Raw genomic sequence first — 243,956 nt, 5'->3', positions numbered from 1 at the left:
GGAGGATCTTCTATAGCAATGTGGATTCCGCCCTGGTCCCTATGCAGCTTGCCTGTGTGCAGCAATGGTACCCCCACCCCTCACGGCACAGTGGCTCGGACGAGTTAGCCTGACCGGGACAAAGACCATGGTGGCTCTCCCTATAAACTTGCGCAAGCACATTGCCCACGCTCTGGCTGCAAGTTTTCAAGAGATTACCGAGGCCGATTACAGAGACGTGATAGAGCAAATCAATGGGCTATTCCACATTTAGGCATGCATGCAGGCAGCCATAACCCAAACCGTCCTCTCCCAAAACATAAAATCTGCTTACCCGGAACATGCTCCTCTGCTTCTTCTTCACCAACAACTTTCAGCTGCTGTGACTGGCTAGCCTCCTCCTGGCTTGAGAAGAGCTCCTGGCTGCATGCCTCCTTGGACTCTGGGGTGTCTTCCTCCACCCCAGTAGCCTCACTCTTCGCTTCCTCTACACCCTCCCCCACTTCTCCCTGCTCTGCACTCTCCATCGTGCTCCTCGGATTGGCAGTGGGGTCACACCCAAGTATGGCATCCAGCTCCTTTTAAAAACGGCAGGTTGTGGGGGCAGCTCCTGAGCGGCGATTTCCCTCACGGGCTTTGCAATAGGCACTGCGCAGCTCCTTTATTTTTACCCTGCACTGCAACGCGTCCCGTTCATGGCCCCTTATCAGCAAGGACTGTGATATCTGCCCATAGGTATCATAATTTCTCCGTCTGGAGCACAGCTGTGATTGCACAGCTTCCTCACCCCAAACACTGATGAGGTCCTGCAGCTTGGAACTGTTCCATGCTGGGGCTCGTTTGGGGCGTGGAGGCATGGTCGCTGATTGATTGATTGATTGATTGCACTCCACACCTGGCTGAGCAAACAGGAAGGGGATTTTTAAAATTCCCGGGGCATTTAAAGGGGGGGTCAGCTGAGCCCAGGGCAGTGGAGTGTGAAACGATTACCAGAGTGGTATGCTGGGATACCTCCTTATACACCGGAGGCCAATAAAAGCGCTGGTGGTGTCCACACTTGCTGACCAGCGCTGCATCACCAGCGCTGGAATCGCTACACCCGAGGCAGACCAGGTGTACAGCCAGCGCTGCAACCAGGGAGTTGCAGCGCTGGCTGTGCTTTGTAAGTGTGGCCACATCCTGAGTTGCAGTGCTGTAACCCCCTCACCAGCACTGCAACTCTCCAGTGTAGCCAAGCCCTCAGTCACTAACAACAATTTGGGTCAAGATTCAAATCACTGATCATGAGGTAAAAGGGTTTAAATCCCACTACCAGTTCTCTAAATCACACTTCACCATTTTGACAAATGGTATCACTTATTCAATACACTTGTCATTTGTATTTATTGGAATCATGTCTCTGTGAATTAAAACTCTAAATTATAGGGGCTATTTAGAAATGCATTTTTTGGCCTGATGTCCATTACAAACTATTGATTAAATCATTCTTAGTTCATGAACCATTGACCAGATAGATTGCAATGACTCTGAATGGTATGAAGGCGAATTGGTCACATACTGACAGTATTTAACGTTTTGTGAAAATTAAAGAGGTGAAGCACATATAATAGCCAATTTTTAAATCTCAGTCTCTCAACATTCTAACATAGCTTTATTACATACCAGGAAAACCATATGACATATTCTGAATTAATCACTAATGAAAAGAAAAACTATAATTATTTAATATTTATATTATTGTAGTTGCCATAAAATCCAGTCTGAATCAGGACTCCCTTATACTAGGTGCTCTACAAACATAAATGAAGACAAAGCTGATATTTATATTTCTATATAATACCTTCTATCTGCAATTTTAAAGAGCCTTAAAAGCATGGATGAATTGAGCCTTACAACAATCTTGTAAACTAGATGGGTATTATCTCCATTTTACAGATAAGCAATATGTAGGTGTCAAAGTCTTTGACAGCACCAAGAATAAATTCAGGTCTCTTGGTATCAGTTCTTTGCTATTTTCAGGGACTGGATGGCTCAGAGAGTGGTTGTAGATCAATATTTTCAAATGTGGGTGCCCAAAGTTACGTGCCTAAATACATATTTAGGTGCCTAAATAAGAGACTGATTTTCAGAAGTGTTGAGCACTTGAAATTCCCTTAGACTTAGACCCTGATTCAGTAGTCCATCTTTATGCTTACCTTTAGGCATGTGCTTGTCTCATTTACTTCCATGGAACTTAAGCACATGCTTATACGTTCTTTGCTGAAATGTGCTGAGATGCAGGTGTTCAGCACCTCTGAAAATCATGTCACTTTTATTTAGGTTTTCACTACTGTTGCCTTGTTATATGGATACATTATGGATTTGGATCTCCAGAGTTGTCAAACCAGTAATTTCAAGAGCAGTAAATTCACTAAAAAACATGAGCTTTTTTGTTTTAATGAATGCCAATTTTGGATTATATAAACTTAAAAAATTACAATAGTAAATTTCTAATTGTGCTAGAATATCCTAAGAATATCCTAACTGATGTTAAAAAAACCCCACCTCAAAACTACTTAGGAAAAGTATTTGCTTCTGTCCTAAGTCTCTGTGTCAAATTAATATCCACCCTGAAGCAAATTTCTACACAATTTCTATAAAAGCATGAAAAATGGGGTTTATAATAGAAGTGGTGACACAATCATAACTGGAAGCTAGAATTCACCACTATAATCAGTCTCAAATGCTAAAACTTTTTTGATTTTACAAACTTTTATTCAAGGATTAAAAAAAGGCAGACATTTTCAGTTATTCCCCAAACCTGTAGAAATAGACGTAACATTAAGCAAACTAGAATGTTCAGTGTTCCATAATTTATGTGTATGGATGATCATTGAAAACTTTTTCTGGTCCACAAAACTAGGTGCTGCTTAGTCACTGTAAGCTATAGAGTCCTATAACGTGTTAGCTCATGCTTGATGGCAACAGGTTTGTTTTCCATAATTGTGTAATCCAAATTCCTTTTCAAAGAGAAGATTTTTGAAAAGGACTATTAAATGCAATCATTAACGAGCACATAGGGCACTAGACGAGTAAACTTGTCTTAATTATGGTAAGCTTAAAAAAATTGAAAGTACCAATTTACAAAGTACAAGTATGGTTTTGGGACTAAGAAGCTTCTCCCAGAATATTGCCTAAGGTTTTGTCTCCATTACAATTACAACCACGTCAGGATACTCAGCACATGTCCCAGGTTTTAGAATAGTTAGGGAACACAGTTAAGGTCATATTTACACTACACATTGGAACTGTGTTGCAACTGTATCCTTTGATTTGATTGTAATGTAGATGGCTGTAAAGCTAATTAAACCTCATCTACTGTTCTCAGAGCAAACTGCCAGATGTTGCTTAAGCACAGTTTAAAGGGAGTTTTGTTGAAAACAGGTTATGACATGGTTTTGCCAACAAACAAGGTCTGAACATTTTCCGTGTTATAACAAGATTTTAAAAATTGCTTTAGCCCAGGATAAACATGTTGGAAGTGTTTAAACACAGGTGTTACTGGGTGCTAGAACTATTTCAAATCTCATTGTAAACCATATCCAAGTCCCACAGACACTGTATGTTCTACTGTGCAGGGAACCAGATAAAAAACAATAATCCTCTGATATGGTTGACACACCATGCTTTCAGTATGGATGGTACTGGATTATGTTTTCACTATCTTTTTGAGCCATGTTACAGCTCTGCTTAATGCCAGACTTTAGCATGGTTTAAGAACAGAGTTAAAACATGATTCAGTCCTGTCTGCTCTGCAAATCCAAACTGTATATTAATTTTGTTAGGACTACTCTGCTGCAAAAGGATCCCCAAACAAAAAACACTTTCCCCAGGGCAGATGGGGTATTAGAGATATAAATTCCATAAACCACCATATAAAACCACTAAGTTCCATCTTTAATAATATTTTAAATCATGGTAACACCTTTCTAGCAAGAATTATGTTTAAGCATGGTCTCTAGGAAGCTGGTACCGTGTTTTCTTAATCCTCAGGACTGTAGGCTCCTTTCCACTCTGTGCTGGGGAGCAAAGGAATGGCAACAAGAATACAATGGGTCCTACACATGCTGAAGGTGACAGGGGTACCAAAATGACATACCTCCGGCTCAGAAGCTTATCTGTATTAACCAATTGTGTATTTCTTAAAGCACCTCTCTCCATAGTATCTAGGAGCCAAATACAGGTATTAATAGTTGTATTAAGCCACACACTAGGCAATGCGTTTCACCACTCCTTGGTTCAGGAGCCTTTACTTATTTGGGCGGGTTTTCTCTTTATGCTACAGCTTGCCATTGCAGGCAGGGCTTTGCAAAAGGCTCAGCTCTGTAAGCTGCTGTATTTTGGAGCATATTTTTATCTCCTCTTGGACTCTTCAATATTTCAGAGACTGTGCTGGGACAGGAGAGGCAGGAGCTGGAATTCAGCTCCCATTCAAATCTAGCAGATATTTGAGCCAGTATCTGCCACTGTGTTAGTGCTGCTTGCAACATTACCATATGCTTGCACTTAAAACTCCTTGAACGGAAGAGTTCTGTACAGGTGCACTGAGGTCTATAGCAGAAAAAAGGGGCCAGGAGCAGTACCTGGGGCCCAACAAAACTGCAGAGGTGGCTAACACCCTGTGGTGAGGCATTAAGATAGGCCTATGAATGCCAGCCTCCACAGTGTTTAGAAGCGAAGTCTTATGCCTGCTAGGTAGGACCTCAAAGCTGTGGAGAGAATCCAGCTGAAACTTCAGGAGTTTCATGCCCACTTTCCCACCCCATCCTCTGTGTTTTTCTACTTGTGAAGGGGAAAATATAAAAAAGAATCTTACAGATCTGGAGTAAGAAAGCTCTAAAACTTCACTGTGTTCTCCTGCTTTGCTACCAGCTGCAGCTATTTTGCTTATGGTACGCTACCTACTGCTATACTGTGACCGAATGTGTCTTTGTAGATCTGCAGTTGGGTGCTATTCACAGCTCCATATCTAACTCAGTATGTGACCTGGAGCAAGAAAAAACTCTGAATGCAACAATTTACCATAAAAAGCAATGAGGATTTCTTTTGGCACCTTAGAGACTATTTAGGCATAAGTTTTCTTGGGCTAGAACCCACTTCATCAGATGCATGGAGTGGAAAATACAGGAGCAGGTATAAATACATGAAAAGATGGGAATTTAGTGTCAGTGTCACTTCTCAGCATAACCATCTGTAAGATGTGGATCCTATTTACTTACTTCACTAAGCCTCACAGCACCTTTGTTAGAGCATTTCAGATAAATAGGACTTTCTCTGCAAAGTGTAATTACATTTTACAATGCCAGGGGTAAGGCACAGACTTGTGACTCCACATATGGTACTTAAGCACAATTATGTATCTAAATTGAGGAACTGTGCTATTTCTCTCTCTTTTAAGGACTTGATCCTATTTACCTTTACTGATGTGAGTAATGCCGACTGACTACTCATGTACTGAATGAGTATTGCAGGACCAGGCCCTTCCATGAGGAGAAAAGTATGTACGAATATGAGAATGTGTTACATAAGTGTAAAACAAAAAAACAAACAAACACCTCCAATTTTCACCCATTTTTTAGAAATGACTGTGCTCGTGAGCCTTTCTAATTCCAGTGTAGGGATTTTTACAGTTTTAGGAGCATATTCTGTGTACATCTCTGACACCAAGAGGGATTCTGTGCCCTATTCTAGAGTTGCTCCTACCCTCCATATGGTTCTCCCCTGCTCTGCTAACTCAGAAATGGATAAATAAATTTTACTCAAACTACCCTCCTAAACAATCTCACATGGCCTGAAATCAAGCATAGAAAGGTGATTTAAGAGCTAAAAGTGTTTTAATATAAGGGTTCAAAATCTGAGTTTAGGTAATTTCCTCCTGATTTTCAGTGTTGATTTTTAGGCAAACAAGGGCTCTTTTTTAAGAGTAAAATACTGTGAATTTATTTTAATGATATATTATTTAATGCCCAACAGGTGTAAAACTCTATAAATATCTGGGGAATTGTTTGTAGGGTCTCCATATTCTTAACATCAGTTCATTCATAACTGATTCATCATCCTGGCAGAAGCTGCAGCCCGGCTTTACAAGGTGACCCAACGATGCTCCTTAGCCAACCTTAGTGCAGCCACCAGACAGCACCAATCGTTATGCTTCTGGCATGACATTCCCATCTGTGATACCTCATCGCACATCTGGGGGGCTGCAGGGTTTCTTCTGCTGTTTCTCCTCCAGTTACAGAGGTGCCAGCATTGCAGATAGCCGGGGTGTGTTTCATCTGCTCCCCCTGGAGGATCCGAGCAAATGGGTGGCAAGGAGTTGGGAGAACTGGCAGCAGCTGGATTCCCCAGTGCGCTGCCATTGGACAAGTGTGGGTCCTAACATGAGTGTGACAGAGACAGGACAGGGGGACAGAACGGGGAGCAGGGGCTGACGAAGTGAAGCACGCAAGGGCTCAAAGGGGACCCATTGTGTAATACAAGGAAAGGGGCTGAAGAGGATGAGGGGTGGCACTGGAGGATGGCTAGACCGCACAGCCTTAAGGGCAGGGGGAGATGGAATGGCAGGCTGGGGGGCAGAGCAGAGGAAGTGGGGCTGAAACGGGGAGGTAGTAGGGTGACCAGACAGCAAATGTGAAAAATCGGGACAGGAGGTGGGGGGTAATAGGACCCTATATAAGAAAAAGTCCCTAAAATTGGGACATCTGGTCACCCTAGGAGGTAGGAGCAGAGAAACGGGCCTCCAAAAGACTCCCCTGGGCTGCCTCAGACCCCGCAGAGCGAACACACACCCTAGGACTGACTCAGCCCTTTCCTCCTCCTCAAACATTCCCGCTCCCCACCCCCCAAAACCAAACCCTTCCCTTCCCTGTAGACTCAGACTCTCCCTGTTCTCCCAGCCGCCGGGTGCCCCTGGCTCCCTGCCCCCTCTCTTTGGACCTGGCTACACGGGCTGGAGGAACTGGGTTGCAAAGGTAGCGCAGGCGAAGGGGCGCGGCGGGGCTAGCGCAGCCGGGGGGGCTCCGAGGGGAAATCGGCGAAAAACCCGTCCCGCGGCTCTGTCTCGACCTTGGCAGCGTTGCAGCAGGCGGGATTGGAAGGAGCCCGCCCCTCCTCTTCCTCCCGCGGACAGGGATCGTTCCTCCGCCTTTGCAAAGAAAACAAAACAACAACAAAGCCCATGTCAAGTCCCCGACGTCTCCGGGCCCCGCAGTAGCAGCGGCCGCTCCGCATTCCTGGGATTCCAGGGCTGTGACTCCGCGCTCCAGCCCCACGCTCCGCAGCGACTCCGACACGCACTCGCTCTGCAGCCGCCGCCTCCGGCCCCATTCGCTCTCTCGGGACAACAATCCCCTCCCTCTCTCCTACCCCCACCCCCGTGGGCTGCAGCGGGAGCCCACGGTTCCCTTGCTCGCCTGCAAACTCCCCTGCCGGCCGCAACGTCCGGCCTCCGCCTCCTCAAACTCCTTCAAACTTTCCCCGCTGCAGCGGGGACAAGATTATTGGGTGGGGGCGGTGGTTTACTTTCCCTCCCTCTCCTCCGGGAGCCCCCAAATCAGGCACCACCCTGATTTCTCCTCGTCCCAGCAATCAGCTCTTCCTGGCAGCACCGGTTCCTACTTTGTCCCCACCTCACCAGTTGGGATCCCTCTCCTGGTCAAGACGGAAACCTTCTCCACTGGGAAACCCTCCTGGGGGATTTTGAACGAAGCCTGAGCTACCCTTGTTGCCTTTTCGGGAGGAAGGGAGAGCCCATTCCCAGTGCCCCTGTCCCAGACGAGAAGTGGCCACGACATGTAAACGCAGGTAAGCAACAGCAGCAGAGTTTGCTGAAGTTTGTCCGGCTTGTTTTAATTTAGAACTTGTAGTTGCTTGTACCGCTGATCGCAGCGCTGGAGCGGTAGTGACTTTTTCAAAACAGTCTTGACATAATTTATGGCGTATGTGTGCGTATAAAAATCTATTCCCATCCATTATAATTTGTCATCCGTCGTCGTAACGCAATCATGGACACATTACTGTATGTGTATATAATGCAAATTTATCCCAACTAAACGTGATTATGCTGCTGCAAATGAATGCTGATCTGTGAATTATAATAAAACACAGTCACTTTATGTGACTATAATTATAAAAGCCCTGATCCAGAAATATACTCAACAAAGGTCTAAACAATATATGATTTATAGAATCAATATAAATATATATTTGTAAACAGCTGGGGACAAGCTAAGTTTTCTGCTGAGCTGCTTTCTTAGTTACACTGCAGCATGACTCTGTTTAGCTTCCAGGATCCTCCTCTCCCCTACCTCACCCCCACTGGATGGATTTACCTTGTTCTTTGTTAGTTACAAGTCAAGTCTACACTGGCCATTCCTCTACAGCAAAGGCTGTAACAAGTTGGGCAGAAATTACAATATTACAAGACTGTGTGAGCATTGTGACATCTCTTCTCATTCCTAATGTGCCAAAGTCCATGAATCTTAAAAGATTCAAAAGTAACCTCCCCTTCCAATCCATGTGGGGGCATACAGTAGGTATTTTGTGTCTGCATGTGCGGGCATTACGGTGAACACTGTAGTTTTGGTTGCAAAGGCAATTCTTTTATAAGCACCTATCTATAGAAACAAATAGTTACCGGTAAACTGGGCAATAACAGTGAATGATAACTCAGAGATTGTTCCTGAGATTGTGGTATATGGCCCAAAATCAAGGGCAGTATTCACAGTTGAATGAATTGTTTTTACTCTGTTTCTGCATAGACATTTGATATTAAAATGTGTGGAAACTAATACACTTACTGTATGCAGAATTCCTTAGTGCTTGTGACTTCAGTCTATAAAATGGCTCCCTTAAGCAGGAGCTCTTGAAGCCATCAGCCCACCTTATGATGGTGGGAGAGGTTTGAAGAAGACAACTACATTTTTAGGAGACACTTGTTGGAGGTTGTCACCGTTGTCTGGTCTCTCTGAATTGTCTGTATCAAACATTATAATGACATACAGACTCCAGGATTTGCTATTGCCCTTTTAGGAAGACTGTTGCTCATATCTAACATTGGTCATTGGTTTAACATATAAGAACATAAGAACGGCCCTACTGGATCACACCAATGGTCCGTCTAGCCCAGTATCCTGTCTACCGAGAGTGGCCAATGCCAGGTTCCCCAGAGGGAGTGAACCTAACAGGTAATGATCAAGTGATCTTTCTCCTGCCATCCATCCCCACCCTCTGACAAACAGAGGCTAGGGACACGATTCCTTACCCATCCTGGCTAATAGCCATTAATGGACGTAAGCACCATTAATTTATCCAATACTCTTTTAAATGCTGTTATAGTCCTAGCCTTCACAACCTCCCCAGGCAAGGAGTTCCACAAATTGACTGTGTGTTGTGTGAAGAACTTCTTTTTATTTGTTTTAAACCTGCTGCCCATTAATTTCATTTGGTGTCCCCTAGTTCTTGTATTATGGAAATAAGTAAATAACTTTTCCTTATCTACTTTCTCCACATCACTCATGATTTTATACACCTCTATCATATCCCCCCGTAGTCTCCTCTTTTACAAGCTGAAAAGTCCTAGCCTCTTTAATCTCTCCTCATATAGGACCCATTCCAACCCTCCCCCCCATCATTTTAGTTGCCCTTCTTTGAACCTTTTCTAGTGCCAGTATATCTCTTTTGAGATGAGGAGACCACATCTGTACGTAGTATTCAAGATGTGGGTGTACCATCGATTTATATAAGGACAATCATATATTCTCCGTCTTATTCTCTATCCCTTATTTTAATGATTCTTAACATCCTGTTTGCTTTTTTGACTGCCTCTGCGCACTGCATGGACGTCTTCAGAGAACTATCCACGATGACTCCAAGATCTTTTTCCTGATCCATTGTAGCTAAATTAGCCCCCATCATATTGTGTGTATAGTTGGGATTATTTTTTCCACTGTGCATTACTTTACATTTGTCCACATTAAATTTCATTTGCCATTTTATTGTCCAATCACTTAGTTTTGTGAGATCTTTTTGAAGTTCTTCACAGTCTGCTTTGGTCCTAACTATCTTGAGCAATTTAGTATCGTCTGCAAACTTTGCCACCTCACTGTTTACCCCTTTCTCCATCATAAGTTGAATAGGATTGGTCCTAGGACAGACCCTTGGAGAACACCACTAGTTACCCCTCTCCATTCTGAGAATTTACCATTAATTCCTACCCTTTGTTCCCTGTCTTTTAACCAGTTCTCAGTCCATGAAAGGAGCTTCCCTTTTATCCCATGACAACTTAATTTACATAAAAGCCTTTGGTGAGGGACCTTGTCAAAGGCTTTCTGGAAATCTGAGTATCCTATGTCCACTGGCTTCCCCTTGTCCACATGTTTGTTGACCCCTTCAAAGATCTCTAATAGATTAGTAGGACAGAATTTCCCTTTACAGAAACCATTGTTAACTTTTGCCCAACAATTTATATTCTTCTAGGTGTCTGACAATTTTATTCTTTACTATTGTTTCAACTATTTGGCCCAGTACTGATGTTTAAAGTATCAGAGGTTAATGTAGTTTTTATACATGCATAAAGTGGGATTTGGGCAATGATCTGTAAATGACTATGAAGATGGACCTCCCTTGATCTCAGTGGGTCTCTGCACAGACACAGAGCGTTTGCTGGAGCAGTTTCTTGCAGGATTGGGGCCTAAATCCAGACCCAGTGGGCATAATATAGAAGTTTCTGAGCCATTCAAACTGCTGATTTGGGGCCCAGTCGCAAAGCCCTTATTCAAACGATAGTCCTTTAAATCCATAGGACAACTCCTGGATCCCCAAGCCTGCAATCACATCTGTATGGGAAAACCCTTGTGCCCATGTAAAGGTCCGATGGCTCTGTACAATTACAATGGGTCTGTCTGTCTGCAGTTCTGTCTGCAGGATTAGGGCCCACGTGGATGAAGACTGCAGGATGGAGCCCTTAGTGCTGCTTTGTACATACAAATTTGTCTAAAAAAGAGAACATTTAAAATCTGTGACTTTCAAATGTTTGCATACCAGTTGTTACAGTTATTATAATACAGTGGTGTTCCTCGAGGATTAATTAGCCACTGTTGTTAGTGTCTCTTCATATACTTCTCAGCTGGTCATTAAATGCCAGCAGATGCCTTGTTCCTTAGTTGTTGTTGCTTAAATATGGAACAGTCTTCCATGAATTAGGGTTTTTTTTGTTTGTTTGATTGTATTCAAGTTTGTAAAAAAAGGCTAAACCAACCATGGAGAAAGTTTTCAGCCCGAAGAAGGGTCAGAGGTGCTTTTGAAAACTGTTATGTACCAATGTAGTCAAAGGACCACAGATATTTTTCATCTTATTTGTCCTTACTTTGGATCTGGAATTGATTACATAGTGCTAAAGCACAAGTGTATTATTTGACTCTGTAGCATGAAGGGCACACTTAAAAAAATTAATAAATCAGGTTCCTTCATTGGCAAGTCAGTTCTGTTTTACCCAAGTTGTAGTTAGGTTGTTGATATAAATAACTATTGTAAGAATGCAGTTATTTAATATGTCTTAGAAAGTTTTTCATTAGGCTTTCATACTCAGTACTTTTAATTATAGGTCCCAGTTCTTCAAAGACTTACCCATGTGCTTAATTTTATGCAATGAAGTCACTGGGGCTGCTTGTATGTGTAAATATTAAGTGTGTCCATACGTTTTTCCCATAATAATTCATATGTAAATAGTATGATTGTATGTATTAATCAAGCACAGTTACAAAAATAGAGATTGCTATAGTATCCCTACACTATAACAACAATCTTGATTTAATCCTCTTGTGCCTAAAAACATTGATGTTAACAGAAAGTTTCATAAGGGCAGTTTTTTGTTGTTTTTGAAACAAGCTGTAAAGACCATTTCTCCTGTGAGACAACTATTGACCATCTATAGACTTTGAGGGAATTTTCTAGAAAAGCATGTAGTTCTGTAGTAAAATCTGTGGGATATTTAAGATAATTCTTTATTACACAGGTGGTTCAGAGTAATTTCCATAGAACCCTATTGATTTAATCTCCATTAAGTTCTAAAAGACTCTTTTTTGTAAGGCAATATTTTAATAAATAATTTTTATCTTTATAATACTTAGGGACCTCAAAGCATTTTACAAATACTGTTGAGTTAAGCTTCACAGAGCCTCTTGAGGTAGGCAAATATTATTGTCCTTAGTTTATAGATTGGGAAACTGAGGTACAGATATTAAGTGACTTGCCCAAGGTTACAACCTAGTGTGTGGCAGAGCCAGGAAGAGAAGCCCAAAGTTAATTCTAGAGCACAGGATTGTGTCCTGACCTCTTAGTCCTACGCGCATGTCTAATTTCCCCCACCCCATGGAACAGGGTGGGGTAGCAGAAAAGAAGCCAGTTCCAAGTGCCATCCTTCCATCCTAAATAAAAAGTGGTTTTGCCCCCTTATTCCCACCAAGTAACTGAGCACAAAAAAGAAAAAGGTTGAAGGATGTCTCCCATATGCTGATTTGGCACCCGTAGAAGTTAGAACCCAGGGTGATCACCCTGATTACCAGCCATACCAGATCCCTCTCCTCCCAGATGGATTCCCTCCTGCAGCTATTTTTTTCCCCTCCCAACTAGTCTATTCTCCTGCTCTGCTCCTACTGAACCAACTAATTTCAGCCTGTTAAGGAGATCAATGTGCCAGCACTCCTCCTCTCTATACTCCATAGCTATAGGATGCAGCAGAACTGCAGGAAAGTTTGAGATGAATCCCCCTCATACACCCCTTCACCCTCTCTCCGCCCCCCCAAACAGCATTGAGTTATGCCATAAGTGATTTTTTACCAATGGTTTCCTAACCTCTTGAAACCTCTTGTGGCCTGCCCAGAGACCCCTGGAAAATGAGGAAAGTTCTGGAACTTCAGGAATGTGGACTCCCAAGTGGATGTTCTGAGGAGGAAGACTCCTAGCCCAAAATGAAGGAAAATAGTGAGAAGAGGGCACTCCAGAAGATGGGTGGGAATGGGTTGGCCAGATAGCAACTGTGGAAAAATTGGGTCATTTTTTTTTTTTTTTAAACCGAGGGGATGAGTGGTATAGTTGCCTATTTAAGACAAAGTCCTGATATTGGGACATCTGATCACCTTCGGTGGGAAGGACTAAAGAGATTGTGGTTGCAGACTTTGTGGAATAGGAGGGAGGGAAAGAATTTGGGAGGGATGGTGATCCAGGGAAGGTGAAGAATAATAGCAAATGCGCATCGATCTGGTTGACTTAACAAAAGTGGATGGAAGAGCTGGGAGAGGGTGAGTGTGGGCTGATCCAGGTGAGGGAAGGCCCATGGAGAGAGTAAAGAGTGAATGTAGAGACTACCCAGGAGCAGCGCTTCACACGCTTTGAACCAGTGTGTGTGTGTGTATTTCACAGACTGAACCTGCAGCTGTTTTAAGAGGTGGGCAGACTGAAAGGAGGGCACTTTGGGCTGGTGGTTGGCATGTACACAGAGGGGAGGAAGGGTGGGTTTGGTTCTGGGAAACTAAATACTGGGAGATAGGGTTATGGGGGCGAGTGTAGGAAGTTTGTATTTCTGAGGTGTTGCATACCTATTGTTTGGTTATTTTCTGTCTGGCTATTGATAATTTTTTTTTTTTAAACAATTGCCTAGTGCAATGGGGACCACTTCAGATTTAATAATAATTACTAACAATAATGGTGGGAAAAACACAGAAAACAAGAACAAAAATAATAAAACCACAAGAAGAAATAATTAGAGCATATGGAAGTTTTTCAAATCAAAAGACCTGTAATAAAAAAATGGCCTCTCACAGACAATATTATTCACAGATTTTTGTTTTGTTTTACAATTTTTTTTATCAAAGTTGTTAGGGAAATTTATCTAGATTTTTCCTTTATTGAAAATCATATTTAGCTACACTGGAAAGTCTTCAAATTCATTCACCTCTTTGTGTGGTTTCTGTTCTATTTTCACCTCTTTTAAAAAAAATAAATCCCTCGATTATGTTTGTTATAATTTATTATAAATTGAGTGTTTGAGAAGTAAAAAAAATTGTAAAGTTTTGTGGTGAAAACATTCTGTGAAATTTAAAAAGATCAAAAATTGCTCCATTTTAAACACTTTGAAATGGAAAAAAACCCCCAAACCCTGAAATGTCAACTTTTTTTTTGAAAAGTGTTTTTAATCGGTTTTCCACTTCTTAAAAAAACCAAGAAAAATAATTTAGAGATTAAAAAAATTAATAAGAAACTAAAAGAAAATAATTACTATAAATAACATATCAAAATGTTTGTTTAAACCAGTGGTCCTCAAACTTTTGTACTGGTGACCCGTTTCACATAGCAAGCCTCTGAGTGCGACCCCCTTATAAATTAGAAACACTTTTTATATATTTAACACCATTATAAATGCTGGAGGCAAAGCAGGGCTTGGGGTGAAGGCTGACAGCTCACGACCCCCCATTTAAGAATCTTGTGACCCCTGAGGGGTCCTGACCCCTAGTTTGAGAACCCCTGGTTTAAACTGAAGAGATGGAAATAGAAAAAGACTGGAAGAAAAATGGGAACATACACTGAAATTAATTTAGACTAGATAAACAAATGCCTGTTTACCTCATTTAGTCACTCCATTGGTGAGCTACTACTATTACCCTAGAGCCACTGCACTCGAATAGTTCTGTCCCATTTTATTTAGTCATGAGTCACTGGTATTTTTGGCAATGGTTCAGTACTCTTCTAATTTTACAAATTTATGAAATGAACATGGGAATTAGGATCTCCTGATTACCTAGCCTATGTTTTAGCCACAAGAGCAGATAGGCAGTTTGTATTCAGTTTGTGTGTATATTTTCTCTCTTCTCTGTACGTTTCACCCATATGGCCGGGGCCGGCTCCAGGCACCAGCTGAGCAAGCTCGTGCTTGGGACAGCAGATTGTATGGGGCGGCATTCTGACCAAACCTAGGGTGGCACAGCCTTTTTTTTTGTTCGCTGCTCCTGCTACCCTGTAGAGGGTGGAGCCGCAGAGGAGGGGAGTGCCCTGCAGCAAACTCGGCAGGCCAGCCCGCGTCCATCCCTCTCCACCGACTGGAGTGGCGCGGAGCCCTCCTGGCAGGCAACGCGGCAGTCGCGGCTGCGTGGCGAGCGCCCCACTGAAGCCCTGGCTGCCCCCCTTCTCTCTTTCTCTCTCCCCCCAGTAGACTGGACATGCACTCTGCAGCACAGGGAGTCCCCCTGCACCCTGGCTCCAGCTGCCCTGTAGGGTTTTTTGTTTTGTTTTTTCCTCTGCTTTGCCGGCCGTGCCATTGTCTCCCCCCACCTTTGCTTTGCCGCTCCAGCTGCACCGTTTTTGTTTTGTTTCCCCCCCGCTTTGCCGCTCCGGCCGCACCGTGTTTTTTTAGTTTTTTTTCCCCTGCTTTGCTGCTCCGGTACACTTCCCCCCCCCCTTTTTTTTTGGCTTGGGGTGGCAAAAAAGCCAGAGCCAGCCCTGCATATGGCAAAAATAAATATTTGCTTCTCAGTGAAACTATATTATCACAGGGTGCTGGACCTCCTGATAAGTGATTCCAGTGAGTGGTAAAGGACAACATGGAACTATGGCTCGGAATTTCCTTGGGGTTTACAATGTTATATCTTTAATATAGTTTTATTGATACATTTCTTTAAGATAGTGCAAATGGCACATTTTTATTTGAAATCATAATACAGTCTCCATTGACTTTATCTGATATGTTGGATTTGTACTTGATAATATACTATAGCATTAGTCATTTTAATAATCATTCTCATTGAGTTCAAGGGGAGTTTTGTGAGAGGAAGGACTGCAGGATCCTGGTTATTATGGTTGTCTTTACTTGCAATGACATTGACGTGATGATATTGTAATGAATTAGCAACATTAGATCATGATAAGGTAAGTGTGACATAACTGTGCGTGCACAGTGGTTTGCCTTCCAACCCCTTCATGGGGATTGACCCTCTTGGACTTTGTAGATTGCATCTACATTTATAAATTTCTTTTCTGTGCTTAGGCTTTGTGTTGTGGCATCTCCTCCTGTTCAAGACCACATGCATCTCTAATCACTGCTTAAAGTAACTGAGAGATTGCTTAAGGACAAGAATTTTAAAGCTCCTCTGGCTCTAAGTATTCATCCGCCACAGTTTTTCCTACTGCTGCTAGCCTGGTAAAGAATTGTGGTTATTTTCAAGCAGCTACTGAAAAATACTTTGTTTGATAGTTAGTAATGTAATGAAATAGTAATCTTAAAACAGATCCATATGAAAGACATTCCTCTTAAGGGAGTCAGCATGGTATTTGAAATGTCAAACCTTTGGTATTCTAGAATTAACAGAAACCTTGCGTAATCTAATCCCAATTTGACATTCTTTAAGGGGCTTCCCTGTTGCTCTGCTAATGTGAGGAGTAAAACCCAAACTTTGAAAAGTTAACACACTGCCCAAACTGCTTTCTTCCCTTACAATTTTGTGAAAAATAAACCAAGATGTATATTTCTATTATTATTTATTATGTTTATTACTCTAGTGCCTAGGGAGTACCAAGATTGGGGCCCACCATTAGTTAGGTTTTTGTTTTATGTAGTAGTAATAGAATTATGATAATAGTCTAATTGAATTAGACTCTGAGCAAAAACAAACTCTGAAGAACTGTTGTTTAATGTTTTAGTGATCTAATAAAGAGGCTGAACAGTAAGGTGCCAAAATTTGCTGCTGATGCAAAATTATTTGGGTGAGTCAAGACCAGAGAAGACCGAGAGGACCTAACAAAGCCAGATGAAAGGGCAGCACGATTATCAACATTGAATTTCATCTGTTAAAGGCAAGGTTATGCATGTTGGAAGAAATAGTTGAACTGCTCATACATGTTACTGGGTTTTAAATTTATTATCTACTAAGAATAAAAGACTTGGGTTTTGATGAGTTCAGTAAACTTTCTACATCTACTTTGTGTTGCAGTGAACAGAAAAGGAAATGAAATACTAGGATGTATAAAGACTAGGATAGAATTTAACATATTTAAATCAGTGGCCACATTCTACTCAGAATACTGTGTTCGTTTCTGGTCACTCTATCTCAAAAAAAGTATAGCAGAATTAGAAAGGGAAGTAATTAAGAGACTTCCATATGAAGATCAGTTGAAAACATTGGGACTGTTTTAGGGGGAAAATGAATAAGAGGGGACATGATATGGATATAAAATAATAAGTAGAATAGAGAAGGTAAACCAGGTTTCCTATTTACCCTTTCTTATAATGCATGACTGGGGTACATCCAATGAATGTAAAAAGCAAGAAATTTAAAACTGATGAAAAGTAGTTTTTTTTTTTAACACAATGCACAATTAATCATTGGAATTCAATGCCACACGATATCATTGAGGCCAAGTAGGATTTTTTTTTAATAAAAGGATTTTATATATACTGTAAGTCAACCAGTCTCTGACATGGTGTAGGAAGAAACGTCCCTTGGGGTTATTCCATAATAGTCCACTGTGGGATTTCCTGTACCATCCTCTGAAGCACATAGTATATAAACCACTGTCATAAACAGGATAACAGGCTAAGTGGATGGCTGGTTTGACACAGTATGACAATTGCTGTGTTCTGTGTGTTGATGGTTTTTAGTTAAAAATAATGAACCTGTAATGAGAGGACTTAATATAGCTACACCAATGCTGGAAAGGAAAGCCTATTTTGGGACTTCCATTTGTGGTCCTGAAATAAACATAACGATGATATAAGATAATATTGTATTATGTTTTATGTATTATGGAGGGCACACTGGGCTGTGATGAGGATTAGCCGAGAGGGGAGAAGAGCTGGCAGTTAGGTTCTATTTAAAGTACCATGGGGCAATTACCACTGGCACCTGACGCTGAAATAATGTAATCTATTTGGTATAATTTGCTTATTTGAAAACAACATTCTATAAAACTTATTGTAAACTACCCATGTATTTAACATATGCATAATATTCCTGAATTCTCTCTTGAAAAAGAGGATTGGGATAATTGTTTACATCTACATGACAGTGGTAAATGTGAGAAACCTTCTAAATGTCAGAACCGTATCAGCCATTCTCTGAATGTAAGGAGCAGAACGTGTGTAATTTAGTGAGTGTGGGTTTTTCAGAAAAATAATTCAATAGTTTATAGCAATAGAGAATACTTCTTACTCTGCTTAATTACCTCTGAAATTTTAATACAACTACAGACTTTTTAAAATTCTGCATCTGTGTCAGATGTGTAAGTGAACAGAAACAGATTAATTACTACATCTCCATTTCTAATTTATTACATTATTAAGAATTTTTTCTATGCATATTGTAACTTTTTTTAAAAGTACAAGTATAAGAAATATTTGAAAACTGTATTGGTGTACTCAAAGGGAAAACAGTGAGTGCCAGATCAATCCCTTTAACTGAGAGTGGAAATACCCTTTTTTAAATCAATAGGAGTTGCAGCTGTTTCTGCAGACAAATTGGGTCAATAGTACATAACTGCTTATAAATCAGGAGTGTAATGTATTAGATACTTATATGAAGACTTACCTAGAGATCTGTTCAGTGCTTCAGAATAAAGGACTTGGCTAATATTTGCAAATATTAGCTAAGTTCCTGTATCTGTCCGAACTGTGGAGTGCACTGATTCTGCAAAAGAGAAGGGATAGGGGTTCTTACAGATTAGCAGGGGTAGGCAACCTTTGGCACGTGTGCCAAAGGTGGCACGCGAGCTGATTTTCAGTGGCACTCACACGGGTCCTGGCCACCAATCCAGGGGGCTCTTCATTTTAATTTAATTTTAAATGAAGCTTCTTAAACATTTTAAAAGCCTTACTTACTTACATACAACAATAGTTTAGTTATATATTATAGACTTATGGAAAGAGACCTTCTAAAAAAGTTAAAATGTATTACCGGCACGCAAAACCTTAAATTAGAGTGAATAAATGAAGACTCGGCACGCCACTTCTGAAGGTTGGATTAAGGTAACATGAACAACACTGCCTGTTCATGCTTCCAGAGAAAGAGTTCTGTTTGAGAACTTACATATCATAAAGTGTATCCTATCTAGCCACATTCACAAACTCTGCGAAGTTCCCCACAGCCAAATGGAACTAAGAGGATCTGCTGCTAAACTGTGCCCTGCTGTGGCCACTGAATAAATGCTTTTTCAGTATCATGGAAGTGAGAACTGTCCCGGGCTTTCCTTCCAATTCCATTATTTTAACATTATTCACAAAATAAAACTGAAGTTTTTTTGCTGACTTCATGTTGGCGGTGAGGATGAAGCCCCGAGTATTTATTAAGATGAATATCTACAATATTTGCCTTAGTTTCTAGTTTCCTGAGTTTGGGAGACACCAGCATTCCTGTACAAATATGAAGGGTGCTTGTCCTCCTTTTAGGATGACATCCTTTTAAAAACTATGGACCTGATCCAAGGCGTGTTGACTTCAGTGGGCACTGGAGCAGGCCATAACCCGGGATAAGGGTATGGCTACATTTGCAGCCATACAGCGCTGCCGCAGGAGCGCTCCCGCAGCAGCGCTTTGAAGTGCAAGTGTGGTTGCAGTGCCAGCCCTGGGAGAGCTGTCTCCCAGCGCCACAGGTACTCCACCTCCTCGTGGGGATTAGCTTACAGCGCTGGGGCAGTGTTTACACTGGTGCTTTGCAGCGCTGTAACTTGCTGCGCTCAGGGGTGTGTTTTTTCACACCCCTGAGCGAGAAAGTTGTAGCGCTGTAAAGCACCAGTGTAGCCAAGACCTGAATCAGGCAGAGAGGGTGAGGTCAACAGTAATCCTTCTAGCTTTGTGCTTGTGCATGTGTTTTCTTACCAGGAAAAAATAGTTTACATTCTTCAAGTTTCTTAGATTAGCTCTTATCACAGGACTCTGTCTTTTGAGAAAAGACACACATTGACTTGTAGATAAAGTTGGCTGCAGCCTTTTATTGATGAGGATGATAAAGCTATCTGTTTGGACAGGCCTGATCATGGGGGTTTGGCAGTCTGAGATTCAGCTACTAGTAGCCAGTCCTCTGCTCGAGTTTCTTAGTGCCTACTGTATGTTCTGTCCCCTTAGAACTTCCTCTCAGAAGATTGGGCAACCCTGCTGGAGAAGCCTGCATTAAACCCTCAACCTATGGGTAAGGCTCACTTCTGGGGCTGGTGAGACAGCGCTTACTTCACCTACATTGCCACAAGCTTTGACCTCATTGTTTACTGTGACACAGAATAAACAAAACATCCAAGCTGCTAAACATTAGAGCTGGGACTTTCAAAAGCACTCACAGGCTTGGCTTAATTCTGTTCCCACTGCAGTCAATGGTAACACTTTGCCATTGAGAGTAGAGGTAGGCCAGTGCTGAGTGCTTTTGAAATCACACCCTAATGTAGATGAGGAAAGCAAACTCCACTCTTCGTAGGAAAACTATCTGAAGGATAAGTATAAATAGAAATCCCTGATGAACTCCGAGGCTGGTTGGAAGTTAGCTAAGGGGGTTCTGAACATGCTTCATTTATAACCCTCCTGGATCTTTCCCTTGGCAGGCATCTTTCATTAGTTGAGTTTCCCAGCTACTGGGTTGGAGCTACAGAGTTCGGTCAGCATTTTGGTGACTTCCTACCCCCTGAACAGTATGTTGAAGGTTTAAGCTATCTAAGAAAACCTCCTCCTCCTGACCTAGGATGACCAGATATCCCGATGCACCCGGCCTTTTTTTTGTTTGTTTTTTGCTCTACCGGCAGCACTAGGCCTTTTTTTTTTTTTCTCCGCCAGCGGACCCCCTCCCTGCCTCCATGTGTCCCGATATTTTCTTCATCTCATCTGGTCACCCTATCCTGGCCAGTTGGTCCACTCCAAACCATAAGAACTCTTGTAATTAACTTACTGGGGCTCCTGTTACTTGCCACATTGGACCCTTTGTTTGCAACAACTGATTTGCGACAGCTGTGTGAACGTGCAATGTCAAGGTAAACCAGACCACAGCACTGTAGCCTTTCTACATAAACTGGTGGCTGCTGTTGCTTTGCAGTAGTTATGCTTGTGTCCGGCATTCCGAGAACAAAGAAAAGAAGTGGTGGAATGATTATCTCAAAACTTATTTCTTGCGGATGCATGCAATTTAATCCCTTTCCTCTCTACAGTTCAATGACATTTACAAAATTCATTTGTGCTTAAAGTAGTGTCTCAGCCATAAAAGTGAAAACTAAAATATTACAAGAGAGTATTATCCAGGTAATGTAGTATATAACACCAGCATACCAAGTGTGTTCGTTCATTGCTGATGGTTACATTTCAAAAACTAGTTTTATTCAGTTTCTTTGTGAAATTTAGGAAATATAAACTCCTCTTAAAGTATAAAATGTATCCTAGACACTACATTTTATATTTTGTAGCTATATTTTACATATAATATTATTATATCTCAGCATTTTCTTGAGAGGCATGTTTAAAGAAGAGTTATTGTAAGGAAAAGAGCCTTATTTTGCCATGTACTGTATGTTCAGATTTCCTTCTATTTTTCTTATTTTGAATTATTTTGATATTGCAGTAGCAGTCAGCAGGTACCAGGCTCTGTACAAATATAAAGAAATGCACAGTTCTTATCCCAAAGGGGGCTTGGAGAGAGAGAAAAAAGGAAGGGTATAGGAACGAATACAACAAGCAGGCAGGGTAAAAGCTGGCACATGTATTTTAGTTTTGTAGGTTTGTTTGTACAAATTGTCCTTATCTACTCTTCTCATTAGTAATGATTAGCTGGCTAGTTTCTTGAAGGTATATTGGTTGGAGAAGTAATTTAATGATAAAACTATTAAACGTACATTTAGTGTTGTGTATTTCCTGCAATATGTTTTGATTTCAAATTAAATGATTTTGGGGGAACATGGCTTATGAGAGAAATTATTTACTGTCATAATGCCTGGTCTTGTGAAGAGATGAGCACCTCTTATGTAGTCCTGACCACCCTCAAATTCCTCTGAAGTCATTTGGAGCTGTGGCTGCTTTCTAGCCCTCAGGAGGCACTCAACGTCTCAGAGGATCTGGCCTGTAACTTCTTACTATTCTTTTTTCTTCCTACCAACCATGTTCTGCTTTGCTGTAGTTCCTTCTATTATCTCTTGTGTCACTGACATAATAACTAAACAAATATTTAAGTTACTATTACAGTACAACTCCATATTTTTGTAACATAAAGTTGTGAGTTTGCAATGCTGCACTGCTGATGAAATAAACAAGTAACGTAGATGAGCTATATTTCTGCAACTTTCTAAACTTTTTGTCTAGTGATGGGTATGATATTACCTCCAACATACAAATAATTTTATCCACAGAGGTTATAAATGTGGTTTGTATAGGTTTCGGGAAAGTCTTACTTGGCTTTCTAGATTGTCACCCAGGCAGTAATTAATCTGTGAAAATATCTGACAAGGGGTGGGCATAAGTTTGAGGCAATTTGCACTTCTTTGTTGTTTGAGCCAGTAATGTTAACCTCTGTTAATGTGAATATAGGATTTCCCGGCATGATTTACAAATGCTAAATTTTGGATTTTAAGCTTGTGATACAGTAGAAGTTTGTTAACAAATAGCTTAGTCCTCTGGTCATGCCTGAATGTTTAGTATACTCAACAACTGTCATTAAGTCTCTGGGAATTGCCGTGAAATTTCTCTTTCAATTCTTTTCATATAAAATATATTTGAAGTAAATATTCATGTCTGGTGAGACTGTGTATTCAGGCCAATAGAGCAAATGTCATGCAATTAAATCTGTAATATAAAAGGGACTTCCAAGAGCTAACTTCAAGGAATAGTGCATATTATTACATGCCACTTAGCTTTGGTTGTTCTTTGCTCCTAAGTAGCCTCATTTATATTTAGCTTGGCAGAATTCAATATTTATTTTTTGTAATAATTTCAACAGATGTCAATGTTTATTTTTATGCATTCTTAAACTTTTATCAATTTTGTGGAACTGTGAACATTTAAATAATGTGTTTTAAGAATTTTGTTATCAATTTAAATGTGAATTTAAATGTTCACAGTTGCAGGAAATTATAAGGGGGTCAGACAATTATTTAATGGCAGTAGCCATTGAGAATCAAAAAGTTAGTCTTATAATAATTAAAACACATATTTTGACATATGATAATGACAATTAACTAAGTAAATATCCTTAAATCAAATTCTAATAAGTTCCCAAGCAGCATCTTTTTCACTTTGCCTAGCTGTAAATTTTGCTTATTGTCAAATAAGCAAATATTTTTCCTTGATTTGTGTGTTTCTACGTTAATGTTTACCAACATTTACTGTTAAAAATCTAATCCTTCCAACCAAAAAATGTAGCTATAAAGAGGATGGAAGTGAATGTACTTCTCAACATCTCCATGTGGTGTTTTGCAGTCAGTCAGAATAATATGCTACCTTCCAGATACCAGTATGAAGGATATAACAATATCCGTAAAGGAAGTCATTAATTATCCTGGAACATTCCAAGGATGAAACAAATAGTGTGAGTGAGAGAAGATTTTATGAAATCAGGGATAATAACTTCATTCGTGGATGAGTTTGGAGATTCTTCTGGTGTCAAGTTCAATTGCAGGAAGAAGATAGATATGAGAGAGCAAGCAATAGATTTTTTCAATATTGTAGAGCATGATTTTGAATTCACTGAGCATGGGGAAGCCTTTTTAGAAGCAGAGTGACCGTTTAGAGTATAGTCTTTACTTTAGCAGATGTAATACCAAACTTCTGGGTTTACAATATGCAGGGCTTGTTAGGTGTGCTATAAAGGAAATAACAATTGAGTAGGAAATTAAAAAAAACATGATTCAGTTTAGAAAAGAGGTACGCTAATATGTCTAGGAAAAATAGTCTGAATCACATTTGGCAGAAAGGAGAAACCTGTGAAACTGTAATGTTGGCAGAGACCTAGTGATGAAAAAGAATAGCAAATAAAAGGTGTTTCATGATACATACTAAGAGAGAGAAATTTACGTTGCCTTTCAGGCAAAATCTTCTGATATCAGTTATTAGGCTGTGGAATAATTTCTCAAGATTGTCAGAGGGAATTGCATTACCTACAACACTAACAAGAAGACTGGACAAAGCACCAGTAATTCCATACTGGAAGAAAGATGGAGTAGGGAACCTAACAGTGTTCTAATTTTTGTAACCAAATAGGTTTCCCACTTGGTGGTGGTTTGAGAATATAAACCAGATTTTATATGACATCTGTGTTCACAAGCTTTGATAATTCTTACCATATGCAAATCTGTAGGAGTGGGGGAGATTCATATTTAATAAGAGACTGGAATAACCACTTATAATAGCAGTATAAAACTTAGCAGGAGACACTTAAAGTACATATTTATAGGTAGTCCAGTTTCTTGGTGAATCAGGCAATCTCTTTAGTAACATAATTTTGTACTCTTGGTTACACTTAGAAGTTTGATATGCTAACTACCATTTGGACCACTTAGCATGCCTTGAACAGTTCCATAGACATGCTCCCAGTGGTGCAAAGGTGAGCACATCTCTGTTTTGGATTAAACTTGCTTTGAGTAAAGTTCTTAAGTCTGCTGGTGTAGTGCTGTCGTGGACAGGAATCGATCACACAATATCACGTACTGTACAAAGAGTCTTTTCACCACTGTCCTGCAGTGCACTTCACTGCTTAAGTGACCTATGTGGTCTGCTTTGTTCACAAGAGTCAGGTCTGCCCAAAGCCACTTACTTGTGGGAATAGCACTGCTCACACCCTGGCAGTTTGCTTGCTTATTTTGCCAAGCTCAGGTTCTCAGTAGAAATCCATTCCATATGTAGCAAGCATGCCTTGGAGGAGGTTTTCTTATTAACTTGCTGTCCACTGGACGGTAGCATAAATGCATAAGCAGGATTGCCTGGAATTACTGTGGTGATCAAGACAAAGTTAATATTCTTCAATATATTTTCTTTCAACAGATATAAATAACTGCTCAAGATGCAAAGAAGTGGAGAATTGGGACCATTATAGTGTTGCTAACTCTTGTAATATTATTGCAAGTCATGTGTTTATTTGTTTGCTTAGGCCTTGTCTACACTACAGTTTTGTCGATGCAAATTATGCCAGCATACAGCCACTGCTGTAATTAAGTATCAGAGGGTAGCCATGTTAGTCTGGATCTGTAAAAAGCGACAAGGAGTCCTGTGGCACCTTATAAACTAACAAAAGTATTGGAGCATAAGCTTTTGTGGGTGAGTACTCGCTTCGTCAGACGCATGACGAAGTGGGTATTCACCCACGAAAGCTTATGCTCCAATTATTTCGTTAGTCTGTAAGGTGCCACAGGACTCCTTGTTGTTTTTGCTGTAATTAAACCACTGTTGCATGCCCACACTATGCTCATTGTGTCGGTAGAGTGCAACCACACTAGCAGCTCTTGCATTGACATAGAGAGCAGTGCACTGTGGGTAGCTATCCCACTGTGCAACTGGCTGCAGTGCACTTTGGGAAGGGTTTGCAATGCCTCATGGGAGCAGGTACAGTGTCACATGATGGTTTCTCAATCCCATCGTTCCATGGACATTCTGCTAGATTGCCAGCCACTTTTCAACTTCCCTGGTAGCATGGATCCTGCACTGCTGTTCAGCATTGTGCTGTGCATTATGAACACAAGGCTATAAAAGGAGCCCAACGGGGGACTATTCAGCTGGAGGATGTCTTGAAGGAGCATATTAATACTGAGGGCTTGTCTACACTGGCAAGTTTTGTCACCAAAAACTAGCTTTTGGTGACAAAACAGCGATAGCATACACACTGCAATGTATCAGGAGGTAACTGTGTTAGTCTGTATCCACAAAAACAAGGAGTCCAGTGATGAATCTGAAGAAGTGACGTTTTTTACCCAAGAAAGCTTATGTCCAAATAAATCTGTTAGTCTTTAAGGTGCCACTGGACTCCTTGTTGTTTTTACACTGCAATGTGACTTTGTTTGGGGAAAAAAAAACCCAACCAAACAAAAAAACACGCGTAGTTTTGGTGACAAGAAACTTCCATCCCTGCAAGAGACTTTTGTCTTTCCCCTTCCCTTTATTGTTGACAAACATGCAGTGTAGACACCATAGTTTTTATTTTATTTTTTTTTTATTGTATTGTATTGGCCTCCAGAAAGTATCCCACAACTCCCATGCTGCAGCTCTGGTCAGCGGTTTGAACTCCGCTGCCCTGCAGCCAACCCGCCCGTCCCCCTTGCAAGGCCTGGGAATTTTAAATCTCATTTCCTGCTTGCTGGTTTCCCAGAGGGACTTCCCAGGAGAGCCTGGCTAGCTATCACACCAAACGGCTCCCGCTTGGACCACCTCTGAGTTGTTGCATCTGACTAGTATGTGGGGAGAGGATTCTGTTCAGATGCTGCTGCGAGTGACCCAGAGGAATTGGGGCACACATGGGCAAATTTTTTGAGGCTTGCGTGAAAAGGGCTTTGATTGAGACACGCAGCAGTGCAGAGCAAATATAAAGGAGCTGAGACAGGCGTACCCTAAGGCACGGGAAGTGAACCATCGCTTCGGTGGTGCACCGAAAACGTGCCGCTTCTGTCAAGAGCTGAATGCTATCCTCAGCAGTGATTCCACCTCCGTTGCCGATAGCCCCGTGGATACTTCACATGCAGCTGAAAGAGGGGGTAGCTCTCAGGCTGAAATTCTGGATGAAGAAGTTAAGCTAGAAGAGGATGTGAAGCTCCCAGTGGGGTCGCCCAGTGGTGCAGGCAGCCAGGAACTTTTAGCAACTCCAGAAGTGCTCAACGGGGAGCAGGAAGCAGATGAGGTGCCAGGTAAGTGGCTGTGGCTTATGTAGGGAATCGAAAAGTGGGAGGCAGGTAGTGTTTTCTGTGAACTGGACAGTGCTCTGTGTAGCTAATCCACATGGTGAAGCAGGGTGTTGCTGGACATCGAGACCTGCAGAGAATCCTCCAGAGAGAGGTTCTGGAAAGTTTCAAAGAGGTACTTGTTAATCCCCTGCCACAGAGTCCAAGGGATTGCAGCCTTGTTAGTTCCCCCATTGTAGGAAACTGTACCATGCCATTTAGCAATCACTGGAACTGGGACCAAAGTGCCACATAACTGAGCTGCATATAGACTGGGGTGAAAGCTGCAAGCATTCAGCAGTTGTGTCCTATTTTCTCTGGTCACCTGCAGCAGCGAGATGTCAGCCAGCAGGCTGGCCACCTGTGAAAAAGTAGGGGATAATTTTAGAATGAGTTCCCTGCAAAGCTGCCCTGCAAGCCGTGACCTTTTTGTCCATATGCACAGCCGCCTTCCCCCCACTGCCGACACTCATCGTGATTGGGGTGCTCGTGGAGCAGTGTGCCTGCCTAGATCTCAGAAAGTGATTTCTGCTAGCAAAAGGCCCTTTTTACTAAAATGTTTCAATCATTTGCTGGAATGTAACAATCCCTCTTCTGTTCAGCACAGACCTTGAGGAACACACCACGCAGCCCATGGACTGGCTTCAGCAGATAAGAAAAAACCCTGGACACAGCAAAGAAGACGTGTTCTGGGAGGTGCTGCAGCACGATAAGAGACACACCAGGGAACGGAAAGTGCTGGGAAGCCGAAAGGCAGGACAGAAAAGAGAATGCTGCTTTTGCTAGGCAAGTGACAGAGTGGATGATAAAAGTTATGGAGAATCACACAGAGATGTTCAAGTGTTTGATTCAGCTGCAGACTGAGCAGCTTCATGGTCGACGTCCACTGCAGCACATGCAGATGCACAATTCTTTGCCAACCCCACCCCCCTCTATGCCCACACATTTCTTTTCACTTCACAGCACTTCTGAGTTTCCCCATCACTCCACCCACTCTCACAGCTTGCACAATGATAGCTGAAGCTACACACAGTTGTGAGGTTTTACCCTTTTTAAGCAATAATTAAAGGCTAAGGTATTTAATGGTACAGCCTTTTTATTCTGTGTTCTACAAAAGTGTATAGCAATCAATTGACTCTTGGAAACAGGCTTCTGAAGCATTGTGTTGCATGGATCTTGGGCCCCAAAATTGTGCATGGATGCACCAGGGAAGCAACTCCAAAGCAGACGTGTTACTGCCCCTCATTGTCAAAGTTGTTCCTCAAAGCCTCTCTGATGTTAATAGCAGCCCTCTGGGCTCCTCTGACAATCCAAGCATCTGGCTGTTCAAAGTGTGCAGCCAAGTGCTCTGCTTCAGTGCTCCACACCCAAGCAAACATTTCACCTTTAGATTCACACAGATTATGCAAAGTGCAGTATGTGGCTATGACCAAGGGAATATTATCCTCGGTAAGGTCTAGCCTGCCATTGAGACACCTTCAGCGAGCTTTCAAACGACCAAAGGCACATTCAGCTATCAGGTGGCACTTGCTCAGCCTGTTGTTAAAGTGCTTCTTGCTGCTGTCCAGGTGCCCTGTGTAAGGTTTCATGAGCCAGGGCTGTAAGGGGTAAGCTGGGTCTCCCAGGATTACTGTGGGCATTTCCACATCCCCCACTGTGAACTTGTGGTCTGGAAAGAAAGTCCCCACCTGCAGCTTTCTATACAGGCTACTGTTCCTGAAGATGTGTGCTTCATGCCCGTTTCCAGACCAGCCTACATTGGTGTCTGTGAAATGCCTCTGGTGATCCGCAAGCGCCTTCAACATCATGGAGAAGTATCCCTTCTTATTGATGTATTCAGAGGCAAGGTGATCTGGTGCTAAAATTGGGATGTTTGTGCCATCAATTGCCCCACCATAGTTAGGGAAACCCATCTCTGCAAAGCCATCTACTATTTCATGCACATTTTCCAGAGTCATGGCCCTATGCAGCAGGATGCGATTTATTGCCTTACACGCTTGGAGTATTACAGCCCTATCAGTGGACTTTCCTACTCCGAAATGATTTGCAATTGACCGATAGCAGTCTGTATTTGCCAGCTTCCACACAGCGATTGCAACATGCTTCTTTACTGAAAGAGCAGCTCTCAATCTGGTGTCCTTGCGCTGCAGGTCGGGGAACAGCTCATCACATAACTTCATGAAGGTTTCTTTACACATCCTAAAGTTCTGTACCCACTGCTCGTCATCCTACACCTGCATGACAATGCAATCGCACCAATCAGTGCTTGTTTCCCTAGCCCAAAAGCAATGGTGTACCACATGCAGCTTCTTTGGGAATGGACAAAGCATTGATAAGTTGCTGCCGTCCATATCACACTCAGGTACCTGCAGTTCATCCTCTGCAAAATTTGCAAGTAATTCTGCAAGTAACTGTGCTGCCATATGCAATGTCCTCACGACTGCTAACAGCGCATAGGAGAGACATGCGGGATCCACCCTCTCTGCAGATCCTGGTGCGCAATACAAAAGAATGACAGTTGGAAAAACGGTGCAAAAGGAAGCCAGAAACCTTTGGAGGGATGGGACACAAAGCCGTGCATGACAGTCCATTTTTCACATCCCTGGATGCGCCGCGTTTCTGCATTTTCACAGCACCTAGTGGCGCAGTCCATTGCTCTCGCTGTCAACAAAGGTGCCCCGAATGTGGACAGGATCTATCGACAGAGGGAGCAAATGTACACACTTTGGCGACTTTGCTTTTGTTGATTTCCCCCCTCCGCCCCGGTGACATTAGTTTCATTGAAAAAACTTGCCAGTGTAGACAAGCCCTGAGCCACAGTAATGTGTGTTGGTGTACATTTAAAATCACATTTTAAAGTAGCACTCAGTAATGTGACCAGGCTGACACAGCTGAACACACATCCTTTTGGTGTGTGTGTGTGTGTGTGTGTGTGTGTGTGTGTGTGTGAGAGAGAGAGAGAGAGAGAGAGAGAGACACACACACACACACACAGAGAAGTGTGTGCCTTGGCGGAGAGTGAGTGTGTCAGCATGCTGTCTCTCTAAGTTCAGGCAACAGCCGGAAGCAACCAATCCTGAGTCTGAAGCTGGTGCACAGATAGCTGGTGTCCCCCTGTTCCCCTTCTCCCCACCTCCAGCTCAGCAGAGATTGGTACACCAGCAGGGGGAGAGGGACACCCCAAATCAGCCCCCACCTCCCTTCCTTGCTCTGCTCCTCCCCCCCTCCCCTGCCCAGAGCAGCAGCCTGCCCTGCCTGCTTGTCACTGTGGTCCTAGTGCTGGGGAGAGCTGGATTCCACGTTAATGTTTGATTCCGTGACTCCCTCCGAGTTCTCCCACATTCTCCTCTCCCCACAAACCAAGGAGATCCACCCCCTCCGCTGTAGTCCAGGCAGGAATGCGTTTGCTGCTGGGAGCTGGCATGCTCAACTGAGCAGTCGCTATGTGAGCTCTCCATACTGAGCAATTTCAAAACTTCCTGGGGCTTTGAAAGGGGATGGGAGCACGTCTGTGAAGTTGGATGCAGGGCAACAGGGTTCAGAGCTGTGAGCCCAGCAGTCATGGTGGGTATTGTGGGTAGAATGACCAGATATCCTGATTTTTATAGAGACAGTCCAGATATTTGGGGCTTTTTCTTACATAGGTGCCTGTTACCCCCCACCGTCTGTCCCGATTTTTCATATTTGCTGTCTGGTCACCCTAATTGTGGGTTACCTCCTGGAGGCCAGTTATGGTGATGTAATGAATGGAGTGTCTACACTGACACTTTGTCGATCTAACTTTGCCACCGAAAGCTCTACGCCTCTAGTCAAAATGATTTGATTTTGTTGGCAAAGCGGGAGAGTTTTGTTGGTAGGAGGAGCATTGTGGTACGTGCATCTCCACTGTTTTGTCGACAAAAGCTGCCTTTTGCCCACAGAACTGTGTTGTGTAGACAAAGCCGTACTTAAAGCCTCACTTCCTGGAGATGAATAATTATGTGAGAATCCTTTTTTTGTTTAATACTAAAACCAAGTCTCCAGACCTCATGGCTGAAGAGAAGAGTTGGAAATGTGACCTGCATGCCTCCTAGTGGCTCAAAAAGCAAATAAACTTTATTTATTATTCATCTCTTGATTGTTGAACATGTTGGATCGACAATTTTACGAGTATATTTTATATATCCGCTGAAATGCATAACCCTAACTGCCTCAACAGTGCTGGGTTGTTTGACGCGTCAGTCCTGCAATGAACTCCATGCAGGAGGAGACCTGTCCCTGCATGGAGCCAGCAAAGTCAGTGGAGCTTTGTTTGATCACGGGGTTGTCTGTGTGCAGAGCTCATTGCAGGATCAGGGCCTTATTTTATAAATTAGATACCTTCTCTTCTGCTTTGCATATCTAAGAGAACAGCTTGTCAATGCTGGCAGCTACTTACCTTTTTTTTTTTAATTAAAAAAAAATTAGGAACTATTTTGTGGAGTAGGAGGAAGCTTCTCATCTAGCAGCTGTTTTGTTTTATTTTTGTGTCTTCAGTTTATGTAGCCAACTATATTTACTTGCAACACAAGCCTTGTTCTTTTCTATGGTTTTTCATAAGCCTGCAAACTAAAACATTTAGTTACAGACTGTAGGCAGTAATATTCTTTGTGAAAGCAGTGTCATGTTACCTATTGACATGCTCATTGTAGGGTTCTGCTTGAAAAAGTAATGTCTAGACCTGCCCAGAAAATATATCTCCACAGTTATATTTCCTCTGGTTGGGATCGTAAACACATCAGATAATGAAATAATCACTTTTAATCTGTGTGTGTAACCTTGAAATGTTCGTTAAAATTATCACATTGAATTTTATAACATATATGCCCCACTAACATGCACACCACGTTTAAAGGCAGAATGTCAAAATGCACTTGATACCAATACCTCAGAGTTTCCTTGCACTTTGATCTTTTGTTAAAAAAAACAAAACTGTAGGAATAAATTACAACACTGTGTGAAATTGGTGGAAGTATGGGCAAAGGACATTGTCAAACATCGGTTGTAGTAGTTGGTGTACAGAGCTTATTTAAACACAGATGTGTTGGTTGACACATAGTGAGAAATTACAAGGACACATTCTAAGGGCCAAAGGTGGTGGTGGTGGAGAATATAATAATAATAAATCAGACAAAATATCTGGCTTTCATGCCTGGTAAGCCTGAAAAACTGATTATTCTGTCCTTTTCCTGCCACTGTGGGGCTGCAGCCCGTTGTATTTTGTCCAGTCCTAAATGAGTGAAGAGTAAGAGTGTGAGCCGAGAGTGAACACAGTTTGAAAGATGTACATTTGAGAGTTGTATTATTTAGACAATGACCTTTTGAATGAGACAGTTGTAGAGCAACATAATTAAATAGAGTGGGTACAGCACCTGGTACAAGAGATACAGATACAATTCAAAATGTGGACTCTTTCTAATGCTATGTAAAGGCTAAGTACTATTGTGTTAACAGATACTGTAATACATGTAATATATTACATTCTAATACAGTGAATATGTACTAAAATATCTAACAATTGAACTGTCAATCTATTTTTCCTGTTTGACGCATTCAGTATCTCCGTGACCATGAATGATTTAGATGCGTGTCATGATTAGTTGCCTTGGTACTGCAGCATCTCAGCAAGAAGCATAGTCTGCTGACATAGGTAACAATTCCAAAAAGCCTTAAACATGCTGATAGTTCTTACTCCTGCAGCTAGTCTCATTGAAGCCAATTAGGCAGCTCATGTGGCAAAGGTTTGAAGGATCAGCACTGTACTTTGACAAAGGAAGTACTGCTCTAAAGTTTAATACATCAAAGAGGTGGAGACTTTTAACAGCTCATTCTAAGTTAATTCTTTTGTACTGAAAATATAAAATTATCCATATTAAACAAATGTTAAATTAATTACAGAAAATCTAGTAAACAATAGAATTGTCCTTAAAATAATCTCCAGGTTTTCTCGTGTTTCGAGGGCTAAACAATACTTCCTTTGTCACATATTACATCAGCAGACAACTATTACAAGTTCCTGTTTCACTAATTATTTTTTATCATGTTTAAGATAAAAGAAAAAAGTGATTTACTCCTCTTTGTAATTAGATGAAGTGATTCTACAGGTTTTACTTAACCTTTTGATTTTTTTTCTTTTGATACTTTAGGATATAAATTCCTTCTCTCCCTCCTCTCCCCCTCCACCTTCCCTCTCTTTTACAAACAGACCTTCACCTTTCTACCTCTGTGAAATTTCCTCAGGCTTGTTTAGCCACTGTGGTGATAACCCTCAGGCTAGGAAAACATGAAACTATTCCTCTCTGGGAGACTATTCCTCTCTGTTCAATAGCTTGTACAACTGGCAGAGCTAAATGAGTTGTTCAGCTGTAATGCCCATTTAGGTCCTCTGACCCAAATTCACATGCAAAGACCTGATCCGGCCATTTGCTGAGTGCCTCCTATAGAATGCCTTTCTGCTGACTCTACAAGGTGCTGACACCTCCTAATTCCATTGACTAAAGTGGAGATTGAGAGCTCTGAGCAACTTGCAGGTATGGTGCCTAAGTATAGCAGGCCAGCCTTCGGCTGCAAAACATGCCTGAACTGGTTTTCTGGTATTTGAGATGCATAGTTTGTTTGTGGTTCACATCCAGGTAAGAAGTTTGGAATATGCAGGTACCTTATATAGTGGGCATAAGGTTTTGTTTGTTTGGTTTGGTTCAGCTGATTGTTTTTTGAAGGCAGCCACCATGCTTTAAAAGGATGGGGGGGCGTTAGATATACTTTTTTCTGTTATAACACTTCAACATTTTCAGATGAGATGCTGTTAGTGTGAAATTGCCTAGGCTGAACATAGTTGAAGAGAAGGGACAAGTTTCATATGTGGTCATGAACAGTAGATAAGAATGCAAGGTCTCTGACCTCTAGGAGCCCAGAGTCATTTATGAAATCTTCTGATGCTATCAGACATTGCCTAGGGCATGAACAAGGTGCCACTATCTCTGTCTATCATGGGCTGCTCTTTGCATGTCTTCTATATTGTTAAGTCCCATAAGTTTTCCCTCTCTAAATACTATTTGATGTAGGGATTCTTTTGGTTGGTTCCTTTTACAAGTTCTTCCAGCTGTCTAATAGTTTGCTAGCCATGCTGCACAATCTTTTGGTCTTGGCTTGTTTGTTGGTTGAGCTGTTATTTGGGGTTTGTCTACACTGCAGGAAAAAAAAATGTTCTTAACTCAAATTAGCTAATCCAGTTTAAAGTAGCAGTGAAGCCACAACAACTTGGATTAGGATCTTGAGTTGAACTATAGGCTTTAACTCAAGCTGCTAACCTGCTAAAAGTCGAAGCACTGTGTCTTCGGTACTTTTTATTAAGCCATGTGATGATGCCTATGCTGTATCCTTCCATACTTTCTTATAATAAAGTCTATGGCAATGTCAAACAGGAGAGCTGGGAGAAGGTTTCACACCACTATTCACTCAAGTCTGTGTTGTCTTTAACTGGGCAAGTTGCTACTTGATATGAAGCCTTTATGATACTAATTATTTTTATTTTCACAGTAGTAATTTTCTTTACATTGTGATTCTTCTCTTTTCCTAGTTGCTGTAAGAGAAGAACTCAGTTCTCACTTTTTGGTTGGGTGCAGCAGAGTCAGATACTTTATTCTGTTTAGCAGCTACAGCAGGGAGAGAGTGCACTAGGACATAGTCTTCCCTTCCTAGACAGGTCTCTCAACAAGTAAACAATGACAGCAAGCATTTATACTTTTATTACAGACAACAATAAGCAACAGCTGCATTTTGTTTATACATAGGTCATCCTGATATCTTGTTTTTCTCACTTAAGAGACTCCAGTCTACATTTTGTATTATCTACACAAGGTTGAAACAACTTCTCACACAGTTCTTTTCCACTCGCCTCACACAATCCTCGCTTCTACAGATCTCGCATTAGTAGGGTTACAGCTCGCCTAAGTCTTGCTAACAGAGACTGTCATGAATTAAGATCCCCTGCAAATCCCTGTCAGTTCTTTCTCTACTACCACATTACTAAGGACTTGTCTTCACTGTGGGGGTAAATCGACCAAGTTATGCTACTCCAGCTACGTGAATAATTTAACTGGAGTCGATGTAGCTTAGGGTGTCTTCACTGTGCTACGTCGATGGGAGATGCTCTCCGGTTGACTTCCCTTATTCTGAGAGCTGGAGTACTGGGGTTGACCGGAGAACGCTCTGCCATCGATTTAGCGGGTCTCTACTAGAGAAGACCAGCCCTAAGTACACCAGACCTTGCTAGAATGCATGTCTATATAACGCAAATTCGGCTATAATGCGGTCGCGGCCATGGATCCCAAATTTAAGAATGGTACAGTACAATTTTTTTGAGTATAGATGCGATAAATCGACCAATGAGCGCTCTCCTGTCGACTCTAGTACTCCACCAGAATGAGGAGCACAAGCGCAGTCGACAGGAGAGCATCAGCTATTCACATACTGTAGCTGAAGTTGCGTATCTTAGATCGACCCCATGCGGTAGTATAGACAAGCCCTAAGACGATTTCTGTAGTCCTAGAACATCATACAAATGTAATGTGATAAAAATTTACAGGTATTTATTTTTTTAAAAAATGTTGGGCAAAAAGAAGGCTTACTCAGTGCAGGAGAAATTGGATACCATCGAATGACTTAGAAACGGCAAAACCCAGGCAAAGATTAGTCGCGATATTGGCATTAACGAGCCCACCTTTTGTGGATAGTTAAAGAATGTTGAGAAGCTCGGAATTTACATTCATAACCTGGATGAAGAGCATAGCTTTCAAAAAAACGAGCCCATTTAGCGAATGATGCCAATCTTGATTCTGCAGTATACACGTGGTTTGTGCAAGAACAGAAAAAAGGCGCTCAGATCTCTGGTCCACTTATAGCCATGCAAGTGGAAAAATTTGACCAGGAACTTAACTGTGAATTCAGCAATTTTAAGGCGAGTTTGGGTTGGCTGTTGCAATTTCAGAAAAGACATGGAATCTCTCAGATTGCAGTTTCAGGAGAAAAATGCTCTGGTGACGCCAATGCCGCGCAATCGTACCCTGCGAAGCTGAGGGAAATGTTACAGGCAGAGGGTTACTCGGAGGAACAGGTTTACAATGCAGATGAAACAGGAATTTATTATAAAATGTTGGCCGATAAAACCCTGGCTGTCAGAACAGATTAAGGTGAGAAAGGAGGATATAAACAGGCAAAGATCACCTTACTTTTATTGTTTTGTGTGAATGCAACAGGCAAGCATAAATTAAAGCCATTATGCATTAGAAAGTCTCACATGCCTCGGTGCTTTCATCATGTAAATGTGAATTGCCTGTCATTTTCATACAAAAACTCCAAAAATTCCTGGATGACGAGAGATTTTTGAACAATGGTTCTTCACCAAATCTGTCCCTTCAGTGCGAAAACATTTGCAGGTAAAACACTTAGTTGTGCCAGCAACTGTCTGGGCTTGGGGTAACTGTTCTACCACAAAATATTGAGTCCTGGATAAGAGGTGACGATGAAGCAGAAGAATTTTGTCCTGTTGCTGAAAGTCTAATGGATGACCAAATTCTTCAGGCAGTACGACCAAACAACATTCCAGAAGCTGAAGAACTGGCCCTCGCTGTGGAAGAAGAGCAGGAAGATGAAGTGGGATGGAACATCAGCTGCAACTGTAGCTGGCTTAGAGACTACTTTGAGATGGTTTGAGATGCAAGAGGTTGAGCCTATAAAAATTATGCAGCTATGTATTCTTTTGCAGTTTGCTAAGTGGAAGCAGCACAGCAGCAAGAAGCAAAAGCAACTCACCGACTTTAAGAAAAACTGGACCTGTTTATTGTAATGTCTACTTTAAATCTCCAATAAAGCAACATTTTTTTCTTGTTTATTGTTTCCTTCAAGTAGGAGTTTATTTTCTAAGGTTTTCTATACTTTATGGATGTGACATTTACTGAATACACTAATTTCATTTTAACACAGTCCGCACTATAACACGGTACTTAGCATGGATCCCAAATCTCGCATTCTAGTGAGGGTCCGGTATATCATCATTTAATCCGTGTAGACCTAAAAAGGAAATGTTTAGTAAATGACTGGTTGAAATCTTTTAGGTTTTTTTTTTAAATCAAGTCTATAACCATTGTAACCATTTAAAAACAAACAAAACTTTTGAATCATCCTAACTGGTTGGTTGAATTGAGTTGCCCAAGTTATATTTTGCACCTGCGCATTCCTGCCTCGGTGGTAATTTACACAGCAGAAAGCTTTGCATTATACCTACAAGATTGTCAAACTCTGACAGATTATCAGAGAGAGCAGGTTTCATAGACGAGATCTTTCAATGATAAATGCCTGGTTGAGGTTTACAAAGCAGTGCAGGGGATTTAGCCACACATCATTCATTAATTTTAATTTAATGGAAGAAATGTGGCTAAGTTCCCTGCTCAGGACTGAAAAATCCTTACAGCCCACTGGACCTGGAAAGGTAGTTTCCAAGTATTGACAACATGAGTACCACTACCAGTGTGCCTCTCTGCTTACATTTAAATCTCTCAAATATTAGAATCTAGTGCTTTATAATAAGAATTAAAGGTGAATTGGGAATTTATTTTTTATTTACACAAAACAAACCTCTCTTAAATCCTCAGATTATAGTGATATTACTCTTAATAGTTCTGTTTTAAAAAGCTGTAAATCCTTCACCACTGGCTCTCTTAGAAGAAGAAGAGGATCTTTAAAATAAATGCTTTGGAAGAAAAAATGAAGGGAATGTGGGATGCATTAAAGTTGTGGATTCTCAAGTTGTGGTTTACTTAGCTTTTGGTGGTTGTGATCTGCAGAATGAAACGTTTTGGGAAACAAGAAGAAAAGCATTAGGGTTGATGGTGAGGAAATGGTCCATGAGAAGATCCTGCCCCTACAGAGGTCTGCAGATAACAGTTGGAGAACCACTGCATTAAAGTATGAAAATATATACATTGTTCGAATATAGGAAAAGGAATTACAATTCAATCCCAATTTTACTCCCCCACCATGACTTTTTTTTAAAGTAGACAGTTCTATGCTGCAGTAAATCAAAACCAAGACAGTAATTGTCAACAGTTCAAAATATCCACACATTTTTATATCTGGTGTTTTTTGTTTCCACTGAGCTGTACACACTGTCACTTGCTTATGACTAACCAATAGCTTTTTACTTCTTGTGGACAGGAAAGCTGTGTTTATTGCTTTGTAAAATGGCCATCGGCTCCTCATTTTTATCTCTATTCAGCATAAATTATTCCAGCAAAGCCACAGAACACTTTTGGCCAAGATCTGCAGGTGACCCTCATGGATCACTGTTTGGGGATAAAGGCTTAATCTTAATGCTTGTCTTCCCGCTTCTTGAGGAACACTAATCCTGAATGACAGGAACCCACAGTTTTCTCTCTGTGGCTGACAAACTGATTTGTTTTCTTTTTAATTTTTAAAATTAACCCATTCCTGAGCTGAAGTCATATAATCATATTCTCTTACATTTCAGCCTGGAAATTCAGCATAGACTGCCATTTGAATATTTCTGGAGGGGAATTCAGATCATAATTACCAAATTAGATGCACATTCTGGTTCTTTGGCATGATTTCACTCCTGACCATCTGTTAGGTTGGCATTGTTCCCACTCACAAAGTAGCCTACTAGTTTTAGCACAGCAGAGGATCCAACCCAAGATGGGTTAAGAGGGACAGCCTGCAGAACGCTTCATGTTCAATCTCTCCTGCCAGAAGAATCTCTCCTCCTGTTTGCGAACAATGCCACTTTAAGACCATATGTTTCATTACACGGGATCACATCCATCTCCACAGATGTGGACATACAAATACAAATGACCCTTGATAGGGAAATGTAGTATAGTTGCCTAAACCAGGCACCATTGCAAGTTTCTAAGGCCCTGTCCTTACTGTTGATTTTTTATTTTATTTTATTTTATTTTATTTTATTTTTGTTGGAGTACTGCTATAACTATTCCAAGACATTTCACTGATACAACCGCCCAGTGTAGATAAACTTCACTGGTTGGTGCAAGACTATGCTTGCATCAGTGCAATGGATCTATACTTAGGCCTGGTCTACACTTGTGGGGCGGCAGGGGGAAGAGATCAATCTAAGATATGCAACTTCAGCTATGTGAATAACATAGCTGAAGTCGATGTACTTAGATCTACTTACTGGGGTGTCTTCGCTACAGTGAGTCGACTACTGCCGCTCCCCCATCAACTCTGCCTGCGCCTTTCACTGAGCTGGAGTACTGGAGTCGACAGGAGAGCACTCGGGGATAGATTTATCGCATCTACTGCCCGCTGATCTGGCTGGTAGGAAAGACAAACCCGTAGGATTTGCATAAGTAACTACATCAATGTGGTTATTTCAGTGCAAATTTTTGTTAGTCCAGGCAGGTCCTTAGTTCAATATCCCCTTGGTGGGCTCCTTTTTTGAAGACTGAGTTGCCAAAAGTGAGATGCAGCACACACTTTTGTTGGTATCAGGCATGGGGAGGGTCCAATGCATTTTCTTTCATATCCCCTTGAGGAGTTGAACCACCAAGTAAGTGATCTACCAGAATGCCTTTTGAAGAACTCAGTACTAATAGTATCTTTCCCAATATTAGTATGACATAAATACCCTTTTCATGCTTCAGGAGGATGTAATGTCTCCTCTGGTGCACTACAGCCTGTAGGAAAAAACTGTTGCCTACCTTGCCAGTTTATGCTGGCTTTTCAGATGAGGCCAAGTTTTGGTCCATAGCAAAGTCATCATTTTTCCTATCAGCCTGTACTATTTGGAGGGTCACAATAACTCGAATTGTAGTTTTCACATTGCAGTTTACTGAAGCAAATCAGGACTTTAAAGCAACCCTACCAACTTAAAATCTAGTCAGTTTTTAAAATGAGCCAAAAGTAGTTTCAGGGACTAAGCTTGCCCTTGAATCCTCCTGCCAATTGCTGTATTTTGGTTTACCATCACACTCCCCTATTTTAAAAACTTTTCTCCCTTGTTGCTGTGTTAAAGGCACACATGACCAGCAAGAGAAACTGCATGACTGTATAGACAGAGCCAGTCCTAAATAGGTGTCAGACTTGTGGCTGCACATGAAGCCTTTTAGGCCTGTCACGTGGAATAGCAATGGCATGTACAACCTCGTCAGAAGAAGTAAGAAGGGACCAGAGCCTCCTAAGAGGAGTCCATGGTAAAGAGCAAAAGGAAGAGGGATGCCATAGGATCCCCAGTCACCAGCAGCTGCCCAAAGGCGGGGAAGGAAGGCAAGAGCTCTCCAGCAAAAGGAGCTTGAGCTGGCCACTGCTGCTATTTACAGGAATCTTTAGAGCTGGTAGCCTCAGGTGCCTGGGGTGTTTCTACATTAGCTGCTTAGAAGCTGGAGGTTCAAGAAGCTATAGAGAGAAGCCTCTCCAGATGCCACAATATGGAATAGGCGATGGGCAGTAAGCTGTATTGAGCCCTCCTCTGTGGGTGGAATGGGGTTTGGGAATGATGTTTGTTTGAGAGCCAGCTTCTCTGTGTGGTGGTACACATTCAACAATTTGTGGAGTGAACATGGGAGAGTCCATTATAGGATCTGCTCTTGGGAAGGAAGTGGTACCTCTCAAGCAGTTCTCTGATTTCCTCTGAAAATTGGTAGGACGGGGGAAACAATGAAATTGACTATAGACTAGGGTGACCAGATGCCCTGATTTTATAGGGACAGTCCTGATTTTGGGATCTTTTTCTTATATTGGCTCCTATTATCCTCCACCTCCATCTCGATTTTTCACATTTGCTGTCTGGTCACCCTACTATAGACAAGGCTGTCAAATGACAAAGTAAACGGGAGGAAAAAAATCTTTTCTCTTTCCTGTATAGTCACCTTTTGTTGTTAATTGTAACAAGAATATGTAAAATATTTTCAGACAGAAGTGTGATTTGTCAGGCTGAGAGTGTCCCTTTAATTCTCGTGTTTCACAATAGACTGAATTTCTCTTTCAGTTCAAAACATATTTTATTGGATATTCTCATGTAATTGTAAAATTTTACTCTGAATAAATAAATGCCATTATAGATTTGGAAAACAAATGATATAATTTTTTGCATAGCATTTTAAGATATTTGAAATATGTAGCTGTGCTTGGAGACTAATATATGTTAACACTTGACAAGTGGAAAATATACCTTTCCCGAAAAGATAGTCATTAATTTATCTATTGAAAAAAGATAAGTTCCCCTTACAAGCATATATTACATTTTCTCTCATCTCTTTTTAAGGGGATTAGTATCCGGTGTCCCCTGTACTGTGAACTGTTTTCAGCTTTTTATCCAATTTGTCTTTTTGGAAAATATTTAATATATTTAATTACATATTCAAGTATAAAGTGGGATTTTCACTGATGCGGGAGTCAGCCTCATTCCTCCAGGAAACTGTCCTTTCAGACATTCCCTTGTACAGGCAAAATGTAAAACACTTTTAGCTTCTATAAGGAGGTAATTATGGATTGAAAGAAACAAAGTTCATTTATCAGATTTAACATTGAGGCTTGACAATTTTTGAAGAGTAAGTGATTTTACAAACTTGATTAATTGGGTTTTAATTTTTGAGAGTTTCCTCATGGAGGAGAGATCCTCATTGTTCAGTGATTTGAGCCCAGTGTTATACCAGGCCATTGAGGAACTGGCATACTTATACAACGGAGGCTGATTTAGCTGAGCATAGTGAGACCTTCACTTGTTCAACAGAATGCTTTTCTGTACAATTTATTCTACTTTTATAGAATTGACTGACTATAGCTTTCAGTGTGGACAAAATAATCTTCCTATCTGTAACAGAGCACTTTATTTTTATGTTTGGATTGTGATCAGAAACCACCTCCTAAGAGCATGGTTAAAGATGTAAAAGTTGCTTAGGCTGCATGTATGGTGGTTATAGGATGTTGAGATTTGAGACTAATCGTGGCCTGGGTTCTGTTTCTGAAAGTCACTAACTTGCTGTGTGTTATTGGGCAACTCATTTGAACTTTCTGTGTGGGTCTCAGTTTTGCCATTTATATTGTGGGATTAATACTACTTACCCACTTTTTGTAAAGCACTTTAAGATCTTGATGTGAAAGGTATTAAGTGGTTGTTTCTTCTGAAATTACATTCTGTGCCTGTTTTTCTTTAACAACGTTCCAACTTCTCCAAATAGAGACACTTTCCTACTTTATTTTGAAACTGCCTTAGTTGCTGCAAACTGAGGAAGTATTTACAGTTTCTGATAGCTATATGGACTGTCTATTCTAAGTGTATGGCTACACTTGACAGCGCTTTGAAGTGTAAGTGTAGTCGGAGCGCCAGCACTGGGAGAGAGCTCTCCCAGCGCTGCATGTAAACCACATCCCTTATGGGTGTAGGTTGCAGAGCTGGGAGCTGTGCTCCCAGCGCTGCGGCACTGATTACACTGAAGCTTTACAGCGCTGTATCTTGCAGCGCTCAGGGGGGTGTTTTTTCACCCCCCTGAGCAGGAAAGTTGCAGCGCTGTAAAGTGCCACTGTAGCCGTGGCCTAAACTACCTGTACTGACATTTCATCTAAACTATGCATACCACATCATGTACCAGTATTCATCTTGTTACAGTGCTAATCTGCTAAGAATTGGAAAATCAACATGGCCATATTAAACCATCAATTTTACACATATATCAGTTGTATGCATTTTACAGAGATTATAATTTTTATTGTTGAAATGGGACATTGGGGACAGTCTTGTAATTCATTATCAAGTTGTATTTGACCTATAAAGTAGTGGTTCAGTTTACCTTGCTGTAAAATTATTTCTGGAGTTACAAGGATATATAAAACGCATTGTTGCCACTAAGTGATTTTTTTTTCTCTAGTTCCAGGATAGCTGCTTCAAATTATTGTATGGATAAAGTAGAGAGTAGGAAAGGTGAGGATTCTGGGAAGTGTGTGTGCTGTGTTAATGATGACATTTCTATACATTATAGACTAATGTCAGTGGGAGTTAGCTTGTTACATGAAAAACTATTACTGTAACTTCCCTGTTTTTCTGAGCAGCTAGTCTACCTTACTGATTTCTTCAGAAGACAGCAAATTACTTATCCCACTCAGTAACGTCATTAGTTGCTCTTACTTAGTTTTGTGCATTACTAGTCTTTGTTGTTGTTGTTTGTTTTTGAATATTTTTGCAGCAAAGGGCAGGGCCGGCTCTAGGTTTTTTGCTGCCACAAGCAAAAACATTTTTGGCTCCCCCTCTGTGCTTTTTTTGGCTTTTACACGTTTGCACTTTGCAGTTTTGTTTTGACTGTTTAAAATTTTTTAAAAATGAAAAATCGTAGTTAGTAATGAGAATGTGTAGTTAGTGAAATAAAACAATTTCCGACTAGTGTAATTTTAACATTTAATTTTAACAAAAACACAATTACAAACAATTTGAGTTCAACTATACACTGTAATGAAAAATGTTAATGTATTCTAGTTTCTCATAAATTAAAAGATTTTACATGAACTGAATTTTTCTGGTTTTTTTATACTTGCGTAGTCTTTTAATAAATCAGTGAAATCTAAATTTTTTTGCAATGGTACTTTTAATTGAAATTAATGCAAGCCCTGACATATGATTTTGAGACATGGTGAACCTCAAATAATTTTTTAGTCATTTCAGTTTTGAGAAACTGCACTCACCAGAAGCCACTGATACTGGTAATGTTAAAAGAATGTGTACTGCTTTAGCAGTGTTTGGAGTGAAAAAATAATTTCTTGCTATAAATTCTAATACTTTTCGAGGAGCAGTTTTAGGACTTATTAGCTCAGATAAAGCTATTAATTCATCATACAATTCCACTATATCAATATCAGCAGCATTATCAGTACTGAGTGCTAAATGTAGGTCTTGGCACTGCTTCATGAGGTCTTCTTTGGAAAACTGATTTTTAATATTTCCAATATCATATTAAAAATTCAAAAGTTTCACAATGATCGTGCAACTGACAAAATCTTTCTTCAGTGGAAGTTATAGGTACATCCAAAATACAATAGAAACATTCAACTTTAAACCTTCTGTTTGGATCGAGAATGGGATCATCATGAGCCTCATAACAAAACTGTCTTGTTTTTTCTGAGGACGAATGAATTGTTGAGGTGCAAACCTCAGTTCAAAATCAAGATCCTCTGATATTGTTGCTTCTTTGACAGTTTCTTCAAATCATTCATCTGAATGATATTTTTTTAAATATTCCAGCGTTTTATTCAAAATCATCTTTGTCTCAGATACGTCTATGGTTATATTCTGCATATCTTTGCTGGTCAAATTTGATTTAGAATATTGTGCCAAATAACCATGCAACATGAAAATTGAAACTTCATCATCTTCTGAGCCAATGTTTCACCTTCATGTCGAAATGAAGGATCATATGACAAGTCCTGGCTTATTTCAAATAGTGCATCATAAATCTCTCCCGATGAATATCGAAATGGTCTAATAGCATCTATCCTGCTTTCCCACCTAGTTTGACTTAGAGGTTTAAGTGTGAGTTCTTGTCCAAGATGCTTCTTCAGGACTGCCCAATGGTGTGTGGAAGCACTAAAAAGAGTTGTAAATTGCTTGCACTGTGGTAAAATATGAAACGGCATCTTTAGATGATTTGGTGGCATCACTGACAACCAGATTGAGTGAATGTGCATGGCAAGGAATGAAAAAAATTTGACTGTTTAAATTCAATATGTTTTGCTGTACACCTGCATGTTGTCCTCACATGTTTGAGCTATTATCGTACCCTTGGCCTTGCATATTTTCCAAAGGTATTCCATAGTGTTCCAGTCTCTGTAGAATTACATCTGTGAGCACTGTCCCAGTAGTTTCGTTCACTGGTATAAATTCACAAATTTTCACTTCTGCATTTTCATCAATTTTCAGAAACCGTAAAACTATTGAAATTTGCTCGATTTTGCTCAGATCTTGAGTACAATAAACTATAATTGAGTAATATTTGGCATGTTTCAAATTTGATAAAATTTCATTACGTAGTCCATTAGAAATTAATTCTATTCTCATTTTGTGTATTTTTACTCAAATAATCGGTGTGAATCTCTCCATTTTTCACTCTTCGTACATGTTCAGCCATAACATTATCAATTTTTGCCAATAACTCAACCAATTTAAAGAAATTTCCATTGTTATTCTCATATAAAGTATCCGAGGATCCACGGAATGCGAGGCACTGTTCGGCTAGGAAATTAATGATTGCCTGTAAACGTTCCAACACCGCTTGCCAACGTAGAATTTCTGAATTTAGCTGACATTGCTGTGCCACATCGATTGTTGTACCGGAACGTAATCTGTTTGACAGCTCAATCCAATTTGTCAATGAGCGTAAATGATTTTTTTATGTTTTATGTTCTTTCAAATGCTGATGCAAATTTCGCCAGTCATTAAAACCTGCAGTTGCCAGAAAAATGTCCAAGTTACAGAACAGTTTGAAGCAAAAACAAAAAACTACGTCTTTGGTCTGTGAATACACTAACGACGATTTATTAATCTGTTCCCCATTTTTCATTTTTTTCTTCATACCGGATGGCATAAATCGACTCTTCAACTCATTAAATGAGTATTCAAATGTAGGATCTAATTTTGAAGGACCTTTTTTCACAATAATCATTTGTATTGCATCAGTAATTGTCGGCCATGTACTTGGATCTATCCTATGTCCTTCTCGCCACCTTCCAATAATTGTTCTTCAGTTTTAGATTTGGATAACAGTTCTTCAGCTGAAGAGTCCAGAAATGTAGTAAATCTTTGAATGGATTGTGATTGTTCGTCTTTATCAGTTAGCAAAGATAATCTTTGGTCAGATTGTTGTTCATCTTTATCAGTTGATAAAGGTAATTTTTGGTTCGATCGGTCTTCATCAGTTGATGAATAATCACCTTCAATGCATTGCTTAGCGCTTTTTCCTTGATTGTTGACTTCTTTAAAATACCTTTTGCCTTTTCTCTCTTTGTTGCCGGTAAGCAGCACTGGAAAGTCATTTTTGTTTTTGTCCTGGCATTTTAGCCCTATAACCACTGGCACCGACGCAAAATGGAAATTAGCGCAAGTGGTGCCTACAGGGCAGCACAGTACACACACGTAATTGTGATTTTAGTGACTATCACAATGTGACATATTTTTCATGTCACGCTCCTGTTGCACTACTGTACTTGCCATAGATAAGGCACTAGTCATTGGGGCGAGAGAGCTCCCCATGAGCTCAGATACACACTGGACCCATTTCCCAGTGCTGAGGCCACCCAGCTGGAAGCCCAAGGGGCATGAAATGGAGAGAGTTCTGGGGCTGGAGAAGCCAAGGAAGAGGTGCTGGGCTTGCTGGACAAATGCTGCCCCTCTCTGCCAGGTCATTTACCCCCTGTAGGAGGGGAGGCAGAAGGAGACTCCAGGCACTGGAGTGCTGTGAGGGGCTGGGGAGGGAGGCAGCAGCCTCTGGGGCTCCAGCAGGCAGAAGCTCCCCAGGGGTCCCAGGGACCTTCCCACCCGGCCCAACTCTTACCTTGCTGCGGATCTGGCCCAAGGTGGATTCATCTCACTCCCAGGGTCAGGGGTTGGGACTGCTGCTGGATCCCAGCACCATTCATCCTTGGTCTTCGCCTTGGCCCCGGCACAAGCTGGGCTCAGCTCGGGCTGCCGCTCCTCTCCCCTCCCCAGCAGGAGGCGACGCAGAGGGGAGGAGGAGGAGTCAGAGGCGGAGACAAGCCAAGGAGGAGTGGCCTGCCCGGGCACCATGTTCCCCCCATCCTCTGCAGCCGGAGCAGGGCTGCACTACCAGCTCCTACCTTGGGGGTGGGAGGTGGCCGCTGACCACAGGAGAGCGGCGTGGACAAGCCATAGAGGCGCATCCATCCTCTGCAGCCAGGGAAGGGCTGCGCTACCGTTTCCCGCCGCTTTTCCGCAGTCAGCAGCCACACCCACTCCCCAGGCTGCAGAGGACAGGCTGCTCCTCGGCTTGTTCGCACTGCGCTCCCGCGGTCAGCGGCCACTCCCACACCCCCCTCCCCCACGCCGAGCCGATAGTGCGGCCCTGCCCCGGCTGCAGAGGACGGGCCACTCCTCAGCTTGTTCGCACCGCTCTCGAGTGGTTAGCTGCCACTCCCACCCCCCACCCAGGCAGGAGCTGATAGCGCGGCCCTGCCCCGGCTACAGAGGATGGGCCGCTCCTTGGCTTGCAGCGGCGGGGACAAGCCGAGGAGGAGCGGCCTGTCCTCTGCAGCCAGGGCAGAGCCGCGCTACCGGCTCCTGCCTGAGGGGTCAGGGGTGGCTGCTGCCCGCGAGAGAGCGGCAGGGACATGCGGCTCCCTGCCTCGCCGCACCCAGTGGCAAAACAACAGGCTGGTTACTGCCCTCCAGAGCGGTCAGGATCCAGCCCAGGACGCCACTTCAGGTAGGAGCTGGGGCCCCAGCATTATGCTGCCTCATATATTTTGCCGCCCTAGGCACCTGCTTGTTAGCTCGTGCCTAGAGCCGCACCTGGCAAAGGGGTCAGTGACATGGAGTTTTCTGGGCATTTTAGCTTGAATTGACCTCCCCTTTCCAGTAATAGAAACCAGTTAAGGTGGAGTAAAGGATTATTGTCAGTTTGTATTCTGCTTTAACCTTGAGGCCTCTTTCCCTCGCTCTTCACTTCAGAGAGGTATCCTTAGCACACCCTTCTGTTGCTATTAAAGTTATATTCACTGTAGTGAAAGCTGAGCTAGCCTATGCCATTCTATCAGTGCTGGGGGCTAAGAATCCCAAATTAACTCTAGAACACAGGAATCCAGGTGAGCTAAGTTAGTAGGCTAACTCTTGTGGTTAAGCATCAGCAATTTAAATAATTCTGAATGAACGCAATGATTGGTGACTACCAGGCTGGCCACTTTGTGAAAGTACAATGCTCCATCAGGCACCTACAGGGTATATCCCGTCAGTCGCTCTTGGTGCATTTAGATATTGGGAGCATTCTTGTATATTCCATTTCCAATACCGATGATTTGATTGAGTCAATAATTTGACTGCTGATCTACAGTGCTTAATCACTTATTCTGAAAGGATCATTTGCCCAGCCCTCTTTACTAGAAAATAAGTGCAACAGTGACAGCCTGTCTAGAAGAAAAGAATGAGGCAACTTTGCAATACCATTTGGACCTGCTTGCAGATCAAAACAATCTCCTCTGATACCAGGGAGTACTGAAGGAGATTCTGACAGGTGGGGGATGCTGGGACTCACTAAGCAGGTGGTATATGATTGCTGAATGTATTGAATACCTGTGGAAAGCAATTAGTTGTAAGAGCAAGTTACTTTTTCTTTCTTTTGGAACTTGTTACAGTTTAAAAGAAAGGAGTGTAACAAATAACTGGCATCACTGAATTCACCAAAAAAATGAAGATGGCACCTACTTTGCCATAACTGATGGGTGGAGAATTGCCAAGAGGAAGATCTGTGTGAAAAGAGGATTGTCAAATGATATACACATTTAATTTCTTCCCCCCGAATAATTTTCTTTTATGAGACAAGACCTGTAGTGACTCAGTTAATTATGAAAAGATATGTTCTGCTCATGACTGTTGAAAGACTCAAAGTGATTAGAAAGAGACAAGGTAGGTGACACAGTATCTTTTATTGGACTAACATCTGTTGGTGGAAGGCACAAGCTTTCAAGCTACACACAAAGAAGATGAGCTCTGTATAGCTTGATATCTTGTACCTTCCACCAACAGAATTTGGTTTAAGTAAATATATATTTATATATTACCTGGGACCAACACATCTACAACAACACTGCAATCAAAATGACTATGGCACTGAGTCTGAGGATTAACCCTACCAGGCTACTATAGACACCTATAGACTCTACCTTACTGTGATCATTTGTTTACAGTGTTGGAAGAGGAGGAGGAAAGAAATGTCAGTAGCCAGAGGGTTAACCTGAGCAACATGCCAGATTGAACACTTTATCTCTGGTGAGTCATCTGCTAAGAATGAGATGGTGGTGGCTAACTGATAACTACAGTTACTGATTCACTAAAACCAATTGGGGAATCTCAAATAGGAGCAGAGAGATTATTTTACCTCTATCTGGCACGGTGTGACCAGTGCTGGGATACTGTATCCAGTTCTGGTGTTCACACTTAAAGAAGGATGTTGAAAAATTGGAGAGAATTCAGAGAAGAGCCACGAGAATGATTTAAAGGATTAGAAAACTTCCCTTAAATGGATAGACTCAAGGATCAAAATCTGCTTCACTTAACAAACAGAAGATTAAAGAGTGACTTATCACAGTCTATAGCAGTGATTCTCAAACGCTGTATTGGTGACCCCTTTCACACAGCAAGCCTCTGAGTGCTAGCCCCCCCCCATAAATTAAAAACACATTTTAAAAATATTTAATGCTATTATAAATGCTGGAGGCGAAGTGGGGTTTGGGAGTGGAGCCTGACAGCTCGTGACCCTCCCCATAATAACCTCATGACCCCCTGAGGGGTCACGACCACCTACCCTGGTCTGTAGGTAACTATGTGGGGAACATATATTTAATAATGGATGCTTCAGTCTAGCAAGGAAAGGTATAACATGATCCAGTGGCTTGAAGTTGAAGCTAGATACTTTCAGACTGGAAATAAGGTGTAAATTTATACTAGTGAGAGTCAAGAATTGGAACAACTTACCAAATATCAAGGTGGACGCTCCATCACTGGTAATTTTTAAATCAAGATTGGATGCTTTTATAAAAGTTATGCTCTAGGAATTTTGGGGAAGTTCTATGGCCTATACTATACAGGAGGACAGACTAGATGGTTACAGTGATTCTTTCTGGACATGGAATACATAGATCGAGAATTTACAATACCTAACTCTTGCAGGCTGAAAATAATTGTAAATCTTAAATGCCTATCAGTTACAAACATTAGCACTAAACAGGCTGTGTTATAGTTCTAAAGTATAATTAATCATTAATATTTGCTCACCTATTGAGCAACAGTGATTGTTTCTAGCAAATCTTCCCTGCTTTTTCATATCTTCGGGTTTTTTTGTTTTTCCTGTACACTTTCAAACTAGCGTAGCTGTAAGTGAGTCAAAATTGCCAAACCTGGATGCCTAAAGTTAGGTTCCTAAATCCATATTTAGTATCTAAATAAGAGTCCTGGTACTCAGAAGTTCTCAGCACCTTTGAAAGTAAGGAGACTTTTATTTATTTAATACGCATCATCTAGTTTAAAACTTCAGACCAACCTGCAAACATCAAAATTTGGTTTTGTGGCCTGTGACAAAATGTAAGGTGGTTAGACACATTCAATGAGTTAAGGTAATTCCTAGTAATTTTGTGGACACTTTTTCATCATAGTTGACACTCTTGTTGGCAGTTTCATCAGACAGGCCAGGCTCTGAATGTATATAATGACTGATGAAAGATGCATCTATCCTTCCCTTGCTGTCCTAAGTGCAAAAACTCTTTTATGTGCTTTGGTGGCTGTGATGTTATCCTTTCTGTCCTTCCTTCGTCTCTTCTGTTCCCTCCAATATCTCAAGTGCTAATAATGCTTTAACTGTTTCTTGTACTGCACCAAGCAGTTTGGTTTAATACATTTAGAAGTGAAAATTGCATTCTTATTTTAAAAATATTGTGTTTGGGAGAGTATACTGATTTTTTTTCTCTCTCATGATTTACAGAGCAGTATCGGTGTACCTTCTGGTGTATTGGAATTGACATTGGCTTAAAGGGAACATAAGGGGTGCACATCAATTTTGAATATCTTCAGCTACTGTTTGCATTGTTGATATCAGGGTCTCAGCTGTTAACTTCTCAAACAAAATTACTTCTAAACTATTTATTAATTTCTGGACATTAGTCTCAGTGTCTTGAGCTACAATCCCAAATTCTTCCCTAAAGCAACTTTTAATTTGATTAAAAAAAGAACAATTAAAAAAGCTCTGTCCCCAACGCAACAAACAGAGACTGAGTCCAGGTACTATGGGGACTATGATGGTGAGTTACCAATATCAGTCAAACGGGGTTATGTTCTGCACTGAGCAGTCCTGTTGCACTTGTCTCGGTGGGAATGCATAAGGTAGAAGTCGAAGCAGCTTTGGCCTAGTGTCTCTGGAACCAGCTAAATGGAGAAATGCTATATGAATAGAAAACAGAAGAGAGGATAAATTATGGGGGGAATAGTAGCTACGTTATCCAAAGACTAAAATTGTTTTGCATTCCAAAGCTTAATTTTCTCATATTTGCTTTTGAGAGAGAGCAGAATGACACATCCCAGTCAATTAAAATTTTTAATAATCCACAGAAAATTCTTGTAGGTAACGAACTATTTCAAAACAGTTTATGGGCCTAATCCTGCTACCGTTTGCTCATGTGAGCAAAGGGCTGGAGGACTGGGGCACTAAGCAGTTTCTAAAGTTAGGCTCCTAAATCCATATTTAGTTACCTGAATAAGTGCTCTGATTTTCAAAAGTGCTGAGCACTCAACACCTCCCACAGACTGTTGTGTGTATAGTGCTTTTGAAAATCAGGCTACTTCTTTAGGCATTTCAGTATGGATTTAGGAGCCTAAATATGGATTTAAGAGCACAACACAACCTGAAGGTACCTCTGAATTATAGTGTGTGTTCATAACTGAAACTGGCCCAGTGCCTGAACTGCTCACAAGGCACACTTTAATACTATTCAAAGCACCTCTGAGAAATCATATATACCAATGATGGAGTTGTGCCAGTGATGAGTGCTGGGAGCTCCTGAAGGAGCCCTACAACTTTCTAGGCTAATTAAAGTTCATTTCCTCACCCCTTTAGTTCTGGCATCAGTTTTCCAACATGGATATTACATTTATAAAACTGTTTTCTAGTCTGACTTTCTATTCCAGAGCCTCTTTGCATACTGTGGTCCTGCATTTCCTGTTTTTTGTTTTTAAAAAAATTTGGCTTAAGTGTTTTACTAAAAGCTCAGAGACATGCCATTTTGGACATTATCAGAAGCAATGTTCATCGCAATGGTAGTTTGGATACAAAAGTTCTGTGACAATACACATAGCAAAGTTTTGTGCTGGATTCACCAATAATTAGTCACTCTCAGATTGTGGTATAAATCTAAAATTTTACTCATCACTTAGACTACTTATATATGGTCTCTGTGTGTGTATGTATAATATAATATATTATCAAAACTATAAAATTGGTTAGGATATGGATTCTGTAGTGACTAATTATGAATCCTGCATACTACTACTACTGTTTATGTATTTTGTAAACATTTTTGTAATTTTTGGATGAAGTTACACAAGTATCAGTTGAGCATTCTGAACACATACTGCACAGGGCTTTTAGTAAATGAACAATGTAGGCTTGCATTTTTAAAACAAGCATAGATTGAAACAGATTCCAGGCTGTAAAAGCAACCACAAGCAAGCCAACTTGTGCGTGTGTGTTATATATCATTTCCCTTCAGGAATTAACATCATACCTTGCAGTACTACTTAATTTGATTGCAAGAGCAAGAATCTTGCATGCAGAAGAATAAAAACACTTAGACTCTAATCTCTTAATCTCCATAAAATGTTTGAATGTTTAGTTTTGATAAAGTATGAAACAAATCTGGTGGTCCGTAACATTTCTGAAGTGTATTCCCTTTTTGAAAACAGAAGAAAAACAAAGCAGACATAAAACAACGTATGATAGATGGGTTGATGTTGCTAAGACTTAGCTCTCAAGCATGAAGGAATTCCGTGGCTGTAACTGTGTCTTTTAATAATTGAGTTGAAAGGCATTGTGGTGGTTTGAGATGATGATGATGATTTGCTTTGTATATTGCAACTTTCCACCACACGTATCCCCAGTCACTTTGCTAAGTTTTATAGGGTACTATCTGTACTACAGAAAAGACAATGCAAGGAAACGCTTTATAAAAACAAAGGTTTTTTTTAAACTGGCATGGCTTTGTCTGTAAGTATGGACAAGACATCATACGCTTTTCAGAAAATATTCTCGAGAATAGATATTAGTCTCAGCTCAAAATGAGGCACTTGGAGTGAAAGGTTCACACAACAGTTGTGGATGCAGCAGTTTCCTTAAAACACTGGTGTCATTTAGGTAGAAAGAATGCACTTACCCAAAGTAGAGAAAGAAGAACTTGAGCTTTGGTGTAGCTGTTTTCTACTTCATTAATTGTTTACAGTAACTTACAGGAGCTCAGATTCCACAGTGGTTTGGGCTATCTAAGAACATAATTTGAAACAAAGAGCCTCCTTGTCTCCTCAGTCAGAATAACCTGCATAAAGGAGCAAAGAATCTCTGTTAGTCTATAAGGTGCCACAGGATTCTTTGCTGCTTTTACAGATCCAGACTAAGCCCACGTTCAGACTAACCCGCGGCATCGGCGGGTTAAAACTGATTGCTCGGGGATCGATATATCGCGTCTAGTCTGGACGCGATGTATCGATCCCCGAGCATGCTTACATCGATTCCGGAACTCCATCAACCCCAACGGAGTTCTGGAATTGACACGGAGAGCAGCGGACATCGATGCCGAGCCGTCCAGACGGGTGAGTACCTCGATTTTAGAAATTCGACTTCAGCTACATTATTCACGTAGCTGAAGTTGCGTATCTAAAATCGATTTTAATACCCTAGTCTGGACGTGGCCTAACACGGCTACTCCTCTGATACTTGTCTACATAAAGGAGTGGAAACTGTAGGGAACTCCATGAGTTGAAACACTCTTCCAAGGGGGATGTGGAGTTGATTTGAGGCTCTTATGCAGAGGGGTGAAGAGTACAGGATGCTAATGAGACAGAGCTCCCTTTCCTCTTGCCTTCCATTGGCAGCCACTGAGGAGAGTATTGAGCCCGAAATTTGTGCCAAATAGATGTTTTAGATATTCAATACTGGTGTAAGTGTTTGCAACTCCATTGAAATTACCTACTTGCACCAGGGCTGAATATAAACTATTGGGGTTGGAAGTACTTACTTTCTCCTGGATGCTGCCATCAGACCTTTGTATTTTTGTTTTTGTAAATATTTCATACAAAAGCTGAATACCCAACTGAGAAATATCAAGTATCTCTCTCAACATAGGCATGGAATAAATGATTTGGAGACTTCCCTCACTCTTCTGGTGGACATTTGTCCATTGTACTAAAACAATTGTAGTCAGTTTCTTTCTTGCCTACGTTGACCCATACTGAGCGTTTTTAAAAATGGATCCAACATAAAATTGTATTCTGTGCATGAAGAGTGCCTGCCCCAGGGAACAAAGGAGCTCCTATGACATAATCAGAATAACAAACAAATGCAAAGACATTGCTGACTAATGGTTAGATTGGGCAGGAAATAAGACTGGAGAGTCACTTACACCTCTGTGCTAAAAACAAATCCTCAAACAGTTTAAAGAAATGTCATAATTTTTGACCACATCTTCAGTTGTTTTACTAGACGGGAGAGATGTCATCAGAGGACTTATAGGTATCATTTGGATGCAGAGATCACACAAAAGGAATACACAAGTACTATCAGAGTCCCTGATTAGATTCCTTGGGACTCGTCAACCTCAGTGCACTGACTTAACTTTCTCAATGACACAATTTGCCTGCAGGCAGCAGTAAACCATCAGAAATATAACAGGATACCCTGCCATGACAAAAAATCGTAGAGCTCCACATGTCCAAAGGCTGTGGCTGGCTGATACAGGGTCAGTTATATCACCAAGTAGCAGGGCCGACTCTAGCCATTTTGCTGCTCCAAACACGGCGGCACGCCACGGGAGGCACTCTGCCACTCGCGGCTCCGGTGGATCTCCTGCAGACATGGCTGCGGAGGGTCCTCTGGCCCCGCGGCTCCGGTGGACCTCCCGCGGGCGTGCCTATGGATGCTCCACCAGAGCCGCGGGACCAGCGGATCCTCCGCAGACACGCCTGTGGGAGGTCCACTGGAGCAGTCTTCCACCCTCCCGGCGACCGGCAGAGCGCCCCCCGCGGCATGCTGCCCGCCCCAAGCATGCGCTTGGCGTGCTGGGGCCTGGAGCCGCCCCTGCCAAGTAGAAGTCACAGTTCTAGAGTGAATTAATTCTTTTTGTTTTAAAAAGAAAAAAAAAAGTTCTGATCTCTCACACACTAACAACTGCTCGTCCAAGATAAGAAATAGCAGCAGCCAGAGCTTTAGATTTATTGACATAGTCAGTTTCCTGTTTTTTAATAGGATATGATTTCTCCACTTCTAAACTACTGAGTTGTATCAAAGAGACCAGATCACATTTCAAATGACCATGCCTGTCAGTTCTTGAACATAAGCTTATGACCTGGGTCCTAGCTCTCTAGGTTTGGCATTAGAGCTTTTATTCACTGACCTTTTACCCTTTGGCCACAAGGATCTGGGGTCTTTGTGTAACATGTGTTCAGTCAGCACTGTTCCTCTTTAATTGGCCTAGAGTCTCTCCTGTACTGAGATCTGCTTGCTGTGGACCGAGGATACAGCAATCGCTACCTGATTATCAGGGTGCCCTGGCCTGTTGGCATAATTTCTGTGCTGGGGGATTCTCTGCTGGCCATTCAGAGTGAGGTTCTGTCACTTTGCCAGCACAAAGAGGATGGAGCAAGGAGAGTGAATCTGGCTGATAAATTTCTAGCAAGTTGAAATGCAGAAAACAAAGCTAGGCTTTGAGGGGGGAGAAGGAAAACGCTTTACATCTTTTGTCTTACTTCACTTATATCTTTTTCACTGTTGTTTTCTTGATCTATTGTTGCTCATTTATGTTTAATCGCTAGGGATGTGCTAATGTGAGAAGAGATGTAATGAGGGCAGCCTCGTATGGAAGTAGGGGATTAGGCTGTGAATTAACTCCCCATATTGGCCCACTGGTGGGGAGGAGGAGGAATCAGTGGGCTCCTGATTTACAAGGTCCATATAGGATTAAAGCATCCCAAGGAAAAGCTTTGTGCCTAAGGACAGCTCTGCTTATGATGATTAAACACCTCATTGAAAGCTTTTTGCATTTTTAATGTAAATGCCACTCTGTAAGCGAAATTCATTATTGCTGAGCAGCTAGTTCTACAGCCCAGTAAGATCACAATTAATAATTTTTTTTAAGACTACTCTTTTTAAGACTTTAAAGACTACAATTTTTTAAATTATTTTTTGTTAATACAAATACAAAATTCCTGGGTTTCCAGAGGTCTTTTGGGTTTTGTTTTGTTTAGCATCAGGCCAATTTTAATTGCACCATCATTAATGGGTAATCCAAGTTTAAAATTTATTGTTTATGCATTTTCTTAATATTGTTAAGATGGTCAGATTGCTCAGTTGGCTGAACATTCATAACGTAATTAAGAAAACATACATCTCATACAATGGGACAGTTCCAATAGGACATTTCTATTGCATTTGCTTTGTAAGGGCAGGGAATAAAAGTAGCACTGTTCTGAGATCTGGGATTTGCTGCATTCAGTCCTGGACCGGTGCCAAAAGGAGGACTGTTAAACCAGAGGATCAGATACCTCAGCTTTTCAGTGATAGGAATTATTTGTTTGTGCACATGGAAAGTCTTGATAAGTGGGATCTTTTAAGATCATGGTGATCTGATTACTGTTTTGCTTTTTCCCATTTCGCTTTGTGTTGAATGTCACAAAAATTAAAAACTAGTTTTGAAGATCTGGAATCACTGATATATGAACTAATCTGCAATGGTTGAAATTTATGAGCTGTTAAGAATCATGTGATAATTGAAGTGTAGGATGGGGAAGCAACATCAAAGTGATAATGCTTTTAAAAGTCCATATGACTTTGCAGGATAAGAGACGGTTTGGCCCACTAGTGCAAAAACTTTCAGGATGAGTAAACGTTTCCTGCTGATCCTGGACATGTGATCAAAGACATGAGAAACAAAATTTCACTTCCGAAGGTGAGATGGCAATTCTTGCTTCAAATATTAAGTTAATTATTTTTTTTAATAATGTAACAATGCTTTATAAATTGCACAACACAACCTGAAAGTACCTCTGAATTATGGTGTGTGTTCATAATTGAAACTGGCCCAGTGCCTGAACTGCTCACAAGGCACACTATAATGCTATCCAAAGTACCTCTGAGAAACCATGTATACCAGTGATGAAGTTGTGCCAGCAATGGATCCTGGGAGCTCCTGGAGGAGCCCTACAACTGTCTAGGCTAATTAAAGTACATTTCCTCACCCCTTAGTTCTAGCATTGGTTTTCCAACATGGATATTACATTTATAAAACTGTTTCCTAGTCTGACTTTCTACTGCAGAACTTCTTTGCATATTGTGGTTCTGCATTTCCTCTTGGGTACCTTTTTTATTTGTTCGCTGGGCCTTAGTTATGCAGAAGCAATACATACTCAAGTGAGCATAAATATTTTGTTTGAGGGCTGTTATTATGTTCATAAGCTTGCATAAAACTGAAGTGGAAAATGAACTTAAATTTGTAGTGATGTATGATTTGTTTTACATTTAGAAGAATGAGGTAGTTCATATATGTTTATCTTTTAAAATATTTGAAAATACTAGTGTCTCAAGAAGCTTTCTGTACTTGTAATTATATCACAGAATGCGTGCTCCCCATGGAAGACTCTTTCAATGCCATTCATTATCAAGAAACTTTTTGATGGCTGAAAGTTCTTGGCTACCTGCCATTCAGCCTGCCATCCTTTTGCTTACAGCTAGTTTCTTTACAAGTGGAGCTGAAATCCTTAAGAATCGGAGCTTTCACTGCCCAAGTCTCATCTGTTTCATCACATCACCACCTCGTTTTGGGAAGGGGAAGAGCATGTAGCACTCGCACCAGTCAGCTTACCTACCAGCCTGTCTCTTAGAATGATGGATTCTGAATTTCTCTGCCCAGTACAGAGCCAGCTGGGTTCTTATGTGAGTTTTCTGCCTTGAGCATTACAACTGAATTTTTTACCTAAGAAGAAAGGCAACAAATTTGAAATAAGGACTTGTGAGGGTTTTGGTCTATATTTCTCCTCCTCCTAGTAACTTCTAGGTATAATTTTAGATACTGGATTTCATTTCCTTTTTGTTGGTAGCACTAGTAAGGAAGGGTATTATTACACCCAGCACAATATATATTGTTCTCTCCTTCAGGTCCTGAGTATGAACAGACCCTCAAACAAGTTTACTAAGAAATCTGGCCCAATTTTGTCCATGTAAGCATGGCTACTGGACAAAACAGTGTATAACTACTTGCATGCTTTAGAGTCACTGTCATGCAGTTAGAAGCATGCCAGTCTCAGTGCTTATACTTGTGGGATGAAACCTGAAAATGTGTGGAAAACCTTTAAGGCAGGGATGGGCAAACTATGGCTCTGTCCCTCGAGCTCCTGCTGGGGAGTGAGGTCTGGGGCTTGCCCTGCTCCTGCGCTCCAGCTGGGGAGTAGGGTTGGAGACTGCTCTGTGTGTGCATGCCGAGGCTCCTGGAAGCAGCAGCATGCCCCCTCTCTGGCTCCTACATTTAGGGGTAGCCAGGGGGCTCCATGCACTGCCCCCACCCCAAACACCACCCCTGCAGCTCCCGTTGGCCGTGAGCTGCAGTGGCGGCGCCTGCAGACAGGGCAGTGCGCACAGCCTCCTGGCCATACCTCCACATGGAAGCCGGGGGGGGGGGGACGGGACGGACATGCCGCTGCTTCTAAGAGCTGCTTGAAGTAAGCACCGCCTGGAGCCTGCACTCCTGACTGCATCCTGTGCCCCAACTACCTGCCCCAGCCTAGAGTCCCCTTTCACACCCTGAACTCTTTATTTCTGGCCCAACCCCAGAGTTCTCACCCCCTCCTGCACCCCAACCCCAGTTTCATGAGCATTCATGGCCCACCGTACAATTTACATACCCAGATGTGGCCCTTGGGCCAAAAGTTTCCTCATCCCTGCTGTAAGGGCATCTTGGCTTTCCTCAAAGAGAGGATAGGTAGCTGGCTTCTCCAAGGTCTGCCTGGCTCAGCAGGGCATCAGAGCAGTGCTTCTATACAGTGAAGGATGCTTTCTGCACTGAAGACCTTCTGAGCTGGCCAGCACACTGTATAAACACCAATATAAACACCTTGATACTGGTGTGACTGAGGCCACGTTAGGGGGTTGTCCTTATTTAATTAAATTAGTGCCAGGAGCTGTGTGTAGAAGCCCACTTTTTTCCTTTTGTATGGGCCTAAGTGCAGACCTTTCAATCTATTTACTCATTTATTTGGCATCTTTCTGTTGCTGCCCAGCATGCTGACGTTCACTATTTCCAGTTCATTTTAACTGCAAAGTGTAAATGACCCTTTTCTCCCCAGCATGTGTACTTGCCCTAGTGCTGCTAGTTCTTAGTCTTTTAATACCTCCAGTGCCCTATTCACAACATATACCATGACAGCTCCTTCTGTATGATTCTTAGCAAGTACTCATTTCCTATCATCTCTTTTTCAGCTGCAGCAGAAGGAGAACTGTTTGTATTTCTAAATTTAGATATCCATGGATACATATAATATTTTTCTCTGTTTAATCTTGGCAGTTTAAATTGCATATGGAAAAGAAAAGTGCATTCAACTACAGAAAGTCTGCATGCTGTACACTTGATTTGCAGAAGAATAAAATGTTACATGAAATATTTCACTCATTGTTTTGTAGAAAAACATGCCTAAAATTAGAGGCTTGCACTATTGTTTGTAGATTAACTTTCCCTCCTTATTCTGTTGCACTGTATTTTGACTATCACTCTTGATATGGGAGCTGGCTGTATTTCAGTGGTTCTATTTGTATACAGCTGTAAAGCAGTTTGGTTCTCATGTAATTTAAAATAATTTCATTATTGCTATCAAATTCCTCCCTCCATCCTTGTTCATCAGGTGGACCAATCTTAATACAGAGGTTGTCTTATGGACACCTCCCTTCTCCTTCCTTCTGTTCACAATAGCATGAACTATTTCCCATTCCAATAGCACATACCATCTTCTTTTCCATTCACAATTGTGTTACACCTCGGTGGCAACTACAGCAACTGGAAAAGTAACAGTAGGAAAGTATTTCTATATTTTTGTTGAGGTTTGTGAATTGTTCCTTTTATTTTCTAGCACACTGCTAGATAGACAAGGCACAACCGAAAAAATGAGATGTATTTGGCCTTTTGCATATTGTTGCCAACTCTTGCAATGTTATTGTTAGTCTCATGGTATTAGGTGTGTTACTTTAAGTCCTGGAGACTCCTGGAAACAAGTGGTCATATGCAAATCTTACTTTTCTTTCTCTTTTTAAGTAAGTTTCTGGTCCTCAAGCTTATGGAGAAAAGCTTGAAAATGTGACCTGAGTGCACTTTAGAGTAAATAAAAAGAATCATTATTATTATTTACTGTTTATTTTATTTAAAAATTGCGGGATTTTTAAATCAGTCATGTGACTTTGTCGGGGGCTGACCCATGATTTGAATGGTTTAAGTTTGCAATACTGCATATGTTAGTCTAGATGATCATTTACTTTCACCAAGCTTGATGAAATTTTGAGGAGCAAAGGAACAATGGTGGAGGAGATTTATAGAGACCATAGGTGACCGCAGCTCAAGTGGATTAGAGTTTTTCATGATGTGTGCACTTTATTGTTGGTGTTAAAGAGGGGACCACTTTGGTGGGAGACTAGTTATTCAGTCCTGCTGTTGGTACTCCTATCTCTGTCACATATGAAATAGATTATATGAATTAGACAACATTTGGTGGTCCTTTCTCTCATGTTTAAGCCTGGAGTTCTGACAGTGTGTTCAGAATGGGAAGCAAGGGAGGAAGGAAGGAAATAAGGTTCCCTAGCTTAGGAGCTTACAGAAATCTTGGGAATTAATGGTCACCAATTATAAGTTTGACCATCAGCTTCCCCAAGCAGGATATTAATTGGAGTGTTTTCTAATGATTAGAGAATGGAATTAGAGTCAAGACTCTTGGATTCTATTTCTAGATTTTCCATTAATGCAGTGTCAGATCTTAGGCGTGGTCAGCTGCCTTTTCTGTCCCTCAGTTTGTTTATTTGTGTATAGCAAGCTCCTTTATTACACAGGGGCGTAAGATTTAATTAATGCTAGTGGAACACTTCGAGAACTTTTGGACAAAGTTTCTGTATATTTGCAAAGTATTCTTCATCTTATTATTTATTATTTTCCCCAGAAAATGCCTTGCCTGTTGATTACAATTACCTGAAATAGTTGTACCACTTATATGTTAGAACCATAAGAGTCCTCTGATTACCCATGGCCACCTGCCGGATAGATTTTTTTTTTTAAACTATTTCTCTAGATACAGTTTTTTTGTGAAACAGTCTCCTAAGCTTGAATTCTGTTTTTTGTTTTTGAGATGATATTTTCATGTTTAAAAGCCTGCAGACAATAAAGTTCCAGAGTTCCAATAGATTTAGATTCCCCCTCTCTCCTCGCAACGGTTTCCATTCATGATGATCAGCTTCATTACTTCTCTGTCAATTTCATATTTCTGAGTAATACACTGATAACAGGTGTAAGATTGTAGTTGAGGAGCAGTATTGATAGGTGCCAATAATAATAAAGCCATGAAATCATGTAAGAATGCAAAAATATTTCACAAGCTTTTTTGTGTTTGAGAGTGATGAAGACAAAAAGCCCTGGAAATAGTCTGTTAAGCAAATGTCATATTCTTCACCAGCTTCTACATACTGGTTTGTAAACATTCCAGGGCATGCTAACAGAGTAGTGATAGTTCCAGGGACTTCCTAAGTTTGACATGCTAATATGTTGCCACTTTCAACATGACTCTAAAAAACTGAGCATGTTTTTGGAGATGGTTCTTCAGAAGGATTCTTCTGTTTTCCCCACCATTGTATACTGATGCTTTGTTTAGTCTTAGACACTGGCTGTACTCTCGGGAACTAGTCTAAGGGCTGGTCCACACTATGGGGGGGAAATCGATCTTAGATACGCAACTTCAGCTACATGAATAATGTAGCTGAAGTCGAATATCTAAGATCGGATTACTCACCCGTCCACACCGCGCGGGATCGATATTCGCGGCTCTCCCTGTCGATTCCGGAACTCCGTTGGGGTTGATGGAGTTCCGGAATCGATATAAGCGCGCTCGGGGATCGATATATCGCGTCTAGATTAGACGCGATATATCGATCCCCGAGCAATCGATTTTAACCCGCCGATACGGCGGGTAGTCTGGACGTGGCCTAACATATTCCATTGCGCCCACCAAGGGAAGAAATTATTGGAGAAAAATAGTGTGTTCCTTCTTTTACAAACGTGAGACTAAGTATGCTGCCACCACAGAGATTCCACTGGACCTGAATTCTGTCATCTGCCAATCCCCTCCTGTGGCAGCATATTATGCTTCCACTGGACCATAAGGCTCCTCAATGATTAAATAAAATATCCACCAGGAAACCAAACAGTTGTTTGTGGTATAGCTCTTCAGTTTGTTGGCTTCTTAAAGAGTAGACTGGTACTGCAGTACATACTTTAGGTATCGTTTTCTGAAACAACCTTCATATTGATTATATTAGTAGGGCTGTACTGAAATTTAGCCGCCGAGGGGTAGTCACCTGAATTATGGCTAAAGTTTATAACATTCCCTTTCAGCTAAATAGCTTTTCAGATGCCAGGAGGAAGAGGCACTGAGCTTTCCTTGTGGTATCTGCAACATTGTTGGCGTAGTCACCACTTCTTCTCTCCTTTGTGGCCAGATTGGATGTAGGCCCAATGTGAGCTGGGAGGGGAGGGTAAGATAGGCAATCAGGCTCCACGTCATTGGCTATTACATCTCCCCTCTTTTTGCGGCCTATTATCCGATTCCCTCTTCCATTCAAGAATGAACTCAGGAATTCCGGGAGAGTGCAGGTTTGAGATGTGCCTGCAGTCTCTGGGGAAGTTGTTTATTCCTTACTCTAAAATGACTATTTCCCCATGGTTTAGCCTTTTAGATCAGTGTCACAAGTAAGCACATTATAGGGTCTTCACTTTTTTGAAGTGCATTAGTTCACCTTAAACCTTTTTAAAAACAAAAAGGATATTTTTTAATAAAAAGCAAATAATTCTGTTAAGATTTAGCTGTCAAAACCTTATAACAGAAAATGGGAATAGCAACCATTAGTGACAGTTAGGGGTTCAGAACTGAAATTCTGGTGAACCTATTTTAATCAAAAATAAATTGTATGCCATGGGGCAGGGACTGCATCTTCCCATGAGTGATGGAAATTGCCTAACACAGTGTAGATGTCACTAGAAGACAAATATAGAACAATACATTTTTATTTGCTATGCTTTTCTGTTGCATGATAATTATGCCAATATAATAGGAAAAGTAATATCAAAATATGTGTTCTGTTTTGTGATGATATGACTGTTATTTTCTTATTCCCAACATCCTGCCTTGGTAAATGACCCGGTGTAATACAAGTCACTATCATTTATTGCTCTGTCCACTATTTGGTTTCGAATTCAGCCAAAAGCCATTTACCAGTAGTTGTCCAAATACTGTAATTAGATATATGGTTATAGACACTGATCAACACATTTCAAAGCTGTTGGGGAGGTCACATGACACCACAATGACTTCAGTGAAGTTGTGTATCTCGAGTTGAACTTGGTGATTGAGGTCTCTTGGTTATGCACCATTGACTACTTTTTATAGGAGAAATAGTTGTCACGGAAGCTGGTTTCCTTTTGATTTCTTTTTTTTCTTCTTCAGTAGATACAGATATAAGGCTTCTTACCCTCTAATTTGTAGATTGGGGGCTTGCTATGCTAAATCATTTAGCTTCTTTAAGACACTAATGTATTCTGTTGCCCTCGTCCTTGTTGATTTACAAAGGAATCTACATGTCAGGCTTCAGGTCAAAGAATGCTCTGCTTCCAGCTAACTAGCTCAGAATAGAATTACAGGAAGAGCACTGTCTCATGGTCTTTCCGCACTTCACTTTTGTTTCTTCTAGCGGTATTCCTTGGATTCAACTTACTCATTTGTTTCTTAGACTACTAAGAGTGCACTTATGCCAGCGGTGGGAAAACCTTTTGGCCCGAGGGCCACATCTGGGTATGAAAATTGTATGGCGGGCCATGAATGCTCATGAAATTGGGATTGGGGTGCAGGAGAGGGTGAGGGCTCTGGCCTGGGGGGTGGGCTCTGGGATGGGGCCAGAAATGAGGAATTCATAGTGCGAAAGGGGGCTCTGGGCTGGGGGTTGGGATGTGAGGGTGAGGGCTCTGACTGGAAGTGCAGGCTCTGGGGTGGGGCTGGGAATGAGGGGTTTAGGGTGTCGAAGGGTGCTCCAGGCTGGGCCCAACCTTCAGCTTTGCAGCATCTTTAGTGCTACTGTCAAAACCAGAAATCGAGACTGACTTCTTTATTTGAATTATTTAAGTTAACTAATGTGCAAGAAATGCAAATGAACCATAAAATGGGGAAAATTAAATTACCTGTTCTTTTTCTACAATTTTAATATTCAAATATGTTGTCTGCAGATAAGAAAATAGGTAGCGCTAATTCATTATTGCATTGCTCCAGTTTCATGCCAGTTATAGACGCCTCCTCCTCCTTATATGCAGTTATATACTGGTATAAAATTGAAGTAACTGGTGATACAAGCTCTGTATTTTAAAATAGGATTTCTAGCTTGCCCATGATTTTATTTATGTAAAAAATGTATGTAAAATGTTTTTCCATGGACTGTTTTGAAGGCAGTTGTTTGAATAGCAAGGTCAGTTAATAGAAAAATGTAAGCAACGACAGCAGGTCTACTAGCCACTTTCTGTGAGACGATAAACTTTAATCTCATTAAAAGCTGAACTTTTTTTTGAGGTGGTGCTTCGGGATGGCACTATATTCAAATGCCAAACATCATGCCAATTTCTCCTTTTGACAGTGGTTGTAGAGGGCTTACATATCCTTATAACATGTTACACTCAGCAGTAAATAATATGTCACACTTTTTTCAATTGATTTTCAATAGTTTTGTGTACAGTGCTTTTTCAATTTACAATTTGTATTCCAGATTATTTTTTCTGGCCTTTACTGCAAAACTGTTCTCTTGATAATAATTAAAGTTGAATAATATATGTTAGAGGAGGTAAAGTATAAACAAACTTTGGAACTGGAATGGGCAATTTATTCTGATCAGCTATAAGAAGTCATAATTGAGAAGGACACTATTGCATTAAGAAACAGTACGTAATTACAACTTATACAGTTGCCTCATCTGTAGATGAGGATAACAACACCTATCTCGTGGGCATTTGGAGTCTAAATTCATTAATGTTTGTAAAGCGTTTTAAGATCTTTTGATGAAAAATGCTCTAGCACTGAAGAATTACTATTGTTTATTTATGCAGTTGTTGTAAAGGAAATCCTAGCACTTTCTCTGTTTAACATTATTACAGTAATGGACATCTGTTTTCAATAACATCTACATTCTTATGTTCCATTCACCCCTACTGATGTCCATTTAATTATTTTCAAACATTGTTTAGCAATATAATTATATGCAGTGGAGATGAAGGAAAAATGTAAAAGGCTGTTCAGAGAAAGGGGTCCTTTTGAAGCTTTGTAATTCTGAGACACCAGTCAAAAAAGTCAGTCACTTCAAAGGAAGATCCCCCTCATTTCAGCTATAAATCTTCCTGCTAAATAATTTGGCCATTTCAGGCTGGAGTTTTTAAGCCTACACAGAGCAACTGGAAAATAATCCTATCATACAAAAAGAACTGTACCATTAGCTCATTTCCGACTGCTAGTCAGTATTGCAAAGGAGGTGTTGTTCTGTTATGTGATTTGAAACAAATGCAGTTATTCATAAACTGTTAACGGTATGATTTACATCAAGGCTTTTATTCAATTAAAGATAACAGATTCACTTTCTTCATGCATGCATACACAATATACACTTTCTCTGATGGGACTTTAAAGATTTTTTTCAGCGATTGGTACAATTCACATTTTGTTGAGACCAGGTTGAGACTTTGCCACTGCTACCCAAGTTCGAAAGTTCATGTTGTGAGTTTGCACTAAATAGCGACTTATCTAACTTAAATTAGGTTTAATATTTGCAGTTTAAGCTCCTGATGGTGGAGCCAGGCTCTGTGATCAGCCTCAGATCTGGGCCCAGGGAACCCCCGCCCACCCCCAGTACATCAGCCTCTTAGTGCCCTTTTGACCTCTGCTTCTCAGTCAATAAGATTCTTGACAGAGAAGACTGCAAAAGGTATTGACAGGCTTCTAAGAAAAGTACTACAAGCTCTGTGAAACACTGTTACCGGTTGTACTTTGGTACTGGCTCCAGCTCGAGTACCATTGAGGCATGATAGACCTAGCAAAGTCACCAAACATTCTACTTCACGCAAGCCTGTACCGTTTTCACACTCCTCCCTGAAGAAGTATCCCAGACATTGGCACCAGTACAACAGAGACTATCTACATCCTTGGTATGTAGGTCATTTAATAGGCCTTTGTCTCTACAATCACTGCCTTCAATACTTGTCCCATCTTCCAAAATGGGACCACCAAAGCAGACAGTCCCTTTAATATCGACACAGATTTCTGTGAAGCCTTAACTGACTTTGGCTCATTTATACCTGGTACCACAAGGATTTAAATAGTCTAGAGACTTGGTCATGTCAGACAAGCCATAATCCCGCTTATTAGTGGATACGCCATGATTGTCAGTACCAGGATCTACTGGGTCACCAAGATGGTATCTTTCACCGGTACCTTCTAGCTTTCTGATACTCATCACAATGGACAGGCAGTTGCATTTTACTTTGGACAGTGCTTAATTCGTAATTAAAGAGGTGCCAGGGCTCAAGCAATTAGATGCTTGGGCTCATACAATTTTTTTGCATTCATAATTGATGCAGCAAGTCCAGAGGTGCCGCGGCTATGAACTGTCAAGCCTAGAGGTGCCAGGGTTCATCCCTGGCCAGCGCTGGCACAAATTTAAGCACTGTCTTTGGACTATGTTGAGGATGATCAGACTCTCAGATTTTCATATAGGGTTCCACTGACTATTCTATAAGAGACATTCCCCCATATTTCTATCCTCAGAGGGAAATCTCAAGATACAAACAATCTCATGTTCTTCCTTATTGGCAAGACCAGCATTGAATACTCTTTCCTTTGCCTTATGATCCGCCTCAGTGGCCCTGCTGGGACCCGTAGGCTGTATACTGCCTGCAATGCTCAAAGTCTCCCAGTTCCTCTCGTGGGGATCATTGAGGGAGACCCTCCCTGTCTCATCATTCACTCCTCAACAGCCTCAGGAGGAGTCTTTTGCAGACCAGTAAGCTACAGCGGACAAGGAGGTGACATCGCAAACTAATATTTCATCATCTTCACCAGACAAGACTTGTAATACCTTCTGTTGCTGATGACTTTAAGCAGTTTCAGGAGCTGATGATGAAACGTATTGCTAAATCATTACAGATTGTGCTAGTAGAGGTCCAGGACTCTCAACATAAGCTTTTGAACATTTTACATGTATCAACTTATGGCAGAGTAGCTCTACCAGTGAATGAAGTGATATTTAATCTTGCCAAAATCATCTGGCAAATTCCAGCCACTGCACCGTCTACTTGCAAACAGGCAGACAAAAAGTATTTCATATACCAGTGAAAAATATTCTTTCATCCTTAGTCAAATTCTTTGGTTGTAGAGGCAGTCAGTGAGTGTGGCAGACAACACTAGGTGAAATCCACATTCTCTGTCATGGACTAAAAGCATCTCAACTGATTTGGATGCAAGCAACTCTGAATCACTAATTATCAAGTCTTGATGGCAAAATATACCTACAGCATTTATGACACATTCTACAATTTTATTCATCACCTTCAAATGGAACACCAAGAACAGTTCAAACCATCATTGACGAAGTCAGCTCTTAGCAGGAATCTCTCTACAAGCTTCCCACGTAGCCCACTCCATCTCAACTGCTGTTGTGTAGAGCATCTTGGCTGTGACTGTCCGGCTTTCCTAGGGAGATACAAATACTGTAGAAGACCCTTCTTTTGATGGGCTTAAGCTCTTCTCTGAGTCCATGGATGAATCCTTTCACACTTTAAAAGATTCTAGGGCCACACTCAGGTCCCTTGGCATTAATATTCCTGAAAATAAGAGATAATTTAGCAGGTTGTACACAGCACAGAGATCTCATCCAGCTCAATACTCATCCTACCATAGATCTGCTGAACCAAGCAAGAAAAGTATTGTTAAACAGCTGGAAGGCTTCTGCACAAAATACTTACTCTCAGAAATGCAAGAGATTTCACCATTAGGGTCTGTGATGACAGACTTTTCCTGTTTTTACTCTTCCCTTTCCACTGTTCTCAACTACCTGTTGGAATTAAAAAAGTCGGTTCTTGCTATGAGATCTGTCAGGGTTCACTTGGTGGCTACCACAACCACTCATTCATCTGTGGAGGGTTTTTCAATTTTTGCTTACCTCATGACAGCAAGATTCCTCCAAGGACATATGAATCTTTTCCCACAGATTAAGGAACCTACTCCAGTGTGAGATTTGAACTTGGTTCTTAATTGTGATATGAAGCCCTCTTTTGAGACACTGGCTACCTGTTCATTACTCCACCTTTCTATGAAGACAGCCTTCCTGGTGGCCATCACTTCTGCCCAAAGGGTTGGAGAAATGGGGATTCTGATGGCAAACCCTCCCTTCACAATGTTCTTCAGAAACAAAGTTTCATTATGTCCCCATCCTAGATTTCTACCGAAAACTCCTTCTGAATTCCATATGAATCAGGTTATTCACTTCCTAGTTTTCTTTCCAAAGCCACACCAGACCATAGAGGAAGCTGCCTTACATTTATTGGATGTCTGAGCAACGCTGACCTTCTATTTAGACTTAAGCAAAGATTTTTTCAGAAAGTCTTATAGACTCTTTTTGTCAATTGCTGACAGATCCAGAGGTTCTGCAATTTCATCCCAAAGTCTCTCAAAGTGGATCGCTGGATGTATTATCTCTTGTTATGACATTGCCAGTGTTCAGCCTCCTTCTCTGATCATAGCCCATTCTACAAAGTCCTAGTCTATTTCTGTGGCCATATTGAAGGATTTCCCAGTTATTGAAATTTGCAGAACTGCAACCTGGACCTCAATACGTACTGTTCCCAAAAATTATACTCTGCTAACATCATCAGCTCTAGAAGCATAAACCAACATAGTCTTCAGTGCTAGATCCGACTCTGAAGCTGTCACCACCATCAGGGGTAATTGCTCGGGAATCACCTGAAATGGAGCATCTATAGGACACTACTCAAAGAACGAGGTGAAGTTACTCGCCTTATGCAGTAATTGGAGTTGTTTGTGATGTATGCCCCCCCATGGGTGCTCCATTACCCACCCTCCTTCCCCTCTGCTCCCAAATCTTGTCTCTTGGCTAGAGAAGGAACTGAAGGCAGCTGTATCTATCCTCAGTACAGGGCACGGGGAGGACTAGAGCGCACGTGTGATGAATTTCTGATGAAAGGTGCATTGGTGCATGTGCACCTGAAGTGGAGCATCCATAGGGACCTGCATCTCAAAGAACTCCAGTTACTGCGCAAGGTGACTAACCTCTCCTTCCTACATTCCTGTTTAAGTGAGAGGATAATTCCTGTAACTTTATATCCTTCAGAAATGTTGTATTTAAAAACAAAACGTACAAGCACTTTTTTTTTCTTTTACACAACTCTGAATGGTAAAGGCTCTGCTGTATTTTCTGTGTAGAAATCTGGGCACAAATGAGAGTGAGACTTCAGAGCACGTTTGGAATCTGTCAATTAAATTCATAGCTGGTACCAGGTTCTTCCCTTAGACCCAGTTACTTTTCTGGGGGGTTGCTCAAGTGATCGGGAGTGAATTTAGCCTATTTTTTCCAGATGTTAAATTACTGTTTGGGCTGATAAAATGGCAGAGATTTTTCAGAAAGTCTCTTAGACACTTTGTGTTTGGGCTGATAAAATGGCATGTGCTAAAAGTAAGTTGTAAGCACACTTGTGGGTGGTGGTGGTGTTGTTATTGTTCCCATTTCCATTTGGATTAATACATTTTAGAGATTAGAGATAATTTTTGTACAGGTTCATTTTTAGGTTTATATCCCAGACTTCTATAGTTGTACTGCAGTACTCACTATCCTGTGTTGGCTGTAACTGGGATTATGGAAGAAGTTGGGTTTTCAGGAGGGATTTAAAAGACAAGGAATAGAATCTAGGATCAGGAATGACACTCCAGGCATGGACAGCATCCATGAGACAAAGGGACAGGAGGAGGAATAGGAACAGAGGCGTCATGGAGGATTATGGAATTGGCAGTGCGTTGGTTCAGAATAGGAGAGAGGCATGATGAGACCACAGTAGTGATACCAGTACAGAAATTTTGATAACTCTGTTGGTTACATGAAATTATGTGACACACATTTGTAGTCTTTTCCCGAGAATTTTAGTTGCTGTACTCTTAGGCAGGAAAGCTCTGGTGGTTTATAATGTCTGAGAGCCACTTGACAAAATTTCAGCCTTTTAATGGACAATTGAATATGCAGTGAACTTTTCAAAAAAAATTGATGATGATTTTTTGGTCTAGCTTTGAATTCAGCAGCATAGATACTGTTTGGAAATTTTGGCTATATGATTTCTAATTAACTTTTGATTGCATCAGCTGAGACTATGCAACATCTCAGCAGCTAACTCCATTTGTACTGTTTTTTTGCTCATTCTCATACCTGATCCAACTGCTTGATTCTTCAAAAAATTTATTGCCTGGACTGTTCATAGCACTTCATTAACCACATAGTATTATTGACTTGCATACAACATGGGAAAAATTTTCTAACTTGGGTGTCTAAAATTGGCATCCAAATCTATAAATCACCGAAATACATCTAAATCAGTTGCCGCTCCAAAGATCTAGTCTTTCAAACTTGGATGCTAAAGTTAGGCACCTGAATAAGTGGCCCAATTTCTTCCCCCACCCCTCCAAGGGGCTGAGCACCCACAGTTCCTGTGGAATGTAATAATAGTTGTGCATGCCCAGGCCTCTGAGTCAGGTTTCTAAGTTTGGCACCCAGGCTTGCAGATTTTACTTGTGTAAGAGCTGGCTTGGATTTGTGCAACTTCTCCTTTGAGTATTTTTTTTTTAATTTATTTTCCGAACCTGTAGTCCTTTGTTCTGTTACTGATAATGATTGGTTTGTTTGTTTTAGATTGTAGATTCTTTGGGGCCGGGATCTTGACTGTTTGTCAAGTTACATGCACACCGGTGGCAATATATTAAAAATGTGTTTATTATTATTAATTGAATTGCTTCCTTCTTATGCTCTTTCTTGTAACACGCTCTGATGAAGGGCTGCTGCACTTTAACTCTATATATGGTTGGTAGGTGATTGGTGTTTTAAAGGCATATTCATTCACAGAGAAGATTTTGCTTGTGTCCTTGCAATATGAAAGAAATGTGAAAACAAACACCTGAAACTATTCTTTATTCAAACACCATTTTGTTGCTGTTCTATGTTTTTTGCACATTCATTAATTATCTTAATCAGGAAATAGAATCTCTTATTTATATAGCACCATTCACCCTGAAGGATCTGAAAGCAATTGACAAATATAACTAACCGAAATACGAAGTCTATGGCAGGAACACTTCATTATGGTTGAATGTAGCCACCCTGAAGTGGAATGTGGAAAGGTTTTAGCACTGAAGCATATGTTATCCAATTGAAACCACAAGGGAAATTTTAAACAGGCAGAACGTAATTACTCAAAATTATCATTTGGCCAGGCCCCTGGGGATTACAGCCCTCTCTTCTTTGCAATAGGACAGGGGGATATACAACAGACAGATGGTCCAGGATCTTCATATTGTGTCTTATCGGTAGATGGTTAATGGTACCTCCAGCAACACAATGAGCCATCATGCTACACTTTAGTTTGAGAGAATATAGTACGCCAGACTTCAGAATTGCCACCCTCACTTCTGCAGCACCAAAAGTCTTGTCTATATGAGGAAATTGACCAGAATAGCTATTTCAGAACAAGCTATTCCACAATCATTATTCCAGAACAGATCTCCTTGTGGCCATTCCATTCTGGAGCAGATCACTTAATTCTGGAATAATTAGTGCACTTTGTGAGCACACTGATTAATTGGGAATAAAATATGCCCACCAGAACACACGGTGAGCTGCTGTGGAATAGCTTATTCTGCAATAGCTGTTCTAGTCAATTTCCCCATGTAGACAAGCCCCAAGTGTTCCGTAGAGGCCCTCCATCCAAGTACTGCCATAAGTGCTGGCACTGGGAGTGCTGCTCCACCCCCTGGCTTGAAGTGGTTTCCACCCCATACAGGGTTTACAGTTTGGTTCAATGCCTCTCTGCACCCCCACTACGCAAATTGTTCCAGCACCCAAGTACCAATCAGTCTCACCCTTGCTTACTTTGAGATCTGACCACATCAGAGCTTATAAGGTTATAAATGGTTAACTCTGCTGTACTCTTTAGCATTGCATAACTCTCTCTAAAAGAGGTGGAGTTGCTAGGAATGCATTCCTGGCATGAACAGGCAGAGTATGCGTATTCAAGGAGGAAAACAATTCAGGGTATTTTTTCCCCACAGATATGAAGTCGTACAAGTTAGAGAGGCAAGAAGAGAAAGTTCCTGCTTCATCACTGGCAGTTTTAAAGAGATTTCCTACTCTAATATAAAGAAAAGCAGAAATTAATTACAAAGACAACTTGTGTCATTCACATGGATCACTTCATAAAAGTATTAATGCTAAGGTGACCATCTACTCAAATCCAAGAAGAGCTCTTTATGCTACAATGGAATCACAATAGTTATAGACTGGGGGGATCGAGTGGGGTCACACATCTCACAGCTTCTCACAACCAAACTTATTGCATACCGTGGGGGCTCCTTGCATCCCTCCATTGCACCACACAGACTCCCTGTGTGCCACGTTTCCATCCCCCTCAATTTCAAGTACTCCCTGTAGTGCTATTCTCCACCCTTCTCCTACATCAGGGTCACCCATTGTGCCTCCCCCCCACCATGGCTTTTTACATGCCTTGATTCCCCCCATTCCCTCTATATCCTGCCCCCCTTCTCCCTTTTCCTCTTTTATTATTATTCATCTGGGAGATAAGTCATTCAGTGTGTTCACATCTATTGGGAGGATGAGCAGGAGTATTGTTATGCTGGAAGGCATTAATGGGTACCATCAACCAGTTGTTTAATCTGTAGACCATCAAGAGGTGTCTAAAGCTGCGGCTGTGCTAAACAGATGTGGGTATGTCTACATTGCAATTAGACACCTGGGAATGGACCATGCTGACTCAGGCTAAGGGGTCGATTAATTGTGGTGTAGACTATCTGGTGCCAACTGTAGCCTGAGCTCTGTGACCCTTCCACTTTGCAAGGTCCTAGAACCCAGGCTCCAGCCCAAGCTCAGATTTAAAAATGTTATTAAAGGAAATGTTTGAAATGAAATATACACAGGCTGAGAGGCAAGGTACTGTACTTCTGGGGTCAGGCTTGGGTTATGGGGGGTTACAGATACCATTTGCAAGGATGAAGAGGTACATACATATCACATAACCGTCATAGACCCAGATTGGGGTGCAAGGGTTTTTTAAAGTATCAGTGAATAAGTAGGCTCGGGTTCACCATCGCCACCTATGGAATGAATAAGGAGTCCATGTCAGTATCGGTGGAGCAGATAGGTGCATGGATGGGGTGCGTCCCTTGGTCCCTCAGGGAAGGAAGTGGGTTATTTCCCTGGTTGGCTGTCTCAATTACTACACTGCAATTAATCAGCCCCACAGCCTGAGCCTTGTGAGCCTGAGCCAGCTGGCACTGCCCAGATACGGCCTTTTAATTGCAGTGTAAACCTACTCCATGTGTCTTCAAACTTTCTCCCTTTTAGTTTTCCAATCTTTGCCCCAAATCAGTAATGTTCTGATAGTTGATTGCTTAAACGTTCTCTGAAATGTTGGCATTGATCGGATGCAGTGTTAGAAATGTCATCTAGTTGATCTCACGGCCTTCTCAAGCTCAGCTAATAAAAAAGACCTGTTAGGTTATTGAGTCCATCCCCCAGCAATGAGGAAGAACGGTCTTGTGGTTAGGGCCCTCGTCTGATGTTTGAGAAATATAGGTTCAGTTTCCTGTTCTGCCACAAATGTCCTGTGTGACCCTGTGGACGAGCCATATAGTCTTTCTGCTTTAGTTTTTCATCTGTAGAATGGGCTAAGAGTACTTCCATACAATGCAGGGGTGTTGGGAGGATACATATATTAAAGACGGTGAGGCACTCAGATACTGTGGTAATAAGTATCATATAAGTATGGTAGGTAGATAGAAGGCAACGGTAGGACACTCACCAATAGAGGACATGATTAGATTTTTGAAAGGATGTGATATTTGATTTTAGATGAAAGGTGAAAAGATTAACAGAAAAGTGACATTGACATAATTGAGGGAACCTTTTTCCTCACTTAACATTTTGGCTAACATTTCACTTCTTTTCTGGTCCGTTATCTTATCTTCTCGTCACCTTCTAGTCTTCTCTTAAAAATAAAAATTAGGAGAAACAAATGATCAAATTCTAATGTTATGCCTGTATCAATCTAGAATGATTCAGTCGTCTTCAACTGACTTATACTAGATCTATAATGGGGTTACCGAGAACAGAGTCTGGCCTAAGGTAATTTGTGTTAAGGGAAGTGTGGTAGCTGCAAAGCACGGAGAGCATAGGGTCTGTTAGATGCCTCAGTGGCACAAGGTCAGTCAGAGGTGGAGGTGGCAGTGATAGAAACTGGCTGCAGTTTCCGTTGTGCTAGGTGATGTAGGAATCTGAAGAGGACACCAAAAATGGGCAGTGCTGGCTGGGACACTGTATGGCTTGGGTGTCCAAGTAGAGCAGGGGTAGGCAACCTATGGCATAGGTGCCGAAGGCGGCACACGAACTGATTTTTAGTGGCACTCACACTGCCTGGGCCCTGGCCACCAGTCCGGGGGGCTCTGCATTTTAAATTTAATTTTAAATAAAGCTTCAACATTTTGAAACCTTATTTACTTTACATACAACAATAGTTTAGTTATATATTATAGTCTTCTAGAAAGAGACCTTCTAAAAAAGGTTAAAATGTATTACTGGCATGCAAAAACTTAAGTTAGAGTGAATAAATGAAAACTCGGCACACCACTTCTGAAAGGTTGCCGACCCCTGAAGTAGAGCATTGATTGTATGTATCTTCTCAGGAGACTGTGCCATTAGAACCACTATGGAGTACCTGACATGAGTTAAAGAGCCTCCTATGGGAGGGCAGAAGTCATGGTCCCTCCACTTCCCATCCTTTGGGTTGGATTCCCCAGTGGAGCGAGAGAGCCATGCTGGTGCAGACAGGTGTACAGTGAATCAGGCCTAGAGAATGTTCAATGGTACAGCTCCTGGGTAAAATGCCATTTTAAATGTTAAAATGAAACAAAATGGCAAGTTGACTTTTTCCATCAACCAGAAAAGTTAGGTGTGGATATTATCAATTGTGTATTATTTGTTTATATTATGGTACCACCTAAGAACCCAATCTCAGATCAGGGCCCTTTGTGCTAGGCATTGTACAGAGAAGAAACAAAAAACATAAGAATGGCTTTACTGGTCAGACCAATGGTCCATCTAGCCTAATATCCTGTCTTCCGACAGTGACAGATGCCAGGTGCTTCAGAGGGAATGAGCAACAGGCAGTTATTGAGTGATCCATCCTCCATTGTGCAAGAATACAGTCTTTGCCCTTGGGGACTTACAATCCTAGAGGAAAAACATCATTTGTCCATGACTCTATTTGAGTGTTGAGCATGTAGCAGGGTTTATCCAAATCCCACCCACTTTCTAGCATGGAGACACCTCATCAAATACAAAAATTTATTCTGCCTTGGCTGTGTTACCTGGATAGACTATAGTGTAAAACTTCTGCAGAAAAAATTCACATGACAGTGGTTAATCAGTGGAAAGAATGTTGTCTCTTTCAAAAACCTATGAAAGAATTCTTGTTAGGTGAATTGCTCCAGGTGAGTCCTGTCTCCTTTACATTTATTTTTACCCTTCCCTAAAACTGCAAGCTCACACAGCATAAGCAAGTTGCATCAATTAGTCCTTTCTCATGCCCTGCCCAGGGTTAATAACAGACCTAAAAGTGGCAATTCTTCAACAAAAAAACTTCAAAAACAGACTCCAACATGAAGCTGCAGAGCTGGAATTAATTTACAAACTTGATACCATCAGATTAGGCCTGAATAAAGACTGGGAGTGGTTGGGTCATTACAAAACCTAAACTTAATTTCCCCAATAGTAATTTCTCTCTACTGTTACTCGCACCTTCTTGTCAAATGTCTGTAATGGGCCACTCTCTTACCACTTCAAAAGTTATTTTTCCTCCCTTGATGTTCTGCTGTTAATTGATATATCTCATTAGACTGACCTCACACTTGGTAAAGCAACCCCCATACTTGCATGTATTTATACCTGCTCCTGTATTTTTCACTTCATGCATCCAGTGAAGTGGATTCTAGCCCACAAAAGCTTATGCCCAAACAAATTTGTTAGTCTGTAAGGTGCCACAAAGACTCCTTGTTGTTTTTGCTGATACAGACTAACACAGCTTCCACTCTGAAAATAGTTCTGTTAGGTGTGCTGCTGCTCAGTAATATATGGAATGCTGAAATTGTTCCAGAGGCTGGTAGTAAATACAGACTGCAGTTTTACAGTAATTGTTTTCTTCCTGGAATTTTAGAATTTAAATTCAAAAGCAAATGTAGTAGGAAAAGTATTTTTAATATTATTTAATTACACATGTTAAGTGATCAGTTTTTCTCCTTAGAATATAGTACATTAAAGTAGTTGAAGCCTATAAGAAGAGGAGTAGAGCATATGCCTGGAATATCGTGAGAATCTTTTTGGCCTTAATATATAGACCCTCCTTCAGTGCTGGTATTAAATATTTTTAGGAGAAGTGAGAGAACTTCCTGTGATTGAAGCAGCAGTTGCTTCTGTGCCCTTAACCACACCAGACTTCAGCTGCTGACTCCCTGTACTCCAAATCCAGAGTTTTCCATTGCTCTTGCCCCATCAGTTTTAATAAATAATATTTTTTGGACTGCTCTTCCCAGACCCAGAGTGCTGGCCATTGTGGAGCCAGGGCAGCAGTTTCTAAATGGAATTGATCTCCTTGGCCTGTTCATATGCACATGCAGCAATGGGTGCAAAGTATTCTGTTATGTGTCCTTTTTGCTTAGCATAGGTCCTTTATCAACTTTGCTCCACTGTAGTCTTGGACAGAGAAAAAAAAAAGCATCATGTTGGAAAGATAAATTTGCATCTGAATCAGAACTTAATCAGGAGTAACCCTAGAAAGTGATGTATGTTGTAAATAAGGCTGACAGAATTTATCAGAAACCACAATTAAAATAGAAATGCCCCAGAGCTACGAACTGAATTGTGAACTTCTATTTAGTCCTCTCACAGGCATTTGGCCTATTATTTGCATAATCATGGTGCTCTAAATCAGGGATTCTCAACCTTTTTCTTTCTGAGCCCTCTCACCCCCTAAAATGCTATAAAAACTCCATGACCCACCTGTGCCACAATAACTGGTTTTCTGCATATAAAAGCCAGGGCTGGCATTAGGGGTTAGCAAGCAGGGCAATTGCCTGGGGGCCCATGCCACAGGGCCCCCTGCAAAGCTACATTGCTCAGGCTTTGGATTCAGTCCTGGGTGGTGGGACTCAGGGCTTCGGGCTTCAGCCCCATGTGATGGGGCTTCATCTTTCTGCCCCGAGCCTAAGCAAGTCTAATGCTGGCCCTGCTTGGCGGACCCCTTGGGCCCTGGACTCCTGGTTAAGAACCACTGCCCTAAATACAGGCTACTTTTCCTCAACTTTTGGTTAAGGCTTGAGTTTTCCTTTAGCACTATCTTTGCCTTGAAGAAGAATGCTCTAATTATGCACCCAGATTGTGTTTTGAATAAATTCTTCAGTTTTATCCAGGAGGTTTTATTTCAGCATACCCTTCCCTCAAAATGTATTATTTTCTAGTATATCACCTATGAAGTATGGGTGGATATAAAACATTGGACTTGACTAGATTGTCTAGAAACAATTTCCAGCAGGAAGAGGGAGCTAATATTTTGCCTGAGTGCTAAGGTAAAGAAGAAAAATGCACTTTGTGGTTGCTGTATATCTTTATATTTCTCAGCACCATATGTATGCCCCCTATTCCTTTGGTCAGACAGTTTATACGAGTTCTACCAGTCTCAATATACATTGAAAATTTCCAGATTATATGTTATGTGGATTAAAAAGTAATCCACCACTTTTAAATTCTAGCTTGTTAGGAGTCCACATCTGCAAAAAGAAAATAAAGCCATCTATCTCTTCCATTTCAAGGAGGCCAAATGACCTGATGTCATCTTTAAGTTAAACTCCAGCAGATACACACAAGAGTAGGAAAATGTGCTCTTTGCAGTGAGAACCTGCAGATTTGTCTGCACTATAGGTTATGTCAGCATAATTTATGTCACTCAGAGGTATGAATAAGCCACCCCTCGAACAATATAAATTACACCAACCTAAGCTCTGGTGTGGACAGCACTGTGTCGGTGGGAGAAGTTCTCCTGCTGGCATAGCTACCGCCTCTCGCAGAGGTAGTTTACTTATGTTGACAGCAGAGCGCTCTCTCGTCGGCATAGAGCATCTTCACCAGATGCGCTACTGTGGTGATTGTAGTATAGCCTAGTCATTCTCTAGGCTCTGTTCGCGTAGAGGGGCTATTGTAGTGTTCTTCCTGCAGAAACACCTAGGATTTAGGACAGTAGGTCCATACTGCCTTTTTAGCGATTAGAAATATGCAGCAAGCCAGTTGCTGCATGCACCACTGTCATTAATGGGAATAGATCCCAGTGTCTTCAGCGCCAAACAAATAAGCCTAAGTTACTTGACCCAAAATAGTAACTCACCAGTGAGGAGGGAGGTAGTTCTTCCATGTGAGCCAGCCATTGAAGGGAGACACAAAGGCATGCAGAGTCAGTACAATAATTCTGGGTCCAAGTGCTATTTTCCATTGTACAAAGGGTGACGGACTGATATCTTTCCACTCTCATTTGGATTCATTTATATAAAAGTAATGACTGCAAGAACATTGTCCCCCTTTTTTGAAGTGGGATAGTAATAGTAGTGTTTCGTGTCAGAGCCTACGTCCACACTACAGCTTTAAATCGATATTAGTAAAATCGATTTTACGCGTCCACACTAGGGCACATTACTTCGGTGGTGTGCGTCCATGGTCCCAGGGTACCATCGATTTCCGGAGCGGTGCACTCTGGGTAGCTCAGTAAAAGAATAGGACCAATAACTTCGATATCCGTCCACACTAACCCTAAGTCGATTTAGTAATATTGATTTTAGGGTTACTCCTTTCGTTTAGCTGGAGTACAGAAATCAATTTTAAGACCCCTTAAAATCGATTTTAAGTGCCTTGTAGTGTGGACAGTTACAGCGTTAAATCGATTTAACTCTGTTTAAATCGATTTCACGCTGTAGTGTGGACCTGGCCAGAGTGATGGAAAGGGTACTAGAGTAATTTAGTGTTTCTGCAGTGTTCATCCAGGTTATTGTCCATGTGTGGAAAGTATTCTGGCAAGAGTAAAGAATGTGTGATAGCGAGGTGGATGAACAGTCACATCTCCAGGAGGACATGGAGTCCAAAGTTAGTAGCCTGGAACCTGGCAGAGGTCCAGTAAAAACTATTAAGGGATTTTATTTTGGATTGGTAGAGGAGACTGTTTGGATTTACTTTGTACTAAATCTGTTCTCACACTTTATCCCCCAATGACTTTATCCACATGGCTTTGCAAGTAAATAATATGCCATATCCAATGTAATATTCATGGTTGCAATGGATTGGTTTAATTATTTTCTTCAACATTTCTTGGTTTAATCTTTTCTGTCTAGCTGAAGTTTCTTATGCTTCACTGGGTCACCTCTAAGATGGTGTCTTTTCAGCCTTTGTACTGAATGGTCTGCGTTCGGGAAAGACATTCTTGGATAGGTTATTCCAACTTTATGGATGACACATTTGGCATCAATGTTTTACAGAGGTTTGGACACAATATTTTGCAGGACATAGTTAGCTTCTTCAAATGAGTAGATGCCTAAAAGTTTTAAAGTTTAAATTGAAGTCCGTGCACTGTTCTGGCTTAGCGCTGAACCTAAAAAAAAAGTGTTTATTTTTAATATAGCGCCTTTCATCTTCAAAAACCTTTGCAAACATTAAATATAATGCAGTAATTTGGTGAGGTTTTATTATCCCCATACATATTTTAAAATTTTTAGTGCCACACCATTTCAAAGGGACATCACTTCAGCCTATAATTTTGGGACTTCAGTTTTGAGTTAGCAATCAGTTGCAGGCGCTAGTAATAGAATTTAGACAGCTTACTACTTGAGGATTTAATACAAACCCCAATTCAGATTAGCAGGATTACTGGAGTGATATTTGGGGTCTTGGTGGTATTGTTGTTTGTCTTCCTTTTGTCAAGAGTCTGACAACTTTTTCCTAAACAACATTTGAACAAAATCTGAGTCGGCAAAACACTTTTTTATGAGAAACAAAACTTTAAGTAAAGAACACAAAGAACCTCCAATTTTCATTTAGATAGATAGATAAATAAAGTTCTAACCTGTACACTGCCTTTCCCACCTGAAACATATATAGGGTATGTCTACAGTGGCAGAGTTACATCGCCAGCAGTTAAAGCGCCGCTCAGAGAGCGCTGATGGGAAATAGCTGCCCAGAGTGCACCACTCCAAATACTGCTGCAAATGCTGCAAGTGTGAACTTGCTTTTGTGCAGGCAGCTGACAATGTGAACACACAACAGCGATCTCACAGAGCATCTCTTCCTCTTCTGCCACTAAGAGTTGTGGGAAGGCGGAGTTGGTCGCAGGGCATCCTGAGTCCTTTCCTAATGCCCTGGGATGTATTGCTTCACATCCCAGCAATCCTCATGCTTCCATCCGCATTTGGCGCCATCTTTCAACGGTTTGTGTACTGCGCGCTCTGCCTCTTCGGTCTGCAGGAATGGATCCCGCACTGTTGACCAATATGCTGCTCACTCTCACTAATGCATCTGTAAGAGGGGGCGGCCTGGCTCCCAGCCGCCCCGGAGGACGAAGAACCCAGCCGGAGGCCAGACTGGGCAGAGCTACAGAGCTCTGAGCCCGCCCCGCAAAGAGTCAAGCGCCGACCTGGAAGTATAAAGGCAGGCCCTCCAAGCTCAGTGAGGTCCCAGCGGCCGGACGTCCCTCCGGTAGCTCAGGACTGGGAGACTCCTGCAACCCAGGGTAGCTGCCCAGAGTGGCCCGAACTTCCCTGTGCTCGCTACCCAGAGGAGCTGCCGGAGCTCCCCCGTGCTCGCTACCCAGAGGAGCTGCCGGAGCTCCCCCGTGCTCGCTACCCAGAGGAGCTGCCGGAGCTCCCCCGTGCTCGCTACCCAGAGGAGCTGCCGGAGCCCCCCCGTGCTCGTTATCCAAAGGAGCTGCCGGAGCCCCCCCGTGCTCATTATCCAGAGGAGCTGCTGGAGCTTCCCCGTGCTCGCTACCCCGAGGAGCTGCCGGACCTACCCTCCAGCCCCGGCTGGGACGAACACATGCACCTGGATCCTGCGGAGGACGACCCCAGGATCCAGGTAAGCCCCGAGGGGGAGTTGGGAAGTAGCCCAGGGGCAGCCGACCCTAGTCTTGCTGCAGCAGAACTAGAGCCGATGTCAGTGTGTTGCGGCCAGGATCCCCACTGACACAGCAGCAGGTTGCCTGCCGCTGTTAGGGCCCCGGGCTGGGACGCAGAGGAGTGGGTGGGCCTGCTTTCCCCCCTGCCACCCCACTCACGGATGGCAGTCTCCCCCTTGCCCCAACGCTCAGGCCCAGAAGCCTGGGCCTCTTACCTTATATAAACTGAACTGCTTGCTCAGCCCCTGCCTGAAGGTCTGAGCTCTGCATCAGTGTTTGTTGCCCCGCCCTGATCCGGGGCTGGGCTCTGTAAACTGAACTGCTTGCTCAGCCCCTGCCTGAGGGTCTGAGTCCAGAACTGTTGTTGTCACCCCAGGTGGTAGGGCGGCCGGGCTCCCAGCTACCCCAGGGAGGGGTGAACCCCCTTCTCCCCCCAACAGCAGACTGCTACAGTGTCATGAGTGGCAGTGGAGTTATTCCTTAAACCACAAAGGCAAGAGAAGTGCAACATTGATCCCGCCACATGTAGTAGTTTCGACGCGAGATTGCTTGTGGTATTCATGGATGTGCTGACCACAGTTGAACACCACTTTTGGGCTCGAGAAACAAACACTGAGTGGTGGGATCACATCATCATGCACATCTGGGATGATGAACAGTGGCTGCAGAACTTTTGGGTAAGGAAAGCCATATTCATGGGACTGTGTGATGAGCTAACCCCAGTCCTGTGGCACAAGGACATGAGAACAAGAGCTGCCTTGTCATGGGAAAAGCACTTGGCGATTGCACTGTGGAAGCCTGCTATTCCAGACTGCTACCAATCGGCCGCTAACCAGTTTGGAGTGGGAAAATTGACCGTTGGACTATTGTTGATGGAAGCGTGCAGGGCCATTAATCGCATCCTGCCCCGAAAGATCATGACTCTGGGCCACATATATGACGTTGTGGATGGCTTTGCACAAATGGGCTTCCCTAACTGTGGAGGGGCAATAGGTGGCATGCATATTCCAATTCTGGCACCAGACCACCTAGCCACCGAGTACATTAATCCAGAGGGGTATTTCTCTGTGGTTCTCCAGGCACTTATGGATCACCGTGGGCGTTTCACAGACATTAACACTGGCTGGTCTGGGAAGGTGCATGATGCACGCATCTTTCGGAATACTGGCCTGTTCAGGAAGCTGCAAGCAGGGACTTTCCTCCAAGACTAGAAGATCCCCATAGGGGAAGTAGAAATGCCACTTGTGATCCTGGGATACCGTGCCTACCCCTTAATGCCATGGCTTATGAAGCCTTACATGGGGCACCTTGACAGCAGCAAGAAGTGGTTGAACAACAGGCTGAGCAAATGCAGAATGCTGAGTGTGCTTTTGGCCATTTAAAGGTCCACTGGCGCTGCCTATATGGGAGGCTGGACCTGGCCAATGACAATATTCCTATGCTTATAGTCACGTGCTGTACCTTCCATAATATTTGTGAAGGGAAGGGTGAAAGCTTCACTCAAGGCTGGACAGCTGAAGCTCAGCACCTGGAGGCTGAATTTGAACAGCCAGAGACCAGGGCTATTAGAGGGGTGCAGCGCAGGGACATAAGGATCGGGGATGCCTTGAGGCAGCAATTTGAAGCTAAAATCCACTAAGATTTGTTGCTATGCTTGGGAGTCCAGTGCTTGCAGTGCTAGGAGGTGATTGTGATTGGTGCAGACGATGCACTATGAAGGTTTAAGAAAATTGCCAGTTGCTTTGCAGGGCTCTGTTTGCTTTCAGTTAATGAAATAAAGATTTGTTTTCAATCCAGAACAATTCTTTTATTAAAAAACAACAACCAGAGGGGAGAGACAAAAAAAAATCACATCAGCACTGTGGGGGATGGGGGAAGGGAGGGTCCCAGGAGGAGGTGGGGTCTTGGAATGCTTAAAGATCTGTCTATGTCAAGGTATCATATGCAACCTTGTCCTTTGGCATACAGTGCAGCAGGTACTGTACTTCAGCAGGGCTAAATTGCAGAGGGATGGGTGTTGAGTGCAGTGGGTACTGGGGCAGGATTGGAATGTAGCAGGTACAGACTGGAGCCAGGAGGTTGATAAGAGTGTGTTGGCAGTGTCTGGGGGGCACATGGGAAAGAGTTCTGCGACAGCGGCTGCAGGAGCAGGCGGACGTGGAGCTGCTCGGTTTGCCGTGCTAGTAGCGCCTGGATCGTGTCCACTTGGTGCTCCATAATGTTTAAGAGCTGTTCTGTGTTCTCTTTTCAGTTCCTCTTCTCACTGTCCCGCCACTCCTTAGATTCTTGTTTTTCAGCCGCGGAGTGCATCATGACATCATGCAGAAAGTCCTCTTTAGTTCTTCGTGGCTGCTTTCTAATTCTACACAGCCATTCAGCCGGTGATAACGAAGAGGCAGGCTGGGCTCCCAAGGTCATCTCTGTGAAGTGTAAATGCAACATTTTACAGAAACAGTATTGTTTACAACACACAGACCACTGATTCAGTGATCTAAAACACAACCAGTATTCACATACCTGTCACTGACTGACCCCAGGCAAGCACACATGAGCCACACGACCCCCAAAGTGGCGAGTAACTGCAGGGGCAGGGGAAATCAGTGTTCCAGGACCCTACTGTACACTGGGCATGTGGCTCTTGGGGAGAGCTATCACTGTAGGGTTTTTTTAATGACCATTACTGCCCACATTTTCCACAGGATGTGTTCATTGTGGAAGATATCTCGCTGCCGAGGGTGAGCAGGGAATCAAGAGAAAATCTTCTCTAAGACTGCGGCTTCCGCCCTGGCCCTTATGTGGCTCGCCTGTGTGCAGCAACGGTCACCCACCCCTCACGATGGCAGAGTGTCACGGGAAAGTAACCCATAATGGGGCAAGAAACAAAGCAGCTCTGCCAACGAACCTGCAGCAGCAGATTGCCCAGTATCTCCAGGAGAGTTTTGTGGAGATCTCTGAGGCAGATTTGCATGAAGTGAGAGGGTCAATCAACAGCCTGTTCCACTGCTCAGACTAGGCATGTGGTGGTACTCACATCATACAGACACAAGCCTGCTTTCTGCAGCCCTCCTGCCCCCAACAACTTGTTTCAGCTATTTCCAAAATCAAAGATTACTAGGGGCCTCCTCCCCTGTTTTCACTTTGCCAAGCTCCAACAACTGTGATTGGCTAGCCTCCTCCAGGGTAGAGAAGAGCTCCTGGCAGCATGCATCTCTGACTTCTGAGTTGTCCTCTGTCTTTGGGTCCCCCTCCCCCTCCACAGCTTCGTCCCAGATTTCCTCCTCCTGGCTCAGTCCACTCTCGACGAGCCACCAAAGTATCCACCGTGGCCTTCACAGTGGAGGTGGGGTCGCCACCGAGTATCACATTCAACTCTTTGTAGACCTGGCAGCTCATGGGTGCAGCACCGGAGCCGTGGTTTGCCTGCCATGCCTTGTGGTAAGTGTTCCGCAGCTCTTTCACTTTGACCCTGCACTGCAGTGTGTCCCAGTCATGGCCCCTTTCTGTCATGCATCGTGAAATCTGTCCATAGGTATCATAATTCTTACAGCTGGAGCACAGCTGGGACTGGACAGCCTCCTCTCCTTTCAAAATTCCAAAGGAATGAAGGGGGTGGGGCTCATGGTTGGTCACCTACGGGCAGGGCAGTAGAGTTCAAACCGATGACCAGATTGGCGAGAACAGGCATTGTGGGACACCTCCCGGAGGCCAATCGCAGCTCTGTAATCAACCAGAATGTCTAAATTGGCACCACAGCGCTGTAGCCCCAGCTCAGAAAGCTGTACGCCTCTTGTTGGGGTGGGTTTTTTTTTACAGAGCTGCAACTGCACAGTTTCTACTCACTAAGTGGGTTGGCAGTGTGTACACCTCGGGAATTACAACACAGAAAGCTGTTTTACTGCGTGGAAATTTGACATTGTAGATAAGGCCTTAGTCATAACGAGGTGGCTTGTTTAAAACAGAATGAAATAGGCACATAGTATTTATTTGACCCATCACTTTTATTGATTTGCTTATTTGATTTAATTGAAAGTCTGTAGGCTTGTGAACAGGAATTGGTGTTACAGACACCTCTTTAGTTTGTTAGTTTGACTAGGAATATTAACTCTCTTTTGATAACCTTGTAGCTGGGAAGCAGTGGTGACCCTGGCATGAAATAAACAGGCCAACATTAAAGTATATGTATACATATATATTTAACTCTTATTGCTGCCCTAAAATGTTTCCATAATTAGTTTGATGCATGTGCAATTAATTTGCTGTAGAAAATAATACAGGGGCTGATTCTGGCATCCTTATTCACATTTGAGGTTTATCTTATTTATGAGATTTCCCATCGGTTTTAGTGAAACTATTCATGGAATAAGATACTACTTAATGTGAGTAAGGGTGGCAGAATATAGCTCACAGTAAGCACGTTAGGCTACTGAAGCCAAACCGGGAGATTTTAGGTCGCTAAAAGTCTGGCAGCGCAGCGGGGCTAAGGCAGACTCACTGCCTGCCCTGGCCCCACGCTGCTCCCGGAAGCGGCTGGCATCCCTACAGTCTCTGGTGGGGGACAACAGAGGCCTTCACGGGCTGTTCATGTCCTGAGCACCAACTCTGCAGCTCCCATTGGCCAGGAGTGGTGCAGGTTTAGTGGTGCACTGCTGACTGGGAGCCAGCCGAGGTAAGTGCTGCGTGGCTAGAGCCTGCACCCCTTCCCCGCTCCTGCACCCCAACCCCCTCCCTTAAGCCTGATTCCCTTCCTGCACTGAAACTCCCTGCCAGAGCCCGGACCCCCTCCTGCACCCCAGCCCCACCCTTGCCTGGTGAAAGTGAGTGAGGGTGGGTGAGAGGGAGCGACGGGGGTGAGGGATGAAGTGAGTGGGGCTGGGCTTTGGGGAAGGGATGGGGCAGGGAGGGACGAGGCCTCGGGGAAGAAGCAGGATGGCGGTAGGGCAAGGGTCTTTGGGTTTGTGAGATTAGACATTTGGCAAACCCTGGACTGAAATATGGGGCAGGAATAGTCTTTTCATTATCTGTATGTATAATACGTAGCACCTGGGGTCCTCTAGGCATGACCACAATACAAATAATAATAATTGAGAAGGAAAAGATGTCTTTAGTTAAACCGTTTCAAAATGCTGTAGATTTTGTTTATTTAATCCCAGCTTCTGACAACCTTTTGGGAGAAAAGTTCTTTGTGAAAAAATTTAGCACTCCTGTCCTTTTAGTTGAGGCTGGAGGGAATTCTTCCTGCAGTTCTTTACTCCTCAGACTTCTCCAGGAAATGTGGGTAGACAAGAATCAATATTCCTAGTATTTCTAAGGATATGGGCTGGGGGGGGAGGGGGCGGGGGAGCAGGAGAAGAGAGAGGAAAACAGAATCTTTCAGTCCTTTCTTATACATCCTAATGAAGGAAGTGAGGCAAAAGCACAATTCCTCTATCCCTCACCCTGTATTTGAAGATCACTTTTAAGGACCAAAAGTGACCAGGGTCTCTGTTAAATCTTATTCAGAAAGTTTTATTTAAACCCGCAAAATGTCATCTTAAGACAGTGATGAAAGGCGAAGAGCAGATTTGCATCGCCTCTTGATATGTGACCAAACAGGAATATTAATCTTGTGCACAGAATCAAGGGTAAAGATTTTCCTGTGTTGATATCACTGATTTTGTCACAAAATGGTTCTGGCTGGCTCAGCATAAACTCTCTGGGAAGCAGGCAGTGGGAGGATGGAGTAAAACTGATAGATGTATTTTTTCAGTTTAGTCTTTATTTGCCAAATAATTTGGTTTGTTAACATTAATAAAATAAATTAATATAAAAGAAAGATGCCACAGGGAATCCGTGCTTAGTCAACTATTGGTTAATATGAAAATATAGCAAAAACAGCACTTCACAAAGTCTGTGTACTTTTTTTTAAAAGAGTGCAAGCTAATCTCCACTGATAGGATGAGAGAGGATGGCGGTGGTTCTAATTAATGCTATGAGCTGCACCAGCAGTTAACTTCTGGGTGGACATTAGGATGTTGATTCCGACCTATAAAGCCCTAATCAGCTGGGACCATCCAGTTTGAGAGATTGCCTCTCGGCTTGGGTCTTACTGCTGCCGTTTAAATCTGAAGAAGCTCGCAAGCTGAAGCTCCCTTGGTATATAAGAAAGGGAGCGGCTGGCAGGATGGTTCCTGTAACAGCCCCGTAACTTTGAAATTCACTGTTCATCTTGGTCTTAAATAGCCTGGTACTCAGGCAGTGCTGCAAAGCCCATTTTCTTGAGTAAGCATTAAGGGAGGATAGAGGTGGCAGTTCCTGGATAAGTGGGTGAGTGTATTTTTGAAGTCTTATGTGTAATGTTTATGCATTGTATTTGTAACTGAATGCAATGATGCTTGGAGCGGATAGGTGTTTTTATGTGTGTTTATTTAAATACAGTTAAATGAATAATATTTCCTCCTCTCCCACCCATCAATATCTAGTTTTAGGAGAGTAGTTTTGTGCTGTGTTTAAAGAGTGTGTGTTTATATAGTATTATATTTTTCATATTGTAAATTGTTATGCAGATAATACTCCGAAAGCCCTGGCAAGTGTTGTTTTAGAACCAGGATTTATTTTTAATTATTAAAATATTTGTAACATGCTGCTATTATATAGTAAGGCTGGGATATTAAGGGCGCTGGATGTCCAGTTGGACATCTGACTCCATTAGGCCCTATGGAAAATCTCACTGTACTTGCACTATATTTGCACTTCTATTGCACTTTCCATTGGTGGAGCTCAAAGGCCTTTCAAAGCCTGTGGTAAAGCCAGAAATTGAACCCATATCTCCCGACTTCCAAATTCTGTCTTATCCATATAAGGCCTACATTGCTTTACCTCTCTAATTTCTTATACTGATCCACCACTCTTTTATGAGCACCTATTATATTAAAATTGAATTTTTGTTCTTCTTCTTTGTGAAAATAATGTTTGTCTTTACAGGGAGATTTACTGGAATAACTATTGTGAAATAAGCTATTCCCGAATAGCTCCCCAGATGGACACTCTCTTCAGGAGTAAAAATCACTTTTATTCTGGAATACCGATTCTGCTTTGCGAGTGGAACTATTCCAGAATAAAAGCCATTTTTATTCCAGAAGAGTGTATCCGCATGGGGAACTATTCTGGATTAGTTTATTCTACCATAGCTATTTTCAGTAAATTTCCTTGTGTAGCTAAGGCCTATTTAAAACAAAACAAAACAAACGAACAAAAAACGACTACATGAATATACTGACTTCAGGATAAGGGCTCTCTAAAGTTGGATTGGCTAATGAGAACAAAATCAGAGATCAAACAAAAATATTTGATAAGACATGGGTCTATCATGCCTAGGTTGTGTCTGTGATTTCTTGTTTTTCTTTCTAATTTTTAGCTTCAAACTATTATTTTGGGTATATTAATGGGAAAAATAACTCTCAGTTCACAAGATTTGCGTGTTAAGGTATTGGATTGAACTCCAGATACAGATTCAAATCATGGATCTTCTACAGAGTTCCTAAATGATCTTGGGCAAATCATTTTAATCTCTTTGTCTCCATTCTCCATCTGTAAAATGTAGATGGTAACACCCTTATGAGACAGGTGAGCAGTATGAGGATAAATTTTCTGTTTTAAGTGTTCAGATGTTCTGATGATGTGAGGGCATATAAATACACTAATACACAGTAATGTGAATATAATGCACATACATGCGTGCATGTGTGTGTGTGCATGCAGACATTACTTATAATTGTAAGTAAGATGGTTACTTACAGTATACATCAGTAGGCATCTCTAAGTTCTGTGTGTTTCATGGTAAAGTTATCATACTGCCTGGGCAATTGTGAAAGCTGGATAACAGCAGCTATTTTCAGCTGCTAGTAAATGTCAAGATGGAAAGTGGTTTGAAAAATAACTTTAACCAACTGTATGGTGATTGCATTGCAGAGCAGTGGTTATTGCTTACGTCTTTCTAATAATCACCATAGCAACTTAGTAAAAACTGAAAATAACTGATGACTGCAGTTTCATGTCAAATGTTACAGGTGAGCAATGCGCTATCCATTTTCAAATTTCACTACATTTAGCTAAATGATGCATAATTTGATGGAAGCACTTTGTTACTTCTCTTCAGCAGAACGAAAATGATAGCTTGTTCTTATTGACTATTCGTCTTTCTACAATACTTGTTAAAAGCAAATGACCAAAACACACTCACCAAAAAAGAACCCAGGGAGATTTTGTTACCAAGCCGTAGCCTTTTCCTTTTTTGTATTTAGACCCAGGAGAAAGTTGCACCTTTTAAAATTAAACTGGGTTTAAACTAATTTAGTAATAGCAGAGCAAAGCCCTTATTTTGGTTTGAGAGGCTTCTTTGCTTTATCTTAAACGACTTCCTAATTGACTTTAGCTGAATGGAAATAAGCTCTAGCCCTCAAATTTAAATAATCACTTCATTGTATTTTTTGAGGTCTGTCTCCCCTTTTCTAACTCCAGTATATTTTGGCCCAAGAAGACGAATCTTGTGAGAGATGTGTATGACTGTTAAGAAGAATAGTTTTAATTAAAAAATAGTATCTAAAATATGTGCTCTTCTCCTCCCATTTGGCTTTATCTTCTTTGTCAGCTGCAACTGTCGTTATTTATCCTAGCTCAGAGTGGGACATGTATTTATTATGGAGCTGAAATGAGCAGAATGGCAGGAATTGCCCCACAGGAGGTTTCTCTCTAATGTTTCTGACACTTCTTCCTTTTCACATGCATTCTAGCCACTTTGTGCCAGATTTTCAGTGGTGCTGAACGCCGGCAGCTCCTGCTGACTTCAGCATCTCTGAAAATCAGGCCTCTTTTGAATAGTTCAGTTACATAGCACTTCAAGCCAGTATTCAGGGCTGGCCTGGGGGCACCAAAGGTTTAGAATAAGGCTAGGTTGTAGGTCCTTTAGTGGAAGTTAATGATAGGAAAGTTAACACCTCTGAATGGGGCTTGGGAGAATTCAATTTTTTTAAAAATAATGTTGATGGATTATATCAATGTTTATTTTTAAGCATTGTTTCAATTTTTATCTATTTAAATGTTCACAGTTGTGGGAAATTAGCGGGGAGGAGATGTCAGACACTGGGAAGGTCCAGACAAATAATTTAATGACAGCAGACGTTGAGATTCCAAAAAGTTAAAGCTTTATAACCATTAAAACACAAACTGTCAAATCACATGTCAAAATATAGAAAGTAAATATCCTTAAATCAAACTCTGAAGCATGTTCTTGATGTCTTACTCTGTTTGTCTTATTTTGTCTATCTGTAAATTCTGATTATTATTGATGGAAATATATATGTTTTTTGTCAGTGTGTGTATGCATGGAGAAATCAATGTTTACTGACAATTTCTGACAAAAATCTAATTCTAAAGCTGCTTCTGGAGCTCCTTAAAGATTGTCTCCAACATTAAAGTTGCTTTTAAAATTCAGTGCCGGAATATAGTTTTAAAAGATTTTGTTGTATATTTTGTTTGTTTTTGGGGAGCTGTAGAAAGTGCTTTGGAATCTATTTTACTTGTCAAGTATAAGTCTTTCTTTGAGTTCAAACGCGTTAAGATTCATTCATTTTTCACTGATCTTTAGTAACATCTTATCCTAATTCATATTGTTAATTATGCTTCTTATTTATATGTTACAGGGATCCCTTGGAGTTGGCCCTGGGCATGGACAACTATTTCTGGTCCTGGAGGAGAGTAGTAACTAGTGGAGTCACATTCAAGACAAACCAAAAAACGTGCTGAGGATATCCAAAGTGTGACAGGAAGGGGCAGCCTTCCAGCCCAACAGCTATGCCTTTCGGGCTGAAATTGCGACGGACCAGGCGCTATAACGTCCTTAGCAAGAACTGCTTTGTGACACAGATCCGTCTGCTGGACAACAATGTGATCGAGTGCACGCTCTCAGTGGAGAGCACAGGGCAGGAGTGTCTGGAGGCTGTGGCCCAGAGGCTGGAATTACGTGAGGTAAGGGTGACCCAGGAAAGGCCATCTGTCAGTTGTAATTTAACATATTTTTAGCTCAAGCAATTTCTTATTTAGAATCTGTTTATTAGAATCATGTTATTCTTTGTGTTGGCCTGATCTTATCAGTAAACGGAACTTTGGCAAACGTATTCTGGTTTAATGAAAACTGAGGACAGCACACTGCCTATAGTTTGTACTGTGATTTACGTTCATCCTCGCTGGGAGGAAATCTACATGATCTGAAAGAAAGCTTTCTTCTTTGCTTATGAAAATAAATGTGTATTACTTTTACCTTTGAGTGGGTAGCTGATAATTTGCACATTCGGGCATCACATCAAAAATGTTAAAACTCCCACTTGTGGCAGAGACAGTAGACTAATGTTCTTTTTTTGCTGTTGTTGAGAAAGGACTAGTTGTTAAGGACCAAACTATATATTAATTTAACTGTGGAAATTTGGGGCCAAATCCTAAGGTTTTTACATAGTCCTTAGTAAGACAAACTGGAAATAGACTTCAAGATTTGTTTCTTTTTTATTTTTTATATGTATAATTGAATTTATTTCTTGGTAGCATCCCTGTTGTGTAGACAATATGAATATATAGACTTTCAGTATCTGGATGTATTGAAAAAGAGATTATTAAAATACACGGTAATCAGATCCTTCCCTCAGGTTAGCATAGTGACATCTCTGTTTGGAACCCATGTATTGTGGGAAGTTTCAGTCCAAAAGAAACACGATTGAAAAAGTTGAGTGGGTAAAAAATGAAGTTTAGAAGAACTTGACTTACACCTTAACTAAAGCTACACATGATAGCTGTGCAATGGCTGACAGTTCCTTAAGACACATCTTCCTGCATTAGGCGGTATCTTTGGCCCTGGTTATGTTGGTTTTATTTTGATGTAACATCATTGATTTCAGTGACTCCACTCTCTAATTTACAATGGTGGGAATCAAGTCCATTGTGTTTTGAATTTGAGCAGCATATAAAATATGAAAATAGGCTTTGATAAGAGCAAGTTACTTATTTATTAAAATATACATAGATATTGAGTAGTGTATGTGGTGAAATTCTGTGGATATGTGAAGAGCTTCTTTTGGCAGCTTTTTATGGTGTATAGTTATTCTCAAAATTTGTTGAGAGGCTGAGCCTTCCCATCTTGTATCTCGTCCTTCTTTATTTTCTACTTTGTGCAATAAGATTGAATGGGTGATTTTTTGAATTGATTTCATAAGAAAGGTACTTAAAAAAAAAAAAGTTTAGATACTCTGGGCCAAATTCTATGCTGACTTGTATCCTGTGCAGGTGCACCATAGTCAACAGGGCTTCACAGGATGTAAGTCAAGGCAGGGATTGGCCCTTTGGGTTTGGACTTCCTCTGTGAAGTGTGCACCTTCCTGTCCACATTTATCTCCAGGTTTCTGTTGCAGAGATTTGCTGATGAGTCCTGGGTCTTTCATTTACAATCCATATTTCTCCAGGTCCTGCATAACTGGCAGGTGGCACCAGTGCTTCATCAGCCTATGTTATGTCTCAGATTGTGCCAGGATGGAAACCAATTTTCTAAAGGCGTGTAGGGCAAAATTCAGATGAGCTGTAAACAGATGCTACTCCAGAGGTATCTATATTAGGTACTTGTATGGCCCCTGTAGTATCTGAGCATGTCACAATCTTTAATGTATTTTTTCTCACAATACCTCTATGAGGTAGAGAAGTGCTATTATCTCCATTTTACAGGTGCAGAACTAAGGCACAGAAAGGTTGTAACTTGCCCAAGGTCACAAAGGAAGTCCATTGTGGATCAGGAATTTGAACCTGGGTCTCTCAAATGTCAACCTCGCACTCTAGCTACTGGACCACTTAGAGTGGCAGTTTTATGCCCATTTTCATGTTTTCAGTTGAGTTACAGCAGTAATTAATTTGGCCCTTAGAGTCAATGTCCAGATGACGAGAAGATTTACAACTTACACTGCTCTGGCATTTGGTGTTGGAATGCTGTTTAAAGTGACCTCTCTTATGGAATTCACTTTTGGTCTTACTGTCCCTGCTGGTCACCTGACAGTGAGTGCTAAGACATGAAGCAACTATAGCTTAAACCAGTTAAACATTTTGCAAGTTAATGGGATAGGAGTCAGGACAAGAGTTAGGAAAACACTTAGTTTGGTGTCAGTCTGTTTCCACTGAAGAAAAAAGAGGAAGTCCGTGTGTGACTACTCCACACTCTGGTTCTCCTTGAGGCTAGACAGACTGGAAGTCTTTTAATTCAGTAGAGGGACATGAAGAAGGGTACTGCAGCCTCTGTAAATGGATGGACGGGTGAGGGAGTGAATCAAGAAGCCTAAATAGCTAAAGGAAGAGCCCCTACTCTTAGAGTTCTGAGGCATTCATCTATTGGCATTAGCCTAATTCTTGACCCAGAGGGGAGGTTTCTGCCCTTGGCCAGTGCTGGACAGCCACATCGGCATCCTTCTTTACTTCTGACCATAACAGGCTTAATGTCCAGTCTTTGCTTTCTCACTGCTTTTGGCAGGGGTGGGAGATTTTCAGGGGTTTTTCTTCTCAGATACTTCCTATACCTCATGTATCGATTTGGGGTACTGCATTTAGCGTTCCCAATATTTAAACTGACCCACAAGACAAAGAAGAGAGGGTACCGTGGATACCTTTAACTTAGTTTTTCCTAATTTAAACTAGTTCAAATGAACACCTATTCAGTGTCTGAGGATGAAAGTGTCAGACCAGTATGCTTCGTCTTTGCAGCTCTGAGACTATACCATTACTCCCATCTAGTTTTAGCATGCCCATCCTTGCATGTCTTAACTTTATCTGAGCCGTGTTGTTAGTAGTATTCACTTATTGTTCCTTTTCGATCTATTTCTCATGGTTTTCTTATTACACTTTTAAAAAAAAGATGCAATTAGTTTTTTAATTTCCTTTAGTGAAGTTCTTTACTGCTGGGAAAGTTTCTTAATCTAGATTCCTCCTCCAGAACTAATGTTCTTAGGTTATTGATAGTACAAATGTCATTGGAATTCCCAATTTTCATGTCTCCACCTGCTGGTAGGAGGTCATATTACCCATGTGCAGGCTGACAGTTTTCTTAAGTTATCAGATTTCCCAGATGTACTTATCACATTTAGTGTGACACCATCACAAATAGTTTTTCCAACAGCAAGTTGTGATGTCACAAATGGCAGATAGGATATAAATAGATAGAGAAGATGAAAATGTATAGTTTTCATACAAATGTCAATAGTGATAAAGAATGAAGGAAGAATCCCCTCTGTGCGTGTGCACACACATACAGGCAGAAAATGTGGCAGCGAATCAGAATTTCAAATAGTGTTTTTCATAAGCTGTTAGTAGCTTTTAGATTTTAGTAGCTGCACGTTTTGTGGTGCATTTCAGTAAAGCTCAGAGCAAAGAGTAGAGGTTTTGAGTGTCAAATCCTGTCTCCTCTTCTAAAACTGCACAGGTCCCAATCAATGTAACCCATGTAATTGTGCTGAGATAGGGGATTTGTACAGAGGAGACTCTCTGTGCAACGGTGAGTCCAGTTGTGCAGTGAACTCTATTGCAGTGGTTCTCAACCAGGAGTCCAGGATCCCCTGGGGGGTCTCTAGGGCCCAAGGGCAGAAAGCCGAAGCCCTGATGTATGGGGCTGAAGCCCAGGGACTTGCGCCCTGCCATCTGGGGCTGAAGCCAAAGCCTGATCAATATAGCTTCACGGGGCCCTCTGTGGCATGGAGCCCCAGGCAGTTGCCTAGCTTGCTACTCCCTAATGCCGGCCTCCTCCTCTTTATGCAAAAAAACAATTGTTGTGACACATGTGGGCCATGCAGTTTTTATAGCATGTGGGGTGGAGGGGGAGGGCTCACTCAGAAAGAAGGTTGAGAACCCCTGCTCTATTGCATGGGGCTGGCAGATCCACTTCCTCACAGGGCCACCTGCCTTTGGGAGCAGTAGTAGACAGAACTATGCCAAAGACAGAAGTTCTGTTTCCCGAAGGATTTTGAGATTTTTGAAATTTGTCTTCATGCTGAATTAGAACAAAAACTGAAAAACAGAAGTTCTCCAGAAAGGAAAATACCCTCCTCTCACTCCCCCCCCCATTTCATTCAAATGTTTTGTTTCAGTTTCAACTTTTTAAAACTTTGATTATATTATAGTAGAATATAATACAAAATGTAAATACTCTCTATGAAAATAGTTTCAAAATAAAAAAAAAGCATTTCATTCTGAAAATGTCAGAATGCCTCTGAAATTTTTCCTCCGTTTTTTTTGTGAAATAAAATTCTGACAAAATCAGCCCAATTTCGCAAAATGTTTGGATCTATTTAGAGCTGCCTATTTCTACAGAATATAGTTCTGTCACCTTTTCTCTGACCAGCTCTAGTTGCAGCAACCAAACTGATCTACTGCTTCCTCTAAATTGTGGGGCAAGCCTTCTAAGCCTTAACAGAACCTCCATGCATCAAGATGCAGTGTCTCAGGCTAAGCATGGGGAAAGTTTAGGCCAAAGAACAGTCTTGTTTCTTGTCCTGCACCAACTCTGCACAATGTCTCCTCCCTGAAAATTGCCTCTCTTCTCTCTCACTAACCTTGAGTTCTACCCTCACCTTGCCTTTATCTAGATAGTTTTTCTAATCCTGCTTTAATCTCTTTTATAAAATTGTATCTTTTTGTGTGTCTGTCTAAAAATCACTATTTTAGACCTTGAGGTGTCTAGTGATGTTAATCGTATGAAAGCCTCTATTAAAAATAAACAGTAATTGTTTTCAATTTGATATACTTGTACTAGTTCTCCTGTTATATAACTTCCAGGTGTGTTGTAAATTGTACCGTCAGGATCAGAAATAAACACACCTTTCAGTCAGGCTGACTTGTAAGGAAAATACTTTGTTAAAAACAAAACTGGATTTGCTTGAGTTGACTATGTGTGTTGTCCTGGAAGAGCTGTCAATCACTGTACCACACATACTGAAAAACAGAATTTAATGGGTTATGCATATTTTTATTTGATCTCCAGGGAATACAGTTCTTTCCCTGACTCAGTCAGAAGTCAAGTATAGGTCAGCTGAAAATGTAGCCATGTAACTACTGTAAAACCAGCTTGAATCATTTCTAGTAAGCATCAGCTTGAAGACCTGATTCATTTTGAGTTGTTGACAGTTATCAGTTGTAATAAGATAAAGTTTTATGTAAGCCTTGTAGGCCTTCAATTTTTTGTACTTTTAGCATATCTTCCACATACATACACACAGAGCAGGAAAGGAATTTAGTATAATAGGACTTACACCAGTTCTTTTATTGGAGAGGAGTATCTGTATTAACTATTACAGAAGAATTTTGCTGTGCTAGCTGGCTGTGAAACGGTTTCTTTATTTTGGTTAAGGATATGTAAATCAATAATGCACTTTTTAACTGATTAATAGATTAGTTGGTTGATGTTAAGCATGCACTGCAAACGTTACCTTGATATTCTGCTACTCTCAGTAGCCAGGCATAATGGGGTTGGGTGTAACCCTACCTTTTTAAGTAAGAAAAATGGCACCTCTAGCACCATATGGTGCCACAGAACTTCACATGGATCCTTGGTTCAGTACTGAGGCAGAAAGAAGAGTGCTCCTTACTGAATCATCAGCACCTCTTACTACAGCACTCTGGGCTTTTCTTTGAAGAGATCCCATCCAAGTACTGGCTGGACATAAATTCTGCAGTAGTACTGCCTCAAATGTGTCTGACTTGTCTCAGTCTCAAACTAAACAGGATTATACCCAATCAGTACATGAATGGGAGAACCTTCAGAGAACAAGCAGCTGCAGTAAGTGGTGATCTCCCCTCTAAATCAGTATTGAACTGATATCCTAGCATGGAATTAGGGGGAACTCTTCTGTTAGTGGTATGCTGATGCTTTATGGTTAAAGCAGCAGGGACTCTTCCTCTTGCTTAGAGTTCAATTTATACTTGTCTTTATAGCTGAATATACCAATAAGTGTTGAGTCACTAGATTTCTTTGATTTGAGTTAATTACTTCAATAGGTGTTATTAGCCTTCCTCCTCCAGGCATTCCCACCATGCTGTCTGACAAACGAGTAGGGATGTCTCTATTATAGACTGCAGGTTACAGTAGAAGTTCAGTGTTACAAACCGACCAGTCAACCACACACATCATTTGGAAACGGAAGTATGCAATCAGGCAGCCACAGAGACAGAAATAAAAAAAAGGCAAATACAGTACAGTACAGCATGAAACATAGACTATTAAAAAAATAAAGGAAAAGTAGCATTTTTCTTCTGCATAGTAAAGTTTCAAACTATATTAAGTCAATGTTCAGTTGTAAACTTTTGAAAGAACAACTATAAGTTTTGTTCAGAGTTACCAACAACCTCCATTCATTCCCAAGGTGTTTGTAACTCTGAGGCACTACTGTACAGCAAAAATTGATTAAACTGAAAGTTGTGGGATTTTAAAGCCTTTACAACAAAGTTTTGTATTAATAAAGGTCTCATTGTTCATTTTTAATTAACTGATTATTATATCTTTGAACCCACCATGTAAAGTGCACCATGTAAAGTGGGGGGGACGGATAGCTGAGTGGTTTGAGCATTGGCCTGCTAAACCAAGGGTTGTGAGTTCAATCCTTGAGGGGGCCATTTAGGGAACTGGGGTAAAAATCTGTCTGGGGATTGGTTCTGCTTTGAGCAGGCAGTTGGACTACATGACCTCCTAAGGTCCCTTTCAAACCTAATCTTCCATGATTCTAACTTCACACCTTCATTTAATTTGGCTCACCTTTGTTATGTGTCCCTGGTTAGACATGTCTTCAGTGAAAGCTTCCAAACTGTAAGACCAGTAGGACAGTGGAACAGACTGCCTAGGGAAGTTGTGAAATCTCCTTCACTGGAGCTTTTCACAAAGAAGGCTGGATAGCCCTCTGTCTTGGATGGTTTAGACACAACAAATCCTGCATCTTGGTAGGGGATTAGACTAGATGACCTTTGCAGTCTCTTTTAACCCTATAATTCTAAGAGACCAACGACTGAACAGATATTGATATGTTCTGCCCTTTCATCCCTATAGTTGGGATCCCTCCACATCAAGGATGAGGTACATTAGTAGAACAGTAGGAGGAAAGGTTATACTGGTATCCAGTTTAAAGTAAAACCAAACATTTCAATAAAGTCTTTGATAAAAATTTCAATAAAAATATATGAAATATATTAAAAAGTATATTAAACCCTGTAAAATGGAAACAATGTTGAAAATGTTGGAACTTTTTGCAACTTTTTATTTAAAGAAAAATTTCAACCACCTCAAATTCTGGTGAAAAAGTGTATTTAAATAAAAATGTATAATACAATCCATATTATAAGCAAGGCTGTTTGAAAATTGTGACTTCTGCCTTACTCTTTGCAGTTGTTTGGTAAGGTGAGGCAAACTGTCCCTGTTTTGTTTAAAACCAATGTAGAATTCCCATCAAGATCTTAAAGGAATAGGCAGAATGAAACATTTAGAGGCAACAATGCATCCCGAAGTACAAACTTAAAAAAATAAAATAAACACACAGTTAAAACTAATTTCCTGGTACGTAATCATTCCGTATATGTAATCATCAAATGAATGTTCCTTCCTTACTAATTCATTGCTAGGTTAGATAAGATTTAGTTGCAGGTGGGAGGAGAGGAGAGATTGCAAGGAAAAGGAATGTGTGGGAGTAGAAAAAAATATAGTAATTTTACCACCTTTCAGAAGCAATCCTTTAATACATGAACTCTTGAAACTGACTAGTTCACATTCAACATGAAATGACACAGGCCTTACTGAAGATTCTGTACTGAACTGTCAGATTATTAAAGGACTTGCAGCAGTAATCCGTGTCATCTTGGATTGAAGTTTCCAATGTCGGCGATCTTAAAAATCACCCAAATAACCAAGATTATTTGTAATCTAAAGTTTACATTTAAAAGGCTAGGAAAAAAATATAAATACTGCCAATAAGAGGCTTTGAACAGAAGAAGTCATTTTACCCTGGGAATAAAAATAAAGGGAAGATAAAATCAAACATTTTGAACTACTTTAAACTTTCCAAGGAAAATGAAGTGAATTCACCTTTGACTTCTAAACTTCTGGTTCTGGAAGATGTAACAGGAAATTTGAGGGCCATATGCATCTTGAATGATAACCTGTGGAAAAAAAGGTGGAAAGTACAGTGTGCATTTATGGAATGTAGAAGTAGTAATATGCTAAATGCTTTAAGGGAGGAGAAGTAAGTCACAAACTGAAAGGCTGGATACACTTGTGAGTGCACAGAGTACTTTTCTATGTATGTGATAAATGACTCAAAAAAGCTGTACCAATTGGCTGAATCTCAGCTACCTGACTTAGTGAACTTTCTTTTCTTTTGAGGCATTAATTCTTGACACTAACTCCTTTAGCATTATAAAATATTTGAAACAACCTGAAGATTGTTGACCTCCTGTATAGCAAGGTAAGTAATTCAGAAATATGGAGACTCTGCCTCTGGATATTAGCCATGGAATAGAGTACCTTTCATCTCTAGGCAAATGATTCAGAACCAGCCCAGATATATCATTCCCAAAAGTTAGTACTATCTGATGGCTCTTTGGATTAAGATAAATAGCTCATTTCGCACAGATCACCAGTTTTCCTTGGACAAGTATCCACAGAAAAAACGTCACTGCCACAACTAGCAGAAATTGCAACACTGTAGACTATTTCAGCAAAGAGATCGGTAGTGACTGAAGCAGTACTTGCAATGAGCCGTACTTCAAAGTGGTACTGTGAGGGGAAGTTTGTGATGGCACTACCCATGGTGTACCCATTTTGTGGACAGAAAGAGAACATGTTGCTAGAATTCAGTCTGGTATCTTTCACACACGTACAAAAAGCTGTAGAGAAGAAAAGTTGGTACAATTTTCTTCGAGAGTTTTCTAAAAATTGGCTTATGTTCCACATGCCTTATGTACATGACATGGAATTTCTTGGAATGAACACGTTTTTCATAGACAGTAGATATACACGCAGAAACATCGAAGATTTCTAATACATGCTAACATCACACTTTAAGGGCTTATTATTATTAGAGCCGGCCAGAAAACATTTGTTTTGGGGGAAAAAATTGAGCTGTTATAATGTGTATTCATATTGATACAGAAAGAATTCAAGACCTTTCAAAACTTCATGAAAAAAGTCTGAATGTGTATAAAATCTTTTACTTTAATTCTAAAGTTCCATGTGTAGATTATTTGTATCTCATTGTGCTAGATGGAGGGTGGGGGGAACTATCACCACACCCCTCTCAAACCCCTCCTATAGAAGAGGTATTTTTCAACCTTGCAGTTGGCATCAACTTTCTCTGCAACAGATGCATGTCCACATGGCAGTTTCACAGCCCCGCAGCCCAAGCCCTGTGAGCGGGAGTCAACTGACGCAGCCAGCTGTGGATGTTTAATTGCTGAGTAGACAAATCCTTAACATGCAACCCTGTATAGACAGTAGTGAAAAGCACTGTTCTTGCATTGTGATGTACACTGTATTTCAAAAATTATTTGACATCATCTTCAAATTAGTCCTGAGAAGTGAAAGAGAAAGCAAAAAGACAACTTTGGCCTTGCATCGGTTTGGGAAAATTGACACACTATTGCCTTCCATTCTTATTTGTATTTATGACCTCAGTTGTGTGTGGTCTTGGTAAACTGGCTCAGAAAATAAACTGTCTCTATTTTACTTCTTTATCTAGACACACTACTTTGGTCTTTGGTTTCTCAGCAAGAGCCAGCAAGCACGATGGGTAGAACTGGAAAAACCTCTGAAGAAACAGCTGGACAAATTTGCCAACGAGCCTTTGCTTTTCTTTGGGGTAATGTTCTATGTGCCCAATGTGTCCCGACTGCAGCAGGAGGTCACAAGGTATGTGAATTCCTTCTGGTTACAGTGTAGGCAAGTGAATTCCTTCTGGTTGCGCTCTTGATAGTAAATCTGTGGCATAGCTGGGTATGAATGGACAATTACTCTTTTTGGTTTTGATTTTTATGATTGTGTCATTTATTTTGTTCCCTTCCTGTCCAGTCCCAAGTAAAACCAGTGAGAGAAATGACCAGTTGGCATATCCATTTGAAAAGATTTACTCTGCATGTTGCATCAGCTAGTGTTCTGCAGAAACGAGATGATAAAATACACATTAAAAACAGGAGATAAAAATGCTACCTGCCTGCATCAACTGGTGGGGGAACTTGATGGGGCCAGCGGTGAAGAGGAACAGCCCCAGCAGCGAGGGAAGGAGACACTCACTGAGGGACTCCATGTAACGCCTCCCCGTCCATTGGAGTCTCTGGTGCCCATTGACCAGTTGGCGGAGAGGGGCACTGATTTGCCTAGCCCAGCTCCAGGGATTTAACATGGAGCACAGGCCATGCAGAGAGCCTCTTTCGACTCCATTCCGGAAGCCCGCCCTACCCATCCTAAACTAGAATGGGAATCTGGCCTGGCAGATGCTGAGAGTCTAGCCTGTCACCTGTTTGCTTCTACCATGGGAAGTGGAGGATATCTGTCTGAAGCATCAAAGATCAGTTGAGCGAAGACTAGCTAGGCAAAGAGTCTAATAGTTTCTGACAAATCTTGAATAACAGGATGGTTATGGAGAATAGTTAAACTTAAAGTAATGACGACAACCCACAGACAGACAGATAACGTCATACGACCACTGCTCCACGTGAGGCAGCTGCTCCCCAGGATGGGGATCTGACTATCCTATTTCTAGGAGAGGAAGTTTTAACTTCTAGTCAGTGCTCCATAGGATCAATGCTAGGCCATGTTCCGTAGCTGAGGGTGTATTGGCTGGCTGTGTCCTCCTGATGGAGTTTCCAGAGCTCCCCTTCCTGGAAGTATTGCTCCTTGGTGTATGCTGGCAGCAGCCTTGTGTCTGGCCTATTAATTACAAATTGTATTAATTGGAATTTGATTTTTTTGGAGTATGGTCTTCTGATCAAACATGTCATTCACTCCACTTAGAGTGCAAAACTACCAAAAACAAACCAAAAATGTTACTGCCTGTGAAGCCAGTGAGAGAGCCTTGCTGGTGGTGAGCGCCTTACTTCAGAAATTTTGCTCTTGCTTGAAATATGTTTAAGCCTAAACCTGGTCATGTTTAGAGTGTAATCTAAAACTCATCTCTTAATCTAGGCCTTCCACTAACTGCAGGGCCTGGAATTCCTGGCTTTGATTTATATTCCTGGATTGTTATATAAAGTGTTCAGGGCAACAAATATACACATAGTCCACAAATATTCAGAATTCAAGGCAATTCATTTACTGGCAAAGTTTTCTCTGCCCCTGCGCTATAAGATTAGGAAGTGGTGGTCTGTAGTGGTTTATGAGCCAAATGCTCCTCATGACTTCCAGGAGTGAAGGGACAACCAAGAGCCCAGATCCCACTCCTTGTGGTATGGAAGAGGGGGGAATCATCCTTGACCTTTGGGTTGTGTGGGTGGAGGGAAGGTAGGATGTCCAATTGTCTGTGTGCTGTCCTGGTCTCTCCCTGTGACACATGGACTCAGATATGACAGTACTCCATACATTGTGAAAATACTGATGAGAGGAAACTATACCCCAGAAATGTAAATTCTGTCACTTTAAAGATAGAATGAGCTTGACTCCATCTAACACCTCCAGATAGCGACAACTCAATTGCACATCAGCATCCAGTAACTGTGATTAAGGAGCAGGCAAGGTCAAAGGGGAGAAATGCTAGGATTGAAGAGGAAATTGGGAAATAGTTTCCAGCTAGATGAGTGAAAGTTAGGGAAGATAGGAACAAATTGCCACTGTCAGTATTACGCTCCGGCTGGTCCACCCAAGGTGGTACAGCTGACCAGACATTTACTGGTTGAGTTTTAAGAAGCACTCAGCAGTGGCATAATTGAGGAGTTTTACCATTGACTTCAATGGGAGCAGAGTTAGGCCAGCACTGAGCACTTCTGGAAATCCCACCCTGGGGGATAAACTCACCTTAACGCGTGGAATGATATAGGAAGGCTGTTACACCTTTTAACATAAAAATTGTCCATCAGTTAAAAAGGACTGGGATCCGTAGAGTGGGATAGAGACTCCTGAAGCCCTGCCTTGCCTGGACAGGAGAATTAGTAATAAACTGACTACAGATCAACTTATTAGTCACCTAAACAGGGCCCTGTATTTGGGAAGATGATACTGACTCTTCATCTAAATCACGTGAAGTGAGCCCATGAACTATGGTTATGGTTACCTTTATAAATGCACATCATGATAACTCATCATTGGATGAGTGAATAAGATAACAGAAAGTCCATGATGGCAGAAAACTACACCAAGAAATTTTAGGTAAAAGTGCCTTTTCCAGTTTAGAAATTCATAGCAGAGTCTAATATAAGTGCAGACTCTTTTTGCTGTGTGAGCAGAAGCAGTTTTATTATTTAAGTGTTAGCAAAACTGTGTGACCTGATTTACCCACAGATTTTTCTAGGATTTCTCAAACTATCTGCCCTTAATGGCAACTGTAGCAGAAGCAATTGGTTTGGGTGTAGGGGTCTTGGCACATTAGCAAAAGATTTATTCATGGAAGGCACTATTTCAATTACAGGCTAGTTAAACAACAACTTTTCCAGTCATCCAGCTGTTCTCCGAGTTACCAGCCATCACAGGTGGAAATGCTGTCTGCTTTGGATATTTAAAGCGCCTTGGATTTGCATGGTGTCTGATAAAGCAGTCTTTGTGATGCCCTGCAGAGTAGATATTTGCATAGATTAGAAATTATAAGTCTGCCTTTTATTTGCTGTTAACTCAGAGGAGGCATCCTTCCAACCATTTGTGCTTAAAAATAAGCCTTTGTATAATGTCTAGAGCAAACCAACTTGTTTTCATTGAGCTGTTGTTCTGCAAACAGACCCCACATGCTCTCGGGGCTGCCTTTCATGTGGGTGTAATACTGTTTTCTGAACAAGTGACAGTCAGGCTGTCCCCACTCACTGCAGACAGTTCCAGGAGAAGTGTGGAGATTGCATTTTAGTCCCTCCATCATTCCGATCTTCAGGCATGATCTCTCATGGTGATGTGCATCTTGCAGTGCCTTTTTTTAAAATTCCATTTTGCAGGAGGAATTCAGTACCTTGTGGAATTTAAGTCCATTGTTTTGAGTAGTATTAGTGTTTGTCCCCTTGCAGAATTGGGCCTCTGGGGCCAAATCCTGCAAGATGCTGAGCACCTTTCCTTGCATTGTATCAGAGGGGTAGCCGTGTTAGTCTGGATCTGTAAAAGCAGCAAAGAGTCCTGTGGCACCTTATAGACTAACAGACATTTTGGAGCATCTGATGAAGTGGGTATTCACCCATGAAAGCTCATGCTCCAAAACGTCTGTTAGTCTATAAGGTGCCACAGGACTCTTTGCTGCTTTTCCTTGCATTGCAATCAGTGGGGTTCGAAAGCATACAGCACCTCACAGGCAGCATGCTGCATCTTGGAGGATTTGATTTGTCTGTGTAGGAAGATCAGAGTATTCTGCATCTTGTAGGAGTCGGTCAGCACCATGGTGGATTGTGCCCCTAATCTGAATCCCACTCTCAGCTCTGTATTTTCTTTGAGGAAGGCAATGTACAGCTTTTATGCAGGGACAAAATTTGGAAAGGGATGGTCACAACTGCACCTGCAAAATTTTGAAATGAAATGTGTTTGCAGATGGAAAAGGAGTGTGTGTGGCTGCCAAGCATGTTTTTGGAGGCCTTTTGAAAAACTGGCCTCAGCACTACCCTCTTTTAATTCAGTTTACATCCATTTCTTCTTGTGTTTCACCACCACCTCTTTTTTTCTCCCAGCTTTACTGTTTATGCTCTAAACAAAGGTTTCTTCTTCACATCCTTTCTCGTCCTATTTTATTTTGCTTCAAATGCAAAGTGAGGAATTGATAATGTGCTATTACATTAACATGGCAACAAATTGTTATGAATGGATGCTTTTGACTTCACTGGAGAATAGGATTGGGGGAAAATCTGGGTTGTGACTAGATAAGGAACATAAATATATTCGGGGGAAAAACAGAAGATTGCTGGCAAGATCATTTTGTTTTGTTCAGGTCTCTTATCTCTCCTTTCTCATTTTTTTTTTCATTGAGGAAAAGTCCCTCTCTCAGCTATTTGTTTTCTTTTGAATCTATTTTGTTTTATGTTTTTTAGATAAGTTAAAGTTAAACATCGTCAAATGCTGAGTGTGGTTACTGTTTTTACAATTTTTAATACAGATACCATTTGATTGTTTTTGCGTTAGTCACTGTTGTTTTTAAATGGTGCTTTTAATTGCCTTGATAAGGATAACACATTTTTCTATTCCAGTCAGTCCCTCCTTGTGGCAAGCTCAGTGATGTGGAACGTTTTTGGCTGTTAATGTGGTACAGTACATAACCTGCTTTTCTTTTCAATTTTGGTCACATCTGTACCTGATGGCTGAGTGTCTCTTTATCTGCTTCAGAATCAAAGTGGAGTAATGGATTTGAGCAATATAGCAATGCCATTGGCCAAAATAGACATTCAGAACATCATATGTATGTCAAGAAAACCATGGGGTCTGTACCATAGGATTGATATAGACTAATCAAGAGTGCATTTTCCTGAAGTAACGAGACATGACAGACTGTATGGCAATGCTGATTAATGCACACTTCTGGTGTGAAGTAAGGCATGAGGCAAAGAAGTGCCACATGCTTGTATCTTACTGTGATTTTACAAGAACAAGAAGAAACATAGAAAGATCCTTAACATTAATGTTGTGTAAAAGATCATCAGAATTTTTAAATACACATAATTTCAAATGTAAATTTGTAAACTAAATAAAATAAAATGAAATGTCTTGTCACATGATAGGCTGGGAGAAATGTGCGAGACCTGAGTGACTAGAGAAAAGAAACGAGGGAAAAGGAGAGATTTTAATACACAAGGCCATAGGGCTTGGCTGCACTGGAGAGTTAAAGCGCTGGTGGTGGCTTTACAGCACTGTAACTTACTCCCCGTCCACACTGGCAAGGCACATACAGCTCTGTATCTCCCTGGCTACAGCGCTGCATGCACTCCACCTCGACAAGAGGAATAAAGAGAACAGCGCTGGTGCTGGAGTGCCAGTGTAAACAGTGGTTAATCTTATTACGCTGTAACTGACCTCCGGAACCTTCTCATAATGCTTTTAAAGTAAAGATAACGCTCTTTGTTTTGTTGTGAACTCGGGGCTCCCGGAGCTGCTTATCTAAAAAACAAACACAGCTACTGTTTGCTCGAGCACAGGCAGGCAGAGGGATCCCTTTGGAATGTTTGCTTGAGGAGAGAGAAGCAGCAGGCATGCGGGAGCGGGGGGGGGGGGGTTCGTTTTGGAGCAGCTGCTTATCTGGTCTGTGAGGAAAAAAACAGAGGGCTAGTTGCATTTAGTGAATGAGAGAGGGGTGGGGGAAAGGGTCGGAACTTGCAAGGCAGGGAGCTGACAGTGTCAGCTCCAAAAATCCACTCTCTCTGTCTCCCCCACGCTCCCTGTCACACTCCACCCCCGCCCTTTTGAAAAGCATGTTGCAGCCATTTGAACACTGGGATAGCTGCCCATAATGCAGCACTCCCAACAGCGCTGCAAATGCTACAAATGTGGCCACACTGCAGCGCTGGTAGCTGTCAGTGTGGCCACACTCCAGCACTTTCCCTACACAGCTCTACGAAGACAGCTTTAACTCCCAGCGCTGTACAGCTGCAAATGTAGCCAAACCCATAGTCTGATCTCTCTTACATCAGTGTACACCTAGGTTAACTCTACTGAAGTCACGGCTGTTAATTCAGATTCAAAACTCCTGCCTTCGCAGCCAAGTTCTTAATCACTGAGAGCCTGAAGAGGCTGTGCAAATCCTACATGTAGTTGCTGAAGTCCGCACTAAAATATATAAGTGGCATTTTAAGTCTCAAACCAGTGGCAGAGTGTTAGACATCCCTCATCTGTCCCACCTCACAGAAAGCCTCACTCCAGACAATGTTGCTGCATGTGTTATTCTTAAGAGCACCTCATTTTCACAGTGGACTGTTGCAGAAGCTTCTGGCATTGCAGCATCAGCCTCTCTCTGAAGCAGGTTGTTATCTCATACAGCAAGTGAGCACGCTTTGATTTCTCCTTAAGTACAGACTTTATCCGCTCTATACAAATTTCACCTGTCTGGTGTTATCAGCTCTAGCCATTGGTTTCTCTAGATTCTGATGTCTCGGTTCTGTAGCTTTTCAGTGCTCTAAGGGAAAAAGACTGTTTTTAACTGTTTGTTGTCCAGTTAAGTAACTTTGAAGGCCTCCAGAGTGTATTGTTTTTGTGTTACCTGATAAGACACTGGGCCAGATTGTCAATTGCTGTAGCTCCACTGACTTCAGTGGTAGCGGTTCCAGTTTACACCAGCTGCAGGTCTGGCCCACTGATCGTAACTTTAAAAGAAGTAACCATTTTCAGATATAGTTATCATAGCGAAAGAGCACAATAAGTGTTATCCTAAACAGCAGGTATTAGAAATGGAAAAGAATGACTAAAGTTCTATCTATCTATCTGTCTGTCTGTCTGTCTGTCGCCATGTCTAGTTCCAGCAGTCAGACATGGATCACTTCTCTAGCGGGGAAACTCTTTCATAGCCTAATAGATCACATGGTTAGGAAGATTTTTTTTTTCCTGACATCCAATCTAAATTGTCCTCTTCTTAGTTTTATCTCTTTTACTCTAGTTAAACTCTGTTATCCCCCACTCAGTAATTCCTTCCAAGGAAACTGAATGATCATGCACGTTAAAGAGATACTATAAAAGTTATTAGTAGGCTACACATAGACTTTGTCAATTGTCTCATTGGCCTTACCTGCTATAGCACTTTGGATCAATGTGATGAAATAAAGAAAAGGACAAGTTAGACTTCAGCATAAATATCTTAATAATGAGATTGGATTGTAATACAGTCTCCTAAAGGAAGCAGCAGAAACTTGAATCATATAAATTCATAGTGGACAAAGCAATGAAATTTACCTTAGGGAAGAATCCTGTATTAGACTAGATAATCTGAAGTATTTTCCTTTTCCTGTTTCAATGTTTCTGTGACAATTTTTTTTTAAACCACTGGATTTCTTTAATACTGATAGTTACTGCAGCACAAAATATATTCACCAGCTTTATGGCCCTTCCCTATTGTAAACAAAGCAGTGTTTAAATGGCTTTATTATTTTCCTTTAAAAAAAACAAACAAAATCTGAATGCTTCACATTGTTATAATGTGATGGGGGGTTTCGTGTTTTATCTTCAACAACATTCAGTGGATTCTTTCCTCATTTTTTAGCTAGAAATGTTGTTTTAATGGCTGGTAAACTGTCTTGTGGACTTAAAAATAAGAGCTTCTTCAAGGCAGACTTAAGATTCAGCATTAATTCCTGTTTATAAAATAATTTGCTGAGGATGGCAAACACTTCTCCCTGCTGACTCCCTCCAATGAATGAGAAGCTTGTTCTCTCTGTGTGTTGGTTATTGAAAGCTGAGCTTTTCGTGCCAGATATTTTCAGAAGCCGTTGACACCCAGATCTAATCTAAAACATTATACTATGTTTTTAGCCTGGAAAGCGAGTGTGTTTTCATGCGTGTGGTGGGGGTGGAGTTGAGTACATATTTAACCATTCCATGGAATAATGTTGTGTAAATATAAGTGTTAAGATCCAGGCTACTTTAAAGCAGCAGGGAAAAAAAATGCTAGTTAGTATGTTTTGAAGGTCAGAAACGTTGTAACAGCAGTGTCCTGGCATTAGAAAGCATAATGCTTTCATATTGATCATTAGGAAATATTACTTCATTTTCATTTGGGGGTCTAGTCTCATTTTCATACACATGTTACTCCCATTGGGACTTGTGTACCTTTAAAATCAGCGAGGGTTTTGTATAGCGCCTTGTTAAATGGCAGCATTTCCGCAAGGGCTAGGTTTTGAATTCCTAGTATTCTAAAGTTACACATCTTTATCATAGATATTTAAAGATATGTCTTTGCCATGCTGGTGGAAGCATTCACTAGTGGGAGAGGGTGGATGGCCTGGCCTGCCCTTTCCTGGGCTGAACCCACCTCCATTGTGTGCTTTGGCGGCTGGCTCTCTGCCCCTTTGCAAGAGAATGTTCATGACTGAAGTGGCATAGCTGGGGCCTACCACCCAGAAATGACTCAAGCCCATTGCTAATATGACTACATAACTTTACAGGTATATTACACCTACTGTACACTAATGTAGGAAACAGTTTTGCCAATGCTTGTGATATCACGTGTCTCACAATACTTGTTAAATCCTGAGCTCCTGAAGTCATACAATTCGATGAGAATTTCTGTTTTCGTTTTATACAAAGTAACAGATTTCTAGCTAATGTGGTTCCAAAGAAAAGCTTGAAGATGTGATGCAAGTGCATCTTAAAGGCTCAAAACCCAACATGAAAATAAAAAGAACCCCAGACGTATTGTTTTAAAAAAAATCTAACTGATTTAAAAATAATCTGGACGCAGGGTTTTTTAATGCTTGGGGGTTGGCAATACTAGAATCAGCCGGCCCCTTTTGTGGTGGAGGGCAGGCAGCTGGATAGAGGGTGTATGCGCACTGCACAACCGTGAGAGAAGTGGAAATTTTGGCCTTGAGCATGGAAGCAACAACTGCCTAACATTATGAACAATGCTGTATGAACCACAGAGAACAGACAGGGGCTTCCTTCTTGGGACTTTGTTTCACTCTGAAGATTTAACATTTAATTCACTGTTGGTAAAATTTGCAGAGGATGGCAAACCCTTCTCCCTGCTGACTGGGCTTCCATAAGACTTTTCAAGCCTGTTGCTCAAAACACACTGCCATCCTTGCATAGGGAAATAATAAAGACGCATTGTGACAATCATTTTAAAGAGCTGTTCAGGTTGTGGTATTGTGCTACAAAGGTGTAGGACGGGTAGGCAACCTATGGCACGGGTGCCGAAGGCGGCACGCGAACTGATTTTCAGTGGCACTCATACTGCCTGAGTCCTGGACACAAGTCCAAGAGGTTCTGCATTTTAATTTAATTTTAAATGAAGTTTCTTAAACATTTTAAAAACCTTATTTGCTTTACATGCAACAATAGTTTAGTTATTTAGAAAGAGACTTTCTAAAAACATTAAAATGTATTACTGGCACGCGAAACCTTAAATTAGAGTGAATAAATGAAGATTCGGCACACCACTTCTGAAAGGTTGCCGACCCCTGGTGTAGGATGTGATCATGTCGGTACTGGCTGGCCTGTCGTTTACTCACTAGGGGCTCAAGTTGTAGGGGCTTGTGGTGTTGGTGCTGCAGGTCCTGGGGTCTGTCCCCACAGACAAACTGTTGTCTGTGTATATGTTGTAATGAGTTTGTTGCACTAGCTCTGGATGACCTCTTCCTTCTTGCACTTACCTCTGAAGCAGCTGTTGGTAGATGGACCACTAGTACGATCCAGTACATAGGAATCTGTGTTCCTCTATTTCAAGTATTTATGGCTGTCGGTTTTTCTCCATTAGATTTTTCCAGTACTGCCCATACATTTTTCATTTACTTTCCAGCTGAAGTCTGCTTATGTGATCTGAGTGTGTTCCTTTGTTTTGTTTTATTCTTGATTGAGATTCTTTTAAAACCACATTTTGGCACCATTGTAAACTTCCTGTGATGTTCTGAGGCATGCATGAAAATTAAACTTTTTCCTCCCTTTTGAAATGAAGTGGAAAATTACAAGTCTAGCTTTGTTTACACAGCACACTATCTTAAGGAAATGAATGGCCTTCTGAATAATGAACTTTTAAAAAAAACTATAGCCTACGGGTTTGTAGAGGGAAGTGGTCTTTAACAGCAAATCTAGCTAGTCATATAACATTTCAGATAAGACTTATTGCATGTAGGTACTTACTCTCAGAGGCTTTGTCAAAATTTTGCTTTGGGGTAGGCCAGGAAGGGAGGGAATCGCTTTTTTGTTATAAAGGCCTTCATTATGTTTGATTATTGATGGAAGTAACATTAGATATCTTGATGATGGGTGCAGTGTAATTAAAAAAAATATCAACATGCAAGATCCCTTTGAACCCTGGTGAGAGGACATGGTTTGTGATAATTTCCCTTGAATCAGTATGTACAACACCTAATTTGCTAGCCTAAAAAGAGCCCACATTTTAATTATTTTATGAAAATAAACGAGCCTAAGAAGCTGAAACAACAGAAAAGCGATGTGTTAGAACTAGATATATTTCCTTTGTAGACTTTTTCCTGCCTCCATCCCTCTTTTCAATTAATTCTCATCTCCTATATATTGGAAAGGAAATACTTTAATTAAAATGATCCATATTACAGCTCAAAGACCAGCTTATGCTTATTCACTAATTATAAACGACAGTTTCTCATCAACCAATCTGAGACAGCCCTACCGAACCCCGGGCTAATTTTTTGTACATTAATGTAATGTTCATTACGTCTAAACTTCTCCAGGAGAAGGATGTTGTCATGCTACATGAAAACACAGGTTTTTCAAATAAATATTTACATACATACATACATTTTTAAAGAAATATTTGTTGAACTGACCTGCACCTTTCTCATCCTATTTATACCTTCTTCCTTGTGGCTGGCAGAAAGGAATTTGGTCCTAGCTATACTGAAAGTAAGTGAAGTTAGTGAATGTATAACCTATGTTAATTAATCTGATGTTGTCTCTTTTCTCCCCCAATATATTGTGCAAAATTTCAGTATAGCTGGCATGCAGATGATTAACAAATCAGAGAGGGCTATTTATTTTTTTCAAGGGCAGTAGTGCTAGAAGGCAATCCACTGAATTTCTTGTACTAAGAGGGAGAAGAATAACTTTGCATCCCTGGATCCTCAAGTAGAAGTTCTGGCTATCGGCCCTCCCTTTCCTCTACATTTGGTGAGAAGTGCGTGATCTTTCAGGCGGAGGAGTTAAATGATCTCTGTGCTGCTCTATGATTCTTTACCACCAAATAATTGGAGAACTCTCTGTCCTGCTGAGCACACAGGGAGAACTGTGGGAAGTCACTTGAGAACTATTAGCACTTGAGCACAGAGGAGTTAAGAGATCTCATGGTGATCTCTGTCTTTGTCATCTAAAAATTAGGCTATTACAATGTGATTTACATGGGGTTATCCTAAAAAATAAAAATATCTCTTCCAGTCAATACAGAACAGTGTTGCCTGCTCATTAGGCAGTGTTGTGTGCAGAGTGAATGTTACACTGCTCCATAGCCTACATTGCTTCCAATTTGTCTTCAGCTGTAGTTGAACGAACTCTTTTTTTGACATACATATGCCCTAAATAATTTGAGACTAGTTTTTTCTCAAGAGCTTAGCTCTTCCTGGGAGAGGCTGCTTCATCAGCAGATAAACACGGGGGCTAACAACATTGGTTTAAACCAAAGATACATCTTCACTGCAGAATTAACCTGAGCTCTTACTTGGGTGTTGTCCCTAACCCCTCTCTTGTCCGTACACAAAAACCTCTCAGCTGAGTTAAGTGGTGCTTTCAACCTGATGTGCATGGGGCTGGAGGTTACAGTCTGAGTTCTGCTCATTCAGGCTGGTAACCCACCCACTTTGCAGTGAGGACACAGGCTAAATCACTCGAGTGCTAATAGTTCTCAAGTGCCTTCCCACAGTTCTCCCTGTGTGCTCAGCAGGACAGAGAAGTTCTCCTATTATTTAGTGGTAAAGAATCATAGAGCAGCTCAGCTTACTGCAGTGCAAAGAACCATGGGATGTGCCCACAGAAGTCCTAGTGACACACATAGGAGCATGACATCAGTGAGTACACAGTAAGTCGGGTGTAGCTTTGCAGTGTGGCTGCTCACGCATAGGCTAGGTAGGCTAACCTGGGTTCTCAGACGTGGGTGCAGATCACACAGTCTCACTGCTGTGAAGATATACCCCATGAGAATGCTGGCAGCAGGGCTTCTGCATGAGGGAATCTTGACCCCAGAATTTATTCCTAGCCTTTGGCTTAGCAGAGTCTGGAATTGGTGGGCTGTTTAGGCCACACTTAAAGCTCATCTACATGAAGAGGCAAGCCAGGGTGTGAATATGGCCCTGTGGAACCTGCTACCATGCAGTAGCTCAGAGCACACTAGGAAACTTTTAGTGCAGAGTAGCAGGGTCTCTGCAGCTAGTTAGTGCATGGCAAACCAGTGGACAGTAGATTTACCACCACTTACCTCACCCTACATCTGTCCTTAGACAATGACTTTATCTAGTTTCATTGCTTTTATTGGGGAGTATGCATTACAGTTTGTGTAATGGTGCCAGAGTGGTATTTATTTATTTAAAAGAGTGCTGTATCCTTTGGCTGCAGGCATGGATTGTTATAGGGTGACCAGATGGGATGAAGAAAATATCGGGACTTGTGGGGAAGTCCTGCTGGTGGAGCAAAAAAACCAACCAGGAGTGGGAAATATCGGGACAAATTGCGTCCCGACCAAACATCGGTCGGGACTTGGGACAAATGCCTAAATATCAGGACAGTCCTGATTTTATCGGGACGTCTGGACACCCTAAATTGTTAAAGCTGGGATATTTGTCCTTAAATTTCTTATTTGTCCTTAAATTCTGAATATTTTTTAGACTTCACACAAATGCCTGTAGCTTGAGATAGATGTTTTTTCAATCCATATAAATAAATAACAATACTCAGATGCTAGGCACTTCATTTTTCTCGGTCTTATCATCCCCCTTTATTTTCCATTAAAAAATAAACCAAAGGAAATGAAATGCAAAAACAAAACAAAACCACTCCACCTTATTTGGAATGCTACATTAAGATTATATATATATATATATATATATATATAAAAAGACAGTAACAATCAGGAAATGTAAAAATTGAAGTATATGGCTCTAATAATTATTATTTGTATTAGAGTAGCACCAAATGACAATGGAGCCCCATTGTGCAAGGTGCTGTACATGCTCATAGGGAGAGATGCTCCTTGCCCTAAAAGCTTGTGATCTAAATATAGACAAAGAGTGGGTGAATGGAAATATCATCCCCATATGACACACGGGCATCCGAGACATAGCTAGATTGTAATGTGTTCTCGGTCAGAGAGGAAGGCTGTTGAAGAACTGCCAATTGAATCCAGATCTCCAGAGTCCCTGGCCAGCGCCGTAACCCTGAGACCATTGTTCCTGACTGGGCGTTGTGGGGTTCCACGTTTGTGTCCTAATGAATTCTATGTCAATTTTGCTTTTAAATGCCAGAGCTGTAAATTCATCCTGGGATCTGAAAGCCTTGCTTGTTTCTATTGGTTTGTGCATCTCCACAAGTAGTAGAGATACTGGGAACCAATGAAGCCCAAATTTACACCTGTTCAAATCCCATTTTTCTCAGATTATACCCTCAGCTATGCATATGCAGCTGCACTGAATGCCGAGGTGTAACTGCACAGTTTGAAGACGATGGTGTTGTACAAGTAACTCTGCAATTGGGAGCTAGTTAAGAATTCTGTTTTTGTGCAGTTCACTTCCCAGACCTGTGCTGGTTTGGTGTAGTAAAGTAATGGTATCTTTTTCACTACAGATCTGACTGAGTACACATGCACACTCTGTGACCTGAGAAAGAGCTCTGTGTAGCTTGAAAGCTTGTCTCTCCCACCAACAGAAGTTGGTCCAATAGAAGATATTACCTCACCCATCTTGTCTTTCTAATATTCTGGGACTAACTGACACACACACACACAGAGCAGATCTGCTGTGTAAGAAAGTGCCATTTTTACAATTACATTTCAGAATAGATGACATTTGAAGGATCACAGAATAACATTCTCACCTATACTGTACATGTGTAATAGTGCTGAATTACTGAGTCAGCTAATAAAGGAACCCTGGATATATTACAGTGGGCCTGTGTTTTAAACAGGAAAGTCCTGAGGACCCCACACATTTTTGACACAATTATGTGATTCACACGTAATCGTGCAAGAAATGTCATGCAAAAATGTATGGGCTATTGCTTTTAAATTTACTATGTCAAAAATCAAGAAGTAAAAACCTCATTTGCAATAACCTATCTAATCTTTATTAAAAATGGTTGAATTTGATAGTTTTACTGCAAGGTACAGCAAACTTTCTCCTTCTCTAAGATACATACAAACCATGGAAATAGTTCTGGAAACAGCTTTTTTCTTCAGCCAAATACCTTCAGCGTTTTTCCCCTCTTGGCAGGATGTAAGGCTAAAAAATCTGCAGTTGGATGTCAGTACAGTCCTGGGGACTTTTGAGTTTAAAAGAAGTGTTTGTGTGGCGATCTTTATGAAAATCTCAACAAGAATTTGGCAGAAATACCAGTGTAGGAAGATGGCAGATTCCTGTGCAGTGAGATGTTTACTGGTTCACTGTTTTATCTTTGGCAGCTGCTGTGGCACTTGGTATCTTCAGCTGTTTTTGAAGGTTTTACAAAGAATAATTACTCACTTAATAAAACAAATCCACTTCACCCAGCAGGCAGGGCATTGATTCACATAGTGTGCTGGCAACATCCTGCCTTTAGTAGAGCACTGTTCACTAACACAGGGTCATGTTTGCTGAGATGTTAGAATTTCCCTGTCTTCCACAGTTTGATCCATTATCTCCTGATATGTGGGGACTAGTTTATATTATACTCATGAAGTTGTGAAGGTCTCCAAGGTCTTTTCAAAAAATAAAGACAGAGTTGAATGAAATGTATTGCTTTCTGCAGGATTGCTAGCTTTTAGTTACTAGTGCAAAGGGGAGGGTATTCAGGCAACCTTTTCACAGGAATGTATCTTAAGATATACTGACGGTGCTGAAGCCAGATAGTTTTATCTGTTTTGTAGAAGCTTCTGACTCCGAACATTTCATTTTAAGCAATATTTTCGGACAACATTTCAAAGACAAATCAGTGACAAAGGCACTGTGCAGTTAATGGGCTAGATTCTGATCTCACTGCAGGAAAAAAAAAATCCTCTAAAATAAATAGGTTTATGCTGTTGAGTTTGGAATCTGATCCAAAGGCTCTACTGATGGCTTCCCTAGTCAGTTGAAGATTTGTGATCCTGTGTTTCCCAGTATAAATGATGGAGTACTTAGAAGTACATTTTCAGCTTGACTTTAACCCAGCCCCCATTTTTGCATGAGCAAAGTTCTGCTGCCAGTACCAGAGCCTGCAGTTTCCAAGTGCAAACACCTGCATGTCTTCTGTAAAAGTTTAATTTTATACTCACCCTTTAAATAAACTAGCACCTGAGTACACAAGTGTCAGAGTTTGTACCCACAAACCCCATTATTTTGAGATTGTGAACTCGCACATATGCAAGTGGACAGGTGCTGTTGTGGGGTCACAGATGTTTGCACTGCTAAGTGCAGGAGCAGTGATGTGTGAATGCACTTTTACACAAAGGGTGCCTGGCCTTTGAAAATCAAGACCTTAGGTCTCTTCTGGAGCAGAGTGCTTTGAAAAGAATTCTGTAGTGACTTGTTTGAGCCTAAAGAATAAATTAAGAGCAGTTGCAAGCTATTTCTGAATTAAAGCGCTTTTTTAAAAAGAGATTTCCTATGAAATTTTTACCTTCCAGGCTACATAACATTTGCTCTAGTCAACTCATGAATTTTTTTTAGCATGACACTCTAACCTACTTGACCATTAACCTGGCTGGCTACCAGAAAAATCTTCAAACTGTTGACTCATGTTACTTCTATATGTAACTTAAGCCATCTTTCCCAGAGTGATGATAACTCCTAATGTTAGTCACACTTACCTTTCAGGGCAGGCAACAGCATATTTTGAACCCAGTCAGCCAGTGTTAGTGGAAGAAGTAGGCTGAGTTATAGACATCTGTATTTTAGGGCAGAATCTAATGTAAATTTTTTCATGGGGGCTGGGAAGGGGAGAGAGCCAGCTGCTCTGGACTTGTGGTCCTCTTCTCCTAACAAGATACATATTTCTCCACATACACAGCTGTGGGTCATCTTTTAGTTTCTATACTTATAAAAAATAGAATTGCAGTTATTCAGCTTAAATCAAAGAATAATTGAACTGCAGAGTCAGAAATAACCCATTGAAACCTGCATTTCTCTTATCGCTTACAGGCAAAACACAATGAAGGAGGTTTAGCAAGAGATTTTTCACATCAGATTTGAAATCCAGTTGAGTTTGACAGGGGAAGCAGTGTAGCCTAGTGGATAGGGCAATGGACTGGGAGACAGGAGACTTAGAGTCAGTTACCCCCCTCTGCCGCTGCTTTGCTGGGTGACCTTGGCAAGTCACGTCCCTCCTTGTGCCTCTGTTTCCCTATCTGTGAAATGAGGACTGTGATACTGACATCCTGTGTAAAGCACATTGAGATCTATGGATGAAGTGGTGTATGTTATTCATTATTGACCTCATGAGTAATTGGGCTATAAAATATTGTTCCATTATATTTGTTTTATATTTTAATATTTTATGTTTTAAAAAGAATAAATGTGGAAAGAAAAGAGGAGGAACATTATCAGAATAGAATCTTTTGTCATCAAGTACCTATACGTTTCTTTCCCTTTACAACGAGGTCTAAAAGAGATCTTAAAATGGTGAAGGCTCTGTTTGTCTTGTCCAACAAGGAAGAAGGAATCATAGAATCATAGAATATCAGGGTTGGAAGGGACCTCAGGAGGTCATTTAGTCCAATCCCCTGCTCAAACCTTGACCAATCCCCAAGTAAATCATCCCAGCCAGGGCTTTGTCAAGCCCGACCTTAAAAACCTCTAAGGAAGGAGATTCCCCACCACCTCCCTAGGTAACCCATTCCAGTGCTTCACTACTGTCCTAATGAAAAAGTTTTTCCTAATATCCAACTTAAACCTCCCCCACTGCAACCTGAGACCATTACTCCTTGTTCTGTCATCTGGTACCACTGAGAACAGTCTAGATCCATCCTCTTTGGAACCCCCTTTCAGATAGTTGAAAGCAACTATCAAATCCCCACTCATTCTTCTCTTCTGCAGACTAAATGATCCCAGTTCTCTCGTCCTCTCCTCATAAGTCATGTTCTCCAGCCCCCCTAATCATTTTTGTTGCCCTCCACTGGATTCTTTCCAGTTTTTCCACATCCTTCTTGTAATGTGGGGCCCAAAACTGGACACAGTACTCCAGATGAGGCCTCACCAATGTCGAATAGAGGGGAATGATCATGTCCCTCAAACTGCTGGCCGTGCCCCTACTTATACAGCCCAAAATGCTGTTAGCCTTCTGGGCAACAAGGGCACACTGTTGACTCATATCCAGCTTCTCATCTACTGTAACCCCTAGGTCCTTTTCTGCAGAACTGCTGCCTAGCCATTTGGTCCCTAGTCTGTAGCAGTGCATGGGATTCTTCTGTCCTAAGTGCAGGACTCTGCACTTATCCTTGTTGAACCTCATCAGATTTCTTTTGGACCCATCCTCTAATTTGTCTAGGTCCCTCTGTATCCTATCCTTACCCCCCAGCCTATCTACCACTCCTCCCAGTTTACTGTTATCTGCAAACTTGCTGAAGGTGCAGTCCACGCCATCCTCCAGATCATTAATGAAGATATTGAACAAAACCAGCTCCAGGACCGACCCTTGGGGCACTCCGGCTGATATCAGCTGCCAGCTAGACATGGAACCATTGATCACTACCTGTTGAGCCCAACGATCTAGCCAGCTTTCTATCCACCTTACAGACCACTCATCCAGCCCATACTTCTTTAACTTGCCGGCAAGAATACTGTGGGAGGCCATATCAAAAGCTTTGCTAAAGCCGAGGAATAACACGTCCACTGCTTTCCCCTCATCCACAGAGCCAATTATCTCCTCATAGAAGGCAATTAGGTTAGTCAGGCATGACTTGCCCTTGGTGAATCCATGCTGTCTGTTCCTGATCACTTTCCTCTCCTCTAAGTGCTTCAGAATTGATTCCTTGAGGACCTGCTCCATGATTTTTCCAGGGACTGAGGTGAGGCCGACTGGCCTGTAGTTCCCTGGATCCTCCTCCTTCCCTTTTTTTAAAGATGGACACTAAATTAGCCTATTTCCAGTCATCTGAGACCTCCCCCGATCACTAAGAGATTTCAAAGATTGGGGCCTTCTTCATTCAGGCCCCAATTCAGAAAGGTACTTAAGCACGTGCCTAATGTTAAATGCATGAATAGTCTCTTGGGCCTGTTCATGTGCTTAATATTAGACACATGGTTAAGTGTTTTGCTGCTCAGAGCAACAGACCTAAGTACAGAAATATAGTTAACGAAGTATTAACCACCAAGTCTCTTGTACTAGTGTCTCTGTAATATGCATGTGTGCACCAAACATATCATTTTCAACTGAAAACCTGCCAGAATGTAGATTTCCCTCTCCCCCTTTAATTCAGTTTGTGATTTGCCTTATTTTTCCCATTCCACTCCAAGCTCTAGAAACTGGGCTAGCCACAGTGAATGCTGAGGTGTTTATGTTGTCACTTGGCTTTGTGGTCACTGAAATTTATGAAGTTGGTTCAACTTGAAGAAGTCAAGCTCAGCCTATGTGAAGATTAGACAATACCACAAATGTTGGTGTATTGGTGTATTGTCTTGAATAATAACTCTGGTATTTTGGATTAACCCAGATTAAATTATAGGTGGTTATTAGGTACAATTTATAAGCACAATAAACTCCCTAGTCTCCCTGTAATTTGTTATAATTAATTCAAGAGTTCAAGGACAGTAAATAAGGATCAGGTTGTGGCATGCCTTTCTCTCTTGAAGAAGCATGCTGTTACTAGGCTTTATTATTTAAGGTTTAACTTCATATTTAAGGGGTTATTTTAACTTAGAGTATCCAAAAAGCATAATACACTATTAACAAACAGTAAAGATTGTAGGTTGGAAGTTAGACTTGTTGTGGCTGGGGTTTCCTTCTTTCTAAATATTGTAGAAATTGATGGATAATGAAAGACCAAGTCTGCTGGGTAAGCTTTTCAAGAGAGAAGTATGTGTTATGAAAGGCTTGTATCATGCCTACGGGCCTTAACAAGGCCTAGGCACATGTAGCAGCTTGTGGTTTGCAGGAAGAAAAAAACACTTGCAGAGCATTTTTCATCTGAGCTTGTGTTTTAGATATATCTTTTTATTTCTCTCTCTTTCTCTCTTTCCCCCCCCCCAAAAAGAATTTAGTGCTAGTGAAAAGTGCTGAACTGACAGGCCTAGAGACAAAAGGAGTTCTTTGTTAATGAACAGATAAAGCACACATGAGCAGCAGTGGCCTGCACTGCCCTACCCATGTACTTCAACCTTCACCAGGAGGGAGAACTTGTAGGGCTGAGTTAAGTCTCCAAGCATATTCAGTACTTCGGCCTCTCTGATGATTCATATATTCTGAGGCCAGAAGGGACCATTGTGATCATCTTGTCTGACATCTCCTATAGCACAGGCCGGAGCACTTCCCCAAAATAATTCCTAGAGCATAGCTTGTAGAAAAACATCCAATATTGAATTAAAAATTGTCAGTGTTGATGAATCCACCAAGAACCTTCGTTAGTTGTTCCAACGGTTAATTACTGTCACCATTAAAAAATGTATACTTTATTTCTAGTCTGAATTTGTGTAACGTCCAGTTCATGTTATATCTTTCTGGGTTAGATTGAAGAGCCCCTTATTAGATATTTGTTCCCATGTAGGTACTTACAGATTGTAATTGCATCACCCCATAAACTTCTCTTTGTTTGAACTCTTTTGAGTCTGTCACTGTAAGGCATGTTTTCTCATCAGTCATTCTTGTGGCTCTTCTCTGACCCTTTTCCAATTTATCAACATCTTCTTCAGTTGTGGATCACTGGAACTGGACACAGTATTCCAGCAGAAGTCTCATCAGAGCCAAATACAGACTTAAAATAATCTCTCTATTCCTACTCAAGATTCCCTGTTTATGCATCCCAGGATTGCATTCGTTCTTTTGGCCTGTCATGGTATAATTCCTCACTCTGAACCTTAGCGTCCAAAAGATGGGGTACCAGCATGAATTCCTCTAAGTTCAATTACCAGCTTAGTACTTGTAGCGCTGCCACCAACCAGGAATTCCAGTGCCTGGTACACTCTGTTCCCCCCAACACCTTGCCCGGGGACCCCCAAGACCCAGACCCTCTGGATCTTAACTTAACTTAAAGTAAACCCTTTCCCTCACCGTTGCCTCTCCCAGGCTTCCCCTCCCTGGGTTACCCTGGAAAATCACTGTGATTCAAACTCCTTGAATCTTAAAACAGAGAGGAGAATTCACCTTTCCCCCTCCTTCTCTCTCCCCCTCCCAGACTCTCCCTGAGAGAGAAAGTAATCCTAACACAGAGAGAAATTAACCTTTCTCTCCCCCTCCCCTCCTTTCTCCCCACCAATTCCCTGGTGGATCCAGACCCAGTCCCCTGGGGTCTCACCAGAATAAAAAAAGAACAATCAGGTTCTTACATAAGAAAAGCTTTTAATTAAAGAGAGAAAAAACAGTAAAAATTATCTTTGTAACTTTAAGATGGAATATGCTATAGGGTCTTTCAGCTATAGACACTGGGAATACCCTCCCAGCCTAAGTATACAAGTACAAATTAAAATTATTTCGGCAAAATACAGATTTGAACTCCTTCCAGCCAAATACACATTTGAACTCCTCTCAGCCAAATACACATTTGCAAATAAAGAAAACAAACATAAGCCTAACTCGCCTTATCTACCTAGTACTCACTATTCTGAGCACATAAGAGCCTGTATCAGAGAGATTGGAGAGAAACCTGGTTGCACGTCTGGTCGCTCTCAGAACCCAGAGAGAACAACAAACAAACACTAACAGCACACACAAAAACTTCCCTCCCTCAAGATTTGAAAGTATCCTGTCCGCTGATTGGTCCTCTGGTCAGGTGACAGCCAGGCTCACTGATCTTGTTAACCCTTTACAGGCAAAAGAGATATGAAGTACTCCTGTTCTATTAACTCTTTCTTATCTGTTTATGACATGGCCAAAGCATCACACTGGGAGCTCATGTTCAGCTGATTATCAGCCACGACCCTCATCCTATAAGTACCTACATTCTTTGTTCCAGAAGTATACATTTACATTTGGCCATATTAAGATGCATAGTATTTGCTTGCACTGAGTTTATTAAGTGATCTAGATCATCTGATTCAGTGACCTGTCTTTATTATTTACCACTCTCACAATTTTTGTATCATCTGCAACTTTATCAGTGATGATTTTATGTTTTCTTCCAGGTCATTGATAAAGGTCATTGATTCTTAGCATAGGGCCAAGAATCAATTCCTGTGGGACCCGCTAGAAACAGACCCACTCTGACGATTCCCAGTTTAGTTTTATTTTGAGACTTAACAGTTAGCCATTTTTTAATCCATGTAATGCATGTTAATTTTATGTTATAATTTTTTAAATAAAAATATCCTGCAGTACTAAGTCAGATGCCTTACAGAAGTCTTTATATTACATCAATGCTATTAGCTTATCAAACAAATTTGTAATCTCAAAAAAAAAATTTAGTTTGACAGGATCTATTTTCCATAAATAGGTTTATATTAATTCCATAAATAGATTTGCATTAATTACATTATCCCCTTTTCATTCTTGATTAATCAAGTCTTGTATCAGCTGCTCCATTATCTTGCCTGGGATCAATAAATAAATATATGGAGATATACCTATCTCATAGAACTGGAAGAGACCCTGAAAGGTCATCAAGCCCAGCCCCATGGCTTCACTAGCAGGACCAAGTACTGATTTTTTCTGCAGAGCTCTAAGTTCTCTCCCTGAAGGATTGAACTCACAACCCTGGGTTTAGCAGACCAATGTTCAAATCACTGAGCTATCCCTTTCCCCCATGTCAAGCCTATAATTTCCTGGGTAATCTTGTTTACACTTTGGAAGAAAGCTGACGTGATAACTTTTAAAATCTTCTGGAACTTCCTCAGTGTGCCAAAACTTATTGAAAATCAACATTAATGGCCCAGCAAGCTCCTCAGCCAGCTCTTTTAAAACTCTTTGGATGCAAGTTATCTGGACCTGCATGTTTAAAAATGTCTGACTTTAGTAGTTTCTGTTTAATATATTCCAGAGATACTAGTGAAATGGAAAGCATATACAATGAGACTGCATCATTTGTTTTTCCCCAAATATAGAACAGAAATATTTATTGAGCATCAGCCTTTTCTGCATTATTATTGATAATTCTACCATTTCCATGTAGTAATTGGTCAGTACAATTGTCAAGATTCTTTTTATTCCTAATATATTTTTAAAACATATTCTTTTTGTCCTTAACTCTGCTGGCCATAGATTTCTCCTTGTGTTTCTTGTCTTCCCTTATCAATGTTAATGAGTATTAATTTTTGATTAATACTCATTACTGTCAATTTCCCCTTTCTTCCATTTGTTGTTTGTTTGTTTGTTTGTTCATTTATTTCAGCTACCTTCACTTCCCCTCTAAACCAGTTTGTTTTTTTGACCAGCATAGTTTTCTTCCTTAATTTTGGCTTCTGGGCATCTAGTGACATATACTTAAATGATTCCCAATTATCATTCACATTTTTCTGATTCAATTCTTTCTCCCAATTGATTTAGCTCATAATTGTTTTCAACTCTGTGAAATTGTCCCTATTAAAGCATCAAGTATATGGATGACTGTTCTGGAATTTATTCCACTTGCACATTATAAAATGTGATCAAGTCAAGATCAATTCAACTTAAGCTACCATTAACCTTTAGTTCTGTGATCAGTTCTTCTTAAGACAAGGTCTAATATAGAATTCCCCTGTGTTGGCTGCAGCACTTTTCGAGTTAGGAACTTGTCCTTTATAATGTTAAAAAATTCCAATTATGTTTAAGTACTGGCAGCATGAGATCTCCAGCATATGACACTCAAATTGAAGTTCCCCATGATTACACAGTTAGGGTTGCCAACCCTCTCGGTTTCACCAGGAGTCTCCTGGAATCAGGCTTTATCTCCCAGAGGCTACTGAAGCCAAACTGCCGCTAAAAGTCTGGTGGCACAGCAGGGCTAAGGCAGGCTCCTGCCTGCCCTGCCTCCATGCCGCTCTCAGAAGTGGCCAGCACATCCCTGCAGCCCTGGAGGGAGGGGCGGGGGCAGAGGGTCTCCGCAAGCTGCCTCTGCCCTGAATGCCAACTCCGCAGCTCCCATTGGTTGGGAACTGCGGCCAATGGGAGCTGTGAAGGTGGTGCCTACAGGCAGGGGCAGCATGCGGAGCCCCCTGCCTCTCCAGGAGCTCCATGGACATGCCGGCTGCTTCAGGGAGCCTGCCTTAGCCTGGCTGTGCTTCTGACCAGGAGCCGCCTGAGGTAAGTGCCTCCCAGCTGGAGTCTGCATCCCAAACACCCCTCTCCCCCACCCCCCAGCCCTGAACCCCCTCCTGGAATCAGTGCCCCAAACTCCTTCCTGCACCCCATTCTGCCCCAGCCCTGTGCCAGCACCCCAACCCCCTCCCACACCCAAACCCCTTCCTCAGCTCTGAGCCCCCTTCCGAACCCAAACTCCCTTCCCGGACCTGCATTCCACACCCCCTCTTGCACTCCAACCTGCTCTCCCGGCTGGAGCCCCCTCCTGTACCCAAACTCCCTCTCAGAGCTGGCACCCCGCACCCCTCCTGCAGCCCTGCCCCAGGCTCAGCCCAGAACCCTCTCCCACATGCCAAACCCCTTGGCCCTAGCCCAGAGCCCGCACCCCAGCCCCAGCCTGGTGAAAGAGTGGGGGGGATGGAGGGGGGATAGAAGGGGCAGGGCCATAGGGAAGGGGCAGGGCAAGGGTGTTTAGGTTTGTGTGATTAGACAGTTGGCCACCCTACACACAGTTCTCCTCCCTCCCCCTGCACTTTTTAGATAGGTGCATAAGCAGGCAGTCATCCTGTTCCTTAATGCAGTTTGGGGGTCTGTAGTAGTCACCAACTGGTACCTCATTTTGTGCTTTATCTGTTAAGACATTGCTTCATGATCATTCAAGATCATTTTCTTCCAAGTTATCGGTGACTTGGAAACAGGTAATGCCATTTTTTATGTAGAGCAGTACTCCCCATCCCCCTTTTGCCCGCTCAGTCCTTCCTAATAGCTTATAATCATTGATTTTAACATTACAGTTGTGCAGATCATCCCACCAGGTTTCAGTAATGCCAGCTAGACTCAATTTATGCTCATTTATTCTTCTCTTCATAGATTCTTGATTAAATTTGTTCTCAGCATCTCAATTTTGTGCTGAGTGCTCCTATCTTCTTTCTTTTTACCCTCCCTTTTGCTATTAGTTTAGCTCTGGGGTTCTCGCAACAAATTTTTTGGTGGCCTAAAGTACGGCCACCAACTCTTGCTGGTCGCAGCTCTGACAATTTTTCTTAAAATACTTAATTAGTTTTAGGAAAGACAAATAAATATGCACATATGCATGTTCAAATCATTTATGTAGGGGGGTTTTTGAAGACTCAATAATAAAAATAATGTACAGTTGACTCTGTTCTTTACTGGACCTAAACAGAATAGAAACACAAATAAGGTGCTTTGTACGTTCTTGTCTTTTGTTGTTCTTGTTTCTTTTACTTTTTTGGTTGCTTTTATTATTTTAGGCTTTCAGGCTAAGAAGTCTGCTGTGTGTTAATATCACTGTTCATACCCACCCAGCTAGCTAGAAGTCTACTGTGAAAAGTGATATTAACAAGCATACAAATATCACTTTTCACAGCAGACTTACTCAGCCCCAGCATGACAGGGGACAAATTAAGCCCTGGATGGGGAACTGCGTAGGGAAACAGGAGGGCCGGGGGTGATAGTGGGAATGGATAGGGGGCTGGAGGAGGCAACGGGGGCCAGGAGTGATGAGGGGGTGAGCATGGAGCCAGAGCCCACTGCTGCACAGCTAGGGGCCAGAGCCAGCCGCTGTATGGCCAGGGGCCAGAGTCTGAAGCCTGCGCCCAGGGGATGGGACCTGGGGATGGACCCCAGGCCTGGGGATGGACTCCAAAGCCTCGTGGCTGGAGACTGCTGCCTGCCATACCAGGGCTGAGCCTGACCTCTCTGCCCCAGGAAGGTGGGGAACTCACTGGCTGCCTGCTCCTCCAGTGTTCCTGTTTCCAGAGAGGGACAAGACCTAACCCCTGTTGGTGGCCCCGGGGGAGGGACCACTGCTTCCTTCTCCCTTTTCTCCCCCCCTCCCCAATCACCACCCAGGAGGTTGTGGCAGCATGAAAAGCCCCTGGTAGCCGCAAGTGGGGATGGTGGCTGCATTTGAGATACAGTGGTTTAGCCCCCTCAAGACAGCCTGTCCCCACAGAGATTGGTTCCCTTTCTACTGAGGTGGAGGCTGTCCAAACATACAGACTCCTCTCCCCACAGAAAGTGAACCGATGTTCCACACAGCCAAAGCCCTACACCACTCACCTAGTCACAATTCACTTCCAAAAACACCCGGCAAAGATGCTGAATGTGATCATGATTGGCACCTGACAACTAGGAATTTCACTAGCAATTCAATTCACATTGACTACCAAACAGCAACAACTTTTGATCTCCAGTGAGTTTGGCTGCATGTGAACTAGCAGTTTACACAAGAAAAATTTCAAATCCTGTTATTAATCCCTTGAGCCATCTAGTTCCAAATCCCAATATCTATACTTTTTTCTTTCTTGAATGCCTGATTCTATTCTCACTCGCACCAATTTGACTCCATTGATTTCTAGATTTCTGATTACTTCTGATTTATAGGAGTAAGAGAGTAGAATTGGGCCCACAATGTCTGAAATGCATATTTTTGTTTGTAATCTGATGGTGCTTATGTATAGCATGGAACAAAATAGATCTGAAATCGTGATTGTCAGTCTTTTTTAGAATGCATAAATAAGAACAACTTCTAAGCAGTAAATTGAGCAAATGGGGCTTGCAAGTAACATGAGCAGTGCAGCACTATTTTTTTTATAAGGATATACCTTTAATTAATTGTGCTAGGTTTTCACATTCTGCTGCTGCCGTTAGATAAGTGATTATATTGTAGCTGGGCCTCAATTTGAAAAATATTAAGCATCTTTTTTGGGAGCTTGAATCAGTTTGATCTGGTAACTTGCCTTTGCATATGCTTCTTATTGCTACTGGCAATATGAGTAGGTCAGCTAACAGAATGTATTATCTGAACATATGCCCACAAAACGCCCGCTGAAATGAATGGAATGTGACTCTCTATGAAGCTGACATTTTTGTTAATCAAAGTTGTTCATCTGCTATCCCCCCCCAAACCTCCTTGTCCTTTTCAGTAGGCCACTTTCCTATAACTGTGGATATTTTTTAGTTGCTTGGAGGTTCCCCTCCTCAAAGTCCAGTTGGCAGATTTACTGCGTGAGAGATTTGCTAGCCTGCAGGAGAGTATTGGCCCAGTGGATCCTCTGAGCTTTAAGGGCAGGGGTGGCTCCAGGCACCAGCACACCACGCGCGTGCTTGGGACAGCAAGCCACGGGGGGTGCTCTGCCAGTCTCCTCAAGGGCAGCAGGTAGGTTGCCTTCGGCAGCATGCCTGCAGAGGGTCCGCTGGTCCCGTGGCTTCAGCGGACCTCCCGCAGGTGTGCCAGCAAATCCGTGGGACTGGGGACCTCTCGCAGGCAAGCCCCCGAACAGGGCCGTCCTTGGGATTTATGGGGCCCTATGCAGTATTATTAAACTGGTGCCCCTGTGCCGGATGGCAGCCCAAGCTCACAGCCTGGTGGGGGAGGGGGAGGAGGGACTTGACAGCAAAGGATAATGAGATGCCCAGCCTGCCTCATGATGGCAGAGAGTCACAGTTCCCCGCAGAGACTTCCATGCCCTCTCCCTCATGCAGAATAGACATGAAGAAAGTACCTAATTAAAAGCACTAAAATTTGGGAATAAAAAATGTCAGTCACAGGTTTTTTGATATGCCCTGAAGTTTGTCAGAGATTTATTTGCAAAAACTTCATAGTAAGGGTGAGTCAGCTGTCCTGCTGAATACAACATTACATATAATGGAATACATGATGCAGCTCTTCTCTATTTTACATTTTCTTCATCAGTATTTCTAAGTTGAATTTATATTTTAAATGTACTCAGATCTTAAGCCAGCATTCCAGATTATCACATATTTAACTCACTGAAACAAAGACATTCTTTTAAATTAATCAGAGAGGTTTAGTGTGTTCATAACAATGTTCATTGCTTTTAGAAAAAGGGAACAGTAATTTACTTTGTGTGATCTCCATAACAAGAGACATGGTTATGAAATTTCACCAACTTTAAAAAAATATGTTTCCAAAGATTTTAGGTATAACAAGGATTTTGTCTTACTAAGGTACTGATTTTGCTGGAGGGTTATTTTAAAACCAGTTCGTCGGATAGTCAGAAGTAAAGAAAGGGAAACTCTTTGTCCAGCTATCTGGAAGGGAAGGACTGTTGTCCCTTTAAGGGCTCTCTTCAGTGGGGAGTGGGGGGAGAGGTGCTGAAGGGAGGGACAGAAAGGACAGGAAGACTTGGAAGCACTTTTTTTTTAACTATAGTAATTAAAATATGTATTTAGATAAGGGAGGTCTTTTGAAGGATTTATTTAAAAAACTGTATGTCTGAAGATCCGCGCATTTAAGGCTAAAGATGATTGTGCATCTAAAACTCTATGCAAGCATTTTTTAGAAATGCGATTTTATAATCTTCACCAGCTCACTAATTAAATATTTTTAAAGCAAATTTTAAACTAAGGTCATGCAGACTGACATGTTCTGTGTAAATATTACATTAATGCACAACTGTTTTTGTCAGTAAAGTCAGAAACTGACAGTATAAAAATTTATTTGGGCATAAGCTTTCATGGACATCGGATGAAATGGGTTCTAGTCCACAAAAGCTTATGTCCAAATAATTTGTTAGTCTTTGAGGTGACACAAGGATTCGTCCTTGTTTTTGCTGATACAGACTAACAGGACTACCCCTCTGAAACCTGTCAGTATATACCTTGGGGTTGGCAAATGCCTGTTAGATGGCTTTATTACCCCTTGAATGTCTCTTTAACAGTTTCAATGTTGTGCTAATAGGTCTGGCAGGCTGGAGGTTTTTTCACTTTTAACTACTAGATTCCCTCCCAAGGAAGACTCACCAGGCTAGAGCAGCCATCTGTGGGAGCCTGCAGGAAGGGTCAGAACAGGGATAGGAAAACAAGAGGGTGGACACTAAGACCCAGTGGTGCCCCAAATTTTCAGGTGCCCTACGCAGCTGCCTATGTTGCCTATGCCTAAGGACGGCCCTGCCCCCGAAGGCAGCCAACCTGCCGTGTTTGGGGCGGAAAAATACCTAGAGCCACCCCTGTTTAAGGGATAGAGATGCACCTAAAATCCCAAGGAAATTCCCCAACTGACCCTGAAAAAACCCTTCTGAGAAGAGTTACAACAGCAAGTTTGCAAACATGCTTCTAAAGAGTTTTGTTTGTTGAAGTAGGCAGAGATAGGTGATAGGAGTTGTGTATTTGAACTATCCTCCCTTTTGGTCCTGTGAACAGATGTCATGGGAATAGTGCTGGCCCAGGAAGGACCTTTTGTATCAGTAGGTAGGGCCAAAAACTCCCAGAAGATGTTTTCTTTTTCTTTTTTATTTCACAAAATGAAATAATACGTTGTATTTTTTTTTTACCCAGCTCTAGAAGGCAGTTCTGATTCTGGTTTTGCCAGGGTTTGTCGATCAGTCACCTGCAGTTAATCTGGAATTTCTTGATGAGGCTGTTCAAGCTCCAGGATTTTCTGACCCAGGAACCTTTTATTTATGACTGCACTTAAAAGTTGGCATGGACAGCTTGAGTTTCTAAAGGAAGGAGTTTGATGGGTACAGTACAGGCTCTTCATTTTCCTTCAGTTTTTCCTGGCTAGCCTGCTGAGGGTTTTTGTTTTTTTCCCTCCTGTTGCAGGGTGTGGTGGACTTCCACTAAATGTCAATCTTCCAAAATATTACTCTTTAGTAGTGAAAGACAGCTACTGTATTAGATATTCTACCACAAGTCCTAGATCAATGGCTGTCATTAGTATCCAGAAACCTCAGGCTTCCATTGGTAGAATGGTTGGTGCAATTCCAGTGGAGCAAGTTAGAGTTACTCTGGTATTTATCAGAATCTAAATTATTCCAGTGACAGAGATGAAGACTTGCCATACTCCCAGCTACCATAAAATCATCAATATATACATTTGTATTTTTTAAAGTGCCTTTAGAATAAACTGTACTGATTGAATTACAGCTTCTAAAATCTGTTTCAGCACATCCAGCACCAGAAATCATAACCTGATAGTAAGACCATTTATGCCAATATACTAAAGGTTGTATCTGGTTGCCTGAAGGACTGAGCATTTCCCTTTTTTCTATTATTATTTCAAAACCTGTCTAGGTCTGCAATGAGGAAAAGTTATTGCCCTCTCTTGGATGCTGTTGGCTTACCACAAACTCATTTCACATGAGTTTCACCTCAGACTGATGGAGATTTGTCTACATTACAGAGATTCACCATTTCAGTCAGTGCTAATCAGCACCTTCCTTTGCACTCTCAACATGTAGGCCAATGTTTGAATCGGCATGGAAGATGAAAATATAAAAGACAGATGAATTTAAAGGGAAAGAAAGGGAATACTTTTTAAAAAACACACCACACTCAACCTGTGGAACTCACTGCCACAAGATATAATTGATTTCAAGAGCATGGTAGAATGAAAAAGATTTAAATTATATGGACAACAAGACTATCCATATTGGAGATGCTAATATTTAAAAAATAATTATACCAAGAGTTGTAAGCATGCTGTTAAGAAGAAACTTCCTCTATAGGCAGGCTATTCCATGATTGCCCACTGCAGGGTTTCTTGTTTCTTTCTCAAACAGAATCCTTGACTAGCTGGACCAGAGTTTTGATCCAGCGTAGCACTGTTACTAATTTGATAGGTCTGTATTATGATCTAATCACTTTTTAAAAAATACTGAAATAGTAAAAGAGCGGAAGAACTGAATGTTAAAATCCTGTACTGTGCCTCTGATGGCCAAACTACCTCCCCTCCATTTTCTTAATGATTTTTCTTCCTTCTATGTAACATTACAGCCATTCTTTTCTTTCCTCCATTAAAAAAAACAAACCAAAACAAAACTATGTAGTTTAGCAGCTACCCAACAGATCGGCTTGGCTCCAAAGAGGTACCTAATGAGTTATGAAAAACTGCTAGTCAATCCAGTAATTACATCATTAGGGACAATTCTAAAGGCGTTGTACCTCATGAGTAACTAATGCACATTTTGTAAGCTGCTACCAAGAACTTGTGGTGGTTTTTCAAATACATCCAATGTAATAAAATTTAAAAAAATATTTCTTTTAAAAAACATTCTTTAATATATTTATTTATACTTGACAAAAATTCACAGCAAAATCAGACTTGCATTTATCTTTTAAAAAACTAGAAATAACACTTGCCAGCCCTCCAAAACTGATGTGTCTGGCAAAAAAGCCCACATCTTTGATGCACAGTGGAGGCAAGTAAAATAGAAATATTCAAAGTACAATACTGCTCACAGTATCCCCTACAGTACATAATATATTTTATTGTTCTCTAGGTCACTTAACCAAAGAAATGAGATACTCTGTTGCAGACAAATGCTGCAAGAGTGTAAAGGAAAGCAGCCTGATTGCCACTGATCATGGTGTTTTCTTTTCTTCACAGGGGGATTGTTAAAAAGAAAAGAAATAATGAGTCTAACTTGGTGAATGTGTATGTTACGGGGATGTCCTATCCCTACGTAAAATATTTGCGCACGCTTGGGGAGAATCCCTTGCACAGTATAGAAGATCTGCTGTAGCATCTCCTGAGGACTGGAAGCCAGAAAGAGGAGGGAGGGGTCCTGATGGATTTGTACAGCTTCCTCTGTCCAACGCCCATTCTTCTTAATGCTTGTGTAACCCACACACCTCCTGGGTGTGGCATTCTGTCCCATCTAGTGGCACTAAGACCACTGAGAGAGAGAGAGAGAGAGATTAACGAGTCTGTTCTACAGCCTTAGATAACCGCCAGGTGGCTTTTAGCTCATGCTGCAGAGGCTCATGCAGTAAGCTCCAGAGATGTCCCCGGTTTGGTCCCGCCTGCTGACGACTGGGGTCTGTCAGCATTACACTTGTCTTGCTGCAATGCCAGTTTATAAGCATCACAAGTCTTGAAATATTCGTTTGGTTTAAATTGCAACATAAGGGGCTGTATTTTCGGCACTGATGTTCCTGGATTCTGGCTGTAGTGTAGCTGTCAGCCATTTATGGGTATGTTTACATAGCCCGTGGAAGCGAGCCTCTGAACGCAGGTCAATGGACTTGGGCTGGCACTAGTGCTCTAAAGATAGTGGTGTAGACACTGAATTGAAGTTGCAGCTTGGGTTGGAGCTTGGGCTCTGAAGCTTAGGGAGCACCAGCCCTGCTAACCAAATCTGTTGACCAGGAGCAGTACTCTATATGTGCAGCAGTTACATTGTCCTCCGCCGAAGAAGCAGAGATCAATAGAGTGCTTTGAATGCAATGTTTTCCTTACAAAGTTCTATCTGGGAGTTTGTAGCAAAAAGGGGAAGGACCCAACACTGGTATGGCTCTTCAGGACTGACTAAGGTACCTGCTATCTTTGAATGCCCCAATAAACTTCTCAGGATGATCTCTCCTCCAATATTCGCCATGCCTGTCCCTGCTTAGCTTTTGAGATTTAAAAAGTTCACCACCCAAAATAACAAAAGTCTAATACAAATGGGGAACCTGATTATTTCCTTGTTATAACTAGGGCACCAGTTATGCATCAGAGAGAGTGTGGTAGTCAAAGCATCCCAGTAGGTGAAGTCATGTTATGAATACTAAACCAAAAATATTGTAAATAAATGTGACAATGAAAGATAGTGCTGATATAGGCTGTGCTAAATTTGCAATGCAGAATTATATGGTCAGTTGGAGTTTCTCGAGATGTACACAGCTGTAGCTGGATCATGGAATGAAGTTTTAAGCCTGCACCCTTTTTTCCATGTTTTTAAGCTCATTTGGTTTTTCTCTTTTGTGGTATTGACTGATTGATGTTGGCAGGTTCTATATTTTAACAAAGTTCAGATACTTTCTGATATCTAGTATCTGCTTGCAGTTTTATTACTTTTTTAAAAAACAGGGCTCACTTATTGAAGCAATAGAAACAAATATACTCGTAATGTTTTCTGTGTTTACTGAATGGAGTTGTGGGAAATTATATCCTTGTAATTATGGTTTTGTTCAGACTTGTTGTCCACTCCCATTCCCCTTGGAATTAACTACAGGCTGGCAAACAGCGGTAGCCTTTATTAAACTTTAAAGACTATACTCAAAAAATGTTAACCCAAAATGAGCAAAGAAGATTGAACCTCAGTTCTCAGCTCATGTTTTTATTCTCTCCCCTTTCCCTATCACTCTGAACCAGGGCTTCATAACTGTGAATTTCTTGGTTTCTACCATCTTGAGTAACAGTTTGTAGCAATGTGCAACCATGTTTTTGTGTATTATATTTGCTTATTTATCCAACATATATAAAACATTGAAAGTTTATAAAATACATATTTTTATCTGCTTTTCTGAGACAGTTTCTCTGAAGTGAATATTTATATTTATTTAGGCAATTTAAAAAAATGTTCTGTTCATCTAGGATTCTAAGTAAATATTTAATTTCAGTTAAATCAAAAAACACATCATCTTGGCTAGTGATATAATAACATTTAATTAATATAATTTCATATGAAGAAGCCCTAAGGATTTTACAGCTTGTGGGCCATAGGCTGACTCACCTGCTGAACGGACACAGAGCCAGACAGTGGGCTTGCAGCATGGATGAGCCGTATACCTATGGAGCAGTAGTGGAGTCTCTCCTCTATTCCACCCCTTCCTAGAGAGTGGAGACCATGACTTTTTCCTCCCACCACTTATGATCTAGTGTGATGTCAGGGAATTGGTGATTTCCCAGGGACCCTGCATGTTGGAGTATGACCATCCCCTATCTTGGAATAGAACCAGAGTTGGGACCTAGCAGTGGTTGGGAGTTGGGAGTCCCAATGTTTGTCCAAAGAGCTCCCATGAGTCCCACAGCAAAGGCGATGTCAGAGCCCCTTATTATCTCTCAATCCCAACAAGCTTCTCCCAACCCTAGTGTTACCGAAATATTGGGTTTGCTTAGCTGAGAGCCAATTAACAGCCTGACAGGGATAAGGAAAAATGCTTTATTTTGCAGAAAAAGGAGAGCCTGTACCTTGGTACAAAAGACTCTGTCTTACACAAATTTTACAAACCTTTTATACACATTCAGACAAAGACCCTTGCGTGTTAATACTTGATTGGTAAGTGTAAAATTTTATGGTTTTTTTTTATTTGGGTAGTACTGACTGGCTTGGAGCAGAATTTTCCTGCTTTGAGGCAGAGGAAAAGAGATAGTGAAAAAGTTTAGGCTACCTTGGGTCATGGTTTACTGGCCATTTCCGTACAATTGTTAAATAAATTATTTTCTGTGTGTTCTTCCCATGTATTGTTTAAATAGTAATACAGTGCGCAAAATGTCTGTATGATGCTGTAACCAAATGCTGTCCGTAAAACAACTCAATACCTGTCTCTTCAGCTTAATCGTAAATTACATAACGAGCCTGGCAATCTGGGCTTGCCAGGCCCGAAGGGGGGATTGTGAAAGCTAGCTAACCCCGCTTATAGATTACAAGCGGCCAGTAGGTGGGAGGGGTAAGTACTGCTTTCACACTAGCAGGCTTCTAGATTTTACTCTGTTCCTGTCAGGGCTACATTTTTCTACTTTATCCTTGGAGGGTTGTACATCCATATTATTCTTCTGCAAGCAAATGTTCTCCACCCCAAAAGAAAATGCGGTGTTTATAACTTTTCTCTGATTTCAGATAGCCCTTTTTTTTCACGGTAGTTTTTATGATACCCATCCCCAACAATCAACCCGCTTTAAAAAGAAAAACCACCACCAAAAACCCCATCACCAACCTAGGCTAAAGCTGGAATTTTGGGCCTAAACTCAGCTGTTCATAGTCCTTTAAAATAAATTGAAGAGCGGCATGCTTTGTAAATATAAATAAATAATTTGCTCCAGGTTGAGCTCTTGCATGTCAAAGTCTCAGCCCACAGCATACATTTATGACCAAGTTATAAATTCTGAAAATAAGGATTTATAAAGAAAATGGTGACCACCTAGTAGAAATAACGTAAGCAGCTACGACTTAACTCTTTGTGCAGGAGTACTATACAGTGATGGTACTTAAAAACTCGACAGATGCTTTAGATAGCCAAGGGCATGATATAAAGCCCACCTTCTTTTGACTTCAATGGGCTTTGGAGCAGGGCCTAAATAAGGATTCTTCTTGGCATATGCCCAACATGCCTCACGTGGCATGTGATCAGGATTCATCACCAAATTTGGTTGCTGGTTGGGTCATTAGCTTGCCCGGCCCGGGCTGGATACTGACGGCAGAGAGCATGACATGAGTGCTGGTCCATGCCCCCCAACTAAGAAATGGAGTTAGCTAACTTCCATATCTGTAGTATTTCATACAGCAAATATGGGGAAGTACAAGGGAATACTCTAATGAATACGGAGTTAACAGTATGTATTTTAGATAAGGTTGGTAGGTTTTACATTTCTACTGTTTTTATTTATTTATTTATTTATTTATTTTATTTGGATTTCTTTCTTTTTACCATAGGTAGGGTGACCAGATGTCCCATTTTTAAAGGGACAGTCCCATTTTTTGGGACTTGTTCTTATATAGAGGTCTGTTAGCCCCCATCCTCTCTCCTGTTTTTTCACAGTTGCTATCTGGTCACCCTAACCATAGATGCGTGTATATCGGAAACATTAGCAAATATTACAAAATAAATAAATAACCAATCTCCATGCCCAGCAGCCAGTCAGGTTTAATATATGCTATCCATTTAATACAATTCAACACCGCGCAACACTTTGTCTTATACAGGTGCTGTAAAAAACATTCGGGTCAAGATTTTAAAGAGTGACTTGTGCTTGTGGGTGTCCCCATTTTTGGGTGTTCAATGTGAGATAATATAAAGGAACCTGGTAATCAGAAAGGTGGATGCTAAGAACTTCCCTAAAATCAAGCCTTTTAAAGGTGTTGCATGTTGAACACGTAGAACAGAGGTCTCCAAACTGTGGGGTGTGCTACCTAGGGGGGGCACGGAGGAACGTTCAGGGGTGCGTGGCGGGGCCTGGGCCAGCCCCCACAGAGGGCAGGGAGGGAGCAACACCCAGCCCCACTCCACTCCCAGCTCTGCTCTGGCCCAGCCTCAGCCCCCAACCATGGCCTGGCCGCGACCCTGGCCTCAGCCCCAGCCCCTGGCTGCGGCTCCATTTCCGGCTCCAGCCCCACCCCTAGTTGTGGTTCCAGCCTCGGCCCTCCTACTCCGTCCAAGACTCTCCTCCCCCCTGGAGCCGCAACCCTGCTTCTGGCCATGGCTCTGTGGGTCAGGGGGCACAGACAGGCAAGGGGGGTGTACGTGACACTGAAAAATTTGGGGACTACTGATCTAGGATTTTGAGGCACCCAAAATCACTAGTTACTTTTCAAAATCTTGTCATGACTTCTGATGCAGTAACTGTGGTATCGTGATATATTTTCTGCTGTTCATGTATTCTGCAGTGTGGCTTATCTATAGTTTTTGCAGGAACTGTGGTTGAAATCCTGGCCCCACTGAAGTCAGTGGCAAAACTCCCATGGACTACAAGTCATTTAGTGTGCAGATGTGAAATTATAAGCATAGTGTTCCCCTACCTCCATTTAAGGTGATGGCAAAGGCAAGTCTGGCAGTCTTTCTGCCTGGCTCTGGTGCCATTTCTTTGCAATTTCAGATTATCTGTGTTTTGCACAGTATGCTGAATTCCAGACCATATAATCCCAGAGTTGTGAAATTTGAGATTGGAGGCAGAAAGACCAAGCAGAGAGGCTGTGTGCTATTGTCATTGGTTCATGCTTTCCTTTCTCGCAATCAAATTGTTCAGAGCACATTGAAATTAATGGGAGTCTTTCAATATTCTTCAGTCTTTATGTGTGTGCCAAATCAAAACTTATCAGATGAAACTGGTTGTGAGTTACCAGAACACAAGAAAATGTATGAAAATATCTTAGGTTTTATTTCATTTATTTTTTTAAATCTAGTAACCCAAAATTATCTGCAAATTTTTTTTCACCCATTTTGCCCAGAAGTCAACTTTGGGCTGTAAGTAAACTTGAAAAAATTAATCTCAAAGGGGAATTTCTCTAATTTGAAGGAAATGAAAATGGGCTTTGCACTGAGAATGCCTTCTTGATCAAATTATAGTATTGCTACTATTGCTGTAATCCTGAGAATGCAAGTCTCACCAGAACTTTGGTGCTGTCTAGTGGCAAGATCCTGAATCTCATTTGTGCTGATTTGGGAGTTCACTCTAGAAGAATGTGAAAGGATTTATTAGAGTAATGCACCATACAGAAATGTCAGATGGCACTTTGAGGTACTTGCTCTTACAGTTTGAACAAGGATCTTTTTTGATACTGTTAGGACTTGTCCACATAAGAACATAAGAACGGCTGTACTGGGTCAGACCAACGGTCCATCTAGCCCAGTATCTGTCTACCGACAGTGGCCAATGCCAGGTATCCCAGAGGGAGTGAAGCTAACAGGAATGATCAAGTGATCTCTTTCCTGCCATCCATCTCCATCCTCTGATGAACAGAGGCTAAGGACACCATTCTTTACCCTTCCGGGCTAATAGCCATTTATGGACTTAGCCACCATGAATTTATCCAGTTCCCTTTTAAACATTGTTATAGTCCCAGCCTTCACAACCTCCTCAGGTAAGGATTTCCACAAGTTGACTGTGCGCTGTGTGAAGAAGAACCTCCTTTTATTTGTTTTAAACCTGCTACCTATTAATTTCATTTGATGCCCCCTAGTTCTTGTATTATGGGAATAAGTAAATAACTTTTCTTTATCCACTTTCTCAACATCACTCATGATTTTATATACCTCTATCATATCCCCCCTTAGTCTTCTGTTTTCCAAGCTGAAGAGTCCTCGCCTCTTTAATCTTTCCTCATATGGAACCCTCTCCAAACCCCTAATCATTTTAGTTGCCCTTTTCTGAACCTTTTCTAGTGCTAGAATATCTTTTTTGAGGTGAAGAGACCACATCTGTACACAGTATTCAAGATGTGGGCGTACCATGGATTTATATAAGGGCAATAATATATTCTCCGTCTTATTCTCTATCCCCTTTTTAATGATTCCTAACATCTTGTTTGCATTTTTGACCACCTCTGCACACTGCGTGGACATCTTCAGAGAGCTATCCATGATGACGCCAAGATCTTTTTCCTGACTTCTTGTAACTAAATTAGCCCCCATCATATTGTATGTATAGTTGGGGTTATTTTTTCCAATGTGCATCACTTTACATTTATCCACATTAAATTTCGTTTGCCATTTTGTTGCCCAATCACTTAGTTTTGTGAGATCTTTTTGAAGTTCTACACAGTCTGCTTTGGTCTTAACTATCTTGAGTAGTTTAGTATCATCTGCAAACTTTGCTACCTCACTGTTTTCCACTTTCTCCAGATCATTTATGAATAAATTGAATAGGATTGGTCCTATGACTGACCCTTGGGGAACACCACTAGTTACCCCTCTCCATTCTGAGAATTTACTATGAATTCCTACCCTTTGTTCCATGTCTTTTAGCCAGTTCTCAATCCATGAAAGGACCTTTCCTTTTATCCCATGACAGCTTAATTTACATAAGAGCCTTTGGTGAGGGACCTTGTCAAAGGCTTTCTGGAAATCTAAGTACACTATGTCCACTGGATCCCCCTTGTCCACATGTTTGTTGACCCCTTCAAAGAACTGTAATAGATTAGTAAGACACGATTTCCCTTTACAGAAACCATGTTGACTGTTGCTCAACAGTTTATGTTTTTCTATGTGTCTGACAATTTTATTCTTAACTATTGTTTCGACTAATTTGCCCGGTACCGATGTTAGACTTACCAGTCTGTAATTGCCGGGATCCTCTTGAGCCCTTTTTAAATATTGGCGTTACATTAGCTAACTTCCAGTCATTTTTAAGTATCCACACAAACAGATTACTGCTTTAACTCTGTATAGTAAAAGCAGTACAATTCTCCTAATGTGGATGCAGTTATACTAGCATAACTATTCTTGTACAGGAAGATGGATAAGCTATACCACTAGAAGGCATACTAGAAGGGTTGTACACATTTTAACTCTCTTGGTAAAAATCAAGCCCATAATAGAAACAGTTGTACTGGTACAAAATCTGTATAAAAATATAGACCCAAGCCTAATTCCATTTCCTGTTATCCTGCATATTCGGTCTGTGCCTTCCTCCCAGATTAATTTAATTCTGTTGCATGTGATCTGGGAATGCCATGATGTATATTCCCTTCCAAGAGACAAACTTTTGAGTTTACACAGAACTCTTCTTGAGGTCTGAGTTCCATGTAAGCTTGGAAGGTTGTCTCTCTCACCAACAGAAGTTGGTTGAATAAAGGACATTAGCTCAACCACCTTGCCTCTCTAATATCCTGAGATCAACACAGCTACAACAATGCTGCCATCCACATTTGCACCTACAGAATTTATGGGTGGATGCAATTCCAGAAGCTGTCACTCTTGTGGTGTGGTCCGATAATCGCACAATTGAATTCTGATTTCTCTCTTTTGTACAGTTGGAAACAATGGTCCTGATAAGGATGACACTGGTGATTTTAAAGTGCTATAATTAAGATTGTATGTATGGCATCTGCAACATACACAGTACAATTTAAGTACACAACCTTTGCGTAAAAATGTTCTGTCTTCAGCAATCTTTGTTCTGTAGAAAATATCCAAGTATATAAACTTTGGGTCTCGTTTTATTGTTTCACTTATTGACAGGTATCAATATTACCTTCAAGTGAAAAAAGATGTTCTTGATGGTCGATTGCGTTCTTCGTTGGATCAGGGGATCCGGCTGGCTGGCTTAGCTGTGCAAGGTAAAGTTAAACTACCTCTAGTCCTCTTCCAACATTGCCCTCTACAGTTAATTCCAAGTGTTCATTTGACACTAATTAGGCCCACCCCAATTCATGTTAAAGATCATTAGTCTTTCCATTGATTTCAGTAGGAGTAGGATTGGGCTTTTGAGGAATTACTTGTACTTCAGGTGTAGAATCATGGACTGGATCATAGATACCATATAAGCATTGTTCAGCTCCAACATTGGATTTTCTGGATTAACAATAAACAAATCTAGATTCTTCTTCTAATAATAGTGGACTACTTTGTAAAATGATGGAAGCTGACTGACTGCTTTTCAAATTTTATTTTCAGTGTAATTCCATTTTCAATCTGAGTTTAATTTTGTCTTTAATTGAAAATTCACTTTCCTGTAGTGGGCACTTCCTATCAGAAGTACTATAGAATACATAATAGTGGTTATTACAGCTGTTTGTTATTGTGATTTTACTCTTAGCCTACTAAGGAGAGAGATAAAAAGTATACCTATAATATTGAAAAATAAATGTGTATTAGGTTATAATATCTCTCAGACCGTCTAGTTCTAATAGACTTTAACAGGCAGAATTTCAAAACTTGATGCAACAGATGTGCCTGCTGAAAAGAATCCATATGCAAATGTTCAAATCGGGTAGTTGTACATACAAATAGTAACTAATATTATTAAAATAATAGCACAGTTAGTGGTTTCTTAAAAATTAAAGATTTTTGTGGTACAACTGGTCCCTAGGCATTTTTTAAACCTATTTCAATGTGTGACCATCCTGTCTCTTCTTATTTGTAGAGCATTCTGTTGCTGAAATGAAATTTTCTAGACCTTAATTTGTGACCTTCTGGAACTTCCAGTTGTGCATGGTCTAGTGGTTAGAACAGGGACCTAGCAGTAGAGAACTTGTGTGCTACTTCTGACAGCCACTGACTTGCTCAAAGGCCTTTGCAAGTCTCTTGTGGACTGATTTTCAGATCTGCTGAGCATCTTCCATCCCTGCTGACATCAGTGAGAGCTGTGGATGCTCACCACCTTGAAAGCCAAGTCATTAACTTACTCTTTGCCTCAGTTTAAGAATACTAATATTCACCTGCTTAGAGCACTTTGAGTGCCCAGGATGAAAGCTGTTGAATGGGTGAAGAGTAGTGGTATTCAGTTAGTTAATATGATCTTTGCCAGTGCTGGTAGAAATACCTTTGTAATGTCCTACAGGGTGTTCAAAAACAAAAGGAAAAAAAACAAATCCTAATGTGTTCTGCTGACCATTGCCCTGAAATCTTTTGGCATAATTGAATCTTTAGTATAATTGAAAAGATATGTCCATCTTGAACTTTGCAGTATGGGTTAATGAGGTTTTCCTAAAGTACAAGTCCATGAAGTGGTGATGGACAGACACCAAATTGGATTACACTGTCTCAATTTGAGACCTTTCCAGTGGCTTTGTGTAGGCCTCGCTTACCATATAATTGGCCATTCTCCTGTGTCTGTAAGTGGTTTGCGTAATAATCACTTCTTTTGTTGTGAATTTTCTGCATAATCTATTATCATGATAGATAGCTGCATCTGACACTTACTCCAATTTTTGTTGCTTACTCATGACATTGTGTTGCTGTCTTTTATCTTTTGCATGTGATCCGTAAAGAGACTTGGAATATACTCAATTATTTTGAATTGCATATTAATGTCCATTTTGATTCCCTGTTTATTTTAAAACATAACTCTGAGGTGAAACAAAACAAAAAAGCGGCATTTTTGACATTCTGTACTACGTGAAATTTTCTAGAAGCTTAGCAAGAATGTTTGGCAGCTGTGATTTATGGTGGGGATTTCCAGCTTCTAAAATACTAGTATATTGTAGATGGCGTTTGATCTGGTTCAGTTAAAATAAAATAACTTTCCAACAAGTTCATTCTTTAGTTATAAGCTGTTTGTATTTAACAAATAGATAAATCTACACATTTTTTTTTGGGATGAGGTGTGGGTTTTTTTGTGGGGGTGGGAGGTTATGTGCATGTTTCAGAAGAAGCACTTTAATTTTTAGGAAGCCCTTTCAAAACTGCTGTATTTTAAGAACATTTAAACCCAATAATCCTTTGGGTGTTGCATGTGGATGACTAAGAGCAGTGCTCCGAGTGCCAAGATTGTATCCGCTCCTTAATGGTTGGGGCTGGGGGGGGGGAGGGGTGAGAGAGAATTGCCAGGATGAGGGAATAAAGTATTAAACTAGTGCCCCTGGCAGGAACTTTTGGCTAGCGTGATATATATCAGTCTGGGATGAGAAGGAAAATCCAAGTTTACTTAAACCTGTGCTGTTCATTGACATTGTTAATTTTCAAGAGATTTCAGCCTCCTGGGATGTTAAATCCAGCACCTTTCACACAGCTCTTTTTGTGGTGTTTTAGCAAAGGCTGAGTGAAATGTTCAGGGCCACCCTGTACTGTGTGTTAGGGGAGGATGGGAGCTATGAGAAGCAAAATGCCTACCAGAGGCCACCAGTGGCCATCTCTTTTTGGGGTGGCGGCAGCCAATGAAGCATTAGTACGGAGTACTAACCCCTGCATTCCAGGGAGTGGGATACTGCAAAAAAGGAGAGGCTCCTTGTGTAATTGTGCCCAGGTCAATCTTTAACCATTATCTCAGGCATGGACATTTAAAAAAAAAAAAATTAACTGGTGTTCAAGGCCTCAATCCTACAAATGCTTGGTTTCTGTGGGAGAACTCACACACTTAAAGTTAAGCATGTGAGTCAAAGGTTCCCAGGATTGAGGCTTTAGTATCCATGGAAAGTGCTATGTAATATGAGTAAATGTGGTATTGTTTTTTTCCAGCGGATTTTGGTGACTATAATCAGTTTGAATCTCATGATTTCCTCCGAGAATATGTTCTGTTTCCTATGGTGAGTTACTTTTTCCCCTCTTTATTTCATGGTCTCCTATGAGTAATTCCTCCATCCCTCAGAGATGGTGGTGTTGATAGCTTAATGAAAAGTGTTAGTGCTAATTTTTTAAAATGACTGAAGTAAGCTTTGCCTCCAAAGAGATTGAGTTTCATATGGTTTTAGCGAAACAATTACATGAAGCACAAATTTAACCCTTTGTGACCTCTATTCATGCTTATTTCTCCCCTAGGAACAGATTTCAGTAGAAGAAATATATCTACTTGAACAAAGTATAAAGTTATACAGCATTTAACATGTTCCTGATGGGAGTCTATGGGCGGTATTGCAATAAAAACAGTAAATAGTAATGGGATGTGAGGACTGGCTCATATAGCAAATGCAGTCTTATAGAGCAAATCATGCAGTCCTTACTGAAGAAAAATTCACGCCAAAATGGATCAGCCTTTTGCCTGAATAATAGGTGAACCAGGACTTCAGGGTTTGGCCTACAGTGAGTGTGCAGTAAAAGTTACGCAAATCTAAATCTGAAACTATCACATCTTTCAGATTTTTAATGAACTATTTCATGTTTGTTGATAAATTCTGCAGAGAAATGTAAAATTGCTGCCATAAGAGAGAATGAGGTAAAAGATACCAGCTACTTTGATACCACAGCAATGAGAAACTGATGAGAGAATGGATAACTTTAAGAAGTTGTTGAGTCTAAGCTGGGCTTTAGCTAAGACCAGCAACCTCACAGCCACGGAACTTCAGCTCAACCTTCATAACATTTTGTCGATCAGGCTCTGATCTTGAAATTCTTTCTGAGTTGAAATTAAATTTGTAGGGATTGTAAAGCTATAAGCGTTTTCATCAGACAGCATGAGTAGTTGAGAAATGGCAATTGAATGTCATTCATGTGTGCTGGGAATCCAGAAGTATCTGAGAGAAAACTGCAAGTGGAAGGGGAAAATGACGAGCCTACGTAAGTGTAAGAAGCCATATGTTGCATATGTCATGGCAGATGGTGTTTAACTTCCACTGAGCAATGCATGTAGAGTGACTAGCAGAGTTCTTGTTTTCATGAGGCCTTTCCCCCCATTTACTACTAGCTATTTTGGTGTTACTCCAGGAGGAGTATTATTGTTCATATTGTGGGTAGCTGCTCGGGGCAAGATTATGGCCGCATTGTGGACAGAGAGATGTGCAGTGAATCTACCACTATGTGCCCAGATTTCAAAGGACTGCACTCCTGAGCTTTTCAGTACACTGCAATTAGTTTTCTGTCTCAAAGTTTGGATATGGAGCTAAACTTCTCCCAGTTTGAGGGAGTTTGAATCAGTGTTCTGGATTGGGCCTATCAGTTGATACCTTCTTTTTCCATTCCTGCTCTCTGTTGTTGTTTAGACTATGTTGTCTGACTTCTGCTTTGCACCTGTCATCACGCTGTCTCTTACCTCCCTCTTATGTTGCTACTACTACTATTATTCTATTACTTATTAGTTGTACTACGGTAGTGCCTAGGAGCCTCATCATGGGCCAGGGCCGCATTGTTCTAAGTACTACACAAGCACAGACATCCTCCAAAGCTGAAGAGGTATATTGTTTCTGTCCCTTCTAGCCAAAGCAGCTAGCCCTTGAAGCATGTTGTCCTCCAGAATTGAGTCATCAATTCTACTTCATCCTTTCCCCTGGGCAGGGTTAGGTAACATAATGGTAAAAATCCACAGTAGCGCTGTAACCATTGCTAACTGTTGTAGACTGCCCTAGTGCTAGAGCAACGGTCAGGAGATCTGTGCAGCTCTTGGGACTAGATGAGGTCTCAAAGTGGAACACTGATTTGCTGAAAAATACATTATTGCAGTGTGCTGCTGAATGGGGGAGGGGCAGCTGCATTTGTACTGTGTTTGATCTTGTGAGGCTACATTATGTGTCAAATGGCATTTCTTCAGTGAAAAGAACAAAGTTATGTACACAGAACACCCCACAGGTGTGTGGCTATGTACAGGCACGTACCATGCCATTTTTCATTAGCATGCTACCACTTTCACATTTTTCTGTGGCAGAAACAAATATTGCAGGGAGACCTCCACTGAGCAAGAAACAGGCAGTTTAGCCACATACAATACACACAGCCTTGAGGCATATCTTTTTTCATATGACTATAATCACTTTGAGGTTTTGCTAGGTAACTTTTTCATTTTCCTTTTTTTTTTGCTTTCATTTTATGACCAGACTTCCTTTATTATCTTTCCCCAATTTATTTCAGAATTATTCCAACCATACACACACTACCACATTTACAAAACGTACAACAATTTCCTCATCAACTGTGTGTTGACAACACAAGGCAAACTTTACTTTGCACTTAAAGGAGGAGCAAAGCTTTTGAGCCTCCTTTTTTGAAACAGTTACTAAAAGAAAAGTGTTAGGTCTTTCCGTTCTGTATTTGGGAAGAAATTTCTAGCCCCCTTTTTGTTTTGAATTAACAATCTTAAAATTTCCAATCCCCCCAAGTTTTCCCTGAAGGTCTGGTACCTTGCCCTCAGAAATATTTTGGTAATAACAAACAAATTCAGATTTCCATTGCAATCAGTATTAGGTATCATCACTGTCCTGCAAGCTTAAAGACAGGTAGCAAGCCTAAAACTTACATTATCACAATGTATCTGTTCTGTGTTTTGCTTTGGTTCTTTCCTGATTAGTGTCCCTCAATAAACAGAGTGTTCTTGTTTGTATTCTTACAGGACTGGACTCAAGATGAAGCAGTCCTGGAAGATCTGACTCAAAAGGTAGCTCAGGAACATAAAACTCATAGGTGAGTCCAAAAATGTTAAGATACAACTCTTCTGTTTTCACTTGCAGTAGGAAACTGATACATATGGCTATTCTTCTGCTACTTTACGTTGGGTTTTTATTTAGTTTGTAGAGAAAGTTAATCAGCTTTTCATAAAATTTTACAGATACAACATAGCTCTGGTTGCCAACCCGTTTTAGACATTGGGGTAGAAAGTGCCTCTCTGTCACATTGGTTGCTCTTCTCTAGATTTGGACTGTGCTTTCTACCTCCTACTAATGTCAATATAGAGAATGAACTAAAATATCTATCCCATCTTGATAATACAAGTAATGATCTGTTTTAATTATATTGTACATTTTCTTCAGAATCTCAGTAGTATCTTAAGTGAGTCAATCTAGATTATTCCAAATCTGCCATTTTTTGGCTAGAACCTTTAATATGACTTGTTGTAGTGAACAATTTCTTGCTGTCCTATGTTGTTTTAATTGTAGTGGCATACCAGCAGCAGAAGCTGAACTTATGTACATCAGTGAAGTGGAACGTCTTGAAGGGTTTGGACAGGAAAGTTTCCCTGTGAAGGTATGGGGCTCTAGTTACTATTATTTACATAGCCTTCTTACAACCCCCATCCAAAAAAAAAAAAAAAGACAATTGAGGGGTATATGGGGTGTGTGTGTGTGTGTGTGTGTGTGTGTGTGTGTGTGTGTGTGTGTGTGTGTGTGTGTGTGTGTGTGTGTGTGACTCATGTTGTAAACAATATATGTACATCCAAATGAAGAATTACCAGATTGGAATGGTAGTGTTTTAGATCCATTTTGCACAGGGATAAATGACTGCATCAGGTGCATGGCAATGGAGGATCAGGGCTTGGAGTTTATCCTGGCACTGCCGTTGATTTGCTGAGTTACTGTTGGCAAAAGTCTCTGTCTCAATTTCCCCATTTGTGAAATGAGTATAACAACACTTGTTCACTTCACAGGAGAGTTGTGAGACTTTATTAGCTAAGGTAGGATGTTTAGATGGTGGTTTGTATAACTGTACTAGGTTCTGTCAGCTAAACAGAAGCAAAGTAATGTTAGGCTAACAACTAGTTGTGGGGGAGGGTTTCAGGTTTTTTATGCTGTATTGTTGTCCTTTTTATGCTGTATTCCCTTGAATTTTAATCAGTTTTCCTTGTCTTAACGCCTCATGCTGCCATCTGCAACTTGGTTAAGTTTGGACAGCACAGGTCACTGTGATCCACTGGGTGGCTGAAACATTGAACACTTTTAGCCAGTTCTACAACTCTCCTTCTGTGGTTATTTGTTATAAATACTGGACTGCTCAACAATTCTCCTTGTCCCCAACCCCCAGCACTTCCTAGTAAAAGTGTTTTTCTATCTCTCCTGCTACTAAGAGAAAAAATAAGAGAACCCTGAATTTAGCCTGAAGGGACAAAAAAACCAAACAGATTGGCTGATTATACTTTGGATCTTGTGATGGTCTCCATTGAAGTTAATGGCTTTTTCACTGGAAGGCAGTAATTATGTGGTCTTCTGATGTCAAATCTTCATGCATCTAAAAGAAATAAAAGATTTTTTCTGGGATTAATTCCCATTAAAACTCTATACTGTGGCAACTTGTTTCCTTAACAGAATTTCTCATTCTACCTGATAGTTGTTGGTGGTTGCTGGGTGAAGCACCAATTGTGTGCTCACGCAGTGCAGGATGCAGGAAAAAAACCACCACCACCACCCAGGAGAGCTGGCAGGATAGGTGTATGGACAAACACAATGTATTGAGAGACACTGGAGAAAGTTGTCTTTTGGAGATGGGCATTCAAGAGCTGATTCATTTTTTCCTTCCTTTATTCCTTCATTCCCGCCCCTTTAAAAAAAATTAAAAAAAATCTTCACCATCTCTTTGCTTATTACAACTCTTCCCATGATTAAGCAGAGAACGTCCAAACTACAGCAGATTTGGAGTATAATTTGAAGAATTCTGGTGTATGCAGCATTGGGAATCAGTGCATGTACAGAGCTTGAAAAATGTACCAGACATATACTTACTGGGGGATTAAACCTTGCTAGCTAGAAATAAATATAAAACGCATGCATGGGGCACACTACCAGTGAACCTTTGGGACAAAATCTAGATGCCTGCTCATCCACAGAACCTGAGAATGAGAAGGTAGCTATGATTTCTAACAGAGTGTTGTCTTGGACACTGCCTAGGAAATTAATCATTTTGTATCACCCTGTTGGTACTAGGCATCTGATAAATTTGAAGCTTCACCACTCTTCAGAAGCTGGAAGGGATTCAAGATTCTCTCTATTCGCAAAACAGCAGTGTAGTGAAGCAAGACTCACCGGTGTGGCACCTTCTGCTGGTCATCCTGGGAATTAGCTGTTTTCCCAAGTATGGAACCCCCTCTGCAGGCTGGTATCTCGCCTGCCGCTGGCCCCATGTCCCTCCTGGACTCCAGTACCATTTACCTCAGGGTTCTGCCCCAGCAGTACCCCCACACTCTGGGTCTCCCCTCCTTGGAGAACCCTCGACTCTCTAAACCCGCCTTGCCTCAGTGGCTACTGCCAGTCATCATCTAGTCCCTGCTCACTGGAGCAGACTGCAGAGGGTGTTCCATAGCCCCTGCCACTCATCACTGGCAAGGGGTTACGACCAGTTGTCTCTGCCTAAGCCCAGGCGGCACCTCTGCAACCTCTGTACCTGCTTTGGCCTTTAGCAAGGCCTGGTGATAGGCCAGGCTGGAGCTCCCCAGCTCCTCTTGCCTTTTCCCAGCCCTGCTCTACTCCTGGTACCCTGAGCTCCCAGGCAGCCGGATCCTTCTCTCTCCACTGCTAGAGAGAGACTCCTCCAGCTTCTGGCCCACAGCCCTCTTATCAGGGCCAACTGGGTCCTAATTAAGCTGGCTATAGCTGTGGCTGCTTCCCCAATCAGCCTAGCTTGGCTGTTTTAACCCCTGTTCTCCAGGAATGGGGCAGCTGCCCCACTACAAGCAGTCAATGAAGAGAGAGGGAGGTTCACCCTCCATCTCTTTTCCAGTATGTCCTGAATGGTGTGAGGGTGCTGGTGAACAGAAGGAAGTCTCCTCTCTTCCTTCCCCTTCTATCTGTTTTGGTCCCTTTGGCCCAAATACTGTGCATGTCTCAGCCATGCCTGCCTCAGTTGCAGCTCATAGAATTCTCCCATAGCAGCAGCAGAGTGATAGTGTCACTGTGGCCCACTCATCACTGAAAGTCTTATTAATGTCATGTGCTGAAGCTTTGCAAACCAGTAAGCAGCAGCTGAAACACTTGGACTACCTGCCTACAGACTCAGGAAGACAACACTACATCAGTTCACATTTGGCTCATGTTTGGATTTATCTCTTGGCAATCAGAAGAGCTATAGACCAATTTCTTTTTGTAAAATCTTCAGAAATGTGATGGCGTAAGCACCAGCCCCCTCCAGGGATAGCTTCCCACTCACACTAGAAAGTGAATTTTTTCAGGTTTTGTATATGGGATGTCCCTGTTTGGCTATTGCATGCCATTCTGGACCATGTTAAATAAGAAGCCGAAGTGCCTGTTCTGTACAAAATAGGAAAAACAAAAATGTTACTTTGTATTTCAAAGAACTGAATTCATGTTATCTTCAGTGAATGAAGGTAATATTACTTATTGTAAAAAATAATTCTTTATATTTACACAGTGGTTTACATCTTAGAAGCACAGTATAAATAGCCCTGTGAGGTAGGTAAGTATTATTTCTTTTAGAGAAGGGCAAACTGAGTCACAGAGGACCAGATTTGCAAACACAGATATCCTGTTTTGCATCCACAGATAGTAAGAATAATTCTTTTGGGATGCAGTTTATCATTTAAATGTCTAAGTACTAGATTGTATCCACAGATCAAACATCTAAACTACCTAAACTGTGTCCCCAGGTATTTGCACCTATCAAAATGGAGGTCCATTTAAGACCCGTCTGAAAATCTGGCTCCAAAAGGTCAAGTGAATGGTCCAAATCCATATAGTATGAATTAAAATGCAGGAATTTCAGACTCTGTCTAGTATTTATTCCACTAGAGCACACTAATTTCCCTTGTGTTGCTCCATACAGTAATCCTTTTAGCCACATGGCTTATATTCATATGACATTTATTTTGAATTACTGTGTAAATACCTTGTAAATAAGAAAACAATCGCTATGCAGACTGGGTGTTTTTTGGTTAGTTAAACTACAGACAGACTCCTGAATGCCTGATGTGCTGTATATCTTAGGGGAGGATTTTGATTTAAACATTTTATTGTAGTTCCCTGGGCATTCTTCATGTAAAACCGGTTTCTGTATTAATTAACTAAATGTTTATGTGGTTTTTGTGCAGGACAATCATGGAAATGATATGCATCTTGGCATTTTCTTCATGGGAATCTTCATAAAAAATAGAATTGGAAGGCCAACAGTGATATACAGGTACCATCAAGAGACTTGTGCTTTTAATGTGAATTCCTTCTACAGGAAGCTGTGCTGTTTTCCCAATGACTTAGGCATCACGTGTGGCTTCAGTGGGACTATTTCTGTGAGTAAAGGAGAACTGACATGAGTAAGGATTTTCAGGATTGGCCTCTTGGCCATAAAAGTCTATGAAGTAAAGGATAGTGTGTGATAGATGACTGGGAATGGAGTTGATGCCTAGGGAGACAAGGCTATTATGCACACTTGAGTTGCTTATGGGGTTTTGATGCCTTTTCTCCTCTTGCCTCTCTAGGGTCAGTTGGTGCTTAAATCACTTATTTTCTTGGAGCTGAACGCAAATACGTTCGACTTCAGTGGGGACTGCTAGGTGCACACCACTTCCATAGGTGCTGGAACTAGAGGTGCTGGAGCACCCCCTAGCTGGAAGTGATTTCCAGTATATGCAGGGTTTACAGTTTGGTTCAATGGCTTCAGCACCCCCACTAAACAAATTGTCCCAGCATCCCAAAATCAGGTCACTTATTTTGGTGTCTCAATAAGGATAAAGGAACTGAATTTTAGGCTCATTTTCTAAGTTCTTGACTATTGTCTTTTCTTTATGTGTGTGGCACTGTGCTTATTTATGGAGCTGAATAATCATATAACTTCTACCCATGAGAAACTAACTCATTTTGCCTACGACACTGAGCAGCCTTCAGATAAAGAGTTTCTGAGATCAGACTCTGGTAAAGCGATATCTGAATTTAAATTTGCGCGTTGTTTTTCTCATTGTGGGATTACCCAGTGTTGCTAGTGCAAAATATGAGTGTCTGGGCGAAGGATTGTTTTATCAATTCCAATTATTGTTTAAATTTTGTTTTTATTATTCTATAAAAATAAATCTTTATAACTCTATCAAAAAAAATGTAGCAAAAAGCTTTGAGTCAAATCTTTGTTCCTTTGGAAACCATGGCAAAATTCCCATTGATTTCAGTGGAGCCAGGATTTCATCCCTCACCCCCCATCCCCCTTTTTTTTATTGTTTCTGTGGTTTCATGGGTTATTTTTGTTTATTTCATTATCTTAAAATGATAAACCACAATCTGTGAGATTGTTTCTGACCAACGCTCTTGGTGTGTGAATGTTTGTACAGCACTCATAGTAAAACAGATATTTTAATGAGTCACACTGTAGTTTTTAGCCAGTGGTTGGAGCTTTTTTCAAAGACGTTAGCATTTATTTTAAAGAGCTTAGATTATTTTTTTCCAGCATCATCAAGATTCCCATCTGGTTTTGCATTTTTCATGTATCTTTCATTTTTGAATGTGTAGTTTTATGAAGAAATCAGAGTAGATTTCTTTTAAATTGTGCCATTCCCAAGATTTCTTGAAAATGTAGGTTGCAAAAGTGAGACACTTCTCAGATTTTTTTTTTTTTTAAAAGGTATAGATGTCCTCAGAAAATGCTGGTATCCTTGTTTGTTTTGTTTCATTTCCATCCCAAAAGTTTTCATGGGACACATGATGGACATGATTTTCGTGATGGACACAAACAATGCCAACAACTAGTTGTAAAAGGACCATAATACTGATCCTAATCAACCTGATAGTCACTAGAGGAAAGAATAAGTAAACACAGGGCAAAAAAATTAGGAGCATAAAACACAAAATAGTAACATGGTATCTTTTGCTTGTATAAAAACACTAATGGGTAAGGGTTTATCTACACAAACATTGTGGCGAACTGGTGTGTGAATGTACCCTGGACTAGCCTGCTGTGAACTAACTGTGTGAAGCCTGCTGACATTTATTAAAAATTCATTAGTGCACTTTAGTCTTTTTTCAAAAAGGACTAGATCAAAGCACATTAACAAACTGTAGCGGTTTAATGTAAACACTGCCTATACTGACAGGACGGAATTTCCTGTCGGCGTAGGTAATCCACCTCCCCGAGAGGCAGTAGCTAGGTTGATGGAAGAATTCTTCTGGCAACCTCTTGCTGTCTACATGGGGACTTACATTGGTGTAACTATGCTGCTCAGGGTATGGATTTTTCACGCCTCAGCCAACGTAGTTAAAGCGACCTAATTTTCTGGTATAGACTCTGCCTCAATCTAGGAAATTTGGAAACAGTTTTGGGGAAAAACAAACAAACAAGAACTGTACATATTTCCCTGCCAACTAGTCACAGTCAAATAATAATTAAATTGTGACACGATGCAATTCAGTTTACAATTAAGCATTCATATATTTCCAATCATATATTTTATTGTAACCGTTAACATTGCTGTTTTTGAAGAAGAAATGTTTTACTCTAAAATCAGGGGTGTTTGGGGGTGGCGTTTTCCTTAATCACAGCACATGATTTTTTTGCTGGCTGTGTTTCTTCATCAAACAGCTAGCATTTCTCACATAAAATGAGCCTGCACATAAACTAATACATTCCTAACATGTCTGTGAAATGTTTGCCTGTGTGTCTTGGCAAAGTCAGCAGCATTTCTTTTCTACAGGTGGAATGATATTGGGAATATAATACATAACAAGTCTTCAATCATCGTGGAGTTGATCAACAAAGAAGAAACCGTGCTCTTTCACACAGTAAGCAAAGTATCTAAACAGTATCAACAGGAAAACTTTACCATATATCAGAAAGACTGAGCTTCAAGTCCCAATGTCTGAATAGAGGTGTCACCTCACTCCCCTGCATTTGAAGGATGGAAATCACAAATTCAATCTGTCACCTGCTCACCCTTTCCAACATTCCCATCACCTGTATTTGGGGGGTGAACTCAGTTTATTTTTTTACTTTTCAATGTATGTAATACCTTCTAGACAGCCTGAAATCCACCCTATTGGGAGCTCTTTGGACATGACTGTCTTATGGATGAAATGTCCATGGCCCTTTGCCACACCATGCTCTCATAGTGGCAGCAGCCTGAGCAATGGTGGAGCCTGTATACATGCTCTCTAGAGCTCTAGGAGGGACTGTGCAGTGCTCTGAGAAAACTGCAACTCCACATGACCTCCAGCACAGGCCAGTGTGTAAACTACACAGCTGGCTCTAACAGTTCTTTTTATTTTTTTCACTGTCATTAGCAGCAAAGTGGCAGCATATAAAGACATGCTGATGCACTTCAGTGGTCCAAGGCTTGAGGGTACTGCATATGTTCTTGGCAGCTGACTTCGTGTGCAGCATCCCTTAAAAGGCATTATTGCAGTTGAATTTTTTAGAACACTCTTTCGGTTGCTGAAATCAATTCATTGTAACAGCAGCAGAGTGAATAATCAGATGGCTTTTCCAATTTTTCTTCTTATGTTTTAAAGGATGATATTGAAAATGCAAAATATATTTCACGGCTGTTTGCTGCAAGGCATAAGTTTTATAAACAGAATAAAATCTGCACAGAGTGAGTATGCATACTTCAGATTCTTTTGCAATACACTGATTGGAAGTGCTCTGATTTTCAGCTTGTCTGTCAATTACTCTTTACCCTCTGCCCTTTTTACCATGATATAGTAAAGGACTAATTCCTGTGCCATATGTGCCACTATGTGCCACTGAAGTCTATTTTGAGCCCTTAGTAATGCATAGGCCTTGAGCTGGCCCCAGGACCGCTCTGCGGGGGGGACCACAAGTGGGGCAATTTGCCCCAGGCCCTGCAGGAGCCCCCATGAGAATATAGTATTCTATAGTATTGCAACTTTTTTTAATGGAAGGGGCCCCCAAAATTGCTTTGCCACGGGCCCCCTGAATCCTCTGGGCAGCCCTGGCTGGCTCTCTGCACAAGGGTGGATTTCACCCTAATGAAAGAGAAATGGGTGGAGTTTAGGTTGTATAATGTAGGCACAAAGGCCAGTTTATTATCTGCAGATATCTTTCAGCATATATCTACCCCTACTGGAGTGGAGAGCTGTGATTTTAGAGTTTGACGTTTTTTGAATAATGCTAGGTTATACAGCAATGCCACACACAGAGCGAATTCCCTGTAAAGTATCCAACACATTGACTAGTTAACTGTAAAGCTGCAAAGACGTTCCCATCATCATCATCACTGTTCTGTTTACCCAGATGGACATCCATCTGTTCTGTTGGGTGTTGTCATCTGTTGGAAAATGGAGGGCCAAAGTAAAGGAAGGAAAGACTGGAAGGTGTGTGGGGAAGTGTGTGCACATGTGCACTAGCATAAAATAAATTTTAAAATGGGGTAAGTTAGTGGAGGGCTCATGGAAGGATTTCAAAATGTGACCACTGCCTTATCACCCAAAGAAAAAGCTTGTAGTTGATCATATTTCAAATGCTATCTACTATTCTTGGGAGATGGACATGTTTCCTATTGATTGATTGATTGGAATATGTTTGCACTTCCATAATCCAACATTGTGGATTTAATTTTGTCTTGAACAGTTTGAGGAACAAGTTCAAAGGGAAGGTTTTGATTCTCTCCTCCAGAAAAATAAAAAACAACGTAATGGGTAAAAGGCACTCGGGACAGAAGAATCCTATGTACTGCTACAGACTAGGGACCGAGTGGCTAGGCAGCAGTTCTGCAGAAAAGGACCTAGGGGTTACAGTGGACAGGAAGCTGGATACGAGACAACAGTGTGCCCTTGTTGCTCAGAAGACTAACAGCATTTTGGGCTGTATAAGTAGGAGCATTGCCAGCAGATTGAGGGACGTGATCATTCCCCTCTATTCAGCATTGGTGAGGCCTCATCTGGAGTACTGTGTCCAGTTTTGGGCCCTACACTACAGGAAGGATGTGGAAAAACTAGAAAGAGTCCAGTGGAGGGCAAAAAAAAATGATTAGGAGGCTGGTGCACATGACTTATGAAGAGAGGCTGAGGGAACTGGGATCATTTAGTCTGCAGAAGAGAAGAATGAGGAGGGATTTGATAGCTGCTTTCAACTACCTGAAAGGGGGGTCCAAAGAGGATGGAGCTAGACTGTTCTCAGTGGTACCAGATGACAAAACAAGGAGTAATGGTCTCAGGTTGCAGTGGGGAAGGTTTAGGCTGGATATTAGGAAACACTTTTTCACTAGGAGGCAGTGGAATGGGTTACCTTGGGAGGCAGTGGAATCTCCTTCCTTAGAGGTTTTTATGGTCAGGCTTGACAAAGCCCTGGCTGGGATGATTTCATTGGAGATTAGTCCTGATCTGAGCAGGGGGTTGGACTAGATGACCTCCTGAAGTCCCTTCCAACCCTCATATTCTATGATTCTATGAAAAAAACTTTGAGCAGATCCTGAAGAGGAGCATATTTCTACTTTGTAACTATATACCAGGGTCAACACAGAAGATTCTTCTACTAGAGTAAAGGCTGCTTAAATTCAGACTTCATAAGCAGTAGTGTTTGCTCAAGTTATTTATCTCTTGACATAGAGGGGTAGGTGCTCGGATACCATAAGTCCAGTATAGATACACACTCTAAATATATACCATCCTAAAAACACTTGCATTTTTCTGTCCTCAGATAAAAATAAGTAGCAAAATGAAGTTGCTTAGAGAAATAAATAAGACTAAAATACAGTTAGTTACTAAGTTAACTGGTCTTGTCCTTGCAGGAGTCTCCTCTTCAACCACCATTTGTGTTAGAGTTAGATGTATTGATAGCAAGCAACATATTGCAGTGTGTTTTCTAAACGAACACTTTTCCTAACCTCTGTGTTAAAATGACTCTGTTGTTGTTTGTATTTCCTCTTTGTGCATTTCCTCTAATCGCACATAACATCATTCACCAGATCAGAAATTGTAAGAGGAGAAATTCCACCTTTCCTCTCTACACGTAAGCACTATATTTCTGACTCCTCAATGTTTCTTTTCTTTCCCCCTTCCTTTTTAAAGTATTCCCACTACATCTGGCTACTCCAACATTATACCTACCTCTGCTAGCATTGTCCTTCAGCCGCTCTTTCCTCTCTTGATCTGTGTGCATTGTCTTTTAGTGATTTCCTGTGACTTCTCTAAGATGCTGTCACTGTTTTTTCTGTTCACCTGTGTCTTGAGAGCTGGCCTGTGCTTCCTCAAGAGACTTCTACTTTTTACGTTTGTCATTTTAAAACCAGAATTTATTTTCTTTCCCTTGTTTCCAATTAGGCCAAATAGGATAATGACCAGATGGCATTAGAGCAGAAACTGAATTATTTCCATCTGTTTATTTTATATATCTATCTATCAATAAGGAATAGCTTTCAGTATCTTAGGCTCTTATTTTCCTCAGCAAGTCTTGAAACAGAATTTAAATTTTATCGTAAGACCAGTTCCTAATATCTCTCTCCATTTTTCCCCACAGACAATCAAGTTCTCCTCCCCCTATCAGACGGCGTCCCACCTGGAGTAGATCATCCTTGGTATGTAATATAGTGGGGTCTTCAATAATAATGCTAGTACTGCCGCTACAGGGATGGGGCAATACATGAGATGGGACATTTTCTAAAGTTCAAATATATTAATTGACTAGACATCGGCATTCTTGAAACTCGTTCATGCCATGTCACCTACAGGAAGTGTGTTAATTTAAATGGAACGTATTATTACTACTGATTCTAAAAATTACAGGCCTTGGGGCCTTAATCTTTCTACTTGTCCTGCAAAAATGAAACATCTTTTCTGCAGGAATACAGTGATGTTCAATGGGATTTGTCCTGCAGGGTGAGAAAACTCCTTAGAATTTGAAAAATCTATTACTGTATATGTAACGGAACCTCAAAACATACATATGCCAAAACTGAATCACTGCATGATTTTACAGTGTGTTGCCCTGAACCCTTCCTCCATCCTCTATTTTTTGTCACTCTAAGGCAGAGGTCAGCAACCTTTCAGAAGTGGTGTGCCGAGTCTTCATTTATTCTCTCTAATTTAAGGTTTCGCGTGCCAGTAATACGTTTTAACGTTTTTAGAAGATCTCTTTCTCTAAGTCTATAATATATAACTAAACTATTGTTGTATGTAAAGTAAATAAGGTTTTTTAAATATTTAAGATTTAAAATTAAAATGCAGAGCCCCCCAGACCGGTGGCCAGGACCCAGGCAGCGTGAGTGCTACTGAAAATCAGCTTGCGTGCCGCCTTCGGCACACGTGCCATAGGTTGCTACCCCTGCTCTAAGATGTCAAGTCTGCATTTAGACTGAGAGCTTTTTGTGGTGGGAACTTTATCTTGTTTTGTATCTCTGTGAAGTGCCTAATATTTCTGAGTAAAACTTTAATATTCAGTACATGATTCTGTGATTCAATATTTTCTTTCTTTTGTAAATCCATGCGACTAAGTAGAACTGCTCACAATTTTTGACAGTATTTTTTAATTGAAATTTTCTCAAAAATGAGAGACAATTTTCCTGGAAATGTTTGCAAACATCATATTCCATTTTTCTGTCAGCTTTAGGGATAATTTCTTTTGCTGCTACATTTTTCTCCCAGCACCCTTGAACTACTCTAAGAAATATTGAATTCCATCAGAAAACTTAAGAGAGAATGGCAAAGTGCAATAGCATTGCCAATCCCTTCCATAGAGGGCACAGATTATCATAGCTGTATAAAATGGTTTGCCTGTGAAACAAAAGAAGATAGACTTCTTTCTTGGCTCATTTCAAACCCAGTGATGAAGTATCGTTCTCTTGCTTTGTAGCACCATCCTGAAGTAATAAATCTTATTATCATATGTCTGTGTGACAGAGTCAGTGTTGGTAGTTCTGTTTTTGACACCTCTTATCCATGCACAGCAGCTCTCCCTTTTTAAGATCGGCAGTCCCTGTGTTTTAACAAAATCTGTACCATCTATTCACTCTGTTCCTTCTGCAAATCTGTTCTAGTCCATTTTATTTCAGTGGTATTAAAAGTTGTCATATTTTCCTCTCCAAAAGCTTTTCATAGTTTTCACATATGGGCAGGTACCTATGTTTTAAACTAATAGTCCTGTCCAGTTTCCTTTCCAAAACGGCTTGTCATTTTCAGCTTACTTCCAGAGAGCCATTGGTTAGCACAGTTCGCTTATTGCACTGTCTGTATTACATTCTTTAAAACATAAAATTCTTATCATCTGCTAATTTGCTTTGTGAGCCCTGATGTGAAATATCTAATGTAAGGAAATGAAAGGGCCCTTGAATGCCTTATGATCTGATCAGCCTCATCTTTATTGCAAAGAAAACAAGACCCTCTTCCTATCAGATATGGAAAATGGAAGCCTATATTTTAACAAGAAAAACGAATCATGCCTCCTCTGTTTAGATGGTATGTGTAAACCTTTGGCAAATGAGAAAATGGATTGGGAACAATGAGAAGAGGAACAGGCGACTCTCTTCTCAAAAACAAACGGGTTTTCTCTCTGTTCAAATGAACCTTCATGTGCTTTTTTTTAAAAGTAGTTTTGCTCACTTGTTAGAGGAGTTGTTCTTTAAAGTAATTAGCCTTGCAGACAGCCTCCTTGAGCTGTATACAGCAGTTCTAGACAGTACTATCTGTACTCCTTGGTCTTTTATGGTAGCCTTGGAATCAATCAGTAGGCACAAGTGGGATAGTGAAGTGAAGTCTGTGATGTGTCTCTGACATGTGACAAAATGGCCTGGATTCTGATTTACACTAAGGCCTCCTTGCTTTGGCAGCGTAATTACATTGACATGTACTTCAAGCCCCTTTTATACTGTTCGTTGATGGTCTTAATGATATGATGATAAATGAGAATCAGGCCCATTAAGTTTGTACTTTTTTTATTTCCATCTGGCAAAAGTCTCTTTACGCTAGCCAAACTTCCAATGACTCTCACGTAGGTGGAACAAGGCCTGTAAGAGGCCCTCATGTGGGTTTGTTTTTTAACACACACTCCCGCCTCCCCCCGCCCCAGTGATCACTGAATTGGATTTCTGACTCCTCCAGGCTTCAAGCTGCTCCCCAACTACTTCAGGGTAGACTCTTTTGCCTGGTATCTCAAAACAGTCCTGCTTTTCCAATAACAGAAGAGTCCTTGCAGACCAGTCCCACAATAACATGGAATTCAGCTTGTTTCCTATGTTTTCTAATAGATATGATACATTCCTAGCAGGAAACCCGTTCTCTTCTCTGTGAAGCCTTTTTTTCTGGCTCAGACCTTCGTAGGTTCCTTCAGTTCTTGCCAGACTAAGTTCTGCCTCTTAGGCTGCCAAAAGAACCATTCTTCTGCTGACTAGAGCCATGCTCTTCGGAGCACCCTCATCTGTAATTGAGTCCAGTAGGAGCATTTCCTGTTTTCCTCTGCCATATTGCATGCAAGGATTTATATGTCTCATCATAGTCACTTTCACTTCTTTTCTATTCCCCCGATCCCATACAAAGTGTAGGTGTAAGCCAAGCCCAGTTCCTTTTTTGCCCGTTCAGTGGCTAGCTGTCATCTTGGCCCTTTGTCTCTGCACGAAGGCAAACTGTGCCTCTTCTCCCCTTGAAGCTATGGGCCCAGTCAGTATTTTGCTCTCCTGGCACCAGCCTGTGTGACAGGTGCCTCTTAGGTGGTTCTGCAGGTATATTCGCTCAGAAGTCAGGGCAGTTTGCCTCTCTGAACACACCAGTGTGTGCTTCTATAAACTTATCAACTTAATTATGCCCACAACCGAGGTGGCTGCAGTGCCATCCTCCAGCCTCCAAATACTTCACTTTGTGCATGGACAAAACTGCTGATTATGACATCACCCATGCTTTATATTATTACCTTTAAATAATGCATTGATTTAATGCTAAAGCATCCCCGTCATTGATTCCTACCATATCACAATGCTAACTGCAATATTTATCAGTTCGGGGTTTGCCCTCTGAAATTCTGCATTCAAGACACTGCGAGACTCTGCTGAGCCACCTCATGTTGCTATTGCCTTTGCCCTCATCTTCCACCTACTACTCCTTTTGTTTTGGTCTCCTCTTGTTTTTGTCAGAGCCTCGTTTCTAGGCTATTCAGAGGCAAGGACTCTGGGTGAAATGTTGAGAAGTAAAGTGAGCAAGGAGCCTTAATCCCATTTTCCAAAGTGACTTGTGTGTTAGAGAGCTTAAGTCCCAGTGATTTTCAATAAGAACCAGGCTCCTAAGTAGCTAAGTCACTTTTATAAATGGGATGTAGGCGCCTAAGTCACGTAGGCAGAACTCTGTAGGGAAATGTTCTGTACTGTGGAAAGAATCTAGAATAATTTCTTTGGCACTTCATCTTCAAAAACTGTGACAAAGCTCCAGTTTGCTGAGGTTATTCATGTTTCTCTTTTTATTTCAGCCAAGACAGCACCCATTTATACTGCCGCCTATGCATGTCCAGTGCGGAGAACACTACACTGAAACAAACAACTCACAAGGTATTTAGAGTGTTCCTTTTTGCTTTCAGAGATCTGCAGCTTAATGTGCCAGCAAAGGTCTGTTCATCAGATCTTGATTTCCAAAATGCAGTGCTGGTCAAATGGGAGTTACTATCACTCCTCCACAATAACTTCATAGTTAAGGTTGCAGCAGGGTTCTGTTTAATGCTCAATTTTCAAACTTATCTAAAATACACACGCACCGTTAGATGGGCTTGGAATATGGCATGCCAGTTCAGTGTAGTTGGCATGTCTGGGGTCAGTTGGTCAAGGGGTTGCCAAGTTACAGGTCTCCCCAAATGGCCTGATTTTAAAATTGCAACTTTCTTATAGTGCTTTTTTCTGCAGATCCGGTGAAAACTGGGGAGGTGAAGGGGGAGTAGATCCAAATAGCCTATATATTACTTGATGGTCTTTTCTCTGTTCTAGTTCCTGTCACCAGGGTCAAGCTTCAGAAGCGTGTGAATAAAAAGTTGTCTTCTTTGGCTCTCTGCAGGGTTAGCCTCAGAATTGATCTCTGTGGAAAGTATGATGGCTGGAATCTAAGGTGTAGAGAGAGATTCCCACAAAATATCCTGTAGCCTAGTGCAGTGGCCTGGTCATGAGGAGACCATAAGTTCTGCTGATGTCTCTTTGTGTTTCTGTGCATTGTTATTGACACACTTCTACACTAGGGAGACACAACTATTATTTCTCATTAGATGAGATGATGGAGATGTTGCACCAAGTCACTTCCACTAGAGCTGGAAACAGAGCCCAGACCTCTAATGTGGCAGCCTCAAATCCCATTCACTTAACCACACTCTCTTTTGAAATGATTTTCGCAAAGCTATGTCTGCATACTGTGAGAGACACAGCTGAAGTGCCCTAGCCAATTCTCACGCATGATGGAATCTTAGCGTAGCGATTGTGTGTCATGAATGAGGCAGGGGCTGTAGATAGGAATTGACTGAGATGCAGCAGGAGTGGACCTTACCACAGACTTCTCATGTGATGTTGGACAATTGCTTACACCAGAATCATTGGAGGTGGCCATCCTTCTGAGTCCTGTGAGATTTAGGAGAAAAGATAATCCTATGGTTAATACACTCAGCCGTGACTCAAGAGATCTGATTTTTTTATTCCTGCCTGTGCTGAAAACTCCCTTTGTGACCTTGGCCAAATCATTTAATTTCTATGCTTCTGTTACCTGATCAGTAGGCTGTTTTGGTTCCTTGGGGGCATGATCAGCCTGTTTTGGCTTGGTCAGAGTCCTGGAGACAACAGATTGGTTTGATGTTGAGAAACCTGCTACAGCCTTGGAGGAACCTCTTCCTGCTTTCACAATCTCTGCCTGCTTGGGGCGGGGAGGGCAGTACATCAAGAGGAGACCTAAGGGAATATTCAGTGGTACAGTAGCTCTGGGGTCTAGTGCTGCCAATGGTGGGATGTATCTTTAGATAACAGTTGTGAACCTGCTGAGAGGCAGATGGATGGACGGGGGAGAGAGAGTTCCACAACTACCTCCTCCACCTTAGGAACCTTCCAGAGGGTCTGGATCTGAACTGTTTCATAGCCTGGGCAAGATTTGGATCTAGAATGTAGGTTCAGCCAATTATACAGACAGGGTTCAACCTCCAAATGTTCCCAAATGGCAGGAGTGTTTGGATCTGGAGTTTTGTTTTGATCCCATTTCTGACACAATTAACAAACTACAACGTGTAGGTGTATTACAGCATTTTGGACTTTTGGGGGGGGGCGGGGATGGAAAGAGCACAATGGATTCTGAAATGTGAGGCAAGGTAGAGAAAAGCTTGGGGTATGGGTCAAGGAGTGGCAAAACAATCTGAAAGGCCAGTCCTGAGACCACGCATCCTGCACAGATGTACACAAGGCTGCCTCTTAATCACTGGCTCAGAATGCATTTGAAGTTTTGTGGTTTTATTTAGGAAAGGTTTTGAGGATCATGACATTGCATGTGCCCTTGTTTGTTAAAGTGTCCTTTTCTTTATCTCTACCGTACACAGACAGCATTTTCCATGGAAATGAAGAAACATTCTATTGTAGATCTCAGACCAGCTTGGACAGGTGTCCCATGGACTTCAGCTATTTAAATGGTAATGGACCAAATGGCAGTATGTGCAGTGCCCACAGCATGAACTCTCTCAACCGTTCACAGAACTTCGTTCAGGCATCTCCAATGTCCTCCAATCTCAGCATCCCAGGAAGTGATATCATGAGAGCAGACTACATCCCCAGCCATAGACATAGTGCCATCATAGTGCCGTCCTACAGGCCAACACCAGACTATGAAACTGTCATGAGGCAAATGAAGAGAGGGGTTATTCACATGGATAGCCAAAGTCAATCTTTAAGGAACCTCAATATTGGAAATACACATGCTTACAACCAACCGGAAGACCTGGTTTACAGCCAACCTGAGATTCGAGAGAGACATCCCTATACTGTTTCTTATGGACCGCATGGTGGTTATAACAAACCTGTTGTCCCATCTGATCAAATAAACCCTAATAATGCTGTGCAGAATAAGGCAGCAGCCAGTGCCATATCCCACACAGTTAGCACACCAGAACTGGCTAACATGCAGCTGCAGAGCAGCCAAAGCTATAGTACTGCCCATATGTTAAAGAGCTATCTTTTCAGGCCACCACCTCCATATCCACGTCCACGTCCTGCCACCAGCACGCCTGACCTAGCGAGCCACCGTCATAAATATGTCAGTGGCAGTAGCCCTGATTTGGTTACTCGGAAGGTCCAGCTCTCAGTGAAGACATTCCAAGAGGACAGCTTACCAGTGGTTCATCAGTCACTCCAGGAGGTTAGCGAGCCCCTCATGGCAGCCAAGCATCATGCAGCTTTGAACAAGCGCCATAGTTTGGAGGTCATCAGCAATATGGTACGTGGTATAGAAGCTATGGCTTTAAAGACTTTAAATGCCCCTCTGCCACGTAGAAACACCTTGCGAGAGCAGGTGCAGCCAGAAGAGGCCGCGCAGATGGAACACGCGGTTCAGCAGCTCCCTTGCTACCATCACAAGAAGACGTTTTCGAGTGCCACGATGCTGATACACAGCAGTGAAAGCGAAGAGGAAGAAGACGCTTCAGAATCAGTGTCACAGATAGCACCACTCCATGAAAATGTGGAATATAGTGCTCAGTTGCAAGCTGCTTTGGCTAGAATACCAAATAAACCTCCTCCTGAGTATCCCGGGCCAAGGAAGAGTGTTAGCAATGGAGCCCTGAGGCAGGACCAAGTAAACATTTCAGTGGCTGTAACCAGGGCCAAGGCCATGAGGCCAGGGCCTACCAAGGCCATTAGCGTGTCTCGGACTGATCAAATGACAATGAATGGGTCCTCACTTGGACCGTCTATCTCAGAGCCTGACCTCACGAGTGTAAAGGAGAGGGTCAAGAAAGAACCAGTGAAGGAAAGGCCTGTGTCCGAAATGTTTTCTATCGAGGACAGCATTATAGAAAGAGAGATGATGATGAGGGTAAGTATCTTTCTCTAATGCCGAGGCTTCTTTGAACCAAAGGACCAACCTGTTTTGTTTTTTTTTTAATATCCCAAAATGCACAACTGAAAACTGTTACAGCCTAAACAATGAGGAATGTAAAACAACCTTATGCAGAAAAAAGAGTTTTTGACCGTCATAGGATTAGCTGGAAGGTGAGAGTGAGTAAAAAATGCAGGGTCTGATTCTCCATTGCCTGGCTGCTTGTGCAGTCATTTAGAGCTCTGTAATTTGAATGGGTTTGCAATGCCATCACCAGTACGAGTGGAGAATTCTGGTTCAGTAGCATATTCTCTCCACTTTGCAGGGATATAAAGCAAAGCACTGCATAATATGCAGTGTTAGTGTGGAGAATCCAATCCATGACATTTAGAAGGCTTATCACTTAGGATTGCTGCTTTTACATTGATGTAGTGTATGCTTAGCCTACAATTTTATGAGACTGAGTTTTATGAGGAGTAAACTTTGGTGGCACTAGAATTTGGCTTGCTGATTTTCTAAACTAGTGACTTGTTGCACAACCAAAGGAGCAATACTGCTAACTTGAGGAAGTAGAGATGCAGTTTTTTCTTTCCCTGAGGTATGGGAAATGTGAATCCTTAAATTCTCATTCAATTTTCCTAGAACAAACAGATGATGCTGACTCAGCTGCTTTTTCCTGCACAGCTGCACACTACAGCAGTTTTCAGAGGAACGTACTAGCCCACAACACTTAGTTAATGAGTTATGCACATACCTGGCGAGCAGAGTGTTTAAAGAGATTAAACTGACAAGTGACTAACTGTGAAGTACTATTTTTTTTAACAACTTAATTTAGACATCCTGCATTACTGCCATGCCTTTTTGAAGAGACTTATTATTGAATGTCCATCTCTTCTGCTTGTTGTAGGAATACATAATATGTTCCCTAAAATATAATGTAATAAATGGACAAATACAAAGTCTGGTCTTCCATAGACCTAAATGATAGCAGGGAACGTATCAAAATATAAAGACTTAGTCATGGGCTTAACTTTATAAACTGTGAATAGTCCTATTGAAGTCAAGTTAGGCAAGTACATATCTCTTTTTCAAGATGGGTCCTAGAGCAGAACATTGAATCCATTTACATTAATGTGATGTCCAAGTGATCTGGGAATGTTTAGAAAATAATACGAGCTTTGCTGTTAATATTCTTCACGGCAAGGTTATTAGTCAGCAAACAAAATGAGGTTACTTAATATCTACATTTAGAATGAAACACTTCACTATACCCCGGGGATTTTTTAAGCTTGTTTAGAAAGCTGCCATTTTGTTATTGCTGATTCTTGCATTTGAAGTAATGATTTAGAAGTAGCAAGAACAAAATTATTTGTTAGTCTGAAAGTTGACAGGCTCTCTATTTCCTTTGAGTTCTGCTAGAACAGGGGCAGGCAAACTTTTTGGCCGGAGGGCCACATCGGGTTTCCAGAATTGTATGGAGGGCTGGGCAGGAGAGGCTGTGCCTCCTCAAACAGCTAGGTGTGGCCTGGTTCTGCCCCCTATCTGACCCCTCCTGCTTCTCGCCCCCTGATGGCCTTCCCCGGGACTCCTGTCCCTTCCAACCCCTGCCCTCCCCCCATTCCCTGTCCCCGGAACCCTCACCCCCGACTGCCCACCACCACCCCATCCACCCCCTCTTCTCATTTCTGACTGCCGCCTGGTCCCCTGCTCCATCAAACCACCCCTTCTCCCTGACTGCTCCTGGAATCCCTGCCCCTGGCTGCCCCCCGCTGCCCCATCCAACCCCCCCCCACTTCCTGACTGCCGCCCCGGGACCCCTGCCCCCTCCAACCACTCCTTCTCCCTGTCCCCTGATCATTACCGGAACCCCTGCCCCTAAGTGACCCCCGTGGCCCCATCCAATACCCCCTCTCCTTCCTGACTGCCCTCCCGAGACCCCTGCCCCCTTCAACCCCCCTGTTCCCCACCCTCTGACCACTCCAATCCCTATCTGCAACCCTGACCACCACCCTGAACTCCCCTGCCCTCTATCCACACACCCCACCCCACCCCACTCCCTTACCACACTGCCTGGAGCACCAGTGGCTGGTAGCACTACAGTTGCGCTGCCCAGCTGGAGCCAGCCATGCCACCACGCAGCACAGAGCACCGGATCAGGCCCCAGCTCTGCAGCTGCACTGCCCCAGGAGCTCGCAGTCCCACCACCCAGAGCACTGTGCTGGCGGTGGGGTGAGCTGAGGCTGCTGGGAATGGGAAATAGCGGGGGAGAGGCTGGGGGCTAGCCTCCTGGGACAGAAGCTCAGGGGCCGGGCAGGAGAGTCCCATGGGCTGGATGTGGTCCACGGGCCATAGTTTGCCCAGCTCTGTGCTAGAACAAATGCAAAAATGGATCTCTCAAATCCTGAAAATTGTCACTTCCTAGATCATTGGTTCTGATTCTTGGGGTCAAGTTCTCAAGATGCACCACAAAGCTGTATCCTAGAGGTTGTGTTATTTCCTACAGAATCTAAGCTTTTATTTAACAAAAAAAAATAAAAGGTATTTCTAACCTTTCTGCTTGCGAAGTATAACCTCTCACATGTAAATACTGCAGTAGTAGTAAGGCTTATTAAATGTGCAGCATCCCAGAATATATTCAGTAAAAGTATCTGAATTACATTTTTTGATCTCTTTCAGATATGAAGTGATCAAAGGGACATGCATTGAGTGTAATTGTCTTCCTTAGCTATAGACAACCCAAGGAATTCAAATCAAATTAACGTGTGTGTATGTGTGTGTGCATGTGTTACAGCATGTTGGACTCTTGGGGGTCCAAAGAAGCACAAAGGATTGTGAGACTGGGCACAGAGGATTCTGGGATGTGGGGCAAGATACAGAAAAGCTTTGGGTATTGGGGCCAGGAGTGGCAAAATAATCTGAGAACCTCCATTCTGGATATTCAATGAGTATTAGATCAACTTTGTTCACTCCATCAACACCATGTGCTTTTTGGAAGCGGGAGGTTATTCTATGTTTTTATGCTCAAATTGCTTTTAAAATGGTTTCCAGCCTAGTTCAGGAATCGCATGACATTTCTACCTCTTTCACCACGGGCACTGAAAACTATCAGCTAACCATTTGTGAATTTGGTGCCATGGCTGATTCCATAAGCACAGAATTCACCCACTTTGGGACATTCTATTTGGTTAAAGACAGCTGATTTTTATGAAGCTTTTGCCATAGCAGAAAACCAAACCGAAATTGGGCGAAATTACTTGATCTTGAACTGTCTGTAAATCTGGTAAAAACGTGGGTTTAATTTTTGCCAGTTTCACCAGTAGCATGAGCATCTTTATGCAGTTATGCCCAGGTACCTAATGGCAATGAAAAGTTTGCAGGCTGGCCCGTTCCAGAAACAATCCATTTGCTTTATGCCCAGGGGGTGTGCTTTTCCAGCAGGAGAGCTCGAACCCTGCTGTAATAGCAGTTTTCAAAAGCAGCTGTGATCCAGACAGCCTTTGTGCATTGCTTCCCCCCAAAACCAGGCGGGAAGAGTTGCCAAGGGAATGAAATGAAATATTTCCCCCTCTTCGCCTTCCCAGAATTGTGACCCTCCACCTCTTAGATGTATCACCTCCCACTAGCCACAGAACGAAATTAGAACTCAAACGCTCTATAAAGCAGTGTGGGTGCTACACAAACATGATGTAAAGCAAGTTCTGTGCATCGAATGGTATTAAACTCTGGTTTTAAACACCATGAGCTCATTCTTTGCACAGTGGGCACCATTAACAGCTGGACATTTACCAAACACGGTAGTTTAAATTTACCAAAGTATTTCCCATTCTAAGCATTAAACAAACACCCCAGCAAAGATAAAATGTGCAGTGGGGCAAGCAGTATAGATTTTTCATGGTTTTCTGCCACAGTAATTGAAATTGAACACTGTTTAAAACAAGTATAGGATATGTTTGCATAAGTATTGCCATCGTGAGATTATGTCCTGCTAGCAATTTACCATTACAGAAAGGATACCCAAGATTTGTATTTGCAAGTCTTTTGATAGCAAGTAAGCTATATTTTACCTTTGGATTGTTCCTTTGAAATTAAAATTCTGTGCTCCTGTAGGAGTAGGCCCTGAGGAATAATAGGAAGAATCAGAGATTGTATTTGAATTTACTCTGCTAATGGTGATCATCTGCATTCCTTGGCCAGAGAGTTGCAGATTTTGGAGATTAAAAAAACATTCCAGTGTTTTACTGGCATTATAAATAACACAGAGATAAAAAACATGCCTTTTCTTGCCAAAAGAATCTAGAGAAACAGAAGATGGCAGGCCTGGAGGCCCAGAAGAGGCCCTTGATGTTGGCAGCATTAAATGGACTCTCCGTTGCTAGAGTTCCAGTGCCTGAGGATAGCCAGGATGAAGTAGCCAAGGTGCCAATGGATGAGAGGGTAAGAGAGAGATTCACAAAGTACTATTTATTCCATTGTTTCTAACAGTGTACACGTTTGAAGTTTTAAAGAACTATTACTGATGGCCACATTGAGAGCACCATCTGTGATGGAGGTCTTTGGTATTGTCACTGCTTCGGTGAGGCCAAAAACTTGGACAATGAACAAGTCAGAGGTTCTGAATGCCGTCATCACCCACTGAAGTCAGTGGAAGTTGAAGGTGCTTAGCGCCTCACGGCGTGTTCAGCATCTCACAGGATCAAGCCCTAAATCTAAAATATTGCACATCTCCTCTTGGCCAGGGAGGTTGATACAGCAGTCACTCTTTGTTGTAGCATAATGTGCTGAATGATGCATGTAGGTTGCTGAGAAGAGCCTTAGTTGCATTCCAAGAGACAAAAAAGATTCATTCTTAAAGATTTCTCTGTGCATTTCTTTGTATGCACATGCATGCAATTAAAAAAAATTAAAATATCTGCTGCCATTGACTATTGGGGCAGATGTTCAAAGAGGCCTCCCTCCTGATTTTGTGCATGGAATTTTGTGCCCTACACAAGCAAATGACAGCAATTACATATGGTAAGCCCATTTCTCCCGGATACACATCAGAGGTGGTTCTTCGAGTGATTGCTCACGTCCATTCAACTTAGGTGTGTGTGCTTGCCATATGCACCGGTGCCGGAAGTTTTTCCCTCAGCAGTATCCGTAAGGGACCAGCTCTGGCACCCCCTGGAATGGCACGCGTAAGCCGCAGCATATAAGCAACTGCCAGCCCCCTCCAACCTCAGTTCCTTCTTGCTGCCAGCAATGGTGCATGGAACTGATGCTGCTTCAGCTACAGCTGTTGATTTTTGTTCATTCAAACTCATTTGCCTCTTGCAAATATTACTGTATATAGTTTTGCTCTAGTTTAGTTCAACCTATTTGTTAAGTTGGAGACTTAGGTCCCTAAAGGAACTTCATCTCGGGACAGAACATGCGCCGGTTCCCAGGCTTTAAACCCTGCAATCGCTGTAAAAGGCCCATGCCCATTGGTGATCCACATAATAGTTGTTTTCGGTGCTTGGGCAAAGATCACATTAGTGATAAGTATAAAATCTGCAAGTCCATCAAGCCCAGGATGAAGAAGGAGCATGACATTTGTTTGAAGGCGCTCCTGATGGAGTCTGCCCTTACCCCGATGCCAGAGCAGTGCTCTCATTCGAGCACCATAACCTCGGGACGCAGCGCCCCGCTGGTAACGTCTATGAGCTGGCACCAGTCTCCGTCCATGGCTCTAGTCAAGAAGCCCAGGAAGACAGGGCGAGGAAGGTCTCCAGCTTCCCACAAGGAAAAGGACAGGTCTGGGGTGGACCAAGGCCCTGTCTCAGTTGCCTCTTCACCCCTTTGGGGATCCCAGGCCCCAGCTCAGCTTGAGCAGCGTATCCCAGCCCGCTCCCCACCTGGGACACACTGCTTGAGGTCGGATAGCATCGGAGGTCCTCATCAGCTCTGGAGTCAGTGCCCAGAAACTCCCCGGCACTGGTACCACTCCAGGGACAGGTCGAGGGACCAACAGTATCGTTCCCCGGACCATCATCAGTCCCCCAGGGCAGCGTCACCGTGTGCAGCTACATCTTCACAATGCCAAGCCCGCTCTAGTTCCCGCTCCACATGCTGGTACCGCTTGTTAACTGTGAGATGTAGATCACCGGGCTAGGGGCGTCTCAGATCCGCCGAGTGCCACCAGTCGCCAAGGCCCTGATCCAGACACTGGTCGAGGTCAGCCAGATCCAGCTTTGGGAAGGGCGACCAGTACCAATCCGGACAGAGCCACCAATCAGCCCCGTCTTGGTCACAGAGGAGTGACCACTTGGGCTGTGGCTCAGGTTCGGAGCAAGGTTCCCTAGCAGCAGGACAGACTCCGGCACCTACAGCGCAGACTACGTCAGCAGCACTGAAGCTGAGCCCATGGCCTCAAACTCCATGGTCAGCACAGTGGTACCCATGGGGGTTCGCTCAGCCTTCTCAGGTTGCCCACTCAGTATCCGGACCTTCGGAGAGACTGGCTACTGGCCTCTCTCACCCCCTCCAGCCCAAGAGGCCTTGGCTGCAGGCACAGGAGGAAGTGGGCGAGCAAGCCACGAGAACACCTATGGTTGCAGAGGACCCCTTGGTACTGGCTTCCTCCTCCTTGTCTCCAGATGAGGCTATAGTGAGGCCCCCTCCATCGGTGCCCCAGGATGATGCTAAAGCGCATCAGGAGCTGTTAGAGGGCTGCCACCAATCTGGGCCTCCAGGCGGAGAAGTTAGAGGAACCCACAGACTCCCTCTTTAATGTTCTCTGCCCCGTGGCCCTGGCCAGGCTAGCTTTGCCCCCACATGAGGATTCGCTAAACAGACTCATAGACTTTAAGGTCAGAAGGGACCATTATGATCATCTAGTTTGACCTCCTGCACAATGCAGGCTATACAATCTCACCCATCCACTTATATAACAAACCCCTAACCTATGTCTGAATTATTGAAGTCCTCAAATTGTGGTTTGAAGACCTCAAGCTGCAGAGAATCCTCCAGCAAGTGACCCATGTCCCATGCTGCAGAGGAAGGCAAAAAACCTCCAGGGCCTCTGCCAATCTGCCCTGGAGGAAAATTCCTTCCTGACCTCAAATATGGCGATCAGTTAAACCCTGAGCATGTGGGCAGGACTCACCAGTCAGCACCCAGGAAAGAATTCTCTGTAGTAACTCAGATCCCATCCCATCTAACATCCCATCACAGACCACTGGGCATACTTACCTGCTGATAATTTGGCAATTGATCTTTGATTAATTGCCAAAATTAGGCTATCCCATCATACTCTCCCCTCTATAAACTTATCAAGCTTAATCTTAAAGCCAGATATATCTTTTGCCCCCACTACTCCCCTTGGAAGGCTGTTCCAGAATTTCACTCCTCTAATGGTTAGAAACCTTCGTCTAATTTCAATCTAAACTTCCTAGTGTCCAGTTTATATCCATTTGTTCTTGTGTCCACATTGGTACTAAGCTTCAATAATTCCTCTCCCTCCCTAATATTAATCCCTCTGATATATTCATAAAGAGCCATCATATCCCCCCTCAGCCTTCTTTTGGTTAGGCTAAACAAGCCAAGCTCTTTGAGTCTCCTTTCATAAGACAGGTTTTCCATTCCTAGTAGCCCATCTCTGAACCTGTTCCAGTTTGAATTCCTCCTTCTTAAACATGGGAGACCAGAACTGCACACAGTATTCCATATGAGGTCTCACTAGTGCCTTGTATAACGGTACTAACACCTCCTTATCTTTGCTGGAAATACCTCGCCTGATGCATCCTAAAACTGCATTAGCTTTTTTAAAGGCCATATCACATTGGCGGCTCATAGTCATCCTGTGATCAACCAATACGCCCTAGGTCCTTCTCCTCCTCTGTTACTTCCAACTGATGCATCCCCAATTTATAAAAATTACAAAGGTCCTCTGGCAAATTCCCTCCTCCTTGCCTCCGATCTCCAAAAGGGTGGAGCACAAGTACTTTGTGCCATCCAAGGGCCACGAGTACCTTTATACCCATCCTGCTCCCAATTCCCTAGTGGTAGAGGTGGTGAACCACAAGGAGACACAGGGTCAACCAGGGGCTATCCCTAAGAATAAACACTCAAGGCAACTAGACTTCTTTGGGTGCAAAGTTTATTCATTCTCCAGTCTACAGTTGCAACCATCAGGCCTTACTAGGCTGCTGTGATTTTAATATGTGGCAGGCCGTGACCAAGTTGAAGAGCACCCTTCCTGAGGCTTCTAGGAAGGAGTTCTGGGCAATCCTGGATGAGGGCTACACTGCAGCCAGAGCAGCTCTTCAGGCACCATCGGATGATGTAGACACCGTCGCCCGTACCGTGGCATCAGCCATCTTGTTGTGCAGAGCTTCCTGGCTGCTCCTCTCTGGTCTTTCCTTGGAGGCTCAGCAGTCAATGCAAGACCTCTCTTTTGACGGGCATGCTCTGTTTGCAGAACGGGCAGACATTAAACTCCATGGCTGAAAGATTCCCGTACGACCCTAAAAACACGACCTGTAGGTCCCTGGCCCTGCCCGCAAGCGGTTTAAGCCGCAGCAACCTCAGAACCAGGAGAGCCACCCTCGCCGGGAGCCTCCTCACAAAAGATCCAGGGGCTACAAGAGGTGCCTGGCCACCAATCCCCATCGACATCACAGGAGGGCTTGACCTGCTGTAAGCAGACAGGCAAGCGCCCGTTTTGAAGGTATGCCTGAGGGTGACCTACCGCACTGTTCCCCAGATCCTTCCTCCCCTCTTTTTGCCAACTGCCTTTCTTCCTTCCTCCCTATAACATAGGACTGAAGGATCCTCAATACGGTGGCGCAGGGTTACACCCTTCAGTTACTTTCTACTGCGCCTTCCCTCCCCTCCTCAGGGACCCCCTCATGAGAATCTTCTCATTCAGGAGGTAGAGGGTCTGCTACAGCTGAGTGTGGTGGAGGTAGTTCCTGTGGAGTACAGGAACAAGGCATTCTATTCCCAATACTTTTTAATCCCCAAGGCCAAGGACAGTCTGTGTCCCATACTAGACCTGTATACTTGAACCGCTGTTTAGCGAAACTAAAGTTCTGCATGGTCTCCCTGGATCCGGGAGACTGGTACACTGCCCTCAGTCTGAAAGATGCATACTTCTACATCGTCGTCTTCAAGGGACACGGACGCTTCCTCCAGTTTACAGTAGGTCCCAACCACTATCAGTTCACGGTCTTTCCTTTTGGCCTAGTGACGGCGCTGCAGGTATTTACCAAGTGCACGTCAGTGGTGGCGATTTACTTCAGACGTCGGGGTATCCAGATCTACCCATACCTCAATAACTGGCTTGTCAAGGGCAACTCAAGGACCAAGGGAATGTCCCAGTGCTGCTAGGCACGTGTCGTCCCCTTGGCCTGTTTGTAAGCGACAAAAAATCCACATTAGTTTCAGTACAGAAGATAGAGTTCATCAGAGCGGTGCTTGACTCGACCTGTGCACTGGAAAGATTCAGGGAACTGATAGACCTCATCGTGGAAGTCTCCACATTTCCCTTGACCATGGCCAGGTTTTGCCGGCGCATGCTACGTCACATGGCAGCATGTGCATATATATGGTGCACCACGCCAGGCTCTAGATGTGACCCCCAGTTCCAGCCCCACCCCCACCTGGCTTTCCTTCCGAAAGTGGTGTCCACTTTCCACATGAGCCAGGACATCTTTCTTCCGGTCTTCTGCCCTAAGCCCCATAAGACTAGTGAAGAGAGGCGCCTTCACACTTTGGCTGTAAGAAGAGCTCTGGCTTTCTACCTAGATTGAACAAAACTTTTCTGCAAGTTGACTCAGCTTTTCATCTCTACAGCTGATAGGATGAAGGGCCTCCCTGTGTCCATGCAAAGGATTTTTAACTGGATCATCTCTTGCATTCAAACCCGCTACGAGTTAGCAGGAGACCCTCCACAGCTAATCGTCAGAGCCCACTTGACTAGAGCGCAGGCATCCTCGACGGCCTTCCTGGCACATGTTCCGATCAAGGACATCTGTATAGCTGCAACGTGGTCCTCGGCATATGCATTTATGGCCAACTATGCCATCATGCAGCAGGCCAGAGATGACACTGGGTTAATCAGAGCTGTATTATAATCTACATGTCTGTGAACTCCTTACCTGCCTCCAGGGGTACTGCTAGGAGTCACATAAGTTGAATGGACATGAGCAAGCACTTGAAGAAGAAAAGATAATTACCTTTTCCATAACTGGTGTTCTTCGAGATGTGTTGGTCATGTCCATTCCATAACCTGTCCTCCTTCCCCACTGTCAGAGTTTCTGGCAAGAAGAAACTGAGGGAGTAGAGGGCTGGCAGTGCCCTATATGCCACAGCATACACACACCACTCTAGGGGGCACCAGAGCTGGTCCCCTATGGATACTGCTGAGGGAAAAGCTTCTGGCACCAATGCATGTGGTGAGCACGTACTCCTAAGTTGAATGGACATGAGCAACACATCTCGAGGAACATCAGTTATGGAAAACAGTAACTGTCTTTTTTTTTTTATGTGCACAGAAATGGCAATGTACAAATTAAGGCTGTGTTTTGAAAATATAGACCTAAATTCATTATAACAAAAGAGTGACTATTTTTAAACAGAATTTTTTTTCAAAAATGTACTTAGATAAGTCCATTTATGGAATCAGGATTGTAACTAGAAGGGTTTTGCTTTATCTAGCACCAGAATCTGTAACTATAAAAAGAGAATGTGCTAAAACCATAAAATTCTCTGCTGATTTAACTACATGGAAGCAGACAGAGTTATGCATTCTCAGACAACATAAAACTTTGTACAGTAAGCAGTATAGCTCCAAGCAAAAAGACGCGAACATTCTAGTTTGTTTGATGATTCGTTCTGTATTGAGATAAAATACTGCCCTGTGATAGATACTTCCACAATCATTCTGTCTCGAAAAATTAATTGATGAGAGATTTCCTTTCCTTCTGTTAAATCACAGTGCAAAATCTTGAAGAGGAAGTTGGAAGAGGGGATGGTATTCACTGAATATGAGCAGATTTCAAAGAAAAAGGCAGATGGGATCTTCACCACTGCAGCATTGCCTGAAAATGCTGAGCGCAACCGCATCAGGGAAGTCATTCCTTATGAGGAGAACAGAGTAGAGCTGGTACCAACCAAAGAAAATAATACAGGCTACATCAATGCCTCGCACATAAAGGTAAAGGCTTTTAAAGCATCACATGGCATATGAAGAAACATTAGAGGAGTGAGTATGTTACAGGTGTGGCCATTGTTTTCTAACATTAGGGAACTTGCAAAAAGTCATTTACTCACATCTGCCTAGGTTTCTTTTAAAAATGGGCAGGTTGTTTTACCTTGGACGACAACGCCACTACCAGGGCCAGCCCCAGGCATCAGCTCAGCAAGCAGGTGTTTGGGGCAGCCCAGGGGAAGGGGTGGCACATTTGGCTCTTCGGCGGCGGGTCCCTCAGTCCCTCTCGGAGGGAAGGACCTGCCGCCGAATTACCGCTAAAGAAGAAAGCGACATGGTGGAGCTGCCGCTGATCGTGATTGTGCCTTTTTTTACTTTTCTTTCGCTGCTTGGGGCGGCAAAAACCCTGGAGCTGGCCCTGGTCACTACCTCACATTCCTAATTTCAAGGCTCAGTGAACAATCACAAATTGATGTATTTATTACACTTCTGGGACCTAGAAATCATTGTAGAGAAATTTCCTTATCTGTTGCAATGCTGCATAGGCTAGCGGCTGAATGCTTGCATTAAGCTAAAAAGGGCACCCACCATATCTTAAATTTAACTAATGGGCTAGCTCTTCCCATATTAGTTCAGACCAATACAATTTCCATCACCCTGACCCTGCAGAAGCAGCTGGGCCAGCGGGAATTTCCTCCCAGGGAAGGAGGATAGGCAGTGTTTCCACCAGGGGAAACTTTAAATGGAAACCTGCAGGGAAAAGGGGAATGCACTGGATCAGTAGGAGGTCTGGCCCGAAAGCTTCTATCTTTGTTTTAAAACTTACGGGGCTTGATTTTTAAAATGTAATGGTGTTAAATGCATGTTTGTCTTTTGAGCTTGTCCAGCATTCAAGTGGTCTAATAAATCAGACCCCTAAAATAATGGTTCTTTCATTTAGACTGGTCATGTGGGCGTTCATATTGCCTTGTTTCAAATGGGAGTTTTGTAAAATGAAGTTATGTTATTGTTCAGAAATTCATTGTATGAATGGTTTAAATACAGTCTGACCCTCTATGCTGCTTGTAAGCCTGCTATATAGTCATTTTCAGCAGTAAGCTGTCTCATGGTGGCTGCAAATTCATTTTTATCGTCTCTGTTTCCAATAAAAGCTTTTCAAGGCTCCTTGGTGATTATCATTCTGTCCTGAGAGAACTAGTGGTACTCAGTTCATGCCAGGCTGCCATGTGGCATAACAGGGCTGCCTTTTCCCATTGTCAAAAACAAAATGAAAAAAAAAATCAAATTAGAATAATAAATAAAACATTCTGTTCATTTACATCTTGGTGGAAGAAAGGCCTTTAAGTCCAAAGAGAATAGCTAATCTTAGTCATGATTTACAATATTAAATCCTGTTGATTCAGAACACCCTTCTAAACCAGGATCCTGTCAAGTTATCACTTTCCCACCAGAGTCCTGCTGGGTAGCAGACACTGGTTTTTGGCATCATCTGCCATTGCTAGAATGATGGATTATTGAATCATTTTTTTTCATCTAATTTGTGGGAGAAAAAAATTCCTAACAATATAAATTGTGCCCGTAAGGTGGTATCAGCCAGAAAAATAATTTTCCCCAGCCAGTTTTAAGTGTCCACGTTTCATTTTTTGTCACTATTGGACACACACCCATTTGAGATCTAGAGAGCATGCAGGAACATGCACTCGTGTTTTAGTATCTGACACTCTGGCTCTTGCCAGTATTTTCTCCTTGAACTCCAAGTGGCTGTTACAAAGCCAAACGGATGATCTTTTTGCTTAGAAGGTGAAATTGTATCTGTGAAATTTACCTCCGTAGCATAAAGTGTGTGCTTGCAGCCCAATACTCACTCCTTAATAACCTGCAGTCAGGGCATTAGAATGCAGTAAACATTCCAGGCATCACTCTCCCTCCAGACTATTTATGGTTCTATGCTATCAGATGCCAGGAGGCTGGATATTTGGACCAGAAGTCAGAAGACAAAGACAGCTCCTATATCATTTTGATAAGATCCATGCCTAGAGGATCATGACCCCACCACCACTAAGCCTGCTGTCCCTGTGGGTTGTCAGCCCTTCTCTGCTTACTTAACACTGGCCTATCCTGTCAAGATGTTAAGCACAGTCCGAATATAGAGACACAAATCATAATTTAAGTTATGGATTTTTTTTTTTAAAAACCTCTTGCTTTTTGCTGCACATAGAACAGGGGTTCGCAAACTTCTTGGCCTGAGGGCCATGCACATTGGGTTTCGGAAATTGTATGGAGGGCCGGTTAGGGGATGCTGTACCTCCCCAAACAGACAGGCGTGGCCCGGCCAGTGCCCCCTATCTGACCCACCCCCTGCTTCTCTTCCCCTGACGCCCTCCCCGGGACCCCTGCCCCATCCAACCCTCCCTGTCCCCTGAGGGTTCCCCTGGGACTCCTGCCTCATCCACCCCACCCACCTCGCTCCCTGTCCCTGACGACCCCCTGCCCCTGACTGCCCCACCACCACCCCATCCAACCTCTCCTCTCATTCTTGACTTCCCCCCAGGACCTCTGCCCCATTCAAGCACCCTTTCTCCCTGACCGCCCCTGGAATCCCTGCCTCTGCCACCCCATCCAACCCCCCCACCCCTTCCTGACTGCCCCCATGTTCCCCGCCCTCTGACTTCCCCTACCCTTACCCACAACCCCACCCCCTAACCACCACCCTGAACTCCCCTGTCCTCTATCCAACCCCCCCGCTCCCTATCCCCTTACCGCGCTGCTTGGAGCACCGGTGGCTGGCGGCGCTACAGCTGCACTGCCCAGAGCACCAGGACAGGCAGCCATGCCTCCCAGTTGGCACCAGCCACGCCACCGCGCAGCACAGAGCACTGGGCCCGGCCGCGGCTCTGCAGCTGTGCTGCCCCAGAGCCCACAGCCCACCACCCAGAGCATTGCATGGAGGGGGAACTGCATGAGAAGGGCCAGGGGCTAGCCTCCTGGGCCAGGAGCTCAGGGGCTGGGCAGGAGGGTCCCGCGGGCCAGATGTGGCCCACAGGCCATAGTTTGCTCATCTCTGACATAGAGCATAATCCAAAGATTATGAAAAAGATTCCTATTGATTCAGTGGACTTTGGATCGGGTCCATATTACACAAAAATGCAATAAAATGAAAAAAAAATCGTATATTGAATACAGCTACATATACAAATACAGGGCCAGATGTCGAGTATCTGAAATTTCAATTGATTTTAAGTACTGTTAATCAATTATCTTGATTTGGCCCACAGATTGTAGTTACTATACATACAAAAGAGTGGTGTATATGACTGAATAGGAAACGAACGAGCTAGATTTAAGGGGGAAAAAGACCTTTCCTGGTATATTGAAAACAATTATTTAAATACAGTTGTAATCATTGTGGCATCTAAGTGCAAAAGCCAAACATCTAAGTTTAGTGCAGTTGCAGCAGTACGAGCTAAACTGACATTCCTTTCCTAAAATTTATACAAAAACTTGCATCTCAGGCATGGTACACACTGAGGGTACATCTACACTACAGGATTATTCTGATTTTACATAAACCAGTTTTGTAAAACAGATTATATAAAGTCGAATGCACGTGGCCACGCAAAGCACAATAATTCAGTGGTGTGCGTCCATGTACTGAGGCTAGCGTCGATTTCTGGAGCGTTGCACTGTGGGTAGCTATCCCGTAGCTATCCCATAGTTCCTGCAGTCTCCCCCACCCACTGGAATTCTGGGTTGAGATCCCAATGCATGATGGTGCAAAAACAGTGTCGCGGGTGATTCTGGGTAAAGGTCGTCACTCATTCTTTCCTACGTGAAAGCTACGGCAGACAATCATTTCGTGCCCTTTCTCCCTGGATTGCACTGGCAGACGCCATAGCATGGCAACCATGGAGCCCGTTTTGCCTTTTGTCACTGTCACCGTATGTGTACTGGATGCCGCTGACAAAGGCGGTACTGCAGTGCTACACAGCAGCATTCATTTGCCTTTGCAAGTAGCAGAGACGGTTATCAGTCGTTCTGTACCGTCTGCTGTGCTATTGTAAATTGGTGATGAGATGACGGTTATCAGTCATTCTGTACCGTCTGCTGCTGTCATGAGTGCTCGTGGCTGACCTTCGCTGATGTTGGCTGGGGGTGCAAGGACAAAAATGGGAATGACCCCCTGGGTCAATTCCCTCCTTTATGTTGTATCTAAAAATAGTCAGTCCTGCCTAGAATATGGGGCAAGTGTACTAGAAAAACAGTGTATCAGAGAACCAGAGAGCATAGCCGCTCTGTGTTAGATCCCACAGAAATGATGAGCTGCATGCCATTCTAGGGGGTGTCCCTGCAACAACCCCACCTGTTGCTTCCCTCCTCCCCCAACCCTTCTGGGCTACCGTTGCAGGGTCCCCCCATTTGTGTGATGAAGTAATAAAGAATGCAGAAATAAGAAACACTGACTTTTTAGTGAGATAAAATGAGGGGGAGGCAGCCTCCAGCTGCTATGATAGTCCAAGCAGGACATTAAACGGCGGAGGGGAGAGGAGCCCAACATCCTGCTGCTATGATAGTCCAGAGAGTACAGAATCTTTTCTTTAGACATGAAAGTGGGGGGAGGGCTGATGAAGTTCATCCCCCAGTTACTATGATGAGGACGGTTACCAGCCGTCCTGTACCATCTGCCAGGAATAACCGGGAGTCATTCCTATTTTTACCCAGGCGCCCCCGGCCGACCTTGCCTGAGGCCAGCCAGGAGCACTCACGGGTTGATGACGAGGACGGCTACCAGTCCTACTGCACTGTACTGTCTGCCACAGGGAGGGGAGAGGATGCTGCTGTTCATGCCCCAGCACCATGTCTACCAGCAGCATGCAGTAGACATACGGTGACATTGAAAAAAGTCAAGAAACGATTTTTTCCCTTTTTCTTTCACGAGGGAGGAGAGGGAGTAAATTGACGAGATATACTCTGAACCACCCTGGACAATGTTTTTGACCCTACAGGCACTGAGAGCTTAGCCAAGAATGCAAATGCTTTTCGGAGACTGCGGGGACTGTGGGATAGCTGGAGTCCTCAGTCCCCCCCCCTTCCTCCATGAGCGTCCATTTGATTCTTTGGCTTTCCGTTACACTTGTCACACAGCACTGTGCTGTGGACTCCGTATCATAGCCTGGAGATTTTTTTCAAATGCTTTGGCATTTCGTCTTCTGGAACGGAGCTCTGATAGAACAGATTTGTCTCCCCATACAGCGATCAGATCCAGTATCTCCCATACGATCCATGCTGGAGCTCTTTTTGAATTTGGGACTGCATTGCTACCCGTGCTGATCAGAGCTCCACGCTGGGCAAACAGGAAATGCAATTCAAAAGTTTGCGGGGCTTTTCCTGTCAACCTGGCCAGTGCATCCAAGTTCAGATTGCTTTCCAGAGCGATCACAGTGGTGCACTGTGGGATACCGCCCAGAGGCCAATACCGTCGATTTGCGGCCACACTAACCCTAATCCGATATGGCAATACCGATTTCAGCGCTACTCCTCTCATCGGGGAGGAGTACAGAAACTGGTTTAAAGAGCCCTTTATATCGATATAAAGGGCCTCGTTGTGTGGATGGGTATAAACGCGTAGTGTAGACCAGGCCTTAGTTTTGTCAGCATTCTTGATTGTTCTTTATAGCATTGGCTGCCAGAACCTTGATATCTATGGTTGTGTCAGCACTTAATATAAATCTTTTTCTCTGGGATTTATAACTTTTTCAATAAAAAGTTACTCTGGGCTGAAACTTGGAATTAGAGGGCCCAGTCTGAGACACACAAAAAATATATATAATAATATGTCATAATGGGTTCACCTGGTGTTTTTTTAAGCTGCTAAAAGCAATTTAAAAAAATTAGGTTTAGTGACTTTAAATGTTCTTGGGGGTTTTTACCTGTAGAATTGAAAAATAGTTTGGATATGAAAAAAAAGTGAAATTTAGTAGATGATAGTGTTAAAATGGCAGATTTTTACATATACTAACAAGTAAATTTTAAATTATCTAGGTATTTTAGAAGATTTACTTCATAGGAGGATTACAAATAATATGTTTTAAATGGGAATTTTCAAGGTGATCTAACAGTGCATTTTAGTTATTGCAAAGTATAGAACATGTAAATCTTGTTTCAAATATTCTTTTTAATTACCTATTTATATGCTGCGGTGCAAACACACCAAAAGTATTTTTGCAAGATCTGTTAAGTCAATTATATGTATTGGAAAAGGATTTCCATAATTTACTCTTGGAAAAACTGTTAAATGTGCCATATCTATTGATAGATTGCAACCACTGAACTGAAAACATAAATTAGTAGAGGAAGAGAAATTCAAAGCAAATTCTGACATTCTATCTGTATTTCATTGCTAGCTGGCTGTGGGCATATCAGACTAATGTGTTTAAATGCAATGTGTGGGCATAACTGGATGATCTGGGAACAGGCTCAACTGCAACTTTGAAAGTGAGAGAACTAATTTCTAGAAATAATGGTGGTCCATTATAAAAGAATTAAGCATGATCAAATCTAGTGACATCAGAGGACTGATCAGCCTCTGGCTTTCCTGATGCAAAATGGTGCTTACAAAACTGTATGTTATCTGCAGCTGTGCAGTCTTTTGAAATACATGTAGAATCTGCCTAGTGCCCAGTCTTTCTTTCAGCACAATCACTGAGGGCCTGATGCAAAGCCCATAGGAGTCAACAGGAGTCTTTCTAGGGTTAAGTCTACACTGTAGCTGGGAGTGAGCCTCCCATCCCAGGTAGACAGTTTTGAACTAGAGCCACTCCAGCTAGTGCGCTAAAATAAAAGTATGGATATTGCTTTCAGGCTGCAGCTCGGGCACTCAAACTCATCTGAGGCTCACTCTCAGCAGCAGTGTAGACATATCCTTAGTGATTTCCGTGGGCTTTGAATCAGGTCCTTAAGCAAAGATTTTCCTTTTTCCATTTTATGCACTGCATGGTCTTAATTTTCTGCAAAACAGGAAGAAGTATTCCTCTTCGAGGGCTTGCTCATGTCTTTTCCATTCTAAGTGTGTGCGCACCCACGTGCACAGTCATCGGAGGTTTTCGCCTTAGCAGTATCTGTAGAGTCAGCTATAGCGCCCCCTTGAGTGCTGCATTCATGTATTGGTATATGAGTCACCGCCAACCCTACGTCCTCTCAGTTCCTCCTTACCGCTATGACGGTTGGTTGGAGCGCCTTTTCTTGAATCGCACTGCAGTAAAGTCTGGCATTAACTGTATTTTTTTCTGACTCCTAGGTGACTGTAGGTGGGGAGGAATGGCACTATATAGCCACACAAGGACCTTTGCCACACACATGCCATGACTTCTGGCAGATGGTATGGGAACAGGGGGTGAATGTTATAGCCATGGTCACAGCTGAAGAGGTATGTAAAATTACGTAGAACAATTTGTTGTGAATGTGAGCAGCTCTACCCTTGTCGCTGCTTCCCATGCCAGTAATGTTTTTCTTTAGCAGCCCTTTTATTTTCTCCTTTTATTCCCCTTGAACACTTTTCTGGAGATAATCTGCTGTGACCTTGTCTTTTATAGCACTCTAGTATTTAGCTTGTCATTTACTAAAATAAAAAACCACTACCATCAAGCTTCAGTTCAGTTGTAAGACTTTGGTTTGCCAAACAAAGCAAAAATGTTTCCATTGAATTGAGAACCCTGAACTGCTCTTGGTGAAAATGACATTTATTCCCAACACATCCAAGGCCAGTTCTGCATTCTGTCATTCTTATCGCTGAAAAGAGACCAGAAGCTGTTGTTCCTGGAGAAGTGTCCATTTAAAAAAAAACCCTTTTTTATTCCTATGCCAAGCAAAACAGTTATTTTTATTGGAATCCAAGAACTGTGTGCTATGTTATAAAAACTGGCACACGTTGCTAACTAACACTACATCCAGCTTTGAACCCTGCTGCCTTATCAGAACATAGGAATTAAAATACCATATTAGCCCAGTGTTCTGGCTAGTCCACTTTCACATCTCTGACATGAACCAGTACCAGATTGGCAGAAGTTAGAGAGAGAAATCCTCTTCATGGACAGTTATGAAATAACCTGCCTACAGGGAAGTTTCTTCCTCACCTGTTGCAATCAGAAGTTGACGTATGCCCTGAACAATGAGAGTTTTTCCCTTAATTTTTTTTTTTTGAAGTCTCTTTAATGCATGCCGCTAACAGCAATTCCGAATCCGTCACTTCCGGGACTGACCACTGTGGCCAATCGCACTGGCCCGCAGCACGGGGCCCACAGTGGTTGCACATGCCTAGGAGCCCTGTAGCCTGCCTGGGTGACTTTTAAATCACCCAAGCCCCTGGGCAATTGCCCCCTTTGTCCACCCTGTCAGCGGACCTGCTTTAATGTAACTGGATGTTCTCATTACCCATATAAATGTTCAAGCCTTGAGCCTTCTCACCCCTTGGACTAAATGATATTTTTTTTCTGGCATTGAGGTTCCATTCATTTAATGCCATTCTGTTTCTTGGGACGCCCCTTGTTCTTCTCTTACGAGAGAAGATAAAAAGGAGTACTGAGTTTAGCTGCACAAGTGGTTCTGTTTGTGAGAATTATAATCATGCCACTACAAGAAGAATCATTTTAATTTTGTTTTTTTGCGGTTTAGGAAGGAGGAAGAAGCAAGAGTCATCGCTACTGGCCTAAACTGGGCTCTAAGCACAGCTCAGCCACTTATGGGAAGTTTAAGGTGACAACTAAGTTCCGCACGGATTCTGGATGCTATGCTACTACAGGGCTGAAGGTCAAGCATCTTTTGTCTGGGCAGGAGAGGACAGTGTGGCACTTGCAATATACTGACTGGCCTGATCATGGTTGTCCAGAAGAAGTCCAAGGCTTTTTATGTAAGTTTCCTTAATTAATGCACACGTTTATGGCCAATGAACATTTTTAAGACCCAAGGGAGCACTGCATACTTTGTGGCTTCTGTTGGCCAAACTCAATGCACATGCCAGGGGCTCCTGGCTTCCCCCCTTTCCAGCCCAAAAGCTCCCTGTGTGCCATCCTCCTATCCCTCTGTATTTCAGGGGCCCTGTGACTTCCCCCCTTCTCCCCATTGCCAGTGGCTTTGTGTGCTCCTTTCTCCCTTCACCCCCATCTCAGGGTTTGTGTGCCTTGTCATTCCAAAGCCCCCCATTCCTTCCCTCAAGGCAAGCACTTTGTCTGCACACACACACACACCCCTCATATTTCCCCTTTCCTCCCATGCTAGGGGCTGTCTTCAGTAATCTTAACTCCCTACCTGCCGAGGAGGTGTTTTAATTATCAGACTGTACATAGTTAAAGTGTGGGAAGTTTGGGTGTAAGGCAAAATTCTCAACCATTGTACTGACTTTTATTAATTCAGTATTGTTCCTTACTACTTTATTACTAATAAATCTTAATACGCCAGTAACAGTAATGCTACCGTAATGACCCTAAGGAATGCACACTCCTTTTATTTAACTTTACAACTGGAGGGAAGAATATGCAAATAGAATTTTCAGCTTTGCCAAGGAAGTGACTCAGGGTATTATGGGTTAGTAGTGAAGTTTTCACCCACCACTTTAAGTTGGGCTACTCTATTTCTCATTGTATTTCCAAGCTTTTTATTTATTTATTTATTTTTAAAAGTACAGTCTTCCAACATTCAACCGCAGCAATTGGGAAGTTGTAAAAATTGAAACCTAGCTGTTCATAGATACAGCTGGCCATGGAGGTCATGATTCTCCACTGCTGTACACCTAATGGAATCACTTCCACTTGTGCAAAGTAGGTGTAAAATGCCACCTTTCTGATTTTGATTGCACAGGGTGCACTATAACAGTGAATTAGGCCCAGAGACCTCATTTCTGTGGTTCATACAATTCCTGCTGGAATAACCTTAGGAAAAACCCATACCCAGGTCAGAACCTGAGTGTCCTGGTTTGCATTGTGTTTACCCAGCTAGCTGAGCCACTGGGCTATCTGAAATGTTTATACTTTAATAAGGAAAAAGCCACTGTTTTGGAGAGCATTAGAGCTAGACGAAAGGACTCTCAGAGATCCTTACACGCTACAGCAGTGATTACAGAAAAACCACAGAGAACTGTGTCCAAAAAAAAGTCCTAATACCTGCTGAAAAACAAACAAAAAAGTAGAAACATGGTTGACATTCTCACTCATTCTACAAGGGAAGGAAAGAAAAGGGCAGATGGATGCTCACTTCCCATCCGCTACTGGCTCTGGCAGGCGGTGGTTTCAAGGGGACGTAGCTGTTGTTTTTGATCCCAGCCTGTTAATAGCAGAAATTGCTGTAAGTAATGTCTAGAATCATCTGCTTTGGGGAGCTGGGGATTTGCAGAGGGGAAAACAGAATTGAATTTTTAAAAAAGAACTATTTAATTTAAGGGACCAAACTCTCAAGTAATAATTGACACGCAGCTGGTACTTGCTGGATTCAGTGCTGTTCAGTACAGTGGCCAAATAATTAGTGTCTTGTAGGAACTGTAAATTATTGTCACTTAAAAAGAAAACTAACTTTCTCATCAATTTTTCAACTTTTATGTGAAGCCATGTAGGATTTTACAGCATAATTTTGCATTTTATCTTACAGCCTATTTGGAGGAGATACAGTCGGTACGTCGCCATACCAACAGCGTGTTGGATGCCAGCAACAATTGCAACCCACCAATCGTGGTTCACTGCAGTGCAGGTGTAGGGAGGACAGGGGTGGTTATCCTAACAGAACTGATGATTGGCTGCTTGGAACATAACGAAGTAAGTAAACTTCCCCCTTAATAATTGCTTTTCCCTTAGCTGGTCCATTGAGTAATTTACTACATTTGTGTTTGGGGAAACTAGTCATAAAATATCATCCATCTCATTGCATTAGTGTACCCATGGCTGGTCCCCACTACACAGTTAAATCGATTTAAACAGCGTTAAATCGATTTAACTCTGTACCCGTCCACACTACAAGGCACTTTAAATCGATTTTAAGGGCTCTTAAAATCGATTTCTATACTCCTCCCCAACGAGAGGAGTAACCCTAAAATCGATATTACTATATCGATTTAGGGTTAGTATGGACGGAAATCGAAGTTATTGGTCTCATTCCTTTAATGTAGCTACCCAGAGTGCACCGCTCCGGAAATCGATGGTAGCCTAGGACCATGGACGCACACCACCGAATTAATGTGCCCTAGTGTGGACGCATAAAATCGATTTTATAATATCGGTTTTATAAAACCGGTTTTAGTAATTTCGATTTTATGCTGTAGTGTAGACATAGCCCCAGACAGTGAGCAGAGATTTGTCACTAGCTGCCATATGTACCTTGACTATTTTGTAGGTATTGTTTGTTTTTATTTTTATTATTTTAACAGAGCACTGCTGAGATAAGATACTTGCTCCAAAGAGTTTACAATCTAAATTAAGATGGGTCTGTACCTCTCTTAATTAATCAATCTGGAGACAGAACTGTGTAAAAGAGCAGACTGAGAGCCGCTGGGAAAGTGTGCTGGCTTCCAAACTGCTTTGCACTATTGATTTAGTTCTCTAGCTTCTGTCTTTAGCGTCCTCCCTCCCTCACTCACATTTACTGTCTTTGGCTTCTAGACTGGAACAAAGCTCAGCTGCAACTCAAAAATAACAGGAAAAAAAGGTTGATGGGCCACAGCCAGTATTATGAGACCTATTACACAGGCTGGCACTCTGTTAGACTATCAACAGCATAAAAGTTACAGTATGTAACTACTTGTTGTTCTGCTGTGTTCTTTGTCATTGGGGAACAGTGCAGCAAAAACATTACGTCCTGAAGAAAAATATGATGTTGGTGTATGTACAATGCCAACCTCAGGAAAACAGCTATTGAAATGAAGGGGCTTCCTTCATCAAGTGAACTGCTGGAAGACTTTAATCCCTTATGCTGGATCCAGCCTGTGGGCCCTAGTTTGCTCAGACCTGTACGATAGCAATCAGCATAGTCAGATCTCAGTATACCTGAATCTAGCACTGACCTGGCACTCTAACGTGAACCAGTGATCCTTGCCGCAATGCCCCTTATGTGAGAAAGATGTTTGCAGTGTGGAAGGCAAAACTAGTAATTTTTTTAATTCTGTATCTTACTAAATATCACCTTTACAAAGCATTATTAATCTCTTGTTGACAGATACACTGTGGTGGGTTTTGAATCCAAAGATCCCCCATTCCTGAATAAAGTGATTAACTAAGCTCTCCTGAGATAGGTTGGAGCTGGCTTGTTGTACATCCTTGTAAGGCTGACTATAAATATAGAAGTTAGATGTGTGCAATAGGCTTAGTGTTACACACACACAAAATAGCTCTGAGATGAATCAAAGCCTGACCCATGTGGTGATGACACAGAAAGTGACTGATCACCAGATGTTACTGGCCCAGTAGAAATCAATAAACTGTCAAAATGCTGAGACTGGAACTTGGGTTGTACAGGCCCAAACTGGTTTTCTGCCCCCCTCCCTTTTTTTTTTTTGGTCTTGTCATTGTTCAGGCAAGTTCTGACGTGGCTTGGCTCAACATGACCTAACCGCTTTTCTAACCATCACATTCCATGCTGAGGCATTCTGTGGTTTAGCAGTGTAAACCCAAAACAGGAGCTTATGCTCTCATCTACACAGATTTGAAACTAAAATGAAAATCCTCATCACAATTTCTACCCTTCTTGGTACTTATGTGCTATCTATAACTACTATCCGGCTAGGGTTGCCAACCCTCTAGGATTGTCATGTGATGAAACCTCCAGGAATATATCTAACCCAAACTGGCATCCTGTCTCCTGTAACAGCTCATTTGTGGAATGGCATAAAGATAGCTCCACTTCTAAAGCTGTGATCTATGGTGTTCCCTGTGAACTGCACAGCTGTGCAGCAGTCTTGTATATATGGTGCAGGTCAGGCACCACTCCTCTCATCTTCTCTGTGGTGGCTCCAGCAGGGATGTGGTGTAGTCCTTTAAGAACTTGTTCTGTTTGCCCCGCCTCACCCATGACAGAACTTGTGCAGGCATGCTGGTGTGGGAGTGGAAGCGTCTCTGATCTCAGGGACACACTGGCTGGGAGGAGGCGGTGGCAGCTCTGGGGTGCCCCTTGTGCAGGAGCTTAGGTGAGGGACCTGATTCGGCTCTGCAGTGTACTCACACGTGCACCCATGCGCGCACACAATGCCCTCTTTGCACACCTCTCACCACACGCACAGCCCCCCTCCACACAGCCCCACAAAGCTCCCATACACATCCCCCACTTCAAGCTTGCCTAAGGACAAAAATATACCATCCAGTGGAGTTTGTAACCTGCTCAGTACAAAACAAACACACACAACATTTAGAGGGAACATTGGTGATCATGTCAGTTTGGGCTTATTTAATTAAAACTAGGGGCCTCGGTCGTTTTACATAAATACACAGAAATGTATATGAGGAAGTGAAACACTTACTAGAAACAATTCCCATAATACATGGAAACCACACTAGTTTCCTAACACAGAAAGGCTCTGGTGGCTAAAGGCGGAACCAATTATATCCCTGTCCCTTTGCCCTGACCTCATTCTCATAATGCTGCTGACTTTAGCCAAAAGATTTTTAGTTTGTTCCAACTTGTGCTTCTGGAATGAAAAGTATAGTGTAGCATTGCTGTAGAGAGTCATGAGTTTTCCTCTTTCGGCATGTAAGAAACAACACACAGCTGTTGTTCCAGGAACCTGGAACAGGGTCCATAGTAATGTGGAGGTTGAATGCAAACCTCTTGGCTGTTGTCTTCTTGAGGGTTCTTGCTAGTTTTATTCCCAAAATCATCCACATTCCACCCAAATTTGATTGCCCCCTCTCCCCCTTTGTTAATGAAAATAGTTTACATCAGAAATAATGAACCTGAGGTTATGGGAAAAAATATTTACACCAAATGAATGAATTTCTCAGTGCTTTAAGTTTCCTGCATGAATAGTATTTTGGTCCCTCAATTTGGGCCTTGGTAGTTTTGAGCGCTATAGCTCAATGATTTTTGAACTACTCCTGACATACCAGTTCTAACAAGTTACCCATGTTGTTTTTTCTTCTTTTGCTGTCTCAATGCAGGCAATAAAATGCTAATACTTCATATATTTTCCAGTGAATTCTAATGCTTCATCTTGCAAGCCTCTCTGTGTTTCACACAATCTGGTTTATGTCCTGGCTTTGATAATTAAAGAAGGTCAGAGCTTCTCTGTCAAGTGTCGAGTTTCTGGGTCTTGTGGACATTGCCAGTGACATTCCTCTTTTTTGACGAGGAACTGAGTGGCCTGAAAAGAGGGAGCAATAACTGCATCATACTCTCATGATATATTTGCCAATCCTTCTGTTTGGCCAGGGACCCAATGTTGTTTGGACTCTTGGTTGCTTCCCGTGATTTGTAGAACCTTAATGTACTTCTTCTATAAGTAAAACTGACCATGAATCACAGTGCAAATGGCTACCATGCCTGCATGCACAGTGGATGGCAGAGGGGAGTTGACTCAAGAAATTAAATTTTGATTATTGAAATTCTCCATTTTCCCAGCATATGACTTGTCAGGTAACATGACACAATTGGTTAATTTTGGACAAGCTGAGTGTGGCTATATTTAACAAGAAGTGTAGGATTTTAAGAAATTGTTCGGTTTCCTCAATAACCTTTCACTACACACTCAATCAGTGGTACCAGGTGTTCAATGTTAAGCCCATTGAAGTAAATGTTAAAATTACCACTGACTTCAGTGGAAGCAGGATTGGAACCTTGGTATCCTTTCATAGTGTGTATAATATCTATGTATATTCCTTGCTGTAATGTGGAAGGTAAGGCCAAAACTATAAATGAGTTATCTTTGTTCTTTCCTTACACTTAGTCAAAGGAGGGTTCTGGTGATGTTGGGTTTGATTAACACACAGCCTCACATTTTTGTCACCTTCACTTTCCAGAAAGTGGATGTTCCGGTGATGCTGAGACACCTACGGGAGCAGAGAATGTTCATGATTCAGACCATCGCTCAGTACAAATTTGTCTATCGTGTGCTCATCCAGTTCCTACAAAACTCTAGACTCATTTAATCTCCTTAGAGATCCCAGACACAGTATTGTGGATTGGACTGAACCTTATTGGCAAGACAGACACATTCCTTTGACAATGTGTCTATTATCATGGTGTGCAAATATTGCACGTGCTCAAGTTGCCTCAAAAGTAAGGAGTTCTTGTTCTTCCGTAGAGAGTCCCACAAATTGTTTTGTACAAGGTAATTTATTTTTCATGGAATAACTTCTGAATTTCTTGAACTTGTAAAACATGTGGTGAGGTTTGAATTGACATAACTGATCTGCGTTGCCAAATGTCCATAGGGAGGGTGATCCTCTCCAGGAGTGTTCTGTTGACCTGCATTCTGTTATATGGTTTATGAAACGAACAGGTCTTTAGGGAATGGCATTTTTCCAGTAAGAACATTTTAGAGCCAATTTTGTGGCTTTCACCATGAAAACAAGACCTGCTAAAAGCCAGTTAAGACTCTGTAATGAGCTGAATCTGGTGATAAAGATAGAGAAGATACAATGCAGAGAACCCAAAACATGCATCCATGAATGGATGGAAGCATTACAAAGTAAGCAGTAGGGTATTTCAGGCAGGAAAGCTGGGTGTGTGGCAGTATCTCTTGGCTTGAAGTGGTTTCCATCATATACAGCGTTTACAGTTTTGTTCAATGGTTCTCAGCAACCCCACTATAAAAATTGTTCCAACGCCACTACAATCAACAGTAGAGAGACCTCAGATGTTCAAAATTTGGCAAGAATTACCATTGCAGCTTAGTATTTGACAAGAAGCCATATTACACTTTTGTTAATATCCACTAGCCTTTGATCCCTTCCTAGACAAAGAGCTGTAATATTCTTGCTAAGGCCCTGAACCCAACCACGTTGTAATCAGTGGGAGTCTTTCCATCAACCTTAGTGGGCTTTGGGTTGAGCAATACAAAAAGTCAGCCAATTGCAGTCCAGAAAATAGAAGTCAGACATTATGTTCTCACAAATGACTAACCCTGTCATTGTTGTCACAAGGCCAAATCCCACTCACCTTATTCAGGCAAGGAGTGTCGTCATTAAGGTCTAGACATCTCATCTCCAATGGGAGAGTTTTGTTTTCTGCACAAATCGTTCTCAAGTCACTTAGATGGTTTACTTTCTAGCCCTTCGTACAGTGCCATAGTGATCTGTGCTCTCTGACCTGTATCCCTGTGTTCTGTTTACTATCTTGGCTGCTGCCAAAATAGTGAGCTGAAGTTTTTAGCTTACAGACTGCTCCTGCACTCAGATTTTTTCCCAGTCAATGTCTCGCAGTTTGACCATATCACACCCCAGCCCTTCTGGCACTGTCAAGCTTTATTTCTTAACTTTCATTCCCCTCCCTGGCCCCCTGCATTAAATTGCAGAGGCCATTTGCCCACTCAGGTTACCATTTTTATCCCAGGTCTCTTTGTATCCTTTCTCTCCTTTTATTTATATTGCAGTAGCCACTGAAGGCCCCAGTCTACTACATCACATAAGGAGAGAGAATCCCTGCCCCGAAGAGTTTACAATCTGAATAGACAAGGCAGATAAATGGGGAGAGAAAGGAAGTGTTGTTATCCCCATTATACAAGTGGTGAGGCGAGATACAGCTACTTTAAGTGACTTACCCAAGGTCACACATGAAGTCTGTGGCAGGAGACGTGGGTTCCATTCGTGGCTCTCAATCCCAGGCCAGGACCTTAACCACGCAGACCATCACTTTCCTCTTATCCCTCCGCCTTCCCTTGATACTGGCTGACTGTTCCACATCCTTTGTGCAAGTTCCCTCTTCTAGGTCATTAATTTATTTTGCTGAAGCCACGTGTGGATCACTTTGTCCAAAAGTGATAGCTGCTGCACTTGTTTTAAAAAAAAATGTAATTAACAGTATAGCTGGGTGGCACTGACTTGTGAAAAACCAAAGCCACCAGATCTTAGAAAACTCGGTACAATGGGTCAAATTCAAATCCAGTGTAATGTACTGAGCTCAGTGGAACTGCATTTGCTTTCATCAGCTCTCAGTTTTAGCCCCATATGACTGACAGCCCTGCAGTGTTCACGATGCACCCCCCCGGCAACTCGCAGAAGTCCACTTGTGTACATCATCCTGCAAGGCCCAAGCAGGCTTTGCTTGAAATACCAGAAAACGGTAAAGAATCCAGGCATAAATGTGGGTTCAGTCAAGGGTTTGCTTTGAATATATGCTAGCGATGCCCTATTACAACACTTGTGAAAGAAATGGATGGAAGAGCATTTTGAGTCTGGTATAGTCACTTGGCAGTTCTTTTGATGGGGCGATTTTCTGTTAGTTTTGAGCAGAAAAAAGGAAGCTTAACTTTAAAAAGTCTGCTCAGGCCGTTGCTATTACCTGATTGAGCTTGTACAATGTATAAATCAGGGCCAAATTTCCCCCTCCCCCCCAAATGACACAAATGACACAATTTACTGCTGTCATCTGTGTTTTATTTGCTTTCTCCTGGCTAGCCATGACCCATTAGATTAGCTTCCACCTATCTTACTCTAGAAACAATCTAAACTGGATGGGTACCTAGTGACTGTAGGTGGGTTTAGAGCCATGCTTCCTAACCCCTAATCTGGAAACACCCACTGTAGTCCAGCAAGCAGAGCCTGCAGTGTGTCAACTTTAGGGGGAAACATTGCACTCAGTATGGTCACCCCTAGCTGCTGCTTTTCCAGAACTTGTCTTCCGGACTTTGGCAGCCAAATGTAAGCTCCTCTGTTTGTTCTGATTAAAGCTGTTTGCAAAGGCCAGGTAATGGTTTTAAACAAATGGTTAAAGGCTCACTCCTACAAGGTTCTGAGTGCCCTCAACTTCAGTTGGGAGTTGAGGACACTCAGACCAAACCCTCAAAAGGTATTTAAGATACTTAACTCTCATTAGGCACCTAAATAAATACCTTTGAGGCTCTGGGTCTGAGTGCCTTACAGATGTTGTCTATGCTGGTAGCTTGGCATTTACAATAACATACTAGGGTGAAGGCATAATGGTGAGAAAAGAAAAGAGAGGTTTCAGTTTCAAGCCACCAAAGGATGGTTAGGAAAAAAAAAATACAGACCTAGTTAAACTATCTTGATATTATGTTTAAGAATCAGCTGCTTATGCCTTCTGCTAGTGCCAACATCTCTCTTGTTAAATTAGCAGCAACCATTTAAAGTCTTTTCAGTGGCATCTGTATGGTAATTGCACAGAGATGCTTTATATCTGGGAATCAGGCCAAGGAATAAACCTTGAAGCAAAGTGTATGAAATTAGTTATCTCGTTATAGCTTTCTGAATAATTTCCTGATGATGAATTAAGTTTGAGCTCTGCGCTGTCAAGTTCCATTGCTCCATTTGGATTTGAAAAGTAGAAAATCAGAAGGGAAAATAATTTGTTCCTAGGTCGTATTAGTCAGGTATCTTGGCTGAAATGTATATGACTACTGCTACTTTGGATCTTCTGTAAGCACAGGAAAAAGAGTTATGAGAAAGCATAAATAGCTAGGTTAAAAAGGAAGAAAATTCAGCACCATTGTCATTACATGGCTCTTTGTAGTGCAAAGGCACATTATAGGTTTCTTAAAAAAATAAAATTAATTACAAAATGGCACCAAAAGCCTTTCAACATTAGCAATAGGTGCCTATTAATGAGCCTGATAGATGGTCACATAACAACCACTTTCAGTCGGCTACTAAAATGGTAGCTGGAATCCAAAGTGACTCACTCTTTCCCTTTCATTGAAAGCTTGGTAATTTTAGACTTTTCCTTTTGTCTGACTTCAGTGTATTTTACCTGCTAGATTTTATCTTGACTAGATCAGTTAGCATCTGAGATGAACTGAGATGGTGTATGTCTCCAGAGCTTCCTCTCTAGTCCCATTTGTAACTGTAACTTCATCATGCCAGGGTTTTAGAGTTGAGAGAGGTGAATCTACTCCATATTGTAGAAGAAAAACAATCTTCTGATGCAGAAGGACTGCAGCTTTATCACACCCAGGTTCTTTGGAACGTGTTTTCTTCACCTTAAGGGAAGGACAGGAATAAGCATTTTCTATCCAGTTTCATTCGTTACAATAGAAATGAAAGGATGGGACTTAAAGGAACAATATCTTTTCATTTCTCTCCCACAGTTTTAGCATCTGGGTCTTTTAAAAGGAAAAGGAGAATGAAAACTCTAGTTATATTTGTGGTTTTCATGCTATATTCACATCAAAGCATGGGCAATGGGTAGTTTGCAAGAAACCACTTTTAAAGCACCAACTCCCACAAATTGAACTGCACAGCTACTTGAAGCAGTTCTGAAAACTAACTCCCAATAGACTTCTTCCAACTCTTGCCAGTTTCTATCTGACACACTCACCCATGTTATATCCCTGTTGATGTCTTATGCGCCTTCATCTACTTCATAAAAGGGAATTTTAAGTAGGTCAATAAGCCTGCATTCATTTTTTTCTAGATAAAATGTTACTGTTTAACAGCTATAACTTTTGTGGTTTAATATTGAACATGTTGAACTGCTAATAGTTAACATGGACCCCAAGTCCCCAGCTCATGGGTAGAGTTCATGCTCTCAACTATATAGAGGTCAGGGATGGGAAAAATGGCTTTGCTAAATTTAGAATTCACTCATAAATAGTTTGATCAGAACTTACAGAGTTCTGAAGTTTGCATTCCACCGCACTTTGCGGCGCAGAAGGGATGGAGCTCTGCCTGAAGCTCATCTGCTCTGTCCCTGGCTGCCTCAGCTGACATACCACAACATGCCATGCCAGCAGCTGGGTGCTGCCTCTGCAGGAACCCTAAACATGAGGGTTTCCTCTGATGATTTGAAATTACCGGCTGCAGAATTTGGGGCCATTTTGCCATGCATATACATGGGAAATGGGCATATGACCAGGCACAAATAGGGCAGGGCAGCGTGAGACTCTGCATGCAGGAATACCCAGCTTCACAGTCTGATACAATGCTCTCTAGTGGGTTGGAAATTGAGTTACATCTGCTTGGGCACTGGCGAGGTCCCTAAGCACTGAATGGGGTTTCAGAGTTAGTGAAATATAGTCTTGAGGCTTTCATACTAAACCTGATGTAATTTTGTATTGTAGATGGGATGAATACATTCACTTCACTCACATTAACAGTGGTCAGATGTTGTTTGATTTGTTTTGGATTGAGAGGGTAGCAGGCTGTGGTTATTCTTTCACTAATTTCACCTGCTCACATTACTAATGCAGTCCAGACATTTAAACCAAATTCATTGAAGGACATTTCTGCCCCATTAGCTGTGGCTTATTTATCTGTTGTCCCAGCTCCAAGTATCAGTATTTGTAGAATTAAAAACATTTTGGACTTAGAAGCTGGAGGCTTTAGGGTAAATTCTTTTAGGAAGTTTTGTTTAACTTTTGTTTTAATGTCAACTGTTATTTACCAGACAATGTGTGTGTAAAAAATATAAGTATTTATATTCATCCAGTTCTTCCAGCAAATAAAACCATAACATGCTCTACCTGAAACCACTATGAAATTCCCCAGTCTATCCATGCATTTGTCAGTTGATCAGTATTTCATTGTATACAAAGGATAGCCTTTCTGCATCTGATGCATATGCAACTCTCATTGTGCGCTTTACAGGCACAAGAAATGCAGGACTTTGCACCTTGGCAGCAAATGGAAATTTAGCAATATACCAGCAGCCCTAATTGAACAATCCCAGCACCATTTCGAAATAGGGGAAATAAAACTAACATTTCTAAAAAACAAATAAACTCTTTAAAATTAGCAATTTATTTTAATGTCAATATTCACCTATCTAGGGCCTCAGTTCAGCACTCCTTATATAGGTAAGAGTCCTAATCAGCTCAGGAGGACTGGTGCCTGAGTGAAACAGAGAGGAATTGATTAGAATTTAATCGCTGCAGTTTTTCTTGCAAAGATCCATTCTCTTTCTATTTTTTAAAACAAATCAACAAAACTGGGATAATTGGCCTGTTGAGGTTGCTCCTTATAGAAGACATTTTCCCCCACTAGTAAAATATCTTACTGTTGATATTTTTCAAAGGAAAAAAGTTTACACAAGTATAATTGTGTGGGACATATGTTACATGTTAAATTAGTTTTACATCACTGGATGTTCTATTTTACTTCAGTATTTCAATGCTTGCTTTTGTATTTGTTCTGTAACTCTGTACATTACAGTTAAGTCCAAGACAATGGTTTAACAATTTCTCAGCCTCATAGTATGTATACATTTTGTAGACAATTGAGGTCAATTTCCACACCCACACCCCTTTTAATTCAAGATGAACAGCATACTCATTTTATACTATTGAAAGTCCTTAAAAAAACTATGCATGCTATTTTATATTTTAATGTATATTATTCATATCAGTACATAAGCTTATGCTTATCAGTTTTATCTTGTGTATAAAACTGATTACTTTTGACAGTATTTTTGCACTGTTTCTCTTCTCTTTATAAAAAGAACTATTCAGCATTAGATGACAGCAATAACTTTTTTACGTTTCACTGCCTTGTGTAAATAGTTTCCTATATGCCTTTTCAGATGTGAGACTCATGACTCACTAAGCTTTTTTTGTAAAAGATTGTTTATCCTTTGTATTCATGGTATGCAATAAACTTTTTTCCTCCCTAAGGAAATTCACTTGTTTTTCTTCCTGTCTAGCTTAAGGTTTTAAACTTGCACCCTCCACCGCAGTATTTGAGCCCCTCTAATGTTTGTTAGGTTGGCACACCAAAGGCCTTAGTAGACTTCATTGAATTTTCTACTCTTCTTCCTTCCCTGACACTGCTGCTTGGGATAGGATTATAAACATTGGTAGTGGTTGTCAACATCATTCCAGTTATGGTGAGAAAGCGCTATCAAAGAGAGGTACTGTAGCAGTTCCTGGAAGAGGTCACAGTGGATTAGTCTAATCTTCTCATGCTCAGAGTCAAGAACAGCAGAGAGGAGAGGCAGAGTGTCAGCCTGCATTGTGTGTGTCACTTTGTGGATTTTTCTGTCAATTAAGGCAGCTTACATTGATCTAACTTTAAGCATCTACACTAAAATGTACCTACTAACTTAACTCCACCTCTTAGGTCGACGTAGTCTCAATGTAACACTTAGGTTGATGTAGCTGCAGATGCTGTATTGCTTACATCAACAGTTAAATCAGTGCAAGTGCTCCTGGTGAGGACATGCACCACCGACACAAGGAGTGTAGTATAGATATGCAAAAGTAATTTAATTACAGAAGTGGTTGTAAGCCGATTAACTTACGCAGACTTAATTTTGTCATGTAGACTTTCATAAAGGACTTGAAAAACTTTGTGTGATTAGTCTCTTCCTAGACTGGAGAAATAAGCCTGCTTACACAGAGTGGAGAATGAAGGCAGGTAATCGGCCCTAGAACTGATGGGAAACTGAGTCAGCAGCTAGCCTGAAGCCAGACTGGGTAGGTGAGGTGCTACTACAAAATAATTACCATCTCCGATTTCTCATGCCCACTCTGCAAGCCGTAAAAATGGTACACTATGTTTATGTAATTTAACTCCATACCTGATTGACTTTAGCTGTGTAATTAAGAGGGAAAGGGAGCCTCCTGGCTTCTTAAAGACAACCAACCAATCCCCCTCTGTCCCGCCTCATTTAAAAATAAACCCTGTGTTTCAATTTGAGCTTCTTTTGGATTCTTCTGGAGGTGGGGAAAGGGGTGCAAGTTGGTCTCCAACTCAACAACTGACAGACAGGGATGTTCTGGCTCCTCTGGTGGCAGCTCCCTGTGATCTGCTGGAGGCAAAAAGGCTTCTCTCTAACAAGGCAAGGCCTGTCCACTTCAGACCAGCTCACTTTAACCCCAGCCAGTGTCCCTGTTACAGGCTTCCTGAAGCCAGGTACTCCCCAGCCTAAGACCATCTTGAAGGCAGGGTTCCAAAATTGCTAAGGGATAATAGCAGTAATTTACGGCACCTTCCCTTGTGGGTTCAGCATGAAGGCAAATCCAACTTCAGCACCCTCCAAACCGATGGAACTGAAACCTTAGCCCCTGGCCTATGCTAGGTTAATCCCTGTGACAGAGGGGGTACTCCAGCTTATGCCCTCGCGTGGACAAAGGCTTATATGTGCTACCTCTATAGAAGCTGCTACTGTGCCCACAAACACTCAGAGTTGAAGCACATTGGGGAGGGAGCCTACAACAATTCAGCACAAATGCACTGAGCCAGGGTCATCAAGCTCTCTTAAGCTCAATGTTTTTGGAATGGAATTAAATTGGTAGGAATAGACATTTTCAAGCTCCTAAAGAAAAGTACTAGAAACAATGGATATAGGAAAAGTAGCTGCTTTAAATATTTAATTCTTCAGAGAATAAGAGAAAGTTTGTCACAAAATTAAGGCAAGCACAAGCAAACAAGTAGGGCCACGACAATGTACCACTTTTATTTACTTTACACAGCTAATACATTAAAATTTGTAGAGGAAAAAAATTGGTCTTTGCACATGAGCTGTCGAAGGCATGATCTGTATGAAACCATGACATTTCCTTTTTTAAAAAAGCATTTGAGAATTTGCAAAGGTTGAAGATGTTTTGCATAAGCCTTAGAGAATGCAAGATGCAAGGCCCAAGTGCACATGTTTGTCATGCCACTTACATTACAGAAGTGTTTCATAAGACAGCACTTTTCAAAGCACTCTTGTAGGTTTGGTAGCAAGGCTTTTAAATAAAGGTAGAAGGACTGCATAGATTCAGAGGCTCAGTGGTCCTTGAATTCGTTTTTGATCTCTGAAATGTATGGATGATCTTTCCCATGTGCTACTTCCATAATAGCAATTGCCTGTGAAAGGAAAAAATATTCACATAATTGATTCATAGTTAGCATTAGGCTAGAAGTATTCTCCTCAGGGGTATGGAACGGTGACACCTCTTGCTATTATCCCTTTAAAGTTATCTACTCCATAGGAAACCATATGAATTTCATTTTATAGAATATGTTTTACATTCATACGGCACTTTTCATCCTGAAGGATCTCAAAGCATTTTTCAATACTATGTACATACAGCGCCACTGGAAATGCTGCCAACTCTAAGATTGAAAGCTGCAAGCTAGGGAATAGAGTAGGGCAGAGGTTCTCAAACTTCACTGCACCGCCACCTCCTTCTGACAACAAAAATGACTACATGACCCCAGGAGAGGGGACTGTAGCTTTAGCCCTGCCACACTGGATGGGGGGGGCCCCAAGTCCCACCACCACAGGCAGAGGGGGCAGCTAAAGCCCAAGGGCTTCATCCCTGGGCAGGGGACCTATAACCTGAGCCCCACCACACCAGCCCTGGAGACCCCATTAAAATAGGGTTGTGACCCACTTTGGGGTCCCAACCCACAGTCTGAGAACCGCTGGAGTAGAGAATATTTTGACAGCTGTTCCACAGCAATGAGTTCAACTCCTCTCCTATACCCATGGTAAATTGCCTGGAACCCAATTTATTTATCTCACCAAGTCAAAAGGGCTTCAGTGAACATAACATGATCAGATGTTTCAAGCCTGATGCCTTAGACCACGAAGCCACTCCCACTAGCACAATCAAGGAATCACACCACACATCAGAAAGGAGAATTCTGCTGAGACTTAAGCATTTGTGCTGCAATAAGATGTAGAGGCTCTACTCAGGATTGGGGTCTATTGTATAAGGTGATCTACACTCTTCATCTGAACACAGTGCACCCCCAGGAGTTTAAAATCTAAAACTGTGGGTAGACAAAACCAACTGGTGCTATTGACAGTGTCGAAACGGCTTTCTCGTGTGTGTATTACAGCAATAGAAAAAAAATTGGGTTTTAAAGTGAGAATTGAGGGAGACTATCCATCTGTCAAAGAGCAGCAGAAAAATAAGTAGCCTTAGGTGCAATAATGAGGACAGAGAACAAAGTGAGACCGGAGGAATGGAGTGCGAGATATGTGGGTGGAAACAGTCAGTGGAGAGTTTAAGACCAAACTTTGCCAAGGACAGAAGCCACCATGGAGCCAACAGTTTTCAACAAAATCTAAAGCCAGGGCCATCTTCTTGGATTTGACCACTGCTTATGACATGGTTTGGCACACAGGTCTTCTGTGTAAACTCTCTCGAGTTGCCCTGCCTTAGGTGGTCAAAGTAGTAAAGCTCTTCCTCAAAAACAGGTGGTTCAGAGTCCACATGGGTGATGGTTGCAGTTCCTGTCAGATTGGTGGACTTCCTCAAGCTTCCGTTCTTTCACTAATACTGTTCAATGCGTACATCGATGACTTGCCAGCAATACTCTCACATAAGTTTATCTATGCCAATGACATCGGCCACAGCTGTCACGCTCAATCCTCCTCAGAAATTGACATGGTCCTAAATGAGAATATGAAGCTCATGGCAGACTACTGTAGTCTGACACCTTCAGCCAAGTTTTTCCGGTTTCTATCACATTTCATCTACATAATGCAAGCCCATGCCATGAGTTAAATATTTTCTTAAATGTCCAACGCTTGCTGCACAACCCAGACCCGGTTTACCTCAGCATGACACTGGATAGGTCATTGATGTACCATAACCACTTGAAGACAGCTGCCAAAAAGTTACCCCTTGGAACAACTTGCTCAGAAAACTGGCCAGCTCAACCTGGGGCGTGTGTGTCCAGACGCTTAGAACATCAGCCCTTGCCCTCTCCTATTCAACAGTAGAGTACTGTGTTCCTGTCTGGTGTTGCTTGTTTCACACTAGGCTGGTCAATGTAGAGCTTAAATCTATGTGCATTGTTACTAGGACTTTATGTGCAACTCTGTTGCCATAGCTGCCAATACTCAGTAACATAACACCACCACACATTCAGTGTGGAGGGGTCTCCATGATGCTCCTGGCCAAGATCAGTGAGAACAGCAACTTGCCTCTGTACTCAGACCTCTTCAACCACCTTCAACTCTTCACATGTCTTATAGACGCCCTTTCTGGTCACTTATGCCACCACAGGACATGACTGTGGAATCTGCTTGGCATAACAAGTGGGCAGTGATGACGGTCATTAATCATGCTCTTGTTACTGACCCAACCACGTGCCCACTAGGTTTTGACCAAGACACCTGTGGGCAATCCTGAACTGGTTTTGAACAGAACTGGGCAACTGTGTGGCCAATCTTTTCAAATGGGGTTTCTGTAACGACCCGTGATGTAGATGTGGTCAACTTCAGACTGTCGCATATCCTTGATGAGTGCCCGTTGACTTACTTTGACTGCAGGCTCCCAGTTCTTCACCAGGCTGGTGACAACGCTATCAAATGGCTGGGCACACTGTGCATAGTCTGAGCAACCATGGAGTAAGAGCTCACAACATCTTAGAACCCATTTTACCAAGGGAATATTGACTAGGATTATCCCCTACTGTTGGCGTTAGAAGATTTAACTTCCACATGAATAGCAACAATGACCCATGCTTTCCCATCTCACTCAAAGGATGAACTCTACAGATCCTGTCTGAGCGATTTCCAAAGAGATATGAGAAGACAACTGTTTTGTTTTCTAATAAGCCTCAAGATGCAGCACCAGTATCTGGGATGCTTTTGAAGGTGTGTTCGAGTGTTCCTGGAGGCTATTTTTGGAAATGAGACTTTAGAAAAATATATTTATGTAGGGAAACTGACTGTCAACAAATTTACTTGCACAGTTTGTATTCTGACCAACATTAAATTGTTTTAAAAATACATTTAAAATATGTAATTTATGCAGGCTTTTGTAGGCTGGAGGTCTGCTTTAATACTGGCTCAAGTCTGTCTTACTTAAAAAAGCCTCTACAAAAATCAGGGAATTCCAGACCAAAGTAACAAAAAATCATTGAGGTTAAGGAAATCAAAAGGGTATTTACTTGTATCAAAAAGGCTACACATCCAAAAACAACAGGTGAAAGAAAGGCTCATGAAACACACTATAGATCAGTAATGGGAGGAGAGGAATCAAATAAAGATGTGAGGGGTTTGCTATCACAGCACAATATAATCTATCATATGCATTAAAAATTCAACCCACCTAATGAAAATTTATCTGCCTGTGTCCTATTCTAGAATGAGTGAGAGCCAGAAACATGTTCAGTTTTTGAACAACTGAACAATATATGAACCATAGAAATAAAGTGTGCGATGCTTCAAGGGCCAGGAATGGGTGGGGAGGGGGTGAGGGTGTGGATGGAAGGAAGAGACATAACTCCTTCAACGAGCAAGTAAACGAAATGCAACTGCACCTACAGTTATTTCTCTAGCTGAAGTGGAACTCTGACTCAATGAAGGGAATATGACATACATACATACATACTATTTTGATTCTGAAGTATTAAAGTTCATTGTGAAAAGATCAGGAAAAACCTTTGCATAACAGACAGTGAAATGATGTAACAGCAGTTGCATTACATCTTTATAACAAACACACGCTGAATTAAGGAAAGGATGAAAATCAAGTAACTAAATACCAGGCATGATAAGTTTTCTAGCAAGTCATTCATTGGTTAAGAAATGGTAACACTTCAACGAGCACATGCCTAGCTAAAATTGCTCTAGCTACTGGGTAAGGGTGGAAATACCTTTTTTAGAGCTTTAACTCCAGCAGATGTGTTTTCAAGTCCCATATAAAGCCTCCCTAACTTCAGCCACATGGAGGCAACGTTCAGGGAGTATAACGGATAATGCTTACTGCGAAAGAAAAACTTGGCATAATCAGATTCTGCAAAGTTTCCACAGTATTTCCCCACAACCCCTCTCCCTGGCTCTAGCTGTGAGAAGCTGGCTCATTCTCCCTGCCCATTCAGTCCTTGCACTCTCTGCTGTGGCTGCCATGAGTTAGTATGTATTGTTTGTGAGATGAGGACACAACTGAGAATTGGACTGAGATCCCAACATTCATTTCACCCACCCTAGGCCTCTGAACAGCCACCAGGGGGCAGTGACTTGTAGTCACTGCATTTAATCTGGCCCACTAAAAGGGCGAAAAGCTCTGTACCATTACCAATTCCCTGAGCCACCCCGCCCCTAAGCTCTAAGGATTCTTCTTATTCCAAAGGCACACTGGCAGCATTGCGTGTATGGGGGTGACTGAGGGGGTTTACCGAACAAGTCTTTGGAATGCAGCTCTGCAGTTGCAGCAAAGTAAACTACAAACTGCAGGATCTGGGTTCAGCAGCTGACCTGGAATGCCAGGCTCCGAGCTAGTGGAAGCAGGGCAAGTCACAAGGATGATAAATACTATTCAGCCCCCGGGGAGAAAGCGAGTGAGCCAGCACAATCACAGCTCCCTGCCAGCTGATCTATGACTTTACACTGGCATCCAAAGGGAGAGGTTCACTTGCACTCCCTCAGCTGGAGAGCAAATTACACCTTTAGATGAGAATTTCCTGGGGAGACCTGTGGCGGGGTCAGACCCATGCGCAATGTACTGGCTGTCACAAGCGAGGGACGCATGGCCCAGAAAAGAAACCAAACAAGGGAGATTCTTTGGTTTCCTCTCAAAGGTAACAGCTGGGTGGCTCTAGCTGTGCTGCACTCCCCTGTCCTGGTGCAAGAGCCCTGAGTCTGCACATTCTCTCAGGCTCTTGCTCCAAGGGAGAGGTAGCCAAGACTATCAAGGACTTGACAAACTCAGTCTGGGAATCAGGAGGAGCAGAGTTCAAGCTCCCTCTGCTGCCCAGTCCATTCAATGGGAAGAGAGTCTTGCTGTTGCCATTTACCACAGGGGGTGATGAATGAAGTGAACCAACAGGACGACTGGAATCTCTATTAATATTCAAGGGCCAGGATATTAACTACAGTATTCAGACAGGGTTAAGATTAAAAAATTAGTCTCAGGCAAACAATCAATACAATATTAGAGATGAAAATATGTTACAGTAACTAAGCAAGATTAGTACAGTCACCAATACAAGGAAAGACAGCTGGGGGTGTAAACAGGTCCTGCAATTCTGTGGCAGGAATTTGCAAAAAGTCAAGTATTGTTAATACCTTGGCCCTATTCAGATCAAGTAAACACTATCTGAATCTGGACCTACATCTCACTCTAAACAGGCCATGAACATTCACTACTGTACAGTGCATCTATATACAAGTTGCAATCAGATTAGTGATGCCTGCCCTTGTGTTCTGTTTAAACATGTGTTCAACTTACTGCATTATGTAATTAAAAATAAAAGCTCCTAAGTTTACCTGTATGGTTTGATAATTTTTTCCCCATAGCGCAATGCACCATCCCAGTCTTGCATGTACAGACAGACTCCCATGGCCTGATACATCATATGCAGCATATAAACATTACAGTCTTCAAACACGGAGCCCATCTTGTCCAGACTAAGCTCACAAACCTCCAGTAATTCACTAGGAGGTACAGTGGAGTCAAGGAACACATTAAATAAATCGTTTCCAACTACATACCTGTGTTATACGGCTTGAGGATACCCACCTTATGATTGTCCAGTAAAGAATGGTTTTGAGAAGCTTTTCTTTAAGTACAGCTCTTCTTTGAAAAAGGGACTGTTAAAAATGGCATCAAGGGGTTCCAGGTCTCAGCAACTCCAGATCAAGGGTGCATGTCCCCCCGCCTGCACCATAATTGTCAGACCTGCAAACCCGGCCTTGAGACTGGAGTGGTTTTCTTGCACCAGTGCTGGTGTACTTTGGGGGGTGGGGGGGTGAAGTGCAGCGTGGCAGCAGTGGAATTTTCCATGTATGAATTCCCCATCCCTGCATCAAGGCTGAGAAAAGGATTGGGTCACGGGGTATGGGGGACTGCAAACTGCATCTGGCCACAGGGGGATATAGCTAAACCTCCTATTTCAACATGTCTCCCATAAGTGCTTTCACATCCTCTACATAAGTTCTCATGGCCATGCTCTACAGTGAGTGATAGAAGTTATTTCTTCTTCTGCCTCCAAAAGACTAAGTACGACCATTTCGCAAAGAGCCTGTGCTACTTCTGGACCCTAGCCTACTCCATGGCAATGCACAAGTATTCCTGCTGAAGTGGTTAACAGCAACTGAAGAAGCAATGCTCTCAGTTTCACAAGTAGATGAACACCCAGGATCTGGTGTTGAGTGCTACTCTGTCCCTAAAACACGCAGCCCTTGTGACTGCAGACATCTAGAGTGAAGTCTTGGCCTCACTGATGGCAATGGTAAAACTCCCATTGACTTTAGTGGAGCCAGGATTTCATCGCTAGATTTTATTTTTAACAAAAATAGTTGGTGGGAATTATTTTGGCATGGCACAATTTTTTCATTGATGTGTGAACCAAAAGCCTCTATTACGCAGAGAGGCAGTGTGGTCTAGTGGACTGAGCATACTCCAGGAACTCCAGTGTTCTAATCCTGGCTCTGTCACAGACTTGCAAGTTGGCCTTGCTGCATCACCTTTCCATGCTCCAGTTCATGCAAGAGATAAGACAGTACTTGTCTCCTTCCTACGGGCGTTATGAGGATTAGTGTTTGCAGAGCACTTTGAAGAGCTCTGGAATTGCACACACCTCTCTCTCTCTTGCACACACCCTTCTGAGCATTCCAAGAGTAATTTTTAAAGGAAACAATTTAAGTTTCATAATCTACGAACATTATACAAGACCACCCCCCACCTCACTAGTCAATGGTATTTACCTGTCATTTCTGGTCTTCCCTCAATTTTTATAGTAAGACGAGCTTGTCCTTAGTGTGACCATTAGATGATTTTATGTTTGGGTCTGCTCTGTGTGCCTCTCTCGCCCAGGATGTCAGGTGGACAGTTAACCTGCTCTGGCAAGCTTTTTGTTTTTAAGATTAAAAATACAAACAAACCCTATCTAATTTTAAAAGCCTTTTGAAGGGTTTTCCTTCATGGCTCTATTCCATGCTTATTTAGCACGAGCAAACGCAGATTCCAGTCACGACCAGGGAATGGTTCTGTGCAACACATATGAAGACAATCCCTGCTCTGACGAGTTTACAATGTGATTATCAGTGGAAACAGATTTCTGTGGGCCACACCTATTTCCTCCGCTGCAAAACCAGCTCAGTGTGCAGGGTGAGATGCTCAGCTGAGTTTTATTTTTACAGGTGCTTGCAGCTGCTGCTCTGCACAAGCACAGAGAGATCCCCTTATCAAGGCCTCGTAGCCACTCCTTCCAACGTTTAAAATCAAGACTATTCTATCATTAAATCATCATTGACATTGCTGAGTTCAGCTAGGGAGACCCTTTAACATCAACCATCGACCTCTACTACCACCACATCCACCGACTGTTGTGTCAAGTCGCCAGATATTCTCAAGGGCTAAATTGTCACCTGTGACAAATCGGGGCAGGTGCAGCCCGAGGGCCAAATCCAGACCTAGTATAAAGGGGTGAAAGTCCATTGAATGCACCCAGGGCTGAGGCTGGCTCAGATGTAACAAGCAACTGACACAGACTTGGCCTGGATCCCAAAAGAAGGAAACTTCTGGCGGTGAGCAATTAGCCTGTATGGCTTGGCTAAGGGCCACGGCCACTGCGGTCCATTGGACTGGTCCTTAACTTCAGGACAATAAGACGAGACTCTCTGTAAATAGTATAACTAACCTTCCTAACTGCTTTGACATTTTAACGGCTTTGAAATCATCCTGCTGTTGGCTCGGTTCTTTATTTTTCTACCTATCATGTCTTCGAAAGTATGGGCTTCTGCACAAACACAGATTGGCCAAAAAGCCATCCAGTTCTGGGATTTGGTGGATCTACTTGAGTATTTTCTACCTGTTAAAACGTATCTCACTCAAGACAGGAAACATTTTCAGTCTAAAGGGAAACAAACAGATTCTTCAGCATAACAACACTTTTTGCAAAGAGAAGGCAGCAATACAATGTTCTGACAGTCCCTCTCATACACGCACGCACCCACTTCAGAGAAAATTCTCTCTTCACAAGGAGAACAAGACTGTCTAGTTTCTAACTGCCTTCAGAAGTGCATTGTGGGGGGCAGTGGGAGTCTAAAAGGAGTGAGCCTCGGGATATCAAAAAGATTTAAAACTTGCAAAACAAGCAAGCGGGGGCAAGAGAAAGGCAAGGCAAAGGATATATTTGTAGTGTTTGGCTCTCCTGAATTCCTCAATCACATTTCGGGCATATTTGATCATGTCTCGGACAGTTTCTGCTGATGGAGGTTCATTCAGTTTGCGGATTTCCAATTTATCTTTGTCCTGAAGGAAGCACATGAGAATTACAAATGCAATCCCAAACCTCACAGGTAAAGGCACATCCACATACAGAGCTTAAAAGCTACATAAGATTAATACACTAAAAGGCATGGTTGGAATTTTAGGCTCCCACAAAGAAACAACTGAAATCTGTAGGGGAGAAAACAGATAAAGTAGACTATTCCTCTGTCATTTTTCTCTAAACCTTCGGCTGGAATGCTCTGAGCTTGCAAACTCCTGGACGATGACTGCGTCCACAATGCAAGAGCTATCCCAAGGTGTTTTATAAAATGTCACTTGTACCAACTGGTTGCAACATCTGCAATAAGGTCTTCAACTCAGATCCAGGTGCCATAGTTTCTCCACAGTGTTGATGGGAAGCTACAAGCGGTGCAAAGTGCACCTATTCAGCAGCGCCTCTGACTCCATCTCACAAGGCACTGCCTCAGGATAAGTCTCAAAACCCCCTGCTCTCTCGCCAATACTGCTGGGCACCATACAATAGGTGCCTCAGAAGTAGCAGAACAACACTGGTACAAGCAAGGAGATAGTTACTATGGGGGATGATGTGGCAAAATGGCTCTCTCAGAAACAGTGCTGGTTTGTGGGGTCATGCAATAATGCTACAAACCAGAAAGCTACTGCTTGCTCTCGTTATCTCTGCAATGGCTTCCTCACCTAGTACAAGCACCCCCTGTAGGGCAATTGCCCCTCGGCCTCTCCAAGAAGGCTAAGAGTGTGTCCCCAGCTAGACGCTATGATACTCTCCAAGAATTTCAAAAGCTCGGAACTGCTGCCTTGTGACGTTAGGTTTTTAGAAGCATCTAGTGTTAACCCCAGTGTGAACTCTAAAGTGTGAACTCCTGGTGTCAGAAGCCTCTTGGTTCTTGCTATGTGAGCTTCGAAAGGTGGGGGAAGACTGCCAGTTGTGCATGGGTGATCCGTAGCGTGCACATTAATGAAGTGCAGATTAGTAGGGCTCTGCTGTACATGCAGTACATCTTGCATGACTAGAACTAATCAAACGTCTCTAAATTCACTTTTCCAATCATTTTTATATATGGCCAAATTATACTTTCAATCACATTAGAGATTTCACAGATCTTAAGACCAGATGGACCATTATGATAATCTAGTCTCACCTGAATAACTCAAGACTCAGAATTTCAAACAGTCTGACCCCATTGTATAGGTATAACAGCAGATTTTGTCCACTGTTCTGTATTGGCTTGATCTGCTATCTGACATCCCCCTCCTTTGTCAGTAAACCAAGAGAGTTTTCCAATATTGTTTTTACACAGATTTGTAAAGTGCCAAGCACTGTAGTAACTGGTCACACTGTCAGTTACTAACCCGCTTCTAAATAAGAAGGTTCACTGCTTATTTTACATAAGTTTTCTAAATTCCCATACTAAAACCCCAGACACTTTAGGTCCACCAAGAAATTAATTCAATGGAAAATGAATCCCATTCCATACTTCCCTTTCATGTCCTTTTGACTGTAGATATTTCCGTAAGAGGAAGAGTGACAGGTTGTTTTGTGAGTGGTACATTAAATGTTATGGGTGAAATCCCAGCTTCACTGATGCCAGTGGCAAAAACTCCCCTTGACTTCAACAGGGGCAGGATTTCACCCTATATTTATATTATAGAAAACTGAGTGTGATGGTCATGGAGTTCCTGTATAATAATCTAAGAATACTGATATGCTACCTAGTTAACGAGAAACCAATTTATATTGGGGGTTGTGGAATATTTATTATATCTCTGCAATGCTTAAAATCAGTGGGGACTATGGCAAGAACAAGCAGGAAAGCAACACAATGGTCCCAGATAAGAATATCCAGGCACACCTTTGAAAGACAATGGGGGAAGCAATTAGTTTCATCCTGTCTCCAAGGAAGATGCAAATTTTATTTTGCCAGGCTGGGAACCTGGAGATCAAAAGGACTAAGCAGCTTTGAAAGGACATTCTCTCTTAGGGAAGTGTGGGGGTGCGGGAGGAGGATGGTTTGTGAGTTATGGGAACAGACTTCACTAATGAGACTCTCAGGAGAGGTGTCAGCAGTGACTGACACCACCTTGTACAAAGACCCAGCTCAAGCAGCCTAGGTCACTCCTGGACCTGGGCAACGGTGGCATAAATCCAATCAGCAAGAAAAAGAGGCCAAGTCCATAAACATCACATGAAGGAATCAAAACACCTTTGGTCCTTTAGGCTCCCATCTCCAGCTACCTCCCTTGTACTTCCAGGAGGGAAGTAGTCTCTCGGAGGCAGGCAGACACTAGCTCCTCTAACAAAGAGTTACTACTCCCTTGAAGTCTTGAGCTCTTCTACCTGGTCTCTTCCTTCCTCTTTATACTTGGGTTCACCCTCATTAGCTACAGCAGTTGAGGCCTTCTCTCTCCCTAATTGAGATTTCTCACAGCTGAGGTAGGGTGGGACTGGTTTTGCTGTCTGCAGGCAGGCAGGCTTCTCACCCCCTGCCTGCCTTTCTTTTGTGTAGGATTGTAGACCCCGTCTCACAAGGGGTCCAAAAGAATCTTAGACCTACAGGATCCCGATGTGGAAAATAGATACCTGGTAAACTAGACATGAGTACTGTCTGTTTTATTGTTTTAAGACTGTTTTTTCTTAATGCTTTTATTATATTAAATATGTTGCTTTAAGGAGACACCGGTCACTGGTTACCACTGTCTTTTCCATAGCCTACGTCCACACTACAGCTTTAAATCGATATTAGTAAAATCGATTTTATAAAACCGGTTTTATAAAATCGATTTTACGTGTCCACACTAGGGCACATTACTTCGGTGGTGTGCGTCCATGGTCCCAGGGTACCATCGATTTACGGAGCGGTGCACTCTGGGAGCTCAGTAAAAGAATAGGACCAATAACTTCGATATCCGTCCACACTAACCCTAAATCGATTTAGTAATATCGATTTTAGGGTTACTCCTTTCGTTTAGCTGGAGTACAGAAATCGATTTTAAGACCCCTTAAAATCGATTTTAAGTGCCTTGTAGTGTGGACGGTTACAGCGTTAAATTGATTTAACGCTGTTTAAATCGATTTAACGCTGTAGTGTGGACCTGGCCTTAGAGAGAACAGAGCTGCAGGTGCTGCACACAAGTCAGGCCTGCTGAGTAATCGTGGTTGATCACATGGGCCTGCAGCCCAGTATCTTATGTGAGTGAGAGAATTGTGTAATTTCACCCTCAGAAAGCTGATAGCTATAGGTGAGAGACCTGAAAGAGGGCGTACTCAAAGAGATCAAGAGGAGTCAGAGGGGCAGTCAGCCTGGTAATTGTGACACATTTCCAACTAAAATAAAGCCATCTATATATAGCTCTTTGATTAATTTGTACAGTTAACTGTGACCTACAGTATGTAACAAATCAATTATTTTTTCTGCCTAACAAGATTTCTTTTTAATAAAGAGCTTTTATTGAAACTTTGTTCCCACAGCTACCATCACAATACCTTTTTTCTTGGACTATATATAACAAGGGTAACACACAAGGTCATGGAAAGGATACAAAAGTTAGCCTATCTGATAGTAGTGCCACACACGTATTGTCACATTAAAGCTGAGCTGCAGCACATATACAAGAACTCAGTTAAGCAGAGATTTGTTTGCTGAAAATCCCCAATTATCAGGCTGTGGGAGCCATTCAGCACAGAATTAGGTTTTAAATAACTCTTTTAACTGCACTCTTTGAAGTTAGTCGCAAGCCAGGATTGACACTGATGGGTTCATGATCAAGCCCTAAATTCCCCCTGTGAAATCCTTGTGGTACTTCTTGGTTCACAGAAGAAAGACTAGAATAAATCAATCATTCAGTACATCACTGGTACCATGAACTGCAGAGAGACTTCTGGTATTTGTAATGTTGCATTGTGCAATACTTTCAGAAAGCCAGGAAGAACCAAGAGAATTTCACAATATGCGGGGGAAGGGGTGGAAGAGGGGAAGAAAGAATACCAAAATCAGAAAAAACTGATTTCTGTGCAAAATGCCCCAGTGGAGACACTCAGTACAAAAACTTGGGTCTAATGGTTTTCATATTACCTTTCAACAACAAGTACCTACCAGGATATACCATGATACTTCATGGTTACAGTGGACAGAAAGGATATGAGAGAAGGTCTCAGACAGAAAGCACTCCCTACATTCCAAATCTGATTAGTCAGATAGAAAATAGCACAAAAGCCTCTGGTATGTGGGTAGGTCATCAGGAACATACTTCTATACCATGGTAATATTACCTTTTCTTTAGTAATGCATTCCCTGCAGTCACAGGTGAAGAAATAGGAGTCTCTTAACCGATCATTTCTATCTTCTGTAGGGTACAACAGATCGATATAACTAGTAAAAATCTAAAGGAAAATCATACAAAATCAATCAAAAAACTTGCATAATAAAGTAAGTGCACCCACATTTTATAACAAACATCACATACACACAATCTATATATTTCAAATATCTAATATAATCAGATCACCATATACCTGTACAACATATCGCATCCCTACAATCACATCACCTGTCCACTAATCCCACTTCCCAGGGACTAATTCTTACATTTAAAACTTCTCAGCAGCTCCAATCAGTCGCTATTTCATTAATTCAGTCTGCCAGAGAAATGCTTCCTCCTTCTAAGGGTGGAATTTCCCCTCTGATGGAGGCTCAGGACAGGCAAGATTCTGGACTGGGCAAGAGAGCTTTTCTATACCTAAAAATATCATGGCTTAGTGTGCCATCTCGGCTCCTGCCAGGCTAGAAACTGGGGCCTAAGTGATTACTGATTTGGGGTGCCCAACTTGAGAAACATTAAAGGGGCCTGATTGTCAGAGGCTGGGTGCTCTGCTCTTTCTGAAAACCAGGTCCCTTTACAATGTCTCCAGTTGGGCACCCAGAATCACTAGCAGTTTTGGAAAATTTAGGACAAGAGCTTTAATTTATTGAGGAGATTTCCACTTTCTGAAAGGGATCCAGTGCTTCAGTTCTGGAAGGGTATTTAAATCCTGATTTATTTTTAAAGCAGTGATATTTTTAAGTATAAGCATATTATTATAGGTCATTTTACAGGCATTTCCCGTTCATTAGTTTAATTTCCCTCTCCTTCTGAGCCCTGCACAGTGGAACTCTTGGCAACTAACGAAACTGTTTTGTGTTTTAAAATGGTATACTTCTAAGAAACATCCTAAATACACGATACAGTTGACCACTTTATCACTGAAGAGCAAGAAAATAAACTATAAATAAGAAAATTGAACCAAGTCTTAAAATGTTGTGCTAATCTGATCTAGTCTTTGCTGGTCCTTTACTCTCTCTGAACAGCAGTCAATTTCACTTATATGTGTTTTTGTTCTATGCTGGCACTCAATTTATTTTCGCAGGCACAAAACACACAAGGTGCAGGAGCTTTAAGTGGAAACTGACAGTCTTCTGTTGCAATGGCTACACTGAACCAGAAGATGGAGACATAGGCCATGTGACTGTAGTACACAAGCAAAGAGATTCATTCCAACACACTTTGTCCACACAGTGCACATTTTTTTAAATGTTAAAAGACCAGTTATAGGATATAAGATTCCAGTTTTTGGAATTTTTTACCAAAGGGTCAGCAATCGCTTTGTAAATAACAATCCAGCTTTAAAAGTCAAGATGTCAAAAGATGAGTTCTATTTCTCATTTTAACACCACAAACAGTAAGTCCATTATAAAAGATACTATGTCCAGGATGTCACACTAAATAGCCAGCTTGTAATTATCTCATGTGCATTAATTAAACTTTGTTTGCAATGTGTGCTGATGTTATTGTGACCAACTCCCTTACTCAGAATGAGGAGGAATTGTACACCTGGGTTGTCCCATTACTCAGGCAAGTAACTCTTTACCCATTGCCAATAAGAAGTGTTCACAATCTGACCTCAAACAGTTTTCCTCCTCTCAGTAACTTCAGTCACATTATTTTCATTACACTTAAATTAAAAGCCCAAGCAAATAAATAAATAGGCAATTGCTACTAAAATTCATCTCAAACTCATTTTAACACAATTAGCCTTTATCATTCACATGCCATTATCGAGGGTGTAACAGTGAAATCCTAGACAAACTCCATGATTATTTAGCAAATGCACCTTTGTTGTCACTCAAGATTATCGTTGAGCACCTTCTCCCCACCCTACCCAAGATAAATTAACACATAAAGGTGGTCTTTGCTGTTGAAGATACATTGTCAAAGATCAGTGACTGAACCAGATTGGCTTGACACAAGCTAAAATGCCTTGTTCTAGTCATGGGAAATTCAATTCAGCCTTCATTGACAGTCTTGCCCCCACTGGGGTCATAGAGATCCAAATAACTCATTCTTTCATGGCATGGTCCTGTTTTACCCAGTGTGGTCTGGATGAGCTCCATGTTATGCGAACACTCTGTCTAGACAGAAGTAGGATAGCAAAGAAGCAATCAGTCCCCCTTTTACTTGGTCTTGTTCTGGCTACCTCCACATCTTCCTCACAATATTATTATATTGGTAATGGTAATTATTAAATAAATAATAATAATAATAGTTTACTTTCAATTGACCCCTTTCATATGGGGATCTCAAAGCATCAGCTAAACATCAATAACTCAAGCCTCAAAGCTACCTTGTGAGGTAGCTACTTATACCCATTTTACAGATGGAGAAAGTGAGGCATAGAGGGGTCAGGTTCCTGTGTTGAACCAGTGGCAGAGATACAACACCCTGCCTCCCACTCCTCTCTGTTCTAACCAACAAAAAGACACTGTCTCCCCTTGCTCCACCCCTGAATTTTGTTTTTAAGTGAGTTTTCAGAATTGATTGAAAGACAAGAGATATGAGGAACAGGCTTCCATTTTAACTGGAGCGATGCTTGACAAGCAAGTTCACCCCCACTTTACCACATGCATGCCCACACACCACTGCATTTACACTCACATGATGTGCATTTACCTCATCGCCAGGTTCAATCTCTTGAACAGCTCTGACTTCAGCTAAGGTCCCTTTGTACGTTACAATCACATTTGGGCAACAACTATGGTTCATCAGCGCAACACTGTAAAAGCAAAAGGGCAATTTTTGTGTCTGAAAGCAAAAAGCATCACTTAAGCATCTAATAGCTCCAGTCCTCTTGCTCTGCAAGATGCGTCTCAGCTAAAAACACAGGTAACCGTAGGAAGGTTACAGTATTGTTATTATAAAATTACAATAAATGGTCCTGCTGATGAATAGGGTAGGATCAGACAAACGGTCCTTCCATCCCATGTTGTGCAGTGTGCTAAATGCTGTCCAGGGGTGACTATAGTACAGTGGTATGTATAATGGAAGCAGGAGAAGGCCTTGTAAAGTCAATGGCAAGTCTCAGTGGGACCAGAGCCAGGCTCATAGCTTGAGAAGTGCCTGGGGACCCCTTGGGGAAGAAAAGCGCTAAGTATTATTATACTTGAAAGCAAATGCAGACAGAAACTTAGTACACAAAAGGCCACTTGTTTGCACTGGAGTCTGAGACCAACTGTAAAACTCCTATCAACTTCAGAGAGCAAAACCAGGCCCCAAGTCTGAAAAAAAATAATTATTTTTCAGTTATGCACACAAAGTGTGCAAAACTATTCTAACTGCTGGGGGAAAGCACGTCCTCCAGCACTCTGGGCTCGGAGAAAATTCAGTTTGTCTGTTTTATTAGACACACACTTCTACCTCGATATAACGCGACCTGATATAACATGAATTAGGGTAGAACACAGTAAAGCAGTGCTCAGATGGGGGCAGGGCTGCGCACGCCAGTGGAGCAAAGCAAGTCCGATATAACACGGCTTCACCTATAACACGGTAAGATTTTTTAGCTCCTGAGGACACAGTTATATCGAGGTAGAGATAGTAGCTAACATACCTTCTTTAACACCCCACACAAAATAATAATTGCATCTTTAGTCAGAGATCAAGAAGGAGAAATTTTAGCTCAAAAGGTATAATTGTTGTTAAATTCGAAAGGCCTAATTCACAGAGTTGCTGAGCACCCTCAGATAGAAAGGATGGTCTTACAATTAAGGCACTGGACTGGCACTCAGAAGCTCTAGGTTCAATTCCCTGCTCTGTCAGAGATTGCCTCTGTGACCTGGGGTAAATCACTTAATCTCTCTGTACCTTAGATCCCCATCTGTAATAAGACAACAGCATCCCTGCCTGCCTCTCACTCTTTGCCTTGTCTTTTTAGAGAATGTAAACTCTTTGGAGGAAGGACTGTGTTATTCTGTTTATGTACAACATAAACTGAACCTAGCACAATGGTACCCGGGCCTCAATTGGGAACTGTAAATGTTACTGCAATACAACTAACCACCACCCTGTAGCTCCCACTGGTGTCAATGGACGTATGTGCTCAATACCTTAGAAAACTCAGATTAAGCAATGCTTTCAATATGGGCTATATTGTCAGCAGCAAGAGGGGAATTTGCAAACCAACTCCCTTGAAGGGGGCACCTTTCTTCCTTTGGAGCGCTAGAAAGACCCATGTCTCCTATTCCATGAACAGCACTTCAATAACATCTGTGATTTACTTATATAGCTGACAAGAGTTTGTACATAATTTTTCACTGTCATGGCAACATAACATATCACACTGTTAAAACATCAGAGGAGGAGGAGGTTGGAATAATGTAGGAAGGAGATCAGCTACTTAAAAAGGAACAAAGCTTGGGAGATGGCATTGAACAGAGACTCATCACTTGGGCAGAAAGCATCAGGTTAAGGACTCCACCAAAACAAAACAAAATGGAAACATTTTATGGAGGAAATCGAAAGAAATTGAAAAGAGTTGCATAGATGATCATCAAAAGCCCATTGTTTCAGATCAATCTGGATGTGGTTCACACCCTGAGTTTCATGGCTTCCAAACAAATTGAAAGGGTAACTCTGCTGAAATCATCACGTTTTTAAAGCAAAGCTGTCTAAAACCATAAACTGGTTCAGAGCCACTTGAAACTGTACCCTTATCAAAAGGTAGGTGGACCTTATTGAACTCTTTGGCAAAGATGGCCTGATTTTTGGGTTTCCAACAAAAGCAGGTGAAACCTCATTATAAAAAGCTTGCACAACTCTATTGCACAGTACTATACAGGTCCCTCTATGTACACTAGACAGTTCTTTGAAGCCACTGTGCTACATCTCCAGTATCTTTGCGTATTTCATTAGAGACAGAATCATAACCATGGGTTAATTCAATTTACCACATCTGTAACATGTATTGGGGTTTGTTTTGTTTTTTTTAAATACAATATTTTTATTGTTTACAAAATAAAATCCTACCTACTCAGGAAATATTGCTGATCCCAAGTGAGACAGTTCTTCATCTTCAATTGTGAAGCCATTACAATTAACCTGAGGAAAAGAGAGAGTGATTAGCTCAGATCTCTGGTAATCACCATCTTCTGGTTTAATATTCCATGTTCACATACATACTCTGGCTATAAGGGACCATGCTGAGCAGTAAATTGCAGTAATCTGATTGCAATTTTGTTTATTCTTAATCAGTATTTATACAGAGCTACTTGTGTTCAGAGCCCTCATGTTGAGGAGTTTAAAGACTCATGCACCAGAATAGGATCAGACCACAACACAGAGGAAATCAGCCTTTGGATAGCCAAGGACAGGACATGAGGCTTAAGAAGAGTTTGGAAGAAGGAGAGACAGGTTGCCTGTATAAAGCGAGACTATTCCAAGCAGAGAGAACATTGTGAGGCAAGTGGCAGAGGAGAGAAAAGAGGCCAATCCTGCTTCAAATGGAAATTTAACTACGGACATCAATGGGAGCAGGATCTGGCCCAGAGGAATGCTAACAACAGAGGACTGGACAGAGCTACATGCACAAAGAAAAGGGGGGGTGAACAAAACCAGACAGACAGTGAAGGGCCTGTGCAACGCCTTGAATATGATACACAGAGCCTGGCACAGTGGGGCTGCAACCTGGTCAATGCCTCAAATTACACCTGCAGTGCAAATATTTATTTTTAATTATTAGTAATGGACAAAGAACTTGAACTTTGTGGCAAAAAGAGTACAAGCTAACGATGGGAATAAATGACGGTGGAGACATAGTGGGAGGGGCAGAAACAGACAGGTTTAATTAAAATACATGGACGCAGGACAAGGCCAGATATTTGTCAATACACTTGAAAGAAAGGAGTCAAGCAGGCCATAAAGCCATGTCCTGAAATCCCTGCTCATGTTTTTTCTCTCACTGAGCTCAATGGGAGCTTAGGGCTAGTCTACACTACCGCATTGCTTGGGTGCAGCTGCGCCGCTATAGCACATCTGGTGAAGACACACTACGCCGAAGGAAGAGCGCTCTCCCGTCAGCATAATTACTCCACCTCCACGAGAGGTGGAGGTTACGGTGGCCGGAGATGCTCTTCCACCGACATTGTCGGGTGTGGACACCGTTTTAAGTTGATGTAACTTGCACTGCTCAGGGGGTGGCTTTTTCACACCCCTGAGTGATGTAACTTACATTGACTTACGCAGTAGTGTAGACAAGCCCTTAGTCTAAGTAGGAACTTCAGGATTTGGCGCACAATAGTCTCAGTGTCAATGCGTGTGTACTAAACATTTAAAGCTGCACTTCCCATCTATCTTCACAGTCACTAAAATCCATCTCAACCCCAATCAAGTAGTTTAGGCCCCATTTTGATGATAGCTGCATTTATGCCAGCAGAAAGTTAACCCCCCATACATCTCCCTGCCAGTATCGATAAGCTCTCCTTTCCATGGTGATACCAGAATGGAATGAACACATCTGTTGTCTCACAAGTGCCAAATGAAGACACAAAAGACCCAGGTGCGGCCGATCAAGTATAGACTAGCAGGATTGTCAACTGCACGTGAAGCCCCCTGAAAGAATCCCTCGTCATTTCCCTTTACTGAAACTACTGGGAACATACGTCAATGCTCCACTAGCCACACTACAGTGAGGACTGTACTTTAGAAGCAGTGTGAAACCCCATCCTCAACCCACCTTGACCAGCCTTCAGATAAAGACCAATGAACTACATAAGCAGAATTCATGGTTCTAAATAAAAAGAGTCCTCACCATCACCTTCAGAGCAGTAAAATAACTTCTAATAATTATTACTTGTAGTGTGGTAGTATCCAAAAGGTCCCAGTCAGGGTGGGGGCCTTATCATGCTAGGGGCTGTACAAGTATCCTGTCCCAAAAGCCGATAATCAAATTTAAAACAAGACAAGACATAAAACAGGTAAGTTTAAAACAGGCAGGAAGGAGGATGGGGTTAACAGCAATAAGAACACAGGGCTACATAAGTTGGCAACGGACACAAAACTTGATGGTTCTAATTGATTTGTAAGTTGTATTTTTTAAATAAATATATATTTTTTACATAAATATATAGTCAGGTACTTCCAACTACCCTCAGCCTAGTCATCAGTAGGCAGCTCTTTCTAGTAAGCATCATAGCAGAAATGGGTCAGGAGAAGGGATTTGAAGGATAAGAGATTAGTGGGTTAGAGTTTAATTCAGGGAGAGCATTCCATGTGCAAAGGGATGTTTGTGAAACTTGAACGGCATTCAAGGCTGGTATCGGTGACACAATAGAGGATAAGAGACAAGAACAGGTAAGAAAGCTGGGGACAGAGTTATGCAGACTCTAGAAGGAGAGGACAAGCCCCTTGAGCATGATGTGATCAAGAAGGGGTGTCAGTGGAAGGACCTGGAGGGAGGTATAGACCATAACATGGACACAGTGACAGGCTAGGATGCTGATCTCATGAGCTGGGTTTTGAATGGACAGAAGGGACCAATGTGGAGGTCAGGGATGCTGGGGAACAGGGGTTTGCAGTACCAGGAAATGGGGGGTCAGCAGTATGCCGAAACTAGCTGCAGAGAAGAAGAGAGAAGCTACTGTTTTAGTAAAAATCACTGAATCTTTGGGGGTTCTGGCTGCTTTCCAGCAAAATATTCAAAATCGCAATAAGAATTTGGACAGGTCAGATTCCTTAAATTGAAGCAGAGGTTTGGATGTATCTCTTTCTATATAATTAGGCAAACTGAAAAGGCTTAAAAAAACAGAAAGAAAACTTCAATCATCAAAGAAAACCAAACAAAACCAAAAAGTGAATCATGGGAAACCAGATGGCGTAGAGGATAATTAATGGAATACGGTACTGGAACTTTCACCTCAAGTACAGCAGTTTAAACACTAATTAAGATAATAGCAACGATGACATCTTACTGGTAGGCACTGGCTTACACAAAATGAGTGCACAGTCTCAGTCCAATAGTAGAAAGTTGTCCACATCTCAAAAACCTACCATCACAGACGGCACGACACCCTTTGTTTTGAGGCTTAAACAGAGAGTCCAGACAGAAAGATAGAGTGATGCTTGGCAATTCTGGATTAAAATGTGCATTCACTTTTTTTTTTTTTAAAAGAGGGGGGATGAGCGAACGCAGGCATGAAGGTGAAATGTCAATCTTAGAGCATCACAACTATCACCGTGTCCAGGAAAATACATGAAGTCTGAATATATGTGAAATTCAAGGTAAGAGAAAGGTGAAATTAAACATTTTAAGATTTCAAAATGTTATCCAGAATGATATTCTGCCTCCTTGCCACCTGTCCAGAGCGGTGATAAATGAACTTCTGGATCACATTTAGAAACTTGAGCCTAGGAGAGAACACCATAGCAATGCTTTACCACTACCCTCTGCTGTGGATACGAGGAATGCTGTTCTCATTGCAGTCTTTTGTTTCTTTCACAAAGACTAGATTCTCACAATACCACCTACCTAAATGGATTTTATTCTGGTCAACTTACTTGTGCAAAGAGGACTACAAGGCCAGCGTTGTCAGGGTACTCTATGTGCTTTGAATAAAAGTGATGAAGAGCAGCAATGTCATTCTGAATCAACTCTCTCTTTTCATTGTCTAGTTTATCAAGGTCTGTGGATAAAGAAGACATCCTGTTTCAATACAAGGAACTCTCTTCTGGTTAACTGCAGACATAGCTAGGTTAGAACAGGTCATAACTTGGATGGGAGACACCTAAGGAACAGCTGTATGGAGGGACTGCAAGAAGTGGCTGTGATTGCTTCTCCTTCCAAGGCCACGTGCATACATGAGGTTAGAAAATGTTGGCTGATACTTTTTTATTAACAAGAGATTAAGCAGAATATCCCGGAGGACAAGAACAGTAGTATTTAAAACATGTTCGCTGATGATTAACTTAGCCCTAGGGTTAACCATGGCTGTGAATATGTTCTTATACACGACTTGGCCCAGTCTACAAAAGGTGCTAAGCACATTTAATATCATGCTAGTGAAACGTTTCTCAACATGACAGACCTTCCCCATCTAGACATGTCCTAGTCAGTACTGAAGGTGTCCCAGCAGAACACTAGAAGAGACTTTTCTGCCCCTCATCCAAAAGACAGGACCTCTAACAGCGGAGGTCCTAACCGCTTGCAGTCATTGAAGATCTCTACTATTTGGAAGGCCTGGGGCATCAGCACTGGAGTTCTGGCATACTTGTCTGGTCCTGTCCTGGTATTTTATATCCAGTCCCACTCATGGTTCCAGACAAAACCCTGGGCAGCTAAGGCATCTGACATTTCGAGGGGGCTGTGGACTGAGCATTTTCCCAGTCAATTCTCTGCTTGAGACTCTTTTTGCTCTCACTCCAATAGAAGCAGATTGGAGTGCCTAGCTGTTACCACTGTCGTCCTCCCTACTCTGCACAGCAGCAGGAGTACCAAGTCCCACCTGCAAAGCAAAGTAATGCTGCAATTCCCCTTTGTACCCCCAAAAATAGGAGAGCAGTGAGAAGAGAGACTACAGGGAAAAAAGAGCTGAAAAAGAGGGGCACAAATGGGAGAGACACATAAAAGTGGGGACAAATGAGGGGAGATACAGAATAGTGGGGACACTGAAATGGGACAATTTTGGGACAAGAACTAGGGGGAGCTCAGGTGTAAGAAAGAAAGATGAAGCCTTCCAGTGAGAATCCTATGCCATTTCTTCACTCACCCAACCCTAGGAAGAGAGTGAGGGCATGGGGCAACTGCTGAAGATGCCAAAGGGGGATGGGTAATGGGCAGCAGAGGGGGCTTCTCACCAAGACAGCCAGAAATAGCAAGGGAGCCTGTTGGGGGGAAGGGCAGAATTGTGGTGGCAGAGCATCTCAGTGCTTTACGATAAGCATCCACTGACCCAAACTACAACCCTTTTGGGCTTCCAAATGAGTAAGATATTTATATTAACGCAGGCTAAAATTCAGCAGAATCCACAGAAAACCCTCCATGAACACCCACCTCTATGTTCACACCACTAGCTTGTTTGACAACTTGTCCTGGAAATTCCTCTCCGTGTAGGCTGCTCTGGCTTGGATAAATGCCAACATTTTACCTATTCCATTCCCCCTGGCAGTTCCAGTTGAGGCAATCTCATTCACCTTCTGTACTAAAGCTGTCCTGTAGTCTTGCTGGGCTTGGTTAAATAACTGCCACCTCTCACTCCATCAATGACAGCATTTGTCTAGCATTTTGTCAAGGGTTTGGAAATTCTTCAGGATGAAAGGCATGTAAGCCTACAATACCATCGCTTGTGCACATCAGCTTCTTCTTATTTCTATCAATATCAAGAAAGGGAGCAACACTGCTGCACCATGTAGACTATTCCAGGCTGGTTACTCTTAACGGTTGCTCAATTTCTAATTGCCTCAAGGCTGCGGGGGTGGAAACCGTAACCTTCCAGATAAAAGCAAGCCACTACCTTCTCTCCTTCCTCAGATCACTTTGGAGCACTCAGGACATGGAATTTCAACACAATCATAGAGAACATGTCAAATTTGACTGGCAGTGACAGACACTGAACTGCAATCCAGAGGATTCTGCAGTTAGCCCCATAGTCATTGTCACCATCAAACAACTGTGCTGTCTCTGATTTTATGCCTCCTGGTAACAATACCAGCTATTTTAATTTTGCAACATTACAATTCAGAAAAGTCACCAGAGTGCCAGGAAAGCCATCTGATGGATGAACACTACATAATTAATCTGTCTAAATTTTCACTCTCACTTCCCCACTCACCCAAGCTACCAACAGAAAAATAAATTAAAGCATTACAAAAAATTTTGGAAATGTGGTTCTCTTTTTCACTTCCTCCTCCTATAACAGAGATACTTGAAGAAGGTTTTGATGAAGGGTAATGAAGCAATTCCTAAATGCACTACGGAAAAGAGCTCCTGTTACCTGCAAGTCTTCTCTACTTACGTGATTCAAACTCTTTTACAGCAAGCAATTTTTCTGATTGTGTTCTTTCAGGGTGGGTTTTCTAGAAACAGAAAAAGATTGCAATGACATGAAAAAAATTTAAAACTATCACATATTTTCTCAATCAACGCTTATATTGAGAGTTTTTACCCACAAAACAAAAACATAAAACCCTCACTGTATTCAGGCTTAAGAAAAGGTCAGTGAACAGTGATCTGGTCAAACTGACTAACCTTACAAGTCATAAAATATATATATATTGCTGCGCCAAATAAAGCAGGCATAAATTAATGCCAATCAAATATACACACATAACCAGTACAGTATTTTAAAATATGTCATTTACTTTGTTCTAGAAACCCAGAAAGCTACTAACAGCAGCAAAGCAGGCAAGACACAGGCTTCGCTTTGAGGAAAGTGAATAAACTTACTGTTGACAGAGTTCAAAAGCCGAGCTCTATTGTTGGCCTAAGGCCACTTCTTTGTAATCTTGGCCATTATATACGGCTTTGCAGGTGGCCCAGCTGCGGAGGTTCAGGGACTATGGTTTGCATATTTAGCTTTTATATGACATGTAGGTTCCCCCCATCCCTCAAGCACAAATTTATTCCAATGACTTTTAATCATTAAACATTTAATTTTGTTTGTGGATCACCACTAGACTGTGCTTTAATTAAAAAACCTAAACCCACACACACAGGGACAGAGAGAGTATGCAGGCTACCTTCCCAGCAGGCCATCAAAATCCTCTCTATATACAGTATCCAGGTTGCCCTTGTCATATACGCAGACCTCGATCGTACAAATGTGCTTCAAAGAGGATTTGTTTTTGCAGAGAGCATTTAGAGCTTTGCAAAAATACATAATGTAATAACCTTGAAACTTACAGGCCCAATCTCTTCCCTGCAAACACTTCTGCTATGCCCTTCCCACCATCACAAATTTTGCATTCCAAGGAATATTACAGGAGGAGTTAATAATGCAACATCAGAGCAAGCACACTAGCATAGTATCTTCCTATAAATAAACCTTCTCTTTCCAAAGACCAAGGGACTGATTTTCCTTCCTCCAACACTGGTTTTACATCAGGGTCACTCCATTCACTCTACTTGGATCACTCAATTACCTGTTCTGCTCATTCCCTCTGAAACAGCTGGCATTAGCCACTGTCAGAGACAGGAGACTGGGCTAGATGGACCATTGGTCTGACCCAGTGTGGCTGTTCCTATGTAACTATTTGCATCTGTCTGAATGAGAAGAGAATTGGGACTTATGGTGTGCTTACAGAGCGAACGCTGCTATAGCTATACAATGCTATACAGTAAAATCTGAAGGAAGTTCTGTTTCACGCAAGTCTAACAATCGCGGCTGCCATTAAAAAGCCGGTGTTTGCCAACAGATACCTCATGTGGCATCCATCAACTTAACTGCAAACACTGAGTCTGATCCCCCTCTCACTTACGCTACTTTGGCCTTGATGCTATGCCACTGACTTCCTGAGCCTACACTGCACTGGTTCTACTAAGATATCAGCTTAACACCTCTCATAACATCCAACTGGATGTTATGCTGCCTTAGCCATTTCAGCCGTCAGTTTTTTCAGCTGCTCACACGCAGCGCTGCAGCCAATCTGTACACAGGAAACTAACACGAAGCATGCTCTACTGGGACAGTTACCGTAGGTCAAATTTTCATTTTCCTGCTCTTCCGGCTCCTCGCCTCTACCCCCGCTTTGAAAACAGATACATACCTCTCAAAGTCTTGCATTCTGCTCACCTGTTTGGCAAGAATCCTTGCGGTGAGTCTCACGGTCTCTGAGGGATTCCAGTTCTGCCCAAAAACACACATGGCAGAACATTCCAGCTTGTGCATAGCCCAATCTGCTTTCTGGAAGGTTAAAAAAAAAAAAGCAACACAGTACATAAAGAGATGAAAAAAAGAGGATGCAGCAAGTCTCACCAGAACCTGGAGGTCAAGTGAAATGTGTTTCCTTTAGAAAAATAAAATGACACTTGCTAAATCGGAACAAGCTTGAGTAACTTTTAAGAGACAAAGCTGTCTCTCTTTTTAAACATGCTTGCCAAGGATGAGTCAAGGTCATACTACCTTCATTTATTTGATGGAAATAAAATATAAACTCTGAACAAACATGAAACACTGTTTCTAAATCATCAATCCTTATTGTTCAGAACAAGCATGGAAGGGGAGAATAGGTTCTCGCTTAATGGTTAGACTGGGTTCAATTTCCATTTAATAAATACATTGGCCCCAATTCAGATATGACCCTGGTATAAATCAGAAGTCCTCTGAAATCTATGAGTTTGCATCAATATAAAGACAGGGTATGTTAAGATCAGAATCAGACCTATTGAACAGATTCTTCAGATTTATTTTGTTAGCAAAGTGTAATAGAATAAGCCTGGGGCTCTCCAATGCAGTAATAACAAGATTAGTGGCTGAAAGAAGACAGACACCCTTTAGTTAAAATTTAACATTACATACTTCCCTTAAATACAGTAAAACATTTCATTTAAATTATTTTTTGCCATCAAGCAAAGTTATGGACAGCTGTTCTCGGGTGTATGAGACTTTCCTGAACACTCTATGGATGAAATGGATGCAGACCATTAAGGCCTGCACAAAGAGATCCATATTAACAGATTTAAGTGATACACAGGCTGTGGTTCAGGCCTCTATTGGACTGGAGTGTATTTGTATATTTAGAACGTAAATCAATGTTCAATTTTATATCACACATTTCTAACATTCATGCCCACAGGACATATGAAGTGGTAAAACACACACAGTGGGTTATATTTATGCATTTGTCCCTTAATACTTAAGAGGCAATCAATCCCTATCCTCAAATAAAACACCTGACCCAAGGAAGGTGTAGGGTGGAGAGGAGAGAAGACAGGGGAGCATACAATAACAAGTCCCACAAATTTATGACTGAGCTAAAGTGAGAACATGAAAGTCTTTGGCTGCCCCCAGAAGGATACTTAGAGTACGTCTATACTACCCACAAATTTATCTGGATGCAATAAATCGATCCGCGACTCGACGCCCGTACTCCACCTCTGCAGGAGGAGTAAGCACCATCGATGGGGGAGCCACGGCAGTCGACTCGTTGCTGTGAGGATGGCCAGGTAAGTCAAACTAAGATACTTCGACTTCAGCTACACAAATAGTGTAGCTGAAGTTGTGTATCTTAGTTCGAACCGCCCCGCTAGTGTAGCCTAGGCCTAAGGTTTCACTCTGACACATACTCCAAAGTCACAGGCCTTCAGAGAGTCAGCCCTGGACATCACTCTTGAAAAATGCCGGCATGGGGCCCATCGTCACCACCTTCAAGTGCCATGATAGGATTTGGAGCAACTCAATGTCCCTCAGGTAGACTGACCCATGGTTATTTAAGGCTTTATATACCAAAATAAAAGTCAGACCCACTGTCTCATCTTGATGCCTTAGGAGTTTCCACTGGAAATGGCCATTTGTAATTGCCCCATACACTGAGATAAATTTTAGGGACTCGCCATGGGAGGGAACAAAGGCCCTCAACTCACACTGGAGGCTCAACAGGGTGCATAAGGTGCTCAGCACCTTGCCAAGTTAGGCCTATTGCCCTCAATTTTTTTCAAATCCAAAATTGAGATTATACATGCAGCCTATGTGAAGCAACCTCAAGGTGTGACCATTCTAAGAGGCAACAACAATGTAGAATTTTAAAGTATTTTACATTTTAGTCATATAATTTTTAAAAAAATCTTGGATGCTCCCATTGATGCAGCAGTCACGTTGCAAAATTTGTCCTTGGAAATACTGAATTCCTATGCACTGTGAGAGATGGTTGGCAAATTTCTGTGGGCCCTTAGTCTTTAGCCTGTGTGTTCAAGAATTACACCATGAGGACCCAATCCTTCATTCTTTGCACATCCAAAACTCCCACTGACTTCAATTTGAGGAGTTTTGGGTGTGCAAGAAGTGTAAGATCAGACCCTACATTTTTTTTAAAATACAGACTTATGTTCACATACACGGTTTAATTAATAAGAATACTTGAAAAACAACGCCAAGATACAAAATTACATGGCTGTCTCAAAATAATGTTTTCAAAATGCATTAGTTTCCCTTATTCTCTAAGCATTGTTAATTAAAATCTTTCCTCAGGCGGAATCATACTGAGTTATGTGAACTAGTAGGGAGGTTAAAGTGACAAGATACGGCTGGGTTGTGCAAAGCAAGATAAAAGCCTGAAACATTGCAGGAATAGAGAATAGTGATGACTGAGTAATACCTGGTATAAAAACAGTCAGAGAGCACTTCTCTGCAATCACAGCAGGATTGCATTTAACATTCTTTTCCACGTTTTCTCTGAGTGGTTTGAATTATAGCAGGTATCATTGTTCTAGCTGAATCCTCAGTGCTGTATTAATGATATTTTTTCCTATTTTCATTACATCTCCTGTATTTTTCCCCTCATTTAAGGCAGAGTGACAACACTTTTGGAAAGGAAGTTTGCTAAGCCTTGTGTTTTCCACATCAAAGAGAGTGGAAAAGTAACCTCCTCCACCAAGTTCTTCAAAATGATTGCATCAGCTAGGACTACTAGATTATTTGCATGAAGACTAGACTAGTGCAGCATACTACAAAACAACCAGTACTCAATACAAGCCCAAAGGGGTGCCAAACATGATCTTCATTATTCAGTCCATGTACAATTACTATCATTTGTTAAATGGCAGAGATGTGCTTTGTTGGTATAGATGACACAAATAAAAACAGTCTCTGTCCAGTGGAGCTTAGAGAGTCTAGAAGACAGATACACAGATAAGACAAAAAGGTCCTGGGAAAGCCCGTGGAAGGGTTAATAGAGCCCAATCATGCAAATGCTTAGAGCCTGATTCTACCACTGATACTTGTGTTGGGCAGTGCTCTTGCCCCCACAAAGAATCCCACTGATTTCAGTGGGACTACTTGTGGTGTATGGTACTGTTGAGTGTGAGTAAAGGTATTGCAATATGGCCCTGAAGTGCTACACCCAGTGATAAGTGATTCAGGTTCAAGCCCTTGTGTCTTCTTTCCCTCTCGTCCCCATTCACAAAATGTTAGGCTGGAGAGGATAGGAGATTGACATGGGTAGGCATTTGAAGGACTCCCAGAAGAAACGAGACTTTTTAGGAGAGATTTCAATGAGGAAAGGATGAGGGAGTGGCCCACTGGGAGCGAAGATCATTCCAGGCTCAGGAATCAACATGGAAGGAGACATGAACATGAGAGTGGGACTGAGAAATGAAGGAGATAGTGAGACTGGTAGGACAAAGGCGACAATGGGGCAATATTAGCAGAAATAAGATAAAAGATACAGGTGGAGCTAGTCACAACTTAAATTAAATGAGTCCTGAGCTGACAGGGACAAGAGACTGAGAAGCAAACACTTTCATATACTAACACTTGTAACAGTTGACGAGTAAGGTAGCTTCTCTATGCAAGGAATGAGATCTAATTACCATGAGCGTAGCCTTAGCTTGTACAGCTGCCACACAAAATACTTTGACTTAATAACTTGGATAAATATGGACACAACGCTGGTTATTCAAATGTGGGAGACAGGAAATCTCAGGAGTAGAGACAGCTTGTTTGAGTATTTCATCAGAGTGGTGCTTAATCTAAAAACCTGCAGATCTCAGTAGAACTGTTCAGAGGCCCAGGTTATCTCCTGGATGCCTCACACCTCCATGACCACAGAGATGCTACAGTGGAACCCTTCTCCCTACACCTCCCCCAATTCCAGTGCTTTTTTTGCTACCCTCGCCTCTTGGAAGCAGAGGGGAACATTTGTGTTTTATCAACAATGGGCCAAATCCTGACCTTCTTACTCAGTTAAAACTCTCATTAAAACCAATGTGAATATTTCTCAAGTAAGGACTCCAGGAACAGCCCAACTAAATGTGCACAAATCTCCTAATCCTTTAAAAAAGTATTTTCAAAATGATCTCCGGAGACAGTGAAGACCACACATGGACTTTACAATGTATATAAATTACGGTAGCATTCCCCTTTATTTATTTTAAATCTACTGCCCTTAAACTTCCATCAAGTGTCCCCTTGTTCTCATATTAAAGGGAAGGATAAGATAGGAGCTCCTGATCAGTTCTCACTATATCCATGGTAATTTTGATAACTCAAGGATTGTAAGTCTCCTCTCACTCTCCTTTCCCAGCCCACAGGCCTGTTCACTTAAATGAATTTTAACGTAACAGAAACATTCCAAGTTATACTGGACATAAATCCACCTGTATGAAAATGGGCAGACTTTTTTTTTGCAAGACAATATTCTTACGGAAACCAGCAAGCAGGGATTTAGTTGCATGAGAAACAAAGGCCCTATCCTTTTCTACAATCCAGTGGCATAAAGCAGTTGGCAAACTGGGTTAATCAACCTCCTCAGGATTCCCCTTACTAATAGGAACGTCTAGGTGGCACAAGGCTGGTGTAGTGAGTGGCCCCTGGAGGGGAGGCATGGACAGAAAACAGGGAGTAGATAGGTCACTGTGCTCTGGTGACACCTGGCTGTCAAAATAGCCCCTTGGAGCTCTGGGCAGCTGGGTGTAGTTTAGAGGAGCCAGGAGGTTACCCTAAATTGCAGTAGAAGGACCTGGATGGGCTGGGATCAGGAAAGGGAAGAGATAAAAATTGTTTAAAATCATCTTTGGTCCCCATTTTCTGAGGCTGTGTGGCTGCATTGCCCAAAATTGTACTTCAAGGGCTAAAGCTTTTCCCTCCTGAAGTCAACTGGTGTTTTGCCACTGACTTCAGCGAGAAATGAGCAGGCTCCAAATATATGGTTTCCTTTGCTGCAGAAGTACAGATTCCAAATAAAGTAATACAACAAATAAAATCTTCAAGCCTTCCATTTGCAGAGCACATTTCAAATGCTGAAGGAAGAGGCACATACAGAACAAGCTGTGCGAAGATTAGCTGACTTCAGCTCTCTGTAAGGGATAAACAATAGGTGTGTTTAATAGCTGGAAGAGGAGCACTAGTAACTGGTTTATAGTTCACCAGTTTTGCATTTGTAATGATGTAACCCCCTTAAAACATTTCTCTTCACAGCTGTTTAATTTCTGAGGGGGAGAGAACAAAAATGAGCATAGGTCTGATGCTGTTTGACTAAAAACACTTTAAAAAGTCAAGACCTGAACAACTGCATGTGGTGCCTGAATTCCATTAGAGTCATAGCAGGTTGATACTGTGTGATGCTGGTAGTGAAAAGCAGAGTGATATGAATCAACTGACACTCTCAAACCTTCTCAGAAAAAAAAGGTCAGATAGCAGGCAGGAGAAGAAAGGGGGATGCAGGGCTAAATCCTCAGCTGCAGCCAAGGAGCACACAGCCCATCTCAAAAGGGACTGGGGTTGCAAAGATGGTATAAAGCTCACCTCTGTGATACCTTTGTCCTAGGTCGACTTTGTGATTATGTAATTGCTCAGTTCAAGAGGAGCAACCTGAAGGCTACTCTAAGTTATGCAGGCTGCCAACAGGCCAAAATAGTAACTGGAGATCAGCAAACATTAAGTTAGCCCCAGCCTCATCTCCCATGTCATCCTCAGAATGTGAACATGAGGAAGCTGCTATGTCAACTCTATGCCACTGGCAGATTCCCCCCATCCCCACCCAATGGCTAATTCTCCTTCCACTACTTGTGCCAGCTTTAAAGCTGCCTCATGTGGACAGTGAGGTGCAAAAGGATCTTCACGCTGCAACACAGTATTTGGGTTCTTATGTGAAAGACTTGTGGCCAGGAGACAAGAGCTGTGCTCATTTTTCCAGATTTGCCACTTTTTTCCAGACCTACCTCAAGCTTCTGGAATGACCTGGGCAGGTCTGTACATCTCTTCATGCCTCCATAGCCACCACTTGCAAAAAAAAAGGTAAAATATCCTCCTGAAAGGCACGTTGTGAGGCTTAATTCACTGAAGTTTGTAAAGCACTTTAAGACCCTCCAGTAGAAGATGCTACATAACTGCACACAGTGGACAACCCTCGGAACTTACATGGGACGCAAAGTTGTATCTGAACACGGAATATAGCCTATTAAACACAAAGTGTTAATTACAAAACAATTTCTATGGTTACTCAATCCATTATTCTGAAAAAAAAACTTATCCAAAACCTTTTATTTGCTATTTTAAACTTACATACAGACTAACGTATTATCGTAATTCATATATCTCATGCAACGTATTGTATTTTCCTAATAAAACAAGTTTTTTTTTTAATATATTTTAATTACACAAAAGTAGGGCAAAAATCAGGGGGAAAAAGATGAAATTCAATGCAATAAGTGCAGCGTAATGCACACTGGAAAGCATAATCTCACTTCTAAATACAAAATTAGCTGTTACCACTCAAGAAAGACTTTGGAGTCATTTCTGATAGTTTTCTGAAAACATCCACTCGGTGTCCAACAGCAGTCAAAAAGTGAACAGAATGTTAGGAACCATTAGGAAAGGGATAGATAATAAGACAGTATAGTGCAGACCCGTTTACGCACGGATGTCGGGAGTCAGGTCATCACGACTGCATGTTAACAGACCGCGGGTTAAGATGACCATGCTGAAAAAAGTATCTATGATTCACTTAGAAAAAAATGCTGTTATTTTCTGCTCTTTCATGCTCACGTTTTTTCTTTATGAAGTATGTCATTCGCCACAGATGAATGATTTTGATATTTTCCACATTCTGCTCCTCCATAAAACTTACAACAGTTTCTTCAGCACTAAGGGCTTCTGTGAGTGAAATTTTGACCTTTTCAGCGACATCCTCCTCGTCGTCATCATTTAGGCCTGTGTTATTAGAATTCTCACCATCACTTTCACAGATTGACGCAGCCTCGCAGCTCATTAATATTTCTTCCTCGGACATAAATTCTGAAGTCAGGCAATCTTCATCCATCTCCAGCCACTTGGTAATGATTTCCAGCAACTTATCCAAACTAAAATCTTTTATCATCTGGAAGAGAAGTTTACCTTTATCCTCTTGTCTGTGTGCATGTTTGTAGGATGTCTTCTTCCAAAAATCCTTCAAAGTCTAGCTCTGAGTCAGTGCCACTGCTGGAGTTTTCCAAGTCTCAGCCGTCTTTGACAGAAAAGGCATCACCGAGAGCCTTCATCCAGCAGTTTTCAGTGGACTTTTGTTTTACTCCATCCCAAGCTTTTTTAACTAAATAAGTAATTTCCTTCATGTTTAACTGTTTCAGGAGTTTGGAAATGCCTGAAGACATGCATGACACAATCGCTGAAATCAGCTCCTGTCAATAATTGTTTTAAAATTCTGAATAATGCCCTGGTCTAAAAGTTGAATTTTTGATGTTGTGTTGAATGGTAGGTATAGCACTTGAATTTTTCCGTCACTCGATACCAGTGATTCAGCTGGAGGATGGGCTGGACAATTGTCAAATAGCAAAAGTGCTTTGGCTTCAAGTTTCTTCAACTGCAGATGCTTATAAACAGCTGGAACAAAGCTGTTGTGGAACCAGTCATCAAAAATGTGTCTCGACATCCAAGCATTTTTGCTGTTAGCGTATATTACTGGCAATTTGGCTCTACTGAGGTGATTAAAGCAGTGAGGGTTATGAAAGCAGCCAATGAGAAGAGGGGTAAGCTTATGGCTGCCCATCTTATTACTACAAAAAAGAAGAGTCACACGATCTTTTATCTTTTAAAATCCAGCTGTGTTCTGTGTCTCATAATTAAAAGCTAAAGTCTTATCAGGTAGCAGTTTTGCAAATAAAGCGGTTTCATCACAATTATAAAGTTGTTCTTCATCACAGTCTTCATTTTGTAAAATACATTTTAACTTAGTGGGAAATGCGTTCGCGGTGGATTCATCAGCTTTCTCCAGAAATCAATACCTGTGCTATGCTATGATGCTTTTTAAAACGACTTATAAACCCCTTGCTGGCTTGGAATGATTCATCCCCCATTAAATTTTCAAATTTTGTTGCTTGGGCTTGAAGAATTGGCCCACTTAGCGGCATTCCTTTCAGCCTTTCCTGAGCGAACCACGTGCACATGGCTTTGTCTGTTGTGGGTTTTGCTGAACAGCGCACGTTTTCACTTAAGCCCCGCAGCAGAATCGATATTTTGTACAAAGCCATTCAGTTTAGATTAGTTTTTTAGCCATCCTCAGAGAGTAGATTCGGCAATCCCAATATCTTTTGAAACTTTGGCATGGGTTTCTCCGCTGTTTACTCAATCTGTTGCAGCTAGCTTTTCAACTACAGGGTAGGAACGCTGATGCTTGCCCTCTGCCATTATATTAGGCATACGGTTAAAATTTTCTAATGTAGTATATATACTGTATTACTATATAACTACAGTACTACTATATATATATATATATATATATATAATATATCAATCTAGCGTGACAATGACTAAGCGTGCGCGATACGTCTTTACTGATATTGGTAAAGACGTATAACACACTTGCACTCCGCACTTCCTGTCAATGTTAGTGAGCAAATCCATAGCGCTTCATAGCAAGTTCCTGTACCGTGTGTTAATGAGCCTCGTGTGTTAAATAGGTAGCACTGGGAGGGATGGCATTACCATGCTTTAAGGAGATTCATGTGTAAACGGGCCACGCGTAAACGGGTCTGTACTGTAAATATCAAAATGCCTTTATATAAATCCATGGTACACCCACACCTTGAACACTGCATGCAGTTCTGGTCATCCTATCTCAAAAAACAGATATATTAGAACAGGACAAAGTCCAAAGAAGGATAACAGAACAATTGGAGTTATGGAACATTCATATGAGGAGAGATTAAAAGACTGGGACTGTCCATCTTGGAAAAAGAGATGCTTGGTCTAGAGGGGAGGTATGGTAGAGGTTTATAAAATTATGAATGGTGTTGAGAAAAAAAGTGTTATTTACCCCTTTACATACAGGAAGAAACAGGAATCACTCAATAAAATTCATAAGGAGGTTTAAATCAAACATAAGGAAGTACTTTACTTCCTCATATAACACATAGTCAACCTGGGGAACTTGTTATGAGGGCCAAACGTATAACTGCATTCAAAAAAGAACTAGATAAATTCATGGAGGATAGGTCCACCAGCTAAGTTGGTCAGGGGTGCAACCCCACACTCTGGGTGTCCTTAGGCCTCTGATTGTCAGATGCTGGGACTGGACAACAGGGGATGGATCATTCCCTGTGATTTGCCCTATTCTGTTCATTCCCTCTGAAGCAGCTGGCATTGGCTACTGTCAGAAGACAGGAACTAGGCTAGATGGACCATTGGTCTGACCCAGTATGTCTGTTCTTATGTTTTAAACTGTTTTAGAAAAGAGGAGTGTGAATTGAAGTGAAATTGATTTCATGTACCATACAGTAGACCGAATGTGACAAACAGCTGTCAGACTGAGTGATTTTCAGATTATTTTTATAGCATTGTATCTATACCAGGTTCTTGTTGGCAAGGGCAATTTTTAGTTCAGTTGGGCAAATAGTTGTGGATTCATAAAGCACTAAAAATATCAAATGAACAATGCTATAAGAAAGCTCTTAAGTGCAGCTCCAGACTTTCATCAGTTTGGTATGAAGAAAACCAAAGCATGAAGTCCCTCATCCATGGAAGCTGAAAGAGAAACATTTACTGTACATCCCACTGTTACAAGTTAAATATCAAGGCACAGATGTCCTTCTTAGCTTTGACAGAGAATTGCTGAATTGGTGAAAAGTGCCTTTGAACAAGACAAGGATGAAGATGTGATGTAGATTGTCTGTGCAGCATATACAGTCAGTGGGGACCAGTTTCTAAAGAATGTTGTGCTTGAAGATAACGTTGAAAGAATGTCAGAAGAATTGAATCCCAGCAACGTTCCTAAATTTCATCTGAGTGATTCAGAAGGATCCAAAACACTGAAGATAGATTTATGCCAACAAGAGAGCAAGAAGCCCTAAGCATTTCACATGTAGTGATGAAGAAAGAGCCAATGCTGGGGCACATCACACTACACTCAAGACACTGAAACACTACTGAATGATTTTATATACATAGCATTATGTATACATATGTAGGAAGGGTTTTAATTATCATTAGCTTAACACACAATCAGCTCTTCTGCTAAATGTTGTCTCCTGAAGCTTTCAGGATGTTCTGACTTCCTGGGTGGATGGTGAGAAGACTTTTCCTCTTGGAAGGACATTTCATCATAATAAAGGGTGTTCTGGTCCTTTGAAAACATTAGAGATAGCAAAATACAAGCACTACCTCACACTGTAAAAAATGATGAGTGATCTACAATACTTTAAATACCTGTTCTTGGAGGGCCAACACATAAGGGAAGAGAGGAACCAGCTCCTGTTCTATAAGTCTCCTCAAGTCTGGAGTGTAGATTCCAGAATACTGGAAGGCAGAGGATGGACTTGTGAATAACCCAAATGACTCAACATCAGGAGATCTAGGTCCTACTACTGCTTCCGATGTGCACTTGCCGTTTGATCTGGGCCAAGTTGGTTAACTTCTCTCTACCTTAATTAATCCATCTGTAAAATGGCAACAAGAGTCATTATCTACTTCACAGGAGCTTATTTCCTGGTTTGTGAAGAAACAGATTCTCAGATGGAAGATGTTATAGAGCACAAAGCAATTTTATTGCAAATATCATTGGATTCTCTCACATGAATTGTACAGGGCTGGTTTGAAACAATGTCTCCCAGCATTCACTTCTTATAACTAACTGCAAGTGCTTCTCATGATAAGATTATGGGTTGTCAAAGGATTTAGCTAGGCTTCCTGCAAAGCTTTTGCAGGACTTTCACCTGAGTCCTTAAAGATGCGTGTTTCACAAAGCTTTCACTTTCTGCTCTATGCAACTACTGTCCTGACAATCTCCAACCTCAAATGTAAGCTAGTATCAATATTTACATTTTTAAGCTGCCTTTGCTAAAAGCTTTCCAAACCAGCTTATGACTCAAAATTAGGAGACCATTTGAAGATTTTTACTCCCACATACTAAAATTTGGGGGGCGGGGGGAGCGCTGATCTGAAGAGGGATAGTCCATTCCTAAACTAAAAGGTTATCTCCCCGAGATGTGCTCATGAACAAGTTTGGCCATATTACCACCTCTCAGAGATCTTTCCATCCTATATAAATAATAGAAATGAAGAAAGTGAAAGGAGAAAAAAAATACAAAACTAGTAGGCAAATATACCCTTGTCCACTGTCCTTTGCAGATCAAAGAAAATCAAAGGAGACCAGATCCTGCTGCCCATTACTCACATTGACTAGTACCTAACTCTGGACCAGATTCTGATATCCTTACTCACACTGGGTAGTGCCTTATTCCACAAACAGTCCTACTGATGTAAGGTATCAGAAACTGGCCCTCTGGGGGTGGAGGGACGATGACTACTAAGGGAAACATAAGGAGCATGGTTACTTAAGGTCAAGCTGACACATGCAAAGGCAGGATACTGGGATTGGCTAGATTCAGTGAATTAGATAAGAACAAGCTCTCCCTCCAAAACAAAGAAAAAATAGAATTATAATTGAACTGGGGAGTTTTTTCAATGAACCAATCCTTCATTCTATTCTACTTTAAAGCATATTAAAAGCTCCATAACATGAATATCAGAGAATGGCCACTCTGGTTATCTCTGTCCCTTATTAGAAGTGTGAGAATATAAGAACATAAGAGTGGCCATACTGGATCAGACCAAAGGTCCATCTAGCCCAGTATCCTGTCTTCCGACAGTGGCGAAAACCAGGTGCCCCAGAGGGAATGAACAGAACACGTAATCATCAAGTGATCCATCCTGTTGCCCATTCTCAGCCTCTTACAAAAAGAGGCTAGCGACACCATCCCTGCCCATCCTGGCTAATAACGATTGATGGACCTATCCTCCAGGAACCTATCTCGTTCTTTTTTGAAGACTAAGAGAAGAAGCACAGTAGGTTTCTAAACTAATATGCACTGTTATCAACTACAGCAACACTTGCAACACATTTTGAAAAAGCTAACTCAGAGATATTTATTTTTGATATTTCAGCTACACAGGGACTTCTTCACCAGCTATGGGGACTAACGTTAAATCTAAGTATATTTAAAGTATGCTGAAGTTACTGAAGTAATTAGTGGACTGGCAGGCTGTTCTAATCAAATGTCTCAGTAACACCATGTCCAGCATAGCTGATCTTGAATGACTTAATATGAACATGTCTAAATCCTGTAATTGTCCAAGGCACAACTCCACTCTCAGCATCTGTGAGATTTTGAAACTGACCAGCTTGCTGTTCTTAGCAGATGTGATTACAGCCTGTCAGTGCTGTACGAAACTAATGATAAGTGCAGCTTACTGCTTTAGTGAACCCCTTGCCCTCCTCACAAGTTGTTGTAACACATACCTGACATTCCACATTGCAGTAAAATGCCTGTTTACATCTTCCACACTTGGACAATCCTTCTTTCCTTAAAAAACATAAAACAGAAGTTATATCTATCTTCTAACACTGAATTTAATAGGAAGGCTACACTCCATAGCTTTGACACACAATCATGACTTAGTGAATATGCCCTGGGTGACAGGAATGCACTTAGTTTTAAACAGTTTTGCACAATACACTGTATTTTGCTAATCAAATGACCTTCTGTCGAGAATATTCTGGTTACAGCTTGAACCTAGTCTATTTATTTTTGTTTTATTTATTTAGCGTTTCAAATACAAGTTTCCCTAACAGATGTTATTACGTAAAAGACTTTACTATCCTAATCAAGCCATGACTTTACTATCCTAATTCTGTGCTGCTAGACTTTACATTAGCCTTTGTAATTACATTCCACACAGTGATATATTGCTTTTCCTCCTTCTCTAAGTATTGGTTGCTTGATTGATTTAATCATGGATATGTATCTTTTGCATCCTAATGTTTTAGTTCTATTGCTTGTCTGTCTAACAGTTTTTGTGTCATTGAAAATGTTCTTATTAATCAACAAGCTCTCTGAAATCTAAACACACAACATTTTAAACGTTTTATTCAGTATCTTGTTATCAAGTGACTTAATTCTGGGTACAGCATCTGCTCTGTGATCGATGTATTATGAAAGTTTCCCTCAACCCTCCAAAGACCCTTTTCATTTGTATACAGCCATGACACAGCAAATACCATAGGGAAGTCCTCATTCTGCTGCAAAGTGCACTGTATTCCCTCCACGCTCCCCCACTCTTAAATTAAAAGTTGTTGAGGTTTAAAGGTCACCACCATCAATAAAAAAAATTCCATCTGAAAACTGTATGCCCACTATTGAGTAGCCCTAAAGAGTACTATATCTAAAAGTAATTAGAATTTCCTCTATAGATTTCAGTTCATTAGCTTTGTGTATCTGATAGCACTCTGCATATCAGTTTTTCTGTTTCCCCCACATATAATCAGTTTCCACCTATTTTGGGGCATTGGCCTTTCCCACAGCAATAAAGGAGAGAAACATTTTAAAACAAACAGGAATTCCTGCCTATATTTTTTAAAAAATGTGCTAGGGACTTAGGTCTGGGTCAACTTCACCAAAAGTATTGTAGTTAATTTTTGCTGAAACTGACAGTTTCAACTTAACAGTGTCCTTTCAAATACGGTTTAGGAAGCATGGAGATTGAAAGGCATCGGCCAGAGAACAGAGAAGACCCGTGAAAGGAACATGTTTAACTACATCTTGCAGAATGGGTGAAGTTTGTGAACGTTTGTTTGAGCAACATTTGGCTGGATATATTCTCGAGTAACTCCTCACTTAACGTTGTAGTTATGTCCCTGAAAAATGCGACTTTAAGTGAACCAATGTTAAGCGAATCCAATTTCCCCATAAGAATGAATGTAAATGGGGGGGGTTAGGTTTGAGAGAATTTTTTTTTCCATACAGTACAGTACTATAGTACTATATGAAAGCTTTTTAAAAGGAGGATCCTTGAATCCACAGGAAGTTGTAGCTCATATTTAGGATTATTTTATGAATGTATTTATATGTCTGTGGTGCTCATTTCCACTATTAATTAATAAAAAGGAGGGAATAAAATCAGGACATGAAGATCAAGTTACAGTGTAATAATGACAAACTTCGATGTCAATGGATCTTCAGAGGAGTATAGACTTGAGGGAGAGAACATCTGAGAGAATGAAAGGCTGGGGAAGGTGTCCCAGCAATGTAAAAGCCCTTGGCAGTGCTAATCATGGATGCAGCAGTATTCATCCATGCCCCTGGGTGATATAGAGCCCCCTCCTTACCCTAACATAGGAGTCTTTAACATATTTATGCCAAATATGGTTGCCAAATTTGGTTGGATAAATTCCTGGAAGTTTCATCACATGACATTATCTTTAATTAAAGATTAATCTTTAATTCCTGGCGCCTCCAGGACAATGCTAATTCATCCGTGTGAAACAGGAAAATACTATTCCCATTCTACAGATGGGAAAGGGAAGCAACTAGAAAGAATAAGTGATTTGTTCATGATAACACAGGAAGACTATGGCAAAGCACAGGATTGAAGCCAAGTCACCCCTAGAGGCCTAATCTAAGGCAGCAGCTGTCAGCCTGTGTCCACAGACACCTGGGGGTTCAAAGTCTATCAAAGGAGTCTGTGAAAGACTGTCACTACCATAGAACAGTGGTTTTCAACTTGGGGTCTGCTGACCCCTGAGGGGAGGGAAGATGTCCACAGACTAGGAGTCAGCACCTCCATCTGAAATTTTTAGGGAGCCACAAATGAAAAAGAAAAAAAAAAGGTTGAAAACCACTAGTGTAGGCTAACACCCCCACAGCTGGACTCCACCCACCATCTCTTACCACCAGGAAACCACGTCTGGAGATCTTCACTTCTAACCTCCCTCCCCAAAGCCAGCATATCCTAGGGCTAGCCCCACTCCCCACCAACCCGTGTGCGCTGGGGACACCCCGGTCCCGTGCTGGGGCGCTGACCCACGTGCGCCAGCCGGGCAGTCCCGCGGCGCTAGGACCGGCGGGGAGCCGCTGGCCGGTCGGTACCTGGCGAAGCAGCCCTCGCAGTGGTTGCCCCGCTCGCTGACGGTCAGCACGCAGGTGTAGGCCGGGCAGCTGAAGAGCAGCTCCCCCGGGGCGAAGCGCTGCAGGGCCCGCAGCCCCCGGCCCTTGCCCGGGCTGCTGAACCGCTCCAGGCCCTCCCCGCGCGGAGCCCCCTCCGCCCGCATCCTTCCCGCTGGGCGCGCGGCGCTCCTGCCCCTGCCCCGGCCGGGGGCTCCCCGCCACGCCGCTACTAATGGAGCCGAGTCACCCGCGCGGCACCACGTCCACCGGCAGCCGACTCCCCGGGAAACCGCTGCAGGAGCCCGCCGGGTCCTAACGCCCGGCCGGTCAGCGGCACCCCTCCCCGCCAGCCACCGGGTGCCCACAGCCCTGGAGGAGCCAAGCTGCTGGGCATGACGGGGCGCCGCCCCACCTCTGAGGCTGGAAACAGGCCGAGGGCAACGTCAGTCACTCAGTGAATCCGGACAGCGCCATGGCTCAAAACTTGGGGCCTCCCTAGAGGGGACTTTTCTCTCTGATCCTCCCCTCTTCTAGTCAGCGCGCTGACAGCTGTGCTCGTGGCATCAGCTCTGGGGTGACCAGCTAGCGAGTGGGAAAAATCAGGACACTTGGGGGGGGCGGTAATAGTTGCCTGTGTAAAACAAATCCCCTAATATTGGGAGGTCTGGTCACCAGAATCAGCACAGAACGTCTTCTCAGGGCTGGTCTACACTACAGGGGAAAATCCATCTTAGACACGCAACTTCAGCTGAAGTCAAAGTATCTAAGATCGAATTATTCATCGTCCTCACAGCGCGGGATCGATGCTCACAGCTCCCAATGTCGATTCCGCAACTCCGTTCGGGTTGGTGGAGTTACGGAATTGATATAAGCGTGTTCGGGGATCAATATATCGCGCCTAGATGAGACGCGATATATCGATCCCCGAGCAATCGATTGCTACCCGCCGATACGGCGGGTAGTGAAGACGTACCCTAAGATTGCTTAAGAACAGTTGAAGTCCCTCGGGCTGCTCTGCACTCCAAAAATTATAGCAATGACTATGTTGATTGAGGGGGTGGATCTTTGCAGATATAACACTATATGCAAAAGCCATCTAGTGTTGATACAGTTATACTAGTATAAAGGACAAGGTGCCTTATACCAGTGTAGCTTATTCTTCCTGAACCACAATAAGCTGTATATCCACAGGAGGCAGGTTTAGCTGCTTTAACTCTTCTGGTCTTGCTAAAGCAGCAAAACTATCCAGTATAGATAAACCCTTAGTCTCAACCATAAAGCTGATCTTGGGCAGGTATAATGGACAATGAATCCCAGAGGACCAGTATTGGCTCACGAAAAGGAGCTAAGCATGTAAAGAAAGATGCAGAAGATGTGGTCATGTTGAGGATTTTTGCTGTGTAGGTCACACGCAGGCTCTGAATTCGTTGCTTGCCTTATAAACAGGGCTAGTGAGCAAGCTCATGTGGGTCCCATACAATCAACAAAACTACAATTCTTGGGTAACTTCTTGCTATCTCACTCACAAAGACGCTGAGCTATCGGAAAGGGTCCCAATGTGCTAAAGCTTCCTAATCTAGAAAAACCCAGCAAAATGGTGCTTAACGTCACTCTACGTGCACTGCCATGTAGTTGTGAACCTCATGGAATCCATGAAGGAACCTTAGGAATTGAATTGCAGGGACCGCAGATGCTTTGGGAAGCCCTACTTATAAAAAGTATACCTCAATTTTACATCCATGCAATCCCACTGACTTCAGAGTTATTCCGTATTTACATCAGTGAACATGAGAAGTGGAGGACCATGGTTGCATTACTCTAGAATATTGCAATATTTTGATCGCTTGGAAGGTAATATGTGGAATTAATGAGGGTAATTACTTCTTACCTACAACTAGTTAGCCTCATGGGTGAGGCTTTCCCATTCATAAACAAGAAAATTAGCAACAAAACAAATGACAAAAACTCCCAGTGCAACAGTAGAAATCCTGTCATAAATGTGGCTAAAAGCCATCAGATCTAGGAAATGTTAAATTTACTCAGACTAGGAATAAGTGTTACCTTTGATTACTTTAGAAATAATAAATGCAATAAATCTATACTAAAATTATATTCAAGGTAAGGCTCAACCCCACAAAGCTCAAGAGAGCTTAGTTAAGACTATTATAATGCTCTTAACTCACATGTTTGTGCCTAACCATTTCAATACATGAGGTTTTTTGTTAGTTATATAGCAGTTGGACTTACCACTGGAAGAATATTCATTTCAGAAATACGAGTTAAGCATGCAGATGGATATAAATATTTTCTGCATCACTTGTAGTACGTGTGTACTCTAGATTAATACAGTCATCCAAGGTATGTTATCTGTGCTATAAATAGGTGGTCATTTAGTTTTACATGAAATTATTTGTACAATAAATCACCTGGAAACAGTTTGTCTATATGTGCAGATTGGAATATAAAAAATGAAAAATTTCACAAGGAAAAGTAAATGAATAAACTAGAAATCAAAGAGGGTGCAAAACAAAAATAAAAAAATTAATGTTTAGAAAGAATTTCTTGAACTAAAAGAGTAAATTCATTCCCATTCATTGATTTTAGGGCCAGTAAAGCTGAAGGGCCCGGTGTTAAATCTCATTTATAGCCTGTAAATTTAGAGTACCTTCCTTGGTGTTAGTGTAGTGTAAATGAGATCCGAACCTTTCCCTAAATAAGAACGATGGGAGTGGGCCAGAGAGTTTTAATACTAACCAAAACGTTGCAATCCAGTGCTTGCACTGGAAGATCTTAACCAAATAACAGCAGAGAAATGTGACATAATTACCAGTAGGTAAATGTAAAATGCAAAATATTCTCTCACCACTGCACTTTTTGAACAAAGGGCATTCTGTGCCTGCAGAGCCTTCAGGGGAGAGGGCTCAAAAGGGAGAAGGGCTGCAGGAAGCAAGTGTAAGGGAGTCTAACTAAATGTAGATAGATTCCAAACTGGTGTAATCCATGTGCCAAAAGAAGATATGCTCCTAAAACTCCCACTAGGTTTACTTAGACACATTTTGATTTTCTTCTGAGTTTGGCTCAAGCTGGTATATTAAGAGTGTTCAGTTACACAGAAAAAGGAAGTAATTGAATGATTCACTTTCTTAATGATTATTTGATTTTTATTTTATCATTATTCCTTTCTTCAGTGGTGCTAGAACAATTTGTATAATGGGGGTGCTGAGGTCCATTGAACTAAACTGTAAACCCTGTATATTATGGAAACCACTATAACGGAAGCACCCCCAGCACCTGTAGTTCCAGCACCTATGTCTTTCTTGCACCAACATTGGTGCATAGGGCAGAAACCAGTT

At 41.9% G+C, this 243,956-nt stretch overlaps 2 protein-coding genes across 3 annotated transcripts; one reads left to right on the top strand and one right to left on the bottom strand.

Annotated features, from left to right (window-relative positions):
- Positions 1-6,884: 6,884 nt before the first annotated feature.
- PTPN14 (protein tyrosine phosphatase non-receptor type 14) lies at positions 6,885-197,680 on the top strand. Of its 2 annotated transcripts, none has more exons than XM_030557532.1 (19): positions 6,885-7,821; positions 91,389-91,713; positions 101,478-101,647; positions 140,750-140,847; positions 143,687-143,754; positions 146,484-146,554; positions 147,028-147,115; positions 150,903-150,991; positions 153,483-153,570; positions 154,297-154,379; positions 157,265-157,322; positions 161,195-161,273; positions 163,280-164,766; positions 169,060-169,203; positions 175,730-175,948; positions 183,237-183,365; positions 184,610-184,844; positions 186,575-186,738; positions 190,924-197,680. In XM_030557532.1, the coding sequence occupies exons 2-19, from the start codon at positions 91,540-91,542 to the stop codon at positions 191,050-191,052; spliced, it is 3,573 nt and encodes a 1,190-aa protein (XP_030413392.1). In that variant the 5' UTR covers positions 6,885-7,821; positions 91,389-91,539; the 3' UTR covers positions 191,053-197,680. The 2 variants fall into 2 exon arrangements, with proteins under 2 accessions (XP_030413392.1, XP_030413393.1); XM_030557533.1 differs by lacking the exon at positions 6,885-7,821 and adding an exon at positions 20,121-20,186.
- A 1,699-nt stretch (positions 197,681-199,379) lies between these two features.
- Positions 199,380-240,767, bottom strand: SMYD2 (SET and MYND domain containing 2). Its single transcript, XM_030557523.1, has 12 exons — positions 240,586-240,767; positions 237,960-238,023; positions 225,308-225,418; positions 223,532-223,592; positions 221,079-221,203; positions 217,558-217,625; positions 215,202-215,304; positions 212,488-212,598; positions 208,100-208,220; positions 205,232-205,406; positions 203,620-203,728; positions 199,380-199,866 (listed from the first exon to the last, which is right to left on the bottom strand). Exons 1-12 carry the CDS (start codon positions 240,765-240,767, stop codon positions 199,786-199,788), a joined length of 1,311 nt encoding a protein of 436 aa, XP_030413383.1. The 3' UTR covers positions 199,380-199,785.
- Positions 240,768-243,956: the final 3,189 nt, after the last annotated feature.

This window comes from Gopherus evgoodei, chromosome 3 (assembly GCF_007399415.2).
Source record: "Gopherus evgoodei ecotype Sinaloan lineage chromosome 3, rGopEvg1_v1.p, whole genome shotgun sequence".
Classification (NCBI taxonomy): Eukaryota; Metazoa; Chordata; order Testudines; family Testudinidae; genus Gopherus; species Gopherus evgoodei.
The sequence above is the reverse complement of the archived record's forward strand: the minus strand, read 5'-3'. Positions and strand labels throughout refer to the sequence as shown.

Coding starts and splice junctions, on each gene's coding strand:
- PTPN14 (XM_030557532.1), top strand. CDS start 91,540: ATGCCTTTCGGGCTGAAATTGCGACGGACCAGGCGCTATAACGTCCTT. Junction 147,116..150,902: donor AGGAAAGTTTCCCTGTGAAG/GTATGGGGCTCT, acceptor GTTTTTGTGCAG/GACAATCATGGAAATGATAT. Junction 161,274..163,279: donor TGAAACAAACAACTCACAAG/GTATTTAGAGTG, acceptor TACCGTACACAG/ACAGCATTTTCCATGGAAAT.
- SMYD2 (XM_030557523.1), bottom strand. CDS start 240,767: ATGCGGGCGGAGGGGGCTCCGCGCGGGGAGGGCCTGGAGCGGTTCAGC. Junction 215,305..217,557: donor GGATCAGCAATATTTCCTGA/GTAGGTAGGATT, acceptor TTGCTTTTACAG/TGTTGCGCTGATGAACCATA. Junction 203,729..205,231: donor AAAATTATCAAACCATACAG/GTAAACTTAGGA, acceptor TTTCTTTCGCAG/TAAGCATTATCCGTTATACT.